This window comes from Hylobates moloch, unplaced genomic scaffold, assembly GCF_009828535.3.
Source record: "Hylobates moloch isolate HMO894 unplaced genomic scaffold, HMol_V3 SCAFFOLD_17, whole genome shotgun sequence".
Taxonomy (NCBI): Eukaryota; Metazoa; Chordata; class Mammalia; order Primates; family Hylobatidae; genus Hylobates; species Hylobates moloch.
Window position 1 is genome coordinate 37,596,150 of NW_026652292.1, and position 288,358 is coordinate 37,884,507.

Genomic DNA, 288,358 nt, shown 5'->3' on the forward strand with positions numbered 1-288,358 from the left:
GCCTACTGAATCTTACGTGACATTTTAATTTGCATGACCCGTTTTCATTGCTGTTGGAATTGCTTTTAGTTTGTCAATGAAAGAGTGAGTTAGTTTGTCAGTCATTCAAAGGAAGGAAAGCAGCACAGGAGACCAAGAACCACATCAAGCTAGGAAAGAATAACATAATTAAACACACATGAGTGACCTGGAGGGAATAGAGAAGGGTGTTGTAAATCTTCAAGTAAAAGAATAGATTGTGAGTATGAGCAAGTCTCTCATACTGTGAAGAACAGGAAACTGGCAAAAACTTAGACTAGAAACTTGTCTCATTTCAGCCTTTATTGAATCCCATTATATGTATTCCTTTCCCTGTGCTACCCTCCCTGCCCTCGAAGAGGCAACAGTGAGGATAATGATGAATACAAATACGACATCACTACCCTAATGCACTTGCTGGCAGAGGAGCGGACAGAGGAGGACCAATACAATTCTGGAAACAGGAACCTGTGTCTGGGGGAAGTTGAGCTTTCAGTCTAGGTTCTTAAAAGGTTATTTCAGGATATTTCTTAGGAAAAAAATAGGCCCAAATGTTGCTGTTACTGAGTTATCTTTTCCAAATAATCTGCTTAAGAAAATTTTCATGTTTAAATAGGAGATTGCCCGAAGGAAATAAAACGTTATCCTCCTATTGATGGCAGGTTTACCAAAACCATATTCTGTGAGCATAACTTTACCCACAAAAGAGGTCAGTCATACCTATATTCCAGTGAAAATGAAATTTCTGTTTCCTGCATTTACTTGTATAATGTGGTGAAAATCACTCCACACTTCTCTCCCTTGTATTTTTACCTGTAGCAAGTCCCTGTGGATCTGAGATGTTTCTACAGCATCTCAGAGGAAGCAAGAGGAGAAAAGGGAGGAGAGAAGGGGTGTGGCTGTGAAGTCAATGGCTTCAAGATGCCAGAATCTCAGACCAGACACAGGGACACACCTGTGGAATGTGTACAGGTTTATCTGCCCTTTCTATTAAAAAAATCTTTCAAAAGTAAAGTAGACTGTGACTGTTAGCAGATTGCCCCCTTTTTTTGAGACCTTACCTTACAAATAATTATTTTCTGTGGATATGAGTCAGTACAGGACAGAGAGCAGAGCCTTTGGATGTACACAGACTCGATTTGGATCCAATTCGGCCCCTTAGTAGTTGTTATGATAAAAATTTATTATTCAACACCAATTAATTTAGTACCTGCAAATAGCCAAGTCTTGGGTTCCTAAGTTCTGTGTATACAAAGGAAGAAATAGCAGAAGAACTATATTTATTTATAGTCTGAATTGTTTTTGTAAATGTGGATAGGTCTCGCTGGGCTTTGATTTGTTTGGTAGGCAGAGAGAATATATCTTTCAGCTGAGGAAAATCAAGTTGTTTTAGAATTTAAATATCAGTGATTTAAATTACTGTTCCCTCTTCCTGTATAATTTTTTTTTTTTTCTGAAATGCAATAAGTCATCTAACCAGTAGATCATACAAAATCCTGGGATGATATTTTTTAAAAACACTTTTCAGGAAGCTTATAAAATATGTAACTGGATTATTCAAGTGAAAGTACGCTGTCAGAAGATGTGGAAGTGAGTCAGGCTGGCAGTAGAGGTAAGAGATGAAAATCACTATAGCAGCAGACTAGGGCAAGTGTCATTAATGCAGCCAACCACTATATTTAATTCTGATCTTCATCATAGACAAGGCCAAAAAACCAAAGGCAGTGAGATATGAAATAAATCTATTAGGGAAAACGTTCTCTTTCCTACTATTAAATCTTATAAGAAACTTATATACCCTTATATAAGAGACAGAGAGATGTTAAATTTGCTGCATATAACAGGAAAACCCCAAATAAAAATGATTTAAACAAAGTAGCAGCTATTTACTTCATGTAAAAGAAGGTCAGATATAGGGAATCCCAGTGTGCCTCAGGATTCTTCATGGTGTCATCACAGACCCAGGCTCCTATTTTTGGATCCATCGTCTTCAAGATTTGTGGCTTTCATCCTCACAGTATCCAGCAGTCCAAGATGGCTGCTGAACTCTGGCCATCACATCTGAGTTTCAGGTGGTCAGCAAGAGGAAGGAAACCCCAAAAGTTATTTGTCCCTTCCCATTTAAGAAAATTTTCCAGGAGTTGTATGCAACACTTATGCTTCTATTTTATTAGTTAGAATTTAGTCATGTGGCCACATCATATAAGGGTATAGGCTTGGCTGGGAAAAGTAGTCTTTTTCTGGATAGTAATGTGTAACAGTAAAAATAGTTCAGAAGCAACTGGTAGTCACAGTCACAGACACGGAATAACAAAATGGATGTCTTTAATGATAGTTTTACAGAAAATTCAAATATGGTATTTATAGAAATGCGTTACCAGAGGCAAGAGAACAGAGTCCTGTGGCCACAAAATATTGGTGCATCTATACTATTTTACTTAGCTCAGGTCTTGGGCATTTCTCCAGGAGAAGTAAATGCTGAAGCTCCAGAGAAATAATTACATATTTAACACGTTGGCTCTAGTTCACTTCCCTAGGGACCAACCAGCTTTTAAAACATGAAGTTCTAATAAGGAAAACATAAATCCAGTTCTTACCCATGAGATGTAATTGATGCATAGTCCTATATTCTTTTGGCCTTCTAAGAGGCAATAGCTACACAAAACTTTTGCCTGTGGTTTCTGTAATAATTTAATTGTGGAGAAAGTGCTTTGTCCAAAGCAAATAGGTAATCGAGACGTCAGGAGTTCCCCCTAACCCTTTAGGTCTAATGAAGATTGATTTGAGCCCCATTGTCTGGACTGTGGAAGACCAGAGCCCTTTCCAAGATTACCATGAGCTTCAGAGGGACTCAGGTTCTTATGGTCACCTCTGGTTCTGAACACCTGCTTGTACAAATTGTCTGTTTTTGTTGTTGTTGTATTATTATTATTTTTTTTTTTGAGACAGAGTTTCAGTCTTGTCGCCTAGGCTGGAGTACAATGTTGTGATCTCAGCTCACTGCAATCTCCGCCTCCCGGCTTCAAGCGATTCTCCTGCCTCAGCCTCCCGAGTAGCTGGGATTACAGGCATGTGCCACTACGCCTGGCTAATTTTGTATTTTTAGTAGAGACAGGGTTGCTCCATGTTGGTCAGGCTGGTCTCGAACTCCCGACCTCAGGTGATCTGCCCTCCTTGGCCTCCCAAAGTGCTGGGATTACAGGTGTGAGCCACCACGCCTGGCCCAAGTTGTCTATTTTTATAGATTAACTTGCTCATGTTGTTCTTCTTCCATACTGTGTGGAGGCTGAGGTAAGACCTGGATATTTTTCTTATTTTCCATACAAATAAAAATGCAAATCAAAAGAAAATCTATAACAAAACCAGAAGACTTCCATACAAGGTAATCTGTGGGTCAAGGACTCTCCTGAAATAGATCAGAGTAGAAAAGTACATCACATGTACACGGACAATTTTAAACAGTAGACATATTTTGGATAAAATGTCCTTTAGCCACCATGCCATTGGAGACATTTTCTTGGCAGCTTTATTCTCATTTCTGCTTTTACTAATCCCTTCTTATACGGTTTGGCTGTGTCCCCATCCAAATCTCATCTTGTAGTTTCCATAAAATCCCCACGTGTCGTGAGAGGGACCCTGTGGGAAGTAATTGGATCATGAGGGCAGTTACTCCGATGCTGCCGTTCTTCTGATCGTGAGTTCTCACGAGATCTGATGTTTTCATAAGGGGCTTCCCCGCATCCACCTCGTTCGGCGCTTCTTGCTGCCGCCTGTGAGGAAGGACGTGTTTGCTTCCCCTTCCGCCATGATTGTGAGTTTTATGAGTCCTCCCCAGCCATGCTGAACTGTGAGTCAATTAAGCCTTTGTTGTTATCACAGGCAGCCAGGTTTTGTTGATGTCATTCCTACATTGAACTACCTTTGATCTATGGCTGCTTTTAGGATTTTAGCAGTGAAAATGAGAGCCCTTAGGAGGCTGAAATTAGATTATGAATGTGAAAGACAAATCACAGTGCCTGCAAATAAGTGCACGGTAGTTATTTAATAAGTGCTAGGTATTGTTATTAAACAATCTTCAATCGATACTGCTTTTCTTATTGAGAGAAATGTTGAGTCTGTTTATTCTTCTGGTGCAGAGTAGTTTTAATTTGAATACAGAGATCTCCAGAATCTGGATTTGGACTGAGCCTAAGTCAGGAGTCATGGTGGGCTGGTTCTCAGGACGTGTCAGTTCTTGAGGTGATTTTGTAGGAACACTGGACTAGCTAGTTCTCTGTTACTGTAATTCAGTTTTGAAAATGCAGCAGCTGGCCATTTAAGAATCAGCCAGGTGAGCACTGACCACAGTCAATTAACTAATGTAGCGAGAGGGAAAGGTGATAACTATCTTTTAAAGTGCCTAATATCTGACTAAGCTGATCTGACTAATGATAATTCATTTGAGCTTCACAACCCAAATGAACAATAAAAATTTACAACCAGCCAACATCTTGAAAATGTCTTCCCCTCTGTATCTTCACTTCTGCCTTGCAAATCTCATCTCTTACTCTCTTCACTAACTTCCTCTCTTAACCTGCCTTCTTTTTCTCCCTCTTCTACCTTTATTATTCTTCTGCCTCTTTAGATCCCTTGCTTTAAGTTATGATTTAAGAACTATAGTACTTTCCTTTTCCTTAGTATTTATTACACATATTCAATAAATGACCAATTTCACTCTTAAAAGTAGGTAGATTGAATATTTTCCTCTGTAAATAAAGCAAACTGTCTAGTTATTTTTTGCACTCAATTGATTTTCCTTGTACAATATTATTCCTTAATTGAAAATGGCTTATTCCAATGGGTCCAAATATTTCTCCTCCAGGCTGTGTTTTGTTACCTCCCTATAGTTTCTCAAATTATTTAACCACCATTTCTTGAAAATTTGTTATATGTTGGACACCGAGACAGATGCTGTAGATTAAATTAGATTTGGCTCCCTTCCTCAAGGAGCATGTAGTACATGTGGAAAACAAGACATAAAATACACGTTACACAATTTAAAATACTGGTTCAAGACATTATATATAAACTCCCTACTGTGTGTCCTGTTAAGAGTTTTAAATCTTAAATATGCCAGACCCAGGTTAGTGATACAGTTATATTGTCTCTAATTTCCTAACAACAGACTAAATTATGATAAAAGGCACTTGCCAGTGCTCTTTGCAAGGAAAGCAAAACATGGATTCATTTTCTTTTAGAATGAAATCTATAAGGGTGGCACAGTCATAAGTCCTATTAAGCAGTGATATTTTCTCTTTTCTGAAGATTATTACGGTAGATTTTGCCCCATATTCTAGATTCACTATCTCTGGCGCTCACTCAAAACAGAGTATCATTTAAAAGAAAGACACTTCTGTCCTTATATATATGACTAATGTTTCATTTAAAATGTCATTTTAGATGTAATAGTCAAGTCCCTGGTCTCAATTAGGCGAAGGTAGTCAGATTCTCTATAAAAGGAACTCAAGACAGAAAAAGTAGCTACTTTTTTTTTAATGTAAGAAAGGGAAAAAAAATACTTTCTTAGGTTACTCACTGGTTGTCTGGGATGGGTAATAAATTATGTAGCCTCAAGAAGTCTTAACTAGCAAGAAGAAAGCATCCTTCCTTACTGACATCTTGGGGGTAGATGAGAGAGGCTGACCACTTTCACCCTGAAGATGATATGTGTTTTTAACTCATCCTTGCACCTGAGAGACTCACAGATGTGGCTTCACCTGAGATCACAGGTAAGTGTGGTGACAGCCAGATAAGGACAGATCAGCTTTCATACGTCTTTCATATATCCACTTGGATTTCGATTTATTCTATAAGAGCAATTGATTTCTATATGGAGGGCAGGGGCAGTATTACAGGGTAGGAGAACTCATTGTTTATATATCACCAGCAGTTCTCAAAAATAGTGCTTCCCTGATTTGCTTAACAAAAGGCAGATTCCCAGAGCATTTGAACTACCTTGGGCATAAGGAGAGAGGGAGTTGGGTAGGGGTGGGGCAAATGGAAAGCTAGAGATTATAGGCATTTGACACATTAAGAAAGATGGTGCAGTAGAATGAAATAGCATAAAGAAGAGAATACTGGCTTGACTAAAGAAAGAAAATAACAGAATTTCAGGACCTCTGGTGTAGGGGAGAGCTAGATCTATGAAGGAGCTTGAAACTAAATGGGAATCTATTGTTTAGTGGGCCTGAGATGTTTCTGATTTTGAAGTGTGTGTGTGTGTTTGTGTGTGTGTGTGTTTAAATGGTAATCAATGCATATTTTCAAATGTTTTCGATACTTAGAAAGATACACAATAAAAGTGCTCCTATAATCACTGCCTCTTAAACCACCCAATCCCAGTCTTGAAGGCAACTGATATTACCAGTTTTTTTGTGTGTCCTTCCAAAGATTGTTTTTTTTTTTTTTTTTGAGACGGAATCTCGCTCTGTCACCCAGGCTGGAGTGCAGTGGCGCAATCTCGTCTCACTGCAAGCTCCACCTCCCGGATTCACGTCATTCTCCTGCCTCAGCCTCTCCGAGTAGCTGGGACTACAAGCGCCCGCCATCACGCCCAGCTAATTTTTTTTGTATTTTTTAGTAGAGACGGAGTTTCACCGTGGTCTCGATCTCCTGACCTCGTGATCCACCCGCCTCGGCCTCCCAAAGTGCTGGGATTACAAGCGTGAGCCACCGCGCCCGGCCTCTTCCAAAGATGTTTTATGCATGTATAATATGACTATATTTATTCTCTTCGTTTGCCAATATGGAGGAAAGATTTTTGAGAGTTACATGCTTTGAATACGAGAGAAGCTCCAGAGCATTAGCACTGGCCAGAATGCCAACTCATTTTCTTGAGAGATAAAAAGAAAACAGAAAAATAATCTGCTGAAAATGGAGCAATACATATTGTGAATAGTGCCGCAACAAACATACGTGTGCATGTGTCTTTATAGGAGCATGGTTTATAATCCTTTGGGTATATACCCAGTAATGGGATGGCTGGGTCAAATGGTATTTCTAGTTCTAGATCCCTGAGGAATCGCCACACTGACTTCCACAATGGTTGAACTAGTTTACAGTCCCACCAACAGTGTAAAAGTGTTCCTATTTCTCCATATCCTCTCCAGCACCTGTTGTTTCCTGACTTTTTAATGATGGCCATTCTAACTGGTGTGAGATGGTATCTCATTGTGGTTTCGATTTGCATTTCTCTGATGGCCAGTGATGATGAGCATTTTTGCATGTGTTTTTTGGCTGCATAAATGTCTTCTTTTGAGAAGTGTCTGTTTGTGTCCTTTGCCCACTTTTTGATGGGGTTGTTTTTTTCTTGTAAATTTGTTTGAGTTCATTGTAGATTCTGGATATTAGCCCTTTGTCAGATGAGCAGGTTGCAAAAATTTTCTCCCACTCTGTGGGTTGCCTGTTCACTCTGATGGTAGTTTCTTTTGCTGTGCAGAAGCTCTTTAGTTTAATTAGATCCCATTTGTCAATTTTGGCTTTTGTTTCCATTGCTTTTGGTGTTTTAGATATGAAGTCCTTGCCCATGCCTATGTCCTGAATGGTATTGCCTAGGTTTTCTTCTGGAGTTTTTATGGTTTTAGTTCTAACATGTAAGTCTTTAATCCATATTGAATTAATTTTTGTATAAGGTGTAAGGAAGGCATCCAGTTTCAGCTTTCTACATATGGCCAGCCAGTTTTCCCAGCACCATTTATTAAATAGGAAATCCTTTCCCCATTGCTTGTTTTTGTCAGGTTTGTCAAAGATCAGCTGGTTGTAGATATGTGGCATTATTTCTGAGGGCTCTGTTCTGTTCCATTGATCTATATCTCTGTTTTGGTACCAGTACCATGCTGTTTTGGTACCAGTACCATGCTGTTTTGGGTACTGTAGCCTTGTAGTATAGTTTGAAGTCAGGTAGCGTGATGCCTCCAGCTTTGTTCTTTTGGCTTAGGATTGACTTGGCGATGCAGGCTCTTTTTTGGTTCCATATGAACTTTAAAGTAGTTTTTTCCAATTCTGTGAAGAAAGTCATTGGTAGCTTGATGGGGATGGCATTGAATCTATAAATTACCTTGGGCAGTATGGCCATTTTCATGATATTGATTTTTCCTACCCATGAGCATGGAATGTTCTTCCATTTGTTTGCATCCTCTTTTATTTCACTGAACAGTGATTTGTAGTTCTCCTTGAAGAGATCCTTCACATCCCTTGTAAGTTGGATTCCTAGGTATTTTATTCTCTTTGAAGCAATTGTGAATGGGAGTTCACTCATGATTTGACTCTCCATCTGTTATTGGTGTATAAGAATGCTTGTGATTTTTGTACATTAATTTTGTATCCTGAGACTTTGCTGAAGTTGCTTATCAGCTTAAGGAGATTTTGGGCTGAGACAATGGGGTTTTCTAGATATACAATCATGTCATCTGCAAACAGGGACAATTTGACTTCCTCTTTTCCTAATTGAATACCCTTTATTTCCTTCTCCTGCCTGATTGCCCTGGCCAGAACTTCCAACACTATGTTGAATAGGAGTGGTGAGAGAGGGCATCCCTGTTTTGTGCCAGTTTTCAAAGGGAATGCTTCCAGTTTTTGCCCATTCAGTATGATATTGGCTGTGGGTTTGTCATAGACAGCTCTTATTATTTTGAGATACGTCCCATCAATACCTAGTTTATTGAGAGTCTTTAGCATGAAGCATTGTTGAATTTTGTCAAAGGCCTTTTCTGCATCTATTGAGATAATCATGTGGTTTTTGTATTTGGTTCTGTTTACATGCTGGATTACATTTATTGATTTGCGTATGTTGAACCAGCCTTGCATCCCAGGGATGAAGCCCACTTGATTATGGTGGATAAGCTTTTTGATGTGCTGCTGGATTTGGTTGGCCTGTATTTTATTGAGGATTTTTGCATCAATGTTCATCAAGGATATTGGTCTAAAATTCTCTTTTTTGGTTGTGTCTCTGCCCAGCTTTGATATCAGGATGATGCTGGCCTCATAAAATGAGTTAGGGAGGATTCCCTCTTTTTCTATTGATTGGAATAGTTTCAGTAGGAATGGTACCAGTTCCTCCTTGTACCTCTGGTAGAATTCAGCTGTGAATCGATCTGGTCCTGGACTCTTTTTGGTTGGTAAGCTATTGATAATTGCCACAATTTCAGAGCCTGTTATTGGTCTATTCAGAGATTCAACTTCTTCCTGGTTTAGTCTTAAGGGTGTATGTGTCGAGGAATTTATCCATTTGTTCTAGATTTTCTAGTTTATTTGCATAGAGGTGTTTGTAGTATTCTCTGATGGTATTTTGTATTTCTGTGGGATCGGTGCTGATATCCCTTTTATCATTTTTTATTGCGTCTATTTGATTCTTCTCGAGGAGGTATAACTTATTAAGGGAGTATCATCTGAATGGCAAAGTAACCTAAGCAAAGGAGGACTGTCCTTTAGAGCTCTGTCACATTATAGTTTAGATAGGTTTTCCAAGATTTATTATGCAATATTCATTTTTAGGACTTCAGGAATTTAATTTCAAAGTTATACCTAGAAAGAAGAAGTAAACGTCTTTAACCTCCTGAGATCTTATTATCTCTGGTTATGATATAGCCTGTTTTCCCCTTAAATTCCAACTCCTCAAGGCCAGAAACTATGCTTTATTTATCCTTCTATTTTCTACTTAGTCTAGTGATTAGAATATGGTAGATACTCTATAAATATGTGATGGATGAATGACTAAATGAATACGTTTCTAAATAATCAGCCAAGCCGTCAATCAATCTATGGCTTAATTTCTTTACTTTCCAACAGTGAGTATTTTCATTTCAGCTTTAATTAAAATACGGAAAAAGGCATAATCATTCAGTTTTTAGTATTGCTCTGTGGCAACATTTCATGAAATTCAAGGTGGCCATTCTTATGTTAGTTTTGCTAGATTAACATATCTTAAAATTCTTTTCTTGTTCTATTTTATCTTCAGTTTCCAAAAGGGCAAAATATCTGTATCTGGAATAAAAGACAAATTTAAAAAAAGAGATTAATTAAGCACTTAACATTTTTTTAAACATACATTTTAGCACTAGAGGGGTGATAAAATCAATCATTTCAAATGTGCTGTATGGGGGGGTTCAATTTAATTAATTTATTTAAAAGGTGACGGAATCTGCACAATTAGAATATCAATAAAAACACAGCTTTTACATATAAAACAAACTCTGAAAGAATTTCCATTGTTATGATTGCTAAAACAACAACAACAACAACAAAAAACATGCTTTGCACAACTTTGTTATCAGGAACCTTTGCATTTGACATTTTGGAAGCAAGAAAAGGGAATGGCTTGACAAGTTGAAAAGCCAATTCATCATGATGTCTGATATTTGGGAGCTGATATTATTGTCTGCAATTTAAAGTTCAGAATTGATAAAGTGCAGTCGTATAGCCCAGCAAACAAAGGGTCTTATTGAAATATATGTACTCTGGGAAAACAACATCGAGTCACAAAAACTTGATGGTTTTGAATTTGAATGTTTATTCCTACTCCTCTCATCCCCAATTTCTACAAAAAAGTGAGTTTCTACCTTCTGCAAAAAACAAAATTGTATGTACAAAAAACCTGATTTTATATAGGGGGATTTATGAAGGGGGTTTTATATAGTGGATCTAAAAATACACTACATGACTTTTCTCATCATGGTTAAGAGACTTTTCTTAAACATGGATCATGTGGTATTTGACTATTTGTTGGCTTTGTTTCTTATCAAAATATGAAGGCACATGAAAATATGTTCAACGCTACTATGGAGATTCTGTGTAATAGGTCTTACGCTGCTATGTGCTTATACATAAGGTTTACTGGTTAGGGATTCCTATCTGGTAACATTAGCAGGCATTTTTGGGAGCATTTGCATCAGAACATAACCAGTTGGAGAAATTCTTCAGCAACTACAGCCTCAAAAGTCACAGAAGGTGCCTCTGAGTGCTCAGATGATCTCTTGTCCTTGAATCTGGTCATCCACTTTCCTTTTCATCAAAGGAATCAGCATTAAGATTGGGAAATGGGCATCAATGATTTTATGTTCATTTCTATCCTTGTCTAGCATTGACAATTCTGCTGCTCTCTCAAAGTTTGGATTGCTTCGTGTACTGTGCCCAGATTTCTTGCACTTACTCTTGGATCAACAAAGCAAAATATTCCTTTTATTCCTTTCTTACAAACACTGCAAGAAAAAGCACCTAGTGATTTGTACAATTGACAACTGCAACCATTGCTCTAGGGCAGAGTGAGGAGAACTCATATTCTCTCTAATATAGTCTAGAAGTGCCTGTTCGTCTACCTTATGACTGAGGCATGCATTTCATTGCTGCTCTGTGATCTAATTCAGAGGAGAGATAGCTGCTGCATTTACAATTGATATATAAAAATAGCTGGTTGCACTAGACATTATCTGACGTCAATGGAAACATTAAAAAGCAGTGACCAGTCTGCAGAAAGTCTTGGTTGAAGCTAGTGCAGCTCAGTCTGCAGATACTTAAGCCATACCATTTTTTTCTTTTGACAAACAGCCATCTTTTCCTATTAGAAGGTAATTTTCATCAATCATTTAGCAAATATATGGTCAAAGTTCAAGCTCTTTTCACTACACCATAGTGCATAATTCTGTGTCAAAGGTTAGCCACCTTTGAGAATGATTCATATTCTGTGGATATGTTAGGAATGGATTTATGAGGACCCTTGGAAATTTCTCAGTAGAATCCTATGTAATCTGACAGACTAACTTTTACTATATTAGCTTCCACCACGGGCTTTTCTAGAGGTGACTGATGCAGAAAGCCATTAGACTCTTAATAGTGACCAATGTAGTGCTGAGGTCCTCTTGCAAAATCTTTCCAGGATATGGAGCTTACACCAGGAACCAGATATGAATATAAAAATGCCAGACAGAGTTAGGCTCATGAGTCTGCCAAATCTGTTACTCTGTAAAACGTTCTGCTGCCCTTCCTCCAGTGTGAAGTCTCTTCCCCATTCCTCACTATCAAGCTAAATTTAATTCTGCAAATAACCCTAACAAGTCTTGCCTGACCACTCTGGCATATTATCTTTCCCCTTCCTCATCAGACTACTCCAGTTCTTGGTCATTGATCTAGCTGAAACTGTCATCAGCTCTCTCTTAATTGCACTTTCCCAAAAGAATGCCTGCCTGACCCCTGTTCATGCCATCTTTCAACATACCTTAGTTGCAATTTTTCTTTTTTTTTGAGATGGAGTCTCGCTCTGTCACCCAGGCTGGAGTGCAGTGGTGCAACCTCCGCCCACTGCAACCTCCACCTCCCGGTTTCAAGCGATTCTACTGCGCCAGCCTCCCGAGTAGCTGAAATTACAGGCATGCACCACCACACCTGGCTGATATTTTTATTTTTATAGAGATGGGGTTTCACCATGTTGGCCAGGCTGGTCTCGAACTCCTGACCTCAAGTGATCCACTTGCCTCGGCCTCCCAAAATCCTGGGATTACAGGCATGAGCCACCATGCTTGGCTGTAATATTTCTGAAATACCAATCTGATTATGTTAGCCCCTGGCTTGACAACTGTCAATGTCTCGCTGTGTGAGAGATCCCCTACCTCTATGTCTTTTAACCAGGCCAACTCATCCATATCCTAGCCAGAGGCCAACTAAACAAATCTTTGGTCTTTTAGGCCTTAGAATTGTTGATTTTTATTCTCCCTTTGCTTCTGTTATCCAATCATTCCTGCAACCACTTGCCTTGTGATACTCTTCCCTTTTACCCCTCACCCTTGACAGATTTAGCTATCTTAAGGTTGGGCAGTTGTGTTCTCTTTTAAACATGGTTTCTACTAGTCTTATGAATGCTCGGATAACCACTCTGCTTCACCAGTATCCAAACCTGGGCCTTATACTGGAACATGATTTACCACCTTCTTGGAAATGAATTAGGTACTCTCCCATTACATGCAGAATAAAACCCATGGCACAATACACAAAACCCCAACCCACTGTTCCAGACTCTCCTTCCACCAATTCCTACCATACACCTGTATATCAGCCACATAGCCCACCACGATCTTTCGTTCTTTCATCATTGTGCCATGCTGTGTCATATCATATCTTGAAAACACTTCCACTATTTTCTATTTGACACATTAATCATTGAATATCAAACTTAAATGTCATCACCTCCAACCAATTTAATTGATTCAATGTATATGTTCCCATGAAAGTGCATATTTATCTCTAGCACACGTGCTTTGTAACAGCTTCATGTTCATCTGTTTTCTTCCCTAAAACTTGACTTTCCGTAATGAAAATCAAGTTGTATATCTTTATATCCCCAGCACACAACAGAGTCTGTCAAATGATGGTTCCTCAACAAAGTGTTTGTTGATTGAACAAATAACCTACACCATGCATTTGAGCATATCTTGATTTTTTTACTTGTACTGTCCAATAATTAAGTGTATGTCATCTATACATTATTGCCTTTGATTACTCATGAGCATGATGTGCTGCAGGTATTATTTTTAATTACCTGTATACTACCTTGGTCAGTGTTCAGAATTTACATTTGATGAACTATCTTTTTTGATATTATCTTCTGATTTCTGTTTTACCTATATTATAATATTTTCACTTATTAATATTTCCTTTCAAACTTAAAATTTTAGCCTTTATCATTTCTTAGAAAGGCACTTAGATGATGGAGGATTAAAGTTTGTTAGGCCAGTTAACCTAGAGGCCCAGTTGAAGGAGAATATTTGTCACTATGGAGATGTGTAATGATACCTCCTTTGGTCATGTTTGTGTCCTTCAGTCATCATTTAATTCAACATTTAATAATTGAGAGATAGCTTTGTTTCAATCCAGACTCTGTTTCTAAATAGATCTGGAGATTTTCATGTTGTTCTTCAATTTGTGTCTTCAGCCAGTTCACGCAGCTGCCTACTCAAGACTATCCCATCACACAAGTATCTAAAACTCATTATGTTCAAAATGTGAACCAATGATCCGTCTTTCTGAATGTGTGTATTCTGGAATGTCTTCCATTTTTATATTTAGCATAACAATTTCTTGATTTTTTTCTAATTAGAAACTTGAGAATACCTTTAAATCCTTTTTCTTCGTGACCACTCCCCCATATTCAGTCTAGCATTAAATCCTGTGTTTTCAAACCCATCCATTTTTCTTCATCCCCATTGTCATTATTCTAATCCAAACCATCATTGTCTCTCTCCTGAATTCTTGCAAAGTCCTTTTATTTGCTTCCTCCAATTTATTCTCCACATAGCATCCTAGGAAATCTTTTAACAAACAAATATGATTGCTTCCCTCTCTTACTTAAAATCCTTTAATGGCATCCGATTGTCTTTAAAATAAAGTCCAAAATGCTTCTCATAGTCCACATGACTTTGCATAACCTCTTCAGTTTCATCTCAGCCTCCTCCAGCCTCTGTTTTCATTAGCCTCACTGAAACTGTTCCTGATATACAAGCATTTCATGCCTCTATCTAGGCTGCTCCCCATGCTCTTCCTGAACCTTCCTTCCTCTTCGCCTGGCCAGTACCTGCATATCCTCTAGAACTCAACTAAATCACCAATTCTTCTAGAAACCTACTGTGACCCCTAGATTAAGTTAGGTACTTCTTTTGTATGTGCATTCACCTACAACTCATAACTTTCACATATATATTTTTATCACGTTTTGTAATTATGTAATTGTGTAATAATTTCTTTTTGTTTTCCCTGCTATCATGCAAGTTTCTTCCAAGAGTACAAGTATGTTTACATATTGCTCACCTCTGTATCTATAGAATGTAGGAGAGTACCTGACAAATAGTGGTGTTCAATTAAAATACTAATTCACTGAATGAATGAATGAATGAATGAATGAATGTCTCTTTTCTGTGAGGGTTCAGCTATTAGTTGAAACTCTGAATTTTTAATTTAGGCTTGGGTGAAAGATTAACATCTCAATGGCCGAGTTGATGATACTGTCACAGGATACTTGGGGAGTTGCTTTGCCAGGCAGAAACCTCTGTAGCTGGCAGTGCCTTATGCCTGAGTATTGCTTGTGCCTGCTGGGCTCATTCCACCCATTCAGCCTGGTAGGCTGTACTCAGCTCATACTACTGGCTTGGATCCCACACCTGCCAAGGGTCAGCCAGGTGCAGAGAGGCAAGGGGTCTGTGGGCGAGTAAGCATGGGTCCAGCCACTGCACACAGCCAGGTGCTGGAACAAGTGCTGGCTCTGTGCAAGGCTGTGGCTGGACCAGATGTACCACACATGGCTTCTGCTTTGGGCGTGTGTGTCTGGATGAGGGGAATGTGGTGGCTCCTGGAAGCTTGCAAATGTCAGGAACCACAGAGCCAAAGAAAGTGTCACAGCCCTGGCTCAGGGAGCCCCTAGGTCTGGGCTCCCCAAAGGGCTGCAGCTCTACTTTCCATCTTGTTGCCTGCAACATGGTGAGGTGGAGTCGGGGGTGGGGTTCAGCCCTGTTTGTGTTACAGCTCTTTCAGTCCCACCATTTGGCAGGTCCCGAGTTCTTGTCCTGCATCTAGGAAAATGAGGTACACAGACAACTGGAGGGTGAGCAAGGTGGAGAGGAGCTTCACTGGATGACAGAACAGCTCTCAGGAGACCCGGAGTGGGTAGCTCCTTTTTGCAGGCAGGTCATCCTGATGAGTGTCCAGTTCTCAGTGGAGAGGAGGCCCGCAGTGGGTAGCTCTCTGGACTGGGGACTCTACCTGGAACTGGCAGCCTGGCTTCTAGGCTTTGGGCCATCCCTGCATAGAAAGTGGAATTTCACCCCCAACCCGCCCCTTTCTGCTGAGAAGCCTGTCTGCCTCCTGCTGCCATCAACATCATCACAATGTCACAGTGCCCAGGCTGTTTGTGGCTCAGGGGTGCCTGTGGGCTTTTGCTGAGCCACCCTCACCCCTGCTCAGTCTCCCTGCCATGCTCATCAGCACCCAAAGTCTGGAGGGAGCCAAGGTGGCAGGGGCCTGGCCTGTCAGTGCCACTGGGAGTGTGTACACACCTAGTCGGGTAGTGACAACACCTGGGCTCAGCTACAACTTTGCTCCACCCAGGAGCAGGTGCTGGGAGTAGGGAGAGGCCAGGGAGTGGGAGCAGGTACTTCTGAGCCTGTGGGGGACAGGGGTGCTTCCTGAGCTCCCAAGAAGGCAAGAATGCCCCCATGCGGAGCCTCGGCTGGGTGCTGCAGTTGCTCCCAGGAGTGTGGGGCTCCTGCCCCCCAACTCAGTAAGGGGCGAGGCTCCCACTAGCTCCGTGGCATGTGCAGCCCCAGCTGCACCTACATGGCTGCAGCCGGCATCTTTGCAGCAGCCACTCTGGATGGGCCACTGCTGCCATCAATAACAGGTAAAACATATTACAGGTTATTCTTTTTGGTAAAATTGCTTTCCTTTTGCTTGCCTTGGTGAAAGCTCTTCACACTTGAAAACAGCATGTATAGGAAAACAGTAGGTTCTATCAAGGTTTTCTCAAAATAAGAAGAGATCTTGTGATTATGAACTTGTGTTAGTGAATTGCTGAGGTTGGCATATCATTGAAAAGTCGTACGTTGCCCTTTTGTTTAGGTGCTGCAGTAACTATGTTTGTATGTTATTGTGCAGACACATGTTTTAGCTAATCACTGAGAGCCACCACTAAGCAGCTCCAATGGAAAATGCAGAGCAATCAAATCAAATCAATAAAGATGGCTGAGAGCAGTTGCAGAAAGAGGGTGGTACACACTTCATATGGTCTGACCTGTTTCAGGCCACTTTGTGTTTTTGGTTTAAATATATTTATTGTAACCATTTTGCTATTGTTAAGTATTTCAGGAGTCTTGAAAAAATAGAATAACTTTTTTTTCTTTGTTACAACTACTATATTTAGTGTAAAGATCATGAGCTTTGGCGTCAGGCAGTCCTGGGTTTAAATTCTACTTAGAGATTTTGTAATGCTGAGAACATTGTTATCCTTTAGGAGGCCTTGCTTCTTTTATTGCATGGTTATCAAGGTTGAAATAAATAACATGTTCAAAATAACCAGAAAGCTTGATAAATGTCAGTTTCTCATTCCACACACCATCCTTTGATTTTTTTACTTCTTTTTTCTTTACCTAAACTCATTTACCTTGGTTTTTCTGGTCTGTGGGGCCCTTGGTAACCTTCTTTAATTTCTAAGGTATTGGAAATTAAAGAAATTACTTTTCTATTTGAATATTGGGTTACAGATTCTCCAGAATTCTATAACTTAGGGAAATTTAAATCTTCTTTAAACATATTAGTAACTAGTAAAAAATACTATTTCTCTATTTTTACTGATGAAGAGTCTGTTTCGACTGACTAAAAGCTTTAGAATCCTTCTTTAATATGCTATATGGCCACAGTTGATCAATTTCTAGTTGAATATTGTAAGCTTAGGTTAACTAAGTTCATCTAGAATCTTATTGATTTAATATAGTGGGAGGGAGATAAATGGCTGAGAGAAAGATGGGCAATTATAATGGAGTCTAGTACAAAGATCATGGGATCTGTAGTCAAATCCTGGGTTAAAGCCATCTTTTGCTCATGTAAACTTGAATAGATAATTTAAAATCCCAAAAACTCAGTTTCTTTATTTATAAAATTGGATACTTAGTATACAATTATACAAAATAATTAGTAAACAGTCATACAAAATAACACATCCAATTATTTCATTTAATAGTCACAAAAACTTTACCAAAATTGGACACTAGCTAAAGTTCTAGTGTCCAATTTTGGTAAAGTTTTTGTGACTATTAAATGAAATAATGCATGTATAAAATTTATACACTTTATATAGGGAAGGCATTCTAAATACGATGATTTACTTTTTTCACAACAGAAGGTAAAGTGTAGTTCCCAATTCAGGCCTTTTTCTTGCATATGCAAAGGAGAGTCTGATTATGTATCTGGGAAAGAATATAATAAAAAATAGAGGGCGGAGGAAGGGAAAAAAGCGAGCAATATTTTTTCAATTCTTAGAATTTCCTAGGGCATATATATTCTAACTCATGTTTATCTGGTAGATGCTTGGAGGGAAGGAAGATGACTTTGGATGCATCCTCCATCATCACAGTGTCCGAAATTCCTGGATGCCTACCAGAGTAAACTGGTTCAGCTTTTTCTGAAGCAGACATTCCAAGCAACAAAAGAGGCCTCATCCCACCCCTCACCCGTAGACCTGATCTGGTGTCTATTGAGCTGCTGGAATTGGACAAAAAGATGGATTAGCTGGTCCCAAAGATTTTTTTTTCTGAGATGGGGTCTTGCTATGTTGCCCAGGCTGGTCTCAAACTCCTGGGCTCAAGTGACCCACCTGCCTCAGACTCACAGTATTATAGGCATGGGCCACTATGCCCATCTTCTACAAAGCTTTTAAGTGAAAGGAACAGAGCCTACTTTTAGCCCTATCCCAGGTGGCCCCATGGGACATAGTAGAATTGACTGGGCAGTCATTTGCATAACCAGGTCCTATTCATTGTGATATCACTCCCTGAATTCTCCTACTCTGGTTACCATTCAGCATTGGTAATTGGGGTAAATGAAATTCATTTCTAGAATGAATGAAAGCTAGAAAACAAAAAGGATGATAGATGACTAATACCCTTTTAGCCCTCTGCTTACCTTCAGCAACAATTCCCTCATCCTCTCTCAGCTGATAAATTTGCTTTCAATTTCACTGAGCAAACTGTGGCAATCAGAAGAGGTCCACAAGTTCTCACGCCACATCTATCCGCCAACTGGCATCCTCACCCTTATACTCACTTTCCTTTTGCTGTGGATGAGGTGTCCGTGTTCCTAGTAAGGGCAACCTCTTCAATTGTTTATCAGATTCCAGCCTTCTCACATTCTCAGGAATATTACCCCAGAAATGCTCCTCTCTTGCATCATCAATTTTTTTCTCCAGTTGAATTATTTTCACTCATCTACGTATATGCTATTATTTTAATAATCTCAAATAAACCCTCTCTTTACCCTATTTTTCCCTGTAGCCTATCACTCCATTTCTTTGCTCTCCTCTATCACAAAACCCCTCAAAAATATGGCATATAGTCTGTACTTCTAGTTCCTCCTTTCTCATTCTCTTTTAAACCCACTCAAATTATGTCTCTGTTTCTATCATTTTAGTAAAGGTGCTCTTGTCAACAATGATTTCAAGTTACTAAAGCCAAAGGTCAAATTCTCAGTCCTCATTTTATTTGTCCTTTCAGCAGCATTCAACCTGATAAATCACATATTTACTTTCTTATTGAAGTGCTTTTTTCACTGGGCTTTCAAGACACCACTCTCTCCTGGTTTTCATCCTCCTTATTGACCATTCCTTAGTCTTTACTGATTCCACTCTACCTCCCTCGTTTTAATATTGGAGTGTTCCTCGGCTCAGTACATGATCTTCTTCTTTTTTGTAGTTACACTCATTTCCTTGGTAATCTTATTGAATCTCTTGGTTTTAAGTCCTAATAACACATTAATGATTATCAATCTGGATCTTTCTCATGAAATCCAGACACATACATGCAACTGCTCTCTTGACATCTGCCCTTGGAGTTTCATGGGTACATTTAATTTATCATGTCTAGAGCGGGTCTCTGAACTTTACTTGCTTTTTACTTTTCTTCCCCCTTTTAGCTCACATCAAATCAAGTTTTCCTTAGAGCCGTCCATGCTTCTCCTTTCCTTCTCACACCATAAAAAAGTTCAAATAGATTTACCCTCACAATATACTCATAATCTACCACATCTTTTCAATCTGCTGTTACTGGCCGACGTCATCATCTGTTACCAGAACTGCTACAGTAGACTCCAAACTGGTTATCCGTTTCTACTCTTGTCCCCTTCAGTCTCTTGATAACACAGTGCCCGGAGTCATCCTGTTAAATCATAATGCAGATGATGTCAACAACTTCTCATCTCAAATAGAACCAAAGACAAAGTTCTCTTAAGGTCTATAAGGCCCTACATGATGGGTCCTCCATTACCTCTGGACAAAATTCTATTATATCAACTCCCTTGCTCCATTTGATCTTACTACAGTGGCCTTCTTGCTGTTCTTTAGTGTGCCAAACACATATCCATCTGAGGCTTTTGCACTTGTTTTCCAATTTGTGCCTCAGCATGTGCTGCCCGGAAATGAAGGCATAGAGCTTATGCGATGTTTTCAGGGAGTTCAATCCCAAGGCACAGGTGAGAAGGGCAAGAAGAGTGATGCAGGGAAGGAGGAAGAACCAGGGCAAGGACACGTTATTGAGCCTGCTTCCGGTTACTGCAGTTAGCTGCTCAGTTCACTGGAATACACTCTTGAGCAACCTTGAGTGTTCCTGGGGAACACAAAGGAAGAAGAGCTTATCCAGATGATCTTCTCTTGCGTTGGTTGAAGTTTATCCATGTGGATAAACTTCCAACTTGCACTTCCATGCCCTTCCAACTTGCACATGTGTGGGTTTAAGTGCCCACGAGTCTATAGTAGTATCAACGGGAAGTCCTGGGGCAGAATAAAAGAAGTGAAATCAATCAGAGCCCACACAGAGCAGGAACAAGACACATTGGGATCTCAGAGATATATAAGAGATGTTGGATAAACTCTCCCTGGAGTGTTCTTCTCCAGGTGTTGGTATGGCTCACTTCAGCTTTGAACAAAGGTGTTCTTTTCTCAAATGCCATCTTCTCAGTGAGATGTTTTCTCACTCTCTTTTAAAATTGTAGTTCCCTATCCGCTTTCACTGCTTTATTTTTCCCGTATCACTTGCTAAAATGCCATAAATCTACTTATTTATTTTGTTTATTGCCTGTCTCCTTCACTAAACTTTAAGCTGCAGGAGAGCTGTGAGTTTGGTGTGCCTTATTCATAGTTGTATCCCCAGCCTATCACATAAATAAATACATTCAATAAGTACTTTGTTAGTGGATTATTTATAGAAATTATTGAAACTGAGGTGGTGAGCTTTTGTGATAAGCTTTGAATTAGATATATGAAACATGTTAACCAATGCATAGATTATGTGTTTCTTTTGTCAAATAATCAAATATCCTAAGCATTAAAAGATAGGGTGCAATATTTCTTAGGCGGATTCTAAAGCAAATTATTGAATGAGAAGATACATTAATGTTCACTGATCAACAAGACATTTGTTTACACAGCTTCTTTATTTCTCTAAATTGCCTTTTATTGATCGGTTTATTAAGTCTCTATGGAAATAACCACAAGGGTTGGCAACAAACTTATTCTTTGTTCTTCCCTCTCTTGGATGTTAACAGTGGGTCCCTGTGAGTTAGATAGTGATAGCAGAAGGCTTATTAACATCACTTTCTGAGCAAAAGGGAATGTGGAAACAAGAAGGTGAAATGAAAAAAATGAGTAAAATTAGATCCCATAAGCTTACATAAGAATCATAAATTATGATATATGTTATTAAAAATAGTCATTATTGATCTTCCTTAGCTATTCTAATGCTTCCAGAAGTAATGATGTCCTCTGCAATTATAAATGAAGGGAAGGGAAGGAAAGCAAATAGTAGCAATGGCACAGCTACTTTATAATTTTCTTGTAATCATTGACATTATTTTCTTCAGGGGCCATTATGGAGTATTGATGAATCATTGATCTAGACATGCCTGCATCCTGATTCAATGATTTATTAGCTTATATGGACTTGGTCAAGTTATTGAACTTGTCTAAGTCTTGATTTCCTTATTTGTAACATAGAGATGATAATATTCAAGCTTAAAGTGTAAATTTTTGATAAATAAATTAGAAAATATAAGGAAAGCACAAATACATAAAAGATATTTGATAAACTCTGCCTGGAGTTTAGGTCCTCTATTGTTAATGTTTGTCAGAAAACAGCAATGTAAAAATAAATGGTAGGAAAAGCATGAAGTAAGAAAGAATAATTTAGATATAATATTAATAAGACTTTTAAAATAAAAATAATAATTCTGTGTAATGATGGTTTCAATTTTATTCATAATAAACATAAAAAGCATTGTAACAGGCTAAGCATTGAAGGTCACTATGTTTAAGTGTTACACAAATAGAACATATCAGGTGACATATTTAGCCTCCAGTATTTTGGTGTTCCCTTAGCACTTGTATAATTTAGAGAAACTCTCTTGTCTCCACAAAAGTTCGTGTCCTAGCGGTCTAGAATACCTCATTAAGCAATACATGATTGAACTCAGTTTACAAAGTAAGAAAATTGGTTAACCGGATGTGCCAATTATCAGTTTATTGCCTCAGCTCCAAATTCATATTTTAGTGCCTGCTTTCTGATAATATAGACTTTAAATAGGTTTTTTTTGTTATCTGGCTCCATGTTAGGCTTTACCAGTGGAGGACTTGGAGGGAGTTTAGAGGAAGAAAGCGTCATTTTCTTCCTGGTCCCAGTTTGTTCCTCCTGCCAGGATCCTGCAGCGTGATTTCTCTAGTACTGGGCCTCTCAATGCCCAGCTCCTGCAGTGCCCAGCTCCTGCAGTACACGGTGCCCAGAAGCACTCATTGACCAACAACTGCCCCATGGAGCCCCTTAGATGTTTTTTTTCAGCAAGGCACTTGTGAAGGGGCACATCTCTGTGCGCAGTTTTCCCTGAACCCTCTTGTGCAACACTGCAACAAATTCTGAGGCGTTACCTCTCCCTCTGGATGGTTTTCTTCGGAGAGCAGACTGCCATCAGGCTCCAATGGCACAGCATCTCAGCACCTTTTCTGACATCCAGTGAGCTATTGTTTTGCCCTCCCCGGTGAAGTATGAATCTCAACCCTTTGGGAAGTTCTTACTTGGATGCTGTACTTAAGCCCTAAGGGTGGGTATTGCTCCTTATTTCTGCTATTCTTATATTCCTTATAGTTCTCCTTACTTCATGGTAGCCTGCCGAGACCAGCTCGGTCAGGGAGACCCTAACCCAGCGGTGCTAGAGGAATTAAAGGCACACACACACAGAAATATAGGGGTGTGGAGTGGGAAATCAGGGTTCTCACAGCTTTCAGAGCTGACAGCCTCGAACAGAGATTTACCCAAGTATTTATTAACAGCAAGCCAGTAATAAGCATTGTTTCTATAGATTATAGATTTACTAAAAGTATTCCTTATTGGAAATAAAGGGATGGGCTGAAATAAAGGGAGGGGTTTGGCTAGTTTTCTGCAGCAGGAGCATGTCCTTAAGGCACAGATCGCTCATGCTATTGCTTGTGGCTTAAGACTGCCTTTAAGCGGTTTTCTTCCCTGGGTGGGCCAGGTGTTCCTTGCCATCATTCCAGTAAACCCACAACCTTTCAGCGTGGGCGTCATGGCCATCATGAATATGTCACAGTGCTGCAGAGATTTTGTTTATGGCCAGTTTTGGAGCCAGTTTAAGGCCAGATTTTGGGGGGCCTGTTCCTGACAGTAGCCAATATTCCATTTCTTCAATCCTCTGTTACAGTTAATAATTACATATTAAACGTTACCTGTTCAAATTAGTGTGGTTTCTGTCTCCTGTTTGTTTCTAACAGAAACACTAGAGAGTCTATCTGGTGCTATATGAGACAATGAGAGAGCAAATATGTTCTGTTTAAATGTCACTTTTAAATTTGTTAACACAGGGTTCATTCTGTTATATCTCTTGAAGTGCAATGTTTTGAAAAATGGTAAAATTTATTTAAAGAAGGGTTATTGATCATGTAATCATTCTACCTGAGAAGAGGTCTACGGAAAAATGCAATGAAGAGAAGTTGTAGAAAAAATAGACTATTGAGCAGAGTATACCAAACCATTATTTTTTAAAGTTACTTAAAAATGTGAGAATGTTTCTGAAGTCCAGGACTTGTATTTCTTTTTATATTGTCAGCATTATAAGAAAAAATATTTCAAATGAATTTTTATGTATTAATAATTTAAATTCTATTTCATGCTATTTTGATTTAAATTAAGTTCACTGAACAACTAACCTACTGAATTGTAGAAGGATCTATCAAAAGAAAGATGGATGATATATATATTATTTTGTAACACATGGTGAATATTTCAGCATTTCTTTAGGATGTATACCAATTTTTAGTGGCCTGAACAGTATCCCTCCAAATCCTTGCATACCCTGAATCTCAGAATGTGACCTGGTATGGAAATACAGTAGTTTCCCCTTACCCGTGGGAGTTATATTCCAAGACACCCAATGGATGCCTGAGACCAGGAATAGTACTGAACACTATACATACTACACATAAATTTATTTTTCCTTCTTTATAATTTCATGGATAGGAGATGCATTCTTGCCATAGATCTTAGCAACCCCATCATACAACTTATTTTTCTTAAAAATTTTCTCCTTTTTGCTTAAAGGAAGCACTTTATGGCTTCTCGTTGGCATATATGAATCATCAGCATCCCTATGCTTGTGCTTTGGGGCCATTTTTAAATAAAACAAGAAATAACTTGAACATAAGCACTGTGATACCGAGAAAGTTGATCTGATAACCGATCAGATCGGGACAGAGTGAGATTCCTTATGCTACTCAGAATGGCAGGAAATTCAAAACATATGAATTATTTATTTCTGGAATTTTCTGTGTAATATTTCCAGACCACAGTTGACTGTGGGTAACTGAAACCTCAGAAAGTGAAATGGTAAATAAGAGAGGACTGTAGGATTTTTACAGATGTAATTAGTTAAGATGAAGTCATATTGCATTAGGGTGGGCCCTATATCCAATGAGTGGTGCCCTTATAAGAAAATTAGAGGACACAGAGATAAGCACCAAGGGGATAATGTAATGATGGCAGCAGAGATTGGAGTTATGCATTGACAAGCCAAGGGATGCTGAGAATTGCCAACAACCACCAAAAGCTGGAGGAGAAGCATGGGATGGCTTTTTTCCTTTGGGCCTCCAGAAATAACCAATACTGTTGACACTTTGATTTCAGACTTTCAGTATTCAGAACAGTGAGAGAATACGTTTTTGTTCTTTTAAACCATCCAATTTGTTATGGAAGCCTTGGGGAACTAATGTGCAATTACCATACGAAGTATTGGGGATTCACAGGTAAATAAGACAAGAACATTCTTGTTCTCATAGGGCTGCTGATCTTATTTTGAATTTTCAGTATTAGTTTAAAAACTTATTCTTATATTATGTACTTTTGATTAAGAAGGTCTTTTTCTTATAACTCCATAAGAAATTGTAACTGCTGAAATAGTGACCAGAATTTGGGAATGTGGCCTTGTGGAAGGCCTTATTAGATGGGGGCATCTGAATTAGATTAAAAAAAGTATCTTTTAAGAGAAAATCCTGCAGAAAATCCTATGAAGCACCTAAATATTAACACACACACACACACACACACACACACACACACACACACACCCCCCACACTATATTTCATCCACTTTCCTAATTCAGATATACCTTATCTCAGATATCAGGTAGATGTGGTTCTGCTAACTATTTTAATAGTGACCCTGATATGTGTTGGCTGTGAATGAGTTACAATTCTCTTGTTACTCATCAGGTCAATAGTGACCCTGACATGGTTTGGCTGTGAATGAGTTACAAATTCATCTTGCATTGTAACTTCCACAATTCCCATGTGTTGTGGGAGGAACCCGGTGGAGGTAATTTAATCATGGGGGCAGGTCTTTCCCATACTATTCTCATGATAGTAAGTAAGTCCCATGAGACCTGATGGTTTTAAAAACGGGAGTCTTCCTGCACAAGCTCTCTTCTCTTGTCTGCTGTCAGGTGAGACATACCTTTCACCTTCTGCCATGATTGTGAGGCCTCCCCAGCCACGTGGAACTGAGTCCGTTAAACCTCTTTCTCTGTATAAATTACCCAATCTCAGGTATGTCTTTATCAGCAGTGTGAAAACAGACTAATACAGACCCCAAGAACTGAGCTGTTCACGTTGGGATCTCCTGCAACTTGTATTGATTGGGGAGGAAATAATTTGGTACTACCACGGCTGTAATTTTCCCCCACTGTTGAACCATTAATTTGACCACATTAGCACCTTCTTCTGAAAGTTGTCTCAGAAGAATTGCCTGTTATTTCCTCCACAGTGACAATTCTAGCCTGCATCTTATTAAGACTAAACAGCACACCTAATACCTTCTCACATATTATACATCATAGAAACTTTCTTTTCCCCTCTTTTTATAGAAACCATTGGGTTTATTTTTATATTCTCTGTGGTGCTTTATTTAGTATAATGTGAATTTTGAATGAAGACCTACTTTATTATATGATGACTGTGGGGATATACGTTTTTAAACTTTTCAATTCTGACCGCTTAATTAAAAATTTCTTTCTGAAATGTGAATAATTACTTAAAAGCACACTATTTTCCAGATGATAAGTTAACATTGAAAAAATATTAACTAAAAAGTGACTCCAAGGAAAATATATATGGATGTTTTCTCTAATATTTTTGCAACTTCTCTGTAAGTTTGACATAATTTAAAATTAAAAAGCAAAAGAAAAAATCAAAAAGTAAGAATTAAAATTCGACTTAATGTTAGTTTTTACTTTTTAATCTCCTCTGGGATTCGGAACTGAAGTCAAAACCATCAAGGCCACCCTAATGAGTAAATAAAGGCAATGCCCACCTACATGGCATGGTTTCAGAGGTATTGGGAAACTTATGTAGATGACATCTCCTATTTGTGCCTGACTAGAGCACCTTCTAACAGCTTGTAGTGGCAGAACTTAGGTTTTTCTTGTAAGCCCCCTCTTCCTCATTTACAGTTCACTCATAAGGATGGGGCTGGCAAAGGCCCAGCCAATCAGTCCATTCTATTCTCATACCCAGTGCTTGTTTGGGCAATTGCCTTCAGGCCCAAATCAGATCAGTGAAACTCAGTATGTTTCTAGGTTGAAACTATTAGGAAAACATATCTTTGGTCATCTTGACTCAGTATGGAAAGATCTTCCTTAAGAATAGTCAATGCAGACAGAGGAAAATAAAACAGATGGGGAAAACTCAAGCCCGGATGATATTGTTTGAGACCCCAGATCCAGTTATCCCCAAAGCTGCTGCTTTTTCAGTTCCAATTAGTTTGAAAAATGTCTCCCTACCTCATGTTTTTGGTTAAAATGATTTTAGTTGGGTTTCTGTCATTTGCAAACTGATCAGGTTAAAATTAGATTGGAACTGAGAAAGTGTAATCTGCATGGCCATTTATCAGGTTGGAATAACAGAAAGATATAAATAAAGCCAACTCTGCAAGGAAAGAGACACTCACACGAGGACACACTGCAGCTCTAAGGTGTCAATACAGCCCCCTTCTGGAATGAGTATGGCTGTTTTAAATTCTATCAGGAAAAGTAAAGCATTGCACTTGTGCATGTGGGATTTAAGTCACTTTGACGCAGAGAAGCAGCCTCAATTCACAGCCTAGGAGCAGAGCTTTCGATAATGAGTTTCTGCACACAACATTCCATAGCTATATCACTTTGTAGGGTGAAAGGAAACAGGACTCTGAGTCCGCTTTGCAGTCTAGACTCCACTAGACTTTACAAAGCCCTGCTTTGCTTTGAGTCTGTCAAAATACTGTTTTGTTTAAATTTCATCTAAACTCCACTCTTACACAGAACTCTGTAACAACCTATATTTTTCTTTGGTGAGATGAACTTTGCCGTGGGTAAATAAACCTGATTTTGTTAGACTTCAAGTAATTACTGGTGGTTTTGGTTTGACTAGGACTGGGAAACAAAAGGGTTTTTAATTATTATAGCTCTCTCCCCCACAATAATTCTTGCATTCAAATTGCTTTTATAATTAGAGATCTGGTCATTTATTCATCTGCAAAGCAAATCTCATGAACATTTGAGATTATGAAGCAGGTTTTTTGAAGCTGGACTCCATAGCCTGGCTACTGACAGTGGGATGCCTGTGATAGTAGCCTCAGTATCATTGGGACCTTGTTAGAAAGGCAGAATCTGGGGCCGGTCTCTGATATGCTGAATCAGAATCTGATCCTTTATGAAGATCACTATGTAGTTGTTTGCACAATAAAGTTTGAGAAGGGCTGCTCTGAACAGTCCTAGGAGTTTCCATAGAGCCTCTCAGGAAAGCTAGGGAAAGGGCACACAAAGCCACTGGCCTTCCTCTATGACAGCCATCCTGTAATCTATTGCTTTGTGATTTCATTTTTCTGTAAACACTCCTTTATAGTAAAAAAAAAATGGAAAAACTGCTATTTTAAGCCACATTAAATACTTCATTGTAAATGAACTCATCATTTTGTTTGTGTGTGTGTGAGAGAGTAAGTTTTGTTTGGGGTGAACAGGGGAAGGAAGAATTCTACTAAGGAAAAACTTGGAACCCAAACACAAAGCCCCCTACTCAGTTTTATTGTTTGCCTGTCTGTGTGGAGATGGCTGCTAGCAGGAACTGCTGGTTGCTTTAGACCACACACACATGGGGTTCTAGAATGATTCTAAATAACAGAGCTGGGAGGGTGGGTCTCTCAGAGCCCTATTTTTATAAAAATTAAGAAATCAACTAGGATAATGTCTTGAGAGAATGAGAAGCCAGGAAGATAAATTTGATCAAGAAGAAAGCTCTGGTCCTCAAAGGGGAGTAGCAATTTTGAGAATAGCACAGTGATTGTCACTGGAATTCATTTCTGTCTCCAGGCCATAGTCGAGAGAGAGGGAGAGGGGGAGGGGGATAGGTAGTGGGAGAGAGGGAGGGAGAGAGAGAGAACCAGGTGTAAAAATGATATGCCTGCAATCCCAGCACTTGGGAAAGGTGAGGCAGGAGGATCACTTGGGACCAGGAGTTCAAGACCAGCCTGGGCAACATAGTGAGACCCTGTCCCTACCAAAAATTAAAAAAAATTAGCTGGGAATGGTGGCGCATGCCTACAGTCCCAGCTACTAGGTAGGCCGAGGTGGGAGGATCACTTGAGCCCAGGGGCTGGAGGCTGCAGTAAACCATGATTGCGCCACTGCACTGGACTCCCGCCTAAGGTACAGATGGAGACTCTCGTCTCAAAAAAAAAAAGAAAGGAGCCTCCACTCCTCTGATCTTGGGTAATTATTAGAACATAAGAGCCCTATATCTGAGCCTGTCTGTTAGAATGTAACATAAAGTGAGGAGAAGCATTTTCTCACCTAGCTTTACTTGGCCATAGTCCAGCCACCCCTTTAGTCCCAGAAGACTCCACCTTTGTAGGATGCCCAGCTGTGGATAAGCAGTGCTAACTGGGCAGATTGCTGGGTCTGGCAGAGAAAAGGCAGAGACCAGAGACTGCAGTGGGCATCAAGATGAGAAAGAAGCACAGGCAGTAGCCAGAAGTAGTGGAGTTTAATATAAATCCAACAGGAAATAATGGCAAAAATGGAAATTATTTTTGCAACAACCTAGTATCTTCTGGGCACTCAGAAGAGCATGGGGTAAGAGGTAGTCTTCCAAAAGGGTATGTGAGCAGCGGTCTTCTGTGGGAGCAGGAATCTGTGGAATTTTAGTTAATAGTTTATGCAACCCCACATGTATGTATGAGTGAATGAAAAATTTATAGGGATTTTGGGAAAATTTAACAGGACATTTTGTTGAAGCTCAAAATGTAACCTCCTCCCCAACTCTTTTTCACTCTTTTTAGAATAGATAAGCCAAGTTCCCATGGTTGAATATTCTTCAAAAAGATTTAGAGTTCACTTTAAAGCCTAAGAGACAGGGTCTTTTACTCTTATAGAGAACACTACGCAGTGTATTTTCCCCCAGATTCTCCTCATTTTCTCAGTATTTCTCCGAGGAATACAAGAGGTAGGAATACTGCCTTATGGTTTTTGGAACCCTCATTACCACCTATCAATACTTAGCATGTATGTGACCCTCATCAAGCAACTGTCCACAGTTTGATTGGGTCACAATCAGCCTCACTTTGATTTCATTGTTTCCAAACATGTTTTAATACCTGCTATGTCCTAGGAATACAAGAATATTTTACCTTCAGTGCTTAAATCGAAGGCTAATATTCTTATAGTCGTAAGAGAAAAGGATTATTGGTTCTAAATTAAAATGTTCTGCCTTATCCCCATACTGTGTAGAAACCAGTCTACAGGCACATTTTTTTTTTTCTGAAATGAAAGAGCACAATTTAATAACAGCTGGGTAGTTGTGTTGAGGCAAAATATTTTTTCTTGTTTCTCAGTATAACTCCAGGAGGTCAAGCTTACATATTCCTGTGAAGAAGTAAGTGCGAATAGAGAATAAGGGTTCTGCCAAGAGGTGCTTCGGGAGCTGCCAGCATTGGTGTTCTCAAACACCTCCTCTCCCTGTCACTATGGCACTAAGGCCCACTTGTTAGAGTTTAATGTGGTTCACCTTTGCCTCACAGCTCCAGATGTTTCCAGGAATAATTCTGTCCACAGGATTGAAGAGTGAATATGGTAGCAGTGCCCATCACATTTAGATTCACTTCTTTCTACTTAATTCCAGTGCAGCCATTATTACGGCTTATCGCTAAGAACATACATTGAACCACACATCGAGAGCCGATGATGAAACCTCTTACTGTGCTACAGTATTTTTTTCCTCCTGAAAAGAATTATCTCCTTCAATTCCAGATGATGTTTTTACCCCTTTGATGTAGGAAGCACCGTATTTTTACCTTACATGGAGGAGATACCTCTTTTATTTATGGGGTCAGCTTACCTGAGATGCAGAAGCCTACTTGTTAGTATCTCAGTGGTGCGATCAGCCTCTTCTGTGGAGCAAAGGCAGTTTCTTCTGAAGTCTGGAGGTGAGGGGAGAAAGGAAAAGGGATAGAGCTCTGCTTTTTCTGTTTTAAAGCTACAGCTAGGAAGTGGCCACCAGCTTGCACACAGTGCCTTGTACATAGTGGCAAAGTTTGTGTCAGGGAGAGAACAAGAGTCTACTCTTCATTGCATGTGGTCATGACCAACCTATTTCCAATTATACTTATTTTAGAAGTTGTCCCTTTCTTCTCAGGCTTTCAGGAATAACTGTGTTCAAACCATTTTATTATCTGGGGATATTACTTTGAAAATGTCATTGAGAATGAATGCTTTGCTTGGAGAAAAAATAGTGCCACTTGTTAGCTCAAGTGAGAGACTACCAAAGATGTACTTTGTCCATTTTCCTAGGAAACTTTTTAGAAATGTTTTATAGTGCTTAGCGGGGAGGCTGCCACAAAGTAGGCAAATGTTTGCTGAATGACAAAATAAATGAATAAGAGCTCCGATGAAGCTACAGCGATATTATGTTAAGGACACACAAATATAGTTGTGTGGATTATTATTTGCAGACATACACTACTTCTTGAATGCAGCAATCATTACAGCTTTATAAATAGAAATCCTCTAGTGTCATGAATCTACTAATGTGTATTAGTAGAGTCTTTGGGGGGATTTATGTCTTTGCTCAGCCCCAGAGATAATCTTGGACCATATTTATTTGCTTGACTATTTTTATAATAATATTACAATGCTTAAATTTTGTTTTAAGCATGATTTAAACCCCAGCAGGTGGGGTTTACTTGGTGAAATACAAAGGCAATTCCACTTCTGAAATAATGTCTCATATATTAGGTACCATGCAGGCTCAATAAAAGTAGATAGATTTCCTTCACCCAAAGCTTTTAACAAAAAAAAAAAAAAGAAAAGAAATTATGTTTTATATTAATATACTATGTTACTATAATATTGCTACATTGATATGGGCCTTTCTCATAATATCAGAAGTGAAGTGTATTGGACATCAGATACCTAACTTTTATATAATTGAAGGACTCACAGCATTGACTTTATTGGTAGATAATATACATATATATTTTTATGGTGGAAACCCTAATATAATGATTCACATTGTTAAAAAAGAATTATATTTTTTGATGCTCTGAGTCATGCCCTATTTAAGAGATCCATTTTTGAGCTTATAATGAAGCACTGATAAATATTAAAATAAAAAATAAAGATAATTGGTACCAGGACTTTATTAGGCATTTCACTGAATACAAATAAACTTTTTTTGTTACATTAAGAACACAATCTTATTTTAAAAATTCACATTTTCTATACAGACTGTAGGCATGGATTTTCTTTACACCACATTTATTAAAGTATCAATGACCAGATCCTAAAAAGAGAAGGCACAGATCTGTCTCTCTCTGGTGAATTTCTGGTGTCTAATGAAGGAAATGTCACCAGCTCTACAAATTCCTATCCTCCAGAAATGAAGCAAATCAACACAAATGTGTGTAAGCAGGAGTCATGAGGTGGACATGTTATATTAAAGGATTTGGATTTTCCTCTGCCACAATAGGAATTTCAAGAGAGGAGGTAGCTACTGAAAATGTTTCAAAACTCCATCTACATTCAGTCTCTGTCAAGGATTCACTGTTGGAAACAGGAGTATTTAAAAGCTAGAATTTAGGAATTCCAACATGGTTCTATTTTCTGCACTGTTTAAGAAACTAGCCTTTGATCTCACTGTTCTTATTTTAGGGTTTGTTGGGTTTTCAATTCCAAAAAAAATGGTACTGGTTGTTATAATTTGCTTTGACGAGTCTCTCTGCCAGGTGATAGCTTCATGTCAGGGTCAGATTCTATCCCCCACTTGGACCTGCCTCCCCTGTCCCCCAACAATGTTCTGAGGAAGTGTCACCAGGGCAGTGTCTATACCTCAGACTCTTTTATTCTTCCAGCAGTGAAGACAGTTCCTTCCTATGTCACCTTTTCTACAATTCCGTAGATGACCAGTTTTAACTGATAAAAATAATTTGTGGTAAGGTGTGAATGGGGGAAATAATGAATTCGTTTGTTATCTCTCTGAAAGAAAAAAGAAATTGAATTTAAAAGAGGTCCTGGTACTGAGTTAGGCGGTGCTGCCACTTTTCAGGAGCATTTCTAATATGTCGGTGTGTTTTTGGTTGTCTCAGTTACTGGGAAATGCTATATAAGGGATTAATGGGGAAACTTGGGCCTCACAACAGGCTGGCAAAGGGAAGTGTTGAACATGGTGGCGTTAATCCTATGAAGATGTTTACTTGATTATCCCATCTGTTTTCGAGTTGCTCCTTCAAAAAGCATTTGCAGGACCTAGAGCTGACCAATGTTTTCCTTCTTGAAGGACATTATGACTGCAGATATTCATAAGGTGTCAGAACACAGGGGTATGGAGGGAGGTAGATCTCGCCCCTTATAGATAGCCCAGCTGAAAAAGACAGAAAGGCAGTGTGGATAGAATTGTGAGATTTAGGAAAAAATATATAGGACATACCCAGTTGCATTTGAATTTCAGATGAACTTTTTTTAAAGTGAAAGTATGTCTGATAAAATATATGAGAAATATGCTAAAGAAATATTGTTTATCTGAAATTTAAATTTCACTGGATATCCTGTATTTTACCTGGCAACTCTAAATATTGAAAAGGAATAACTAAGGATGGAGAAAGAAAGGAAATAAGAAAGTTAATTAATATTCTGTACTCAGATCCCAAGCCCAAAGAAGGTCACAGAATTTTTGCTTCTAGCATGACCACATGTGTAGATCCTTGTCAGTCATGAGTTTTCTATTGCTAGACTAATTCTACACGTGGAGCAGACCAGAAAAGTGTGTGGGTTGAATGCCTGTTTTCTCAAGAAGAGAACCATGTTGGAACCACCTAGTATGGATGGGCCTTTAAAAGCTCTCCTAACACCAGGCAGTTCATTTTACTTGAAAAGATTGAATTTTAAAAAATAATGATTTGGAGAAACAATTTTTCATGGAAAATTTATCATTAAAGAAAAATGGGTGCCATGTTGGGAAGGTCAGCTTTAGAGGTGTACTCTTTCTATTGCTGATGAAAACAAATTAGTCTGTATGATGATGAAGTTAATATATGAATTGATGTTTGATCATTTCAAAAAGCAATGGGGTGCCTCACAAGCTGGACAGTTTGCTTTTGGGAACTGAGATAGGTTCTAAAGCCCATTCCTCACAAAATTAAAAGACACCATTTTTAACAAAAACTTAATTTTGGTTTCAATTTTAAATCCAAATTGCAAGAACAACAAAAAAGTGTTAATAAATTAAGGCTGGTCACAATGTGCCCTTTTTCTTTAGGATAAGTTTCATTTTTGATAAGATATTATATACTTACACACACATACTACATACAAGCACATACTTTTGACTCATACAAATATACATTTAAAACTAATATCTACAAAATAGTATCACAATTGAAATAACAATTACACAATTTTCAACAGATTCAATTGACATGTTTTACAAATTCTACAGAACATTTTATCATTATCATTGGGAAAACAAACAATTTAGAGCATTATTTAAAACTGTATGTAACACAGGAGCCACCAATAAGTTATGGCAAATACAGCATTTACACCATGGTGTCACTGAAATCTAGCTGAAAACACTAAAGTGCTGTAAAATAAAATGCTCTTAAAAGCCTTGTTTATCATATCCTGAGGACACTGTGCATTATTTTCTATTAGCAATTCAAAGTGTGAGCACTCTGCCTATGGAACTCCTGTTTGGTTGAGTGACCAAAGATTAAAAGATTGTGTTGTTGGATCTGTAAAACTGTGAAACTAAAAAACTCATGGAAACATGCATTTCCTGAGACTTCCAACTTTCCAGTCTGGAATCTTAACAAGGAAGAACCTAAACAAATAACCCTGGCTAAAAACATGTCAGAACTTCAAAGAACTTAAAACAACTTTAAGTGAAGATGTGTGTATGTGTTTGTAATTTATGTTCTAGTCCATCTTGGATTCTCTAATTTGAAGTGAAATTGACAATTTAGATAGATTGTTAGTGCCAGGCATTTTCTATTTCTGATGGTCTCACTTTTCATTGGTTTTCTCGTTACTTTTCTCCTCTTAAATATTTAAATATTTGAATTATGTTTATATCTACTAATGGAGATATTGATTTTAAGAGTTGAAACAGCACTAGAATCAGATTGATTCTAGTGCAGTTTCAACTTGAATAATAAGTGTATGTGTGTGAAATGTGCATTCTGTGTGTGTGTGTGTAATGTGTGTATGTGCACATACAGGTGTATACATGGCAAACATTTTGTACTCTAATACATTCACTGTTAGGTGGCACTCCATGAAAAGTAAGTTTTCCCAGTATGGCTGAAAGTAAGTATTGAGGTCATCATATAGAATATCCTAAGGCTTTTAAAAGATGCCTCCTCATTCTCTGCATTTACATGATTGTGTGGTAAACAGGGAGACATAAATGATAATGGCAGAAGAAAAATGTGCTATATTAGTCCTTGAAAATTACAGACAGGAAAGTAAACTTAAAAATGATCTCTTTGCATATTTTCTCTCATCCCACCCACTCCTTTGATTTCCTGCTGTAGATTGGGTAAAAGTTAGATTGTATTTGGTTGGTTGTTTTGTTTTGTTTTGTTTTTTGCCTCACAGGACTTGTGAAATAGTCGTAAGAAACAAGCAAAACAAAAAGTGCACCAAGGTGTATCTACCGCCATCTTGGCGCCCATGTGTAGCCCTTGTGCTACAAGCTCTCTGAAAAGACAATGCCCAGCTGAGACAAATGTGCATAGGCTGAGGATAAGCTTCGATTGCATATCACCATTTTTTACTTTTGGAAGGCCCGCAGCCTGCTTCCCCAGTGTGCTCCAGGGCAGGGCTAATGGATAGAAGACAGTCAAAGGCACCTTCTCTCCATTCCCCTTTCCAAGGACTCCCTTTTAGTAAACTCCCCCTCTAGCTGGAGGACCCATGGTTCCCTTCTACCTCTTCCCTCCTTTATAAATTAAGGCAAGTCCATTTACTCTCAGTGCCTGCTATATAGGCACTGTATGTCCACATGGAAACCATAGCATTGGCTTGAAAGTGCCTTTTGTCTAACAAGGTTTCTGGGTGCACATCAGTAGCAGCAGTACAAAGCTTTCCCTAGTTAAAAAACTGCACAATTACAATTATTCAAAAGCTTCATCATGTTTGTTTTTTTCCAGCACCCAGTTGACAAATAGGACAGAGTTAATTCTAAGCAAACACTATGAGAAAGTATCTAGGTTCAAGAAAATACAACATAGTTACCTCTATATTTTATTCATAATATGATGAAAAATCTGTTTTCCATTATATTTATAAAATTAAATTCGTGTGTCATTGCAACTATTCTTGGCTGAGATCCTCCTGAAGGATGAATGAATAGCCAGCTAGAGAGAAAGTCTGCCCAGAAACCAAATTTACGGGACATACATTTCAATAGTCCTAATCATTTTAAAAGGATTTATATACATTTTCACATAAAGAGCAGATGTTAAAGACAGAAAGATAATAAAACTACAAGAGAAGGGAAAATGGAAAGAAGAAAAGAAATATATTTTAAAAATAAGTCCTACACTAGAATTCTTTTACAAAAATACTTTAATGTGATCATCTACTCTACTCTCAAAGGTTTTATTATTCTTTTTCACACATTATTAAGGGTTTCAGTCTTAAAATTAAATTATTTAATATTATCAGTGTCTCCACTTGAAAAGAAGAATTGTACTGTGTCCATATCTGTGTGTGTTTGTGTATGTTTGAATTTGTATGCTATCACAGGAATGGGCATATGTTTGTATATTGTATATGGCAAGATGTATACACACAACCCAAATGTATACACACATTTTTGTGTGTACATGTATGCTATTTGGTATACCACATACATACAAACTCCTCATAAACATTCTCTTCAGTATAAACAATTTCTTTCCCTCCCTTTAATTGCTAATAAGTACTATTTTCTGATCATGAGTATTTATAATCTTGAAATCAACTCGATTATTTATGATCTTGACATATATAGTTTTGAATTGAACTCCCTTATCTAAGTCTAAGAGATTAAGCCATATGTGTTACATTTAAGTTCATTAAAAGCTGAGGGCATGCTTTTATTTCTCTATGACTCTACTTTGCATAGACTGTATTATCCTAGGAAACTATTGGGGTGTGATTATTTCCAAACATGAAAATAAAATAATTCATAATTGTAAGAATTTCATCAAATTTTTTAATTGTATAAACACCTCACAATATTCCTGTGAAGTACATAGGCAAGGATTATTGTGCTCTTACTAAGTTTTTTTTTTTTTTATTTTTTAGAGTTGTCAAATATCACAGAGACACAAAGGAGAAAGTAACACTCAAGCTGTGTCATTGTTCTTCCCCGTAGACCCGGACTATTAAACGTTAGGTTGCAGAAACTTTGTGTGAAACTTTTGCCTCTGCCTTAATCTCATCCCTCGGATGGGATGAAACTCAGAAGTGAGGAGTCAGTGCCAATTTTAAACAAGTCCACTCAGACCTCATAGATTTCAAGTTTCCTAAAGATATTTCACAGATCCCTGTGACTTCATGGACATAATTTCAAACACATTGCTCTAACTGCTTCTACCAGCCTTCCTCTTTCTTTCCTTCAAGTCAAAAACTCGCAGTTTCTTGAAAAATCTTCCTTAAAATCTGGAATTTAGAATTAAATATTTGAAAATCCCAAATTGGCAGGAAAGCTTGCAGTCTTTTTTTTCTTCCTTCCTCCCTCCCTCCCTCCCTCCCTCGCTTCCTTCTTTCTTTCCTTCCTTCCTTCCTTCCTTCCTTCCTTCCTTCCCTCCCTCCCTCCCTCCTTTCCTTCCTCCTTTCCTTCCTTCCTTCCTTCCTTCCTTCCTTCCTTCCTTCCTTCCTTTCATCAAGAGCATCATTAAGAGGGCTTTTAAAAGAGTTCTTTTCAGAGTTTTCAATTTAACACACTTGTACCTTACCATTTACTGGGTACTTGCAGGGCAATATTATTTAAGAGATTGCCAAATTAAAATGCCATACATCTCTTTCACCCCTCAACCATTTTTCCCTCTGAAGTTGGCATTCACAGTTCTCCAAAAACATTTTTCTCCTATATTTATAGCTGCCTTAAATAGAAATACTGTGAAAAACTATTATTTTCATATAACAAAAATCACTGATTATGACCTTCAGTATTACTGATGCATGGAAACTGATTTGATGCAGATTTTCTATGACCAAAAGTTAGCTATGATTGCCCAACTGCAGATTATAACAAGTCCCACAAAACAAGTAAGTTTTAAGACAACAATGTAATACACAAAATATTGGGCATTCAATTGTTTTGATTCCCATACAGCATCTGATTAGAAAGAGCGAGCAAGAGAGGGAGCAGAAAGGTTACAGGATATAGACAGTGTAGGAGCCATAGGCTGGAAATAGAGAACCTAATCAAGTAAACACTCATGAATTCTATGTTACAAAGACTAATTTTGAAAAACAAAGTTACTGGTCTTTTTTTTTTTTTTTATTCCTAACACTAGAAGTAGATTTTGCTCATCAAATGGGAAATGAAATATTTATAGTAATGAAGAGTATGATTGTAATCACTGAAGAAACAGTTTTTCCCCTTTTCCCACCCACTACTAGCCCTATTCCCTTCAGAGACTCAGTGGAATAGGAAGATCAGAGTGTTTACAGATAATATGCCCTAATACAATGAGCCTTCTCCATCTTATTCATGGAAACTCAAGTAGTGCTATCAAGTGTTGGCTTCTCCTTCATCAAAGACATAGTTGAGCTTTATGACAGTGCTGATAAAGTCACCAAGTTCTACAAAATCGGCAGTGACAATATTGATGCCACTCTCTCCTGGCTTCTGCGTGCGGACCCACTGCATCATGGCGGGAAGAGCTCTGAGAAAGGAAACAAAAAGAAAAGTCACAGAAGGCAAGATACTATTTTTCAAGCTCTACAATTCTCAGTCTTCCCTTTAGTTTCTAGCTTATTAAAATAAATGTTTCACGTATAGGTACAGGAAGGGGAAAAGGCGAAATGGACTCTGGGGATTTCTTAACCTTTGAAGAAACTCTGCAGGAGAAATATTCACTATATTGATCCGTACTGGAGTCCTCATCTCGGCAGATCCCAGATACTGTGATAGTTTATAATGACGCTTCCCTACTAAGAAAACAACATTCTTGCATTTGTATTCTGATTTAACATGGTGTCATCACAAACCCTGCAAAACTATGGATTGGGGAGGTCAGAGATGAATACATGCACTTAGCAAACATTTGTTATGAACCCACTATTATGAGGAAATGTGCTAAGATATTGTAAATAGACATAATAGTAAAATCCCCTGCCTTCAAAAAGTACACAGTTTGGTGGTGGATAGGCAGACAAGGAAGAAATTGAAGCACAATATAATCAGGGCTCATTCCTTCAAACACATTTACTGGGCACCTATTAAGTCCCAGTCATCACTGTAGGCACCTGGAGGATTCACGTGAACAAAACAGATAAAAATATCTTTCCCCGTGGAGCTTACATTCTCATAAGGAGAAACAGACAATAAACAATAGTAATAAAAATGTGTAGTTTGATAGGAGGGAATAAGTGCTATAAAAATGGAGCAAAGAAAGGAAGATTAGGAATCTGCAGGTGGGAAGGAGTGATGCAGATTGCATTTTAAAATAGGGTGGCTTAATAGGCCTCAGTGATAAAGGGATATTTGTGCAAAGGTTTGAAGGAGACAAGGGAGTTAGTCATGTGGCTATCTAGGGAAAGCATCCCAGCTATTGCCATGGCACTAAAGGGGTAGCATGCTTAAGCTTAGAGAAAAGAAGAGAGTAGTAAAAAAATGAGGATAATGAGGAAAAGGGGGCAGATTCTATAGGGCACATTAGGCCATTATAAAAGTTTTGATGTTCACTCTGAGTAAAATAGGGGGCCTTTGAAGTATCTTGAGCAGAGGAGCGATGTGATTTGACTTTCACTGTAAGAGCTCATTCATCACCATGAGATTATAGTGGAGAGTCACCTAGCATAGCCTGGAAAATCAAGGAAAATCTTCTGAAAACCTTTCAGAAGAATGCTCCCTAAAATAAATATTGAAGGATTAGGAAGATTTAGCTGGATAAAGGTGAGAATGGTAGATGGAGGATGATGCAATGCACTTCCAGACAGAGGAAATACCATTTTTTCATTCACTGACAGAATCATGGTGTGTGCTTAGGAGCAATGGATCCAGGCAGACAGATACAGGTGATGTTAATGATGATGTCCAGCATCTTCTGACAGCATATTGGAATGAGAACTACTATAACTTGGGCAGGGCAGGAAGGGAAGTTTCCATGACAAAAGGATAAATGAACAGGCCAGAGACATGATAGTATATTAACAAAGAAAGTTTGAGGGAAATACATGTGAACATTAAATTCCTGGATGAAATGGAGAGGGAGAGGGAGAGGGAGAGAAAAGGGAAAAAGGGGAGGAGAGTTTAAAAACCTAGAGGAAGTTGTATAAAAAAGGTAAGGTAGTTTTGAAAGCTGTTAAAGAGAAAAAAAAAAGCTCAGACAATAGAGGGCCTTGAGAAATACATAACAACTGAATTGGGAGGCTGAGCAAGATGGTGGGACAGAAGGCTCTGCATACCCCTGCAAGGTCATTGTCCTTCCTGCCAGGATACCAAGTTAACAACTATCTACATAGCAAAAAACACCTTTATAAGAAATAAAAATCAGATGAGTACCTTTAGTACCTGGATTTAACTTTATATCGCTGAAAATGCCACAGAAGAAATAGAATAAACAGTCCTGAATCACTGACACCATCCCTCTCAACCTCCACCAGCAATGGCCTGTTGTGGAGAGCATCTCTGGGCCCTGGGCAAGGGAGAATACAGTAATTGTGAGGCATTAAACTCAGTGCTGTCCTGCTAGAGCAGAAATGAAAACCAGACCCAACTCAGTGGACGCCCAGTCACACAGGGAATATTTAAACCAGGCCTAGCCAGAGAGGAATCACAGATCCCAGCAGTCAGAACTTGAGTGCCTGCAATTCTCACCACAGAGGGCTACAGTGTTCTGTGTCTCCAAGTAAATTTGAAAGGCAGTCTAGGTCATAAGAACTGCAACTCTTAGGCAACTCCATACTGAGACATCAGCTTAGATAACCAAGGGAGTGCTGGCATCACCTCTCCCCTAAACCCAGGCTGTACAGCTCATGGTTTAAAAAGAGACCGCTTTCTTCCACTTGGGAGAAGAGGGGGAAGAATGGTGAGGACTTTTTCTTGCCTCTCGGATACCAGCTCAGCCACAGCAGGATAGGGTACCAGTCAGAGTCATGAGGTCCCCCTTCCAGGCCCTAGCTCCCAGATAACATTTCTAGACACAGCCTGGGCCAGAAGGGAACCTGCTGCCTTGAAGAAAAGGATGTAGACCTACCAGCATTCATCACCTGCTAACTGAAGAGCCCTTGGCCCCAGATAACCAGCAGAGATATCCAGGTACTACATCTTGGGTCTTGGGTGAACCTCTGAGACTTGCTGGCAAGTAAGACTCAGCATATTACTAGCTATGGTGGCTGTGGGACAAAACTTCTTCTTGTTGAGAAAAGCAGAGGGAAAAGTAAAGGGGACTTTGTCTTGCACCTTAGGTACCAACACTGCCATGGTGGGTAGAGCACCAAGCAGACTCTTAGGGTCTCTGATTCCAGGACTTCACTGTTGGATGGCATTTCTGGACCTGCCCAGGGTCAGAGGGAGCCCACTGCCCTGAAGAGTGAGTCCCAGGCTAGGCAGCATCCACCAGAAGCAGACTTAAGAGATCTTGGACCTTAAGGGAACATCAGTGGTAGTCTGGAAGTACTCATCATGGCTAGGGTGGTGGTGGCTATAGGGTGAGGCTCCTGTACCTTTGGAAAGGACAGGGAAGACTGGTAAGGACTGTGTCTTGTGTTTTTAGTGCTAGTTCAGCTGCAATGTAATAGGATACCAGATAGATTTCTAAGGTTTTTGGCTCCACTCCCTGACTCTAGATGGCACTTCTGGACCCACCCAGGGCTTGAGGGACCATGCCATCCTGAAAGGAAGGATACAGATGTGGCTGGCTTTGCCACCTGCTGGTTGTTCAGCCCCAGGGCCTTGAGAAACCATACACAATAGCCAGGGACTGGTTACAGCAGGCCCTGTGTGAGACCCAGTACTTTGCTGGCTTCAGGTGTGACCCAGCACAGTCATAGTGGTGGTGGCCACAGAGGTGCTTGTGTCATTCCATCTGTAGGTTCAGATGGCTCAAAATGGAGTGGGAGACTGTATGTTTGGAATAAAGTAAGGAAAGAGAACAAATCTCTGCCTGGTAACTTAGAGAATTCTCCCATATCTGGACCAAGGCTATCAAGGTGGTACAAGTCGTCAGGAATCACAGCATTACTGGTCTTGTGGTGCTCCCTAAAGCAGATACAGTTTAGATCACAATACCCAAGTCTTTTCAAATTTCCAGAAGGCCTTCCTGAGAAGGATGGCTACAAATAAGCTCAGACAGCAAAGACTAGAATAAATGCCTAACTCTTTAATGTCCAGACATTGAAGAATATCTAACTAGCATCAACACCATCTGGGGAAAGGTGACCTCACCATATGAACTAAATAAGGCACCAGGGACCAATCCTGGAGAAACAGAGATACGTGACCTTTCAGACAAAGAACTCAAAGTAGCTGTGTTAAGGAAACTCAAATAGGTTCAAAACAACACAGAGAAGGAATTCAGAATTCTATCAGATAAATTCAATTAAGATATTAAAATAATTAAAAAGAGTCAAGCAGAAATTTTCTGGAGCTGAAAAATGCTATTGGTATACTAAAGAATGCATCAGAGTCATTTAATGACAGAATGGATCAAGCAGAAGAAATAGTGACCTTGAAGACAGGGTATTTGAAAATATACAGAGGAGAAAAAAGAAAAAAGAATAAAAAACAATGAAGCATGCCTACAGGATGCAGAAAATAGGCTGAAAAGGTCAAATCTAAGAGTTACTGGCCTTAAATAAGTAGAAAAGAAAGACATAAGGGTAGAATGTTTATTCAAAGAAATAATAACAGAGAACTTCCCAAACTTAGAGAAAGATACTAATATCCAAACACAAGAAGGCCAGAAGAGCATGGCATGACATATTTAAGGTGCAGAAGGAAAAAAAACTTTTACCCTAGAGTGGGATATCTGGCAAAAATATCCTTTAAACATGAAGGAGAAATAAAGACTTTCCCAGATAAAGAAAAGCCAAGGAATTTCATCAATACCAGACCCGCCCCACAGGAAATGGTAAAGGGAGTACCTCAATCACAAAGAAAAGGACATTAATGAGCAATAAATAATCAGTAGAAGGTACAAAACCTACTGGTAATGGTAAGTACACAGAAAAACAATATTCTAACACTGTCACTGTGGTATGTAAACTACTCTTATCCTGAGCAGAAAGACTAAACAATGAACCAATCAAAAATAAAAACTACAACAAAATTTCAAGGCACAGTCAGTACAATAAAATATAAGTAGAAACAACAAAATGTTGAAAAGTGGAGAGATGAAGTTAACCATATTTTTATTAGTTTACTTTTTGTTTACTTATGCAAATAGTGTAAAGTTGTTATCAAGTTAAAATAATGAGTTATAAGATAGTATTTGCACACCTCCTGGTAACCTAAAACCAAAAACATGCAATGGATACACAAAAAATAAGAAGCAAGAACTAAATCCTATCACCAGGGAAAGTCAACTTCACTAGAGGAAGACAGGAAGGAAACAAAAAAGGAAGAGAAGACCACAACACAACCAGAAGACACATAACAAAATGGTAGGTATAAGTCCTTACTTATCAATAACAACATTGAATGTAAATGGACTAAACTCTCCAATCAAAAGACATAGCCTGTCTTAATGGATGAGAAAACAAGACCCAATGATCTATTGCCTACAAGAAACACATGTCACCTGTAAAGACACACATAGACCGAAAATAAAGGGCTGGAAAAAGATTCCACGCCACTGGAAACAAGCAAACAAACAAAACAAAAAAAGCAGGAGTTGCTATACTTATATCAGACAAAATAAATTTAAAGACAAAAACTGTAGGATGAGACAAATAATGTCACTGTGCCATGATAAAGGGTTCAATTCAGCAGGAGGATATAACAATCGTAAATATATATGCAGTCAACACTGGAGCACCCAGATACATATAATAAATATTTTTAGAGCTAAAGAGAGAAATTGGCCCTAAAACAATGATAGCCAGAGACCTCAACACCCTACTTTCAGTATTGAACAGATCTTCCAGACAGAAAATCAAGAAACATCAGACTTAATCTGCAGTATAGACCAAATGGATCTAATAGATATTTACAGAACGTTTCATCCAAGAGCTTCAGGATACACATTTTTTTCCTCAGCACATGGATCATTCTCAAGGATAGACCATATTTTAGGTCACAAAACATCTTAAAACATTCAAAACAATCTAAGTAATATCAAACATCTTCTCTGACCACAATGGGATATAACTAGAAATTGATGACGAGAGGAATTTTGAGAGTTATACAACCACATGGAAATTAAACAGTGTGCTCCTGAATGACCAGTGGGTCAATGAAGACATTAAGAAGGAAATCGAAAAATTTCTTGAAACAAATAATAATGGAAACATAACACACCAAAACCTATGGGATACAGCAAAAGCAGTAGTAAGAAGGAAGTTTATAGCTACAAGTGCCTATGTCCCAAAAGAGAAAAAACTTCAAATAAACAACCTAATGATGCATCTTAAAAAACTAGAAACCCAAGAACAAACCAAACCCAAAATTAGTAGAAGAAAAATAATAAAGATCAGAGTGGTAATAAAGGCAATTGAAATGAAAAAAATACAAAAGCTCAATAAAACAAAAATGTCATTTGTTGAAAAGTTAAGCACAATGGACAAACCTTTAGCCATACTGAGAAAAAAAAAGAACATCCAAATAAATAAATAAAATCAGAAATGGAAAAGAGACATTACAACTGACATTGCAGAAATTCAAAAGTTCATTAGTGGCTACTATGAGCAACTACATGCCAATAAATAGGAAAACCTAGAAGAAATGAACAAATTCCTAGACACATACAACCTACCAAGATTGAACTAAGAAAAAATTCAAAACCTAAACAGACCAATAACAAGTAATGAGATCAAAGCCATAATAAAAAGTCTCCCAGTAAAGAAAAGCCCGAGACCTGATGGCGTCACTGCTGAATAATTCTACTAAACATTTAAAGAAAAACTAATAGCAATCCTACTCTAATTATTTTGAAAAATAGAGGAGGGGGGAATATTTCCAAACTCACTCTATGAGGCCAGTATTACCCTGATACCAAAACCAAAGACACATCTAAAAACAAAAAAAAAGAAAACTACAAGCCAATATTGCTGATGAATATTGATGTAAAAATTCTTAACAAAACACTGGCAAACTTAATTCAGCAATACATTAGAAAGACCATTCATCATGACCAATTGGGATTTATTCCTGGGATGCAAGGGTGGTTCAACATATGCAAATCAATTAATGTTTTGGTTTTTTTATTTTTTATTTTTTTGAGATGGAGTCTCACTCTTTCACCCAGGCTGGAGTGCAGTGGCGCGATCTCGGCTCACTGCAAGCTCTGCCTCCCGGGTTCACACCATTCTTCTGCCTCAGCCTCCCGAGTAGCTGGGACTACAGGCACCTGCCACCATGCCTGGCTAATTTTTTGTATTTTTAGTAGAGACGAGATTTCACTGTGTTAGCCAGGATGGTCTCGATCTCCTGACCTCATCATCCACCTGCCTCGGCCTCCCAAAGTGCTGGGATTACAGGTGTGAGCCACCGCGCCTGGCCACAAATCAATTAATGTGATACATCACGTCAGAAAGTAGAATGAAAACCATATGATCGTCTCAATTGATGCTGAAAAAGCATTTGACGGAAGTCAACATCCCTTCATTATAAAAAAATCTTTTAAAAAACTGGAAATAGAATGAACATATCTAAACATAATAAAAACCATATACAACAGACCCACAGCTAGTATCATACCGAATGAGGAAAAACTAGAAGCTTTTCCTCTAAGATCTGGTACATGACAAGGATGCCCAGTGTCACTGCTGTTATTCAAAATAGTACTGGAATTTCTAGCTAGACCCATCAGACCAGAGAAAGATACAAAATGCTTCCAAATTGAAAAGAAAGTCAAATGTCCCTTGTTTGCAGATGATATGATCTTATATTTGAAAAAACATAAAGACTGTAAGAAAACAGAAGTGATAAACAAATTCAGTAAATTTGCAGTATACAAAGTCAACATACAAAAATCAGTAGCATTTCTGTATGCCAACAGTGAACAATGTGAAAAAAGAATAAAAGAAGCAATCCCATTTACAATAGCCACACATAAAATTAAGTACCTAGGAATTAACCAAAAAAAGTGAAAGATCTCTATAATGAAATCTGTAAAACAGTGATGAAAGAGGACACCAGAAACAATGGAAAAATATTCCATGTTTATGGATCGAAAGAATCAATACTGTTAAAATGTCCATACTACTCAAAGCAGTCTACAGATTTAATGCAATCTACTATCAAAATACTAATGATATTCTTCACAGAAATAGAAAAAGCAACCCTAAAATTTATGTGGAACCACAAAAGACCCAGCATAGCCAAAGTTATCCAAACCAAAAAGAACAAAACTGGAAGAATCACATTACTTTTAAATTATCCTGCAGAGAAATACTAACTAACACAGCATGGCACTGGCATAAAAACAGACACATAGACCAACAGAAAATAATAAATACAGAAGCAAATTCACACATTTACGGTGAACTCATTTTTGACAAAGGTGCCACAAACATACACTGGGGAAAAGACAGTTATCTTCAGTAATGGTGCTGGGAAAATCTGATATCCATATGCAAAAGAATAAAACTTGGCCACTATCTCTCACCTCTCACCATATACAAAAATCAGATCAAAATGGATTAAAGACTTAAATCTAAGACCTCAAACTATGAAACTACTATAAGAAAACTTTGGGGAAAATCTCCAGGACATTGGTCTGGGCAAAAATTTCTTGAGCAATACCCCATAAGCACAAGCAACCAAACCAAACATGGACAAATGGGATCACATCAAATTAAAAGGCCTCTGCACAGTGAAGGATACAATCAACAAAGTGAAGAGACAACCCACAGAATGGGAGAAAATATCTTCAAACTACCCATCTGACATGAGATTAATAACCAGGATATATAAGGAACTTGAACAACTTTATAGAAAAAAAGCTAATTAATTAAAAGATGGGCAAAAGATTTGAACAGACATTTCTCAAAAGAAGACATACAAATGGCAAAGAGACATATGAACAGATGCTCAACATCATTGATTATCAGAGAGATGCAAATCATGTCATCCAAGTTAAAATGGTTTATATCCAGAAACAGGCAATAACAAATGCTGGAGGGGACATGGAGAAAAGGGAACCCTTGTATACTGTTGGTGGGAATGTACATTAGTACAACCACTATGGAGAACAGTTTGGAGGTTCTTCACAAAACTGAAAATCGAGCTACCATGTGATCCAGCAATCCCACTGATGGGTATATACACAAAAGATAGAAAATCAGTATATTGAAGAGATATCTGCACTCCTATGTTTGTTGCAGAACTGTTTGTAATACCCAAGATTTGGAAGCAACCTAAATGTTCACCAACAGATGACTGGATAAAGAAAATGTGGCTGGGCATGGTGGCTCACGCCTGTAATCCCAGCACTTTGGGAGGCCGAGGTGGGCAGATCATGAGGTCAGGAGATCGAGGCCATCCTGGCCAACATGGTGAAACCCCGTCCCTACTAAAATACAAAAAATTAGCTGGGTGTTGTGACGCACACCTGTAGTCCCAGCTACTCAGGAGGCTGAGGCAGGGGAATTGCTTGAACCTGGGAGGCGGAGGTTGCAGTGAGCTGGGATCGCACCACTGCACTTCAGCCTGGCGACAGAACAAGACTCTGTCTAAAAAAAAAAAAAAAGAAAGAAAAGAAAAATGAAAATGTGGTACATATACACAATGGAGTACTATTCAGCCACAGAAAGGAATAAGATAAGATTCAGTCATTTGCAACGACATGCATGGAACTGGAGATCATTATGTTAAGTGAAATAAGCCAGGTACAGAAAGACAAATATCACACGTTGTCACTTATTTATGGGATCTAAAAATCAAAACATTGAACTCATGGACACGGAGAGTAGAAGGATGGTTACCAGAGGCTAGGAAGCATAGTGGGAGAGCTATGGATGAGGTGAGGTGGCTAGTAAGTATAAAAAACGGTAGAAAGAAGAAATGAGATCTATTTGATAGCACAACAGAATGACTATAGTCAATAATAACTATACATTTTAAAATAACTTAAAAAGTATAATTGGATTGTTTGCAACTCAATGGACAAATGCTTGAGGGAATGGATACCCCCTTCTTCACAGTAAGCTTATTTCACATTGCATGCCTTTATCAATACATCTAATGTACCCATAAATATATACACCTACTATATACCCACAAAAATGAAAAATAAAAAGAAATACATAGCAACTGAAAACTGTTAGCTGGGGGAATACTATGATTAGATTAGTGATTTAGAGATTAGTTTGCCTTCAGTGTAGACAAGTGATGGGAGAGAGCAACACTAGGGGCAGAAATCGCAATTAGGAGCTGCTGAAGTAATCCAGACCAAAGATAGTGGTTGCTTGAATTGCAGTAGCAGCAGTGTATATATATCTGAAAGATACCTGAAATATAGATGTCATCTAAAATGACATCCGATATGAAACTGGATGTAGAAGGAGAGGAAGAAAGGGGCCATGAATTATGCCTAGATTTCTAGAAGTATTCTGGCAGGTGGACATCATTCACTCATCTTGGAAAGACAGGAGCGAAGGCTTTCTAGCAAGCGTGATAAGTTCAGTCTGATATATGTTGATTTTGAGGTGACTTCGGAACACATGAGTTGAGATCACAAGTGGCAGGTAAGTACAGATCTTATATGCAGGACAGAGAGCTGGTCAGAAGTCATCACAAACAGAGAATAGCTGGAGCTGTGAACGTGGATAAGATCACTTAGATTTTGAGGAGGAGGAAGAAAAGAGAAAAAATCAGAAGCATTTAAGGGATGGGCAGGAAAATGGATTCCATAGAAGGCAATCAAAAGTAGATATAGAAGTAGGAGGAAAGTCAGGAGCATATAGTGTCATGAAAATCAAGAAAAGAAGGAAGCCATGCTCCTTTTGGAAACTAAGAAGAACTGAGTGAGATTGAAGCAGGGAGTGCGATAAACGTGCATTTCCCCAGATCTCAGAAAGTATATCTAGTCTAAAGAAATTCAGCCCATTCAGACAACACTGGGTCAACGGCCTTGAGCTACACTAATCCCTGGCTAGTACCTTAAAAATCCTGATCCATAATTTCAGCATATACATTTTCCTGTAAGACCCAGATAGAGGAGGACTCAGTTGTTTCTAAACGAGCATAATGTGGACCTAAATGGCCCAATGCCTTTAGGAAATAGAGTAGCAGGTGGAGACATTTGGTCCCCACAGCAATAGTTTTAGAAGATAATTCTATCTTAAAATGGACAATCTGGATCCCATGTCTGAATACACAGACATGAGTGTATTCAAATTCATTAGAACGACAGATACTGTGACAGTATGTGTGCAGCCACTCTGGTTGAACCCATAACTTTCTCTTCTGGCCTTGCTAGAACAGATGAAGTGGCTCTGCTGTGCCTGTGGCATCACCTTTGCATATATGAGAAGACCAGTGCTCTTTGGAAATAGTATCACAACCAGTGTTATTTCCTGGGAAGAATGATTTTTCAACAGACTCATTCACCTTGAGAGGTGAGAGGCGGAGTAGATAAGTGTGATGCTGAGGCCAGTATTGATTCTGTGTTAGCCTTAACTGAGTAGCTTGTTCAGCAGATCCCTTGGGTACTACGTCATGGGAGGTTCCTGAGCAACCAAATTCACATCTCAGAACCTTGATTATCATGGAAACAGCACTTCAGATGCCGTCTGTTACTCAGAAGTTAAAATTTCTAAGCCTGAATTTAGAACAACTAATTGTTATCCCCACAGGGAGAGGTTAGAACACAAGAGTGTTCTTTTTTGTTTCCCCATAAAATAGATTGCTTTGAGAATTGATGAAACATTGTTTCAAAATAACTTGTAGTCCTTAGATGAAATATGAATATTACATTTAAAATATCATTCCTCTGAGTCATGGGAATATTTCTATTTTCTGTTCAGGCATACTTTCCTAAAGTCAATATGATACCAGAGACAAAACAAGCAATAATGCCAAGATAAATCTCAAATACTCAGACAATCTCAAGTAGAATTATGTTAAACAAAAAGACTCACTGTACTGGATTAAAACTAGCAAATGCTACTGAAGTTACAACAATTATTTAGAACAGCATTTCTTAATCTTTTATCATTATTACCTCCCAAGGAGCTTTTTTGAATATTGTTTTTCTATTTGTCCTCCTCCTCCATGAAATTTTAATACTACAGATATATTGTATGACTGTTTATATATCTGTGCATTACATGTAAAAAGAAAATATTTTTTGTTTGCTGTCTGAAGAACCAATTTTTGTTTTTTTGCCATTGATAATGTATGATATACAGCTAATTAGGACGTTGCTGGTTATACTTGGTGTTGGACAGATAATAAGAATGAACTGAAAGATGACTCTGGTGGTAATAAAATGCCACCAATGTAACAATTTTTATGGTATAAGACTGTCTTAGTCTGTTTGGGGCTGCTATAACAAAATACCATAACCTGGGTAGTATATAAACAACAGAAATTTATTTCTCAAAGTTTTGGAGGCTTAGAAGTCCAAGATCAATGTGCTAGTAGATTTGGTGTTTGGTGAGGGCTCCTTTCTTGATTCATAAGTGGAGTTTTCTCATTGTATCTCACATGGTGGAAGGGCAAACAAGATCCCTCATGCCTCTTTAACAAGGGCACTAATCTCATTCATGGGGACTCTGCCCTCACAACCTAATCGCCTCCCAAAGTCCTCACTTCTTAATGCCATCATCTTGAAGGTTAGGATTTCAACATATGAATTTGGGGAGACACAAACATTTGGATCATAGCAAAGAAAAACTGGTTAAACTTTATTTAAATCACCTATCTTTCTATCCCTCCATTCATCCATCCATGCATTCATCTAACAAAGATGTATTGTGCATCAGTGGTGCTACTTGTAACTCCCTAGGGCCATTTCAGAGTTTAGACTTTCCTCATCTCTCCTGGAGAGATGTTACTGCAGTCTTGTGCCTATGTTCCTTTTTTGTGTGTTATCTACACCACAGTCAGGACAATGTTTCTCAAATTAATTTGAGCATTATTATTCCTCTTCATGAACAGCTACAAATTCATCCTTCACCTGCAAGATATACCCAACTCTTCAGCAGTGTGTATGAGTTTTTCCTATCTCTCCCATATCAGCTGCCATCTCCTCCTCAACCTCATTTATTGCTACTTCCTGTTCATTTGTTCTCCAGTGACACTGAAATGCTTGTATTTTCCCCCAAACATGCCCTGCGGTTTCATGCTTATGTATTTTTTTCAGGCCTGTCTTCTTCCAATACCTTTCTTGGCCAATTGCTCCCTACCATTTAAGATTTGGCCTGGGCATTGTCTCAACCCCTCCCATCCAAATCTGAGTGAAAATCCTTTTTCGTTATGTTTTATGCCTCTTAAGCATAGTTCTGTGAGTGCACATAGCACATAACATCGTGATTATCCATTTCCATGCCAATTTTTACCAGTACCTGCCCATTAAAATATCATATTGTATCCATTAATACATCCCCTGTACCTACCACAATCCCTAGGATCCAAAGGGAAAACAACACATTCATTGAACTCCAATTGCCTGGGCTCAGGTGGCTCAAAGTTTAAGAAGCAAAATAGACTTAAACCCACCATGACAATATGATATGGTACAATAGAAGTGGGCATAGGAGTCTATGGGAGCACAGTAGATAAAATCATTCATTTTACTTGGGAGAAATTAAGGAGGAATTTAAGGACCATTTCACAAAACAGAGGCTATTTGAACTTGGTCATGCCTAGGCCCTCTTAAGATAAAGAGAAAGGGGTTCCAAAGAAGGTGAAGGAAGGTATCATAAGAAAAGGGAACAGCACATGCAAAAGCATATGGGCATGAAAGAGATGATGCAACTAGGAAGGACGTGGGGACCGGAGAGCAGGGGCCCTGGAGATGTGGGGGACTGACTGCAGTTGAGAAGAAGCAGAAAAGGTCTTCGGCCAGATCATTAAGGACTTCCTTTGACATGCTGTGGAGTCTAAGCTTGACTTTATATGCAAATAAAGGTTTGTCCAATTAAAGAAATTTTTAAAAAAATTTCTCATGCAAAAAGAATCTAATATTAGTTCCATCCAAAGGCTCCTGAGACATTGAAACTTGTATTTTCTTCACCTATAAATAAAGAGCTCATTGTCTTCCTTTGAAACTTCTCAGATTGCTGTGAGAGTCTAAAAAAGCCTTAATTCATTCATATTACCCCTACCTGTCTTTATAGCCAAGATGTTACTAGTGGAAATTTTAATATTATCCACGAGTATCATGAAGGAAAATATTTCTAAGTGAGTTATGTAATCTGAAGAGATAAATTCCCTTTGAATTTGTGTATTAACATTTTAACATCTATTTATAGAATGGTCTACTTTAGTATAGAAGGATGTGATTATATAGTTACTGTGATGTTAAAAATGTCCCCCCACCATTCTTTAATCTTTCTTTTCATTAGATGTTGGATTTTTTCTTTTTTAGAGACAGTGTCTCACTCTATCACCCATGCTGCAGTGCAGTGGCGTAGTCATAGCTCACTGTAACCTCGAACTCCTGGACTCAAGCAATCTTCCTGCCTCAGCCTCCCAAAGCACTGGGATTACAGGCCTGAGCCACTGTGCTTGGCAGATGCTGGATTTATAGTGTGGATTAGACTCTGATTGCTTGCAAGACCTCACTGACTACCAGGAGAATCATTTCAAGATAAATGAAATTAAAAAAAAAATTCACAGCACTACTGTCAGTTCTAGAGCAAGACTGTTTCTGTTCATGTTTAAGCTCCATTTATTATGAGCAAGTTGGTCATCACTCTAAGCCTCAGTTTTACCATCTATAAAGTGGTAATAATAATGAGGATTAAATTAGTGCATGTAAAATGATGAGAAGAGTGCTTGTCTCTCTGTAGTGGTGTTGCATTCAATAATCACTGAGTGACAGCCTGTCAATTCACTGCTTCAGTAGGGGATTCTGAGAGCTGGGGATTAACACCTGGGCATAATACAGTTGTGATATAAAAATGAGTCTGCAGGATTTCTTTCCAACTTTCACAATACTAAAGACAGAAAGGAGGGGGATAATAACGTCCTTGTGCTGTCAGACAAGACTGGTGATGAGGCATTTGGGGAAGTATTCTTGGAATGGCTTTGTTTCCTGGGCACATAATCATGGCAAATATCTGAGTATCCTTTTCCCACTGCGGTATCTAAAGTAAGCTGGTACAACAGCAGGTCCCAAATTTGGCATGTGAGGTCTCAAAGCCCCTCTGGAATGTGAAGCTCTTCTGAGGAAAGGCATCTTCAAACTGATTACAGGATTCTTAGAAGAGAAACAGGGAAGCCTACAGGAATCGGAAAACCTCCCTCCTCCAAAGAAGCCACAAGAGTGAAGAGATGTGAGAACCAGAGGTCGTCTTCTGATATGCTGACATTAAGAACTGGTTTTAAAAAGATTTAAAGAAAAAGATTTAGGAGTTGGAAATGCTGAGGAGTTCTTTTGCAGGTCATACTATTGAGTTCAGTAACCTGCAATGTGCTGACCTTGACTTGTTATTTCATGTCAATCTCCTGCTTAGAATGTTTCAATTACCTCTCAGTGCTTTTAGAACAAAGGTAAAAATGCTTCACTGGCCTACAGGGCCCTGAACAGTGGCCACTAGAGGTTTCTTCAGTTTCATCTCTTGTCATTCTCCCCATCAGTGAAAGCTAGCCACGATATCAGTCTTGCTCATCTTGACCAGCCTAATTTTCCCCAGGGAAACTTCTGTTTTTTTTTTTTGTTGTTGTTGTTGGTTATTTGTTTTGTTTTGTTTTTCCAAGATGCCTTATCTTCCCTGCCCCGTCACTTGGTGTTAAAAGAGAAATTTCAGTTCTGGTCCTGACTAGAGTAATGTACTTTCATCTTTAAGGTGAAAGTGTAAATGTCACTTCTTCAAAACACTAGTCAGAATTGTAATCGTATTTATGCGTTTGATCAATATCTGTCTCCCCAACTAGACTGTAAGCTCTTTGAGGGCTGTTTTCCCACTGTTGTAGCCTGGGTGCTTAGTACAGCGCGTGGCACAGGCTAAGGACTCAGTAAATATTTGCTGAATAAATGAACAGGCTTTTCTTTTAGAAACAAGGTTTACTTTTAGAACAGAAGTATATGCAGTAACATAATTCATAAAAATGCTACTCAGTATTCCTCATTGTGGCTACTGCCACAGATTTTAGTTTGTGGACTCACTGCTTTTTTGCTGAACAAAATAATTTTTTTTAAAAAATATTAACTTGAAGAATTTTAACTTTTACAAATTTTCAAATTGACCGGTCAGTTTGAAAGATGCCTTTCATTGCATTATACATATTGTGTCAGGAGGTTCTGTGTTAATGATAATGAAAGCAGTAATCATCACCATCTTTGTAAGAGTAAAGTTTATTAGAATTAAATTTTTTATATAATCAGATGTATTGAATCTATTTTATTATATATTATTAATTATAATTATTATAGTTGATTATAATTTTATTAATTAGAATTAACTTTATTAGAAATGTATTATAAATCCATGTCAAATTCTTATTTAAGTATATGTGTGTATGTACATATAATATCTTTATAACAATTGTATTTCGTATATGCTACTTCTCTAACACTTCTAAACTTCTATTTTACAGTTATGGATAAACAATTGTGGATAATAAAATATTTGTGTCTTTTAATGAATTTGTTTTGAATGCATTTAATTTTCAATGAAGTGTATCTTTTATTGAATGAAATAAATTTCCAAAATCAATTCATTAATTTTTACAGAACTCTCTGATGCACTGGGGGATAAAGATTATTATAAAAACGTCAATGCCTTGTGACTGCCTGTCCCAACCCAGCCTGAGAAATGAAGCCTTCATTGATCTGCGAAGTTTAAAATAATGATCATGGATCTTTCTTCCTTTGAGCAACTGAGCCCCCACAGACCAACTAATTAAAGTCAAGTGTGACAGATTTTCAAATGTGTTTTCTTGTCAATCTGGTCATTTCTGAAAGTTTGGAAATTTCACCTGAAAATGTAAAGAAGAGAATGATAACAAGAAAAGAAACTCTTGCCCAAAAGGTTAGTATTTCATACACTGAAGCATTCAGTGATAAAAGGCAGGGTCTTTGCATCTATAGGTTAAAACAATGGTGAGGGGTTCAAAATAACCTCAGGTAGACAAATGTATCTCATATATCATAGCATCTGTAAACACAAGGCTTACGGTTTTTGCTAAATTCATCTCTGTGTAGGAAGCAGCATATCTGGTTTATGTCTGATGAAAACAGTTCATTTAAAAAACATTTTTCCCCTAAAATTACACTCAGAGAAATAATTAAGTCATATGAATTTTCTGAAAAACAATGCTCTAGCAAGCAAGTCTTGAGCTTTTAGGTGACCTGGGATTTCCTGAATAGGGCTAAAGTCCTTCTAAGTCTTAATATGTCCTTCATTATGTATTTTCAGAACTAATTTATTATAACTATTTAGGTGTAAAACAGAAAGTAATTAAAGGCACAGCTAAAGAAAATATTAATCTGAATTTTCCCCATGTTGCTGCAAAAGGAAAAAAATCCCCTCACCTTGACTTTCTCAGATTCTCCACCCAAATCAAATTCAAACCCCATTTATAGCTTGATAAAGACATCTGTTTGACAAATATTTATAAAGCAACCCTTATTTGCTAAATATTATTCTGTGTGCTGAGGACACAATGGTGTTCAAAAACAAGCACAGCCTTTGCTGAGAGATTTATTTTTAAAACCAACAAACAAAAACAATCACATCAACTGAATTGGTGTTAAAAATTTGAGTTCTGGTCCTGACTAGAGTAGAGTAATGTACTTTATTTATAATCTTACATAAATTATGCAAACCTTCTGAGTCTCAATTTTCTCCATTTGTAAGATTAGGAATGATAATACTTTGGGGTTACTACAAGGATCACACTCATGCCACACCACCTCACTGCCAACACATACCCAGGTGACAATATCTTCAATACTATTACTCAAATGTACTCCAGGGTCATTCAAAACTACTCAGCCACAGCCTTGGGTACAGTCATATTTTGGGAGATGCAGGATTTGCATAGAAGAGCTGCTGTTGCACCAAAAATATTGGGCACAGGAACTGACCAAGCCTCACCCTCATCCTAACGACACTAGATGTTTTCAGTTTTCCAAGTGGAAAATTCCAAGCCCTCAGAACTACGTGGGACATATCTCATCTTATTTATGTGCCAAGAAGGTTGTTAGTTTAGTTTAGCTTTTGTTTTGTTTAACAAAAAGTAATGCAGACAAATCAAAGCAAAATATGCCATCCATTTCCTTTGATAATGGCAACAACAGCCCTTTTTTTTTGTTGTGGCAAGGAAAACCATTAAAAATCCATTTTCAATTAAAATAAGTTCATGTAAACTACAAGAAAAATAGTGTTTAAGAGTTCATAAAATGCACTTTGTCCTCAGGCTTATCGTTTGCTCCAAGTCAGGATTTCAAAATGAGTCACAAACCCTGCCAGGAGACAGAATGTGAGCACAGCCAGCCCTTGATGGGGGCCTCCTGGTGTGCAGGGACTATTTTGTCTTCCAGTTTTCCAGGGGAATGAAAGAATAAAGAAAGCTTTGCAATTTTTAAACAAAGAGACCCTTCTGTATATTAATAAGATTTTGATTGCCAGGAGACAGACAATGGGTTTTCTTTCAAGGGCAGAGTCTTAATATAATGAACTCTTCTGTGTGGGATCAAATGTTCTTACTTCACAGTCTCTCCCTCGGCACAAATAGCCCCTCACTCAGTGCAAATGCACGGGGAATTTGGGTACTCCAAGCTCAAAAGCAATTTACCTTCCTCAAAGCAGACAGTTTCTATCGCTAGCACTGTCCTTCCTTTCCCTTCTTTGGAAAAATTTCCATTTGATAGGAAAGAGCTGTGATGAAAGGAAGTTTTACATTTCAGATTTGGCTTGGAGCAAATATCTCAAGGACTATCTAGGTTTATCCTTTGGCTCTCAGTAGTTAGATCCACTTGAGAGTTCTGGATCTAGTACTATTAGAAGCAGTAATGTTGAAAGCCACAACACAAATCAATTACCCGTAATCCATAGTCACATGAGTTAACAAAAATGCTACTTCACTGTTGGCAGGATCGTTTTATCAATCCAGGTTTAGTATTGACTACCTATTGCTGATTGGAAGTTCTAGCGTATTCTGTGTGTCTTTAATTTTAGCAATGGGAAAATAAAGTATTACCTTAAAAATATTCGTTTATTAAGAAGAGAAGGGCTTTGTGGAGAGAAATAGGGAAATAGGTCCTTGATGGTGAGATCCTGGAAACTGCTGGTCTCCATGGCATTCATACATTTGCTCATACTGTCAACAAGTGTTTACTGAGTACCTATCATGTGGCATTTGTTGGGGTGGATACGGGGATGAATCAGATATGGTCCCTGCCTTGACTATGGGACTAGTTCCAGAATTACTTGAAATCCTACAAACAGAAATTGCTGAATTGCTCTGAATAGCCTTGCATGGAAACATTGGAAAAGGAGATGTCCATAAAGCCTCGTTTGGCTTCATGAACTAACTGTTTGTCTCTTTATTGGCACACATTCCAATTCTAAAGGAAATATTCCATGGACTCTCACAAATTCATGAGGCTAAATAAAAACTACTCCCCAAGGACTCATAAGCTAAGTGACTATTTATCGACTTTTAATGGACTCCCTCCAATCGATGCAGAAAGATCAAGAGCTTTGGAATCAGACAGAGTCATATTTGAGTTATAATAACATGTGGCCTTTGGAAGGTTATTTAACCTCCCCAATTCTCATCTTCCTCATTGTATAGTGACAATAATAATGGTACTACTTCATAGTGTTTTTGTAACAGTACATTATAGATAGGTGGTATGGCATAGAGGTTAAGAGTGAAGACTTTGGAGCAGAGTGTCTGAATTCAAATCCTGGGTAAGTCACTTATGTAAGAGAATAATAAAAGTGAACAGTAAATTAAATGAAATAAAGCATATAAAATTTAGTATAATACCCAAGAGATAAGAACTCAATGCAGGTTAATTGTTACTCCATTGTTAGTGTTAATGCTTCAAGTGCTTAGAACATAGGCAGTAAATACGTGTAGTTACTTTCATTTTTTCTAGTTCTAAGTGACTTCAAGGCAGGTGACTGAACTCTATTCATTCAGGTATGTAGTGAATGCTTGTGATGAGCCTCCCAGAGCTTCCCTTCCAGTTGGAGAGTGCTCATTCTTCTAGCTTCTGAGAGTGTTGTTGGCTGTCAATTCCCAACTAAGTTTCTGTCTGAGAATTGCCCTCAGCAAAAGAAAGCCACCTCACTCAATGCCACACATCCTCTTTGGAATAACTTGCATGCAATGACTGATGTCTGGGGAGGGGTGGGAGGAGAAATCTGAAGATCCCCCACAGCTCCAGAGCTTCCTGTAGTCTTGGCTGAGGCCTTTGTTCTGACTGCATCACAGTCGAATTTCTTCCTCTACCTAGTTCTGTTTCCTGTATTCTCCCATAGGTGCTGATCCCAAGAGAATTCGAGAGTAAACCTTCTGCACACAAATCTTGGCATCTTAGAGTCTGCTTTCTGGGAAACCCAACCTACAAGTGTAATCTAGATGGCAGGAAATTCTGTGATCATAAAATTTGTCCTTTAGCCAGAGTAAGGATTAAGAGTGGCCTCTGACAAACTTCATAAGGGAGAACAATTACAACTATATTTTCATTTCCAAAATGCCACCAGGGTAGGTTTTCAGCTGCTTTAAGGGTGTTTTGTGGTGGTCAACCAAAAGAAATTGCATTTATGCTTAGGCAGTGTACCGTACGTACCCACGTGGGTCCCTCTAATTCCTCTGGCAAAGGTGAAAGGCCGCCAGAACTAAATGACTTACTGTCAGTGACCACAGAGTCTTAACCTCAGCCAGGATTTCCCTCTGGATACCACGAAGCTATGAATAATATATAAAAGTCTCAGAAAATCTAAAGCTACCTCTCAGAAAACATTTGTCATGGGCACTTAATGGGAGACTTTTCCAGTCCAAACTGCCCAGCAGAAGCTGGAGGATATTGATTACATCATCAGGACTTTTTGTGTATAGTACTCTGTTCAGCTTCATGTCCCCAGTGCATCCTTTCCAAGATAAGTGTAATTATAGCATCCAAATTTGAGTTTGATTTTTTTTTTTAAAAGCCAAATTCAGAAATTTCACTTTCTTTAGAGAAAATGCTAACAGGCAGAATGAATGAATATAAGTAGAATTTAATTTGATCAAAACATCCCAGGTGCTAATATGTCAATTTCTCTTTGGACACTTGCAATCATGCATAATTATCAGAGGTGATTTCTTTGTTTTTTTCCCCTTTAATCAGTGACAGCTGCAGGTGCAAAGGATAGAGAAATATGACATCTGTTCTGTAAGAAAATAATATTCATTATGTTCTTAATTCTATAATTTCCTCCTGACAGTGACCTTATGAAGTCAGAATCCTTTAACAGTACCATCAGGGAGAAAAATTTTAAGTCAATTAGTCTGAGTTAGAAGAGTATTTCCCATGGTGTCATCTCTTCATTACATCTTTGGGAAATCATATTACCTGACACTTTTCTAAATTGTTTGACCATGTTAACATTTTTAAGCAAATTCCTAGGGACCTAATAATGTACAATAAATATTGTCAAGCCATAGAGGTGCCACATATGTGTCTTAATTTGTAATACATTCTTCCTTGTGTATTTCCTTCTTGCCATGTTTAGAAAAGTCTCAGAGAATATCGGGTCTGAAAATGTCTTTAAGACATTTATAAAGTAGTCATATTCTCTACAAAAAATGTTTCCTGAATTAAATCCCATGGAACAACGTTTCATGAGAGATTAAAGATGTGCCTAAAACAAAAGGTTTTCTTGGCCACGTAAGTATAGGGAATGTTGAAGCCTCTTTGATGTTCACAATACACATAATAGCATATGGAGACCATTATCATATTAAGAACATTGAAATGTCCTGAAGTTAAGGATTTATTTCCCTGTTTTTAAGTTGGGAAACAAATTTATTTGACCTGAGAATAGCCCTGCTACTACCGCCCCTACTAACATGCGTGCATGCATGCACACACACACACAAATCACCAATGACATCTAGTGGACCTAGCGTTCTACAGAACACTGTTGAAAATATTGCAGTTTCTTTTCAAGGGGCTCAACTTGAGCATCCTTTTCCAGGGCTCAACTCTAACATATGTTTTAGGGGCTTGGAATTCTCATGGCCTCCCTCATACTATTACAAGTTTCTTTCTGACCACCCACTAGATCTACTTAGGTTAATGTAAAACAAGTCTATTCCTCTTCAACATGATATTCCTTTAAATATTTGAAAATAATTGATATTCCCCTAACTCCACCATCTGTATCCTCCCTAATTCTTCTTAAATACCCCCATTTACTTTCCTTTTTTCAGCTTGGAACCCTCTTATTGTCCTTGTCACTCTTTTCTGAGTGCTCCACTTTGTCTATACTTCCTCTAAAAAGGGTAACTGGAAAATAATGCAATGTTCTCACTTGGGTGTGAAGTGTAACAGAGTATTTCCACCCTCATTCTGGTTCTTTTATTATGGCCAAAGATTATTTTGGCTATTTTTTTCGTTAATGTTTCCCAGTAATTTCATGATCATCTTTTTTCTGGAATTCTTTCGTGGCTTCTTCTGCAGTGAGTGGCAGGTATTAGGCAGTATTAGAGGAAGGGGTAGGGAGGAAGCTGCTCTGTCTCTGGAAGAGGCAACAATAGTTTGCTAGCATATATATTCTTCTCCCTCTTTAGCTCAGAGAATCTCCTCTCTGCTTCCAAAGAAGATATAAAGCATGCAGGAGCTGAGATCCCACCAGAACTGCAAGAAAAGTCCTCAAGAGTGATCCAAGGGTAGATAGTGGTCAGAAACTAAGGAATGGGAGCAGTGGAGAAACATGAAAATTTGGATCCTCTAGGAGGTAGCTCCAGCTGGTAGTATCAATGGTGCTGCCAGGGGATAATAGCCATCTGAGTAAGTCTCTTCTGGCTTGCTTTAGAGTGAATATGTCAATGGATACAGAGAAATCATACTTTTTTTTTTTTCAAAAATTGGAATCACTGATGTATGTGAATAGTTGGTCATGTATTATCTGCCTGACTGACTGAGTCTGTACTTATCAAATACAGAAGCACGGTTTCCAGGGTGACAAAATGACAGTAGTGTTGCCCTTCCTCAGGGCTTGTGCTCACTTTAGCTTTAAGTAAGTCACTGATTGACTAGCTAATGATTCTAATAGACATCATAGAATATGTTATATGGAAGAGAAGCATTATTAACAACTTGGCATGGTTGTATTCTAGGGAAGCATTTGAAAATGTCATCCTAAAAGAACGCTTGCTATACTTTTTATCTTAAATCTCCCTTCATGTTAATCTATAATGCTATAAAAATGACCTTAAAAAGATGAATTAAAATGCTTCCTCATAATAGATCATATCAAGTGCTGGGTTATTTCAAGGGAGATTTGCAGGGCTAGGTCTTTAAAAGTTGCTTATAGGATTTATTCTAGATGGAACAAAAGGAAAGACACTCACCATAGAGAGGGCCAGAGGAGCCTTCAGTCAGAAACATGGAGAGGTGCTGAAAATTCAGATAAATGGCTCTGTGTTTCTGTATGTGTTTCTGGAATCTCAGTTAACCTCTAAAGTTATATAGATTCACACCTACAATTGCATTAACTACATGCCTTTATATAGATGCTGCTCTCCTGGGTCCTTCTCTCAGCAGTGCCTCTGTTAGATAATCAGGAGCAGTTTTATTCAGGGAATGAGGTAACCAGCATTCACCAGTCTCTTTTTATCAGAGCATTTTTCTACACTGAATTTTGCAACTCACTGCACGTAGTGTCCCTAAAAACAGATAACATGATACTGTGAAATGACTAATTAAATAGCTAATGTACTGAAATATCAAAATTATCCTAGAGGCAACAAAATATATTAGTTTCATCAATTAACTAAAAGTTGTAAAAATAAATGGAATGCCATGCATTCTCAGTTTCTCTGCCCTAGACCAGAAGAACAATTTGAAAAATCCCATTATTCTTCACCACTCCAGACTGGAAATTTTTCTTTCCACAGCAGGGGTTCAAATTTGGAAGACACCCACCAAGGGAAGTTGGTGGTGAGCTAGACAACGACACTAGAGATGGCCATGGTCTCTGATGACTGCGTGCATCAGTTGCTCATCACCTTTACCAACACTGACCCCAGGGACAGGCCAAGGCAAGGAAAGAGTCTTCTCCCAAGCAGTTAAAGTCTCTCAGGCAGAACTGTTTAGAGGGATAGTGCTATTTTCAAGTGAAAGAATGAATAAATACTTTCTAACTCAAAGTTGCAGTCATCAGGAAAGAACCTGAAGAATTTTGTTGCTAATTTTATTGGGAACTCATGTCCCACTGGAAGTCATTAAGTGGAAGTTATTTGAAAATATTTTTAATTGTGTGACTTTTTAGCTACTAGTAATAGAATGTATTTTATAATAGGTCTTACTCTTGGCATTGACTTACATTTTAGGAGATGAAAAAGTTTTGATATTAAAAAAGTACAAATATTTGTTAATATCCCACCAAAGTAAGGTATTCTAAATAAATGTAAAAAATGTGGCTGACAAAATACTTACCAGTTTTGAAAGTTGCTCTATTTCTAATGACAAAAGTTTATAATGTTGATTTATTTTCTTAGCTACATTAAACCAGTATATCTAGTGGAATTCAGTGAAAAACCAAACTAATACCATATATAGTTGACTGAAGAATTATGAATACTTGATTCTAAACTGGGCTGTATCACTAATGGAGTATGTATGGAAGAGAGCACCATCAATATCACATGTCTACGCTGCCATGCTAATGTCCAGAATGGACAGCTTCCTAGCTGACTCTGCGAAGTCATTCTTGAAACCAAGACTGTGACTCCACCTAAACCATGTCAACAAATTGCTGATCCTTTCTATGCAACATGCAGCATGAAAATACATCATTCTACCTCATGATTACTAGGAAGCTTAGATATAATCATGACTATGAATACTCATGCAAATTTCAAAGTGCCCTACAAATTCAAGTTGTTCCAAATAAATTAATGATTTTTGATTATGTAAACTGGAAATAGTCCTATCCCTCAGCTGAACTTTTCACTTGTAAATGGATTGGGTTGCCGTTGGGTTTATAATGTTTATCTGTTTGCAATATTACCTGTTGTGGCTATGAATCATTCCTCTACCTTATAAGAGGCCATAAAGGGTGGGTGGTGGGTAAATAGGCAAGGCCATGGTAGAAAAGAAAGTTTTTATCACTTATTTTTACATCTCTTGGAATCTCCCCACGTTGCTAATCTCAAATAACTTGAATCTAAAATGAAAGTTGTCATCTAGTTATTGTGTACTCATAGCTTATAAACTGTGATGCCATCATATGCTTAGGTGCCAAACAACTCACCTGGATTACAAAGGAGCACATTCCTAGCCATGTTTTATCTCTCAAGATATGAGTCTACAGTAAGAAATTTCCACCATCTATAAGAAGGCTTTGTTCCAATAGTTGTAAAAAATGAGACTGGATCATATGGCTGTGATCTAGTGAGCTCCTGCCTGCCCTTCTTTCTATTTAGGGATAAATCTGGGTAACTGGGAAAGGATTTGATACTTTTGGAAACGAGCACAGGAGTATGCAGATGTGATTTTGAGGACACTGTGGCCTACAGGGTATCCATATATCCTTTAATTGATCAAGATATTATCAGCTCAGAGTATCCTACTTTGGAATCCCTCTAATTATGTCATAGTTTTTGTTCAATCCAGTTATACCAAATGGTTACTGCCCGCCAGGCACTGTGTTAGGCAACAGAGGTGCTGTTTTAGGTGTTGAAGCGCGAGCCCAGAAAAGTATGTGAAAAGAAAGACTAAACTTTCTAGTTTAATGTAGAAAGCCTGAATATGTATTCAGGAAATAGTACTGATTTCATCAACTGTGCAATAATTAGATTTTATTGACTCTGTTTCCCAAACTTGTTAACAATGGAAGAGAAAGTGTGGGCCTCAAAGCAGTTGAGGCCAAAAGGCAGTTTGATGATTAAAATGAAGGTTCACAAATGATATCTTCTTGGACATATAAAATTGTGCAGCTGAGTACCTTCCAAAACTGAAATAAAATGTACAGAATGCTTTGTAAATTTAATGTGTGTGGCTGGGTGCTGTGGCTCACATCTGTAATCCTAGCACTTTGGGAGGCCGAGGCAGGCGGATCACGAGGTCAGGAGATTGAGACCATCCTGGCTAACACGGTGAAACCCCGTCTCTACTAAAAACACAAAAAATTAGCCGGGCGTGGTGGCAGGCATCTGTGATCCCAGGTACTCGGGAGGCTGAGGCAGGAGAATGGCGCGAACCCAGGAGGCAGAGTTTGCAGTGAGCGGAGATCGCGCCACTGCACTCCAGCCTGGGCGACAGGCTCAAAAAAAAAAAAAAAAAAAAATTAATGTCTGTATTTTATTATCACTTCACTATCTCATTCTTTATCTAGGTTTAGTATATCAATATATTGAGTCAATAGAACTTTTGTAGGAGAAATTTCAAAACAGAAGCAAAATCTCCAAATGCAGCATAAAATATTAGTAGAAAAGGAGGAGCTAATTCATTCCAAATTTAAAAACTATAAGAATTTATAACATACTTAGCTATTTTAATAAGCTGAAAATACTTGCTTCACAATTTGAAAAATATAATCAATGATGCCTCATTTTTTGTGGTGGGGATAGGCCTTGTATCTAAGAAGGATGATTTCTAGACAAAAGCAAGAATAATTGATGGGTCCTAGAAGTCTGAAGTTCTCAAAACTAACAAATTAGCAGCTTCAAAAATCTACTTATTTGAATGCAGTGGGTACAGATTTTCTTTTCATTAGAAAAATGTAAAAGTTTAATGATAATTAACCCATTATCATCAACAAAACTGTGCTATCAAACTTGCTGCAACTTCGCACAAGCATAGGATCCTTAGAGCTAAACCTAGGTAGCTCCACCTTTTCCTGTTCTGGCTCCTTACCCATTTTGGGCTTCTAAGTAAATGAGTACATGAGGACCACTTTATTCACCATAATGGTAATAGAAAATTGAATGAAAGATAGTAAAATTATGATTTTTTCCTTCAAGTGGAATAACCTTTAGTATGCAATCTGAAGTTTTTATGTTTACTTGAAACCTAGTTGTTTTGCTTCAAAAATCTCTTTTACATAAACAGAAAAAAAACCAATCCAAAGCCAAAGAAATCATCCAGGTATTTGGTGAATATATTGAAAATGAATTACTACTAGGCAAAAGGAAAATTGTTTGCTTATATGCAAAGTAAGTGACTTCTTTTTGGCTAAAATAAATGGTCTATTCAGTTCTGAAGTCAGTCAAAATTTCTAACCCCAACAGGTGGTTTCGCAGGTACTACTACTAAAATCACAAACTTAGTTTGTGTCTACATCTTGAACTTTGGATTGAAATAATTTAAAATCATAACAGGGTCTAGACTGAGAACGTTTGTAGTTACAGTGAAAATCCAATATACTTAAACCTGAAGAAAACAGAGAATATCATCAGCTAGAGGAGAATTCTGACATTTTTTCTGATCTTAATGAAAACGTGGTTTAATGTCAAGTCACAGTCATATTAAAACATTTTTTCCTAAAGCCCAAGCATTATGTTTGCTATACACGAGGCCAACATTTTCATGAACTGTGTTATTTACTTGCTTAAGCATAATTGGATGATTTGTTTGTCTGATAAAAAAATTCTTCACACCTCAGGCTTCCATTTCAACTTCAAATAAGTAACAACTGCTTTTTTTTCTTACGTTCTTGTATTTGCTCTAACTTTTAAATGGCATCTGTGATTCTCCATTGACCATAAAACATTATCTTGAACTGAAAAAGTAATCTTTCTAAATTGATGTTCTGAATTAATGGGCATGTTTTAAAGGAACGATTTCAGATGGACTTCTAAAACATGAATAATAAATTGGTCATAAAGAGCAGACATTAAGCTAGCATTTAGAATCACTCCATGAACACAGAATAGAAGAAGACAAAAGATAGTTTGTCCAATATTTTGTTGATATATTTGGCCAGAAGACTAAGTGCCAAGTCATCCATCCAGAAATACGACTTATTTTTAGAAAGAGTAGACTCAATAATTAAGGTTTCAGATTTATTCAGCTCTTATTCAAATAAAAGGTAGAACTTTTCACATTTTTCAGTTATTTTCCACAGCAAAATGAAAATCTGAAATCCAAATGATCAACTCATCAATTAAAGAAATATTTGAATCTAGAATGAGAAATCCATTTTCATTTGTCACTCAAGGAAATAGTTATTTTTGTTATAAGTTTTATATTCATAACAGTTCCCATTATTTTGCTCTTATAATTTTAATTCATTTGTTTGCCTAGAAATTGTTTTAGATAAGAAATATAAAAATGCAGCTGATATCTGTGACATCAGTTAACAGAAGATCATTTATGGACCAGAAATTACCATGAATTACTAAAAATTACAATATTAAGTTCCTGTTGGAAAATTTGTATTTCAAACCTACAACCATTTAGAAAAAAATCCTAATTCAGAGCAAGCCATGTATCAAAAAATCTAAATTCTCTTTTACTTCATATAATTAAAAATTATATTTATGTTTCATTAAACTAATATAAAGAATCATTCATTCAACATATATGTATTGCCCACCTACTCTGGGAACTAAGCACTGAGGAGTTATTGGTGAATAAAATCAAATCATTACTTTCCTTCATACAACTCATAATCTAGAGGTAGGTGGGTGTGTGCAGATGTTAGCAAGTAATCACAAAAATAAAAGCATAATTACAAACTGGTTCTATAAACAAAATGATTCTATTACAGCATATAATAGGGAGACTTGGACACAGTCAAAATAGTCAGGATATTGATTTGAGTGTTTTCTTTCCAAAAGTCCAAATAGTAATTGATGAAGCAAGGTAACATTAGATTTGTGTCCAAATAATATGATCTCTGCAGATTTGGGCTTTCTTTGAGATTTTTCAAATGATGTCTTTGGCTAAATCTAACCAGACAAGATGAAAGAACTTGAGAGCAAAAATGGAATTCAGAGAGTATCTAGTCTAACTCTCTTATTGGATAGACGTGGAAACAAATCATGAGAGAGGGTGAGTAGCTTGCCCCTGCTTGTTTTCAATCAGTGGCAAAGATGAAATTGGAACCCATTACGTTAAAATCCTGTCCAGAGGTTATCCTTCTTCTTCATTTTATTCTGGGTCTGATTTATCTAACGTTATCTACTCTGATGCACTAAGGCAATAACTGGAATAGCAATATGATGATAAGAAAGCCTAGAGAATGAGAATATTCATAACATCGTTTTCTGAACACAGTCTGTCATTCAGCTCAGGCTAGTAGTGAATAGAAAAAAATTGCTTATGCAAACAGCCAAATATCTTGATAAGTGTCCAATTATTTACCATGTTTTATCCTTTACTCCAAATTTTTACATACGTATGGGTACACACACACACACATTTCACTAAAGCCTCTAACTTTATAGATCCCAACTTTAACTCATTTAACTCACGGCTAACTCCATATTTAATTTTTGCTATATACTTACTTGCCTTTATCCAAATGAATATTTATTAGAGCAGTTTCTTTTCTTTTTTTCTTTTTTCTTTTCTTTTCTTTTTTTTTTTTTTTTTGAGACAGATTCTCGCTCTGTCGCCTGGGCTGGAGTGCAGTGGCGCTATCTTGGCTCACTGCAATCTCTGCCTACTGGGTTCAAGTGATTCTCCTGCCTCAGCCTCCCAAGTAGCTGGGACTACAGGCACCCACCACCACGCCTGGCTAATTTTTTGTATTTTTGGTAGAGAGGAGGTTTCACCATGTTGGCCTGGCTGGTCTCAAACTCCCGACCTCAGGTGATCCACCCGCCTCGGCCTACCAAAGTGCTGGGATTACAGGCGTGAGCCACCACGCCCAACCTAGAGCAGTTTCTAGTTTACAGAAAACTTACACAGAAAGTACAGAGAGTGCTCATATACAATCCTTACTCACCAACCGCTAGCTAGTTTCTCCTATTATTAACATCTTGCATTAATGGAGTATATTTGTTAGAATTGATAAACTAGTTGCAATATAGTATTATTAACTGAAGTTTAGAGTTTACATTAGGGTTCACTCTGTGTTGCACAGTTCTATGGGTTTTGACAAATGCGTGATGTCCTCAATCTACCATTACAGTACCACAGTTTCACTGCACTAGAAATGCTCTGTGCTGTCTACCTGCTCACCCACCCTCCCCTAAACCAAACCCTTACAACTGATCTTTTACCTTTATTGTCTCTATAATTTTGAATGTGTATGTTGTGGTAAAATATATATTAATATATTTATTAATTTAACATATAAAATTTACCATTTTAAATATTTCTAAGTGTACAGTTCAGAGGGATTAGGTACATTCACATTGTTGTATTATACAACCATCACCACTCTCCAACTCTGTCTATAAACTTGTCTTTTACAGAATGTCATATGGTTGAACTTACATGCTATGCAGTCTTTTCAGAATGTCTTTTTCACTTATCAATGTGCATTTAAGCTTCCTTCATGCCCTCTTGTGGCTCATTTGTTTTTATCACGGAATAATGTTCCATTGTATGGATTTAACAGTTTGTTTATCCATTCAACTACTGAGGTACATCTTGTTTGCTTCATCTTGGTTCCTTCTAAGTTTTGGCAATTGTGAATAAAGCTGTTATCAACATCCATGTGCAGGTTTTTGTATGGATATAAGTTTTCAATTCATTCTGGTAAGTACCTAAAGTTGCTATTACTGGATCATATGGTAAGACTAAGTTTAGCTTTGTAAAAAACTGCCAAACTGACTTCCAAAATAGCTGTTCCATTTTGCATTCCCAACAGGAATGAATAAGAGTTTCTGTTGCTCCATATTTGGTGGGACATTTGGTATTGTCAGTGTTTTGGATTTTAGCCATTCAAAGTCGTGGTATCTTGCTTTAATAAATTGATATTTTAGGATTTTCAAAATTAAAATGTCAAAGAGATGCCTCAGCACAGTAAAGTTAGAAAAAATTAGAAAAAAATTCTTTATCTATTAAAATGATTTCTGGGTCACTAATGGCAAGGCTTGTCACCTAGTAGATTTGGTTTACTCTGGACATTTATTAGATCAGATTCATAGATCTTTACATTCTCTCACTCCAAGGAAGTAATTTATCTCTCCTCTGAAATCTCACAGCACCTCAACACCTTATAGACACCATTCTACATTGTAACAGTGTATTGCTCTGCCAATCTTTCTCACTTAATTTTGGGGTCAAAAAGGCAGGGAGCTTGGTGTAGCTGTGTCTGTATCCCTGTGCAAGCACAACATCTATAGATACTAGTTACCAACCTATAGTTGTTCTTGATTATGACAGCTATTAAAGAAAGACATGGAAGATGAATGTAAACTCACCCTGGTCTTCAGTTTTACTATTTTCTCTCTAACACCTTTGTCCTGAGTTATAATTGTCTCAGTCTTTCCCTACTCTTAACACCAGATCAACTGGAGGCACTATTATTCAAAGAATCACCAAAAAGGTGCAGGAAAGACTGAGAGAGAAAAAACATACATAGTCCAAAACCAGGTAACTGGGCCATAAAAAATAAAATTTAGCTGGCCTTCTTACTCTTTCTCTTTTATTCTATACCTCTCTTGTTAGTAGCCGAATCAGTCTCTGTCATAGGCATTGCACTTTTTGGGATGGTGGGCAATTGTTCTCCAAAACACTAAGTAAAAATAGTTCAGTGGAGATTTTTTAGAGATGTTCTCTGGCAGCTCCAGTGGATATTTGGAGAAACAAATACTTTTTCCAAGTTATTAGTCAACATATCATGGGATTCCTTATTTTAAAGTGCTTCTCACACTTTGAGGTAGGTTAATAGTATTAGCCCCGTTTCCTAAATGAGTTAGAGGAGTAGCTGCTCTGGATGCTATTTTCAAAACAAAGACATTATTGCTTGTGTGATATTATGATCTAATAGACGTTATAAATGGACCTCAATGTACCATTATATTAAAATATAGATGAGTTAGTAATTGTGCAAAGGTAGGAGGATGAAAAGAAGTAATCATGGTACAGCTGAGAATTCCTGTCAGAAAGTCATTTTTGTTGTCATTGTTGTCTTTGTATCTAATGTCAGATGTCATGAGAGTAGGATTTTGAATCAGTGACGGAAACCAGAAAAAAAATTCCTGGTAATATTTTGCAATGTCAATAGGTAGCACTCTAGCTTGACCAGTTAATTAACAAGACAAGGAAGCTTGTGCAAATATAATAATAAAGGTCTTCCAACTTTGAAAATAGATGTTTTTCCCACAGAAATCCCATCACCATCATATAAGATGACCACTTACAAAACAGAAAAAATTATTGAATTTTTTTTTTTTTTTTTTTTTTAGATTGCAAGACCATTGGGTCACGTGTGATGTTGAATACGTTAGGTGCTTGGCAGCCTCTGTAATGCAGACTTATTAAGTACAGAGGCACTGGGGAAGAGCAAGACCTGCAGCTGATCCATGACTGCTTGGCAAAGAAGAAGGACGACTTTTAAACCTCCTGGGAATGAAAATAAGCCATTTCCTTTAGAAAAAGTGTGGAAATACAGGACTGAGCTCTGGAAAATTTGCCAAAAGAAGTGAAAAGTACTAGGGTCTAAAAAGGTCAAATAATAACCACACATCCATGTACTTGCTCTAGTTTTCCAGTAGTTGGATCTAAAACCTACGATTCAAAATTTCTGGATTTTTTTTTTTTTTTTGAGATGGAGTCTCGCTCTGTCGCCTAGGCTGGAGTGCAGTGGCGCAATCTCGGCTCACTGCAAGCTCCGCCTCCTGGGTTCACGCCATTCTCCTGCCTCAACCTCTCAGAGTAGCTGGGACTACAGGCGCCCGCCACCACGCCTGGCTAATTTTTTTGTATTTTTAGTAGAGACGGGGTTTCACCGTGGTCTCGATCTCCTGACCTCGTGATCCGCCCGCCTTGGCCTCCCAAAGTGCTGGGATTACAAGTGTGAGCCACTGCGCCCGGCAAAATTTCTGGATGATTTTAATGTGATTTACTCGTCTTTTCTATGATTTACTGACAATATCCATCTACAGATACTGACAGTGCAAAGGATTAGAGAGAGTCCACATATCCATGTGTTACAAGTTCTGCACATGCAATGTGAAGACCCCTAGCTCTATCTAGTAGTTGTTTAAATGGTCAGAAAATTATTCTCAGGTTGGGTCTTTTGTTTCCAAAGCAAGATTTATTTTTTAAAAGGATGGCTGCACTCATTAGAGATTGTTAGGATGCTAAGCATGGCTTTAGGATCAAAGAAGCCATCAGAAGTTCAAAATGTTATATCAGGATAAAAAGTTTCATCATGATCATCAAACAGCTCCTATGGAGGACTGCTACTTTCAGAAGAATAACTTCTCTCAAATTCGGAGATGGTCAAATGCTCCTATTGGGAAAAGGGTATGGAGTTCTTTAAACTTTTCCTTATATTAAATTCTACCACAAGTTGTGTTAAAAGGACATTATCACTGAGAAATCAACATTCCTTTAAACTGCAGCAACTAGAGCGCATCCCACTTCGTGCGGGATGTGGAGTTGAAGATGAGGAACTGACAAAAGCATTCCACACTTTCCCCTCATGAAATGGTCCAAGAGTTTAAAGCAGAGGTTCTTGTACTCTTGAGGTTTAAATAACACTTCAAAATGCTAGAATTTTTTGCTCCACACTTGAGGAGATTTGAAGACTCAAAAATGCACTAAGCAAGACAGTGATCATTACAACACAATTGCATGCATCACAGGTCTTTAAATTATCCTGTAGTTACAGAGCACTAGCCCCTCAGTTGTCCTTTAGCACTGTGGATACTCTGCTTACTTCCCCGACTGCTGTACCCATAAATTCCCAAAGGAAACTTCTCCAATGTCCTAGTAAACATGCAGGATTGGATTTTTTTTTTTTTTGGTAGTGCTTTGCAACATTTTGTTGCAGAAAATTGTAGCCAGCTATTCACTGTGGTGCCCTACTTGCTCAGCTGGGCTAATATCTGTGGATGACTCCACAACGGGTGAAGTTGATAAAGACCTCTCTCATACCTCCTGTGCCAGAAATTTCCACTGTCTCCTGCATCACAAGAGACCATAATATGCACACAGCTCCCTCTCTCACGTTTTTAAGCCCAGTTTAGGCTCTCCTCCCACTTCTATTCTTTCATAGCTCAATTATTTCATTTTTTAAATTCCCTCCTCTGTTTTCTCATTGAAAACGAATGAGGCATATTTGATTTAAGCTAAATCTACAGCATAGAGGTCCTCAGAGCTCTATTTGCTACAGTTCCCACTACCTGACCCCATGTCTACTATACTCTTCATCTTCTCTCTGATTCTTTTTCTTTACTTGTCCTGTTTCTTCATTCTTTTTCCTTTTTCTCCATCTGAAGCTGTAAGAGTAAGGGAAACAATCTTAGGATATTAGGTTCTATTCCCATATGAAGAGTATACTATGAATTTTCATGGAATTCTTTCTTCTTAGAGTATAGATGCATTCCACTGAAAGATTCTTTCAAGGTATGGAATAATTGGGTAATTAGGTACAGAATACATCATTCTTACATCATGCTTAAAAAAATACAATAGGGTATTCTGAGCATATAATGTGAATCAGAATAATCAGGTGCAATTCTTTCCCAAGACAAGGTCAAGAAAATTTTCCCGAGTGTCCACCCTAGAAAATAGAGTATGGTAAAAGTCCCAAAGAGCTTTATGAAATATAGTAATTATAGACAAAATTATTCTTCCCAGGAGGTTACCTCTTAAAAGTGTGATAAGTATATTGCATAAGCAAAATATCTTATATGTTAAATTCCGTTTGATGTCTTTGTTTTTTGTTTCCTGTTTGTAGAATCTGGGACTGGTAACATAAGCTTATTTTGTGCAACTTTATGTCTTTGTCTTCAGCTTGAGTAAAAAGCTCTAAAAAAAAGATTTCTGGTCTTATGGTTGACAGAAGTCACCAAACCGTACTTTATACTATTGTTTGTGGCAAGGACTGGAGAAAATATTAAATTATGTTTTATAAAGTATTAAATTATGTTTTATAAAGTATTAAATTGTTTTATAAACTATTTATAAACTATAAATTATGTTTTATAAACTATCAAAGAAACCACAAGTCCTCAGAGCAGATATCTTTTTTTGAGGCAAACTTGTTCTAATTTTTGGATTTCTTAGATATTTAAGAAAACAAACAATCAGGGTAGAAGATATCCTGGCTCACTAGGTCCCTCTGATAGGTGCTTTCATCATGCCACACACCTTTCTCACTCCCCATTCCCCACCTCTTGACATTTCACATCAGTGTGACTTTATTAGTATCACACGAATGTCTCTTCCCATTGGACTGTGAGCTTTAGGCTAGCAGGGTTCCTTTCATCCATCATTGTATTCCCAGACCTGGCACAGGGGCTGAGCACATGGTAGACTTCAAGGCCTGTAAGGGATGTGAGGCTCTCACCTCACTCCCTACTGTGGGCTTGTGGCAGAACAAGGGCAGTTCAAATGGATTATCTCAGGCATAAAAGAAGACACCTAGTAGAAAAAAACCGCTGAACGGAAAGCCCAAGGGCCTGGGTTTTAGGTCCAACTCTACGAAATTGCGCCTTGGCTTGTGGTCTTCAGTTTTCATATCTTTAAAATGAAGTTACTATAAGAAGAGTGATTAAGATCCCTTCCAGTTCTCAAATGTTATGGTTCTCAGTGCTGCCAGGGTAGTAGATTGCTTATCATTGATTCAATGAATAAGAAATATTAATGATAGTACTATTGCCTATCATAGATAGAGAATGCCTATTTCACTTTAAGAACCAAACAGATCTCAGTTTAAATGCTAAGTCTAGCTTATATTATTTTTCAATTAATTAATATCACTCAACTTCTACTCTTCATTTTTCTGTTTTGAAATATGTGGGAAATATGCCATTAAAATATTTGAATAAAGGAGCAAAATACTTGCAATGTTCTGACAAGGTGAATATTAAATTTCATGGTGACTATTGCATTTCAAAACTGTGTCATTTTTACTTAATTTATTTACTGTAGTATTAACTTATGCAAGCTAACAAGGCCAGACCTTATTGGTGATGTGGCCTGTCACCCACATATTTGAAATTATAAAATAAAGAATTGTGTTTCCTTTATCAATAGAAAGGCTCAGCATGCAGAAGACACCATCATCTGACTTTTCTTAAACTTCTCGTCACTTCGTCCGGCCCTCCCCCACATGAGTTTGGTTTAAGACCCATTAAACACTTTGTGCATCTTGCCCATGAACATCCTTGCCTATTTCATACTTCCTCCGACTTGCATATAGTATTCTTTCTGCCTCAAGAGTTCTTTTTTCCCCAGGTTCACCTGGCAAATTTCTACCTGTTTTAATTCTCAGATCAAAAATCACTTTCTTTGTGAAGTTTTTCTGGAAATCCCTGGGTTCGTGAGGGCAGGGACAGTATCTTATTTATTGTAAAATCAATTAGCAACATCTAACAAATTTTGGCAAAAGCAGGTTTGCAGAAAATAAATTTATGATAATTAGCCTAGTGTTACATCACTGCCTATTTTTATGAATGTACTTAATTAGAATAAAAGGTAGCAATCCATTACATAAACCACCTTTCTCTATTAAACATTGTGCACTAGTAGAATCTAAAATTTTTTAAGACGTAGTTGTCTTTTAATTATCCAAGTATAAAACAAATACACATCTGAAGAATTCTTAACAGTTGAAAAATTCTTTGTTCAGGGAGACAAATGGTTTTTTGACAAATCATTCTCTTTGTAGCTGAGTAATATTTTTTTAAGTTTGAGGTAATTTTCTAGGAGGGTTCTAAAGAGTGGAGTTAATTACAAGAAAGGCCCATTGTGTCATCACTGATTGTAGAATACTTCCTAGAGTTTGACTTATTTGAAGGACAATTTCCTTAGTGAAAAATCTTAAAGAGCAAGAAAATATGCCAACTTTCTCATATGATTTAAAGCCAGTGCATATCATGGCTAAGAAGATTTGCTAGAGGTTTGAATAATCCTCATGGCACAGTGAACTTTTGGTTTAACTACTGGAATGTTCAGTCAAAACCAACATGTTGCACACTCAGTTTTTTTTTTTGTTTTTTTTTTGAGACAGAGTCTTGCTCTGTCACCCAGGCTGGAGTGCAGTGGCGCGATTTCCCCTTGCTGCAAGTTCCACCTCCCAGGTTCACGCCATTCTCCTGACTCAGCCTCCTGAGTAGCTGGGATTATAGGCACCCACCACCATGCTCGGCTAATTTTCTGTATTTTTTTTTTTTTTCGATAGAGACAGGGTTTCACTGTGTTTGTCAGGATGGTCTCAATCTCCTGACCTAATGATCAGCCCGCCTCAGCCTCCCAAAGTGCTGGGATTACAGGCGTGAGCCACCGCACCCTGCCTACACACTCAGCTTTTAAGAGAAAAAGCAAAACACAAGAAAATAAATTCATATTAGGAGTTTTATATAAGTAGGATTTCCTGGGATATGGTCTGAGGTCAGTAAACACCTTGTACGGATGTATGCTTGATATTTTTATTCATTCAACAAATATTTATTGAGCATCTACTATATGCCAGGAATTGTTCTAGGCTCTGGAGACACAAGAGTGAGCAAAAGTGCCTTTGTGTAGCTTCGCTTTTATTGAAGGGAGAAAGATAATAAATGAATTATTAGGTAAAATATGGAGTTATGTTGTGTGATGAAACCACTCACTGGGCAAGCAATAGTTCAGGATTCTTTTCTTCTGAGTTTGTTCTAGTTGGAGATTTAGGAGTTGGTGGTGTGGTAGAGACACATTTTCTCTGGGCTCCAGTAGTCACTTATTTCTCTACTGGGGGTATCAATGGCTCTGAATTTTCTACTGAACTATAGATAGCTCCCTCACCAGAATTTGAACTTCTCTAGATAAGGACTATGTTTCTTTAATCTTTATATCTTTGGTGCCTAGAATATGTGCCCATTTTTCATGAAATACCTTCCACTGGTTTCTGAGAATCCATACTTCCTCTAGACTTTTTTCTATTTTCTTCCAACTTTTAGTAGCCCCACAGCTTTTTCGCAACCACTTTTCTTCTGCCCAAGCCTAAAATGTGATGATTATCAGAGTTCCAGCCAATCCTTTATGGATTCTAATTATCTCTCAATGATATTCCCATAGCTTTAATTCCCAGCTAGATATTTACAACCTCCCAAACTACTTTTGCAGCCCAGACTTCTCTCTGGATGCTAGAGAACCAGGCTCTTCTATCCAAGCAGACTTATAATCAGCAGGACCTGAATGTCCTACAAACCTCTCAGAGTCTTCATATTTGAAGAAAATGGTCATCATCCCTCCCTCAACTTGCTGTATGCCCAATGTTTCTGACTTCAGTGAATGGCATCAGAAGTGACCCAAGCCAGAAGCTTCTCTCCTTTTTTTTCTTTGACTCCTCCTTTCCTCCCCTTTCCCTAAAACAAGCCTATTGTCCAACTCCTTTAGATTCTACCTCACTAACATATTTTAAATCTCTGTCCATTTTTTTCAATTCATACGACCACACCTCAGTTTAGCCCACAGTCATATGGTATCTAAATTACTTGCCAGAGCCTCATGCAATGACATACATGTACTGACTATATTATGTACCTAGATCCTGGGTAGCAAAAATAGAAGCCCATGCTCCTTTGGGGATGTTGGTGTGGTAACTCCTCTTTGGTTCCCTGCCTGTAATATTGTCTCACTCAAACTCATTTTTTTAAACTGTAGACAGAGTGATTTGTCTAAATCCAAATCTGATCATGTTAGTTCCCTGCATAAAATTCTTCAAATCCTTTAATTTGTCTCCACTCTTCTCAGGAAAACCCTCGAATTTCTTAGCATGAAATCCAAGGAAGGCCCCTTATAATATGAACCATTCTTCTTTCTCTAGATTAATCTTTTGCACTAATTCCAAATGCCACATTGCAGCACACAAAGCCACTTGAAGTTTCCCCAAACGATATGCTCTCTTACCTCCACAGAAAACATGTAGTTTTCTATGACTAAAGAAAAATCTTCCATCTGAATATAGACACATATCAAGCTTCCCTTTCTCCAGTTGTTCCTCTTTACTCCGAGACAAACCGCACTGTGCCACCATCCTACTCCTTCCTTAACACTAGACTGATACCAGGCCTTAGTCTACCAAGAGTGTAGAAATAGGTAGTCTCTCAATTATATGACAGACAGAAAATACCCATGGAGTTTTACATAACATATCTCCTAATCTGATAGATTATGGAATGTGAATGATTCTTCTGTCTTTGGAGATCATAAAATGGACAGAGCTACAAAGAACTACAAAGTGTTTAGAACAACACTTTTCCAACTAGAATAGAGATAATGCATTCCAGAACACTGCAGCTTGCATAATTATCTTTCTAGGCAATAAGTACTTGTCTGAAGTAAGAACCATAATATTATAATCCAACCTCTATTCTCCTGTTTCAACCTGAAGCCACACCCTTTTCATGAACTCAGTCAGCCATCAATTGTCAATGTCCACTTATGCGCCATCCAAGCCCTTTCCCTGCCACTCCTGGAGAGGACCTCGATATCAGCTAGGGGAGCTGGAAGACTATGCCTAGGGATTTTTTTTGTAACTGCTTTGACACAGACTGTGTATGTTTTTTTTTTATTATTATTATACTTTAGGTTTTAGGGTACATGTGCACAATGTGCAGGTTTGTTACATATGTATCCATGTGCCATGTTGGTTTGCTGCACCCATTAACTCGTCATTTAGCATTAAGTATATCTCCTAATGCTGTCCCTCCCCCCTCCCCCCGCCCCACAACAGTCCCCGGAGTGTGATGTTCCCCTTCCTGTGTCCATGAGTTCTCATTGTTCAATTCCCACCTATGAGTGAGAACATGCGGTGTTTGGTTTTTTGTCTTTGCAATAGTTTACTGAGAATGATGTTTTCCAGTTTCATCCATGTCCCTACAAGGGACATGAACTCATCATTTTTTATGGCTGCATAGTATTCCATGGTGTATATGTGCCACATTTTCTTAATCCAGTCTATCGTTGTTGGACATTTGGGTTGGTTCCAAGTCTTTGCTATTGTGAATAGTGCCACAACAAACATACGTGTGCATGTGTCTTTATAGCAGCATGATTTATAATCCTTTGGGTATACACCCAGTAATGGGATGGCTGGGTCAAATGGTATTTCTAGTTCTAGATTCCTGAGGAATCGCCACACTGACTTCCACAATGGTTGAACTAGTTTACAGTCCCACCAACAGTGTAAAAGTGTTCCGATTTCTCCACATCCTCTCCAGCACCTGTTGTTTCCTGACTTTTTAATGATGGCCGGCCATTCCAACTGATGTGAGATGGTATCTCATTGTGGTTTTGATTTGCATTTCTCTGATGGCCAGTGATGATGAACATTTTTGCATGTGTTTTTTGGCTGCATAAATGTCTTCTTTTGAGAAGTGTCTGTTCATGTCCTTCGCCCACTTTTTGATGGGGTTGTTTGTTTTTTTCTTGTAAATTTGTTTGAGTTCATTGTAGATTCTGGATATTAGCCCTTTGTCAGATGAGTAGGTTGCAAAAATTTTCTCCCATTCTGTAGGTTGCCTGTTCACTCTGATGGTAGTTTCTTTTGCTGTGCAGAAGCTCTTTAGTTTAATTAGATCCCATTTGTCAATTTTGGCTTTTGTTGCCATTGCTTTTGGTGTTTTAGACACGAAGTCCTTGACCATGCCTATGTCCTGAATGGTATTGCCTAGGCTTTCTTCTAGGGTTTTTATGGTTTTAGGTCTAACATGTAAGTCTTTAATCCATCTTGAATTAATTTTTGTATAAGGTGTAAGGAAGGGATCCAGTTTCAGCTTTCTACATATGGCTAGCCAGTATATGTTTAAAGGAAATGAACATCTTTGCATTGCCTTCATTCACCAAATGATATCTTCTATCCATGCATGCTGCCCTAGTCACGAGAGTGGGTTGCATGTAACATACTTATGATTCCATGAAGAGTGGGCACAGGAGAGTGCTAGTCAGGCTAAAGTTTGGGACAGATGAGGATGATATTAGGAGGAGAAGAAAATAACTTCTGCTCATCACCCATCAAAGATTAGTTTCCCATTAGTATATTTTTTTTTCCTTTGGGCATCAAATGGCCTCCTTTGGCTTAAACTTTAACTTATATGAAATGATTTTTTATACTACCAGGCCATTTATCTTTGTTACCCAATAACTTCTCTAAGAAAAACCCATGATCATTGGGAGGCTGAAGTGTGTGGATCACCTGAGGTCAGGAGTTTGAGACTAGCCTGCCTGACATGGCAAAACCCCGTTTCTACTAAAAATACAAAAAATTAGCCAGGTGTGGTGGTGGGCACCTGTACTCTCATGTACTTGGGAGGCTGAGGCCAGAGAATTGCTTGAACCCAGGAGAGGGAGGTTACAGTGAGCTGAGATTGCGCCACTGCACTCGAGTCTGGGCGACAAGAGCAAAACTCTGTCTCAAAAACAAACAAACAAACAAAACCATGAACATGTTCATGTCCCTGAGAAATGAACTACAATGATAACTGTTACTACTAAGAGTTGGCTTTGTATCGGTGAAGAAAAAACTGGGGATGGTTACAGGATGATTTGATGATGGGTAAAAATTAATACGGTGACACTGGGCAAATCATTTCATGTGTGGAAATCTAAGAGTGTAGGCACCGTAAATTGTCAGATGCTGTTATTATTAATTGACTTTTGGGTTATTCCTTTTAACTGTTCCTTGCTTAATGCAAATGTTAAGCCTCTTATTATTGGCGATATCAACAATTCCCAAAATATGTGGATCCCTGTTTTTAAAAATGAAAATGGCCCCTTATTTTAATCCAGTTTATCTAACTCAATTTACAGAATTTCATATCTGAACAAACCTTTTTGACAGTAATATTTACTGAAACACATGCTATGAGCCCTTAACAAAACTTCCTGGTGAAGTGACTCCCCAAAGATAAGACACGTATTTTTCCTTTCATCTTTTTGCTGAGAGGCTGAAGTAGGAAAATCTCACTGGGTCATCCCTCCTGGAGGGCTGCATGTTGTTATCACAAGCTACAGGGCAAACAGGAAGGGCTGCATGGGGGTGTGGAGAACTCACACATCCCAGGGGCCCACTGTTAGCTGCTAGAATTAGCTGCACAATTATCCCGGTCACACCAAATGGTCACCAGGGGTGATAGAGATCCTAGATGCAACTTAATGAACCATTTTCAGTTTTATGACAACAACCATGTGTAAGCAGACACGCTTGACCTAACTCTGAGATGGGCATATGCTTACTTGCAACAGAATCTGCTGGGTCACTTGATGTATTTAAATAAAAGAAATGTGATTAATAGCAACAAAATATGTCTTTCTCAGAACAGTGCCTTGTCAACAGTAACCAGCTAGCCTGACCTTTCAACGGCTCCCTGAAGGGTGGGTATATACGCTATTCGTTAATTGTGGCTTATATTTGTACCTTGGTATAAAGCAATATAGCTGTCAAAAATACTGTATATTGAATTTTTTTAAAGTTGTTAACAATTAAAAAATTGTTATTGCCATAATTTAAGGTGGCATTGGCCTATAAATTCGTTGGATATTAGTTCTCACTTCTTAGATCATGTAAGACTCGGTTTCTGTTTGGAATATGCAACTTAATTTCTCTTTTATTATATTCTATGATATCTGACCTCCAAAACTACTCAGAAAATGCTTAACAGCTTTAGAGCAATTTTAGGGGCTACAGAATTGAATAGTGCTCCCTATTTTCAAAGAGCTGACCAGACAGTCAATCAGTGCTTCTCAAACTTGACGTGACACTAAAATAACACTGGGATCCAGGCCCACTGCAGAATTTACACAAGCTTGAGCAAGTCTATATTGTAATGTCTCACTGATAATTCTGATTACAGAATCACTATAATAGATGTAAGCTTAGTTCTAAAAATAATTATAGCCAAATAAAAATGATATGTATAATAAAAAGCTATAATATCAGTGTTAGAGAAAAACAAAACCCCAAGATATTTGTTGCAATGGCCATATAGCATCTGACAATTAGTGTACAAAATTGTTATATGTGCCCACATCTATTGAAAACTCCAAATCATCATAATCTGTATTACAATAGGGTTCTATTTAAAGTAAACCTAATTATTCCCAATGATAAAATCAATTCCTAGGAAATAGGCTTCTCAAAGAAGATTATTTACTCTTTTAATTTAGCAGAGTACCATTGAATATCCTTACAAAAATATGTTGTTAATGAAAGCTAACATTTATTGATCACTCACTATGTACCAGGCATAAAGCTAAAAACCTTGTATGATTGTTACTTTATGCTTCACAGTAGTCTGGAGATAGGTGGAATTTTATTTTAATTTTACAGAGGAGGAACTGAGGTTCAGAGAGTTTATGGAACTTGCCTAAGATCACACAATGGCAAGTGGCAGTCAGGACAAGCCCAGCTCTGTGTCCAGAGTGAATGCTTTGGGCTACTTATATTTTTTAATTTCTTTTATATTTCAGTAGGTTTTTGGGGAACAGGTTGTGTTTGGTTGCATGAATAAGTTTTATCGTGGTTTCTGAGATTTGGGTGCACCCATCACCTGAGCAGTGTACCCTGTATCCAATGTGTAGTCTTTTATTCCTCATCCCCACTCCCGCTTTTTCCCCCAAGTCCCCAAAGTCCAATGTATCATTCTTATGCCTTTGCATCCTCATAGCTTAGCTCCCACTTATAAGTGAAAACATATGATGTTTGGTTTTCCATTCCTGGGTTACTTCACTTCGAATAATAATTTCCAATTCCATCCAGGCTGGTGCGGATGCCATTATTTCTTTCCTTTTTATGGCTGAGTAGTATTCCAGTGGAAGTTTGACTTCCTCTTTCCCGATTTGGATGTCCTTTCTTTCTTTCTCTTGTCTGATTGCTCTGGCTAGGACTTTCAGTACTACGTTGAATGGAGTGGTGAGAATGGGCATCCTTGTCTTGTTCCAGTTCTCAGGGGGAGTGCTTCCAACTTTTCCCTGTTTAATCTTACGTAGGCTATGGGTTTGTGATACATGGCTTTTATTACATTAAGGTATATCCCTTGTATGCCATTTTTGCTGAGAGTTTTAATCATAAGGGATGCTGGATTTTGTAAAATGCTTTTTCTGCCTCTATTGAGATGATCATGTGATTTTTTTCTTTTTAATTCTTTTTATGTGGTATATCACATTTATTGATTTGCATATGTTAAACCATCCCTGCATCCCTGGTATGAAACCCACTTGATCATGGTAAATTATCTTTTTGATATGCTGTTGGATTCCGTTTGCTTGCTAGTATTTTGTTGAGGATTTCTGCATCTATGTTCATCAGGGATATTTGTGTGTAGTTTTCTTTTTTGTTATGTCCTTCCCCGGTTTTGGTATTATTAAGGTGTTACTGGCTTCATAGAATGATTTAGGGAGGATTCCCTCTTTCTCTATCTTTTGGAGTAGTGTCAATAGGATTGGTACCAATTTTTCTTTGAATGAGAGAATTCAGCTGTGAATTTATCTGGTCCTGGACTTTTTTTTATTGGCAATTTTTCATTACCATTTAAACCTTGCTGTTTGCTATTGGTCTGTTCAGAGTTTCTATATCTTCCTGGTTTAATCAATTTCTGGGAGCTTATCCATCTCCTCTAGGTTTTCTAGTTGATGTGCCTACTATGAACACCTTGTTCACAGTAACCTTAAATAATCTTCTGTATTTCTGTGGTATCAGTTGCAATATCTCCCATTTCATTTCTAATTGAACTTATTTGGATTTTCTCTCTTCTTTTCTTGGTTAATTTTGCTAATGGTCTATCAATTTTATTTATCTTTTCAAAGAATCAGCTTTTTGTTTTATTTATCTTTTGTATTTTTTGTTTCAATTTCATTTAGTTCTGCTCTGATCTGGGTCGTTTCTTTTCTTCCACTGGGTTCTTGTTTCTCCAGTTTAATGACTTGAAATAGCCTGATGACTATGTGCCTAGGTGATAATCTCTTTGTGATGAATTTCCCAGTTGTTCTTTGAGCTTCTAGTATTTGGATTTCTAGATCTCTAGCAAAACTGGGAAAGTTTTCCTCAATTATTTCCTCAAATATGTTTTCCAAACTTTTAGATTTTTCTTCTTACTCAGGAACACCAATTATTCTTAGGTTTGGACGTTTAACATGGTCACAAACTTCTCGGAGTCTTTGTTCATTTTTTAAAAAAATTCTTTTTTATTTGTGTTTGATGGACTGGGTTAATTTGAAAGCCTTGTCTTCGAGCTCTGAAATTCTTTCTTCTGCTAGTTTGATTCTATTGCTGAGTCTTTCCAGTATATTTTGCATTTCTCTAAGTGTGTCCTTGATTTTCAGAAATTGTGATTGTTTTTTATTTATGCTATCTATTTCACTGAATATTTTTCCTTTCATATCCTGTATCAGGATATGATAAATCAAAAATTTTTGGTTTAAGTTGGACTTCACCTTTCTCTAGTGCCTCCTTGATTAGCTTAATAATCAACCTTCTGAATTATTTTTCTGGCAATTAAGAGATTTCATCTTGGTTTGGATCCCTTGTTGGTGAGCTGGTGTGATCTTTTGGAGGTGTTAAAGAACCTTGTTTTGTCATATTACCAGAATTGTTTTTCTGGTTCCTTCTCATTTGGGAAGACTATGTCAGAGGGAAGACTTGGGACTCAAGGGCTGCTCTTCAGATTCTTTTATCCCACGGAGTGCTCCCTTGATGTGGTGTTCTTCCCCTTCCCCTAGAAATGGGGCTTCCTGAGAGCCAAAATGCAGTGATTGTTCTTCCTCTTCTGGGTCTAGCCACCCAGTGGAGCTACCAGGCTCCCAGCTGGTACTGGCAAGTGTCTGCAAAGAGTCTTGTGATGTGATCCATCTTCAGGTCTTTCAGCCATGGATACCAGCACCTGCTCTGGTGGCGGTAGCAGGGGAGTGAAGTGGACTCTGTGAGGGTCCTGGGTTGTATTTTTGTTCAATGCGTTGGTTTTGTGTTGGTTGGCCTCCAGTCAGGAGATAGGGCTTTCAAGAGCACATCAGCTGTGGTAATATAAGGAGGTTGCAAACTCACCTTGGGGATACCTGGTTAAGTATTCAGGTTTCTCGGGCCATGGGAAGGGCTATAGAGCTCCTAAGAGATTATGACTTTTGTCTTCTGCTACCAGGGTGAGTAGAGAAAGACTACCAAGTGGCGGCAGGGATAGATATGTCCGAGCTCAGACTCTCCATGGGTGGGGCTTGCTGTGGCTGCTGTGGGGGATGGGGGTGTGGTTCTCAGGCCAATGAAGTTATGTTCCCAGGGGTTATGGCTGCCTCTTCTGAGTCATACAGGTCACCAGGGAAGTGGGGGAAAGCTGGCAGTCACAGGCCTCACCCTACTCCCATGCAGCCGGCAGTCCTAAAGGCTAGTCTCACTCTCACTCTGCCCCCCACAGTAGCACTGAGTTTATTTCCAGGCAGCCAATGCCCAGGGCTGAGAATTTGCCCCATACCATGAGCTTTCCTGCTGAGAAAGCAAGCAGACCTACAGTTTTTTGGTGTCTCAGGGAGCCTGCAGCAGTGATCCAGTTCCTTCACATAGTCTGTGGATTATCTCAGCTTTCCTAGAATGTCCCTGCAGTAGTTCTTGAAGCAAAAGTTCATGATGTGAGTCTCCACATGTTGCCCCATTCATCCCCGCAGGAGCTGCAAGCTAGTGTTGCCTTGTATCTGCCATCTTTCAATCCCTAATATCCACTTTGGGCTACTTAAACCCCACAAAAAACATGAACAAGGTACCAAATGGAATGAATAGAAGCCTACCTCACTTATTCTCATAATGAAAGATAAATAAAAGGATGAATAAATGAATAGATAGCCTGCTTTGTCACACTCTTCTAGAAGCCGCATCTCAGATCTGTCAGTTAATCTATTGTTCTATTTACCACATTAAAATAAAAAAGTCTACATGATACAGAAGTAGTACAGTTACAATAAATATTTTACTTCATTGACTGCTTGAATATTGAGCGAATTATCACAATTTTAATATACAAACTCTTGAATCATCAAAGATCTCACAGATGAGAGTTAAAAACAAAACTGGAGATATAGAAAGTGGCTCTTTGGGCAGGCCACCAACTAGACCACCACACCTACTTTCATGTTAGCCTGTCAGTTAGTACATTGACCAAGAGAGATAACCTGAAATGTGGATTGGTTTTTGCTCTATGCCTGAAGCTTTGGGGATTTAGAAATATTCTGGGCAAGAATCAGTGACACTCTTTGGAAGCCATTTTTACATGTAAAAAGCTACTCATCTGACAGGACTTTTGTTTGTCCTTGAATTTGGAAGTAGACAAACATTTTCTTCTTTTTCATTTTGTAGTTAGAAAATGTGTGATACTTTCATATTACTTTTTTGAGTTACTGTGAAAAGAATTATATAATTTCAGATCTTCATCAGAGACGACTCAAAAAATGGAGTGCTATGTAGGGGGTGAAAAAAAGCAACAGAGACTTTGAAATCAGACTGACACATGTTTGAATCCTAGCTCTGCCACAGATGCTGTGCAAGGCTAGGTGAGTTGGTTTATTTGGCTAAGGCTCATTTCTTCCATATGTAAAATAGAAATAAAAATATCTGCATCATTTAGTTGTTAGGAGGACTGAAATAAGAACATAAATAATGTGTCTATTGTAGTCATGCAAAAAATATTAGTTCTAATTCCAATCTCTTCATTTTACAATTGAGAATGTTAAAACCAGAAACTGACACCTTGAAAGTTAAACAAACTTCAACTTAGGTTTGTGGATGTCACTCATGTTGTTTAAAATAACACAGTAATTTAAATTACAAAAGATTTATGACTTAAGTTTTAAATGTAGACATTTTATTTTGCTTTTTACTTTTTGCTATTTTACTGGGATACTGCAACTCCTGATCAACCAACCATGTAGTTTATTATGGTGCTGCATAGTCCAGGAAGAAGAAATAAGGGCAATTCACTTGGTTTATGGTCATTCTTTAATAATCAACTACCAGTAACAAGTCGGATCTCTCAACAGTTAGTGTTCATGAATGTCTACTTCGGCATCTCTTCCTGTTTTGGTAATAATTCAAATGAAACTAGTGGTTAGTATTTAGACATCATATGATCCGATTTTTTTTTACAACATATTATAGTACATATGTCCACAGAAACTGTCATTGTTACCACAGAATCAGCATAATGATGACAGAAGAGGGGACAACTGCCTTTACAGATAAGGAAACTGAAAGCAGATGAAATTAAGTGATTTCTCCCGGCTTACACAGTTAGTCGGTATATGGCAGCGCTGGGTTGAGAAACCAGGTAAATAACTGATTTTGACTTATCTTAGAAGTTACCACATGATGTGGAAATCAACCGTTTATTAATCTGTCTCTCCCACTGCAGGGTAACCATGTTGAGGATAACGGGCTATGTCCTAATCATTTTAAAGTACACACTAGCACACACTCAGTAAATGTTCTGTAAATATCTATTGCTTGATCCAAGTAATACAGATAATAATATATTTTTAAAAAAAGACTTTCTCCAAGAATTCAGGATATTTTCTCTTATCTTATTCTATAACAGATGACTCTAAAGTAGTGGAATTTTTTTTAACTGACATCCCAACACTTATAAGCTGAAGATGAGCTGTCATTCAGAATTATTACCCATGGAGATGACTGTTCACTTATCCAACATCAATGACAGAATGACTCCGAATCTTTTTAGGACTTCTTTATTGAAATTGACTTTAGTATCTGTTCATGAGGAAAGAAAAATCCATCTCATTATCGTTTCACTTAGATTTTGACTCCAAAGAGCCTTCATTAGCTTTGCTCACTTACCGTATCTGCTAAACTTGAATGAGCCTAGCTTGTTTCAAAAAGCCATTTACCCTGAAAGGAGAAGGCCTTATCCCTGACTAAAATTATTCTTAAAATTGCTTCAGTGTCACTTGGATAAATGAGTAAATTCCCAAGGTGACTAATATGCAGGTGTCAGTAGACACTAAAAATATGTAAGCTTTGTCATATTTGTTTAAACAAGAAACATGCCATATTACTAAATATTTTATGCTTCTCTAATCCATGGACAGTTGGTATCATCTGTTTAATGTGTAAAGAAATAGAGCATCTGCAAAAGTAAATGACTGTCACAAGATTTTTTGTGCAGTGGCAGCTCTAGGCCACCAGTTCTCAACCAGGGTCAACTCTGTATCCTCCTCCAGGGGTGGGCGTAGGGGGGGAGGAATTTGGCAATAACTGGAGACATTTTTTTTCAGTCATAACTCAGGGGAAGGTGCTACTGGAATCCAGTGGGTAGAGGTCATGGATGCTGCCAAACATCCTACTATGCACAAAACAGCTTCCCACAACGAATTACCTTGCTTAAAATGTCAACATTGCTGAGGCTGAGAAACCCTGTTCAAGGATAAGAATTCTCACCCTCAGTCTCTTCAGGATCCTTCACTACAATCAGTGTTAAGACCCCCGTGTCCTCATGTTTCCTTAAGCAAAAGTGAGTGCATGTATTTTTCTTTGGTAATCAAAGAGTAAAATTTTTTTCCATGCTATTTTGCCAGCAGAAAATCCTATTTGCCTTAGGTTCCTTCACCAAAGGATATGAAATTGTCACAAAGGTTGCCTGGAGATGGGTTTGGCATCTTAAAAGCCTAATTGGCAGGAAAATTAAAGCAACTTAAAATGTGTGTGCTCTTTAGGGAGATATGCTATTCCCACTCTATATTATTAGATCTCAGAGACAGCTGGGGCAAGAACATCTGGGACTTCCTGCACTATCGTTTTGCCAAGTTGCTATAAAATTGTCCTTTCTCACTACAAAATTGAGAAGGAAAAGAGAAAAAGCAGTGCAAAGGCCAACCACACTTGTTAAAAGGTTGCTCCTCAGCTGTCTTTCAAAAGTCCCAGCAGTGGCTCTCTTTTTGTCAGGTTACTTCAATAAGGGAGGGAATCTACTTCATTTGATGTGTACTTTTGATAAGGAATGTATCTTGGCATGTAAACTGTGCAGGACAGAATGTCAAATCTCAAAGCATGTTTTTCCACCTTGAATTTTAAAAATAAAATACGTAACATGCATTTAGCAAATTTTCTCAGGGAACTTGCTGAATTTTATTGTCAAAATACAGACTTTTCACATAATGCTTTCACTTTTCTCTCTTATGTACATCTGCTCCTAACACCAATAGGCACACAAAGTGTTGTGAATCTGTGGCTGGATTTTTCAAGCCTCCAGGGAACTCTCACTTGTTAGCCTAGTCTAATATCTTGTGTGGAAATGTTTTCAAAACCAAGCACAATTTTTCACCGTAGAAAATATATATATATCTTTTTACCATTTTTCGTGGCCAGTGATTTAGACAAGCACAAGAGTATATCACATTTGAGTAGAAAAAATAGATGTGCACCTGATATATGGGCATAAATTGCAATGTCTCAATGAAAGGTAAAGTTCAGAAAAGGTCAGCATATTTCTGTCCTAAGATGCTGAAGAAGTCACTTTTGTCATCTTTCCTTCCTTGGAATCCCTATGGCATATGTCAACTACAGATAATTTTAGTACACAGTTGCAAACAATGTCTCATGCCATTCTCTAGTTTTGCCTTTTATAAAAATCTCACACTCCAAGGAGATTGTCCTGTAACTGAAGGACAAAGCAAAATTTTATGACACTGTATCATGCCTCTCCAGTCCCCACTCTAAGCCCACAGCACATTCTTACTATGTTCTTGTTGTCTGAGTGACTGGCCAACTCAATAAATGGATGGCTTCTTGTTTCTGTCCCTGGGTAACCTGAAGAGTGCTGGGACAATGGGAAACACTATTTTGGTCTACTTCAAAGAAATTAGGATTCTCTAAAGGCGTACCATAAATACCATCCCGGTATCAAGTGGATTATATTACTTTCTTCTCCACCTCAATTTTTTTTAGTATTGTATCTGCTTCATTTTAATGTTTCATTCACTTTTCCTAAGTTACATCTACTCACTTGAAATATCTCAAGCAGAACCCTTTTTGTAAAATAGAGTTTTGAAGCTATTCTTTGTCCTTGTTCTCAATAGGTCACCATTTTCTTTTTATTTATTTATTTATTTTATTATACTTTAAGTTCTAGGGTACTTGTGCACAACGTGCAGGTTTGTTACATATGTATACATGTGCCATGTTGGTGTGCTGCACCCATTAACTCATCATTTATATTAGGCATATCTCCTAATGCTATCCCTCCCCCGTCCCTGCACCCCACAACAGGCCCTGGTGTGTGATGTTCCCCTTCCTGTGTCCAAGTATTCTCATTGTTCAATTCCCACCTATGAGTGAGAACATGCTGCCCATCTCAATTTTTAAGAAGAGTCATAGCTACACAAAAGCCCCCCAAATATCACAGAGATAAGCCACACAATGTTGGAAACAAAACACAACTTTCGAAACTACAATGCCAAAGAAATCCTTCAAGAAAAGCACTAAAGGAAAATATGAGCTTCAGAGCAAGCTAAAAGAATGTAAATGCATGTCTCCTAGGACAATCATGAACTTAGGTGAAAAGGTACCACATAGGTTATCTGAGCACTTTCAGGAGACCATCATTTATATCTTCAGTTGGGAGATAAGATAACACTGCATGTGAAACTCTTCTTTCCTTCATAAGCAGGAAGAAAGCAATGTATGCTTACAGGTGTAAAGAGAAGACTATGTTAATACTTATTTTCAAACTATTCTCTTACCCCTTTCAACACACAACATGCATCCACACACACATGCACAAACACATATATGCCCAAGCACACATCAACATTTTCTTTCTCTTTTGATTCCGAACTTATAAGTTCAGGGCTCCATGTGGAGGATGTGCAGATTTGTTACATAGGTAAATGTGTGCATGGTGGTTTGATGCACGGATCAATCCATCACTAGGTATTAAGCCCAGCACGCATTAGCTATTTATCCTGATGCACTCTCCACTGCCCCAGTGTGTGTCGTTCCTCTCCCTGTGTCCATGTGTTCTCATTGTTCCTCTCCCACTTATAAGTGAGAACATGTGGTGTTTGCTTTTCTGTCCATGCATTAGTTTGCTGAGGATAATGGCTTCCAGCTTCATCCATGTCCCTGCAAAGGACATGATCTCCTCCTTTTTATGACCACATAGTATTCTATGGCGTGTATATACCACATTTTTAAAACCCAGTCTATCATTGATGGGCATTTGGGTTGATTCCATGTCTTTGCTATTGTGAATAGTGCTGCAATGAACATACACATGCATGGATCTTTATAATAGAATGAGTTATATTCTTTTGGGTATATACCCAGTAATGGGATTGCTGGGTCAAACGGTATTTCTGGTTTTAGGTCTTTAAGAATTGCCACATTGTCTTCTACAATGGTTGAACTAATTTACATTTCCACCAACAGTGTAAAGGTCTTCCTATTTCTCTACAGCCTCGCCCGCGTTATTGTTTCTTGACTTTGTAATAATCACCATTCTGACTGGCATGAGATGGTATCTCATTGTGGTTTTGACTTGCATTTCTCTAATGATCAGTGATGTTGACCTTTTTTTTCAAATGTTAGTTGGCCATAATAATGTCTTCTTTTGAGAAGTGTCTGTTCATGTACTTTGCCAGCTTTTTAATGGGGTTGTTTGTTTTTTTCTTGTAAATTTGTTTAAGTTCCTTGTAGATACTGGATATTAGACCTTTGTCAGATGGATAGATTGCAAAAATTTTCTCCCATTCTAGAGGTTGCCTGTTTACTCTGCTGATAGTTTCTTTTGCTGTGCAGAAGTTCTTTAGTTTAATTAGATCCTATTTGTCAATTTTGGCTTTTGTTGCAATTGATTTTGGCATCTTCATCATGAAATCTTTGCCTGTGCCTATATCCTGAATGGTATTGCTTAGGTTTTCTTCTAGGGTTTTTATACTTTTGGGTTTTACATTTAAGTCTTTAATCTATCTTTAGTTGATTTTTGTATATGGTGTAAAGAAGGGGTGTAGTTTCAATTTTCTGCATAGAGCTTGCCAGTTCTCCCAGCACCATTTATTAAATAGGGAATTCTTTTCTCACTGCTCATTTTTGTCAGGTTTGTCAAAAATCAGATGGTTGTAGGTGTGCAGCCTTATTTCTGGGTTCTCTATTCTGTTCCATTTTTCTATGTGTCTGTTTTTGGGAATGGGAATAACATTGAATCTATAACTTGCTTTTGGCAGTATGGCTGTTTTCACAATATTGATTCTTTATATCCATGAGCCTGGAATGTTTTTCCATTTGTTTGTGTCATCTTTGATTTCTTTGAGCAGTGGTTTTTAGTTCTCCTTGAAGAGGTCCTTCACTTATCTTGTTAGCTGTATTCCTAGGTATTTTATTCTTTTTATGGCAATTGTGAATGGTAGTTCATTCATAATTTGGCTGTATATTTGGTTCATTCATAATTTGGCATAGAGCCAAATTCATTATGAGCTACTTGCCTGTTGTTGGTTTATAGGAATGCTAGCGATTTTTGCACATTAATTTTGTATCCCGAGACTGTTGTGAAGTTGTTTGTCAGCTTAAGAAGCTTTTGGGCTGAGACAATTGGGCTTCCTACATATAGGATTATGCCATCCACAAACAAAGATAGTTTGACTTTCTTTCTTCCTATTTGTATATGCTTTATTTCTTTCTCTTGCCTGGTTGCTCTGGCCAGAACTTCCAAATACTATGTTGAATAGGAGTGGTAAGAGAGGGCATCCTTGTCTTGTGCTGGATTTCAAGGCAAATGCTTCCAGCTTTTGCCCATTCAGTATGATGTTGGCTGTGGATTTGTCATATATGGCTCTTATTATTTTGAGGTAGATTCCCTCAATACCTAACTTATTGAGAGGTTTTATCATGAAAGGATGTTGAATTTTATCAAAAGCCTTTTCTGCAGCTATTGAGATAATCATGCGGTTTTTGTCTTTAGTTCTTTTTCACATAAACATTTTCAATCTACAGCTGACCACCCTTTGCTAACTGGAGTAGAAAATGGTGGACCATTGAAACAGCCTTTCTGTAAACAGCCTGTATCAGGAGACATGGAAATGTCATTGCTCACGGTTTACGGTATTGAAAAGCCTCTCCATCTTTATTATTTGTAAGAGTTCTCAGCCATATTGTGTTTGGGGTCTTCTTGGTCTGTGGACACATGAGTGATGTGTTGAAGTATATGTATACAGTGGCAATAAGTTGTGTGTGCTGCAAGGGTGTGGAATTCTCCTTATGTCATATAAGACCACATAGAAATGTCTGTGGCATTTGCTTTACTTGTGAATGGCAGTAGAGTCAAATTTATTAAATAACCACGTAACCCCTAACCAGCCGATGTGAAAGTGAGACAAGAAAAAACTAAGTTTTCAGAATACTTAACGATAGATCCATGACTCTTCTGAATCAACAACATATGCTGTCTGTTAACGATTGAATTTAGTGAAACTAAACTACACACTTGATCAAATTTTCCTACAATCTATTCATTATAAGCTAGCTTTATTTTGAGAAACAGGCAACCCGAATTAAACTCTTTTTTTTTTTTTTTTTTTGAGACGGAGTCTCGCTCTGTCACCCAGGCTGGAGTGCAGTGGCGCAATCTCGCTCACTGCAAGCTCCGCCTCCCGGGTTCACGCCATTCTCCTGCCTCAGCCTCTCTGAGTAGCTGGGACTACAGGCGTCCGCCACCACGCCCGGCTGATTTTTTGTATTTTTAGTAGAGACAGGGTTTCACTGTGGTCTCGATCTCCTGACCTCGTGATCCGCCCACCTCGGCCTCCCAAAGTGCTGGGATTACAAGCGTGAGCCACCTAAACTCTTGAAAATCAACCACAAAAACTGAAAGATGCCCATTAATTAATAGCTTTTGTTTTTCACTGTCTTTTTTCGGTTGGTTGGTTTTTCTTAGACAGGGTCTTGCTTTGTCACCCAGGCTGGAGTACAGAGGCTCCATCAGGGTCCACTGCAACCTCTGCCTCCTGGGTTCAAGTGATTCTCCTGCCTCAGCCTCCTGAGTAGGTGGGATTAGAGGTGCCCACCACCATGTCCAGCTAATTTTTGTAGTTTTGTAGAGAGGGTTTTCACCATGTTGGCCATGCTGGTCTCAAACTCCTGACCTCAAGTGATTCACGCGCCTCAGCCTCCCAAAGTGCTGGGATTACAAGTGTGAGCCACCATGACCAGCCAACTAATAGCTTTTGATAGAGTTATCTTATTTATTTTTTGACTGGTTAATTTTTGAACCTGAGCTAAATTATATAGGCAACAACTTTTCTGTTCGGTCTTCAGACAAGTAGCAGACAACACAGTGAATTTGGTCTGTTTTATACTGGCCACATATCGCATCCATTTCCAAAGGGCAGTCTGTGCTTTTAGCATTCACTAATGAAATCACACATTATAGTCTCACTGCCACATACCGCTTCCTCCAGATAGGATGTCACAGCCCCAGAAACAACTTGTAAGCTTTTTTACTCTTAACAGCTGAGGCCACAGGGAAATAAGTGATGAGGGGGTGGAAAGAAAGAGTATTTTAAAGGAAAAGTTCAAGATGCAATTGTGATTTCTGCAAAAAAATGAATTATGACAATCAAGTCTCCAGCCATTCTTGGCTAATTATTGTTAATACTTTAAAATAAGTTAATTAGCAATAGGCTACAATCCCAGACACACAGAGCAAGAGCCAGAAGATCTGTGCTGTAATCAACAAAGCCAAATGTTAGTGCCTGCAGTTGATGCATGCAGTATTTTCTTGTAAAATCCTCCAAGGTCAGGTATTCTGAGAAAATTTCATAGTTTTAACTGTTTTATTGCTGTTTTTACACTGAAAATATTATAGAAAACATCATTTTATCAACCAAATGTGGTAAGTTAAAAGCTGACATCTCATTGCCTAGAGTAATGTTAGTTAGTTATTTAATATTTCTGTAACAATTTGGTTAGGTAGGACACGCTTACAGCAACTCCTTGCCCTTTTATCTTTTTTGACAGAGAGGATTTGGCTTATATCACCTCACTCGACTACCCATTTATACTTGTCAGAGTCACCCTTGTTTATCAGTAGGTCAGTCTCCAAAAACTGTGTCTATCAAGTACACTCAACACAAACATCTGGATCACAAGCCCTCAGGGGCACCCATGCAAACAAGCCCAAGAAAAAATATGCCTCCCTCTGTGAAAGAGGACAACAAACCAATTTAGTTGACAATATGACAGTCTGCATCCCGTCTCCTGCTTCCTTGTGCCCTGAATGAATTGTGAAACCTTGGGAAGACAACTGGAATGTTCTCAAATCTTAAAAAATCAGCAATTCCCTTTACAAAGTGCTGTGCTCTTCTCTTTTTTTCCTGCCCTGGACCCCTTCTCTCCATCATCTGGGAAATTTCAACAGTTTTCCAATGGAAGAGGGAGAAATTTAAGATCACAGAGAAAGAAAGTCAAGTTGACTGAAAATATAACCTAATTTGAAGAGTTTGCATTTTCAGTAGCCAATCCCTCAGCTAGGATATTATCAACTCTTTGATTTGCCTCATTATCAAAATGGTCTGGGCTTTTGCATAGAAACAGCCTCAACTGTTTTAATGAGAAAAAGAACAAAGGAAAAGCACATGGACAGACTAATTTATACTAGAGGCTTTTAAGCCAAATAGGAATAAGTGATATTCCTCTTTTCACATTTTATTGAAAAAGGGGGAAAGAAAAAGCAGCCCCTGACAACTGACAGCTCGCCAGACACTCATGACCAGGCCATGTTATTCTCCTGTTGAACATAAGCAATGTCCCACAATACCGACTTCAGATAAGGTCACCACCTCTCTTGACTAAAATGAGTGACTGTGACTCCTTTACCAATTACAGTTTGATCTTGCTTTAGCCCTGTGGATTAGGCTTGTTGAAATATCCAGATATAGACTTGTCCTTGCTTTCTGACAGCATCTGATCTGCAGAGAACCCCTGCTTCCTTAGACCCTCCCTCAAGTCACCCAACCTAAGCCCAATCTTGTTAAGTCCCTTCTAGCATCCTCTTACTGGGATGTCTCATGTATGAACCTCATGGTATGTTCTCCCTTGCTGCAACAAATAATAAATCCTGCATGTTCAACTACATGTTTGTGCCTGGGGATCTTTGGCTGAAGGACAATCACAAAATATTTATGTCTCTTCTCTTGGAGCTTTTCAGCTGAATGGACTCATGCCCCACTCAGGAGCCCTGCCTGCATACAGCAGAAGGGAAGAGGTGGCCTGCAGGCCCCCTTCTCATGACCTTGGAATGTGAACTGAGATTTCCACATCTGGTCCATTTTACTTCTTGAATCAGACACCTTTTACTCGTTCATCTATTGATATGATATGGTTCATTTGAAATTCCAAACGAATCTCCCTTTTCCCTCAGTTGCTGACTAAACTACACAAATTATTGTGTCACTACTTGACTAAGTAAATATCCCTGCTGCCTGGATACTCCATCTTTATTCTCTCTACCCCCATCAACCTACCTCCTTTCAAGTTTTTTTTTTTTGTGAGTGCTAGCTATACGTACCAGCTATATTTTAAGCTAGTTTCTTTTAGAAATTAAATTCAATCTGCCCAGCAATTCCATAGAAGAAAACTGAGATCCAGAGAGGTTTACTAAAGTGGGAGAGTCGTCATCCTATGCCACAGTTTTTCAGAAAAGTATATGTATTCATTCTCTCTCTCTCTCTCTCTCTCTCTCTCACACACACACACACACACACACCAGGCACTGAATAGATATCTGACTTCTCAACAACATGGAAACTTCTTTAGTCTTTAACCTCTCTAAAACTGTGAAAATTGCCTGCCTGTATTTAAATGTATTTTAATCTTCTTTAATCTTACAACATCAGCAGAATGAAGAAGAAAGAGAGTTTTTATGTGCACTCTTATTTCAAAAGTTTTAGGGTCAAAAGTTGTTAAAATGGAGAATTACAGACAACCCTTTCTCTTGCCATACCCCAGAGGACACAGGCTGAACTCACTGCTCTGTCACACAGTCTCACAACTATAAGCTGGTACAGAATCTTCTTCCTTCTGAGAAGTAAAAATTAAATCTTGAGCCCTGCCACCAACTGAGTGCACCCCCTTCTTGACCAAAAGGACCCCAGAGAAACCTTAAAAACTGAGTTATTGGCTATGCATGGTGGCTCATGCCCATAATCACAGCATTTTGGGAGGCTGGGGTGGGAGGATCACTTGAGGTCAGGAAATCAAGACCAGCCTGGCTAACATGGTGAAACTCCTTCTCTACAAAAAATACAAAAATCAGCCAGGCATGGTGGCATGCACCTGTAATCCCAGCTACTTGGGAGGCTGAGGTGGGAGAATCAATTGAACCTGGGAGGTGGAGGTTGCAGTGAGCCGAGATCATGCCACTGTACTCCAGCCTGGGTGACAGAGCAAGGCTCTGTCTCAAAACAAAACAAAACAAAACAAAAAAACAAAAACAAATGAGTTTTTGGCCATGATGGGATGGGAGATTGGACATGCCTCATTATACCCCCTTCTTCACTAACTGCCACTAAAAGACTTTCTTTCCCAAGAGTTAAACAGAAATCAATCCATCCAACTTCCCCACTTTTTTGTGGTGTCAACACAACTGACCAGCATTTCTTCCTGATCAGAGACAACAAATCGTAGACTGGTTCTGGTCGGTTTACAGAGGCTGCACAGAACATGCCTCTGTGTCTTCTGTTTCACTTTTTGACATATAGGACCTAATTTTAATGCATTTAAATGTTAAGTCTCCACTCAGAAGTGAACATGGGACTTATGAAATGTGCATGTTTACTTATTTATAAATGCAAACGTCCCTATTTGTGAATATTCATAGATTCTCCTGTAACCTGTTGAATATGTATACTTAGCTGACCCATTCAGCCTAAATTTTTGTCTCACCCTTCCTTTCCTTGAAGTGCCTTTCTCAGTTTCTGCTGGAGGCTACATTTCCCAGCCCATGGAATGGCCAGCCTGCAGGCCGCAATCCTTTATAAGAAATAAAACTCTCTCCTCTCCGAATTTATGAACCTCATAATTCTTCAGTTGAAACGCCTCCTCTCCTTTTCCTCTTCTTCTTCTTCTTTCTCATCTTGTTTGAAATTAGCATTTGGGAGGAAGTTGGGATGCAGTGCCATAATGTTAACTGGCTTTGGTGGGAGACACTGAGTCTAGAAGTTATTAAGGCTTCTTACATCAGAATGTGCTTTTTAGCCCAGGGTAACAAATAATTTCTCACCAAAGATGAGAAATTGTTTATGCTTATTAGCGCAATAATCCTAGGATCAAACTAAGTCACATGAGACAGAAGATGCCAAAAGCTGAGTGCTGCTTTTTGGAAATCATTGATAGGTAGTTCTACCTGAGTGATACAGCAAGCAAATATGAACTTGAATCTGGAAGGCCCTGTGGGTAGAGGAGTTATAGCTTAGATTTAAGGAAGAACTAACTGAGCCTAGGGAGGAGGGCACCAATAAATATTGGGGTTTATGTTCTTTAGGTTAACTAAAACCAGGTTATTTTGTCAGTAGGGATGATTAAGGTGCAGCTCGTTTATGGGTATGAGCAGTGCTACTTGAAGTGGGGCTCACTTGAGTCTGTTAAGAATGAAACACTTTGAGCCATAGACAATTAAATCAGAATCTCTGAAAGTGGCATCCAGGAATTTACATTTTAACAAAATTTCCATAAGTGCATTCCAGTTTGCCAAGTCCTGGGCTGGGAAAGGGTTGCTTTCTGGAGATTCCTTTTGATTTACAAGCCAGATTCCCCTGTCTAGTGTTTCAAAAAGATTCCGTATTGGTCCCAGCACTGGCTTATAACATCATCCGAGTAAATTATTTATCCATTCTGATCTTCAGTTTCTTAAATTGCAAATTAGGAATAACACTTGTACAAATGAAGCCATGTACATACATACAAACAGACACACATACATATATGTATCTGTATGCATACGTATCTATAGAGACAGGGAGCGACAGAGAGAGAGACAGATGGAAGAAATGAATCTTATCGTGAAAGCTTTTTGTAAACAATGATTATTGGAACACTGGCTTTCCATAGTCTCCTTGGTGTTCTTTCTCCTCAGGTATATGTAGCTTGAGGAGATCGCTTTCCCTGTCTGTTGAATAGAATATCCCAAATATCCATTGTCAGCTGCTCTGCTGTACTGCTGTGCTGACTTGTCTTGGGACATGGCCTAGGGTGGAAGGGCAGGGCTGGAAAGCTGCTCTTTATGGAGATGGGTACTGTCTTGCATCTGACTTTAAACCATTTGAACAGCTGACTTTGAACCATTCTGAGTCTCAACCTCTAAGTGAGGCTTTTCCTGGCTCTCCAAACTGTTAAAATGACTGGCACTGCAGCTGAAAAACTTCTAAGAGACTAGACCCATCCCTTCCGGGTACAGGCAAGGAAAAGGCAAATTGGGCAGTAGGAGGGTTGTGAGCTGGAGTGTGTCCCCATTGGAGAGAAAAAAAAAGAGTCCGTTGGGTTCATGATGCAGAGAGAGAAAAAGAGAGGAAGAAAGAGAGAGAGAAAGAGAGAGAGAGAGAAACAGAGAGAGAGCCCAGAGAAAGTAGGCCCAGCACAAAGTCTGTGGCCCAGACCTTTGGCTTTATCCCCTATCCCCTCCAAGTAAGGCCCCAGGGCACCATGCAGTGTTGAGTGCAGTGCAGACTGAAAGCCCTTCTATGTTGGTATGTGCAGCCTGGTATGCTCTGCCCCCTCCACCCCTAGGTTTTCTGTTTATCCTCTGGCCTTATCCCTCTCTGGGGTGTCTCTTCTTTTGACTGGGAGCCAGGAGTCCTGAATTTTCATCTTTTCTCTGCTGCCAGTTAGCTGTATGTCCTTGGGCAATCAATTAGCATTCCTCTTGGCCTCAACTTCCTTATTTAATAAAAAATGGTGAAATGAGCAATAGGCACAAGGCAAGAAGGATTAAACCCAGTCATCTCTAACTCCCTTCATGTTCTATGTCAATGCTTCCTTAGGGGGTTGCATGCTAACATCCTATCAGGGTTTGCTTTCTTGAGGCAAAGCCACACATTTCAGACCTTCTCTTCTCTTAGCTTTGCCCACTGTATCACCAGCATAATTTACTTTCCCAAACCCCTAGACCTGACTCTGCCTTCCAAGATGATAGATAATATATTAAATGCAGCCAGTGCTAAGCAATATTAATTTTACCTAATCTGCAACAATAAGCATGGGACTTAGAGTCAAACAAACCCACGTAATAATCCTAGCTTATTAATTAAGGAATGACTTTACTATGGGATTTTAAAGTAATGTATTAGACGTCTCTCAGCCTCAATTTCCACCTCTAATGGATTTAATAATACCAAATTTGTAAGGCTGCAAGGCCTTAAATGGACACAAATCATGTAGAGCTCTTAGCACAGTGCCTGGCACATAATGTGGGCTCAACAACTACAGTTGTCTTCCTTTGCCCAGCTGGGTAATATTGGTGTCTACTCACAACCACATCCTGAAAATTCTACCTTACACTCAAGGTGATCACTGTGATGATGAGACTAAGTGGCCAGGACTGCCCATCCTCCAACTGCAAGGGATGTCATCCATATAAAATGATACTGTAAATGGTATTCCAAGGGGGCAGCACTGTCAGTAGGGCTGAAGTCAAACCATGTCAGCATTTTTTATCTCTCTTTCTTTCTAAACACTTGCTGGCATGCTACTCTGTTTCCCCCTTTAAACTGGTGGCTTCTTCTTCAGTCTCTTCCTTCCTTACTCAACCTACATAATTAGGTGGGTTTCATCCCCTGAAGTCCAGTTCTGATTTGCCCTCCTCAATATCTTCCTAATATGTGCCTAATTCAGCTAACCGTAATTTCCCCCTTCACTTTTTCCTCGACTCATCCCCCATGTTCCTTTGCACATCACTCTGTTTCTCTAACCAACTGTGATTTCTCTTGTCCTCAAGATTTCCTACCTCCATGCTTTGCACTTGCTATTTCCTCATCCTGAGAAGCTACCCCTACCCATCTCTGCCTATCCCAGTGCTTTTTGTCAAAGCCAGCCAAAATCTTTCCAGATATCTCTCTCCTCTAAGTCACCATAGGCCTTGATCTTTAATTCTCCTGTTTGTCTCCAATTTGTATTTAAGTCTTGGATGTTCTTGTCTTTTCAAACCTACTTGATGCTTGATGGGAACAATGGCAAATACCAATTTTAATATGCCTCACAGCACTTAATGCAGAGCCATACTCATAGGAGCTGTTCAACAGATAAGTACTAAATTGAACTCAGTCTACCTGAATGTACTGCCAAATTTGATCTAGATATTGTCATTTAATAAGACGAAAACAAAGTTGCAGTGACTTCTTTGGATTCTCACAAATAGCAGGGCAGGGAGATAGCATGATGTAATGGTTATAAGACTCCATATCTGAGATCAGTCACTTGAACTACAGTGTCTAGAACAGATTAGGCATTTAAATGTTTGCTTTTGTGAATAAATGGATAGGTAGAGTTTGGATTTAAATTCTGAATCCACCTTTTCTTAACTGTGCTATCCAGCTAAGTTGCTTAACACTTCTAAGGCTCAGTCCCTTTATCGTTAAGATAGGGTGGCAATAGCACCTACAGTTGGAGGTTTTATAAATATTGAACCTAATCATTAATATAACACAGTAAAGGATCTAACAGATAGTGAACCCCTAATAATAACAGTTATTATTATTATTGTTATATTAATCATTACCTAAACTGTTGGCCTGTAAAAATGTTGTCTAATTTAACTCAGCATCACTTTACTTGCAAAGGTGCATTGCTGCTTAAAAATTCTGGTAGGTAGTATGACTGCATTTTTTAAATTAAGAAAAACCTATGAGTTAATAAACTTCCACAAATTAGGAAAGGACTTTACTCAAGTTGCACACCTTCTTTTTAAGAACGTGTGAATTGCGTGGGGGTGAGGTGCAAAAACTGGTGTTTGGAAAAGAAATTAAAAATAGGTCTTTAAGAAATAAAAATCTGTGTCTTTTGGCATTGCTACAATGTAGAAAATGAATCTGCAGTATTTAGAACCATTGGCCAGATTGAAAGCTATGGTACCTAAATCCAGGCTAGATTTAGTTTCCCTGAAAGCCACCCACAACTTCAAACGCTGTTTTCTAAATGCATGTGCTGAGAGTTTTGTTAATCCAAATATTAGGCATGATTTTAAAAATTGCAGAGAAACTAGCTAGTCAAATGGAGGATCTTGGAACTGTAGGATTTACAACTCAAATGGATCTTGGAGGTAATCTGGCTCAAACTCCAAACTGTGCAGATGAAAATATGTAAGGCCCAGAGTGGTCTTAAAATTGCCTGGTAACTTTCCTTTCATGGCACAGAAGAACTTACTACACCTTTTGGTGCCATCACAGGACTTTATGAATGAATGGCTTTTGCACAAAAGCGAGGAGGACAATGTCTGAATCAGTTCACTTCATAGGCTTCATCACTTGGTAAGAAGAGAAAGCTAACAAGTTCTGGGGAGTCAAGTGCTCCTTCACTGAATAAGTGATAAGTATTAATAAATTGCTTTTGCAAGGCATGACCCCAGAGCTGACAATAAGCTTTTCCTATATGCTCCATGCAGAAGGCTGGAGTATGTCCAATAACCAAACCAAACCAAAACAAAAAACTGAGCTTCACATTAATATAACATTCAGAATACAGCTTTGCAAATGGTTAAAAAGGAAGTCTTTCTAGTACTTCTGAGACTAAACACCACTGGAGAATGCCAGCACATCTATAATGACAAGGTTCAGATATATTGACAAATTATTTGTAAGTAATTTTCATAATCCTATAGAGGAAAGAATTAGTTCTCCATATGGAGTCTTCATTCTTACTTTTAAAATTTCTTTTTCTTCTCCTTTTTCTTGTCAATGATACAACTCTATTATTCCAGACATATAAGCTAGAGGCAAGTAGGAAGTTCTGAATTAAAGGGCTGAGAGCAGTTTCCAAAAATTAATTCCATGTGCTGTTAATAACTGTTATCTGAACAAAATTTAAGTGCTTGGAAAACATTGTATTAGTTAAATTTAAATAGGATTCATCACTAAAATATTCCTTAGTGCCTTTTATATGCTAATGTACACTGTGAATCCTTTGGGAGAGTTGTGTAGAATATAATGTTCAGCACTTTCCTAACTGATTTGATTTTTTTACCCACAAATCCTACTTTAGTAGTAGGGTACTAGAGCATGAGTAACCAAAAAGCAGTTTAACTTTGACTTGAAAACTTCTAAATTACATCAAATGCCGTAAGAGGAAAAAAATGAAAACCACTTATCCTTGAGTAAATTCTTCTTCTTGGCTTCTTCGAAGGATGATCTCTACACAGGTAAAATGAGGGTAAAGTTCTTGGTTAAAATGCAAAACAAGCATTTAATATGAGTAAGTGTTTTCCTAAGCATAGAACTATGCTGGATGCTGGAAGAGGTCGTAGGAAGACTTGCATCATGCCCAAAATGTAAAAGTTAAAAATGAAGCTTCTTTCATTCAAAGTGTGGAGAGAATGGAGGGAGTTGGAGTCAGTTCCCTGCCAGGCTCCTGCTGCCTTTTCTCCACCTCTAGTGACCCATAAGAGATTCTTCAAAATCTGGGGACTCTACAGGATACAGTTAAAAATAACACATTTTTATATGTACACAACTCCCTCACTTTCTAAGTTTGTGAGAAAGGGGGTAAATTGTTAATTACCAGAAAAAATAATTTTTGTAGAAAATGGTGCTATAAAGCAAAAAGCCCTCTTGTTTTGATGAATACTTCGTTGGAACTAGCTGAATTTAGGCTTAGGAAGCTGGAGAGGGGTGACTAGTTAGGCATAATCATCTAGAAATGTTAATCTAGTTACACAATCATCTAGAATGTTGGGTCTCAAAGGCAATCGAAGGGTAATGAAGGAAAAGAAGTTAAAAATGGTAGAGGAGAAGATTCAGTCAGAGGATATGAGGCTGAGGTGTACAGTGTTATAGATGTTGTCAGGGGCTGTTATCCCAGGGCAGAAGATTTGTAATTAAAGACAAGTCTAAAATTTAAATTATGTACATTATTGTGATCATAAGCCATTCCTGGCCTCTTCAGATCTTCAGTAAAATCTAAAAAACATTGTGGAAATGAACATGAAGCACGTTTCATGTCTCAGAATGGGACATGGACAGACTGCGTGGGATAATTAAGCCATAAAATGATATAATCCAGTAGTAGAAAGGGCCCTACCATACAAATATAAGAAATGTAGACATTAGCAGAAATCATAGAGAAAGCCATGCACTTTCATAGAGTGTACAATGAATAGTTGGTAATGTTATTTAAATTTTAAGGAACAGAGCAGTCCCGGCTAATGGACCATTCTGAGTAACAGAAGTAAGTTATGATTTTGTGTGGAGGAACATTTCCACTCCAATGACTTGGAGTTTTCACCACCGAGAAATGCCAACAACCCCCAAACTAGTTGGCCTATATTTCTAATGATCAATTAGCCACATCTACTCGAATGCCTTACTCACACTTTAAATTCAGCATGACCCTGATGGTACCTTCCCCACTTCCTCCCAATTACCTGTGTCTTTGTTTCCTGACTCTGTGAATGCTTCCATTACCTGTCCTGAACTCTTTTCTCTCATTCATACCACATAGCGAAGTAGTCACTGAATCATTTTCATTTTCATTGCTTGCGTATTATCCCCTTCTGTGGTTTTTCGCTTCCCCAGTGTAGCTTGCATTACCTTGCTGAAACACTTCTAAGCACCTATTAACTGCTCGCTTTCTCCATTCCATCAATCCTCCAGGCTGCGTCAATTATTACATAAAACACAGATCATGTCAAGTCATGCTACTTTTAAACTTTATTATCTAGCTCCCCACTGCTCACAGGATGAGGTTCTCTGTAGCCTGGTTAAAAGATTTCTGGAAAATGTGTTCTTGCATCACTCCAAGCTTTATCTCCTTTCATTCCCCATCCTATATGCTATACCACAAGGTCACACATACTATTTTCACTGCCTAATCTTTTCTCTTCATCTTTTGTCTTTGTCCACAAAGACCTTGAGTCCAAGCAAAACATTCATGCTCTGTCTCTTTAGCATAATTCAAAATGTCAATGAAAGATAAAAATAAGAGATCTGATAAGGATTTATGTTCTTTCTTCAGATGATGTTTGCATTGTTTAATATTTTAACTCAAAAGAATAAATATGTACAATTCAGCATGTTGTGTCACACTCACAGGAAAAACTGGATTGCTCAAATTATACCTCACAAGTAATGAATATCCTACATGTTTGGCTGGGCTTGACCAATGAAGTGACCACTTTCTCGGGGTAACCATTCTTTATAAGGCTGCATATGTAGTATAAAAGGCACAGGATATAGTTTGAGAATAGAGTTTGAGTATCTGTGTTATCATTCACTGTTGAAGGGGTCTTAGGAAAAATATATCACTTCTTTGAACCTCATTTTTTAAATCTGTAAGACAATATCTACTTCTCAGTGTTGTTATGCATTTCAAATGGAACTAGGGATATTAAAAGACTCTGCAAATGGTAGAGAAAGGATATTGCAATCTATAAAGCACTACACAAATGTGAAAAAGGGTGCTATGAAAAGATAACTAGACATGGAGTCAAAATATATGGTGTTATGGGTTGATCTGTGGTCCACAAAAAGGCATGTTAAAGTCCTAACCCCTGCTACCTGTGAGTATGACCTTATTTGGAAATTGGTTCCTTGCAGAAGTAATTAAGATGAGGTTATTAGAGCAGGCCCTAATTCAATATGCCTGGTATCCTTATAAGCAAAGGAAAACACAGAGACACATGAGAAAATGGCATGAGAAAAAGGAGACGGAGACAGAGACTGGAGTGATGCATGTATACGCCAAGTAGCACTCAGGATTGCCAGCCACCACCAGAACCTAGGAGAGAGGCATGAAACATTCTCTTTTAGAGTCCTCAGAAGGAAGCAACCCTGCTGACACTGATTTCAGACTTCTAGGTTTCAGAACTGTGAGATAATATATTTTTATTGTTTTAAGATACCCAATTAGTGGCACTTTGTTATTGCAGCCCTAGGGACCTAATATACATAGGTATAATTTTAGCTTTATCAGTTATGAGCTCTATGAATTCAAGTTAAATTATTTGAGGTTCCCCCCTGACATTTTAAAGACACTTACCTTTCTGTGATTGTTTCTCTGAGGCCACTTGCCACCCCTTTGACCACAGTGCTAGCTTTGGGGGTCAGCACCACCTGAGATATAAAAAACGATCCCTTCTTTCTTCTCTCAGTGATGGATGCTTGAAGAAACTGGATCAGTTTCTCGGGGTCTGTGGTGTTGGCCCAGGGTGCTGGCATCATCTGCCCAGGCCAGAGAAAGGGCACTTCCAGAGCCACTGGACTATGGTAGAAGACCAGCACTTGATAGTCCTTCTCCCACAGGTACTTTAAACTAACTTCCTGGGCAAAAATCGCTGGGCACATTTTATTTCCATAGATGTCTTTCAGCATTTGGACCAGTTTTTCATGGTGATATTTCTGCATCCCATAAAAGTGGTTGAAGTCCAAGAACACTACCTCCTTACGGTGATCTGTGAGGAATGCATTGATCTCCTCAAGGCCTTCATTGACTTTGGCACTGAACAAACCATGAGCAAAATAGAGTTCATTGTCGGGGTCTCTGGGCTTGGTGGAAATTCGAAGATCAAAATAACGAATTCCAGCTCCTAGCTGGCCAGTAAAATTCATTGTCTGAGTGGCTAACCATTTCCGCATGAGCTTTTTGGCCACAGTTCCAAACACAGAGACAAAATTCTGGACAGTTTCTGGCTGCTCAGGACCTACTGGAGAGGCTTCATCAATGTAGAAGCTGAAGGAATCATGAGACCCTAGGAGAATAACAAGGCATAGTGTGGTTAATTTCTTTGGTCTTTGCCCTTCCCAACTTCTTTCCCTCTCGCAATATCCATACCTCTCCCTCAAATGAGCCACAGGAAATACTAAGGAATGTAATACTAGTTATTTTTTATGCCTTAGGAGGGTCCTTTATATAAATTGACATAAGACACAGAACACTTCAATAGATCAAATTGGTTATTAAACAATTAGAAGATTTCCTTATTATTAAATTTAAAATTTAAATAATCATCTATTCTGTGAACCAAGAATGTAATACAATCACTGGAATTGGCTTTCCTTATGTATGACCTAAGTGATCGTTCATAAAGCGATATGTATGAAGACTCACCAGTACCCAAATACTTTTCAGTCTTACCCTTTTCCTTGATTTGGGGTTAATTTTAAGCCTAGAAGGATTGTCTCAATGAATAAAGATGCCCTTTTCACAAGCAATCAGCATATGGATTGTTACCTCATTCACTTCGGAAGGCACAAGAGGTCAAAGTGATAGAGGAAAGGAGAAATAAGACAAGAAGGCAGTACCATGCTGACATATTTAACTTCATTCCTGACCTTGTGTTTGGGCAATTGTAAACTTAGATGAGGTCAAGTACTTTTCACATATTGAATAAATGATTAACGGTTCTTGCAAGTCAATAGCATTTAAAAATTAACAGCATTTAAAAATTGACAGCATTTAAAAATTAACTAATAGACTCTTTTCTTCACAAATTTTCTCTCAACAGCATAAACTCTTTTGGGAATTGGCTTCTAAATTTAGAAGAATTTCTTCCTAGGAAGAAAAAGGACTATTTATTCGACTATTTTTGGCAGTTGCAAATTTCAAGACTCCAGAAATGTGGTAATGAACATGTGTGTGATTTGTCACAAATAGAGAGTGCCATTTGAAACTCTTTATTAGGACCCAATAAAGAAAAGTTATTTCAAGGTTGCATTTTATTTCTTAAAGCCTCCTTTAATTCTTAGGCATAACTCACTGAAGAGCTAAAATTAAATTAACATATTCTAAAAATTTCATACAATAGAGGGCAGATATGCTTTAAATTCTGACACCCTTTCCTGTTTCATGACCTTGTCCTAGTACCATCATTCCCTATCTGATACTCAGGCCTCCTCTGAGTACACTTTGTTGCCCCATTCCTGATTTCCCTTCCTTGAGGCATATCTTTTCCTAGTTCTTTCACTCCCCAACCCAAAACTCACATACATATAAATACACACAAACACACACAAGAACCTTAAGTTTATCCATACAACACTTGAAAGCCTTGGTCTTATAAGCTATTTGAAGCATTTTTTTCAGTGATGCAATATATACCTACGTCTGTATTCCATATCTAGGTATATTTCTATATTTATGTATATATATCTATGTATCTCTCTATCCAGCTTTAACAGCCCATAAGAATCACAAGTGCCTAAATTTCAGACACCATGGTAGGTTGTTAAAGAAAATAATTTGCAAAATATTTTGATACCCTGAAAATCATAATCTTTAACATTTAGATAAGTTCTCAGAATGATTTGCTTTTTCAAAAACAATAAAAGATAACCCAAATATACAGAAATGCCATGTTTAATTTAATCTGAAACTGCATGCCTTATCTTTAGTAGATGGTGTGGCAAGAAAATGTCAGTCCTTTCTGAATAAGCAAAGCTGGGAGTTAGGTTCTGATTGGCAAATTTTAATAAGCATTTAAATTGCTACATACGGATTTATTAGTTGCTATTCATTTGACTGCTAATTTAAGTGAAAGCTAAATAAATGATGCTAAAGCTCAATATATACAAAGAAGTGTGTCTAAAGATAGAAATGAAAGAAAGTTTAAGAAGAATTATGATTAAATGATCTAAGATTAGGAGAGATAATAAATACATTTATTTAAAAATAAATTTAAACTCTCAAAATAAGAGTTTAAAAAGTTAGTTTCCAGGCACATGAAGGGAAAGGTAGATGAAAGTAATTGGTTACTTCTGTAATCTAGTAGAAATTATACTTGGAGGCAGGCAAAAAGGGAATTCAGTATAACTAGATTTCTTTTACTAGAAATGAGTGATTCTTTGTTTTCAATATGGCTTTAGTTTCACCTTTCTATCACATGGTTATGTGGCAAGTAAAAAAATTGTAAAAATAAAATTTTAAAGGCAAGGAAATCACCACTTTTGAAAATACTATGAAAGGATATTATACTTTCTAGAGTACATGATTTGTTGATCTTCATGGAAAGTAACTTCTTAAGGTCAAAATAAGGGAATGTTAAAAATAAAAATAAACAGTCAGAAGGAGAAGCCAATGGTGGCTTCACCAGCATGTGTTTTAAGCCAGATGACTCTGAGGTGTAGCCACAGCACCTGGTATAAAATGGTGCTTCGTGCTGTAAATATTATTAGAAAAGAAAATAAAACCAATAGATACAAAACAGTATCTATGCATTTTGTAAGAAATATATAATCTAGTGTTGGCTAAAAAAATGAATGTTTTGATGACTTTTAATTTTATTTGGAATAATTTTATTTGGAATAATTTACCTCCCAATTTCAACATTTTCACTGAACCAGTAAGTTTTCTATTTGTTTGAATGTAAAGCAAAAATACAGCAGGACTTCATAACCATTCAATAATTGAGAGGAAAAGCCTAACCTCATGTCTTTAAAGCCAGGAGTTCTCTTTGTTCTTGAACTTTTCTGCTATATCTGGTCTGATATTTTGCTTCTACATTGATTTGGTATTCCTGGGCTTCTGACCTTTTATTCTTCTCTCATCCACAGTCTCAAACTCATACCTTGGACCTGGTACTTAATGTCACTCCTCTGATGTTGAGTTTAGTTTCTCATCTTCATGTTCCATTTGCCCTCTCTCCTCAGACAAAAGCTAACCACTCCCATTATAAACCCAGTCCCATCAAGCTTGGTTGCTTTGGCTCTGAATAAATAAATGTAATCAGAGCAACTATTTATTTCATTTCTTGGAAATAAGCACTTTAATTTGTTTCTCCTCAGTGTGATAAATTGTACCCTCATTCAGGCACTGTGGGAAGCACACTTCTAAGATGGCGCCTAACAATCCTTGCCCCTCTGAATTCATACTCCTCTCTGTGAGTGTGGGCTGAACCTATGACCTGCTTCTTACGAATTACATAGGACAAGCACGATGGGATGCCACTTCTGAGATTAGGTTACAAAAGGTTATAACTTCTGTCTTGTTACTTTTTTCCTTGCTTCGATGAGTGAACTGCCATGTTGGAGAGGCCCATGTGACACAGAGATGGGAGTGGCCCTTGGCCAACAACCAGCTGGGAGCAGAGGTCTTTAGACTAACAGCTCTCAAGGAACTGAATCCTGTTAATGGCCAATGAGTAAGCTTGGAAATAGATCCTGCATGAGTGAGATATTGATTGCAGCCCTGTGAGAGAGACCGAAGCAGGGAACTCAGTTAAGTAATGCTTAGATTCCTGATTCATAGAAGTACACAGAAACTCTGTGTTGTTTTACAACACTACATTCGGGGGTAATTGGTTATACAGCAATAGTTAACTAATACAGGCCATAGCATCTCTTTGTGGTTAACGAAGGGACTTGTGGCCAATAGACCCAACTGGCTAAAAGGAGGATTTGGAATTTCAAAGAAGAGAAATTAACTATGGTTATGTTATATGCAAGTTTCTATGCTTGAAAACTGTATCAGGTATGAGAAAAAATTTTAAAGATGGTTTAAAAAATATTATTGAATTCACAAATGGACTTTCTCTTTTCCACATACTGTTTTGGATGATCTGAGATATCATCTGGCCTAACCAATTGGCACATAGCATCAATTTTATTAGCTTATCAGTGTAGAATGTGTGTAAGCATTTCTATATTTTATGATTTCCAGTAGTACTGGACTTAACTTCTCATCCTGTCATTTGGTATGGTAGGAAGATTGCCCCCAAAACATCCTTCTTCTGGTGATAAGACCTATATAACCCCTCCCCTTGAGTGCAGGGTCTATGATTTCATATTGTTCTTGTGATTATGTTACATTATATAGAAATGAGATTTTTAAAAATATGTAATTAAGGTCCCTAATCAGTTGGCTCTTAGTTAATCAAAGAGAGATTATCTTGAGTGGGCCTGACTTGAGCAGACAAGCTCTTAAAAGAGGCAACAAGCAGCAACAGAGCAAAATGCAATGTTGTAGAGAAGGCCATATGGCAATGGAAGTCATTAATAGCTCACTAAAGTGGTATAAACATCAATTTAAACTGAAAGCATCTGAACAATCAGCAGCAACAGAAAAAATATTATTCAAACTTACGTAGACCCTCCTGAAAATATAGTTGCCATTGCCTCCCCTTCTGGTTGAAAAAAAGACTGCTCCTTATCACCAGGAAGTGCAAATGTAGCTGTCCATAAGCATCATAAAGCCCAGCAGACCATTCCATACTTTTCCAATTAAAATCTTAACCTTTTTGTTAAGTTTAGTATATGAACCTTTATTTCTGGTTATTCAGGGAGTTACTCCTCACTGAGCACTCCCATCTGCATACCATGCATGTATAAATAAACCTTGTGTTTTCATCTATTAATCTGTCCATTGACAGTTAGTTTGCAGGCCACCAATCACTGGACCCAAGATGAAAGGGAAAAGGTTTTCCTCAAAATATAGTGAACACTAAGTAGCCCCTAGGAGCTGAGGTCTGAGCTCCTACAACTCAAGAAACCATGTTCTGTGAACAACCAGCAAGCTTGCAAAAGGAATCTTAGCCTCAAAAGAGATTGCAGTCTTGGTCAGCACTCTGATTTCTGATTCCGGTATGATCCTGAGAAGAGGACCCAGCTAATTCATATCCATAGTCCTTATTTACAGAAGCTGTGAGAAAATTTGTATTGTTTAAGCCACTATATTTGTGGTAATTTAATGCAACAATAGAAAACTAATACATTTGGACACTACTTAAGATCATCTGAATATGTAGTATCATACGAGTATTACAGTATAGTTGAGAAAATTAGTGCAAGTATTCTGTAATTTTTTAGACTTTATGTGTAAAGGGATATGAATGACTTGAGGCATCACATCATTCTGATTAAAGGCCCCCAGTAACTGGAAGTAAGTTAGTCTCTCTGTGTAAAAATTTATATGTACTACTAATTCTATTTTGTAAGTGTTTTCTTCAAGTAAAATGGTCTACCTACCTGATGGAAAGAAATGTTCTTATTTTTAAACTAATGAATTGCTCATTCAGTAAAACATTTATCAAGCACCTGCTATAAGTGTTATTATTATGCTAAGTGTAAGACAAGCATTGTTCTCATCCTCATAAATTTATAGCTTAATATGTGATAGACATAGATAAATAATTATAGTACAGTTTGGTAATGATTTTTAGGCACTATTGCGTAGCATGGGGTAGAGAGGAGAAAATGTGTGATCATTGATTATTAATATCATGGGCTTATGCAAATAATTTTTAAAGAACTAGACTAAAACAAAAGTAGCCTTGCTTTTTGGGTTAAATGATAAATGGCTCTTGGCAGCCACACTAAACAGGGTACAGAATGGGAACATTTTCATCTGGCTAATTTTGCCTTAGTTTCCTGCTGTGGACTAGTTGGAAACTAAAAAAAAAAAAAAAATACATACAATCCTTGCCCTCAAGAGTCATATAATTTAATTAGGGAAGTTAGGCATAGACATAAACAAATAAATCCTTATACCAAATAGCATTCCTTCATTCTTTCAACAGACATTTACTGAGCATCAGCTGTGTTCAAGGCACTTACAATTAGGCAGTGGAAGTTAAAGACAATTGATCTGGATGTGGAAGGAAAACATGTGCACTTCTATTTTTATTTATATATTTATCTTAAAATAATAAAAGTTAAGCATTAATAACATTTTACATATGTACTGCCACTGTCACCTCCAGGATAGCCAAATACCATATTCAGTACTCAAGATATTTTTAAAAACAGTGAGAATTCCACTGCCCTGAATGGTACCCTCATTCATTTGATCAGATTGTGCTGCATTGCAATTTGCTGTAATATCCTGGCTGGTTAAGTAGACTTTAGACTTGCAGAGTTTAATTATCTAAGCACTCCCAAAATAGACATGTGGTTTTAGAAGTTTTTTTCTTTTTCATAAAAAGGGACAGACTAAAGATAATTCAATTAAGTAAATAAGAAAACTAAAACTGACACCTATACTTTTATTATGAGCTTTTCATTAGTCATATTACTGTATTATAATTTTAGCTAATAGAAAGACAACCAAAATAATATTAAACTACCAAGAAGACTACTTGATATGTGGATTCACTTTTACTATTAACTATGAACTTCACCCTATGTATGTATCATGTTTTGTAATACCAGCTCATAAGAGAATAATAACACTACAGTAAGAAATGTTTTAAAATAACATATATTTTATACTTTATTAGTATAGTAATGCTTGTATAATTTATATAAATGTATTTATAATATTTCTACATATAGACAAGCATACTCATAAAATTTATGGATAAATATACTTCTATCACAGTTACTTGCTAGATTTTTTCTTTTTTTTAGGTGATAGGAAGGCCTCTGATTTAGTCCACTGGAATGATTAGACTGGAGGAACTAAGTAAAAATGACTTGGATCAGAAAATACTGGAGACAGAGAAACCAGTTAAACCCTATTGATGTGCTAGTGATTTGAGATATAGAACATCTCTGTGAAATAAAACATACTGAAAAACTTCAGCCCTCAGTGCTTCTCCCCATGTTACAAGATGCTTGCATTAGAAAAGACCACAAAATGAATACCGTTCTTTACTACTTCCTTGCTTCCCAAATCCCTACTGGGAAGTAAGATTTAGCAGTGTGAGAGTAATTAAGCAGAATACCTCCTTCCTCCAGATACCAACACAGATGCATAAGAAGACATAGCTGAATTTCTGAGCAACAGATGTTAACTTACAAAGCACAAGGTAAGCTGTACTGTGTTCTTTGCAATAGAAGTCAAATATCCCAACATGAGAAGAGCCTCTGTGCATATGGACAAAGATAACCAACTGTAGCTAAAGGCTCCAGTGTACTTCCACTACTCAAAATAGTCATACATCTGGGGATTCTGTCAGTCAACACCGTATCTGCTGTTGATGTTGGTAATAGTGACCGTCAGAAACTTCAGGAAGTGAAAGAAGATCTCCCGTAGAAAAGGAAGTCATGGTCAGTATAATTTTTGTGATGAATTTGTGTTTTAAATTTTCTAAATTTCTAAAAATATACACATCATATATATTTTATATGGTAACTTTCAGTTAACTAGAATTTTTTACATTGATTATTCCTTTTTAAATTATTATTGAAGAACACTGTACAGACAATAAAATGTATTCATTTTAAGTATACAATTCTGTGAGTTTGAAAAATGTATGCATCCAAGTAATTGCCACCACAATCAGGATATAGCACATTTCCACCACAAAGGTCATCCCTTGTGACCCTTTGTAGCAAATTCCCCCTATCCACCCCAAGATCCAGGCAACCACTAATCTGCTATATATCACTCTAAGTTAGTTTTGATTTCTGTATAATTCCATATAAATGAAATATACAATATGTACTTTCTTCAGTTTGGCTTCTTTTCCTTAGAGTATATATTTTGAGATTCATCCTATGTTGTATGTATCAGTAGTTTTTTTCTTTTTATTGCTATATCATATTCCAACAGTATTCCATCATTTGCATACATCACAATTAATTTAACCATTCATTTGTTTTTGAGCATTTGGGTGGTTTCCATTGCTGACTATTCTGAACAAAACTGTTCATTGCTGAATATTTTTTCTGGAAACATTTCTCTTTCATTATTGTTGCATAAGTCCAAGGAGTAGAATTGCTAGGGTAAATAGTATTTGTTTTACATTATAAGAAATTGACAAATTTCTCAAAAAGATTGTCTCATTTTATATTTCCTCAAGCAATATATCAGAGTTCCAGTTACTCCACATGGTACCAAAGCTTGGTAATGTCAGTATTTTTAGTATTAGTCATTTGAGTGGTTGTACACTGGTATCTCATAGTGGTTTTAATTTTCTAATATCTGACAAATAAAGATGTTAAGAATCTTTCTGAGAGACAGGCAGAGCAAGAGCAAAAGGGTGGAATAGAAGGCTCCACCAATCATCCTCTGTGCAAGGACACCAAGTAGTTAATAACTATCTACACAGAAAAAAAAAAAAAACACCTTCATAAGAAAAAAAAATCAGATGAACACTCATAGTACTGGGTTTTAAGTTCATATTACTGAGAGAGGCTCTGAAGAGATAGAAAAAACAGTGCTGAATTGCTGATGCCACTCTTCCCTACCCTGGCGGCAGTGGCCTGGTACGGAGAATAACTCTGGGTACTGGCGGAGGAAGAACACAGCAATTGTGAGGCATTGAACTCCACGTTGTCCTGTTACAACAAAAATGAAAATTGGACAAAAATCAGCTGACGCTTGCTTGCTAAGGGAGCATTTAAAACAGCCCTAGCCAGAGGGAGAATTGCAGGTCCCAGTGGTCCAAACTTGACTGCCTGTAAACCTCACTACTGAGGGCTACAGTACTCTGTCTCCAAGTAAACTTAAAAGGCAGTCTAAACCATAAGGACTGCAATTCAGGCAAGTCCTATAGCTGAATTCAGCCCAGGGACAGTGGACTGAGGGGGAACATGACACACAGAAACATCATCCAAGGAAGCAAAAAGAGTGCTGTTATCACCCCTCCCCTAACCTCAGGCTGCACAGCTTGAGGCTCCAAAAAGACTCCTTCCTTCATATTGAGGAAAGGGAAGAGTTGAGAGGAGTCTGTCTTGTATCTTGGATACCAGCTCAGCCACAGCAGGATAGGACACCAGTCAGAGTCATGAGGTCCCCATTTCAGCCCTGGCTCCCAGATGACATTTCTAGACACACCCTGAGCCAGAAGGGAACCTGCTGCCTTGAAGAAAGAGATGTAGTTCTGCCAGCATTCATCACCTGCTAAATGAAGAGCCCTCGGGCCCCAAGTAAACAGCAGTGATATCCAGGTACTACATCAAAGGCTTTGGGTGAGCCTCTAAGACTTGCTGGCTTCAGGTGAGTCTCAGCACATCACCATCTGTGGTGGCTACTGGGCAAATTCCTTACTCTTGAGAAAAGCAAAGGGGATTTTGTCTTGCACCTTAGGTGCCAGCAGAGCCACAGTGGGTTCTTGGGGTCCTCGATTTCAGGACTTGACTCTTGAACAGCATTTATGGACATGCCCTGGAACAAACGGGAGCCCATTTCCCTGAAGGGTGAGTCCAAGGCCAGGCAGCATCCAACACAATCTGACTTAAGGGAACTTGGGCCTTAAGAGAACACCAGCAATAGTGTGGCAGTACTCCTCATGGCCTGGGGTGGTGGTGGTGGCTATGGATGAGGCTCCTCTACCTTTGGAAAGAGAGGGAAGAGTGCCAAGGACTGCATTTTGTAGTTTGAGTGCCAGCTCAGCTGCAACACAGTAAAACACAAGGTAGACCTGTAAGGTTTTTGACTCTAGTCTCTGACTCTTGGACAGCACTTCTGGACCCACCCAAGGCCTGGAGTACCTCTCTACTCTGAAGGGAAGGACACAAGCCTGGCTAGTTTTGCCACCTGCTGATTGTACAGCCCCAGGGAACTGAGTGAACATAGGCAGTAGCCAGTGAGTGGTTACAGCCAGTGCTTTTCTGACTTCAGGTCTGACCCAGCACAGTCATAATTGTGGTTGCCACAGGGGTTATTCTGTCACTTCGCCCCCAGCTTTAGGTGGCTCAGAACAGAGAGAGAGAGAGAGAGAGAGAGACTCTGTATATTTGGGATAAAGTAAGAGAAGAGAACAAGAGTCTCTGCCTGGTAATCCAGAGAATTATCTTGGATCTGAACCAAGACAATCAAGGTGATGCTTCTACAAGTCTGCAGGAATCACAGTGTTACTGGGCTTGGGGTGCTCCCTAAAGCAGATACTACTTAGATCACAATACCCAAGTCCTTTCTGGAAAACCTCCCCAAAAAGGATAGCTACAAATAAGCCCAGATAGTGAAGACTACAATAAATACCTAACTGCTTAATGCCTAGACACTAAAGAATATCTACCAGCATCAACATCATCCAGGAAAACTTGACCTCACCAAATTAACTAAATAAGTCACCAGGGACTAATCCTGGAGAAATAGAGATATGTGGCCTTTCAGATAGAGAATTCAAAATAGCTGTGTTGAGGAAACTCAAATACATTTGAGATAACACAGAGATGAAATTCAGAATTCCATCAGATAAATTCAACAAAGATATTGAAATAATTAAAAAGAATCCAGCTGAAATTCTGAAGCTGAAAAATGTAATTGGTATACTAAAAAATGCATCGGGATCCTTTAATAACAGAATTAATCAAGCAGAATAAATAACTAGTGAGCCTGAAGACAGGCTACTTGAAAGTATACAGCCAGAGGGGAAAAATAAGAATAAAAACAATGAAGCACTTAGACAGAATCTAGAAAATAGCACCAAAAGGGCAAATCTAAGATTTGTTGACCTTGAAGAGAAAGTGGAGAAAGACATAGGGATAGAAAGTTTACTCAAAGGGATAATAACAGAGAACTTTCCAAACTTAGAGAAAGATATCAACATCCAAATACAAGATAGTTATAAAACACTAAGCAGACTTAACCCAAAGAAGACTACCTCAAGGCATTTAGTCATCGGTTTCCAAAGGCCATGGATAAAGAAGGGATCCTAAAAGTACCAAGAAAAAAAAATAAATAACATGAAATGGAGCTCCAATATGTCTGGCAGTAGACTTTTTAGTGGAAACTTCATGGGCCAGGAGAAAGTGGCATAACATATTTAAAGTGCTGAAGGGAAAAGCTTTTACCCTAGAATAGTATATCTGGCAAAAAAATATCCTTCAAACATGAAGCAGAAATGGAGACTTTCCCAAACAAACAAAAGGTGAAATTTAATCCACACCAGACCCACCCTAGAAGAAATATTAAAAAGAGTCCTTCAAATAGAAAGAAAAGGACATTAATGAGCAATAAATCATCACCTGAAGGTACAAAACTCACTGGTGGCTGGGCATGGTGGCTCATGCCTGTAATCCCAGAACTTTGGGAGGCCGAGGTGGGTGGATCACAAGGTCAGGAGATCGAGACCATCCTGGCTAACATGGTGAAACCCCATCTCTACTAAAAATACAACAACAACAAAAAAAAAAAACAATTAGCCGGGCACAGTGGCGGATGCCTGTAGTCCCAGCTACTCAGGAGGCTGAGGCAGGAGGATGGCATGAACCCAGGAGGCAGAGCTTGCAGTGAGCTGAGATCGCACCACTACACTCCAGCTTGGGTGACAGAGTGAGACTCTGTCCAAAACAAAACAAAACAAAACAAAACAAAAAAACACCTCACTGGTAATAGTAAATATGGCAGAAAAACACAGAATATTATAAAACTGTCACTGTGGTGTGTAAACTACTCTTATCCTAAGTAAAAAAACTAAATGATGAACCAATGAAAAATAATAACTACAACGTTTCAAGACATAGTACAATAAAATATAAATAGAAACAACAAAAAGTTAAAAAGCAGGGAGACAAAGTTATAACAGTTTTTATTAGTTTTCTTTCTGCTTGTTTGTTTATGCAAATTGTGTTAAGTTGTTATCAGGTTAAAATAATGGGTTATAAGATAGCATTGGTAAGCCTCATGGTAACCTGAAACCAGAAAAATGAATACATAAAAAATAAATACAATGAATACATAAAAAATAAAAAGCAAGATAAACTAAAACATATCATCAGAAAAAAATCACCTTCGCTAGAGGAAGACAGAAAGAAAAAGGAAAGTAGAGAAGACCATAAAACAATCAGAAAACAAATAATAACATGGCAGTAGTAAGTTCTTACTTATCAATAATAACATTGAATGTAAATAGAGTAAACTCTGCAATCAAAAGACAGATTGGTTAAATGAATGGAAAAACAAGATCTGTTGATCTGTTGCCTACAAGAAACACACTTTATATATAAAGTCCACACAGACTGAAAATACAAGGATGGAGAAAGATATTCCATGCCAATAGAAACAAAAAAAAGAGCAGGAATAGCTATAGTTATATTAGACAAAATGGACTTCAAGACAAAAACTAAAAGAAGAGACAAAGAAGGTCACTATATAGTGATAAAAGTGTTAATTTCACAAGAACATATAAAGTATATAACAATTTTAAGTATATATACACCCAACAGTGGATAACCTAGATATGAATAGGAAATATTATCAGAGCTAAAGAAAGACATAGGCCCCAATACAGTAATAGCTGAAGACTTCAACACCACACTTTCAGCGTTGGACAGATCTTCCAGACAGAAAATCAACAAGGAAACTTGTTGGACTTCATCTGCACCATAGACCAAATGGATCTAATATTTACAGAAAATTTTATCCATGAGCTGCAGAATACATGTTCTTTTCCTCAGCACATGGATATATTATCAAGAATATATCATATGTTAGGTCACAAAACAAATCTTAAAACATTCACAACAATTTAAATAATATCAAGCATCTTCTCTGACCACAGTGGAATAAAACTCGATTTTAACAAGATGAATTTGGGAAACTATACAAATATACAGAAATTTAAGAATATGCTTCTGAATGATAAGTGTATCAATGAAGATATTAGAAAGGAAATTGAAAAATTTATTTAAACAAATGATAATGGAAACACAATATACCAAAACCTATGAGATACAGCAAAATTAGTACTAAGATGTCTATAAGTGTCTACATCAAAACAAGGAAAAACTTCAAATGAATAATCTAATAATCTTAAAGAACTAGAAAAGTAGGAAAAAACAAAACCCATAATTAGTAGAAGAAATCATAAATCTCAGAGCAGAAATAAATGAAATTGAAATGAAAAACAATACAAAATATCAATGAAACAAAAAGTTGATTTTTGAAAAAAACTAGAAATAAAAAAGGAAACATAATTGATACGCAGAAATTCAAAGGCTCATTAGCAGCTACTATGAGCAACTATATGCCAATAAATTGGAGAATATAGATGAAGTGGGCAAATTCCTAGATACATTCAACCTAGCAAGACTGAACCAAAAAAAATCTAAAACCTGAATAGACCAGTAACAAGTAAAGAGGTTGAAGCTGTAATAAAATGTCTCCCACTAAAGTAAAGCTTGGGACCTGATGGTTTCACTGCTGAATTCTACCAAATATTTGAAGAATAACTAATACCAATCTGATTCAAACTATTCTAAAAATGGAGAAGGAGGGAAGATTTCCAAACTCATTCTATGAGGCCAGCATACCCTGATACTAAAATCAGACAAAGACCCATCAAAAAAAAAAAAAACACAAAACAAAACAAAACAAAACAAAAAACACAAGTACAGGCCAATATCTCTGATGAATGTTGATGCAAAAATCCTCAGCAAAATACTAGGACACTGAATTCAACAATAGATTAGAAAGATCATTCACCATGACTGAAATGGTTTGGCTCTGTCCCCACCCAAATCTTATGACAAATTTTAACTCCCAATGTTAGGGGAGGAACTTGGTGGGAGGTGATTAGATTACGGTGGTAGATTTCCCCCTTGCTGTTCTCATGGTAGTGTGCAAGTTCTCAACAGATCTGGTTGTTTAAAAGTGTGTAGCACTTCCCCCTTCTCTCTCTCTTTCTCCTGCTTCACCATGGTAAGACATGCTTGATCCCCCTTCACCTTTCACAATGATTGTAAGTTTCCTGAGGCCTCTCAGCCATGCTTCATTTACAGCATGTGGAACTGTGAGTCAATTAAACCTCTTTTCTTCATAAATTACCCAGTCTCAGGTAGTTTTTTTATAGCAATGTGAGAATAGACTAATACAGAAAATTAGTACCAGAGAAGTAGGGCATTGCTATAAAGATACTTGAAAATGTGGAAGCCACCTTAGAACAGGGTAATGGGCTGAGTTTAGAACAGTTTGGAGGGATCAGTAGAAGATAGGAAAATGAGAGAAAGTTTGGAACTTTCTAGAGATGTGTTGAATGGTTGTGATCAAAGTGCTGATAGTGATATGGACAATGAAGTCCAAGCTGAGGTGGTCTCAGATGGAGATGAGGAACTTATTGAAAACTGGAGCAAAGCTCGCACTTGCTATGCTTTAGCAAAGAGACTGGCAGCATTTGTGCCCCTGCTCTAGAGATCTGTGGAACTTTGAACTTGAGAAAGACGATTTAAAATATCTGGCAGGAGAAATTTCTAAGCAGCAAAGCACTCCAGATGTGGCCTTGCTGCTTCTAAAAGCCTACAATCATTTGCATAGACAAAGAAATGACCTGAAACTAGAACTTATATTTAAAAGGAGTGCAGATCATAAAAGTTTGGAAAATTTGCAGCCCAACCACGCAGTAGAAAAGGAAAACCCATTTTCTGGGGAAGAATTCAAGGCTGCAGAAATTTGCATAAGAAGAGCCGAATGTTAATAGCCAAAGCAATGGGGAAAATATTGCTAGGGCATTTCAGAGACCTTTGTGGAAGCCCCTCCCATCACAGGCCTGGAGGTCTGTGAGGGAAACATGGTTTCCTGGGCCAGGCACAGGGCCCTGCTGCTCTGTGCAGTCTTGGGACATGGAGCACTGCATCCCAGCTGCCCCAGCTCTAGCCATGGTTACAAGGGGCCTAAGTACAGCTTGGGACATTTCTTCAGAGGGTGCAAGCCCCAAGACTTGGTGGTTTCCACATGGTTTAGGGCCTTCAGGTGCACAGGAAGCAAGAGTTGAGGTTTGGAAGCCTCTGCCTAGATTTCAGAGGATGTATGAAAACACTTGGATGTACAGGCAGAAGTCTTCTGCAGGGGTAGAGCTCTCCTAGTACAGGATAATCTGTATGAGGGCAGTGCAGAGGGGAAAAGTGGGGTTGGAGCCATGACACAGAGTCCCCACTGGGGCACTGCCTAGTGGAGCTGTGAGAAGAGGGACACGATCCTCCAGCCCCCAGAATGGTAGATCCACTGATAGCTTGCAATGTGTGCCTGGAAAAGCCACAGTCACTCAATACCAGCTTGTGAAAGCAGCCATGGGGGCTGTACTCTGCAGAGTCACAGATGTGGAACTACCAATGCCTTGGGAGCCCATCCTTTGCATCAGTGCAGCCTGAATGTGACACATATTCAGGGGATTATTTCAGAGCTTTAAGATATAATGTCTGCCCTGCTGGGTTTTGGACTTGCATGGGTCCTGTAACCCCTTTGTTTTGGTCAATTTCTCCCTTTTGGAATGGGAGGATTTATCCAATGCCTATTGCATCTTGGAAGTAACTGACTTGTTTTTCATATTACAGGATCATAGATGGAAGGGACTTACCTTGTCTCAGATGTGACTTTGGACTTGGACTTTTGAGTTAATGCTGGAATGAGTTAAAACGTTGGAGGACTGTTAGGAAGGCACATCTGTGTTTTGAAATGTGAGAACATGAGATTTGAGAGGGATCAGAAGCAGTATAATATGGTTTGGTTTTGTGTTCCCATCCAAATCTTATGTTGAATTTTAACCCCCAGTGATGGGGAAGAGACCTGGTGGGAGATATTAAATCATGGGGATGGATTTCTCCCTGGCTGTTTTTGTGATAGTGAGTGAGTCCTCATGAGATCTGGTTGTTTGAAGGTGTGTAGAACTTTCCTCTTTCCTCTCCCCTGCTCTGCCATGGTAAAATCTGCCTGCTTTCCCTTCGCCTTCTGCAATGATTGTAAGTTTCCTGAGGCCTCCAAGCCATGCTTCCTGTACAGCCTGTGGAACTGCGAGTCAATTAAATTTCTTTTCTTTATAAGTTACCCAGTCTCAGGTAGTTCTTTATAGCAATGTGAGAAAAGACTAACATAATGACCAAGTGGGATTTATCCCTGAGATGAAGTATAGTTCAACATATGCAAATCAATCAACATGGTACATAATACCAACAGAATGAAGAATAAAAACTATATGATCATTTCAATTGATGCTGAAAAAAACATAATATCCAACATCTCTTTATGATAAAAAATCCCCAAAAGCTGGGGATAGAAGGAATCTACCTCAACAAAATAGCCATATATGACAGACCCACAGCTAGTATCATACTGAATGGAGAAAAACTCTAAAATCTAGAACACAACAAGGATGCCTGCTCTCACCTCTGTTATTCAACATACTACTGGAAGCCCTAGCTAGAGCAATCAGACAAGAGAAAGACACAAAGAGCATCCAAATTGAAAAGGAAGCCAAATTATCCTTGTTCACAGATGATATAAACTAATATTTTAAAAATCTAGGCTTCAGAGAACAACTATTAGAACTTATAAACAAATTTAGTAAAGTTGCAGGATATAAAATCAACATACAAAAAAAAGTAGCATTTCTACATGCCAACAGTGAACAATGGGAAAAGAAATAAAGTAATCCCATTTACAATAGCCACACATAAAATTAAATACCTAGGAATTAGCTTAACCAAAGAAGTGAAAGATCTCTATAAGGAAAACTATAAAACACTGATGAAAGAAATTGAAGAGGACACTAAAAAATGGAAATATATTCATGCTCATTGATTGGAAGAATCAATATTGTGAAAATATCCGTATTACCAAAAGCAATCTACAGATTAAATGTGATCCCTATCAAAATACTAATGGCATTCTTCACAGAAATAGAAAAAACAATCCTAAAATGTATATGGAACCACAGAAGACCTAGAATAGCCAATGAACTCCTAAGCAAAAATTACAAAACTGAAGGAATCACAATACCTGACTTTAAATTATACTACAAAGCTACACTAACCAAAACAGCATGGTACTGGCATAAAAACAGACACATAGACCAATAGAACAAAATAGAGAACCCAGAAACAACTCCACACTCCCACATTAAACTCAGTTTAGATAAAGGTGCCATGAACATACACTGACGAAAAGATAGTATCTTCCATAAATGGTTCTGGGAAAACTGGCTATCCATATGCAGAAAAATGAAACTAGACCCCTGTCTATTACCATACACAAAAAAATCAAAATTGGATTAAAGACTTAAATCTAAGACCTAAAACTACGAGACTATTACAAGAAAACATTAGAGAAACTTTCCAGGACAATGGTGTGGGCAAACATTTCTTGATCAATACCCAAGAAGCACAAGCAACCAAAGCAAACATGGACATATGGGATTGCATCAAATTAAAAAGATTCTGTGCAGCAAAAACAGCAATCAACAAAGTGAAGAGACAACCCACAGAATGGGAACAAATATTTGCAAGCTACTCCTCTGATAAGAGATTGATAACCAGAATATATAAGGAGCTCAAACAGCTGTATAGGAATAAAGCTAATAATCCAATTAAAATTGGACAAAAGATCTGAATGGACACTTCTCAAAAGAAGGTATACAAAGACAAACAGGCATGTGAACAGATGCACAATATCATTGATTATCGGAGAAATGCAAATCAAAACTACAATGAAATATCATCTCACTCCAGTTAAAATGGCTTATATACAAAGAGAGCCAATAATATATGCTGGAGAGAATGTGGAGAAAAGGAAACCCTTATACACTGTTTGTGGGAATGTAAATTAGTGCAACCACTATGGAGAACAGTTTGGAGGTTCCTCAAAAAACTAAAAATAGAGTTACTATATGATCTAGCCATCCCACTGCTGGGTATATACCCCAAAACAGAAAATCAATATACTGAAGAGTTAGCTGAACTCTTATGTTCGTTGCAGCACTGTTTATAATACCTAAGATTTGGAAGCAACCTATGTGTCCATCAACAGATGAATGGATAAAGAAAATATGATACATATACACAACGGAGTACTATTCAGCCATATAAAAGAATAAGATCCAGTCATCTGCAACTACATAGATTAAATTGGAGATTGTTATGTTACATGAAATAAGCTGGGCACAGAAAGACAAACACTGCATGTTCTTACTTATATGTGGGATCTAAAAATCAACACAATTGAACTCACAGAGATAGAGAGTAGAAGACGGTTACCAGAAGCTGGGAAGAATAATGAGGGGCTGCAGGGGAGGTCTTTTAAATGGCAAAAGTTTTATTTTTGATGAAATTCAATGCATTTGTTTTTTATTCTTTGGTTTGCTCTTTTGGTGCTCTAAAACATATTTGCCTATCCCAAAGTTGCAAAAGTTTAAAAATGTTTTCTTCTGGAAGTTTTATAGTTTTGGCGTTTATATCAGGGTCCACAAACCATTTTGAGTTAGTTACTATGGATGACACGAGGTAAGAGTCAAAAGGTCAAAAGAACATCCAGTTGTTCAAACACAACTTATTGAAAAAACTCTTTTCTTCCACTAAATTACCTTGGCATGTTTGCTGAAATTAATTGACCATATATGTATGGGCCTAGCTCTGGAATATCTAATTAGTTTCTTGATTGCTCTATATGCCAACACCACGCTGTCTTAACTATTATGATAGGCAGCCTTTCAGATGGCTCCCAGTGTCTTTGCTTTCTGGTTTTCTCATTCTATTATAACGAGACTCTTGATTTTCTAAAAGAGTTTGTGTAAGACATGCATTATTTTCCTCTTAAATTTTGAATTAAATAAACTACTGAAGCCATCTAGTCTTGGAGTTCTTTTGTGAGAATCTTTTAAATCATAAATTCAATTTTTAAATTAAAACAAGGCTATTTACTTAACTAACTTTTGGTAATAGTTGCCTTTCAAAAAAATCTGTACATTTACTTTCTGAGCTGTAGCATTTATTGGTACAAATTTGTTCATAATATTCTTATTACACTTTTAATGCCTGTAGGATCTGGTGATGCCCCTCCTTCATTCCTGATGTTGGTTAATATTTTTCTTTCTTCCATTTTCTTGATGAATGCAAGTAGAGACGCTAAATCTTATTGACATTTCCTAAGAACCAGTTTTTGTATCATTGTTTTTTCTGCTATGTATTTTCCTTATTGACTTCTACTTTTCATATATAATTTTCTTATTTCAAATTGCTTTTGGTTTAATTTGTTCCTTTTTTTTAAGCTTTTTAGGGCTGAAATTTAGACCACTAATTTTTATACCTTATTCTTTTCTAAAATAAACATTTAATGTTAGCTTTTTCTCTAAGTACTGCTTTAGCTGCATCTCAGAAATTCTGCAATGTTATATTTTCATTTTCATTCAATTAAAATTATTTTATAATTTTCCCTCTGATTTATTCTTTGACCTCTGAGTAATTTATAAATGTGTTATTTTCTAAATATTTATAGATTTCTTAGGTAGCTTTTTGTTATTCTTTAAAATTTAACTTCATTTTTGTCAGATAACATGCTCCCAATAATTTTAATTCTTACAAATTTATTGATATTTATTTTATTTGGTAAATTTTTCACGTGTGCTTTTAAATAATTTTATTCTACTGTTGTTGCACAAAGTACTATGTAAATGTTAATTAGGTTAACCTGGTTGACAATGTGCAAGCCTTCCATATCTCTATTAATTTTCTGTTTTATTAATTATTGAGAAAGGAATTTTAAAATGTCTAACTAAATTGTGAATTTATTCTTTATTCCCTGTTCCATCACTTTTTGCTTTATATATTTTGAAGCTCTCTTATTGTTTATAAGTACTATAATTGTTGTGTCTTTTAATATGTTAGTCTTTCTAACATGAAAAGTTTCTTTTTATCATTAGTAGTAGCCCTTGTCCTGGATATTAATATTTAATATCATATAACATTTTTGTATTTTTACTTTTAACTTATTTGTGTTTAGATATAAAACGAGTTTCTTGTAGAAAACAACTTGTTGGCACTTAGTTTTATATCCAGTCTGACAATGTCTGCCTTTGAATTCAATTGTAATCCATTAACATATAAGTATTTACTGCTATAGTTAGGTAAATACAGCATTTATATTTACTTTGTCGCATCTGTCCTGCATTCCTGTTTTTCTCTTTTTCTTCCTTCTCTGGGTTAGTTGAACCATTCTCAGAATTCTGTCTTATGCCAACCTTCGGCCTATTAGCTCGACTCTCTACCTTTGGCTTTACTAAAAAGGTTTACTTTGTGGGTATGACACAAAATGCATTTCTATAAGAATTTTCAATATCACTTTAAGGGTTCTTTTAAAACTAAAGACAAGATTAGAAAAGAAGAACTCTTAAAATAGCTATTCTATAAGCCTAAATAAAATAAAACATCTTAATAATTTAACTTTTCTTTTTAAAAATCAAAGTTTTTTTATAAAGAAAAATGGTGCATAGAGTCAGGTATCAAAATGTGTTAACTTCCAAGTTGGCTCTTCCAAGCAAATGACTCATATAAATTGGCCTTTAGATTAAAAAACATTAAGCAATGGAGTGTACTGAAAGCATCATTGAAAGAATTGTTGGAAGAATAGGCTCAAATTTACACTCAGTCAGTAACTCACTGTTTAATACTTGAGGATCATCAAAACTTCTAGCTCCAGTTTTCTAATTTGGTTAATTAAAATACCTTTCACACCTACTTTGCAGGACTGTTGTAAGGAACAAGTGGAACCATGTGGAACCATGTTAATGAAAGTCCCATAAAAGGACTATAATACTTAAAATTCCTCATTTTATTTCTTATGGTATAACTCGGCACAAACATCTATTCACCTGAGAATAAAAAAAAAATCACCTACACAAATGCGCATTAGGATAGCTATGCAAGCTCATAAGGAAGAAGGGCAAGGAAGGAAATGATTTAAGTTGCAGAATCTAGGTTTGTAAATATTAATAAAAAATAAGAATATTTTCTATCATCTGTCTAAGATTTTATAAATATGGAACAATAAAAACTGCTTCATCCTTTATTGCTTTGAGCAACATCTAAAGATTTATATTCTGCTATATTAATAAAACTTGTATATGATATATAGTAAGTATGAATCTTTCTCCATTTAATGTCCCTCTAGTATTATTTATAGAAGTTTTTGGAATGAACTTCTGGTTGATCTCTCAGTTTAGCCATAATCCCGTTTCAAATTCTACAAAATTATAGGTTTAATAAACATCAAAGAAAATGTATCAAGTCAATTTCATCTGTGACCTTTAAGACCAAGAAGCCCCAGTGTGCTGAGGTTTGACATGCTGTGAATGTTCAATTCCAGTATCCATATCCTGACCTTGGAATTCAGGCTTTGACTCAGTTAAAATAAGAACTGCTTCTCTCCTTGTTTTGGCAGAGCACTGAGCTTGCTTGTGACAACACTATGTGTTAGTACATCATGTTTTCTTCTCCTTGCCTATTCTATTTCTGTTCTTTAGCTCAATGCTTTCTGGCAATAGGCTTTCTACATATATAATACCTCCATGCCTTCTGTGATAATAGGGCCAACACTATGGTTGTTGGGGAAGCAAACATACCTTCCACCTATGAACCAAAAAGAGGCTGCTGGATGAAGATATATAAGGGTAGCTTTGTTGTTTGAGGTCTTTATCTAGGATAGAAGAAAGGCAAGTGGCACTATTTCTACCTTCCATGGGAAAAGATGGAGTTCTGGAGTGAAGCTTACCCTCTTGTCTTCCAATATGAAAGTCTTTATCTCAGTCTATTTTGTAACCAACATGTATTTCCTCCTTCGTACCAAAGCCTTTTTTTACTCGTAGTTGTCTTTCTCCTGAATTCACATTCATATCGTCTACCACTCCTCCTATCAAGTAATAATTATTATTGGATGTTATTACGAACACTTGTTATGCTCACTAAATTGTTTTTCTGTCTTTATATCTTGCTCTATACCTGCAGTCTCTCATGTACACACACTTGACTTTAAGCTAGATTATAAGCTTCCTAAAAGAGAAAAAAGATCCTGTGCCTTATAATTCCCTGTTCCCACTGCTGCATCTAGCTGTATTAATATAAAAATATTTGATTCAAGTCAATGGGTCCATTGTTCACATGAGATATGCTACAAAAGTGAGATAACTACATCCACTAATAACATTTTTTATGAATTAGGCATCATTGGTCCAATTTTTTTTTTTTTTTTTTTTTACTATTTCCATTCAAATTCTCAGACTACTCTACTTAGTCTTCCTCTCTCTTCCACAACTTTGGTTCCATCTTTAACCCACTGTAATAAGGTTATCACTGTTGTGACTCATATAAAACCCCACCAAAATGCCATTGATGACTACTAAAGAAAATTGACCAGTCACTTTCTTGACTTCATTCTTAAGTCTCAGCACAAAGCTTGGTGGACATAAGTTTATTCTATTAAATAAACAAATAAGTGAATCCTGCTCAGCCTTTCTGGAACATTTGATACAGCTATGCTTCCTTCTCGAAATATTTTCCTCCTTCGGCTTTTGAGACATGGATCTTTCCTAGATTTTCTTCTCTTTCTGTGATTGTCCTTTACTGCCTCCTGTCCTTCCAACTCCCAAATGAAGGTTAACACCTTCATTTCCCTTCACCCAAAGCTCTAGTCCAGACCTCAACTTGCTTCATACTTTTTCCTTGGATGATATCATCCATTTCTTTAGTCTCTTTTGTCTTTCTATAGATGCATCAAATATTGATACCATCTAATTTGGCCTGAATTCTAGAGCCCCTGTGTGCCTACCTGACAACTAAATTTTATTGTTCCATGGGTACTATAAGCTTACATGTCCCAAACAGACTTTAGTATCTTCCCCTTTAAATCTGCTCCTTCTTGTTTATCCACTATCATATTTCCTTATCTCATCATCCTTCTATCTCATCCTTGGGTTAATCGTCAACTCTTGCTTGCCCTTCAAACCTTACAGTCAATCAGTCTTCAGGTTGTACTGTGTCACAGTACATACTGTGTAGAGGCATAAATCCTCTCTCTCCAAATCCTCTCTCAGATCTGTTACATTCTCTTCCATTCCATTGACAGTGGTCTGGCTTCCTGTGGGGGCCACTGAAATAGCTTTCAGGTACTGCTTTGATTCAATCCTCTGTAGCTTTCCCTTCATCCCAGCTGCGATCATTCAACCCTCCTCTATGGTCATTACCCTGCCTCAGCCTCTAGAATGGCTTTAATCTTAGGGAAAAGATATATAATTATTTTCCAGCCCAATACATTGGCATTTGTTAAAAAGTTCCTTTTGCTTTTTGTCTCATTTTCATTAACAAGACTTTTGACTTGGTAATGTATTTAGTATTCAACTCGCCTACAGGAACTATTTGCTTTTATAGCCCCCTACCACCCTGTCACTAAATGCTAGACTGGTAGCTGGAGCCTGGTCATCTGCTGAGTCTGCCTGCCTGTCAGTATTTTTTTCATACCACTGTCTTAAGAGTTCTAAGCTAGCACCATTCCCTGTTGCCTTGTATCAAATCCCTAAGCATGGCCCTTCGTGTGGACTCTGGCCTTGAGAGGTTTCAAATCTGGCTGATGGTATGTGGGACTCTTGACTTCAGTACATGGTCCTCTATGCAGGTGGATAGGCAGTGCTTCATTCCTGATAGTACTTAGAAAAAATAAAATCTACTCTTGGTTTGTAACTGAGGAGATAAAATACACAGATTATGAAAATAATATTAAATCTCGAAATACTTTTACTTGGTTTGGAAGATAATCAGTTCAAATTGTGACTACATGATGATCAACATGACAAGAAAAAAAAATTTCAAAATTTACTCACTTGGTTCTTACCCAACAGCTAACAATTAATCTTAATTTTTGCTTACTGTGTTGATTAAACTTATCAGTTATTTGGACTTTTGGAGACAAAGACCAGCTATTGAGCAGAAAAGATCACTTCTTTTCCATGAGCCTCAGTCCTCCAGCTCATGATTGGGTCTTTATGAACAATTCAAGAGATTTTATGTCATTAAAGACAATGCACAATATGTATTACAAACTACAAGACTTCTAGAATTGAACAGATCATTGAAAGCCACAGACTTGTAACTTAATATGTGTATTTCACTTGACATAATAAATGAATAGGAAATACATTTTTTAAACATTAAACCCAAAATGGCTCATGGAACACGAAGTTTAATCCTTTTCTAAAGAAAGCATCAAAATAGTCATGCTGTGATTTCTCTTTGGGCAAATCTGTATCTTTCATATTGTGTAAAGCCTCCTCCTCAGTACATCTTATAGTGAGCTCATGTAAAGAAGATTGGTTTCCTTATTTAAGTCTTTTGATCCAGGATTCAAGATGCTAAATTTGAGAAGTCCTATTTTACTGATGACTCTGAGGAGTAGAGAAGTTCAGTATTCATCACAATTTTAATCCACTTGCTGGGTCATTTCTTTAAACCGTAGATGAGCTGACAACGAATCATTTAACAGCATCAATATTCAGATTATTCAGAATTAGAGGCAGAAAAAAAGAGCTTACTCCCATTGCCATCCATGGTGAAACTATTAAGCTTCTTTTTCATATGAATTTATTTATTTTTTTATTATACTTTAGGTTTTAGGGTACATGTGCACAATGTGCAGGTTTAAACTCCCACACAATAATAATGGGAGATTTTAACACCCCACTGTCAACATTAGACAGATCGAGACAGAAAGTTAACAAGGATATCCAGGAATTGAACTCAGCTCTGCACAAAATGGACCTAATAGACATCTACAGAACTCTCCACCCCACATCAACAGAATATACATTTTTTTTCAGCACCACACCACACTGATTCCAAAATTGACCACATAGTTGGAAGTAAAGCTCTCCTCAGCAAATGTAAAAGAACAGAAATTATAGCAAACTGTCTCTCAGACCACAGTGCAATCAAACTAGAACTCAGGATTAAGAGACTCACTCAAAACTGCTCAACTACATGGAAACTGAACAACCTGCTCCTGAATGACTATTGGGTACATAATGAAATGATGGCGGAAATAAAGATGTTCTTTGAAACCAACGAGAACAAAGACACAACATACCAGAATCTCTGGGACACATTCAAAGCAGTGTGTAGAGGGAAATTTATAGCACTAAATGCCCACAAGAGAAAGCAGGAAAGATCCAAAATTGACACCCTAACATCACAATTAAAAGAACTAGAAAAGCATGAATTTATTTTTAAAGATTATCAGCAGGGCTTCCAGAAAAAGAATTATAAGAGACCCAGGTATTACCAATGCTGCTCTTTCAAGGCCCACACTTTGAATGTGAGGTATTAAGGTAATACAGACATCTTCTTGCTCATCAACTACTCATTACATTGCCTTCTTTCCTGAGCCCTGAGTTTCCTGTGCTTCCACTCTCAGTCTCTTTTCTGACACACACACACACACACACACACACACACACACACACACACAAACACACATACATGTTGACACACATACTTCTTCTTATCTGATCTGAGTTATGATTATATGAGGACATTCTAAGTTTTGGGAGATGTCACAACACCTGTGTTGTTGGTTGAATACTTTCCTGTCACATATAAAAAAATCTGAACTAAACTTTTTTTAAAACAAAAAGATTGACAGAACATTCATTAATAAGTTTTGTGATTAATTTTATTTTAATAAACTGAGGTTATTTTATTTATTAATACTCATAAGAAGAACTCTGGAAGTCAATCTGCACATCTTTATTAAGAAGTCAAACACAAGTCTGTGGCCATAAGAATAAGGTGTCGCATAAGTAAGCCTAATTCCTCTTACCCTTGAGGCCACCAAGCTGCACTTTCAAATGTATATATTTCTACATTTGTAACGATCACCCTTCCAGATGTAATGAGTCAGGGAGAAGGATGAATCAAGGATGACTAAATAATAAGAAAGATGGGGGAGGAAAGTGTCCATAAGAGAGACGTGGCAAAGATGAGGAAGAAAAATAGCAGATTTTATTAACACTATTGCCTTGGCTATTTTAGCAGAACAGAGAGAAGAATCCAAAAAGGACATGTCTGTTGGCAAACAACTTGGGAGAGAACCAGAAGTGAACCCAGTTGCTTGTGGCATTATTTTGCCTTAGCCTCCAAGAGCCTGGACAGCCCAAGGAGGACAAGACAGTCTTGACCTAAGGGAAAGATATGCTTTATTTACAAGAAAACATTAAAAAATCTGTTTCGTACAGGAAACTGTCTGGTTCTTTTCCTATTCACTGCCCCCAAAGATGACCTATGAAGTTGGAGAAACTGGATTCTCGGGAGCCTTGAGCAGCCTTTAGCCCAGGGTGCTAAGATCACAAAATGGATCACTCTCCCTTTGCTGGCTGGGCTCCAGCCACAGCAGGCTTTTTTGAGCTTATCAAATATACTAAGCTCATTTCAGCTTAGCCCCTGCACTTGCTAATCCCACTGCCTGCGATACTCTGCCCCTCATTGTGTGCATGGCTGGCACCTTTTCATTCAAGTCTCGGCTTAAATGTCATCTTCTTAAATAGACCTTCTCATATCAAAAGTATCTAACTCATCCCCAACCTTCCCCTGCTGCCTGTCAGTCTGTATCACATGATCTAGTGATATTTTCTTCATAGAGTTTATCACTAGCTTCAAGTTTCATTTTATTTAGTTGCTTATTTGCTTGCTGCCTATCTCTCCCCACTAGCATTTACATTCCATGAGAATTAGTATAGAATCTGTCTTGTTCACTATTGTGCCCTCAACAAAAGGCACTGCCACTAGTACATGAAAGATGTTCCATAAATATTTGTTGTATGAAATAATATCTTTTCATTTCACTAAACCTCAACATCCTCATCTATAAATAGGACTGATATCACTACTTATAAAGATTATAAAATAAGTGATAAGCAGTAAACACAAATTATGCAGACAGTATTCAAGAAGTATTAGCTTTTATTATCACCATGAATTATAATTGCTACATTATTAACACTGAGAACTAAGTGCCTGGCACAGAGTAGGTTTTCACCAAACGAATGAATGAATGAAAGAATGAATAAGAATTATACTGAGAGATTACAAACAACATGGTTGTCATAAGCTCTCAGAACTAACTCAAAGGAAATTCTGCCACAGCCTCTGGGGTACTTTAGATAGATTAATGTCTTCTAAAGCCCCCCTCCTTTTATTTATCTTTTTTTTTTTTTTTTGAAACAGTCTCACTCTGTCGCCCAGGCTGGAGTGCAGTGGCATGATCTCGGCTCACTGCAGCCTCCCACTCTTGGGTTCAAGCAATTCTCCTGCCTCAGCCTCCTGAGTAGCTGGGACTACAGGCGTACGCCCCCATGCCTGGCTAACTTTTTTTGTATTTTTAGTAGAGATGGGGTTTCACGATGCTGGCCGGTATGGTCTTGATCTCCTGACCTCGTGATCTGCCCACCTCAGCCTCCCAAAGTGCTGGGATTACAGGTGTGAGCCGCCGTGCCCATCCCCTGCCCCCCTGCTCCTTTTATGATTCCCTGGACAGTGAGTTTCCTGTACCAGATGTCGCAATGCCAAGCCCTGCCAATTCTGGAAGGTTCTACTCCTTACACATGTGCCATTTCAGATTCTTACTATTACTGTATGTTTTGATATCCAGGCTCAGAACTGACAGCTGTCCTTCTACCCAGGCCACCTGAAGGAGGCTCAAGTGTAAGGCAGCTCACTCTATGGCCACCTTTTTTCCCAGCAGTTTTATCCTTGTGACAGGGACCTAAAACTGAGCATCAACAGCAGCCGTTGAAAGAGAAGCAAACAAAAGTTAGTGGCATATAGAGGTAACGTGCAGCATAAGAAAAGAAAGTTGGGAAAGGAAATGTGGTTGCCACACAGTCAGCCACATCTTCCCTATTCCTCTGTAGCAGCTAATTGTATAAGATGGTGATATCTTTTTTATGCCACCTTCTCCCCTGATTTCTCCACTGGAGCCTCCTGGTGGTGGCAAACCCTGCAGTTTGGGACAGTCTTGAGTATATGTAACCACAGGAGCAGCTCTTATGTGGGAAGAGTGAACACATAGCCTGGGCAAGTGGGGGAGGACAGATTAGATAAAACCAAGTCCATATCACTAAAACCAACTATTCTGAAAGACAATAACTCGATTGCGTTTTCTCTCTAAGAAGAAAACACATATAAAACATGGCAAATAAACAGTCTAATTATTAAATTCTCTTAGATTTGAGAACCAAGAAGGCCTCTGAAGCCTGTTTACCTTTGTTCTTGTATGTCTGGCACTATTTGTTTTCCTTTTATGAATAAAGAAAATCTGAAATAACACAACATTACCCTTAGTCATGTTTGTGCTACAGAAATAATATCTCCTCGAAATACCAGCCTTTGATTCTATGATGCCCTCACCAAATACCACTTCTTGCCAATAGCTGGATCTTTTCTTTATCAAAGAAGCATTTGAGGGTTGGGGATTATTTCTTTGCTCTTCCTTCCAGTCTCCCTTTCTCTTCCTCTAGCCTTGGGATTTGAGATCTGGATATGTAGAGAATATATTTCCTTTTGCTCTCCAATCTCACAGCAGAGCTGGGATAATAAGAAATGTTTATAAAACTGGCACAAACAAACAAACTGGTTTCTAAAAACTAGAATGTAGGTACCAAGTTGAGCCCATCATAAGACGATTCTGAATGGTATCACCTTCATGCTACATGATATTTGGTCCTATAAATCTTACACGGCATACAAACATTCCCAAACTCCTTACTCCAAATAATATTTTTATAAAGCATTATTTTTGTAATAGTTTTGGTCATATAGAGTATTGAGCATGGATATACATATATATATATTTATATATCTCCATATATATATATCTGTATATGTCCATATCTATCTATCATCTATCTATCTATCTATCTATCTATCTATCTATCTATCTATCTATCAATTTAGAGCACACACAGACACAAACACATCTCTAACAATTGTTTTACTTCTTAAGGAATTTTTTTAGGCCTTTTTAATACACTGAACTATTTATATTGTCTTCTGATAGGAACTGTTTAGACTGGATTCAAATCGTGGTCAAATTTATACTCTATATTCTTACTCATGTTTGGTCTCTTTAGGAAAAAAATATATATCAAATGCATTGGGTTACAACATCAATGTTTTTCCATAGTATTACATAGTCTTCAAACATTGTTTAAATGATTGCACTGTGCTGTATATACTAATAAATACTTCAACAATTCCTTTATAAATATGTGTTTCTGAGTTACCTCTTTTATTAATTATACCAAAATGAAACTCTTCCTATATCTTTTATAATAAATTCTCAGAAATTCAGTAGTCTCATTTATTAGGAGGTGACTTACACTTTTTCTTTACCTTTACTTCATTATTTCTTCCTGTCTTAGAGTTGTGTACCTAACTTAAAAGAAGTCAAGGACATGAGAGCTGTTAGCGGGAAATTATAGTGGCAATGTGCTCCTTTGCCACTCGCCCTTGATAATGACCTTCTAATCACACACTGTTTTCAGTCTGCACCCCTCTGCCTCAGAAAACAGACATTTCTTGTTTCAGCCTTAATGTCTCACATCTTTATTATATTATCTTGTATTGTGTCAGCCTCTACTTCTTATCTGTAGTCACTCAAGATCTTACCTCAAAGATCCCCCTAATGCTAAAGGGACTTGATATTGTCTGGACTTGGTGACATATCATTTAGAGTATACACAGACACAAACACATCTCTAACAGTGTTTTACTTATTAAGGAAAATTTTGAAGCCTTTCTTTATATTCAACTATTTGTATTGTCTTCTGGTAGGAACTGTTTAGACTGGATTTAAATTGTGGTCAAATTTGCATTCTATATTCCTACTCATGTTTGGTCTCTTAAGGAAAAAAGAAATAACGACATGACAACCAGTAATTTTCTAATGATCCTAAGTTGAGATCAAAACAAAACAAAAAATAATAATAAAATCTGCTATTTATTGTATTACAGTTACTAGAGTTTATGTTTAACTTGGGAGTTACCACTAGTTCATAGAAGATTGCAAATAATTTTTTAATTGCCTACTTACAAGTTACTTATTTTTCTACAAACCAAACAAATGCTTTGCAAGTGAATGATGCCAAGATTAGATCATGAAAGTCACAAATTTTGTATCACACAAAGAAAGGATGGCTACAAGCTGGCTCAATTGCAGTGTCAGACCAGGCAAATCAAGAAGAAATATTAGAACCATTTTGTTTCTGCACTGAACTTGGAAGAGTCATTTCAAATCAAATGAGCAAATATGCATTGAACACCTGCAATGCAAAAGGAAATTTGCTAAACACTATGATAAATGTAAAAATAAATATGACCACTTCTGGCCCCAATAAACTCAAACCCAATAAATCTGTGAATGTTTTCAAAAAAATAGTCCTTGCCTTTAGGAACTTTAAATGAAAAGTTCTGGCCAATCCTACCAAAGAGACTGTTATTCCACTTTTCCATTATTTGTTTCTAACAGTCAATATGCTTGAATTACAGGAGATATGGGTTAACTGGATTAGCTTCTTAGTCATAAAAGTGTTTCTATTATTATTATTAGTTTAGGCAATGGTCATCACACTTATGAGTTGAAAGAAGGGTTTTTAATCTCCCAGTACGAGTAGGCTTTGATTCTGAGTACAATAAAAATCACCTATACTCTGTACCTTAAAATATGATAGAGTTTTAAAAAAATTCTCCCATAAGATACAAATATACTTTTTAAATATTTATTTTTTAAAATGCACCGCTGAGCTGGTAAGAACATAAGGGCAATTTTCAAGGGTCAAAACCAAACCAAGGAGCAGACAGAATCCAGGTGGGTAAGCCAGACCTGAAGCCTTGGAGGTTCTGATTATATTTACTGGTACAAAAATCTAGGACTTTTGAGTTTTTTTAGATACACAGTAGAAAGGCCTGGGCCCAACCAAGCAATATTCACATAAAGCTAAGACTCACATGCTGTACTATACTATAGCCCAGTGAAACTGAGGCTTCCATACCACAAGAGAAGTTTTCAAAGCAACATGTCTGTCTTGGCCTTAGCTCTTGATTGGGATGGGGGAAGAGAGGGAGTAGGCATTTTTTTTTGTTATTTTATTTATTTATTTTTTGAGACGGAGTTTCACTCTTGTTGCCCAGGCTGGAGTGCAACGGCGCGATCTCGGCTCACCGCAACCTCTGCCTCCCGAGTAGCTGGGATTACAGGCATGTGCCACCACGCTCGGCTAATTTTGCATTTTTAGTAGAGACAGGGTTTCTCCATGTTGGTCAGGCTGGTGGAGTAGGCATTATTTGTGATGGGAAAAGAGAAGTATCTAATTAAGAAAAACACTTCTACTGTGGTCTTTAATTGTATTGCGAATATTTCATTTCTTTATCTGTATGATGAATATGAGGGTGATTATTATATTTGTGTGTCTCTAATACCTCTGAATCAAATATAAAAGCATAAGTAGCCTCTTACAAATACAGTAGTTATCCCTTACTTGCAGTTTTGCCTTCTGCAATTTCAGTTACCCACGCTCAACCACAGCCCAAAAATGTTAAATGGAAAATTCCAGAAATAAACAACTTATAAGTTTTAAATTGTGCACCATTCTGAGTAGCATGATGAAACCTCCTGCTGTCCTGCCAGGGACATGAGTCATCCCTTTGTCCAGTGTATTCACACAGTCTACACTACCCACTCCTTAGTCATTTAGAAGCCATCTCAGTTATCAGATCAACTGTCAAGGTGTCACTGGGCTTGTGTTTAAATAACTCTTATTTTATATAATAATGGCCTGAAAGCTCATGAATAATTATGTTGGTATATTGTTATAATAGTTACATTTTATTATTAGTTGTTAATTTCTTATTGTGTCTCATTTGTAAATTAAACTTTATCACAGGTACGTAGGTATAGGAAAAAACATACTATATGTAGGTTTTGGTACTATCCATAATTTCAGGCATCCACTGGGGATCCTAGAATGTATCCCCTATGGATAAGGAGATGCTATTGTAAAACCAAAGATACAGATTATTTTTAGATTAAAAAATTCAAGGTATAGTTAATTAAATGACAGGTAAGATTAGAATTCCAGCCCCTCAACTCCTAATCCCCTGCTCTTTCTGTACTTCTTAAAAAGAATGTTTCAATTCAAGACATCCCAGAAGTTTTATATTTTACTGTGGGATGTGGGTGAGCTCAGTCTCAAGAGTAAGTCATTTGCAGGAAACCTTCTCTCAGATTGGCAAATACTCTGTGGGCTCTTTGGAATAGCTCCAAAACAGGCCATCCACTTTGGTACATCTTTGAATACAATATTCATCCTGGATCTAGATTGGAAAATCCACTAAGAAATGATTCTCTTGTGTTGGGGTGAAATTTACTGACAGATCCATATGTTTCCTCTGACTATTCAGTTCACAATGACCTTGCCCATTTCTGAATTCTTAGAGCACTTATTATGCATCCTAATCACTTAGATACTTAGTTCCATTCTGCATTTCGTAGGTATATAGGGTATATCTTCAATGTGACTCAAAGTTCCCCCAAAAAAGAGATTTATTTTGCAGTCCCTACATTGCCAAGAAAATTTAGAATAGGAAGGGATATTATTATCTGCTTGGAATTTATACTACATTTGAGGTGATTTGCCCCTATAAAGTGATTTGCCCCAAATCACACCGTGTATCTGTCAGAGTGTTAAACCTTGACACAACCCAATTAGGATAATTCAAGGAGAGTTTATTTATAATGGGACTGTGTGGATAGGGTGTATGGAAACTACATATTATAATGCAGTGCCTGAAGGCTAGTAGCAGGTAACTGTTGCCACTCTGATAAGAATCAGGAGTGTTACCAGAAACTGGAAGGAGAGGGCTATAATGAAGATGCCTTGAGAAGAACAAGGATCTTCAGTAAGGGAACTCAGCCATCCCCAAACAAGCTCAAAGAGGGCGATTAGGAGGAATAAATAACCTGACATCAGTTTCCCATATCCACTCTGAGTACTTCCATTGGTCAAACCCAACTGTAACCTTGAGAACAAAGAAGCCCATTGATAAATCCTGTAATAGTTACCCTTCTGGAGCCAAGGGCAAGATGAAGGAGGGTGAGGAGATCTAGAAGGAAAAAGAGACAGTATCTAGGACATTTAGCTTTGGCTAGAATAGAGGTTTCCTAACTCCAACTTTACTTTCAACCAGGACATAACTCTTACATTGCTCAAAAAATGCTTAATGAATTGAGCTAAGTTTAACTGACTGAAAGCTGCCAAACCAGAAGGAAGTTCTGTGTACCTAATGTTGAGTCGGGGCCTAGTGAGGGTGGGTCTCAGACCATCTCCTACTTTCAGAATTGGAATCAGATCCTGGAACTGTACTCAGAAGCAGATGGGAAGCCAGTGTAGTGCCCAGGGCCAAGTGAGTAAATGTTCCAAGCAACCAGACCCACTCAGCATCCTCTTTTGCTAAACAGTGACACAACCCAGCATATGGCAGGCTGGACACTGTGTGATGTGTAGGACCAGGGCCAAAGATAGAGCTGGGCTGGTTAAAAGAGACATGTTAGTTTTCAGAATTTGAGAGTTAGAGATGTGGCAGGTTGAGAAAATTCAAGAACCATCATATTCTTTTGCCCATGCCCCAGTTAGATGTGAAACTGAACTTCAGAAGGCAAGAGTGGGATTGAAGACAGCTTTTCTACACCTCCACTGTAGCAGAGCCCCAGAGTACAAAAGATGAGGAATTCACCTTTTGTGAGGGTGAAAAGTTTGCAACCAGGAATGAGATACCAATTAATCCAATGTGAACAAACGACTCTTCCCCAGACCAATCATCAGACTGAAAACACCGGCATTCATGGACCAAGACAAGAACAATGGTGGGAACATTTAAGGTTGATCTAGTAGATGTTTCTCTTTTCTTCTCAAATCTGTGGCCAACACTAACATGTCTATTATTCCTCTTACATATCCCTTGCTGAGCTATTATGATAATCAAGTGAAACACTGAAATAGCACTTTGTAAATCATAGGGCTCCCTACATGACACTTATTACTATTACCCATTGAGGGCTGCCTAAGGGTCCCAGGAAGGGAGACCTATTTCCACCCCTCACTTTGGCTACTGTCCTGGAGGATGGTTCCGTTGCTGAAGCCTACATTACAAAGAGAGTTTTGCCATTGCCATTGGGTGGATAAGGTGATGGAGAGTGTCTTCTCAGGAGCCCCAGCTGATTTTTGGGTCAGCCTCCTCCTTTTCATTCCGGGAACTAGGAGCCAGAAGCAGATGAAACTTGACCAACGACCAAGAGAGGATAGAGGAGGCTGGGAAAAAGTACTTTCTTGCTGCTTGTTCTACCCAGCAAGGCAAGAAGATAGACCCTGTTACTGAAGAATCAGTAGAGGCAGGACAATCAGGACTCTGGGAAATCCTTGGAGAAATCTCAAGGGAGGAAAGAAAATCCTGGAACAGAATAACACATTAATATTAACTACTCTCTGATTAGCAGCTAATTATTGCAAATGAGTTTACTGACCTTTTCCCTGATGATTAGGAGAGTGCTGCCATCACAAAGCTGTTAAGCCATGGTATAGGGCTGCACTGAGCAAACCTGGAGGATGGGACTTTCCCAAGGAACCAGGGATACTTGGGCAAAATGATCAAGGATATCCCAGGAGGGCAGCCAGAGAAACATGCCCACTGTGGGCCTGAGGGGGTGCCTGTGTTGGATTGGCCAAGCTGACTGAGCAGGTTGTTGGGGATTTGGATACATGGGCTAAAGAAAATAGAATATCCTCATGTGTCGTCTTATTCCACTACTTACTAACAGTATGGAATTATCTATACGTTAGTTTTAAGAACTCAAATGTCATATTAAGTTTTCTGAAATCAAATTATAACAAATAATCCAACAAAACATGTAATTGCCTCTTTGCTAGGGGAAAAATATTGTCCAGGATGGCTTAGGATATGGTTTTCAAACTGCAATATACAGGTATGTGGCAGTGCAGTGATCTAGAAGCCAATGCAATGTGCGTGGCATAAATTTTTAGAACATAAATTTAATCTAATATTTGAAAGAGGAAGAAATTATTTTCATTTAAAACACACACACACACAAGTGCATTAAGAAGAGGAGGTCAAAATTCTCTTTTGTTTTTAAGATAAAACATGAGGCTTCAAAGACTTTTCTTCCTTGTAGCAAGCTACTTTAAATACCACACAGACCCACACACCCTGGGGTCTGCTCTTCATATACAGCTATTATGAGTACTTGGGTAAGAAATTCTGGTGACACACAGCCTTATGTGAAAGCAGAGGGATAAGAAGTAGAAACAGCTGTAAGGTCTTTTACAAATCTAGAAACTGAAGACTGAAAAACACATGAGTCATATTAATTTTTTTGGTAAACTTTATTTAATATTTAACATTTGTATGGCAATATCTTACATACTGAGGCAAAGTTAAAACTGACTGGTATGTAATTCAATTGCAAGTCTTCCCGTTTATGAATCAAACCACATGAAGTGGAGTAGTACAGGTTCTTGCTTTCCTCTCTTCTTCCTGCCACACTGCCTCCCCACACTGCCTTCCATCCCAGATACCAGCTGAAAAAACATTCACTCATAAACTATCCTAATTGTTTGTTATTCCAGCAGTGACACTGAATCAGTCATCGTTTTGGAGAAGAGTGTGACTCCCAAATATTTTGTCATTTCCTATGATTTACAATGAAATTATGATCTGTTCCACCTCAGAAGGTTACATTGTTCATCACAAAAGGCACCTTGTAAATGGAAAGCAGTAGGAGCCAGAGAGAGGCCGAGGCTGAGCAGCAGGCAGCTGGGTGCTCTGCATTCCACTATCTTGGAGGAGTGACTGAGGCCCCAGCCCTTGATTGTAGACAGTGGGTTTTACTTTATGTTATTATTAGTTCCCTCTTCTCACTTGGTATATGTTAGAAACATGAAAGTTGAAAATTTGGCAGAGTCAGGGGGTGGGGGAAGAAAGGTAATAATGTTAAGGAAAAATGCCTTCTAACAGAATTTCCAGAGAGAAAATAGGAAGATGTAGCTAGGGGCAAGAGAATCCTTCCCTTCCCAGTTCGGCTCAAGATTTGATAGCCACAAATCTTCCTCAAATCAAAGCTTCCTATCATCAGGAATTCCAAGGTTTCGTGATAATAAAAAGGACCTCACAAAAAATACTATACAAGACACTCTTTATTTGGAATAATTTCCTGGAGTATTCAAATCAAAGTGCTAGGGGAACATTTCAGAGATTTCCTAGGATATGATAGTGTTTTTTCCAATAGGAAACAACATATCACATGGCAAGTCAGTCACATCTTCATGATGCCAAGACGTGGTTGAAGTTTTCGGAAAACAGTAGATAGCATTTCTGCTCCATGCTAACCATGAAGTAATTAAAAAAGAATACTGAGGTTTTTCCTCCAGAAATAGCCAAGCAAAATCTTATTTCTTAGAATGATATAATTCTATTGTCCACTGAATCATTTCACACCCATGGCCATACTGGAGAAAATGACATGTATTCTAGAATAAGATTGCCCCAGTCCCACTACTTCTTAGTTATGACAACAGGTTAAATTCTTTAATCTCTTTGTGCCTGAGTTTCTTTAGCTGTAAAATAGGGAAAAGACCATAGACCAACCTCATTCAATAGGTTGTTGTGATGATTAAATGATATAATACGTAGAAAACACTTAGCACTGTGCTTAAGTGCCAAATAATTAATTATTACGACTATGATTATTGTTAGAAAATTATTTCTCTGAGATTTCATAGCAAGCACCTTTAGTAGCTAAATAATTCCATGTTAGAGGTACATAGTCTTTCCTTTTTCCCATTTCCCATAATTACTTATCTATTTTTATTTTTAAATTTTAATTATTCTCTGTCAAATATTTGTTGCTATAATATGCTTCCAACCTTTTCAAAAAGTTTACAGGGTATAAATTATAAATAGAAATAAAGACAATGATTGCACCTATATCAAGTATCTCATCTATGAGTTTTTAAGTGGACTAGTTTTACGTCTATATCCTACCCACAGAACAAGAAAGAACTCCTAAATATATATTAACTAGAGAGTAAAACAAAAGGGAATAGAAGAAAACTGATACATGTCATTAAACTGGTCTTATTTGAAATGAATCTATTGTGCTTGTTTAACTTTTCCTCAGCCCAGTATTGCACATCTTTTAGAGTCATAGAGTTATTATAGAAATCCTAGTCCAAGCTAGGCAAAAACCCATGATCTCTAATGGCATAAATTCAGTGTTCCTCATCCCTCCAAAACCACCAACTTTAGATGCTGCATAAAACAAGATTATAATAATCACGTTTTCTTTTAGGAATGTAACAGTGACATGAAAAGATGCAAAGCAATCAAACTGTCAGGGTCTGCCTCCAAACCCCTTCCCCTGGTAGCTAGAAAACATGCTACATCTCTCAGACTAGGCTTACTGGGCTTCTGCCAAATCTGCCATGCTTAGCAGTCTTAATTCCTTCTGCTTCTCAGTGACAAGCGGCACTTCCAATGTTTGCAGAGAGAATTTATCTTTGTATGGCAGGATAATTGCATACAATAAACCAGGACATGAAACACAGAAACAAAATGGCATTGTTTCAGCATTTTTAGTCTTTCCTCCACCCCTAACTTTGTCACATCACCTTTGCATTGCCTGCAAGTTCTTGGTTGTGGTCACTATGCTAATTCTTCTGGGCAGCTTCCCTTTGCAATCATGTGACCATATAACTCCATTATATGAGGCTACAGATAATAAAATGCTACTAATTATTAATACTCAGGGATACTTTTCCCCTGCATTTCCTGCATTCTTTCAGTGGAGTCTTACCCACAAGTAGATCCCTGATATCCTTTTACTCTCCTAAGGTAAAGAGAACATCATTCCAATGATAATATCTGATCTCTCAAGCCCTAAAGAAGTTATTTCCTGGTAACATAAAAATGGAAAGATATGCCTAGTATAAAATGTTAGGCATATTTTAGGATAATATTAGGCATAATATCCAAACATCAAAACAAGAGTGTATTAAATTCTCCCCCACTCACATTTCTGTTTGTGCAACACTTTTATAAAATTTGTCAACTATACATTGTTCAATCCCTAATTCTTTTTTAATTGTCTTCTGGACCATATTGCTCTAATATATAAGTAATTTGAGGGTAGGTAGGGTCCATGAATTGTATTTCTTATAATAGTCTATAGAGTATTATTCCATTAGATGTTTAGTGGATCCTTCAAAAATACTCTGGGGCCGGGTGCGGTGGCTCACGCCTGTAATCCCAGCACTTTGGGAGGCCGAGGCGGGCAGATCACAAGGTCAGGAGATCGAGACCATCCTGGCTAACACAATGAAACCCCGTTTCTACTAAAAATACAAAAAATTAGCTGGGCGCGGTGGCGGGTGCCTGTAGTCCCAGCTACTAGGGAGGCTGAGGCAGGAGAAAGGCGTGAACCCGGGAGGCGGAGCTTGCAGTGAGCTGAGATAGTGCTACTGCAGTCAGGCCTGGGCAGAAGAGCGAGACTCCCTCAAAAAAAAAAAAAAACTCTTTGGTGGAATCTAGATGAATGGAAAGCTTAAATATACGCACATTTTAATTTCAGCTGATTTAAAAGAATATTCAAACATAAGTCAACTCAGGTGTGCTAAAGAACTTTTTTTAGGTGACAAAGCAGTGATATTTCAAGTCCTGGTTACCCATTAATAAAACAAGCATTATGTAACAACATGCTTTTCTTCATATATTTACTATAATTCTCGATATCACTCAGAAATATAAACAACCTAGGTATTTCCATATATATATATATATATTTCTAATGCATAGGAAGATATCAACCTGGCTTTAAGAGTTACTTATATATGTATTAATTTAAACACACTTATTGTTTGCACTTATTGTATTTTTATCTTTATTCTTAGTCTTCATAGACAATAGAAAGTATATATTATTGTAAAGGGCTATTAGAACTCCATATTTCTGAATTATTACTCACCTACAGCCAAATTAATTGGCTTGCTCTTTCCTATAAATAACTTCCTTATCCCTGACTGTTTTTTCACATTCACCTTCTCCATTTTATCAATCCTGGAAATGGCTTCAAAACATGACTGAAATCTCCTTGTGGAGCATAATGTGGAGGTAAGAATATGGACTTGGCAGCAATATGAACCAGGGTTTAATCTTAGCTTTGACTTTGACTAGGCTCTGTGGCCTTGGGAAATTTATCAACCACCATCTTTTCATATCTGGGTAGGATGGGTCTCACCCTTCCTCTTTACTACCTTAGTCCAAATTGCCTTGGCCAATCTTGGAGTTTCATTCTTTCATTTGAATTTTAGAATATATTAATCAGATCTATTAAAAAATTGAAAAATTTGTTAGGATTGCATTAATTGATAGAAAAATTGCGAGACAATTGTCATCTTTATGATATTGACTCTTCCCACCTTCCAACATTATATTTCTCTTCATTTCCTCAGATCTTCTTTTAAAGGGTCTTCAATAAAGTTTTACACATTTATCTAAAAAGTTCCTACGCTCCTTTTGTCAGATTTATTTCCAGGTATCTTTTACTTGGTTTGCTATAAAAGTGGCATTTTTTTCCAGTATGTGTGTTTTTCTTTTGCTTTTTTTGATACTGTACTAGCTGGTCCTCCAACCCAGTGCTAAATTGCAGTAATGGTAACAGGCATCTTTGAGTTCTTTGTGAATTTAGAGAGTCCTTTTCATTGTGAAATAGAATACTAGGTTAGGTAGTTGGTAGATTATCAGCTTAAGGAATCTCTATTCTTAATTTTCTAAAAAGTATTACTTTTTAAAAAAAATTATGAATGAGTGTTGAATATTATCAAATGCCTTTTCTATATTTGTGAGGTGATCAAATTATTTTTTCTTTTCTTATCTGCTAATATGGTGAGTAACATTAATAGATATTCTAATTTTAAACTATTCTTGCATTCTTTGCAGAAGCCCTATCTGACTTTGATTTATTATTTTATTTTTATCTTCTCCCAGAACAATTTATATGAAAAATGGGTTATATGTTCTTTGATGGTTTGGTAGATTATGCTGGAAGATTAGACCAAAGTATACTTTGGTCTAAATGCTGTATTTTGTGGTTAGAATAAAGTTTTTTTATGCTTAATTATTATAAGCCTTTTGAATTTTCTGTTTCTAGTTGAGTCATTCTCAGTTAAATTCTATTTTTTAAAAATATTAAGCTTTTCAAGTGTATTGGCACAAAGTAGTTCATGGAATTCTCATAAAATTCTGCCACATCAATAGTTATGGCCTTCATTTCTAGAATGATTATTTTTATGTTCTCCTTTTTTCATCAATTTTTCCACAGATTAGTCTATTTTCTTAGGAGAAATAGATTTTAATTTTGCTGACTCCATATTTTCTGATTTGATTTGTATTAGATGATTATATCATTACTTTATATATTTTTCTTTTCTAATATATACATAAAAGGTTGTAAATTTCTGGCTGGGCACGGTGGCTCACACCTGTAATCCCAGCACTTTGGGAGGCCAAGGCGGGTGGATCACTGAGGTCAGGAGTTCGAGACCAGCCTCAATCCATTTTAGCTCTCACCATTTTTTTCTCCCTTATTGAGTTTTGATCTTTCCCTACCTTTGTTGAGATATTTTTGAAAAATAAAAACTGTATATATTTAAGGTGTACAACTTGATGTTTTGATACATTGTGAAATAATCACAATCAAACTAATTAAAATATACATTGCCTCACATAGTTACCATTATCTTTCTTTTGTGTGTGTTTGGTGAGAATACTTAAGACCAACTCTTCAAGCACATTTCAAATATTCAATATAGTAGGTTAACTATAGTCACACTGTTATACATTAGATCTCCAGAAATTATTTGTCTTGCAAAATTCAAACCTTCTACCCTTTGACCAACATCCCTCCATTCCCCTTCCCCTAGCCCCCAGCAAGTATTCACAATAGCCAATATATGGGTTTAATTTCCTTTTTATTTTTCTAACTTTTGGGTTAGATGATTATATTATTACTTTATATATTTTTCTTTTCTAATATATACATAAAAGTGTGTGAATTTCTGGCTGGGCACGGTGGCTCACATCTGTAATCCCAGAACTTTGGGAGGCTGAGGCAGGCAGATCACCTGAGGTCAGGAGTTCGAGACCAGCCTCAACATGGAGAAATCCTGTCTCTACTAAAAATACAAGATTAGCCGGGCGTGGTGGTGCATGCCTGTAATCCCAGCTATTCGGGAGGCTGGGGCAGGAGAATTGCTTGAACCTGGGAGGTGGAGGTTGTGGTGAGCTGAGATCGTGCTATTGCACTCCAGCCTGGACAACAAGAGCAAAACTCCATCTCAAAAAAAAAAAAAAGAAGGTTGTGAATTTCACTCTAAGAACCAGTTTAGTTTCATCACACATGATTTGATATCTACTTTTACTGTCCATTACTTTTTCTTTGATGCAAGAAATATTGCAATTTTTGACTTCCTTAATTTTTAAATTATTTTTCTATATTTTTATTTATTCTATTTTTTGCATTATAAATAAGGAATTTATTGTGTATAATATGTGTTACTTAGTATTTGTTGAGATTTGCTATGTGACATAACATGCAATTAATATTTAAATATGCTTCAAGTGTTTTGAAAAAATGAGTGTCTTGATTTGGGGAAGCAGGATTTTATATTCTATATTATCATCAAGCTTGTTTATTGTCTTGTCAAATCATACATACCCTTACTAATTTTCTAACTTTATGATCTAGCACACAATATAAGAATTAAGGTAGAAATAGTTCTCAACTAAAATTGTGGATTTAGTTATTAAAATGCAATAAGCTTTTACTTTATATATTTTGAGTTTATTTTGGTAGTTGTAACAGCTTTGGAGCTCTTAGAGCTGTGAAATACTTGGTAAATCTTTTAATCATTGTATAGTAATCATCTTCCTCTTGTTATAATGCTTTTTGCATCACAGTTTGTGTGATACTAATATAACCACACCAAATTTCTGTTAGTATTTACTTAGTATATCTTTCCCTCCCTTTACTTCCAAACTTTTTGTGTTTTTATGACTCCAGTGTGTCTCATATAATGTAAAAGTGAATCTGTCTCTTGTCTTTTTGTTTTCTTTCTGGAATAGACTTTCAGAACAGTTTTAAGTTCCCAGAAAAATTGAGCATAAGGTGCACAGATTTCCCATATACCTGCTTCCCCAACACATGCACACTCTTTCCCATTATTAATATCCCCACCAGAGTGGTACATTTGTTACAAGTGATGAACCTATATTGACACCTTATTATCACCCAAAGTCCATAGTTTACATTAGCGTTTTCTCTTTGTATTGTACATTCTATGGGTTTGGACAAACGTATAATGACATTTATCTACCACTATAGTATCATACAGAGTAGTTTTACTGCCCTAAAAATCCTCTGTGCTCTGTCTATTCATCCGTTTCTCCTTTCTAACCCCCGGCCAACACTGATCTTTCTACTGTTTTCATAATTTTGTCTTTTTTAGAATGTCACATAGTTGGAATTACAAAGTATGGAGGCTTTTTGTACTGGCTTCTTTCCCTTAGTAATATGCATCTAAGTTTCTTCAATGTGTTTTCATAGCTTGATAGCTCATTTCTTTTTAGCACTGAATAATATTTTATTGTCTGGATGTACCACAGTTTACTTTGTTGCTTCCAAGTTTGGGCATCTATGAATAAAGCTGCTATAAACATCCATGTGCAGGTTTTTGTATAGACATAAGTTTTCAATATCTTTGGGTAAATGCCAAGGAATGTGATTGCTGGATTGTATGGTAAGAGTATGTTTAGTTTCGGGAGAAACTGCCCAGCTGTCTTTCAAAGCGGCTGTTCCATTTTGCATTCCCACCAGCAATGAATGAGAGCGCCTGTTGCTCCACATCTTCAATATTTGGTATTGTCAGTGTTCTGGATTTGGGTCATTCTAATAGGTATGTAGTGGTATCTCATTGTTGTTTTAGTTTACATTTTTCTGACTTATGATGTGGAGCATCTTTTCATATGCTTATTTTCCATCTGTATAGTTTCTTTGGTGAGGGGTGGGTTAAGGCCCTTGGCTCATTTATTTTAATAGAGTTGTTTCTTAATTGTATTTTAATTTGTTTATATTAATTGTATCAATGAATATGAATTTATTCTTACCATCTCATTTATGCTTTCCAATTGCCATATGTTTTTCTTTCTTATTTTATTCTTTTCTGCCTACTTCCGTATTAATCACGCCTGCTTTATTTCCCTTTTTTACTTCTACTGGCTTGGGAAGGTATACATTTTAGTTCTATTTTTAGTCTTTATCCTTCATATGTTAACAAAGCTACTTAGTTTGACAGTCTAAATATAATGTTTTTACCCTTTTCTTGAAAAACATAGTGATATTATTAAAATAATTATCCCTTTCCACCGCCATGTTATTATTGTCTAGAATTTTATTTCTCCTTTGCTTTTAATTCTCTGCCCAAATGAATTATCAAGATTTACAGTTCATATTCATTTAGATTTACATACATATTTGTTAATTCATTTGCTTAGCATTACTTCTTGCATCCCATTCCTTCTTAGTTTTCTTCTTTTTAAGGTAGTTTATTTGATGAGGATTGCTGAGTAATCAGTTCTCTCAGTTTTTATTTTTTCTGAAAATGTCTTTATTTTGTGCTCATTTAATAATAATCTATCTAAATAGAGAATTCTAGAATGACAATTATTGGTATCAGTATTTCACAGGTATAGTTTACTCTTTTCTGATCACTAATGATTTTGAGAATTCTGCTAATTGATTTTATTCTTTATAAATTATCAATCTCTCCTTTCTTGTTGCTATGAAGACTTTTCCCTTTGCTGATTTGCAATTACACTACAATGTTTCCATGTGGATTTACTTTTTGTTTTCCTTTTCAGTGTCCATGGGAGCTATTCAATATGACAATTCATGTTGCTAATTAAATCTGGAAAATTTTCAGACATGATTTCTTTCGATATTACCCACCCCCCTATCTTCCGTTTCTTTTTTGCAAATCCTGTTAGCTTTACTCATGACTCTTATCCTCTAGTTTGTATTCCATCCCTTTCCCTCAGAGTTAGAGTCTGGTTCGTTTTCTCAGCTCTGTTTTCTAGTTCATTAAATTCCTTCAACTGTGTCTAATCTGCTATTTACCCAGTCCACTGTATTTTAAATTCAGTGAAGAATACTTGCATATATAGAAGTTTTTAAAAATATTTTTAGTATTTTCTTTATCCTTTCAAGTGATACTTTGCTCTTTCCTTTGGCTTCTAAACATTATTTTACTCCCCTTAATAATTTTACGTACACTTATGTGAATGTCTGTATTAGATGTTTTATCTGTTAATTCAAGTTTAGTGGTTGCTAATCTTCCAGCAGACTTATCAGTCTGCTGCCTAATATTCACAGAACGTAGTTTCCACATATGTTCTGGAACTTTTTGTTGGGAGGTCATTTTAAGCAAGCATTGCTTTTAAGGAAATCTTGACTTCCTTTTCTGCCAGACTCTGGGTGATTGAACTGTCGCTTCCAAACAGTATGACATTTCCTTCTTCCATTCACTCCACAAGTATCATTCACGTGGGAACAACTCTTATGGTAATTTCTCAGCCTAGAATTGAAGCACCACTAGCAAGAATAAATTTGAGCCCCAACACCATCAAAGGCACATGGGAAACATATTTTTTAATGTAATCAAAATCAGAACAGAAACAAACACCTTGCATTTCTACCAAAACGGGTGAATACATTTAGTCCCTCTTAGGGTAGCCACCCTTTAAGTTTCCCATCTCTAGTAAGGGATCTCAGTTCCCATTTCCCACTTTCTTTGGGACTTCTTTGAGTCCCTCAACTTGTGCTGTCACCCTGGGAAGGCATTAAAACCTAAACTTTGTCTCTCTCCCCACACCTTGTACCCCAACTATCATGGCATAAATGAAAGCCAGTTCTTCTGGCTTTCAGATCCCTTTCTGCCTCTAGCACGCAGGAATTTCTTTATCTTTCTTATAAGCTCAGACATGTATTAAAAATATTATTTCAACCAGTGTCCCTTGGTATTTATTATGTACTGAATTGTATTACCCCTCAAATTCATATGTTGAAGCCCTAACCCTCAGTACCTCAGAATAGGGTCTTTAAAGAGGTGATTAAGTTAAAATGAGTTTTTTGTTTTTAGGGTGGGCCCTAATCCAATCTGTCATTATAAGAAGAGGAAATTTGGACACAAAAAGAGACACCAGGAGTGTGTGTACACAGAGAAAAGATCACGTGAGGACACAGAGAGGTCTGCAAACCAAGAAGAGAAGCCTCAGAAGAAAAAAACCAGCCAACCCCCTGATCTTGGACTTGTAGCTTCCAGAATTGTGAGGAAATAAATTTCTATTTTAAAGCCACTCCGTTTTTGTTATTTTGATATGGCAGCCCTAGCACACTAATAGTGTTTTACCACAGGAGTCTCCAACTTAAAATTTTTCAAAACATTTTTCAATTTTTAAAATCAGTCCCTTCATCTTCCCTATTTCCACCTCATTAACATTTAGTGCATTTTTCCACACAAAGAAAATGTTTCATAGAAGCTTCATGAACTGTTAAAAAACAAATAGATGCTGAGGAAAGGTGGTTTAACAAAATAGTTTCACAGTAAAATAAATGGGATGAGGTAAAATAACTGCCAGTTTTAGCCATAGAAATATTTCAAAGACTCCCTGAGTCCAGATTATTTCCAGATACTGGAATAGTCAGACTACGGACTGCCTTTGAGGAACTGGAAGACAGGGCATCTATTTTGAAGCCGCGTTGCTTCCTGGAAGGTTTCGCAATATGTATACTGCCCAGGATGTATCCAAGAAGCCGAACTTTGGGAGTACTAAACTCTCAAAGGAGAAATCACCCATCCTCCCAGGTTAAGCATATTGTCAATCACTAAAACAAAAATGAGATGTTACTTAGTGAAAATTTATACCACCAAGAGAAGTCATTGGCCCCATGATCTGTTTCATTCCAATGTTTGCTTACAAAGGACAAAGTGATCTTCCAATAAAGTCCGACATGGATGAGACTGAAAACTCAACAGAACAGGACAAAGACAACACTGCTACTGGGGATGGGGGACGGGCACACTCAGTATCAGGAGATTCTCTGCTATTTGGGGAATCAGGGGAGGGAGGGAGAGAAGGCGGAGGAGAGAGAGACATTAATAATGTTATATCGTATTACCTTAGCAATGTACTTGATCCAATTGAATTGCAAAGATTGATTAAACAGGACTATAGGCCAAATTAAGGAAAACCTTATGGATTTGTGTCTTATAGGACTGGGATTTCTACGTCACTGAATTCATGTTCAAAATCATCTTGAATGTGGATATGTATTAATATGATCTCAAATAAAAAAGGCACAGTTGGTTTATTGGAAATGGATGCTGTGCTTTAGGAAGTAAATGCTCTTGAAAGAGAAAAAGAAAGAAATATAGAAATATGATAAGGAGGGAGGATGGAAAAAAGAGAAAAAGGAATGATGAAGGTAGGAATTCAGATTGAGACAGTTTTGTAAGGGATAACATCTATTCACACCCAAACTAATTTAAAATCTATAGGTCACTTGAAGAGTCAGATAAGGTATAGTTTTAACTTATGTTTAGTGTTCTTATTTAGCACCAATTAAAATATTATATTTTTAGAAAAATATTCAGCTTCTAACCAACTTTGATGCCCCTGGAAACACCTATTTATATAGCAGAGCAAAGCAAATGCCAAAGATGAAGCCTAATGCCAAGTCACCAAGGCATCTCCCAATGATCTAAAACAAAAGGGCAAATTGAGTTTGAACCCTAGCTTTGTGCTATTTGTTAGATGTGCAAGCTTGAACAAGTTGCTTAACCTCTCTGTGCCTTAGTTGCATCAACTCCATCATAGTAACAATAATAGCACCTATCCCACAGGGTAGTTATTAATTGAATGAGTTTTATTTGTAAAGCACTTTTAACAGTTCCTAGTATATAGAAAATGCTATATAACTGTATGTAAATATAGTAAATACATACATTTTATTTATTTGCTTTCCATGAGAGAGGAATGAGTTCAAGAAAAGGGGAATTGAATAGTTGCTTGGAACCCTGATAGGGTTAGATTATAAAGCCAAAATCGTAAAATCATAAAGAATTGACCTGTCTGTAGTTTCCCAGGGTTAAATATGAAACAGCACTAATTCAACTTATTGAAAATAGCTGTAGCTTGAAGGAACAAAAATTTCCACGTCTTCTTCTGAGATCAGGGCTTAATGAGGCCGAGAATATTTAGGAAAGATACAAAATGCTTCACAAGCATGGTTGGGGTTTCGCTTGCCTCATTGCTTGGGCCTTCATCCATCTAGAATCAACTTAAAAAACCTGTAAGGGAATTCTGTGACCCAGTGTAAGCACTCATGCCCAGGGAACTTATTATTTAGTGTCCTTCCCTAGGTTCTCTTCTGAATCCCTTCCAGGGGTCAGAATAGTAATTAGGGCTGGCATAATTTGAGAATATAAATTATTGAAAAGCTTTTGGGGGAAATAAAAATTTTAAATTATTATTCTTTAAAAGTTATTACCAATTATAAAGAAAATAGAAAAGTCACAACGAAAAACAGGAGAATTTGATTCCTGAAACTTCTGTACCCACAGCCCATCAAAATGTTTCCATCTGCTGCTTATCCAAACTAATTTGGAACAGTATTCTTTCCCAGCTTTGAGCTGACTAATTGGTCATCCTCTAATGGGGTATTTGACAAAATTGTCCTGGAAACATGTGAGAAAGGAATTCTTTACCGAGAAACTTATTATACAATGAGCACAAATCACCTAGCAGATGCACAGAACGTCAGAGTTAGAGAGGATCCATGTCAATTTTCTGGGCTGACCTCATCAGTCTCCATCCATACGGGGATTTTATCTCTAACTGTCGATGTTTCTAAATTCCAAGCACTAGAGTTTGGATTATCACTTAAAATTTTGTTTAATTAAAAAGTGGTTATAGATAGAACCACTGGCCTATTCTCTGGTTTGAATAGGAATGAGAATTTGTTTTAATTTACACTCCTCTGAGTATACATTAGAGGTTATGCTGAGAGTTTGCAAAGTTAAAAGACACACTAAGTATACAAAATTTTTGATATTTTGACATATATTATTATGTATTACTTAGTGATGACTTTTGTGTTAGGTTACAGATTTATTCATACAACATAATCACTTTCATGATGAATTTATCCTACATTTTCGTGCCAAAGTGGATCACTTCATAGACAGGTTCTAGAAATTATCAACATGAATTGGGAGGGAAAGTACTCACTAGAGATTACATTATATAGCTGTTTGCTTATGTATATATATATATTTCACCTTTTTGTTCTTCATTCAAAAATAAAAGTAGCATAACAAGTCCAATTATCTGTTTTATGTGATTGTTTTCAGATTAAATGTGGAGTATTTTACGTTAAATCCCACAGAGGGAGGTCTCATTGACCTGGCTGTCTTCCTGAGCCATTACTCATAAATCTCTAATCAAGACAAGTTTTTAAAGTGAGACACAGTTAATTTCAGAATTCAAATCACACTTTATTTTTAGAAATGTAGGAGGGGAAATGGTGGTGTGATTACCTCCAATTTCAAGCCATTCTCCTGCAACTTGTCCATGATGGGTGCTAGGCCCATGAGGTTTGCTGGACCTACAGAAGCCCCAGGCAGCCACATGGGACCTTGAGCAAGAGGACCACATGGGAGAAGATAGTTAGGGAATGAGAAGAATGGAGGAGACAGAAGACCAAGCAGAGGTGACAGGCCTTCCATCTTGGAGACAAGAGAGCCTTTTTCCAACTATCTAATGTCCACCCACAAGGGACCCAGCTTTTTCTGGTTTCTTGCCCTCAGATACTGGGAAATTGTTTAAATAGACTTTAAGATCCAGGATAAATTACGACTTAAAGAAGCCTCCCATCTTGAATAATATTACAGTCCTCCCTCTCCCTACTACGTAATTCAAAATAAGCTTAATGCACAAATTGCAATTATCATACTTGTGCTAATCGAGCTTCTTTCTAAATGTACTATTTGTGAAATTCAGGTAAGTTTATCAAAGCTTAAAAAACCCTCTATTTCTTTGGCTATCACTGTTTTTCTGCTGTCCAGCATGGGTTTATTCAACAGATAAAGGAAAGTAAGAAGGGGATGAAAGTGGATGGGGGGATGGAGAAGATGTACTACACTGAGGTTGTTCATTGCTTGTTTGATAGGGTCTTAAAAAGTTTAGTGATAAACTGCATGCTATTCTTTTAATGTCTTCCCTAAAAGTTATGTTAACACTGTCTTTTCCAAAGTACAACCTGCCAGAGAAAAGCACATAAGAGAGCCAACTTCCAAGAGGAAGGGCACCATGTTGTAATTCCTGAGCACCCAGAAGAACATGCCAATCAATGTGTAAGAGATATTTGCCGAGTAAATAAATAGGAACAAGAACATTCTGTTTATTTAATAATGCAACTAACAGATAAAAGAAAAAAGTGAGGTCAAACCAATCTTTTGCCTCAAATAAATAGCCATTCTTGACAGGTTTTCTTAATATTTTCGTTGAACTGACCTATTTACAGGTTGAATAGGCTGATGGATCTTTTCTTTTCTTGGGAAAGGACAAAAAGGGCTATCCACTCTGTCGACATCTCAGTCTGTCTTGTCTGCTGTTTTCTTTTGGCCCAGAACCATTTTCTTATGTCAGGAAGAACTTGACATTAATTTCAAGGTCCTGGAGCAGAGAGCTGGTGAGGTCAGAATGCTGCACACCTGGAGCTCTGTTCAATTAGCCGGTACAGAGGCCAGCTTTCTCCACCACACAGCGGAGGAGCTCAGAAGTAGCATTCAGGGCACCAGCTGCCTTTCTTGCCTTTGTGGCCACTCATCTGCTGGAATCAGACCAGGATGAGAATTTGGACTGCCACTTGTCAACTGGGTAGCCTTGGGCAAATCTTAGACTCTCTGAGCCTCAAAGCCCACACTGTAAGTGAAAATAATGACACAAACCTCATCTCCTGTTTGAGGATTTTATGATAATAAGTTCCTAATGCTCATAATGTGAAATGCAATCAGGGTTCATTAAATGATATTTATGACTTTCCCTCTTGCCCCTTCTTTTTCTATTCACCAGGTACCTAAGGAGTGCTGAAGAATAAAAGCCATAAACAGACGGATATTAGCTCCCCTAAATCTCCCTATTGTAAAGTACTCCCCTCAATCACTGCCTAAACACCCCTTTCCACCATCCCAAGATGGAAGCAGCCAGATTAATTTCTCAGTAACCTCTGAGAGCAATTGTATAGATTTTTCGATATTCGCTCAGGCACAGGAGAAATGAGACCCGAGCCCTTGGTGCCAAAGTGTTTCTTCTATTAGTGACTCACAAAAATGACAGTAGAAATCAGGAAATAAAATGCTCATTCTAAGAATGATTAAAGTGCATGGATGCAGCCTTGCTCATCTCAGCTGATCTAATCAGCGCCCTCACAGGAGGGAGAGAAAACTGCTGCCATATCAAGTAATCCATTTAAACCTTGTGAATCGATTCTTTAAACGCACAGAAACAAAAACATAAAATGACTCCTCTCCCTTGAAGTGATATGATTTTTTCTCCCTCCTCTAATCGTGTTCCATCAAAAGCCTACAGGTGGGAAGGGAAAAAGCACGGGTTACTTGTATAGCTGTGATGTAATATCATCTGATGGGAGCCAATGGGATGGAGCCTTTCAGCAGGGATGGCCCAGGCATTGCAAACACATTCAGCAGCAGGAGCCATTCACTTCTAACCCACTGTGCAGGGGAAAAGCAGGAAATGCCCACACAGCTGCTGACAAAGATCCTGGGGGCTATTTGCCAACAACTGTGGATCCTTGTGGTTTGTCTATATATCTTTGTTTATCCTAGTTTGCCCTGGTGGCTGCTACCCAAGTTGCTGTATCACAAAGCACCCTGGGTTTGACTTCTGTGTGTGATTTGGCCAAGTCACTTGACCTCTCATTCATTCAATGAATACTGAATGCCAGATACTGTACTAGGTGCTGGGGATGTGATGTGAACAAAAGCAAACCTGTTCTCTCTCTGCATTGGAAAGCGAGGAGATGAGCATTAAAAATGTACAATTGCAACTGGGAGAATGGCTAATACCAGAAAGATCTGACCTCGTTAGGGAGGTTCATGGAGCTCCACTTGATGACTAGATTGAGGCCTGGATTTCAGTCTGTACTCATGCCCCCAGGTACTTGCCTTTTTTGTAGGGCACAATTGGTATAGGAGCCCTGAATCCAACCCTGTAATATGAAATCTTGTATAAGCAGAATAAGAGCACAATCAGTGGAATTATTTCAATAGCATTAGGGGTGTAAATTATAAAGGGGGAAGCTTGGAATGGGTTCTTGAAAGATGGAAGGAATTTTGATGGATGGAGATAATATGTTGGAAAGGAAGGGACAGGCATTGTGTAGAAAAGTGGGAAATACATGAATAAGACCTGGGTGCAAGTGAGCCTGGTGAGAGTAGGGGTGGGGGGGATTGTTTTCACGGGGCTCCTATGCTTGTGCCTGGCGCTGACATTATTGTGGAGGCACAGATTGTGGAGGACCAGGAGAAAGGAGATAGGGTTGGAATTGACAGAAAGGAAAGGGATATACTTTTTTTCTCCTTAATTTTAATGCTAGCACACACTCATAAAAATTTTCCGTAGTATAAAAACAACATGAAGAAAATTTTAAAATTACATATAGTGTCACCATTCAAAGCAAGTATCAGTATTTCAGCATGTAGAATTTTAGCTATTTTTTTTGCATACACATGTGCATCTATGTGTACAAAGGCACATAGGATTTTAAATGGTATCGTAGTGAGAATACTATTTTGTAACCTGCATTTATCACTTGTTCAATATGCCCTGGGCATTTCTCCAATTCAAAAAGTGTACAACTCTGTCATTATTTTTATGAAGATGGTGGAGGCCACTGTATGGTTCTACCACAATTTGTATAACTACTAATCCCATGTGGAGGAAATTTGTTTTCCCCTTTTGGCTCTGTAAGTAATCTTCCGATAAACATACTTAGATAACTCAGAGTATGCAAAAAAAAGTCAACCTGCCCTTGAAACCTAAGATTAGTGTCTGGCTGCATTGTGTGATAGCTGAGGTTCACGGAGCACCGCCCACATGGACACTGGCAGCTGTGGGGTGCAGGCAGAGGCATGTGGTGCACAGTGCGCTGGGCTAGACGGGAAAGGTTTTGAGTTTGAGTCTCACCTCTTTCCCTGAGCAATCTTGGAAAAGTCTGCTGGCCTCTTTGACTCTGAATTTCCTCATAGGTAAGAATAGGGGTAGTGGAAAGCAGGTGGAGAAGCCATGGTGGATTTGACAGAACTTCTCAAAACACTAATTCTGAGGAAACCTAATAGGCATTCCTTGGTAAAAATAATGGTTCTGTTGCAAAGTAAGTTTTGAAACACTAGATAATGTTTAGAAAATAAGATTTGTGGAGACTAAAGATGTTAAACTTCTTCTTCAGAGTTTAGCAAAGAATGGAGTTTCTCCTTCTCCTGTAAAGAAATAGGGCCCACCATTCAGCATCATATGAGATAGAAACCTCTGTGGCCTCATAGCCCTTGAAGTCACTCTATACCACCTACTGAATAGTGCCTCTGCGCCTGCCAGCCTGGCCTGCCCTGTGGATACCACTCAACCCTAACACATTGGTTGGGGATAAGAGGTTATTAGTGTATCCTCTGAGGGGAGACAAATATTGAAAGAGAAGTTGGGATTGGGCTGATATTTAAGAAGCACACACCAGGTGAGATATACTGGCCACCCCCATTTGGATGGGTTAGGCATCCATTCTGACTAAATGTCTGATGCGGAGTTGAATATTACACGTGGTTCGACTCATAAATGTCAACCCTTAAAAGTACCTTAGCAATTATCTAATATAGCAGTTTTAAAGCTATGTATCACTGAATGCCATCCCTATAAATATGTCTTGATACAAAGCAAATTAGCATTGCTTAAGAGAATGAGATCTAAAACATAGAGGTTGAGATCCTGGATTCACCTCTTACTAGCTATGTGATTATTTGCAAGTTACTTAATGTCTCTAAGCCTTCATTGCCTGATCTCCAAGCAGATACTGTTGAAAATAGTTATATTACACCCACAAGACTAAGTTTGCTACTTAATATGTTCAGTAAATGTTAGCTGTTGCTATTGCTGAATCATTTGAAAAATTCTTGTTAGGCACCTCTTTGTAATGGCATTAGCAGGCATTCTACTAAGAAATTCCAACAATTGCAGCCCTCCAATACTTCCCACCATGGTAAGTGGCCCTGAAGTCTTTCAGTGCAACAAAGCCACCACCTACTAAGCACTTAGCAGGTGCACAACAACAGTGTGTAAGGGGCCAAATCCAGAGCTTGAAGAAATCAAAAACTACTTCACACATCTATGGGCTACTGGACAAAAGATATAAACCTACTTCAGAATAGGTTTTTCAAAAGAAAATTTAAAAGTATTGAAAGCCAAAACAATTTATCTATAGAATTCAACTAAAGTTCAGTTATTTAATTCCATGTATTCTATACTTTTAGATACTTAATATAGTCAAGGAAAACATATATACTTAAATGAAAGTACCCCCTTCATTCTTTCTAAAAGCTCTTTTATTTAAGCTTCACCTGAGCAAGGCTGTCACAGAATCTCATGGGGTTAGAGAGGAGAGCAATGTAAAATCTGAACTTGTGATTGAAATGTTAGCTCTCACGCCCATTCTCACATTAAAGACTCTGTACTTATTTCCTTTTATCTTTTATTTAATAAAATTATCCTAGTTGGAATGTAAAGATATGAGTAAATCAGAAGACATCACACCTGTCTTTGGGGAGCTTTCAATCTAAACACAGTGACAAGACATCATACATGAAAGTAACAGAGAGATGGAATACTGAGACTTCAGGCCCACTGGAAAGAGCTATGGATTTGAGAAAAATGATGAAGCTCTGGCCACAATGATCTTTCATTCAAATACGTGGTGATAGACATTTAGCAAGTAAACACTGTAAGTGAATGCATAAAATACAGCAATTACAGGAACTATTAAGTATTTACAAAGGCTATACTAAAGCAGCCCTGTGATAGTGACTCGTGGTTGTGGGAAGAGGTGAGGGAAGACCTCCTTGCAAAGGTGATGTTTGAGGAGCAACTAGAATGATGAAAAGGAAGGAGCAATGGATCTCAGTTTTCTTTCTTCTAGACCCATGACACAGCAAATTCACAAACTTTAAAGTAGGAAGGAGCTTGGCAAGTTCAAGAAATACAAATAAGCCAGTGTGGCAAAACCCCATTGGTGCACGAGTAAAGAGAGGAGTTTGAAGAAGAGTCGTAGGCCAGATAGATGTCATGTCTGGTACGTACTGGCAAAAAGTTTGGACTTGATATTCAAGCATTGGGGCAGCCACTGGAGAGGCTGGATTGAAAGAGTGCTATCACCTAATTAACTTTTTCTACAGATCTCTTTGGTATGGGCAGAGATTGGATTATAAGGTGCAGAGGCTGGAAAAAGGGAGGCTAAATACTGTCCATCAACATGTGATAAATACTGCTAGCTATTGACCAAAATCCAGGTCTCCTTCTTCCTGGACATGGACTATAGTACATTCCCCAGCCCCTCTTGGAGCCATGTGTAATGCTTATCATTGGAATATGACAAAAGTAATGCCTGCAATTTCTTCCTCACTTACTTGGGGAAAAAATTCCTATCCCTGGGCTTTGGTTTGTTCTGCCTTAAGTTGTTTGGAAGGGTGACCACTAGCGAAATTGTTACTGAATCTCTGAATGACTTAAGTATAGAAAAACTGCCACCAACTTAAAACAGCCCCGACAGACTTTTATGTGAGAAGAAAATTAAATTGCTCACTTTTAAGTGAAAAAGTATTGTGCTTCTTATTTTAGCACTTTAATCAATTTTCCTTAGTTAATGATGAAAAGGCAGTAAGAATAACATGATAATGATAGAGACAGGAGACAGACAAGGGTCCCCTGCAAAACCCCACTTTCAAGTCTAAAATAGCCTGAAGTCTGAAAAACCGGACTGCTGGCCCTGGATGAAGCCTGCCCTTTCCCCAACTGATTCTCTCTGAATAATGCCCACCTGCACGCTGGGGGAATAGGGTGGAACCAGGGGAAGTTTGCCCCATCTGCAGAGAGGAGAAGACTGGCTTCTTCAGTTCCTGTGTGGTGGCCTGGGCCTCAATCTGTAAGATGGGAGCCTGTTAGCAGGACTCTCTCTCCCTTTGCTGAGAGTTCCTCTTTCCTTTTTCCCTTTTCATCCAATAAACTCTGTCCTAATCACCCTACAATATGTCTGCGTGCCTAAATTTTCCTTGTCATGTGACAAGAACCAACTTTTTTCTACAACACTAACATGTGAAAGTCTCTCTTCTAGAAATATCCAAGAATATCTAGTCCTTTGGAGCTTATTATTTAGTCCTTACCCTGTCATTAGGAAAAAAAAAAAACTTTACAAACTATCTGTATTGACTAAAGTCAGAGCATAAAAATACTAAGTGAACAGCCAAATGTTTCTCTCCATGGAAAAGAGTTAAAGAAAGCAGAGCTTTACATGTATTTTTCCTATGACTATAAAAATACATTTATCAAGGTAAATTTCAAGACCTGTTGTTTGTTCTAATGTAGGAGGGCCCCTGTCTTTAGCACTCTAAGCAAGTGAAAACAAACACTGTCGTAGTTTACAGTGGAGCTCATGGACACTTCCTGATAATCCATTTCCATAGAAAGGAGACCAAGCTGTCCTCCAGGTATCCTGCACCTCCTCTGAACCATCCAAAGCACATTTTAATTTCCTGCATGGGTCATGAATGGAAAATTTATCCATAAAAAAAAAAGGTTTCTAAGAAGAAACTGACAGAGATTATTTTCATTACTCTCTGTGGCAAAGCCTACTACTTGCCTATCCAACATTTATTTTTCTCCTTCCAACTTAGAACCTTGACTTTTAGGAGGGCGTATTAATGTGCTAAATGAAAGACTGCATTTCCCAACGCAGCCAGAAGTAGCCATTTTAAAAGTTCCATCCAATGAGATGTAAGCCAAAGTATTATATATTATTTGGGATTTTCAGGAAGTCTTTTTAAATGGTTTTTTTTTTTTCCCCATTGAGGAGTGCCATTTCTCCTCCCTGTTGTCTGGAATGCGGGTGTCATATTGAACCAAGAGGTGGCCTTAAGAATAGTCTCCAAGTTCTAAGAGTTGCAAAGCCCAAAGGTAGGAGCCTGGGTTCCTGAAGACATCATATACCATTTCAGCTCTGGACTAACTTCTTCCAAGTGTCTTTTAGGCGAGAGAAAAAATTCATCTTGTTTAAGTTACTATTATTTGGATATTTTCCTGTTATATGCAATGAAACTGACTCCAAAATTGATAGTCCCCTCATATTAAAACCTAATATCTAAAACATTCAATATCTCAAGATTCTGTTGACTTGATTGTTGGTCACTTATCAAGTACTAGATTCTCCAGGGACACAAATGAACTATATTCAACTGTCTCTTTTCATGTATTTGCTCAGGCTAATTGGGCAGGTGGAATCTGCAGAATAAAAAAGGGAAAAATAATAGTAATGTGTTAAATTAGATGTCAGTGACTGCAAGTTTTAGAAATGGAAAGAAGAAGTCAGTTGAGACAATGGTAGAAGAGGAAGGATTCACACACAGGTGGAACATGGGCCTGACTTTTATGATGGCCATTTATAGAGTAGTTGAGTATAGTGAATAAGTCCCTAGATTCAGGAGCCAGACCACATGGGTTCAGATCTTAGCTCCATTACTTATTAGCTATACAGTTCTGAGCAAATTACATAATCTCTCAATTTTTTTTTTTTTTAAGTCAGAGTCTCACTGTGTCACCCAGGCTGGAGTGCAGTGGCACAATCTTGGCTCACTGCAACCTCTGCCTCCCGGGTTCAAATGATTCTCCTGCCTCAGCCTCCCAAGTAGTTGGTATTACAGGTGCCTGCCACCATGCCTGGCTAATTTTTGTATTTTTAGTAGAGACGGGGTTTTCACCATGTTGGCCAGGCTGGTCTTGAACTCCTGACCTCAGGTGATCCGCCTGCCTTGGCCTCCCAAAGTGCTGGGATTGCAGGTGTGAGCCACCAGGCCCAGCAAAGTACATAATCTCTAATGGCTCAGTTTTTGAATCCATAAAATAGAGAAAATATCTATCTTATAGAGTTGTCTTACTGATTCTATCAGTCTATGTATATATGTACATAGAGGAGTATGTGGTATATGATAAGTACTCTATGGGTGTTAGCTATTATGATTCTGATTTGGACCATTTTCTGATAACATCACTCTTTTCATTTTAGAAACCTGTTATACCTCACGATAACCGTGTTATTTCTTTCTCCAACCAACCCACAGGTGAATGAAAAGACCCAAGCTGGACCAAAGAATACCTTACCTTGCGGCCATTTTGTTTATTTCAAAAAGTGCAGTTGTGACTTTAACCTAAGGCAGAAAGGATGTTCTCTTGAACTTTTAGAACCATGAGATCAGATACCACGAGATCAAGCTATCAGAATGAGCTACCTAGGAGTCTTGGAAAGTTAGTGTATAATGCAAAGACAAAAACAGACAGAGTGGACTCCAGGCCCACGGAATCAGTTTTCTGGTTCTTGCAGTCCTTCCTCTAACCTTATAAACTACTCTCCAACATCTTGCCACCAAATCCTGTTCATTTGCCTATTCATTCATTCATTTCGTTTTTCTTTAAGGTAGTTCAACTGGGCTTTTGGTACCTGAAAAGACAGCAAACCTGAAAATATAGTCTTAAGAAGACTTGTAATGAAAAGGAAGTAGATACCTGGCAAAAAGGATACACCAGCCAAGAGATGCAGAAAAGAATTTCTTTAGAAGATGCACTCATGCAATGTCAATACTAAATGAGATGCAACTCTAACAGAGACAAGACATCCTCTCCGCCACAGTTTTCAAGATCATTTTGCACGGAAAAGAAGAAACGCATTGGGAATACGTTAGTTCTGCTCAGATTTTTACTCCTTTCCTCATTCTAAGCCACAGTTTTGTTACCTGTAAAGTGGGAGAAAAATAAAAGACAACCTCAGAGGAGTATTATAAGGATTAAATGAAATAATGAATGTGTAAATCACAAGACATTGTTGAGGTGTTTTATGATTTACTTTAGCAGACTTACATTGAGAAGTAACTTTTCCAACATCCGAAAGTAAGCAAACTAAGCAAGGTTAAAAATTGTGTTGTGATGGTAGAACAATGTCTAAGGAAAGTTTCATTTACCGCAGAGGGGAAAGTCCATAAAGTTTTCTTTTTCTGTTTCATTAGCTGGCCTTAAATCCCTTCCCTCACCCAAACACTTCAAATCAAATCTGATTGCATTACTCTTGTCTTCCTTGTTCTTCTCTTCCTCTATCCATATTTTCCAGTGTGACTCAACCAACTTGTCATGGTTTATTTCTGTCCTTCCCTTGACTTTACTCCAACTTACCCAGGTCACAAAAATAAAGACAGGAAAGACAGAGTTCTCCTTATAATATATGAAGAGAAGGAGAAGGAGGAGATGCAGGGATTCTCACACATTAATATTTGTCCATATATATGTATTATTATATACACATATAATTATATATATAATTATAATATATATAATTATATATATATCCAGAGGCTGTATAATTATAATATATATAATTTTATATATATAATTCATATATACCCAATAGTCATGCACTACACAACAATTCCATCAACGACAGACTGCACATACTGCAGTGGTCTCGTGAGATTATAATACCGTATTTTTACTGTACCTTTGCTATGTTTAGATACCCAAAGATTTACCATTGTGTTACAACTGCCTACAGCATTCAATACTGTAAGCATTCAGTACAGGTTTGTAGGTTCGGTGCAATGTATGACATACCATATAGCCTAGGTGCATAGTGGGCATACCATCTAGGTTAATACACTCCATGATGTTTACACCATAACGAAATTGCCTAACGATGTATTTCTCAGAACATCTCCTCATCGTTAAGCAACACATGACTATATATATATATTAGTTGATATAAATGAAATAACATGTTATTATTTTCTATATACATATAACATGTAATCAGTCATTACAAAACCTGAGACCTGGTAAGCATCCATTATATTGTTATTACTATGATTATTATTAGGAGAGGCAGAGCATGGAGGGTGAAAAGATGGAAAGACTGTGCTGACCTTTTGCAGGAACGCAGAGGTGGTTAGCAGTCTGAGGGAGAGAATCTGAACTGAGTCTTTCCTTTAAGGAAACTTGGGATGTGTCGATAAAATAAAATGATTATCTTTTTTGACAAGCATTTCAGGGCAGGCTGGGTGAAGTACAGACAGACAGGTATAGTCTTCTAAGTATAAGCACCAGGACAGCCTGTGATTGTACTTAAAACAGCAAATTGGTCTGAGATTCTGTATATACTGTTTTGTACCATTTGGTTTTTCTTTTAACCCTGCTCTATCTAGATACTTTCCCTGAGCTATTTTGATGGTAAATGTTGTACTCTGCTTTTCTCATAGTAGAAATAGTCTTCTTTTAAATGGGAAAATTAGTGATGTACAAATCAATCTGTGGATATACTTTCTTCTCAGGTGTTTTTTTTCTCACCTCTAGGCCAGTATCTTTAATTAAATTTCACCCTATAATTGGTGGCCTTTATCAGGGGTTAGCAGTGGTGACAATCATATTTCTCACAGAATAGTCATTCTATTATTTGTCCAGTATTTTAAATATGATGTTACCTAGTCTTACCCTGGGTGTCTCCCTCAGATTAGGGTTTGTTGACGCTTGTCCCCAAGATTGCTCAAGCTTTCTTAGGAGGGTTAATATTATCATCAATTCTGTCTGAGGTGGCCAAGTTAGAATCTAAGGGAGTAAATAATAACGATAGCACTTCAAGTACCAGAATAAACACATAGTCACATTTTTGGGTTGGGCTAGTGGGGCTCATTCAGTGCTCCTCAGCTAGCATCAGCCAACATCTTCTACCTGGGCAGTAACATCAACTTTGTCTGCCAAGAACAACCTACTTCTCTGTAATTGATTTAAATTCCTCCTGCTGAAATATAATCTCAATTCTTATTTTGCCCCTGCACTTAAACAAATGATTCAGGTCCTGTAATGCCAGTTAAGTTGCAATACATGTTGGAAAGCTAATAATACATGAATTAATAAAAGATGACACATTTTAAGCAGCAGTTTCATAACTACAGATACTGATGTTAATAGAAATGCATTATCAAATGGCCATTCCCACTTTAAATGGGTACTATAAGCTGAATCCCACTAATTGTGCAAGCAGAGACACAAGCAAATTACTCATAGCAAAGCCGTACCTAAGTTATTTAGTTAGCACCTGGTAGGCTTTTCGATTATGATAGCATATAGTAAGTTCTGTGTAATAGTTTGCTATTAGTATGAGTGTTCATGTTGACAATAAATTATTAGAATATTTTGGGGGTATTCTACTTTAAAAAGTAAGGAAGGGAAATAATTGGTTTATATTCTTGAAGCAAAAGTAAGAGCTTATTAGATGCTCTTTTGTCAACATATACAGCTATTCACAAAGTGTAAATATGACATGCTTTCTCTGAACACAGCTCCAGAAAAAATAATTCTCTATTGATGAGAATCAGAGTCCATGGCCCTGAAGAGAAAATTGTTTTTTAATATTATGGTGCTGAGCACAGTCAACAAGGGAGAAAGTCAACTTTGATTTGTGACTTTAAGGATCCTGCCAACTGAATTCATAACAAGTCTGGTTTATTGGATTGTGGAGAATCATTCCTGGTGACAGAGTATTTTCAAGTACCAATTATTATGTCCAGTGCTCAGGGTCTCTCATTAAGGAAGGGTACATAAGTCAGATCTTCCTGGCTTCAAAATCAGAAATTATTCTGATTAGGATGTACTTATTGTACCACCTTTTACCCAGTGAGTCAGATAAAACAAGTATCATTCTCAAAAGCATGACAGTATTTCAAAAAGTGAGGCATTCAGAAGGTAAAGAATTCGTCTCATTTATGAGTCTCCTATGGAAATATGGCAACAGTGCCACCAATTCTCCTCACTAGGAAGAGAGGCTTGAAAATCAGTGATACAAGACTTCCACAACTCCCTCTCTGAAATGGATTATCAGAATTTTCTTTGAGGAAGAGAATAATGAAATAAGGTCTCCAAAAAGTAAGATGCAAGAGAAAGTATATTTGAGAAAGAGGTAACAAGGAAAAATTACAATTCAGAACAATCAGCAATTTCGAAGAAGTTACATTTGCCTATTTTTGCTTCTGTTGCCTGTGCTTTTGAGGTCTTATTTAAAAAAATATTTGCCCAGCCCAAGGTCACAAAACATTGTCCCTAAGTTTTCTTAAATAATCATGATAAGTAATTAATTAAAAAGTAACAAAAAGTTAACAGTAAGTATTTAAATTAAAAAAAGAACAACTAGGCCGGGCGCGGTGGCTCATGCCTGTAATCCCAGCACTTTGGGAGGCCGAGGCGGACGCACCACGAGGTCAGGAGATCGCGACTATCCTGGCTAACATGGTGAAACCCCGTCTCTACTAAAAATACAAAAAAATTAGCCAGGCGTAGTGGCGGGCGCCTGTAGACCCAGCTACTCGGGAGGCTGAGGCAGGAGAATGGCGTGAACCCAGGAGGCGGAGCTTGCAGCGAGCCTAGATTGCGCCACTGCACTCCAGCCTGGGCGACAGAGCCAGACTCCGTCTCAACAAAACAAAACAAAACAAAACAAAACAAAACAAAACAAAACAAAACAAAACAAAACAAAACAAAACAAAACAAAACAAAACAAAACAAAACAGAACAACGAGAGAATAGTGAGGGTTGGGTTTTGGGGGGGCAGGGGCAGATAAGGAGTATTGCTGCTTGGCTCCTTCCTACCAGGGAATTTTCATCCAGATGCTGTTTTAAACTATCCTTGGCTTTGGAGAATGGATTGACCAATCACATTCATACCAAAGCCATTAACCAGTAATGGAAAACATGGCTTCAGTTCAGCTGGCTGTTCATACTAAAATTGATTGGGCTGTGATCTGACTCAACTAGGCAATTCCAAAAAAGAGCTTCACATGAGTGTTTCATACTGGCAAATGTAGCCTGTGTAAAAATCCCCACGGAATGAAAAAGTGCTAGTTTCTTTTTTTTTTTTTTTTTCATTTTCATGTCAATATTTCACATTGTCTTCAAAACAACTCTAAGAAATAAATCATGCCCATCTTTGGAGATAAGGAACTGATACTCAGGGAGAAGGGAAGATGCAAACAGAGTCATTCAGTCATGTGGCTCATAGAACAGTTTTTTTCTGCTGGGTGTTTGAAGCCCAGGGGTGTATGGCAGTGCACCCGGATAACATTTTTTATTTCTATGAACCTTGGGATAGAATTGATGCTTTGGGGAGATGTATCACATCTGCACTGTGGCCATAAGTGCTAGTTTCAACTGAACAAGTTTTTAATTCAGATACCCGTCTTCTAGACAAATGCTAAATTAACTATATAATTGCTTTAAACTGAACCTAGCTGGGGCTACATAATGGGATGCTGTAATAATTGTTCAATAGCTGCAAAGGCTATTAATTTTCAGAAATAACATCCACCTACGTTCCACCCATGCCAAAAGCTCTTCTCTAATAGCTGTATTTCTGGGGGTGGAGGTCAGAAAGCCTCGTGAAGGTTGGCTTGGAAAATAGGTTGGAGAATGGTTCTATTAACCTTTAGTGCTTGTAAAACTCTTATCCAGTTCCTGATTCATGTCTGATTATGATCAATTTGGTCATGTTAATAGAGTTGTTGCCCTTTTTTACTCATTGCTGAGCATTAATAAGTTAACAGAAAGGCAGATAGGAAAGAGGTGGTTGTTAGCCAGGATAAAAGACTCAGTGGTAATTGAAATGAAGTGAAAAAAAATAATTTGAGAGAAAAAAAGACAAGGCCAAAATATTTAAGGAGCTAAGACCAAGCATCTTGTCAATTTCTCTTTCTTTGGAAGATGTTAGGTTTTCATGTCATGTTATTTTCAATATCTTAAATCATGTGGGATTAAAAGAGAGAAGGAAGGAGGGAAAAGAGGCAGAAGGGTGAGAGAGAGAGAGTTGTTCAGAGACACAGAACCAGTACACTCACAGGCCCTGTTTGATAACAGCATATTGGAATTCAGATGTGACTCCATGGAGTACGGGCACCTTGAATAGCCTCTTCATCTAAATCACATGTGTGAGCCCCAGAGGCTATTGCATTTAATTGCCAAGATTGGGAGGGAGGCCTTGAAATGGCCCAAAGAACAGAGCAGAAGGAGGAAGCCATTACAGGTATCCCTCTCTGCAGATAGAATGGATAATATGTTAGCATAAAGTTACAATTTCTTCCTGTATCTGCTTAGGTAAGGCTGACAAATAAAACTAGTGTAAACCTTCAAACCTGGGAGGCAAACAGTTATCTCATTAAGGCAAAGCCCATTAACTTGCCATCATCATCTGGCTACATGCTGTGCTGTGAATAAATTAAATTCAGATTTAGAAGCATTCTGGCTATTGTCAGCTGACATGCAATATAACAGTACAAATGCCACCAATCATTCATAGACCAAAATTATGGGGGACAAAGAAGGAGGAAAGAGAGAAGCCTATTCTCAGGCTCTGGTGCAGCTGTAACTGAAAGCCTCATAACAGCTCTTAAATGCCGTAAAGAGTTAAGACATAGGCTATAATTTTTCCCTGATCTCTAGGACCAAAACAGACATAGAAGGTGTTGTGAAATCAATGCATCTGACAAGATGCTCTTGACTGGGACCTGGACCCCATCTCTCCCATCATTCCTGGATCCTGCAGAGTTGATACAAACCAGAAACCCAGTTGACTTCAGCATGCTGAGAAGGATGAAAAAGCCACCTGTTCTTGAGTAGGAGAGGTCTGAGGCCAAGCTCAAGGCAGATTTACTTGGGCTGAAGCCATCTTTCTTCCCACATCCCAAACTGGCATCTAGCCAATATGGCAATCCTCTGAAAAATGCCTCGGAAATTGGTGCCAATTAGGTTTTCCAAAAGTAACTGAGAAAATTGATAGAATTAAAGAGCAAAATCAATCTTACAAAAGACCTCTTGTATTGTAAAATCATATAGAACTAGCATACTGGTTGCATGTAGCCTGCCTTAACTCTTTTTGGAAAAGTTAGCAAATAAATAAATACATAATTTATCTAAAACGGAACTCAATTCTCCTTTCTAACTTTCCTAACTTCTCAATCATACAAGTTTTGAGTCATCCTTTTCTTCTTTCCCTTCCTCTTTTTTCACCAAGTAACAAAACCTAATGTATGCCTTTAAATAGAGAAGAAGCTCAGTATGGTTAATGAATGGATGAGTGAAATAAATGAATGCTATTACTGTGTTTAAAACCCAACAAGAAAGAAGGATAAGACTCACTTCCCAAACTTCTTAGTATGACATTTATAATCTTCTTAACCTTGGTCCAATACATCTACATGCATATTTTTAACTTCTCTTCTCCCCTAAAAGAATCTTCCATTTCAGTCAGACCCAAATGCTAAACATGCACACCTTTCCCTATTTGCACCTGCAAAACTTTCTCTACCCACACTGTGGATCCTTGCCCATGATTTTTCCAGAAAACTTTCTATATCCATGACTTCGCTAGACTCCTACGATATATATAGTCTCTATTTTCACATTACATTTCACCATTTACTCCTTGGCATTTCTGTATATTATTTTATCTATTATCATTTAACTTTGTAATGAATGTTCTCATTCTCCTCAAAAGTACAATCTAATATTCTTATAAGTAGAAAAAGATATTATACTCGCTGATATCCTCATAGCAATTTGCATTAATGCATTTTATACCAAAGCTCAGAAAAAAAATTTAATGAATGACTAAACAAGATTGATTTTGCTGAGAATGTAAAGCTGAAATTGTAAGGTATAGCTTAGAGCATAGTCAGTGGTCAAATTTCATAATAACTTTCTAATTTTCTAAAGTATACAGACTTTTCTACCATTTTCAGTGACACCATAGATTTTCACGTTCAAAAATTAAAATGCATTCTCTCTGTGTGTAGCTTAATTTGTATTGCCTAAAAGCAGACCATGAGACTAAGATTTTAGTGCAAGTAGTTTCTTTGAAAGGTGATCATAAAAGGACCATAGAAGAGGGGGGCAGTGAGATAGGGAAGGGAAAAAGCCAGTGCAAGGTACACTGATAAGCAGAATACCGTTGTGAGAAGTGGGGCTCCATCCTACTGGGAATACCTAGGACATACTATAGGAGTGCCTCAGAGCTATCTCACCTGGGGATTGAGGAGACTGGGATATGCATCTACCAATTTCCTGTTACTGGTTAAGGCCGTTTTCTGCTCTTACTCTCCAACCACAGGACCTTGCATTAAAAAGCCATTGGTGGGCATAGGAATGGGTGGGGGAGGGTATATGAGCAGTACACTAATAGTGTCTGCTATATCTTAAAGCATAAATATTGAAGACACCGCCTATTACCTCCCCGAACAGGTAGATGGGGAGGTATGCTGAATACCATTATAATTTTAATGCTTAAGAAGACATCAATGGCTTTCTTTGGAGTAGTACACAAGAGAACAGCAATATAGTAAATACATCTACACACTGGAAACAAACTGAAAGAAAACGTGATTCTGTCCTGTGAAGCCCTATTCCTTGTTCTATCTTCAAAGATGCCCTTGGTTTTAGCTTGATTTCACCAGAAACAAGATCATGAGGAGCCTGGTGAAAGTAAGAAGGAAGAACAGAACTGGGAGGATGCTGTATAAAGACTGACACAAGAAGAGTGGAAAACCTGCTGATTTTCTTGCAAGTCTGAATTGATAGGAAACTAACATTCACAGCATCTTAGACGCAAAAGCTTCCAGCCAGGTGATAGTTACTTTATCTCTAAACAAGCTTCTCTACTCTGTTTTTCAAAGGTCTCCAAGATAAAGGGCATGGATTTTAATTAGCAAGTTTCAACTGACAGAGAATTAAAATTTAATCTTCTATTCATCAATAGTTTAAGGATGAAGTTTCCCGAGTAGTGTCTGGGAAAGGTGGCTGTCAGAGCTGCCTGCAGTTTACAAATACTTTACAAAACTGACAATGCTGACAGAAGCAGCTTGAAAGTTTCCTCCAAGTTCACCTGAATTCAGGTCTCTCTAGTAGTAAAGAAAGAGGCAAGCTTACTCTTTTCCAGTTTCACTCTCATCTTCCCAAGAACACTTTACTTGTTAAGACTTTCTATGGAAGTTTCTTATCAGTGACACATTTTCTAAATGCAGGTCTCCTAAGTCCCTCAGCTGCCTCAGATACCACCTGCAGATCCTTCTCCATGATGTATATAGTGAGGGGTCACACAACCCCATTCTCTCCTCTACATTCAAGGGATTCTACACATAGAAATGGACAAAAGAGAAGTAGGAAAGGGGAAAAGAAGGAGATGGATTAGAGCACAGATAATGGGAATAATGGAAGCAGAAAAAAAGGAGGAAGAGGAATAGGAGGCTGATTATCAAAGCTGGAGGTTGAGCTTCCTGCTATCTCCATGCCTAACTGAGAAGACACTGGAGTGTCATGCTGTATCTTCATCTCTGGTCTGGAGGAGTTCTCCAAGCCAGGAGCAGTTTCCCCTGGTGTATGTGTCAGAGGAAATAAATGGATTCTGGGAAAACAATGTTCTTTTGGTACATATTGAACAATTTTTGCTCTAGAGTGGACTCTTCAAAAAATACCAAAGGCTCAAGGGTTTCATACACCTCAACGTAACTTGAGACATCTTAGTCAAAACCAGAAATGGACAAGTAAATTTGTCTTTTCTTTTTTGACTCCTGAAGTACAAAAGTAGAATGTTTTATAAGCCAGTGAATTTCCTGCTACCAGGAATGTTTGGAATATTTGTCATAAGATGAGATCTGAGGAATAATTTAAAAGATCTGTGCTTGAGGAGGGAGATGGGATTCTATTTACAATTCAACTCGATAGACATTTAAGTGCCTCTGATTGCAAAAGTGAACCCAAAGCTGTTGCTGATGTCAGCAAGGCAACACTCCAGCAGAAAAGATGGGTATAGACGACTGTGATAACAAAAGTGTTATGCCTAAATGTATATGCAGAGAGGAAAAGCATTGATTTTTCAAGCATATTTTAAAACAGCCCCAAAGAGAAATAGAGTGATTATTTTGTCTGGTGGATCTGAGATCTTTCCTCTCTTTGTTTTCCATTGGGTATCCACCCCTAATTCTTGGTCTCAGCAAAGAACCTGATGAACTCACCTGCTGAAAGACATTGAAGGGAAACTGGACCCTAAGAACTAGCTCTCCATGAGGTTCTTCCTTTTTTCACGTTTGTCACTTTTTTGCTAGCCTTCAGAGAGCAATTTTCTTTAAACAATATAATCAGCTGATTCACTGAGCAGTGAGAGAAAATATCTTCTTTTTGGATTGGAGGCTTCCCAAGGCCTACCTGACCCTTGGAGTGTAATATTTACCCAACTCTCAGATGAGGGCAATTTTGTGTGCATGTTGAGAAACAGGTATTTTGATTGCCGTACTTTCAGCCAAGTCTTGTTTTCTGCTCAAGGGATTGCTTTTCTTACTGAAATAAAATCAAGGACCCCAAGGTATTGGTGCCAGAAGGAGGAGCTTCATGGTGAAAGCAGACTGAACAGCCCTGATTTTGTCTCCCAAGTTTGCTCCTCCTTTGCTATCCTCACCTTTCAAATTTAGCTGATGTTGTCTGCTGTTAAATTGCTTGTATAAGTTTGAATCAGACCATCTTCTTTTCATTCTCCTTAGTCCTATACCATCAGGATTTCAAACTTGCAGGACCTTATTGAATACTAAGGAATGGCAAAGGGGAACTGATTCAAGAAAAATCTGTATACATAGAGCAATACTAGTTAGATTTTCACCAAATTTTGAAGGACTGTTTCAAAAGGAATGTTTGAAGTGATCTAAACTTTATAAGCAGACACTATAAGGCTTCCATCCAGGGAAGCCCCTAAAATGAACAGTCAATGATCCCTCAGAGCAGGTGCAACTTGGTACCAGAGACCTATGTGCCTGCTGTTAAGTAGGCATACCTTAGACTCCAAACAAAACAAAACAAACAACAAAAGTGTAAAAATTCTGTTAAATATGACCTCCAAATGAAAAATCACAAAAGCAGATGCAAAGGCAGGGCTACAACATACTCAAGCTGCTCCTCTGCACCCATGAGCATTTCTGTATAATCTACTTCAAGGTCAGTGTGGGCAGAGACATATTTACTTGAACAATGGTTAATGATTTTTTTGTGCAATGCTGGCAAGCTCAGCTAGTACCAGAAATTTGAAAGCATTTCCACTTAAAAGAACACATTTTTGAGGCTCCCATAGCTAACTCTAGTCTCAAAAACGGTACCACATTCCGTTATCTTTCTTTCTTGTTTTTCTTCATTTTATTTTTAATTTACAAATAAAAATTGTGTATATTTGTGAGGTACAATGTGATGTTTTAAAATATGTATACATTGTGGAATAGATAAATAACCTAATTAACATATTCATATTTCACATATTTATCATTCATTTGTAATGAGAATATTTAAAATCTACCCTCTTAGCACTTTTCAAGTATACAACACACTGTAATTAACTATAGTCACCATGTTGTACAATAGATCTCTTGAGATTATTCTTCCTGTCTAACCAAAATTTTGTATCCTTTGTCCAACAATCCCCAATCCCACCCAATCTCCCAGGCCCTGGTAATCACCATTCTATTCTTCTCCTTCCATGACTTTGACATTTTTAGATGACACATATATGCCATTCCATTTTCTGCCAGAACGTCTATCATATTCATATGCCAAAGAGATGATTCCAATGTCACAAACTATTGGCTATATGTTTTGCTGCTATGCTCTCTACCCATTGTCTTTTTTTTTTTAATGACTGCATGGCAATTGGTTTCCTCAGTATCTTTATTCTTTCATAGGCCTTCATTCAGCTACTCACCTGAAGTTTCTCCACTTTGTTTTGCTTCTGTTTTATGATACAAGAATAGGCAGATGTGAGTTCAAATCCTGGCTCAATGACTCACTAGAAACATTTATCCTGGTCAAGTTATTCACCTTTCTTAATATCTTTAACTCATCTGTACAATTGGACTAGAATAAGTGTTTTACAAAGTTGTTTTGAGAAGTAAAGTAGTTATTTATGTTTTATAGAGAGGCTAGCATGGCACCTAGCATGTGGTCAGTACAAAATATATTTCCTCAATGGAATTTATAAGCTTTCTCTGCCTAGGGTTGTGCAAACTTAGACTCCAATGCTTGGTCAGGATAATAAGTTCATGCACTGGAAAGTTTTGTCCCAGTCACTTTTCCCCAGAATGGTATAGCCAGTGATTTGCCCAGAGTCACTTAGTCACTGGTGTTCTTGAGGGCCATGGTTCAACTATGTGTCCTTTTTAGACTCTCCAAAATAATGGTCATGACTTTTAGGCTTCTATATTTCAATTTTCCAAACATCCAACTCTGCAGAATTTATTTTCATCAACAAGAGAAAAATACCTTTTTTGGCATGGATTTAGACCTCCCAGGAATCTATTAAATCACACAAGAACACCTCAAAACACCAGAACTCCTTTGAAAGTTAGAAATAGATCACAATGTATACTGGGTTAAATAAAGTCCTCCCAAATATTGATGTCCCTCCACAACCTCAGAATATTACCTTTATTTGGAAATAGGGTCTTTGCAGATATAAATAGTTTAGATACAGTCACACTGTAGTGGAGTGGGCCTTAGATCCAATGACTGGTGTCCTGTCTTCATTCATTAGGCTACTATAACAAAATATCATCAACTGGGTAGCTTTTAAACAACAGGAATTTATTTTTCATAGTTCTTGAGGCTGGGTTGCCTAAGATCTAAGTGCTGGCAGATTTGGTATTTGGTGAGGGCCTACTTTCTGGTTCACAGATGGCACCTCCAGCTGTGTCCTCACAAGATGGCAGGTGCTAGCTAACTCCCTGGAGTCTCTTTTATAAGAGCACTAATCCCATTCTTGTGGACAGAGCCCTAATGACCTAATTACCTTCCAAAGGCTCCACCTTCTAATACTTTCACCTTGGTGATGAGTTTTAACGTGAACTTTTCGGGGGATGCAAACATTCAGACCATGCCTATCCTTATAAGGAAGCCATGAGAAGACACAGAAACACACACAGATTAAAGCAGGTCATGTAGTGATGGAAGCAGAGACTAGAGTTATTTATCCACAAGCCAAGGAACACCAAAAATTGCTGACAACCACCGGAACCTAAGAGACACATGAGACATATTCTCTCTCCAAGTTTACAAAAGAAACCAATTGTATTAGTCTGTTTTCATACTGCTATGAAGACCTGCCTTCATAGACTGGTTAATTAATAAGAAAAGAGGTTTAATTGACTCACATTTCAGCATGGCTGGAGTGGCCGCAGGAAACTTACAATCATAGTGGAAGGCGAAGGGGAAACAAGGCACCTTCTTCACAAGGCAGCAGGAAGAAGAAAAGCTGAGCAAAGGGAAAAGCCCCTTATAAACCATGAGACCTCATGAGAACTCACCCACTATCACCAGAACAGCATGGGGGAAACCACGCCCATGATTCAACCACCTCCACCTGGTCTCTCCCTTGATCCATGAGGATCATGGTGATTACAATTCAAGATGAGATTTAGGTGGGGACAAAAAGCCTAACCATATCACCAATCCTGCCAGCAACTTGATTTTAGACTTCAAGCTTCCGGAAATATGAAAGCATACATTTCTGTTGTTTTGAGGCATGTAGCTTGTGGTAATTTGTTACAGCAGTTCTAGGAACCTCATAACTGAGGATAACTGAGGACTCTCATTTATTTATTCTTCCATTAACCTGACTCTCCCTATTTCCAATTTCAGCAGCTGAAACCATCATTTTCTCAGTTTAAATATGATTAACAAGTTTAAATGACACAAAAGAATGCTCATGCTGTCTCAGAGGGATGATGGGGTCAGATAGCAGGCTAGGAGGCAGCCAGAGCAAAGGGGTAAGCCTTAAGCTCACAGGCAATGGCTGAACAGCGCTAAAGAACCCAGAAACTGAAGAGAAAGGAAGTACATCAACTCTGATGGAATGAGAAAATGGGAAGTAGAAAGTTAGGTGTAAGCCATGTAAAGTGAAGTGCAGAAACATGCCTTCAGAAAATAAAACTAAATATGAAAGGGCAGTCCTACCATGTGAGAGCCAATGCATGCATTCTGAAAAGGTACACTGCCTGTCCTTAAAGAACTGCATATAGTTCAAGGATATTTGTTTTAGCGTATTCTGAAAAGGCTTTAGGATTATTATCAATCCTGTAATAAGCCCAAGAGGAAATTTCAGGAAGCTGCAGTTCTCCTACCACATTTGCAAGTATGATAATGCAGGTCTCGAGAGAACAAGGAACATGGTTATTGTCCCATATCACCATTGTGTTAAAAACAATGCATGTAAAATTGTTGCAAAGCATAAAATCATTTAAAATACAAGGTGTTACTACTGCTGGTAGTATGGTACAGTGATAGATGGAGTCTGGAGTAAAAACACATAGGGATCAAAATTCTACTGTGGACTCACTAAGCTACGTAGGGTGGGATAAAGGGGACTGGTAATGAGGAGGGAGAGCGGTTCAATTTTAAATGAGATAGTCAGGCTAAGCATCATAATGAAAGTGACCTTTAAACAGAGATCTGAAGTGTGTGATTTGTTCAAGTAGATAATAGGAAGTTGTTTATTACCCTCAAGAATTCTGGAACTCTCCTGGCATCTTGGATTCTGTCTAGTTCTGTGGAAATTATCTGAATCCTGTTTGTAATCTTTGTACAATCACTTAGGAAATAAAAACATAAATATCTATCATACTTCATTAAAACCTATTGTTCCAAAACATTCTGTGTTATGCTAAGTATAAAATATGTATGTACAATGGCTAACTTTTTTCTAAAATAGATAAATTCAGGATAGAAAAATATAAGGATAAATGAAAAATAAAATACCCATTTATGTTGGAAAAAAAGAAAAAACAAGTTCTTAATCTCTAGACTTACCCATTTTATTAATGCTGGAAAGTAGATGTTTGTGTCCCCGCTGACACTCCAAATTCATATGTTGAAATCTGTTCCCTAATGTGAGGGTATTTGGAGGTTGGGCCTTTGGAAGATGATTAGGTCATGAAGGTGGAGCTCTTATGAATAAGGTAAGTGCCCTTATAAAGGAAATCCTGGAGAGAGATCTCTTGTCCCTTCCACCATATGAGGACACAGCAAGAAGACAGCCATCTATCAACCAGGAAGCAGCCTCTCACCCTCTCACCAAACACCAAATCTGCCAGCACCTTGATCTAGGATTTCTCAGCCCCCTAAACTGTGAGAAATAAATTTCTGTTGTTTAAAAGCCACTCAGTTTATTGTAGTTTGTTACAGCAGCCCAAATGGACCAAGACCATTAAGGAAGATCATTTCCCTGCTGTCTTCTTACTCTTTTTAAAAAGGGTTGGGGTTTTATGAGAATACATTAGCACTAACAGGAAAACATACATACCCAACCCATACGAGTCAATGGGGCATAAGAGCTTTCTGCAAAAATAAATCTTGAAAATGTTTTTGCTACTTTATAAGCCTGAAAAACAATTCAAGCCACTGTAAACCCTTGAAATTCTGTTGGATAATCAACTTAAGGAGCTGTTGACATCCATGTCGCCTGGTGTCCACTCTTGGCCTCATATCAGACAGCCACTGGAAAGCGATTGGCATGAACCTGTATCTGAGAACCCTCTGTTTTATTTTTAAATGACAAGAAAAGTAAGTACAACCATGATAGTAGCCTACTAATAATAAAGGGAGCTATTTATACATTTTTAAGTGACTGTGGTAGATATAGTTAGCTATCAACATGAAGTTCTTATACCTTAGAGATGGCATGTCACTGAAAGAAACAGACTCCAGGTCATGGGAGTTCCAAATCTCCTCTCAGATGATTGGAACCCAGGAGCACACCCTTCCCCAGCATCATCTGCATGTAGAAGCATAGCCCACTGCTGAGGAACCTGTACCTGTGTCCAGAGCCTCAGATAAATACTGGGAGGATATCTGTACTTAAGCTGTCTATATTCAAGTGACCTTTGCTCTCAGAGAAGTGGGACTATATTCAAAATGGTGCCCTTTTTTGTGGCAATCATTATGTGAAATACAAAGGGATATTTCACATAAACCCCTTTCACCTGCTTTGTTTTGAAACTTTTCCATGGGACAAGGGTTCTTAAAGCTGAGGAGGTACAAGAAAGCTCATACCATAACAGGTGACCCATTAGAACAGGTCAATGGAGAAAGATGAGCACTGAGAAAATGCGGGAAGACTGGGCCTTCCCTATCCTCTGTATACCATTGTGTTTCAGTTCACTCTCCACAAAAATGATGGCCTGGAGTTCTAAGAAAGAAAACAGTCATGGAGCACAGAAATACAGGGCTGCATGTTACTGGGTGTAAGGGAAAACTGTAGACATGGGGAAAAAGAAAAAAATAGAAGCACCAAGTTTAACTTAGGGGAGAATCAACCATCATTATGGTTGCTTGAGACAGAACAATGATTTAAAAGGGAGAAACTAAATAGGAGTTGTTACTGGAACAGTGTTTAACCTGCATATGTTTTCTCTACTCCCTCTCCCCATGCCTGATAATGTCAATAGTGATAAAAATGAGCTAGATGGAAGAGGGTTGAAAGTGGTCAGTGTAATACTTTAGAAAACAGATTCATGTATGACTCAAATACCTGAAGCTTTAGGGATTCCATAATTAAAGAACAGAATATAGAAGGAATAAAAAACATACTGAACAGCCCAAGAATCTCTAGTGAAAGTGAAAGATTAGACAGAGAAACAGAAAACTGGAAAATAAAACCAGAATTAGTGAAAATGTAATTCTGAGAGATAGAAGGGATGGAGAAATGTGACCAGGCTGAATAGGAGATATAAAAAGCTATTTATTTACCTTGATAAGCAAAAGTTTGTCAATGACAAGGAAAGTTGGGGCCAAAATTAAAAAGTTAAATTATTTTCATTCAATAAATGTTCATTGAATTGTCACCCTGTGCCAGGAACTGTGTTAAGCATTGGGATCAAGTGGTGGACAAAACAGCGGATTTAAAGTGAGTGGCCACGGCAAAGGGTCAGGTCATTTGACACCAATGCTAAAATCCCATGGAAATCTGAATGCTTTTCTTAGCACCTTGAGGTCACAGAAAACTAAAGCAGAAGAAATAAGCTGAAATGAAAAATAAGGGTTCAGAAGAAAAACACTAAAAGGCATCTGTTTAAATAAATTACATTTATTTCAGGTGCTACATACACATTTGAAAGGGAAAAGTCCTTGTGAGACCCTGTAAAGTAATTTACACAGAAATATTGAGTGATATTCTGCAAACATATGCAATCTATGCTACATTTTAGCTGTCCATTTTTAAATTAAGAGATATATTTATTTTTCTTAGAGTATCTATTCCTATAACTTATTTCCTTAGGAAAAACATGTTTTATTTAGACATTCCTATAGAATATTGCTTGATTTTCTTTTTCTCTCTTGTCTGTTTTTCTAAGAAAAATATTTTCCTTCAATGCCAAGTACTCTTTCAAGGGTCTAAATAGAAAAATAGTAGAGTTATCGATCAAAGAATCCCTTCTCTTTCTGAGTGTCTTCATCTACATTTAAGGTTTGAGAAGACAAATGACAAACGTAGTTTTAGACATTTTCATGTTTGAACAGGTTAGGAGGGGTTCATATCTTGATTCTTCCTAATATAAATGGCATTCAGGCTAGACAAAAGGAAAAAAAAATAGTCTCCAGGATTTCAGAAATGTTATTTTAAAAAATCATCCAAATCAATGTGGCAGAGTGGCCTGCTTAAAAGCCCTTCAATTAGATTCCATTGCTATAAATGGAGGTGAAAAATCAACCAACACAACCCGGGACCAAATATAATGCCACAATGAATAAATACTTCATTACAGGTCCAGCCTAATCTTGCTAATTTTTAAAGATCAGTACATTCATGTGACATGTCAAACTAGCATCACACTGCTCAAGTCCCTTTAGGATATCAATACCAAATTAATATTCCTAAAATAACACATACAGAATATTAATAAAATTTCATAGCTCTGGCCTCAGAACTGCCAACTAGATAGCCAGCATTGTCTCTTACTTCTTCCTAACACATTCCACTCAGTTCCATCAGAAACACCTCCCTGCAACAATTTCTCAATCAACCATTAATTTCTCTGCCAACATCTTCGGTCAACACTGTCAATCTATCTGTCAGATTTATATCACTTCTTGCAAACTTTCTTTTGTACCCAACTTAAGGATTGCTGCCATTAAGTGTACAATCAAGCAAGTGATAAGGATTTACTGAGCATCTATTCTGTGCTTGTCATTGGGCTAAGGAGAGGGAAAGGAGAAATGATTAGATAAAGATAAATCCTGCAAGGAGCTAATACTAGAGTTCAAGATATAGCACCAAGAAACAACCCCAGATTAAGATCATGTGTAACAAAGGGCACAGCTATGCCTTGCAGAGAGAAAAGGAACTACAATTTAGGAAACTTTTTAAACCTATGTTTTCCACACAAAGATATGTGTATATAGAATATAACATAACGGTTCCCAGTCTCCTCTGGGATATGATTTTATGGATCCTCATGTTCCCATTTGTGTTGCAAACCTTTCAGAGGCAGGAAATATTCATTCCTAGCACTCCGATGTCTATCATATTGGTGGCTATGCTGTTAATTCTCAGTGGTGTTGGCTGAATTTTAATATCCTTTACCTTTGATCCTGTTGAACTGTACATAATTCATAGCATGGATAAACAGAGGTGCTTAGATGTACAGTCTAATTTGGATGTGTGCAGCTAATATAAATGTGTTCCTCATCTTCTGTAAGTATATGTGCATTATCATATCTATATTTTTTAAAGTCAGAGAAACTTTAGAGTGAGGGCTGTCAAATATCAGTGTGAAAATTCCAGGGTTTATCACAGCTCACCAAGATTTATGGCAGAGTGCCTGGCATATTGAAAGAAACCAAGCAGTTTATGTATGACATCTACTTTTGTGCTATTGTACCCTTGGTGAGCAGGAAATTAAGTGTGTTTGCACACAAATAACTTTATCTTGTGAGCGCTCATTATTCTACAAGAATTGCAAGACTCATTGCCCTTTTTACAATGTCATTATGAATTTACAAAATGCAATTTTACTTGAAATCTTTGATAATTAGATTTCACGTATTATCACCAAGTGGCTTACAGTTTACATTCTGTAAGTATTTTAAAATTCTTGTTTATGAATGTGCAAAATTATTGGAACTATTCTTTCATTGTTTCGGAATTGTGAATTTTTTTTCTTATTACTATTGTTGCCTAAGTGTTTCATGTCTCTGAAGCTAGAACTTGTTATAAATTATAACAAATTTGGTATAAGATTACATTTTTATATTTTATAAATCAACAATACATTCAGAACACTCTCAGTAGTGCTGAATCTTTGTTTTGCAACAATTGGTTTATTATTTTCTCATAGGACCCAAAAGTTATCTGGACTACATGTGGAAAATAGAACAAATAATCAAAACATATAATACATTTTGGTATTATATTCGTTTATTGGTAAATAAACTAAAAAATTATTTCTAAGAATTGGAACAGGTTTTTCTATGTAATCTATAAACTGACTCAGCAGAGAACATCAACAGGGGTACATTAGTGTAATACGCATTGGGAATAAAAGGAAGAGAATCCTAAATTTAAAAAAAAATTCTACAGGAACAATGTAAAGCATGACTGAAACATTTTTTCTTTCTTTCTTTCTTTTCTGGTATCCTACTAAAGATCAGAAAATTATCCCTCCTACCTTAAAAACCTATAAAAGGGGAGAAAGTATAATATGATTTTTTTGAAGCAATAATTCTCCACTGATTCACTGCAATCTGTTTCATGTACACTTGGAATTTTATTTTTCTCTCCTCCATAAAGTGTGCTACAAAACCATGGTGGTTTCCTTCTTTCTAAAATGCTGGGTTACAGAAGCATTTGTCATCACTGCCTCACTTGTTAAACTGCACTGATATTTCTACATTTAGCCTTGTTTTTACAGTATTTCAGAGGTGTCTGATCATCTTTCAAATGATTAGGTGAGAAGAAAGTCGAGAGAAAGAAAGGGATGGTAACACCATATAAGGAGTCACCACAGCTACTTGAATGTGAGCAAATGAAGCAGCTTATTCTGCTCCCAAATCGTAGCAGCGGACCAAAGCAGTGTCACGGTCAGAACTCAATCAGACTCTGCATTGACACCTCAGCTCCCTCACTCCCATCCCAGGGAAAACACATTAGAAATTGAGTTGTGATAATTTAGTCCTATATTCCTATGTTTCCATTAAAAGACTCAATTTTAATTTAGGTATCAAATCTACTCAACAAGCATGTGCCTTGTTATTGACAACTTGGTTCTACCCACAGTCCTGAAGAAATAACTGTATGAAAACCTCTCCCAGTAGCCTGAAAGAGCCGGAAGCTCACACGTGCACTCAGGCTAGGTTTTAGAAAGGCGTTTAATCCAGGCAGCAGATGTCATACCTCTGTAAGAAACATACACAGTTACAAGAGTTGCCATATTCAAGAAAGCCTAAAACTATGATGTCCACATCATATAGTTGCATATAGGGTTGCTCCTAGTCCAAATTCAGTTTAGAAATCCAGGGTCATTTTATCACAAGCAATTCAGCCTAAAAACATAGCTAACATATTACCCTTATCAGGTTGCCAAGAGAACAGAACTAGTGAGCTAACCAAAGGTCAGATTCTGCTTCAGCAAGGGAAATGAGTACCAACAGAAGTTTAAACATATTTGCAATATGACCATCTTGCTGTATCCTTACGTGGCTGAAAGGGGGCAAGGGAGCTCTCTGGGGTCTCTATTAAAAGAACACTAATTCCATTTGTGAGGGTCCCACACTCATGACCTAATTACCTCCCAAAGGCTTCATCTTTCACTACCATCACAATGAGTGTTAGGATTTCAACATATAAATTTTGGGGGGACACAAATGTTCAATCCATAACACCACTTTAAAAAGAATATAATTGCTTCTCATGTAAGAGATTCATATTTCTGGTCTTTGATTATTTTCTTTCCATTGCTAATTCATGTTTACAACTTCTTAGGGATCTTCCTAGACCTTGCAGAGTTGGGGCAGAGGCTCCACGTCTTCCCCAGCACTAAATTACCATAATATAAGGGCTAGGAGTTCTCACTGTGGCAGATGTCCTCATATTGCTGCGGCACTATTTTTTTAAGCTTCTCTGTGTCATGCATTGGCATTCACTATGAATGGCCTTTGCCTTCCTTGTTTCCTTCTTTTCTGCCAATCATAGCATCACTTTCAGGGCTACCCTTCCTCTTTGAATACCTATCCTCTCAAAGAGAATTTGGTCTCCTAAATCCTTGGGAGCTCAACAAAATCATAACAGCAATTTTTAATGTAAATATTTTATTAACAATTATGCTATAGGCATTACTAGACACTTTCTGTCAGGTTTTTGCTGACTACCATAGCTACCATAATTGTACTGTCTAACTTATCTAATTGCCACTCACAGACCACTCCAACCTCATACCCACTACTGATTACAAAATTATCATTATTCGATCATTTAGTGTGATGGAATCCCTGAGTCTGCCCTGACTGCATTCATTTACTAGTCTGCTTTAATCTGGAGAGCTCTGTAATCTATAGTCTCAGGACAGATGAGGAGCCATTTATTGAGTTCTCCCAATTTTGGTTGAACTCAATTACCTACTTAGTTAAGCGCTTCAAAGATTATATTCCTAAGAAATAAACCTCAGTGAGTTCCAAACTCTTTTGACTGTGCACCGCTATCGGTAGACAAAAATGTACTTACATGTACTATTGCCTTGTGCACTGAGAACGGTTGAATGCATATGCTAAAAATAGAGATCAGATAATAAGGTAAAATTAATATGGGCATTAGGAGAAATACCTAATGTAGATGATGGGTTGATGGGTGTGGCAAACCACCATGGCATGTGTATACCTATGTAACAAACCTGCACATTCTGCACGTGTATCTCAGAACTTAAAGTATAATAAAAAAAATTGAAAAAAATATATATGGTAAAGTTTTCTTCACTCTCAAAAGTTGTTTCTGTTTTTCCTGGTTATTGTTTATTTTACTCAGTACTCAGAGGTGTTTCTAATGTGAAGACTTATGTCTTCTTCATGGTGAATTCTCATCCATTATCTCATTAAATACTGTTACATACCATTCTCTGTATTTTCTCCTTTCTGAATTCATAGCATATGCATGCTGGACTTTCTGAATCTATCTTCCAAATCTCCTAACTCTTTCATGGTTTTCATTTCTATATCTTTGTGTTGTGTTCTTCCATTTCATCATTCTTTCTTCAGCTGTTTCTGATCTTCTATTCAATGCATATTGTGTTTTCTTTTTATTTCAATAACTACTTTATTAAATTCTAAGAAATGTAATGGTCATTTTCAAAATATCTGCTTCTTGTTTCATTATCCCTTGTTCTTATTTTGTTATCAACTGTACATTTTTGGGGGTGTTCTCATTCCATTCTTTCTTTCAAAAATTATTAAAAGCATTTATTGTAAAATTGTTTCTGATTGTTTAATTATCCGAATTTTGGGGAGGTGGATTCCTAAGCTTCCTAAACATATGACATGTTTTTCATTATTTTGGCCTCAGTTACTCTGGCTTTCTTGCATGTAAAGACATCTGTGTAAATCCACAGTAGTTTCATGGAGGCCTCAGCATTGGCTATGTAGCACTGTAGGGAAATTAGCTTAGGAATATCACTCTATGTCTCTAATCTTCAGTTCCTGCTTTTCCCCACTAGTTCTTGTCTTTTTTTTTTTTTTTTTTTGGCATTTCTACTTGTATTCTCCAGAGATTTCTCTTTCTTAGAATTTAACAATAATTGTGTCTTAATTATTATAAGTATGTGCCCAGTGTTTTTCATGAATTTAAAGCAGATGGAAGATAATTCAGCATGTGCTAAATGTTCAATGCATTCTCTTGAATCAGAAGCCTTTCCTTGGTTCTTGTCTCAGCTTTGCTATCAGTCTAATAATGAACCAAGGGAATAAAAGAAATTGAGGTTGAGTAGGGAAGTGACTCAGAGTCTCTTTAGAGATCTCCAACTACCGCATATTCTAAGATGATGCTCTAAGCAGGCATGGGGGCCAGGGAGCATGTGTCTGCGGTCTGAAAACTGGATTGGCCATTATGAACATCTATTCTTAGCTCTGCTCTTGACTTTTGAAATAGTCTTAAGTAAAAGCTGCTGTCTCAGCTCCCTTATTGATGCTTCTTACTAACCTCAAAAGACCTTTCCACTCCATTGAATTTCAGAATATAATCTGCTATGAAATTAAATGAGTTTTTAAGCCCCAATTTTCTTAACCCACAAAACAAGATCTTAGCTAAGAAAAGAAACTATCTAATTACGTCATTTTTACCTTTTCTCACTTTATCCTGTGCAAACACAAAGAGAAACACATTTCTTTTATCTTTTTCCCCTAGATCTCATTAACCAACACTGGAAAAAAGTATTGCTTTCTTTTATACTCTCTTTTCCAATCTGCTGAAGTGTTGTAGTCTCCAAATAGATTAAACATTTTATTTAATTTCTACCTTAAAATACAACTGTTTAATAAAAACAGATTTTAAGCGTTAAAATTGTTTTTAAGGATTTAATTAAAACAATTTTTCAAATGTGTAAGAAAATTGAGCCCTGAACAGAAAAAGTACATTAAAATGCTTATAAAGTTAATAATTGAATCTAGTTAGCAACGTAGGGAGAAAAATCATATGTACTATAAAAATGTGAGTATTACATATTCATAAAACAGCAGAAATGTTTTTCTTTTTTAGTTTATTTTATTTAAAAAATTATTATTTTTATTGAAAAATCATAATTGTATATACTTATGAGATACAATGTGATGTTTTTATATATGTATACGATTGGCATAATTAAGTCAAGCTAATCAATGTATCCATCATCTCACTTAGCTATCATTTCTATGGTGAGACATTTGAGATTTATTCTTAGTTATTCTGAAATATATAATACATTATTATTGTCTATAGTAACTCTGCTTGCAATAGATCTCAAAATCTATTTTTCTTGTCTATCTCAAATTTTGTCCCTTTGATCAACAACTCCCATTCCCTCACTCCTCCCCACCAACTCTCTGCCTCCCTCAGCCTCTGGTAATCACAGTTCTACTCTCTAACTTCTATGAATTCAACTTTATTAGATTCCCCATATAAGTGAGACCATGTGGTATTTGTCTTTCTATGTTTGGCTTGTTTCACTTAGCATTATATCCTCAAGATTCATCCATGTTGTCACGAGTGACAGAAATCTTCTCTTTTTTAAGGCTGAATAGTATTCTAATGCATACATATACCACATTTTCTTTATCTATTCATACATTGATAGACACGTTGATTCTATATCTTCACTATTGTGAATGGTGCTGCAATGAACATAGGAGTGCATATATTCCTTTGACATGTTGGTTTCAGTTTCTTTGAATACACATATAAAAATGGACTACTGGATTGCATGATAATAGGAATTTTAGCTTTTTGAGTAATCTCCATACAATTTTCCATAATGGCTATACTAATTTACATTTCCACCAACAATGTTTAAAAATTCCCTGTTTTCCACATCCTCTCCAACACTTAACTTTCATCATTTTTGTTAAATCCATTCTAATAGGTGTGACGTGATATCTCATTGAGGTTTAAGTTGAATTTCCTGGATGATTAGTGATGATGAGCATTTTCTCATATTCCTGTTGGCCATTCATATGATTTCTTTTGAGAAATGTGTGTTCAAGTCCTTCGTCCATTTTTTAATGTGGTTATTTGTTTTCTTGCTATTGAGTTGTTTGGGTTTCTTATTTTTTTGGATATTAACCTCTTAACAGATTTATGATTTGCAAATATTTTCTCCCATTCTGTGGGTCATCACTTCACTTTGTTGTTTCCTCTGCTGTGCAGAAGCTTGTTAGTTTGATGCAATCCCATTTGTCTATCTTTGCTTTTGTTGCCTATGCTTTTGGGGTCCTATTAAAAAAAAGGCATTGCTTAAATCAATGTCATGAATATTTTCACCTATGTTTTCTTCTGGTAGCTTTACAGTTTCAGGTTTTATATGTAAGTCTTTAATCCATTTTGATTTATTTTTGTATGTAGTGTAAGATTAGGGTCTAATTGTATTCTTCTAGATGTGGATATTCAGTTTTCCTGACACCATTAATTGAAGAGATTGTCCTGTTCCCATTGTGTGTTCTTGGCAGCTTTGCCAAAAATCAGTTCACTATAAATGCATGGGTTAGGCCCTTGGTTTTCTATTGTGTTCACGGGTTGATGTCTCTGTTTTTATGCAGGTAACATGATATTTTGATTACAACAACTTTATGTTTTGAAATCAGGAGTGTGATACTACCAGCTTTATTCTTTTTTTTTTTTTTTTTGACAGAGTTTTACTTGTCACCCAGGCTGGAGTGCAATTGCATAATCTTGGTTCACTACAACCTCTGCCTCCTGGGTTGAAGCAATTCTCCTGCCTCAGCCTCCTGAGTAGCTGGGATCACAGGCACCTGCCACCAGGCCCAGCTGATCTTTGTATTTTTAGTAGAGACAGCGTTTTACTATGTTGGCTAGGCTAGTCTCAAATTCCTGACCTCAGGTGATCCACTCGCCTTGGCCTCCCAAAGTGCTGAGATTACAGGCATGAGCCACTGTACATGGCCCAACTTTGTTCTTTTTGCTTAAGATTGTTTTGGCTATTTGGGTTTTTTTGTGGTTCCATGCAAATTTAAGGATATTTTTCCATTTCTATTAAAAATCACATTGAAACTTTGATAAGAATTTCTTTGCATCTGTAGATTGCTTTGGGTAGTATGACTATTTTCACAAAATTAATTCTTCTGTTTCATGAACACAGGATATCTCTTCATTTATCTTTGTCTTTTTCAATTACTTTAATCAATGTTTCATAGTTTTCAGCATTCAGGTCATTTACCCCCTTGGTTAAATTTACACCTAAGTATTTAATTTTTTGTTGCTATTGTAAATGGGATTATTTTATTTTTCTTTCAGATAGTCTGTTATTAGTATATAGAAATGCTACTAATTTTTGTATGTTGATTCTATGTCCTGTAACTTTACTGATTTCATTTACCAGTTCTAACAGTTTTGTGATAGAGTCTTTAGGATTTTTTATATGTAAGATTATGTAATCTTACATATAAAAAAATAGAGATGATTTCACTTCCTCTATTGCTATTAGTATGCCTTTTATTTCTTTCTTTTGCCTAATTCCTCTGGCTAGGACTTCCAATACTAAGTTGAAAAGAAATGGTGAAGAGAGCATCATTATCTTGTCTCTGATCTTCGAGGAAAAGCTTTCAAATTTTCACCATTGGGAATGATGTCAGCTACAGGTTTGTTATATATGGCTTAACTGTGTTGAGGTGCATTCCCTTTATAGCTAATCTGCTGAGAGGTTTTAACCTGAATAGTTGCTAAATTTTATCAATTGTTTTTTCTGCATCTACTGAGATGATCATAGGATAGTTATCTCTAACTTTCTTAATGTGGTATATCACATTTATTGATATGCATATATTGAAACATCTTTGCTTCTTAGAAACAAACACAATGTGATCATGATGAATGATTCTTTTAATGTGTTTTAAAATTTGGTTTGCTAACATTTTGTTGAGGATTTTTGTGTCTATGTTTATCAAGGATATTGGCCTATAATTTTCTTTTCTTGTAGTCTAGCTTTGGTCTCGGGTAATGCTATCTAAAATGAGTTTGGAAATATTTCCTCCATGAGTTTTTTGGAAGAGCTTCAAAACATTTAGTATTAGTTCTTCTTTAAATGTTTGGTAGAATTCAGCCATGAATCCATCTGGTTCTGAGCTGCTTTTTTTTTTTTTCTCTCTCAACTGTTTCAATCCCTTATTTGTTATTGGTCTGTTCAGATTTTCTATTTTTCATGATTCAGTCTTAGTAAGTTGTATTGTGTCTAGGAATTTATCTACTTCCTCTGGTTATCCAATTTATTGGTCTATAATTGTTCATAGTAGTTTTATGATCCTTAGAAGTAATTAGTTTTTTAAAAAATGCCATCAGTTAAATAATAAATGGGTAAAAAACCAAAGTGTATTTACCTGTGAGTTATGCTTATATACCATTGTGGTAGGAAGACATTCTTTCTGTATTATAACATGCTAGTGGTGCTTTCTCTACTTTTTAAATAGTATGAGCAATAAATTCACCTAGCATATTCTTTCACCCAAATTAAAGTTCTTAGGTACCAACAAAGGTTATCCACACATTTGTCATGTATGGTTTTTAAACACCTTGCCTCTCTTGAGTGAGACAGAGAATGAGAACAGTGGGGCCAAAAGTGATATTGGGCTGATAAGAGCTAGTTTAGAAAGAACTTAACAAAAGCCTCTGAAGTGTGATCCAGACCAGCAGCTCTGTCCAGTGATTTTGCCAGCTAAGGCATTACATAAAAACACGCAGTATGGAATAAATTTAGAAAACACAGCAGATTAAATATGCATGTTTATCTCTATCTCCTTCCCAAACAAAGGGGGTGGCAGTTAAAAAACCATAAGAATTATGATATTTTGAAAGAAGACAAGGATACATCAATGAATATCTGAAAGATAAAGAGTAGATGAACAAATGAGCGTTAAATGACTTAGAGGAGCAGTAGAAGCTCTTCTACTGCTCTCCAGAAGGGTCTGGAGAGGAGAATACTGATGAAAAGAAAGACAATCATTTCATACAGAAATCTGAAAAAAGCATAAGGTTTAGAAGCACCAAGTATCATGGAAGATGCAATGAGGAGACAAGGTGGAAATTAGTAGAGCATCAGTCTATGATTCATATCAGTTAGATCCCCACATGGCTCTTCCTCCAGCCCTTAAAACTAGGCAAGAATTTTTCCCCCAAAACTGAAAGGAGAGCTAAGGTTTTCCTATAGAGAAGTTGATCCAGGAGGGGCATGCATACCATGGAAATTGAAGGTGGGCAAATGCCACTAAACAGTAAAAATGTCTGCTCTTTTATTGGCTTAGTTCCTTTAATGCTAGAAGCTAAACAGGAAAAAGACTAGAATATTCTTTTCTGAGTATTTCAAAGAACATCTGAGAAAAAAGAAAAGAAAAAGAAAAAAATACCTTCCACCAAACAACTGGGGAGATGTCTACCTCAGTAAGCAGATACATTTGCCACCTGATTAGCTGGCAGTGAGTCCCAAGAGTTAATAAGCTGCATTCCCAAGTGCACCGTATCAAAGCAAACCAGAAATGAATAGTAGTTAAAGTGATGAAAACAAATTTTACTCAGGAACTATTGCAACTGGGGAAAAGAGACCTCAGTATAGAACTTGGCTCAATTCTAAATTTATCATAGATAACTGATGACTTATAGTCAAAGAGCAGGGCAGGGGTCAGTGTATAAAAAATTATGAAAAGGGGAGAGGGGTAGAACAAGATGGAAGAATAGAAGGCTCCACTGATAGTACCCTCTTCAAGGACACCAATTTAACAACTATCTACACAAACAAACCACCTTCATAAGAACCAAAAATCAGGTGAGCCATCGCAGTAACTGGTTTTAACATCATATTGTTGAAAGAGGCACTGACAGTCTTGAATTGCCAATGCCACCCTTCCTTCATCGCCAGCAGCATCTGGGTGGGTGCTGCAGAGAGAGAACCTGTGCACTAGTGATAAAGAGAATGTAACAACTGTGAGACATTGCATTGAATGCACTGCAGCCCTGTCACAGCAGAAATCGGTTTCCCTCAGTTGATGCCCACCCACAGAAGGAGTATTTAAACCAGTCCTGGCCAGAGGAGAATCGCCCATCCCAGTGGTCAGAACTTGAGTTCTGGCAAGTCTCGCCAATTCAGGCTAAAGTGCTCCTGTCCTGCAAGAAATGTGAAAGAGGACTACTCCATTTAGAAGAAAAGGATGTCAATGAGCAATAAGAAATCATCTGAAAGTACAAAACTCACTGTAATAGTATGTACACAGAAAAACACAGAATATTAGAACACTATAACTCTGGTTGGTAAACTACTCTCATCTTACATATAAAGGCTAAATGATTAACCAAACGAAAATAATAACTACAACATCTTTTCAAGACCTGACCTTCCCTTCCCTTCCCTTCCCTTCCCTTCCCTTCCCTTCCCTTCCCTCCCCTCCCCTCCCCTCCCCTTCTCCCTCCCTTCCTCCCTCTCTCCCTCCCTCCCTTTCTTCCTTTTTCTTTCTTTTCTTCTCTCCTTCTCTCCTACTTTGACAACCAAGACTCCAAGCACCTGATTCAATTCCAGAACAATGCCACATAATTTAAATCTGGATATACTTCCCACCTAAAATGTTAATTGACAAATGTAATGAGTTCACAATTTAAAGCTACAAATTGAATGATATACTTTGGCCTATGACAAGATTCTTTGTTGAAGCATGTATGTCTTAATTTGTTAAACTGTGATGCTTCTGCCATCCCTTAAATTTTAGAAACAGGCCATTAACTCTTCAAATAACAATGGCTACATCTGATCTGCCTTGGCTGGTTTCTGGACCATTTGGAGAGTATGGCCTAAGAATTGGGAAAACCATCTATTTTCTTCATTCTCTAACTATACTGTTTTTCTCATGACTTTAGATTTCCTGGCTACAAAACCCAGCAAGAGATTTTAAGGGGACAAAGAAGAATATAAACTACGTTAAATTGTATGTGATAGCATTGGAAATGGCTATATTATTAAATTTTCATCCAAGTGGGTTTCTTTTAAAGTCCTTGAATAATTAAAGTAGGCACTTAAAAAATAATTGAACAATCTATACCATCATTTCCATATAATAAAATAACATCTCATCTCAGAATAGGCTTGTCATGTTGTTCTATTTCAGAGATGACATTGAAGTACCTTAAGGATCTGCTTTTTAAGAAGCAATGATGGTTTGAAGGTGATGGTATTTGTTAGCAATGTGCTGGATCTGTAGGTTGGCCTAAATTGCTCAATACTCAGGGGATTCATTAGTTGACCAACGAAAGAAAGACAGATCATTGTACATACTAATATAAATCTTAAGTTATATCTCCATTATAAAAAAGATAACTGTTTTACCTCATATAAGGAACAATTTTTTTTTTTTGCTTTTTCTAGAGAACACATGTATTTAGAAAAAACTCATGGTTGATTCAAACAACCACATCAAGTTTGTGGATAATCTAAAATAATAAATAAAATTATAAGCCTCTCCTATCTATATTCTTAACATTTTATATATTTTATGAAGATATTTAAGTGTTTTACTTTCTAAAGCATTTTTATTGCCTAAAAAAGTCTGCAAGTAAAGAAATATTCTTGGTGGTTAGGGAGAGCTTGCCCGGTATTAAAAATTAGCATCTAAATTAGCCACCAAGTGGAAAATCCATAGGCAGATAATTGCGGATTAATAGTATTTCAAAACAATAAAGGAGAAATTCTAACATGTTGGGCCTTTAATGAATCAATTTGCAATCACTTTTGTGCTAAGATTTCTATAGCACAAAACAAAGTAATGACTTTCTCCCTCATACAAATTGACAGCACATGTATATCCTTTCTTAGTGCCAATTCTGAGAAATGCAATAAGTAAACTGGTAGTATTAGGTCAGTGCAAAAGTAATTGCAGTTTTGCCATTACTTTTTAAAATTAATTAATTATTATTATTATTATTATTATTATTTTTTTTTTTTTTTGAGACTGAGTCTTTCTCTGTTGCCCAGGCTGGAGTGCAGTGGCGCGATCTCAGCTGGCTGCAAACTCCACCTCCCAGGTTCACGCCATTCTCCTGCCTCAGCCTCCCAAGTAGCTGGGACTAGAGGGGCCTGCCACCACGCCCGGCTAATTTTTTTTTGTATTTTTAGTAGAGACGGGGTTTCACCATGTTGGCCAGGATGGTCTCAATCTCCTGATCTCGTGATCTGCCCTCCTCGGCCTCCCAAAGTGTTGGGATCATAGGCATGAGTCACCGCGCCCAGCCGCCGTTACTTTTTATGGATAGAACCATTCCATTTTCAAGCGTCCTCAGTAGAGAGAAGGGCACATAGTGAAGCAGTTCACAGAGGTAACCCCATTAATTACCATTATACAATGACTTGGGTTCCCCTCCCCCTGCCCCCATCCTTCCACGTAAATTTAGGACAGGCCCCTTCCTCTTTTTAAATTTCAAACTAATCTACAAACCCTCAGGAAACCCATGAGAATTGTGGCTTGAGACAGTCACTACGACAGTTACTACTTGAGACCGTCATTACAACAGTTACTACAGTTACTACTTGAGACCATCATTACGAGACTGAATGAAGGGATGAAGGTAGAAATGAAAACTTAAGACAAAAGAAACTGTTTTAAAGGAAGGGTCCAGGGGAAAAAGAAGAGAGCTCCCTGCTTCTAGTGAGCAAAGGCAGCCCCTGAGCTTCCACAGCCCTTCGTATTTATTGGGTATAAAGGGCAGGGAGGAAGAGGTAACTGGTAGGCTTCTTAATTGATAACAGGCTCATATTATTACTAACAGGCTTCAGATGTACCTAATCACAAGAAACACTGTGCTTGGGGTGTGACTGCCCTCTGCATTCCTACTGGGCGGCAGACACAGTTTGTCAGTTTGCCAACATTCTGCATTTATGAGAAACAGTTTGCTGTTTACTCAGATAGCTTCCACTGGTATACTGAATTGATCACGACCCTCATTCTTTCAGCCTCCAACATTTCTCCCTTTTTGTTTTTGAATTAGTTGAGAAAGGCAATTGAAAAATGTGCAGCCTTCAATTTGTACTGTACAGGTGGGTCCACTAAACGCCATGGGTTGTGACAGATAAATCTCTCTCCTAGTTGTACTTCCAAATCCCTGATTCTCTCATTTCTCCTTTCGTGAAGAACGGTGCAATTTACAGGGAATAAGCAACAGTTGAGCAACATATTCTCCCAGTTCAAAAACCCAAATATCTTGTGACATTACCACTGCTATCTGAATTTCTCCTTCACAATCAAAATCAACAACTCCTGGGACTACAGTAATTCCCTGTAAGTTAAGATGACTTTTACCCAAAATTAATCCCATGTATCCTGTTGGCAAATGTCCCCAAATACCAGTGGGAATCTTAGTGAGTTTATCTCCTCCAACTAACGCAACCCATTCTCCGACTGGGAGATCTAATCCTGTGCTTCCAGGTGTTCTGCAATCCGCATTTGCATTCTCAAAAGCTAGAGCCAAAGTCAAAGCTAGCATTTCCGCACCCACAGAAGAAGACATTACAAGCCAATTTTCATCCTCCCTTTCCTGTTCACCACCCTTGATAGGTGCTGTAGGTGGGGCAAAAAATTCTCTCAAACCCTGAAATAGTAACAAAAAGATGGTATGTACCAAACTCCAAACAAAAAAGAGAAAAGAAATAACAAAATTATTCCCCATCTTACCCTGATTCGAAAACTTCCCGTTCTTTGTATCTCTAGGGCACTGACCAGTACCTTTTTAGAGCACTGACCTTATGTTGCTGCCAGCAGACTTGTAACGGGGTTTCTCGTTCATCTGGTTGATTTTAGTTTTTTTCTGTTCCAGCAGACCTTCCTCGTTCAAGTCCCTATAGGACCCTATCTGTCCCTGTCTGTCCCTGCAAGTTTCTGCTGGCTTCTGCTAGTCTCTAATAGTCTTTGCTAGTCTCTGCTAGTCTTTATCTATCTCTGTCTGTCTGTATGGTCCCTGTTAGTTCCTGTGAATTCCTGCAAATCCCTGTCTTTCCCTACCTATCTCTATTTGTCTCTATCTCTATTTATCTCTACTTATTTCTATTTATCCCTACTTACCTCTATTTATCCCTGTAGGTCTCTTCAGGTCTCTGTTTGTCCCTGATGTGCCTGTTTGTCCCTGTTCAGGTGCCACTTGTGGCTGTCTGCCACAAGTACTATTTGAGACCATCACTACGACAGTTACTACTTGAGACTGTCATTACAAGAGTTACTTCTGTTACTACTTGAGACCGTCATTACAACAGTTACTGCTGTGACTACTTGAGACCGTCATTATGAGACTGAATGAAGGGATGAACATAGAAATGAAAACTTAAGACAAAAGAAACTGTTTTAAAGGAAGGGTTCAGGGGAAGGAAAAGAGAGTTCTCTGCTTCTAGTGAGCAAAGGCAGCTCCTGAAATTCCACAGCCCTTTGCATTTATTGGGTAGCAAAAGCAGGGAGGAGGAGGTAACAATTGGTCAGCTGCTTAATTTATAACAAGTTCATATTACTACTACAGGGCTTCAGATGTACCTAATCAGAAGAAACACTGCACTTGGGGCGTGACTGCCCTCTGCATTCCTTCTGGGTGGCAGACGCAGTCTGTCAGTTTGCCAACATTCTGCATTTATGAGAAACAATTTACAGTTTTCTCATATAGCCTCCAGTGGTACACTGCATTGATCACAACCCTCACTTTTTCGGCCTCCAACAGAGAAGGAGTATCTTCCACTCTCGGAGGAATCCTGAACCTCAGGATGACATTGCCTCTTGTGTGTGGATGTCTTTGGCCGGTAAGGGATAACACTCAAGAGATTACTGGGGAAGCAATGATTGTTATTGCTATAGTTTAACAGATGAAATTAGTGACATTTTTCTATGTGGTGATAGGTGTATGTAATGATTCATAACACAAAAATATATCTACAAAAGAATGTGCCATATCTGAGACCATGTGAGATTTTCTCTTTAGGTATAATACTTCTTGCCACCTGGTTAATCTGCTGAGAGTGAAGTGTGCAATTTGTAGGCTCATTCTCTGCTGAGAATTATTGAAGTACAATACCGATTCTTCTGGACTTACAATGGCATTACACATGAATAATATCTGTACATAACCCCATCATAAATCCAGGCATGTATTGAATGCGTATCACTTTCACATCATCATAAAATAGAGAAATCGTAAGTTGAACCATCCTAAGTTGAACCATTGTAAGTTGGGAACAGTCTGTACATTATCTCATTTGATTCTCACCACTTTGGGAGAGTAGGCAGAAAAAAGTTTACATAGCAGGCCTGATTGCTATCCTTAGAAAGGCTTTATTACAAGGTTTACCTTTGGCTGGCATCTAAAAACTTGAATTTCAGGCATGTCCTCACCATTCCCAGAATTAATAAGAATGCCTCAATGTGCCTCAACTATTTGGACAAATAATATGGTTTATGTTGAATATCTTTTTAACCATCTAGGTGTCTAGAATTTGATACATGCCAGGTATAGTCTGCCTCCCTCATCAGTCCCTAATAAAAACTGGGTGCTGAGAATCTAATGAGCTTTTCCGGTTGGCAACGTCTTATACATGTTGTCTCCATTTGTTGCTGAGAGGATTAAACATGTTCTGTGTGACTCCACTGGGAAAGGACTCTTGGAAGCTTGCACCTGGCTTCTCCCAGACTTTGTTCATGTGCGTTTTTTTTTCCTGATTTTTCTTTGTATTCTTTCACTGTAGTTAAATCTTAGCTGTGAATGTGACCATATGCTGAGTCCTGTGAGTCCCCCTAGCAAACGTTGAACCTGAAGTTGGTCCTGAGGACACCAACAAAGAGCAATTACTTTTATTATCCACATTTTACAGAAAAGAAAACTGAAGTACAGAAAGGTTAGGGAGGTCCTAGTGTTTCCATCAAGGCTTTTATAAGGGTCAAAAATGATTCTGGGGAGACATAGTGCATAACACCTTAATCTTCCACTGCTTTTGAGATGTTTACAAAATGTGGTTTCCATAGACAGTCATGTTTGTCTGTCAATGACAATGTTCTTCCCATTTCCTGCTGCAAATATATATTTATATATAAAATATGTAAATACAAATTATATATACATATTATACACCCCCCTACACACACACACACACACACACACACGTAATGTACTGGCAACACGAGAAGAAGTGAAATATGAGCCAAATTTAGCCTGCTACCTGCTTTTGTACAACCTGAACGCCAAGAAAACTTTCATATTTTTAACTGGTTGAGAAAAAAGGCAACATTGTGTGACACATTAAAATCAGGAGAAATTAAAATTTAAAAGAGTTCATATATAATGCTTTATTGGAAAATATGCATGCTCATTAGTTTTTGTGTTTCTATAGGTTCTTTCATGCTGCAATGGCAGGTTTGAGTAGTTGAAACAGAGACCATATCACCTTCAAAGCCCTTTATAGAAAAAGTTTGAAACCCCCTCCTCTAGACCCTTCATGTTCAAGGCCTTCCTCTCCTAGCCAACCTTGTGCAACTTATAGTTTTTATTTCCCACATATTATTTTTCTAGCCCTGTGATCCTGAAAAAATTCCCTTAATCTCCTAAAATCTGGAGCCCATGTTACATGTTTCTGGCCCTCTGAACTTGGAGAAAATTTACTTCTTTTCTCTGGGCCTCAGTTCTCCTATCTGAAAAATGGGAATAATATGTTACCCTAACAGTATATAAATGGTACTTACTACTAGTAGTCATTGTAGTTTCTATAACACCCAGTATTTACTTTTATCTCCCAGTATAGAGTTTATTGTAGATTGTCAATAAATATTTAAAAACAAAAACAAGTTTATTAGCATGGTACAAAAGAAAGTAATCAGGATTCTGGAATCAGAAGACTTAGATCCTATCCCCATACCTGTCGCTCCTGGTTCAAAATATTCGGGCCAACTTCTTACCTTTTCTGTGTGCCAGCATCCTTGTTGCAAATAGGCCTGTGACATTTGCCTGGGTTCCGTTTAAAGAGTACATCAAAGAATCAGGTGCATATTTTCACAGCTCCTTGGTCTGAAGTGGTACCCAGGATCAAGATGTCCCTCCCATGATTCTAATCTCCAGCCCCCTTACACCATAGTCACTTCCAAACGCTGGATTTCTTAGCATTGCAGTTTGCTTCCAAAAAAAAATTTAAAAAAAAACAAACCTCATCTGGTCATTAGAAGTCATTCTGAAGAGGCTGTCCTATATCTCAGTGCAATTTCCTACTTATCCACTCCAGACTATACCCTGCTTTCATCAGATTGCAACTGACCTAATTTGCAAAGACTTCAGTGAAAAGAGGCTCATTAAAAGCCTTCATATCTTTAGCAGCCTCTCTTTCCTCCCTCAAATGATCTAGGTCAGAATGGCCCAATAAAAATAGCTGGGAAAATTACAAAGTCACTCAAGACTCTGCCAGGAGTAGAGACTTTAAGAATTAGTGACAGACATATACTGTCTAGGAGCAGGATGGGAGTGGGTTGCATGGCTTAGGCACATACAAAATGCCTGACAAAGTATAGCAATGGCTAACTGCAATTCCACCGTCATCTCATGATAGGCTGGCCATGTTTTTCTGTTTCAGAGATGACATTGCAGTGACTTAACGCTTTGCATTTTAAGATGCAATGATGGTTTAAAGGTGATGGTATCTGTTACCAAAGCGCTGGGTTGTTAGAGAGTTGATCTTTAGCTTGGTCTCAATTCCTCAATTCTCAGCGGATTTGTTAGCTGAGCAACAAAGGGCTTGACATAGATACAAAATAAGCAACCATAAGTAATAATAATTCATGAGTTTAAAGCAAAAAGGTTTTACTATGGATATCATCCAATATTTGATCCCTTACCAGAACATATAATCATACAGAGTTAACATCTAGATTTTAAAATCTTAATTTAAATAACTGTGTCACTTTTCTAGAAGCCATCACTCCTATAATATTAATTATCTAAAACATCATTAATAAGTTGAAAGTATATGAAATAGGAAGGCCTTTCAGTGATTAAAACAGATATCATAAAATGTATTTACTAAAGCTGATGTACTTTACTTAATTAAACATTTCTCAAAGCCTCACTCAGAGACTATTTACTTCTGTTTTAGGAATGATTATAATCAACTTAGCTAAATCACTCTTCAGCTAAAGGAAAACAAACAGCAAAGTGTAAAGAGGTGTGTATTAGTCTACTCTCTTACTGCTATGAAGAACTACCTGAGACTGGGTAATTTATGAAGAAAAGAGATTTAATTGACTCACAGTTCCACAGGCTGTACAGGAAGCATGGTTGGGGAGACCTCAGGAAACTTACAATAATGGCGGAAGGGCGAAGGGGAAGAAAGCACCTTCTTCACATGGCAGAGCAGCAGAAAGGGAGTAAAGGGCAAAGTGCTACACACTTTGAAACAAACAGATCTTGTGAGAACTCACTATCATGAGAACAGCAAGGGTGAAGTCTGCCCCCATGATTCAATCACCTCTGACAAGGCCCCTTCCCCAACACGTGGGGATTACAATTTGAGATGAGATTTGGGTGAGGATGCAGAGCCAAATCATATCACCAAATGTTTGTTGACAGAAGAATGGGTAAACAAAATGTGGTATATTCATATAATACTATATTATTCAGTCTTAAAAAAATAAGAAAATTCTGATACACGATACAGTATAAATGAAAGTTCCAGACCCATGCAAAGTGAAATAAGCCAGTCACAAAAAACAAATATTACATGATTCAATTTATATGAGATGCCTAGAGTAATCAAATTTATAGAGCCAGAAAGTAGAGTGATGGTTGCCAGAGGCTAGGAGAGGGAAGAATGAGGAGGAGTTAGTGTTTGATTGGTATAGAGTTTTAGCTGAGGAAGATGAAAAAATTCTGGAGATAGAGAGTGGTGATGTTTGCATAATAATGTGAATGTACTTAATGCCACAGAATTGTAAGCCTAAAAATCGTTTAAAATGGTAAATTTTATACTGTGTATATTTTACCACGATAAAAAAACTATAACACTCAAATACAAAAGCTTAAAAACATAGATGTATAGTTTAGTGAATATAGTCATAAACAGCTGTGTACATACCAAAAGCTTCTTCAAAATATCTCTTTGTGATATACAGTTCAATATGCTAATAATAATTTTGCATTATAAAATAGATTAAATTGTATTGATCCTTACTACTCTGCTGAGAGGGAGAGAGAGAGAGAGTAGGCATAGACTTTAAAAACATTTATTTGAAATCATTGAAATTAATCATAGTATTACCTTAAAGGGGCAAATTCTATATTTTAGAAAAGAACCCTATAGGTTCATTACATATAAGTATTTGCCAATACTTGTCAAAACAACTAATACATCACCTAGAATATAGAAACTAATTATTAAATGTTGGTTACATTTGTTATATTTTTAATGAAGAAAAGAATCTAGAAGAATGTATTTCTTTCATTTAATTTTCTATTAAAGCATTGTCTCAAAGTTTGGGAAAATGCATTTGTTATGATTGTCAGTTGATATTATAATGAAACCAAACTATTTTAGAGGGATACGAGCCGAAGCTTTTCTATTCTGAATTCTGGTGAAAACCTTCCTTTCAATAGGAATAAAAATGATTTTTGCCCAAATATTAGCCAAGAAAAATGCCCTGAAAGCAATATACTGGGAAAGGTTCTAAACTCTTGATAAAAAAGCAATCAAAATCAAAATGCCATCTCCCAGGGTCAAGGACCAATGAGTCACCCATTGAGAGGCTCTCTGAGCTCCAGGACCCAGCAATGTCCTTTTGAATATAACATCAGGATTTAAAGTTCCACTCGGGTACTTGTGCAGCTGATGTAGCTGTACCAAAGTTTGTTTTTTTTTTTTTTCCATTTATAACATTTGCTTTTTTTCTCTTCTAATAAAAATTGATATGATGACATTTTGCAGCCAGGGGTTGGGTATGGAGAAAAAACACAATTCAGGGTTTAAGGCATTAAGAAAACTTTTTTTTTTTTTTTTATCTCACTCTTGTGGAAATTCAGTACTGTTTAGTTTGTTCCTTTACTTGTTTAAGGATTTAACAAAATGTCTAGGTCCATTGTTAAAAGTATAGCGTAGTGGGCCAGGAGCAGTGGCTTATACCTGTAATCCTAGCACTTTGGGAGGCAAAGGCAGGTGGATCACCTGAGGTCAGGAGTTCAAGACCAACCTGGCCAACACGGTGAAACCCCGTCTCTACTAAAAATACAAAAATTAGCCAGGTGTGGTGGCAGGCACCTGTAGTCCCAGCTACTCGGGAGGCTGAGGCAGGAGAATCGCTTGAACCCGGGAGGTGGAGGTTGCAGTGAGCCGAGATCATGCCACTGCATTCCAGCCTGCATGACAGAGCAAGACTCCGTCTCAAAATAAATAAATAAACAAACAAAGTTATAGCATGGTGGAAATATAAGTTGAAGCATTAAAGTATACTAATACTGACTGTTTCTAAAAGGGGTCAAATTAGTATGCACTTAATGAGTTAGTCAGAAAAATACCCACCAAATTTATAATTGTCAATGGAGAGAGTCCTGAAGAAATAATGAAGGCCTAATTTGTAAAAAAGAAAAAAAAAAAGAAAGAAAGGAAAAAAGCTTGGACATGGAAATCCATCAGCTCTCTCTCTGTCTGCCTCATCTAATACTTCCTGAATATTTAGTCTCTCCATTTGTATATCTGTAAAATGGGAATGATATTGACTATACAGAGTTGTTATAAGTATTAGAGTTAATACATGTAAGTGACTGTCAGGCAGCAGCCTTTAACAAATGGTCACAATTACTGTGATCTCTTCCTATGAACATAATGCTATAATACATTAGCTAGATCTCCCAGAACTGGACTTCTGCCTGCATAAGAGCTACCCAGCGTACTGGAGATGAGTAAGATAATACTTTTGGAATCACACATATGGAGCAAAACCAACAATTATCTTTTCATTACCTCTGAAACAACTTCCTTTAGGATCCTAAGGTGCAGGGGGACCCTAAAACTCAGCAAGTACTCTCCAACAGCTTCTGAAAAAAGCCGGTCGAAAGCAGAGATGCTATCTGCTGAAATTATCCCAGTCAAGGTCTGAAATGGAAGGTGCAAGTAAATAACAAGTATGATATGATTCAAGTAACTGCCACCACACCTGAAAGAAAACTGTGAAAGGAACTGAGCTGTGTCTGGAACAAGGTCAAAAGAAGGGAGAGAAGCTTCTGGGGCACTGCTTTGCCCTCTAGGATGAGACCCTTAGCCACAGCCTCCTTCCTTTCTCCCCCCTTTTGGCATGGACAGCAGGGCATAAGCCCTTGTGAAACATGAATAGGTCAGGCCTTCTTCTGGATATTTGCACCTACCAAAAACAAAGACTGAATTTTTCACTCTTTAATTGGATATTCAGAGCCCAAGCCACGTGAATAAGGACCTAAGTAACAGTGTTTACAGTGTAAGGACGTATGATGGGCTACCAGTTATTATGCCCATTTTCTAAATTTTGATGTGGAAATGAAAAGTGAAGTCCTTCAAGATAACTTTTTTTTTTTAACCTGGAACTCAGATATGTCAATAAAAAAAGATACGCTTCTTTGGGCCTTAGGTGAATTCTTTCAATGGGTCTTTTTCTCTGCAGTTGTTTACAATCTCCTTCCTAACTTTAGAATGGAAATGCCTAATCTAGCTTGTTTATCTCCATTTCTAGCTCCCAGCATAGCCTGGAACATATTCACTGTTTAGTGTGTAATTTCTGAATGAATGAGTCCTGAATCCAAGTTGTATTATGGTGCTACTGACCCTATCCATGAAGAGAAATTGTCTTTGTAGGTTATCTCTGGGCCACGTGACTCTTAACATACTTACAAATCTAGGAAGATGGTTTCAATATAAAGAATTTGAAAGCCTCCCATATATTATTCCATTAACCCTTACCAGCAGGATGCTTAAGAGCACAAAGTATAATACATTAGTGGGTGTCACACTAAAGAAGCAGAGACCTAAGAAAGTAATGTGATTTGGCCATCTTTAATCAGTGAAACCATGAATGAAATAACGAGAGGAACAAACTTACTTATCGGCCATGTAGCTGGAAGCAAAGTTAAAGAGGATGCCCTTTCTTGCTGTTAGAGCCTCAGAAAATTAGGAACACTGCAGAAAACTACAGGGCAAAAGGTGCTTATGTCAAAAAACATTTTTAAAAATCTGACTAGGCCATTTCTTTTCTTGTTTTCTTTAATTTTGGTTTAAAAATACCTCACATTTACCATCTTCACAATTTTTAAGTGTACCATTCAGTAGTGTTAATAATATCACATTGTGTATGAGCAATCACCAGAACTTTTTCATCTTGTAAAACTGAAACCGTACACATTAAACAACTCCCATTTCCCATCCACCCCAGCACTGGCAACGGCCATTCTAGTTTCTGTGTCTTCAAATGTAACTATTTGAGGTGTCTTATATAAGTGGAATCATACAGTATTTGTTTTTTGTGGCTGGTTTATTTCACTTAGCATAATATTCTCAAGGTTCATTCATTGGACAAGTTCATTTTAAGATCAGTTTCTACCTACATCATTTGAAGCTTTAAGGATGTCAATTAAAGTGAACCTGACGTGATCTTAATCTCATCAGAACAAAATACAAATCCCAAATACTTAGGATTAAAGGAGAACTTGCAAAGCAAGCACAAAGTTTACAGTAGATTACCAAAATTAAAAATAATCCCAGTTACTTGAGAGATCAGGTGAAACAGACAATGAGTGAGTTTTGCATTACCTATGAGATTAAGCAGGAAAGAACACTGGCCCGGATGCCAAATGACCTAAGTTCAAGTTCTGGTTCTCCAATTAACCAGAAGGGTGAGATTTAGCAAGTTGTTGAATGTTTCTGAGCCTTGAGACCCCATCTTAAAAGGCTGTCACTGTAAAAATAAGATAAAATATATGCTATATCTTCATAATACATAAAGTGCTTTATAAGTGAAATAAAAATTATTTTTAAAGTAATTTTTAAATATTATTGCTTAAGCTTAATGAGTACAGAATTTCAGTTTTGCAAGATGAAAAATGTTCTGTGGATGAATGACAGTGATGGCTGTACAACAATGTGAATGTACATAATGCCACTGACCTGCATACTTAAAAATGATTAAAATGGTAAATTTTACATTATGTATATTTACAACTATTAAAAAATAAATGTTTAAAAAATATGACAATATTTCAGTCTTAAAAGGTAATTGCTGAATCAGATGAAATATTTTAGAAGTAGCAATTCACATTCTTTTTCTGTTTAGATTTTGAATTGCCATTTTTGGCCCTCCCCTATCCAAAATACTGTCAACACCACTAACACACACAAAATTAAATGACCTAATTTTACTGATCTTGGTATTCTCATATATATTTTTAAAGGCTCCAAATGCATTAATGTATAATTCCTCTCATCTTGAGGAGGCAGTTATTGATCTCACCACCTAATATGTAAGAAAATAGAAGCAAAAAGGTGTTAAGTGACTTGCTCCACTTTAGGAATCAAGACTGCCAGTTATGACCCCAAAAATGTAATACCCATTTTAATATGAACATTAGGGGTATAGGGGGCTGCAGCTATATGTATGATTTTCAAAACTTAAGCAGATTGACTTGGTTAAGTAAATTCTTGTACTCATAAAGTCTGTGACTTAAGATCCTGGAACATGCACACACACATACACACACACTAACTGTATTCTAAAATATTTTTGCACATATTCATTGAACAATTTGGACCAAAATAGGTGAGCCATGTTTAAGTTACTGTATGCATTAGTCACACACCTTTAGTTTTGAGCAACTTTTTGCAAAGTGTTTATCCTTGCATTTCTAGGCTTTGAAGTCCAGCAGCTTTTTCTTTTTCCAAATCGTTTATTTGATCAACATTTAGTAGGCAAATACTGTTGCCAAATATTACTGTATGCCCTATTAAATTGCTTAAATGGCCCTTAGATGAACTGTTCATTAATATAAAATATCTAAATGGTAAGCTTGCTTTTGGGAGAAACATATTGCTCATAAAATTTTAAGAACTCTGTCCTGAGGGTCATTTTAGCACCTTGACTTCAGAAACTGCCCAGGTAATCCCAACCTGTGTATAGGTAATGGAATGATCACAGCCTGCAGTCTGCACATCTTCTATTGCAGAAGTCTCTATAATTACATTGACATACGAGAAAAATAAATTCCATCTACTGTCATGTGAAAATATTGTTCTTAATCCAATAGCCCTGGAAATAACATTCAGGTCCTGAATTGAGATTTGTTCCTGCTGTATTCAATTTTCAGTTTCATGTCCCACCTGCTAAGAAACGGCTAAATCCTTGTAGGCAATTAAATAATAAATAAATAAAACTTTATAAAAAATGGAAGTGAAGACCAGAACCATGTTATTGATAGAGGATAGTAAGGTATAAACAAGGGTAGGTGAGATTTGATTTATTCAGTTGGTCAATAATTTGCTAGGTTAACTCATAACTCATTCATTGAGAACTTAGTAGGTGTTAAGCACTGTCCTAAATGTTTCACACCAATTATTTCATTTAATTCACACGTAATCTTATGAAGATAGACACTATTCTACTTTCATTTTTAGGTAAGAAAAAAAGACATTCAAAGAGGCCAAGTAACACACCCAAAATCACACAGTATCTTAGAGTGAAAAAATGTCTTAAAGGTCATTGAGCTCAAATCCTGTGTCAATGCAGATGTTTGGAAGATAGCCATGAGCCTCTCTTTATACACTTCTACTAAAGAGGATGAGTTTACTACTTAAAAAATCACACCGATGAAAGTTTCTTTCCTTACTTTCAGTTTGCCAAAACCTTCATCCTTCTAAATTGTGTTCTTTGGTTGCTTTAATTTAGAACTCCAGAGACCCCCTCCTTCATGTATTTGAAGAAAGAAGGCTATATTCCATTTGTGGTGGCTTCCAGAACCTTCAGTTATGACCTGGTAGTGTCCTCCCACACGATCCCAATCCTTCAGTCCCAGCCCCCTCGCTAAAACACACTGAAGCTTTCCTGAGTTTTTGCAGAAACTTGAATCCCAGAGCAAAGCACCATGCTGCAGATGGGCTCTTCCTGGAACAAAATCAGCAGGACTATCACACTGCTTACTCTATAAACTATATCTGGTTATGCAGCCCAGTAGGCATTACACATTTTCACTGCCATGTCACTCTACTGACTTACAGTCAGTTATCACCAGTTGGCTACCTGCCCTAGGTCTTTTTCTCACAAACCATAGTTAAGTCAGGTTTCTACTGACCTGCTCTTACATAGTTCATTTTTTGATGTTCCAAATTTTTTTTAATATGAGTCCTGTTGAAGCTCATCAGAGTAGGTCCAATTAATCTTCAAGTTACAATCAAGTTACAAGAGGTTACAATCAGCCTTGTAACAACTGGAAGTTTTCTCCACAGTGAGAGATAGCTCAGTTAGTATGAGGCATCAGGAGCCTGGGCAGGAAGAATTCCATGGAACCCTTCTCATTCTAGGATATGAGTACAGTCCAGGGCTGAAGAACTTAAGCTTAGAGAGAAAAGTCTGGTGATACAAGCTTGTCCAAAGCTTAGACTTGGGCGAGTAAATATCATACAATGAAGTCCAATCTGGCTGAATCTTCCCTGTGTTTCTGGGAAATCTGCTTTCGGATTTCCTATTATCTCTGTCAACATATATTAGACTCTGTTTCCTCTGCTGGATCAAAACTCTTGGTGGTCATTGTCCTCCCTGGATAAGGATATTCTCCCAATCACTTGTCACTATATCTGTCTGGCTAACATCTCCACCAATGGGAAGATTCTATCACTCTCTCTGGGTACCTCATGTCGGCCCCTCCCACAACAGTCCATTTTTCTATGTCCAGCTGCATCAGAGAAGTTGAGTGCTAGACACAATAAGTTAACTATTAAAATAGCTTTCTTTACTCTCTGTCTTCACAGTCTATGGTTGGACTGCTTCTGTAGGCTAAGCAGAGCTGAGCCTCAAATGGAAAGACAGAAAATTTTAGAGTCTTCAACTGAGGTGAGACAAGAAACAAAGGAGCTTAGAGAGGCAGAGAAACAGGCAGTCCCTGCCAGAGACTCTGTTAGGAAAGTAAATGAGGTTAATTAGACATGATGTAATGGTCGAAAGAGCTACGTTTATTGACTACTAACTGTGTGATACACATACTATGTTTATTATCCTGTTGAATTTTGACAACAAAGAATATGAGGTTAATACCGTACTCATCTCAATTTTAGAGCTGAGAAAATAGCACCTCAGAGGGTATTTAGTGATTCCCGTGGAGCTAATTTGTAATTAGCAGAGCCACAGTTTAAACCAAGACTGACCATCGCATGAATCCCCCAGCTGTTTTACAGATATAACACCTGATCCTACTTGAATTACCAACTTACAGATAATTAGAATGCGAATTTAAAAACCAAAGCAGTGTTAAAAATAGCATACATTTTTTTTCTGAAGGCATGGTCCAATCTAAACTTTCTTCAAAGCCTTTATTATGATTAGTAATCATTAAGTATATAAATACAGAAATAAGAAATGTGATTGCACATGTAGTGCCATAATGGCTAAAAATTGTTCCTTGAAACAAAATCTTATTTTATTTTGTTCAATTATCATGTGCCTCATTCAAAATATATTGAAGGCCAGGATAGTCTTTATTGAAATGTAACAAGATCATTCCTTGGCTTGAATTAACTTGTTTCAGTTTGGGCTTCTTGAAAGATTTTGAAAAAAAGGAGCTCACTTGACTACTCTTTTTGGGTTCTCTTTCTCTTAGATCAACAGAGCAGAAGCCTCTGTGCAAGGGCAGAGTCTTCCTATGCTTATTTCATCATTTGATAAGCAACAAATATTAATTGGACATTGACTATAGGCCAGGGCACCAGGAAAGATCCAGACAAGGTCCTGACCTTGAAGAGCTTATATTCTACTCATTTGAGAAATAAAAATATATAAACAAATAAAGTAGTTATTCATAAGCACTAGATAATGTATAAGCACTATGAATAAGACAAAGTAATTGTTAGAAAAATGATAAAAATGGAGTAGACTGAATTAGCTAGCATGATCAGGGAATGTCTCCTGAGGAGGTGTCACACTGGAGACTAGAGGAGGAAAAGAAGGAAGCCTAGTGATGATCTGGAGGAAGATGCCAACGAAATTTCTAAGACAAGAAGCCTGGAGGGTATGAGGGCCAGAAAGTATGGATAGGATTAGTGAGAAAGGAAAAGGTGAAAGGAGTTGAGGTCAGAAAAATAGACAGAACCAGTAAGTTTAGTAAGTTACAATGGAGGGTTTTATTTTTTACTTATTTAGTGTTAAGACAGGGTCTTGCTCTGATGCCAAGGCTGAAGTGCAGTGGTGTGATCAGAGCTCACTGGAACCTCGAACTGGACTCAAGCAATCATCCTGCCTCAGCCTCCTAAGTAGCTGGGACTGCAGGTGTGGAGGGTTTTATATAAGCAAATTATGTACCTAACTTACACTTCTGAAAGATACTCTGTATTAAGGGTCAAAAATGAGGGCAGGAAAACTGGTTTGAAGAACAGTGGAAATATTAATGTGGGAGATGGCAGTGGCCAGATTAGGATTGTAATAGTGGCAGTAGCAAAAGGTGGAAGGATTGTAGATATATTTTAGAGAAATATTCCACAGAATTTATTCCTTGAGTGGTTTTAGGATTTAAGTAAAAAATAAAAATGAAGAATCACTCCTAGGTTTTGGGCTTGGGAAACTAATAGGTAATGATACAAAGTACTTCGATGGCAAAAGCTTGAGGAGGAACACATTTGGCAATGGATGTTGATATTAATAGCACTATTTGGGTCATGTTAAGTTTAAGATTTCTATAGGAAATTCAAATGCATATGATGGGAAGATAGTGGGATATATGAGGATAGAGTCCAGCAAAGAAGTCTGGGCTAATGATTTAAACTTGGCAGTCATTAGCATATTGATGTTATTTCAAGTGATTGGATTAGATATTTTCACCTAAGGTAAAAATATAACAATAGGAAAAAGGAGGCAAGGTCTGAGCCCAAGGTAATCTAAGATTTCTTTAGATGGCAATAAAAGAGGCTACAGCTCACAAAGATAATCTTACGGAAGCATGTAGTGAAGGAAGTGAAGGAAGAAAAACAAGGTAAGTGTGGTTAGGAGTAATGTCAGCAAGATGGCAGAATAGGATGCTCCAGCCTCTCCTTTCTCTCATGGAGACACTAATTCAACAGTACATGGATCAATTTCCTCTATGATACATCCTGCACTCCAGGTGAGCAAGAAATGTGCCACATCAAATCCAGAAGGAAGATTTTTGGCATCCTCTCACCAGAGTCTCTCCTTCCAGCAGAGTCATGCAATTGGGAAGAAACTTTGAGCTCCCAGATTCTCCCTAGGGAGAGAAAGAGGAGACTAGACTGCATGTCCAACATTCTGACTTTTGGAGAAGGCTGCCTAAGGGACTGGCTTTTGTCTCACCTGTAAAAGAGAGCTAAGGAGACCCAGAGTATGCTAAATGTCTGGTGGTCACTGAAAACAAAATTGCTAGGCAACTTGCTGCCCCTCCAGAGGGCCTGAGGTAAGCTGACAGAAGCCGACACAGTTCAGCAGCCTCTCCCTCAGGAAGGAAAGGGAAAAGTAAAGTATGCATCCAATGTTCCTGCTTTTTGATGGGATACCCAAGGGGTTAGTTTCTGAATATCCTGGATTTGGGGACTGATAGGACCTGGCATATTCTAGATGCCTGGGAAGCTCTGAGAATATAAAATAGCAGGTGGTGTGCTGCTTCTTCAGAGGACTCACAGTACAGCAGTCAGCCATCAGAGGGAGTCAGAGATTAAAAACTCCTGAAAAAATCTAATAAATCTTTCTAATTAGAAATCTATATGCACAAGCCTAGAGAAGACATATCACAGAAAAGTTTTGAGAGTCTTCCAGAATCCCTAGTTGGGCTGATTGATGAATGCCTTTCCCTTTACAAATCCAGTTTGTAAAGATTATGAGAGATGGATTTTTTTCAAGTGCATAAATACCAACACAAATGTACAAAAAATATGAATAAATGGGAAAATAATCAAATCAAAGGAATAAAATAAATTTCTAGAAACCAACCTCAAAGAAACAGAGATATGTGAATTACCTAACAAAGAATTAAAAATAACCATCATACAGATGTTCATTAGTTCAGGACAACAATATATAAAAAAAAAAACTTCATCAAACATAGAAAATATTTTAAAATAACAGAAATTTTAGAGCTGAAGAATGTAATAACTGAACTGAAAAAAATCCACTGGAGATATTCAACAGCAGACTTGATCAAGCAGAAAAATATTGCTAAGCTGAGGATAGATCATGCAAAATTATCCAGTCAGAGGAACAAAAAGAAAAAAGAATAAAACAGAGAGAAGAAATCCTTAAGGATTTATGGAAAATAATTAAGCAGACCAATATACACATTATGAAATTTAAAAGAGGAGAAATGAGAAACAAAGGGGGAAGAAAGCTTGTTTAAAGAAATAATGGCCAAAACTTCCCAAATATGAGGAAGGAAATAGGCTTTCAGATTCAAGAAGCCCAAATCTGAGGAACTCAAATAAGTCAATACCAAGACAAATTATAATAAAATTGCCAAAATCAAAGACAAAGAAAGCATTTTTAAAATAACAAGAGAAAAGTGACTAGCCACATACAAGGAAAATTCCAGACTATAAGTAGATTTCTCAGCAGAAAACTTGTGAGACAGACGGAAGTAGAATAATAACAACCAAACAAGAGCACAATATCTGACAAAACTGTCTTTTAAACATAAAGGAAAGGTAAAGCTTTTCCCAGACCAAAAAAAAAAAAAAAAAAAAAAAAAAAGCCTAGAAAGTTTATCACCGTTAGATCTTACAAGAAATGCTAAAGGGATTCCATTAAGTTGAAATGCAAACATGTTAAATAATAATGTAAAAGCATAGGAAACTATGTAACTTAATGGTAAAGATAAATATAGAGATAAATACAGAATACTATAATACTATAATGATATGTAAATCATTTTCAATTCAGGTATAAGAGTTAAAAGACAAGAATGTTAAAAATAACTTATAGCTAAAAAAATTAATGGATAGAAAATATAAAAAATATAACTTTTGACATTGGTAACATAACGTATGTGGAGGGAGAAGTAGGGGTTTTTGTATGTGATTTAAGTTATTTTTTAATTTAAATAATGTGTTATAAGATATTTCTTGTAAAACTAATGGTAGCCACAAAGAAAAAATCTACAGAAGATACAAGAAAAGAAGAAAAAAAAATCAGAGTATTACTACAAAAAAATCAATAAACCCAAATAAAGATAACAATGGTGAAAAAAAGGTATGAAAAAGTTACAAGACAATAAGAAAAACACAACTAACAAGACAGCAATAGTAAGTCTTTTCCTATACAATTTTTAAAAAATGTAATTAAAAAGCAAGAAGAACAATTCATAAGATCTATGTGCTGTCTACAAGACTTGCTTTAGACTTGAGAACATACATAGGCTGAAAGTGAATAGGAAAATATATTCCAGGCAAATGGTAACCAAAAGAGAATGGAGTGGCCATATTTATGTCAGACAAAATGGATTTTAAGTCAAATATTGCTGCAAGAGACAAAGAAGGGCATTATATGATGATATAATTGGATGAGTCAAGTCAACCAGGAAGATAAAGCAATTATAAATATATGCACACCCAATATCAGAACACCCAAATATATAAAGCAGTGACAGAACTGAAGGAAGAGATAGACAATGTACAATAATAGGAAAAAATTTAATATCCCTCATTTAATACTGGATTAATCATCCAGACAGAAAATCATGAAGGAATTGGACTTCAACTACAGTTTAGACAAAATAAACCTAACAAACATATACAGAACATTTCATTTAACAACAGCAGAATACACATTCTTCTCAAGCACACATGGAATGTTCTCCAAGATTGATCACACGATAGGCCCCAAAACAAATCTTAACGAATTTAAGAGTACTGAAATTATACCAAGTATTTTCTTCAAGTATCTTCTTCAACCACAACTAGAAATAAATATCAGAAGGAAAGCTGGAAAATTCACAAATGTGTGGAAATTAAACAATGCATCCTTTAACAACCAATTGGTCAAAAAAGAAATCAAAAGGGAATTTTAAAAAATTATCTTGAGACAAAAAAGATGAGATGAAAACACAACATTCCAAAATGTATGAAATGCAGCAAAAGCAGTACCGAGAGATTTACAGTAATAAATGCCTATATTAAAAAAGATAAAAACCTTAACCTAATTCTATACCTCAAGGAATTAGAAAAAGAATAGCAATCTAAGCCAAAAGTTAATAGAATTAAGGAAATCATAAAGATTAGAGCAGAAATAAATAAAATAGAGAATAGAAACGGCAATAGAAAAAATCAACACTAGGAATTTTTTGAAAAGATAAACATAAGTGACATTTAGCTAAAGAAAGAAAGAGAAGACTCAAATAAACAAAATCAAAATTGAAAGAGAAGACATTACAACTAATTCCACATAAAGGATTATAAGATGCTACTATAAACAATTATATACCAAAAAAAGGGATAAACCAGAGGAGATGAATAAATTCTTGGAAACATACAACCTGTTGAGACTGAATCATGAGGAAAAAGAAAATGCGAACAACCCTATAATAGTAAGGAGATTGACTCAGTTGCTAAAATCTCTCAACAAAGAAAAGCCCAGAACCAGATGGTTTAAAGGTGAATTCTATTAGAATTAATGCCAATTCTTCTCACACTCTTCCAAAAAAACTGAAGAGGAGTGTACACTTCTAAATTCATTCTATGAGATCAGCATTACACTGATACCAAAGGCAGACAAAGATTCTACAAGAAGAAAACACTATAGACCAATATCCCTAATAAACATAAATGAATAAATCCTCAATAAAATACTAGCAAACCGAGTTCAACAGCACATTAGAAGAATCATACACCATGATTAAGTGGGATTTATCCATTGGAGGCAAAGATGATTCAACATATAAAAATCAATTAATGTGATATACCATGTTAACAGAATGAAGGATAAAAATAACATGATCATATCAATAGATGCAAGAGAAGCATTTGATAAAATTCAACATCTTTTCATGATAAAAATGCTCAACAAATTAGATATAAAAGAAATATACCTTGGCACAATAAAAGCCACATATGACAAGCCCATAGTCATACTTAATAGTGAAAGTTTAAGGCTTTTGCTCTAAGACCAGGAAGAAGGCAAGGATAGCCATTCTTACTGCTTGTATTTAACATAATACTATACACCCTAGTGAGAGCAGTTAGGTTAAAAAAAGAAAAAAGAAAGAAAAGGTATCTAAATAGAAAATGAAGAAGCAAAATTATCTCTGTAGGTAACATTTTATATGAAAAAAATTAGATTCCAATAAATAAATAAATTTGTTAGAATTAATAAGCGAATCTAGTAGGTTGCAGAATACAAAATCAACATTAAAAATCAGTTTTGTTTTTATACACTAAAAATGAGCAGTCTGAAAGAAAATTAAGAAAACAATCCCACTTACAATATTATCACAAAGAACAAAATATTTTGGAATAAACTTAACAAAGGAAACAAAAGATTTCACTGAAAATTGCAAAACATTGCAGAAAGAAATTAAAGAGGACGCAAACAAATGAAAAGTCATCATATGTTCATGGACTGGAAGATTTAATGTTGCTCAAATGTTACCGCTCCCCAAAGGAATCTATAGATTCAATGCAATCTTTATCAAAAGCTCCTGGCCTTTCGCAGAAAGAGAAAAAATAATCCTAAATTTATATGGAACCACCTAGGACTACAAAAACCCTCATAATTTTGAGAAAGAAAAACAAAGCTGGAGGCCTCACACCTTCTGATTTGAAAACATACTACAAGGCACAGTAATAAAAACAATATAGTTCTGGCATAAAGACCAACATATAGACCAATAAAACAGAATAGAGACCAGAAATAAAACCTCACATATACCAGTAACTTATCTTTGACAGGATGCCAAGAATACACAATGGGGAAAGGACAGTCTCTTTAACAAAGATGTTGGGAAACTAGATATCCACATGACAAATAATGATTTTGGATCCTTATCTTACGACATATATATGTAAATTAGTACAGCCTCTATGGGAAATAGTATGGCTATTTCTCAAAGAACTAAAAATAGAAGTTCCATTTGATCCAGCAATCCCATACTGGTCATCTACCCAAATGAGAAGAATTCAATACATCAAAAAAACACCTGCACTCATATGTTTATTTCTGCACTATTCATAATAGCAAAGATATGGAATCAAACTAAGTGCCTAACCATAGATGATTGGATAAAGAAAATGTGGCATGTATACACAATAGAATACTATAATATTCAGCCATAAAAAATAATAAGGTCACTTCTTTTGCGGCAACATGAATGGAAGTACAGGTCACGTTATCGTAAGTGAAACAAGCCAGACACAGAAAGACAAATATTGCATGTTCTCACTTATAAGTGGATGCTAAAATACATGTATATACGAATGTAGTGAGTGGAATAATAGACAGTGGATACTCAGAAGGGTGAGGGGATAAAAGGGGAGAGATAATGAGAAATTACTTAATGCGTACAATGTATATTATTGGGGTGACAGATACCTTAAAAGCCTGACTTGACTATTATGCAATCTATGCACATTTATCCCATAAACGTATATATTATATGCACACACACACAAACACACAACTTAAATGTAAGACCTGAAACTGTAAAACTCCTGGAAGAAAATGTAGGGGGAAAGCTTTATGAAGTTGGGTTTGGCAATGAGTTTTTGGATACGAAATCAAAGCCACAGGCACCAAAAGCAAAAATAAACAAGTGGAACTACATCTAACTAAAAAGCCTCTCTGCAGGAAAAGAAATAATCAACAGAATGAAATAGGAGAAAATACTTGCAAATGATATATATGATAAGGGGTTAATTTCCAAAAATATATAAGGAATTCCTACAACTCAATAGCGAAAACTAAATAACCTTATTAAAACTATACAAAGAACAAGTATAGACATTTCTCTAAAGAAGACATGAAATAGTTAAGAGGTATGAAAGAGTGCTCAAAATCACTAATCACCGGGGAAATGAAAATCAAAACCACAGTGAGATATCACCTAATACCTGTTAGGATGGCTACTATCAAAAATATATAAAATAATAAGTGTTAGCAAGGATGTATAGAAATTGCAATTCTTGTACACTGTTGGTGGAAATGTAAAATTGTGCAGCCTCTATGGAGAACAGAATGGAATGACCTCAAAATTTTAAAGATAGAACTACCACATGATCCAGCAGTCCCACTTTGGAGTATTTATCCAAAAGAATTGAAATTGAGATCTTGAATCGAGATCTCTATTCTCATTGCAATAAGCTTCAGTATCCTTCACAATCAAAATGTATCTCAAAGGATGAATGGATTAATAAATATGGTATATACATACAAATGTACTATTATTCAGTCATAAAAAGAAGAAAATCCTGTCATATGCTACCACATGGGTAAACCTTGAAGACATTATGCAAACTGAAATAAACCAGTCACAAAAGGACAAATGCTGCATGATTCAACTTAGGTAAGGTATCTAATAGTCAAACTCATTGAAGCAGAGAGTGGAATGCTGGTTGCCAGAGACTGGGAAAGAGGGGGAAAAGAGAAGTTTCTATTCAACAGGTATCAAGTTTTAGTCATGCAAGATGAAAAAGTTCTAGAGGTCTGCTGTACAATATTGTACTTACAGGTAGCAACACTGTATTGTATACTTAAAATTTTAAGATAGTAAATTTCATGTTATGGATGTTATGGCTTTTACCACAATAAAAAAAATAAGGTGTGCTAAGAAGCCAAAGGAAGAACATGTTTCAAGAAAAGAGGTGTGGTGAGTTGCATCAATGTTGCTGAAATTTCAAATAAGATGATAGAGAATTAACCACTACCTTTGGCAAAATACAGACCATTGGCTACCTTGATAAGAACAATTTTAGTGAAGTGATGGAGAAATGAGATTAGTATGGACTAGGAAGAGAAAGAGATATAACAACCTGAAGGTAGAGAAGATATTTTTACAAGAATAAGAGAAATAGTTTACTGATTGAGGGGCGGGTGTGGTAACAGATTTTTTTTTTACAAGGGGCATTATTACATATATTTGTGTGCTAACTGGAATGATCCCATAGAGGTAGAGAAAAATGATGACACAGGAAAGAGAGAGTGGATAAATTCAAAAGTAAGCTTTGAACAGATTTGAGTGGATGGGATCCAGAACACAAGTGGAAAAACTTAGCTTAGGTATGAGCAGGTCTAGGTCTTCCTCTTATTTAAAGGAAGTATGTAGAAACAGATGCATTGTGGGTTCAATGGTGGGAAACTGAGGAAGATCTTGTCTGTTTGCATCAAGTTCTTAAATATAAAATCAGAGGTGAAGTAATCAGTTTAGATGAGGTGGGAAAGTGTAACAGGATAAAATTATGTGTCTGTGTGTATGTGTATGTGTGCGGTGTGTGGTTTAACTTTTTCTTGATGGGTCAGAGCACATCAATTAACTGTTAATGTGCTTTAGTACAATGGAGCCCTTTCTTTAATACAAAATAAGATGTGATGTAATCAGTGCAGATGAAGTAGGAAGAAGGTGTTGATTTGAGAATCAAGAAGAGGTATAAAATTCTCATCTTAGAGAACAAGAAATGAATTTACTAAGGAAGTGTAGTAAGTCTCTCTGCCTATATTGAATACCCATTTAAAATTTATGGTCAGAAATTTCTAGTGAGTCCAGTCACCCAAGCTGCATAATTTCTCTCCAACAATGTTCATCCACTGAAGTTTTCTGGGATCTGAATAGTTAGAAAGTTGAGTTTAACTGAACTGGGGTTTTCCAGGTAAGTAGAACAGAAAAAGTGAGACAAGAGCATTAAGATCATCTCCAAAGGTGTGAATCTCATGCTGGACTAAGAAATTTGGCTTTATCAGCAGAGAAATGAGGACATGAAAGGGTGATGAAGACTAAACAAAACTTCACATTCTGCAGCCTTCTTCTCTAGCAGCATTCATGGCAGGAGCTTTACATCCCCTGACAACCTTTCTTTTCTTGAGAAAGGGCCAGGACAGGTCACATAGGTGTGTGTTTAGGGCTAACTTCCCTCTAAGGCAGCTATGGTTATCTTCCTCCTATTCTTCTTCCTCCTCTAAATGGCAGCATGGGTGTATGGCCTGGGACATGCATTGAAGATAAGTCCTATTTGCCCACTAGGGCTACAAGTGCATCTTTCTCTCCACTACCTAACAAGCCATAGGGGGGTTCCAGGAAAGCATAGCAGGAAATTAAGATGACCATTTATCATAATTCACTTTGCCTCATGAAATAAAAATTTTTCAAGTGAGTGAAGGAACCAAATTTTCCTTTATAATGATAATTATGGATAAATGTGACTGCTTCATAAAAATTAACTCACAGAAATAATTCTTCTATGTAAAACATAACATTAGCTCGCATTTAAGACAGAGTGTTGTAAGAGCTGTCCACTTCCAGAATCTGTAATGAAATATAGGAACATAACAAGAGCACATCTAACAAATCCATGGGCCATCTGTTTCAGTACCTGACCTCCGGAGGTGACTAATCCTGGCTGCTTCTCAAGAATATTTAACCATCTCCTCCTGCCCCTCTCTTACTGACCTATCTTCCTGTCTTAATAGAGCATAATAAAAACATATGGTGCTGTAAAAAGCTTCTGGCAGCAAAATTCCACCTGAACCACGGATTAAATTTTTCGTTCACTTTTCCCTTCCTTCTGGAATATATGATATAGACAATTTTTTTGTCCCCACTCTTCTAAGATCGATTTGAACCCTATCCAAACCAGAAGACATGAGAGGAGTCTATAAACTTCTTGAGGACATTAATTTCAATGACTATGTCTAGGACTTCCTTGAGTGCTCATCATGGTAGCATGTTCTCTGGTTTCCAAAAACTAATATTTTGGGGCAAGAGGCATCCTCACTGGTGGTAATAGTTAAATTTTCCAGAAAACAGAGCTTTCCCCTTTAAGCAACGGGAATTAAAATGTGTGTGTGCGCACTTGTGTGTGTGTGTGAGTGATTTAACCTTTTCTTGATGGGTCAGAGCACATCAATTAGCTACTAATGTGCTTTCATACAATGGAGCCCTTAGGGATTACTTTAGGGATGTGGGATTAATTGGCTCTGTTTACATTACACCAGCCTGCTCAGTGGGAAAAATACAGACCCTAGCTGTGTCCCCATTCTAGACTTGTCTAAAGGAATGATTACATTGCACCCGCGGGAAGTTCACTTATAGGAAAAATCAAGAAGCTTCCTGAAAAAGAAGTTTTCTTAAGAGGAAGTCAATACAAACACATATGTGCAGATGCAGAGAGCGAGCTAACATTGAGCATAATGCGGAGTATAGAATAAAATTTGTCCCACATATTTTCCTCTGCCCAGCCACATAAAATCACACCTTAGTCCCCAGGCAATGGAGCAACAACAAAATAACCAATATAACCCAGGCAAAAAGCTGCCTGGTTTTGGCAGTGCCAGCACTCAGGGCTTCAGCAGTGATGGCAGAGTCAGCAATAGGAGATTTTGGCATCAGCAGCTTCCACAGTGGGAGACCAAGCTCTGGGAGCCTTTGACTCTTGTTAGACATTAATATGCTCAATGTCGGGCCTCTGCAGACACAGAATAAGCTCTGGAGGAGCTATTAGTAATGATAGTGATATTTTGGGCATACAACTATGGAAGCACAGTTTCTCTATATGTCAAAGGAGCAAAGGTGACAACTCTCCAAAGCTTTCCCAAAACAGGAAAGAAGGAAAATGGCAGATACCATGTTGTAGCCCAGAGGACTAGTTTATCAATCCAGCCCAAATGACTGGCTTATAGATCATACTTAAGAATCCATCCAGATTTTTAGAACTATTTGGAAGTTCATTAAGGAGGTATTTGGGTGGAGTTGAACAACTGACAGTTGCTGTGACTCTGATTTTACTTTTGGACTGGTAAAGTGTAGAGAACGCTATGTTTTGTGTCGGGGTATCTCCATTTGTTAGTCTTCCCTCATAAATATTCCTTATTGTCATTACTGATTTATGGCACTCAACAGTTTTCATCTTCTTTATAATTTGCTCTTTCTATTCTCATTGGGTGGAGTTGGAATTAAGTATGAGTAAATAAACTCCAAGTAAGGGTATAATAAATTTTTATACGAGAAAAGCTTATGGGCCTTAATGTATGAACAATTGGAGGGCTGTGTGTTTGCGTGTGTGCGTGTGTGTGCATGTGTGTGTGTGCGTGAAGTTTAACTATTTTAGAACAATTATAGTATCAAACAACTGACATTCAATCTAGTGGATTATAAACTGTTATATATGCTTGTATTCTATGTAAGCTATGCTTCAAATAAATGAGATGTGACTTGCAAATACAAACAAGATAGGTCATTTTCTATTGAAAACCAATTTACACTTTACCTTTGATGTTGATGCTTTTGATGGCTTTCCGATGCTACATTTTGTATTATTTCATGATGTCACTTTTACTCGATAACAATATTGCAAAGTTCTAGCTTATAAATAAAATGAATCAACCTGCAACTTATAACGGAAGGAGCTGGTCCTGTGCACAACAAAGAATGACTCCAAATGGACAAAGAACCAATATAGAGATGTTTCCTAAATTGGCATTAGGGATCACTAGCATTACCAGATGAGCTGATTTTAAGTGCTACCGATGGCCAATAAGAAGCAGCAGGACTTTAAGGAAATGAGGGGAAGGTTTTATATTTATCACGGTGACCTAATGTGAACAGTTAAGTAGCAATTAAATCACATTTATTGCTCAAGGTACGTGATGACCTGTAATGTCAGCTATCAGAAATGTTCCTAACTTGGGCAATTAGCTTTGAGTCAAATATGGTGTTCTGGCTTTAAGCCTGATTATAAAATTGGAAACATGTGTAGACTGCAGGGGTGCAATAGAAAGGGCCTAGTAAAAAATGTATATTTAAATTTGGCTCTGACATTTACATAAAAGCCCTCTTTAGAGATACACTAAAGCAGTTTTCTCAAACTTTAAATGTGTATATAAATCATCTAGGGATTTTGTTAAAATGTAGATTGTAATTAAATAGATCTGATGTGTGATGTGCGGAGTCTGAGATGCAGCATTTCTACCAAGCCCATGTGTATGCTGATGCTGTTGGTCCCTGAACTAACTCTGAGTTCCAAGGCCTTAGAAGATTATTGTTAGAATGTGGGAAAAGCACATGTGTGCATAGGAAGACAATTTGTGAATGGTAAAATAGCATATATAACACTTTACATTGATTAACAATAGTCGAGGATTCGATTCATCAAGAAAAGTCCTAGTAGAACAAATTATGTTTCAGATACTGTTCAATTTTTCCTTGTTCGCAAAACCAAAAACAAAACTGGGAATTAGAGAGGCAGAACAAGAGAGATATTCATCCTAAACAATGTTGTTGCTTTTTTACTGTCTTGAAAGATTCACTTCTGTATCACTATCCACTAATAAATGGGGTGGGAGGTGGGAACTGCTCTTGTTTTGTTCTTTAGAAGTTTGCACAATTAGACCCAGTCCCAGATACATCCTAGAGATTGACTCCTTCCAAGAAAAATAGAAATAGAAAATTATAAAGAGGAGGAAGATGGTTGGCTCTAGGAACACAGGCAGCAACAAAAAGGGATCACTGTTAGGGGAAGAAATTAAAAACTGGTAAGTCAGACACAAGAACAGAGACTCAGAGCTGTTTAAACACTTAGCTTCCCTTGGTGAACCTGTTGTTTTTCATTGGTGTTTGCATTTTCTAAAGGAAATGAACAAAATTCACAGGCACAAATTATTGATTTACAAAGCATTTCTGTGTTCCTTGTCTAAAGTACAATCAACAATTCCCTGTTGAAGAAAACATAGATTCTTTCTGAGTTTCCAGTCCCACAACATTTTGGCCAATATTTTATTATTTCATGGTCAGTTTGCTACACTATGTGAACGAGATTTTTATCACATATTAGAGAATGCAAAGCAGACCCCTCACATGGGCTAAACCCTTCCCAATCTTTTAGATTTTGGACAGAATGACTCTCTGTCACACATGCAGATTACCAGCACCTTACTTGTTCCCATGATGCATCTCTTTAAAATAGTTCTGGAGCTACCATGATTACAGAGTTAGAACTCTGCTTCAGAGAAACTGAATTTTCATCAGTCTCACTTTTACCTAAATTTTATACTTTGTCTTCCTGCTTTCATCTCTGTTTATCCTCTCTCACCTGCTTATAGTGAAGGGCAGTATCATTCATAATCCAAAATGCCAGTATTTAAAGTTTAGTGCCATCAGAGAGAGAAGGAAATGATAAACAAGGCTGAAATTCGAGTAACTGTCAATGTGTTCTGGCTGTCATTTCTTTAAAAAATAAATTGAAAGTGAAATACTAATACCAATTACTAACTTAATTCCTCAGCCTGGTCAATATCATATCATGAAGCCATTTAAATGCAAAACATCTATTGAGAGATTACTCTGAAAGCATTCAAAATGCAGAGATTTGAGAAATATTTAAAGACACCAGAACTGTGCTCTGGTGGGGAATATCACACAGTTGCACATTGTTTTTTGCTGTAACTTTGGGTAATCTGGGTCAGCTGCCCCAGGTGGGTAGCCTTATAATTAGGCGCTCTTTATTTTCCAGCTGCTTTACCTAAGAAAACCTGAAGCTTTGAGGATGACTGAGCAGCAGTTCCCCTCAACAGAAACACTTGCATGGTGCACCGGGAGTGGTTTTAAATGGTGGAGATAATTACTTAATTTGAGCTGTAGCAACTGGCCAAGTAAACATGTAGCAGCCAGGAAGCTATTAGCATGATTTTAAGGCAATTATTCCATTAGTGTTTAATAGTCTCCAATTAGTCTTCTCTGACTATCAAAGTTTGAATATCTTTTTTTCTCCAAAAATTCTTAGTGCTGAGTAATGCAAAAAGGTGCCAAACCTGTCTTTAAACCTGTTTTTTTTATATGTGTGGATCTTCTAAACAAATCTACAGAAACATGGGAGTATTCAGGAGTATAGATTTGATGAAATATGTTGCATCTATTTTTTCTCACAAGTATTAGAGTGAGAAGGGGAAGCTTTACAGGAGATCCATTTGAGTATAATACCAACAGGAGTTGGGAAAACAATATAAATTCCCATGGAAGCCCAATGCCATCATCTTTATGTCTGTACTCTACGATCACCCAGATACCAAAATCTCTCACCTCAGGTTTTTATTTTGTCCCAGGGGAGGAAAGGAAAATTACTGTGTTCCCACTAATGCTTAGTTCCTTGTTCCTTAAACCTGGTTAGTCACAGTTGCTGCTGAATCATCCAGATACAAATCACAAAGCCTTTCCCTCCAAAATTCATAGGGTATCTTCCCAAAGGTCCAATTAAGGGGTCAGATCCCTGAACTGATAGGGATAGATAGTAAGTCATTTGTCTTCACTTAGCTTCAGTTTTTCCACCTGTGACATGGAGGTAATAGTCCCAGCACTGCCTGCTTCATGGGGTTTTAGAAGGATTTTGTGAGCTGGTGTACATAACAGGGCTTTGAAAAGTGAAATATCACAGAAATGTAAGGTAGACTCAAAAAGGTATCATACCATCTCAGAACTAGATAAGCAAACTTAGGCTTTGAATCCTGTATCTCTAGAGAGTCACCTGCCAGAAGGTTTGCATCACAGTGATTGCCCTTCTTACCTTCTATACATATAAAAACATTCAGGGGAAAGCATATGAAAGAAGCTGTCTAAAATCCAAATAAAAATGAAGGAAGGAAAGGAATGGGAATGCCTGTGGAAGTGAGAACGGAGTTATGCCAAAGTTGTGCTTTCTACTGTCTCCTTGAAAAGAGCAATCCCCAGGCTCGCCTAGGTAGCAGAGTAAGTGCTGCATGGAGAAGCTGGGGTTGGTTCTTTTTCTTGGAGATTCCCGGCCCGTAGGAAGCTATCTGTTGAAGAAGGACAAAAGGAGACAGCCCCTTCTGTGGATAGCACTTGTAGCGCAGCCTGTGCCTGCCATTGCTGCCAAACATCCACTTGACTAACAACCATTGATTTGAGGGACTGATCAATGGCAGCACTGTTGGTTGGAGCATCTAGTGATTTTCAAAATAACCCTTCTTTTGTTTTTGTTTTTATTGTGTTTTGTTCTTTATTATGTTTTCCTCCAATAGCTGAGGGGGGCGCTGGATGGGGCAGATCAAGAGGAGGTAGACCAGAACGTTGAATTTAATAGCCCAGCTCAGCTCAGGGCCAGAAGTGGACTGTTCATGAGTAATTTGCCCTCCATCCCAGCTCTGAAAAGATCAAGTGTGTGCTCCCCCAGCCCAACTGCATAGCCAAATTGGCAATAAAGTATGGCCAGCCGTGTCCCAGCTGTCATTGTTGTAAACTGTCCTGAAACGACCCTCACTCCTGGATACCTGATCTAGGGGTTGTTAGGCGCTCCCACCCTAGAAACCTGCCCAGTCTCTGGTCCAAGTCGCACACATCAAACTGAAGCTTCTTGATCCCTCAGGTCTCTTCCTCTTTTGTCCACGCTTCTTTCCTTCTAGGCTGTCTGGACACATTCTCAGTCACCTTTTCCGTACTATTTGCCTATTAATCCCACCCCTCCGCTGCAGGTCACGCAGGTTCCCCTGCCCAGCTTCTGTCCCGAGCAGCAAACACACAGTCCGCAAGGGTTTGCTTTTCTGACCTGGGCGAAGTGTGTTGCCAACACGCACTTGTACCAGAATCGAGACAGCGGCCACTTGGCCAGGCCCCCCGGGGTCCAAACCGGTACGAAACGGTGCCGTCTGCCTGTCGCCCCTTTGGGCTCCTTTTCAAGGGCAGCTATCACGCCGCCTCTGGTCCCTGAACTTTCATCACTCTTCGGGAAGCGCTTTGTCTTTTTAAACGAGATTGGGAACGAATATTAATGACTGTAGCCGAGAATCTATCAAATCCGCCCAATTCCATGCCAGGGATAGACTCAGGTCCTTGCACCGGAGGCGAGCCCCTGACGCTAGCTCGCGTTCGCCGCACACGGTCACCCCACAGACCCAGAGATTTCTCCCACTTCCCCAAATCTGCAGGAGAAACCATAGGAGGGGGTCACGAGGCACCATCCTGGAGCCCAGCTTCTCCTCTGCCCCAGTCCTCCGCATACAACCTGCTTCAAAAGCCCAGGAGAAAAGCAGTCACCTTGACTCTGGCGCCTCGGTCCTTAGGGGTTTGGAAAACACCAGGAAGCCCAAGGCTACCAGGCACGCGCTCGCCTGGCCTGAGACCCACCCTGGAAGACGAGTTTCCCTCCCGCGGGCATCGTGGCAAGTTACCACTTAGTGGCAGATAAAGCAGGGCGGGGCAGGTGGAGCGGGCGCCTAGCGTCTAGCCGGCGGCCCCTGCGCGCCTACCTGGAATGGCTAAATTGGTGAGGGGGATGCTGTGCATGCTCTCCGGCAGAGTTGCCATCCAGTCGGCTAATTTCAGCTCGTTTTTCCCCTGAGACGAGGCCATCGTGCCAGTCGGCGTGCAGCGCGCTGGTCCCAGCACTCCTCGGGCAGGTTGGCAGGCTGCTGCCGCTAATCCAATGTTTGCTCCAGCCCCGCTAGAGTTTACACTCCTCTCTGCGCCACACCCACAGGATGGCGCAGACACATGCTAATTTTAATAATTATTCAAAACACCCCGTGCTCCCTTAGTGCCTCCGCCAGACTCCGCTGGAGCTTTTGTTCCTGACGTCCGTGCTCAGCTCTCTCCGCTCTCCCCTCCCTCCCCAACTCCCTCCTCCCATCTTATCCTTCCTAGGCGTCTCTGCCTTTCCTCGCCATTCTGCAGCTTTCCCTGGTTTCTTATTTGTCTTTTCTATTCATTTTTTTTTCCAACTGCTTTGCCCATGGCTTGCTCGGCCCTTTGGTGTGACTTTCTCGTCCTGTTTCTATGAAAGACAGTCTTGCACTTGAACCTAAAATCCTAGTAGACTTTGGGATGTTATTGCCTCCCGAGGAACAGACTTCTCATGCTGGCTTTGAGGGCTTTCCATCCTTATCAAAGAACTTCCCTTTTTATAATCTACAACAGGTTATACCTTTCCTCAGCCAGAGACCACAACCCTGTTTATTAAAAAATGATGATCTTTATTCACTCTTTTGCCTACTTTGTGAAATAGCTGGTAAGTATGAGTTAGTGAAGGGCATGGTAAATTCTGGGTGGTTCCTACTTAATCCTGGGTACCTTGCTCCAGACATTTCAAAGTCAAGAAACGCTATTCCGCCTTCTTTTCTCAGATCATGAGAAGTCTACATTATTTTTACGGAGAACACTGCCTCTGTCCTGTCAGTTTCATGGCACTCAGGGTAAGACTGGAGCCTTATGCTGGAAGAAAATCACCACATCTCCCAGTGACATGCTCTAATTATTGCCAGTAGCATTTGGTGGAATGTATTTGGCACCATTCAAAGTGATCTATGTGACTGTCTGCATTTTCATTCCTTTGCAGACTGGAAAGATGTGACTCTCTCAAGAGAAATCACTCACTGAGCCTCCAAAGAACTGTCTGGGTCCACCTGCTCTCAGATGAGTAAAAGGAGAGAGATGAAGTTTTACAAATGTAATGAGACCAGCAGTGGCCTGAATAGGAATTATAAGAGATGAACTGAAAGTGTGCTGGGCCTTTGCAACCCAGGAAATGGAGACACAATAAACAGACCTCTGTTCTTTCATGCTAGGGTTGTGTAAATTTTTATTTTTCTATGGGAAATGCTATTAGATTGGGGAAATGACAATCAACATAGGAGACAAAGAGAGCCATGAAACATGAGAATAATTATTCAAGGTTAGTAAATCTATTTAATCCCAAATAGCATTAAAAAAATAAGGAAAAACCTAGAGCCTACCTTATTTTCTACAATGATGCTAAGTCCTAAGAATATTCACCCCCAAATGGGGAGCACTATGGGAAAGATAGAGGAGAGGCAGTGCCTTATTTTGGTTATCAAATTTTCCATTCCTCTTATAAAATAAATTCATACCTTCAAGAGGACATGGTACAGTTATCTTTAGTGATGAGGAAGAGATGTACTGAAATTTTTTCCCCAAATAAATCTTAATATACATGCTAGTACAACAGAACCCACATATCCTTTCAATTAGAATGATAGCCTAACTTACTATAGGACTCTTGGTCAAGAGATCTACAAACACCACCCTTCTGTAAGAAACCTACAAACACCACCTAATGCTGATGGTCTCAGGGCATGATTGCAGGGCAATGAGGAAAATTCAAATCTAGTGGTCAGCTGCTCTGTCTCTGAGTAGTTTGGGCAAGTCCTCTAGTCTCTGCTAGCCCATTTTCTCCATTATAAAGTGGTAATAAGAACTCAGAGATTTGTGGTGAAGCTTCCAGAAGAGAGTGCATACATGTTTAAGATAACAGGATATGTGTATTTACCATTCTTTGTCTTTTCTATACTTATGAAGTATTTTTTTCAAGAGCATGAAATAATTATTGAATCTGGGGTATATTTTTAATAAGACACATTTTAGAAACATGCCCTGTTAAAGTATATTGAGCTTATGTGGCCATAAAAGTTTACGAAGCATTTTTTACAAAATGAAACCACCTTAACTGGTGAGGAAAGTTCCCTCTGTAAAGAATCATACTATCTTTTGGCAAAACAAAGAAACAATCCCTTCTCTGTTTCATCTGATTTGCATTTCAGGATTTTAAATGTCTCGGTTTAATATAAGTTATTATCATTTTCTATATGCAATCTATGAAAAAAGATCGGCATGAAAGTTGATGGTTGTGAATTTCTTTCGCAGCCTTATAATCAATATTTTGGGCAATTAGATGACCCAGTTTCTCCATCTTTCTAGCACCAACCCTGCTACCATTTACTGAAACACATTAGGACAATCATATAATTTCTCTGGGCTTTAATTTTGTCACTGGATTAATCAAGGTTCTCCAGAGAAACAGAACCAGTTGTATATATATAGAGAGAAAGAGATTTATTTTAGAGAAATTGTCTCATATGACTGTGTGAGCTGGCAAGTCCAATATATGTAGGGCAAACTGGAAGGCTGGAACATGAGATAAGAATTGTTCTTGCAGTCTTGAGTTCAAAATCTGCAGAGCAGGCCAGCAGGCCAGGAACTCTGGAAGGACTTCTATGTTGCAGTTTTGAGGCAGAATTGCTGCTTCTTCAGATAGCTTTAGTCTTTGTTCTTAAGGCCTTCAACTGATTTAATGAGGCCTACCCACATTATAACAGGCAATGCACTTTACTCAAAGTTAAATGATTATAAATGTTAATCACATCGACAAACACCTTCACAGCAGCATCTACACTAGTGTTTGACCAAGCAATTGGGCATCACAGCCTGGCCAAGTTGACATATAAAATAAACCATCACACCCACTTGCAAATTAACTAGAAGTTACTACCAAACTCTATGGCCCCCTTTGACTCTGTTATTCTATAATTTTATTTTCTTTATGATTCTTTCTCATTGATATAGCTGCTCAAAATAGCAAAAGGAGGCATGTAATATTTACTCTTTTTTTTTTTCCAGGTGCAGTGGTGCGATCTTGACTCACTGCAAGCTCCGCCTCCCAGGTTCACGCCATTCTCCTGCCTCAGCCTCCCCAGTAGCTGGGACTACAGGTGCCCGCCACCACGCCTGGCTAATTTTTTTTGCATTTTTAGTAGAGACGGGGTTTCACCGTGTTTGCCAGGATGGTCTCAATCTCCTGGCCTCGTGATCTGCCCGCCTCAGCCTCCCAAAGTGCTGGGATTATAGGCGTGAGCCACTGGGCCCGGCCTACTTTCAATTTTTAATTCATGCAGACATCTCAAGATATAGACCAACACTTTTTCCCCCACAAAACAGATGAGAAAACACCAATGGTTTTTAGTTATGGCATTAATAGTAGCCTGCCTCTGAAAATCAAATGCTTTTAGGCATAAATGAAAAGAGAAAAATGACTAATTGCAGTGGCTTTGTGCTATCCCCAAAAGTTGTTTGTGTAGTGCTCTGCTGTCCATCAAATTCATATACCACGCAAAGTTGGTGAACATGGATACCCATCTGGAGCATTTTCTTACTTCATATCGTCTTCCACCCATAAAAATACATAACTCTTTGCTATGTATTTTCTTCCATTAGTTCATAATCTTTCTGAATCATTGGAGATATATATTTTATTTTTGTAACTGAATTGATTTTGAATTATGTGCCGAAAAGCAAGGGTTTTTATAGATCAGAAAACTTTAGAATACAATTTCGTCAAATAATATTTTAAAGGAGGAACTTTGTCTAAAACAATTCTGCCAAATTATTTTTTTAAACACAGTGTTCTAAAATAAACACTTGCAGAGTCAGACTTATAACATGTCCAAAAGGGCAATAAAGAACCTTTGTGAAATTAACTATTAATAATCAATTTTTTTTACCATTCTCTACAACTTTTATGTAGGTATTCCACCCAAAGAATTTTTCTGTGTTTTAAGGACAAAAATACTTTTGTACTTAAATTCAAAGTAGGAAAAAAGTGATGACCCTCTCTTTCCGCCACCAGTTTAGCCCTGCAGAATTTTCTGTCTTATCCCTTTTGTCCTCCCCTAGTCTACCTTTTATATGTCAGCCCCAAACAAGCTAATTTACACTCACTGAATATAATCTATTGGCTGGAATCACCAGCTATAGAATGTGGTGATTCAAATCCAGATCTCCCCAGTCAATTACTGTGAGTTTCTTGGTATCTTTTTCTGAAGTATAAAGAAGGATTATTTTCTCCTGGAGGTGGGGAAATGGAAGATGCTATGAAGCTTAATAAAGTAAGGAATTTAAAGTTTATTGAAAAGACTGGAAGATTAAAAATTATACTTTTATGCTTCTTGCTCCCATCATGACTTTGCTCATGCACATGAAATAAATGCACTTCATGCTGTCATCTATCAAAAATCTTTCCATTCTAACCAACTCCTCTTTGCAATTTCCCTTACTACCCATAAGTAGAAGGAATTTTTCTTATCTCTGTACACCCATTGTGGTTTGTTTATAGTATTGTGTCTCTCATTCCTTAGCTAGTCTTAAAGCATTATGTAGGCGGGGATGGTGTCATTTGACACTCTCTAATGTCTTTCACAGAGCCCAAGACATAATAAGGGCTCATTCTAATCATTCAATTTACACACTTATTTCATAAATATTTATTGAGTGTCTATAATGTGCTCTGTCTCAGAGAGAAAAAATAGAGCAGCAAGTGCTTGAACTCTTTGAGTTGATGCTCCAGGCAGAAAGTGGCAAATGATAGCTTTATGGCTCAATAAATAAATGACTTGGCTGTATCTCTTATCTCAATGGCAAAATCCAAATTTTGCATCCCTATTTTTAGCACTTGGGTAAGTAGCAAAGCACCAAAGACTTACACCTTAGTTTTGAAAATACATTTTAAAAGAAAAATTGGTTTAGAATTGTTTTGTCTCTCTACACTCTTTCCCTTAATCTTTCCCATTTCTATTGCTATCTTCCCTAATACAGTAGGGAAGAAATCTGGAAATAACATGATAAACTCTTCTAGATCTCCAGGGGTCATTACTACAAAATGTTTGATTTCTCAGTGCTTGGGGATTGGTGGAGGTGGGAGTAGCCTGGGAAGGGAGAGGAAAACTGTTTTAAATTCATGTGCAGAGTAAAAAAAAATCCTGGAACTATTCTACCCATCACTGCCAAAAACTTAGGACCATTGTACACCAATACTTGTAGAAGCATTATTCACAATTCCCAAAAGGTGGAAACAATACAAATGTTCATTGACAGATGAATGGTAAACAAAATGTGGTATACACATACAATGGGATATTATTCAGCCTTAAAAAGAAATGAAATTCTAACACCTGCCACAACGTGGATGAAACTTGAAGACATTATGCTATGTGAAATAAGCCAGACACAAGAGGACAAATATCTTATAATTCCACTTATATGACACACCCAAAATAATCAAGTTCACAGAGACAGAACGTAGAATAGCAGTTATCAGGGGCTGGGGCAGGCAGAAACAAGGACTTTTTGTTTAACGGGTACAGAGTTTCAGTTTGGGATCCTGAAAAGTTTCCGGAGATAGATAGTTGTGGTTGCACAACAATGTGAATGTTCTTAATGCCACTGGACTGTACCCAAAACAGTTAAGATGGTCAATTGTATGTTATGTGTACTTTACTACAATAAAAAAAAATGACCATTGACTTTTGGGCAAATTTACCCTATTTGTTTTATCAGTTATAAAGTTGCCATTGTAACCACTTAGTTTTAATAATAGTTTGTTCTCCACCTGATGACTACCAAGAGTGCATCTCAAGTTGAACAAATTGAACTTATTACTTGTTGCGCTGAGTAAGAATGTGCATCATGGGAACCTGGGGACACCTTAGAAAGAGGATGTTAGAAAGAACTTAAAATATTTGAGCTTGCCTTAGGTGATTTGGAAGAGAGTTTAAGAAAGTGGAGTCTCATTCTGATTTGGATGGTGTCAAAAAGTGAGAAGAAGGTAATTCTATAATTAGGTATCATGATAAACCTTATCTAGAATGAAGAAACACTGGACTAAGGCTAAATCTGTAATTGGTAAAGAAATAGGAGTCATGCATTAGAATAGAATAGTGGGTCATTTTTGTGGTGTAAGATAGTATTAATATTTTATTTTCAGGCATTATTACAAATATTTCATATTCTTTTCTTTTCGTGATTCACCAAGGTCACAGTGTGGACCTGTATGATGCTGATGATCCAGAGCATGTTTTTGTTCAAGAGGTGGACACCAAGGCCTAGCTGATAGTACCAGGAGAGCTCCTAGATGCCAGGGACTATTTTGCACTTTCTCATAAATAAGTAGAAGGACACAGTCCAGTCTAATTTACCTGGGGTTCCAAGAGTCCTAGTCTAGTGGACCTTTGTCAATGATAGACACTACTGGCAACTTCGACATGTACTTCCCATCAATGACATTTTAACTTACATTTTATAGCAAGAGCAAATTGATGCAACAAAGTAAATTATATTCCTGTGTGTGCAAGATGATTGTTGTTCTTGCACAAGTATGCCCTGCAAGACTTTTTGTATATTTCTGTCATTCTCAAATAGTCTCTCAGCTACACAGAAGCAAAGATAATCCCTGCTGCAGGGTAACTCACTCAATTTGCATGTCTTTCCAGCCTCTTCTTGCAGACCTTAAAGGCAATTTTCTATATCTAGGGCTGTCTGACAGGCACAGGTAATGCTGTGGGACACTCTCGTACCTTAGAGAAAGAGATTCTGAGAAGAAAAGTTAGATAATGAGCTCTCAGTCTAGCTCTAGTCCTAGAACTGCAGTTCAGCCTCTGGAAGAGCGTGTCAGAAATATGGACACGGTGTGCGAGGCAGGACAGATGTCTTGCTGTTCAGGGAACTCAGAGCAATGCTCAGCACTCGGAAAAAGAAGAATTAGAGACTGATTTTTTTATAATTATTGATTTTTTCTGGCTGTCAGTCTAGCAACATTTAAGACTACAGCTTTGCCTAATAAAGGTTTACTCTAAAGAACAGTCATCTCCATTCAGTACTAAACCCTTCTTTACAACTTTATGTAACCCCTAATCCATAAGTACGATTTTTTTTCTTTTTGTTTTCATCATATAAAGAATTTAAAAATTGGAGCTATTTCTTTTCATACTTGAGCTCAATGGCTCAAATGTAACCATGCATTAAGGAAATATTACCATATCCCATTAAATTGAAGAGGTTAATTCCACAGAATTTATAGCACCTTGATTTTATTAACCAACACTGTAATATTTGGGCACATCACTCCTGTCAAAGAGATTTTAAGGATAAGAGCAGCATGGGGGGAAATAAAGCAGAATGCATTTAATTTTTTCTTCATCCCATGAAAAAAAATTTGTACTTAAAAAGTTATCTATATTTTCAAAAACATAAGAAAAAATATAAAATGCCCAGGTCCTGCTTTTTTTTTGGAAACACAAAAATTTGAGGGATTGTACATCAAGTCATAAGCTACAGAAACTGAGTAGCTGTCCACAACTTTAGTGCTGAATAGAAACAGATTCATAATTTGCTCTGGGCATGTTTATCATGGCTTCTATTGTAAGCCTTTAACTATATCAGTATGGTGATAAATACTAAACTTTTTTTGTGGTTCACAACCAAATCTTCCTTTTGGCCCTGTCTTTGAAAATATTTTGTGATGAAAAAGTTCAAACAAAAAAGTAGAAAGTACAGTTAATAAACCTCCACATCTCCCTCACTGGTCTCAGTAATTATCAACTTATGGGCAATTTTAATTATCTCACATACTTTCCTTCCAAGCTGGATTATTTTGAAGTAAAGTCCATATATGATAACAACATTTAATCCATATTTCCATACGCTAAATTAATAACTATTGTATTTAGACAAACAGTCCATTCAGATTTAAAAATCACCAATGATTGGCTGAATTAATTGATCAAATTTTTCTGACTTAACAGATTAGTCACCTGGATACAATGTAAATATGAAGCTTTAAGTCCTCTCCTTTTTTTTTTTTTTTTTTTTGTCGCCCAGGAGACAAAAAAATCTGTTGCCCATTGCAACCTCTGCCTCCTGGGAGATGGGGTTTCACCATGTCAGCCAGGCTAGTCCCAAACTCCTGACCTCAGGTGATGCACCCACCTCGGCCTCCCAAAGTGCTGGGATTATAGGCATGAGCCACCGTGCCTGGCCAGTCCTCTCTTTTTATTAACTTAATCGTATGTAGATAAATGCACAGAACTTGCATCGTAGGGAAATTATGAAAAGTGAAATTAAAGCTTCATGAACATAGATCATCCTAAATTCAAAGTAACCACAAGCTCCTGTTGTATAATCACTATGGATGTACATTGTTAAAAAGATAATTAGTTTTCCCTGTATCCATGTATGTCATCACTGCAATTACAGTGTAGTGCAATCATTGCCTTTATTCCAAATAATGTAAAGCCTTTTATTTTAAAATGATTGAAGTTTGTGTATTTTTATCACAATGTTGGTCCCTTTTTTTAAAAAAAAAAAGCAAAATAAAATACATCCATCTCTAATTAACAAACGGATCTAGTCCTCATCTCGTTTACTATACTATACATATTTTGCATATGAGCAATAATATAATTTTATTTAATTACTGTATTTAGCTTGAAAATAGCATTTGACAAAATATCTTTAAAAATTTGTAGATGTCCTTATAAATATATAAAACGTTTTTACTGTTATAGAGAAATGGCAACAGAGATATAGACCAATGGAACAGAACAGAACCCTCAGAAATAATGCCACATATCTACAACTATCTGATCTTTGACAAACCTGACGAAAACAAGCAATGGGGAAAGATTCCGTATTTAATAAATGGTGCTGGGAAAACTGGCTAGCCGTATGTAGAAAGCTGAAACTGGATCCCTTCCTTACACCTTATACAAAAATTAATTCAAGATGGATTAAAGACTTACATGTTAGACCTAAAACCATAAAAACCCTAGAAGAAAACCTAGGCAATACCATTCAGGACATAGGCATGGGCAAGGACAAGGACTTCATGTCTAAAACACGAAAAGCAATGGCAACAAAAGCCAAAATTGACAAATGGGATCTAATTAAACTAAAGAGCTTCTGCACAGCAAAAGAAACTACCATCAGAGTGAACAGGCAACCTACAAAATGGGAGAAAATTTTTGCAACCTACTCATCTGACAAAGGGCTAATATCCAGAATCTACAATGAACTCAAACAAATTTACAACAACAACAAAAAAACCCTATCAAAAAGTGGGTGAAGCATATGAACAGACACTTCTCAAAAGAAGACATTTATGCAGCCAAAAAACACATGAAAAAATGCTCATCATCACTGGCCATCAGAGAAATGCAAATCAAAACCACAATGAGATACCATCTCACACCAGTTAGAATGGCGATCATTACAAAGTCAAGAAACAACAGGTGCTGGAGAGGATGTGGAGAAATAGGAACACTTTTACACTGTTGGTGGGACTGTAAACTAATTCAACCATTGCAGAAGTCGCTGTGGCAATTCCTCAGGGATCTAGGACTAGAAATACCATTTGACCCAGCCATCCCATTACTGGGTATATACCCAAAGGATTATAAATCATGCTGCTATAAAGACACATGCACACATATGTTTATTGAGGCACTATTCACAATAGCAAAGACTTGGAACCAACCCAAATGTCCAACAATGATAGACTGGATTAAGAAAATGTGGCACATATACACCATGGAATACTATGCAGCCATAAAAATGATGAGTTCTTGTCCTTTGTAGAGACATGGATGAAGCTGGAAACCATCATTCTCAGCAAACTTTCGCAAGGACAAAAAACCAAACACCGCATGTTCTCACTCATAGGTAGGAATTGAACAATAAGAACACATGGACACAGGAAGGGGAACATCACACACTGGGGACTGTTGTGGGGTAGGGGAAGGGGGGAGGGATAGCATTAGGAGGTATACCTAATGCTAAATGACGAGTTACTGGGTGCAGCACACCAACATAGCACATGTATACATTTGTAACAAAACTGCATTTTGTGCACATATACCCTAAAACTTAAAATATAATAAAAAAGAAGAAATGGCGTATTTCTAAGGCATAGGAATATATTATCTAATAATTATATAATAACAAATAACATTTGAACTGAGTGCTAAATTGCTATATTTGGAATCAAAGTATCTTTGAAAGGTTATATAAAGAGCTTGTTAATAAACTTGCCTTTACACACACTGCAGAAAGTGTTATAAAATTTATACTACATTAAATAAGAACAAAGTATGAATACAAAATGGCTTAGGAGCAGCTTCCTTGGTTTCAGCAAAGACAACTGTGGGCCCAGATAAGGTGAAGGCCAAAATTTATCATAAATCATATAACAGCTGACAGAAAGGTCCAAAAGGAGACCTGCAAATAGCACAATGCCTTATTTCCCTGGCTGAATGATTCTAAAGCATAGCAGAAGAGAATAGGACAGATGAAAAAATACAACTCAAGAAGAAATCCCTGCATATACATCATGGTGGGATGAGGAAGTTATAGAGATACCTTCATAAAATTAGTAAGCATTCATCCTGCAAATTAATGAGTTTAGTAGAAAGACCACATAGGGCACTGAAAAATGGCATACTTCTCAAAGTGAATAATGCTGATTTGCAGACACAAAGGGTCATAAGACTAATCTTGATTTTGCATGGGAATTTGAAAATACAATACTCAAATTTATGGTTAGGTAATGTGGCCACCTGCAGGCTGTTAAGCAACAGAGGAGGAATATCCCATTCTTATGGCTAAGAATGGGAAGTTATTTTCTCTTTAAAACAATTTATAGGCCAGGTGCGGTGGCTCAAGCCTGTGATTCCAGCCCTTTGGGAGGCCGAGGCAGGTGGATCATCTGAAGTCAGGAGTTCAAGACCAGCCTGAGATAGTGAAACTCCACCTCTACAAAAAATACAAAAGTTATCCAGGTGTGGTCGCGTGCACTTGTAATTCCTGCTACTTGGGAGGCTCAGGCAGAAGAATAGCTTGAACCCTGGAGGCAGTGGCTGCAGTGAGCCGAGACTGCACCACTGTACTCCAGCCTGGGTGACAGAGTGAGACTCTGCCTCAAAAAAAAAAAAAAATGATAGCAAAAGAATTACAACACAGCATTATCATATACTTTGTGTAATTATAAAACTTAGATTCTTCACACATGACAATTGTGGATATAATTTGCAACAAAGATACTACTTATTATATACTACTCATTATATATTATATACTACTCATTAACTTTGATTACTGATATTGAAAAAGAATACATTTACTATTATTGCTTTTCATCTTATTCTTGCCTTCTTTAACAAGCACTGGAAAATCTGAGATGTGGCTTTTGGCTAAGAGACATAGGGTTGGGTAAATTCGGCATTAGAAAAAGAACGGGCCTGAGTTGACTGCAGTTCATTACAATGGCTATAAAGGGGACTGGAAGACCTGCGCCTAGTCAAAAACCATTGTGAAATAAAATATACTAAATAGCTGTTGGAAATAATCATAAGTCAATTTGAAGGAAGTGCATTTCAGTATGTAATGTGTTTAATGAAGTGATAAACACTTCATTTGATAATAGGACATATGTTAATAGTCATGGGAGAAATTAAAATATAAACAGTTTTTAAATTATGTGGACAGATTTCATTTAAAGCAAATATTGGCAGGTCAACTAATGAGTAGTGTAATGCAATGGTTTCAGAACAAGAACCAATCATTTCAAGTGTCTGTCACTGGTGAGTATTAACTATTTTAATGTTAGCATACAGATTAGCCTGTATAATCTGTGCTGGAAGCAATGGACTGGAGAAGGAAGTCAAGGAGAGGAAAGAATAATTAGAGGGAAATTGTGATAAAGGGTGAAATGGGATGACTATGAAATTAATCATGAACATTTTTGACTGTTCTTTACAATAAAAAGTAAAATAGAAATTTGTAAATTATTTAGCTAATATAACTATTGTAGAAAATTTCACTGACTAATTTAAATCAAGATACCAAATTTCACTCTACAAGACTCTTATTTGATAACACTAATTAGTTTGTTCCTCTTCCCTTAACTTTCTATTGCATGGACACTCCCTACAGCTAACCTCTAAGAAAATACCAAGATTAAAATGGGGGTAATTCATTCAATTATTTAGGTATTTTGCTTACATAAGTAAAGCCTGAGGTTTTTTGCTTCTTCATTTAGATATTTTGGCAGTAAATATCATTTTAATAGAAATCAATCCCAAGTAGTAATTTTTGTTTTGTCAGGGATATATGGCAGCCCAAAAGAGGGTGAAAAATAACATATTAAAAATAAACTTAAATATTTTAAAAATTTATTAAAATATATCTTCATCTGACATAATAACTAAAATAGAAATGAATCAGACATACTCAGTGACACATACTTGCTGCCATTTGAAAAAATAACTACCAGGGTGGAAGCCAGGCCCACTAATAATATTAGGTAACAATTACTGTGTCCTGAATATATGCTGTAGGCACCAGAGCAATGCAATATGTATATGATTCTGTTATATCCTCACATGGGGATTAAGATGCATTAACCTATCAGTGCTCATGACCCCATCTCCAGGCTCGAACTTGCAACTGAGTCTGAGAAATGTAAAGGTCCCAATGACATTCTCTCAAAATGTATTTCTCATTTGGTTAACTGTAGCCATGATCTACATGTTTCTTTTGCTAATGTACTAAATATGCCAAAACTTTCCCTCTACAACCATAGACCTTTTTTCAATCTCTTAGTATATTTTTCTAATAATTTCATTTCTCCTGTGCTCACTGTCTTGTGATATTAAGGGGTAAGGGTGTGGAAGAGTCCAGGCATAGCACCCTGGTTGCTAGTTAGATGTTCATCCATGGTTTTGAATCATGAATGTGATTGATAAACCGGAAATTCATTTTTAGGTGGGTTTTACCCTTAACATTTAGCTCCTTGTCTGATCTTCAATCCAATCTAGATATCTCTGTTTGATATTATTCTTCAATAATTTAAAATTCAAGGACATGATTTGTGTACCTCTAGTTCATCTTTATTTTTTTCAAATCTAGATTAATATTTTCCCTCTCCTCTCCTTTTCTTTCTTTTCTAACTAGCATACATCCTAATTCTTTTATATTGCACAATAATCCAGACCAAGATTATTTCTATGCTTGGTCAAAATATGAGACAGTAGCATAAACATCCTAATTCTTTTATATTGCACAATAATCCAGACCAAGATTATTTCTATGATTGGTCAAAATATTAGACAGTAGCATAAATATCTCATTGTAAGCCCTTATTAAGTTATTAGTAAACTAACCTCTTCTACGGGTGTAGAAGAGCTCTGTACTGACTCCCAGGCTCTGTGTTTGAGAAGGAGGCTACAGCAGATGGATAGGCAATAACACAGGAAGCAGCAGGAGGGAGAGAGTGTGGTGGGTCTCCAGCTGTTTCTCCACAACAGAACCTCTTTGGGTTACTTATCACTGACACCAAACTTCAGATTGGAATACAAGAATGTTATTTACCTTCTATAACCTCCCTTCTCCCCTGCCCCCACACTCACATACTTCAGTTTTTCCTTTTCCTTTTGTGAATCATTTTTCCCTTTACAATGCCATTGTTTATTTTAACCCAACTTCAGATATATGGTAACCTTCAGTGTGAATTGCTCTGTCCCCAATTCCTCCCACCCAGCCTCCAAGGTGTTATGTTTTAATGTGTATGTGCTTGATTGCCATGGCTTCTGACAGAGTTACTCTACATCACCTCTTCCTAGGGTCCCAAAGACCTGAAAGATTTATATAGATCAAACTGAAGCTGGGTAGAAAGTTGGGGAGAGGAGGCGAGGAGGAGGAGGATCTGGATATTTTTTAAATGATCATATTAAGTCCATTAAGATAAGTGCACTCCTAGACAAACATTATTCCTATCTGATGAATAACCTCCTCAAAGACTGGGTGTGTAGGTTAGAAAGGGCTCTGGGTTACTAATTAAGGTTAGAGTATAAAAAGCAGGATTAAATATGGTTAAGAGCACATTTCTATGATTGAAACATTATTATTTTATGTTGAATGCATTTGTCACTGGCAAGAGTGTAGTCCAAAGGATGTTCAAATCTGTAATAAATGTTCATACAGTTTGAGTGTTGTTCCACTATAGCATACATCTAGAAATTCAAATGGACAGTTTCTTTGGTTAGTTTATTTGAAGGCTATAAGGCTATATGATTTATAAATCTCTTTCCTTTTGCATCCCCCTATACAGTGTGTGTGTGTGTGTGTGTGTGAGAGAAATTGTATTAAGATCTTTACTGAGATGGACTATTAAATTACTGATATTCAAAAAATCCACAATATTAAATTAAATTTAGTTAATCTAAAAAAGTCTTCAGCACAGTTTTAACTTTAGCTGGATTAATCTTTGTGATAATCCTGTACTGCATTCCTCTAAATAATTTTTCAGTTTTAAAATAATCAAAACCAATATGAGTGACTTTTGGAATTTGGCTGCTCCACATTAAAAAGAAAATTTGACCCTGTAGCCCTGTGAAATGATTTTTTTGGGGAAGACAGACATGTCTTTCTATGCCATGATGCTTCCTGAAAAAGAATTAGACTTGATATAATTTCTCCTTGCTCACAGCTACTTCCACCTATTTCTTCTTGGGCTATGATTCTTTAGTTTTGTCTCCATGTATTGGGAGAGTTGAATAACTAATCGTAGTGTAAATGTAACAGGAGAACAAAAGCACACTAGATATTTTCAACCAAGAGATTTCAATAAAAGGAAACTGTTAAATAGATGTTGGAGAACTGAAAAAAAAATCTAAAAATGAACACTACAGTAATCATTGCAAGAACTTGCTGTCATCTCTAGAGCTGAGGAAGCATAGACAACAATTTGAGGTTATCAGAACCCAGATGCTTGGAGCAGTGGTTCTGAAGAGCAGTACCTCTGAAAGACTGACATTGCCCAGCTTACATGGGCACCTCTTAGGGTGATGAAACTCATTCTAGAAGTGTGACCATTCTGGAAATTTAGAAAAATAGCTGGGCTCTTTCCCCTCTGCTGCTGCCAGTGAGAAAGAATTGCTAGGGCAATGCCAATAAAACCATCAAGCTAAACAAAAAAGATTGAAGTCCCTCTTTCCACTTCCTGCCTTCCAGTATCTCTTAGTGCCCCCTATTGGCAGAACCTGACAAAGAACCAGCTGGCAAAACAGAAGTATAATTTGCAGAGTTCCGTTATCTCAGATCAGAGATATGGAAGAGTGGATTTGTCACCAAGGAAGAACAGCCTAGTAACTGGCAGGTGTGGTAGACAAAATAATGGTACCTCCAACAGTATCCACATCTGAATCTTTGAAACCTGTGAAAATGCTACCTTACGTGGCAAAAGAGACTTTGCAGATTTAAATAAGTTAAGGATCTTGAAATGGAGAGACTATTCTAAATTATTTGAATGGGTTTGATAGAATTATAAATGTCCTTATAAGAGGAAGGCAGGAAAGTCAGAGTCAGAGAAAGAGATGTGAGGCCAGAAGCAAAAAGAAGCAGGAGAAAGAGAGGGAAAGAAGGAAGGAGGGAAAATGAGAGGGATATGTAAATGTGCCATTCCATTGGCTTTGGGGATGGAGGAAAGGGCATGAGCCAAGGCATGCACATGCAGGAAGCCTCTAGAAGCTGGAAAAGGCAAAGAAATAGATTTCCTTCTAGGACCTTCAGAGGAAATGCAGTTCTGCCAGTACCTTGGTTTTAGTCTCATAAGACCCATTTTGAAAGTCTGACCTCCTCCTCTTGTTATTTTAAGCCACTATGTTTGTGGTAAGTTTTTATAGAAGCATAGAAGCATAGCACTGAATTATAAAATTTTGAAGGTAGAGAAGTAAACAACATCCTTTGCCCCCAAAAAGGCCATTCTTAGTCATGGGATGAGATAGGAGGTCTTCTGCCATGTCTGATATTAGCAGACATATCACAAAAGAAAATATACAAATTGTCAACAAACACATGAAAAGATATTTATCATTCTTAGTCATCATAGAAATGAAAATTAAAGCCAAATGAGATATCAGTATATACCTACTAGAATGGCAATAATTTAAAAGATGACAATATCAATTCTTTTTTGTTGTTGTTGTTTGTTTTGAGGCGGAGTTCCGCTCTTGTTGCCCAGGTTGGAGTGCAGTGGTGCGATCTCAGCTCACTGCAACCTCCACCTTCTGGTTTCAAGTGATTCTCCTGCCTCAGCCTCCCCAGGAGCTGGAATTACAGGCACCCGCCACTACGCCTGGCTAATTTTTTGTATTTTTAGTAGAGACAGGGTCTCACCATGTTGGCCAGGCTGGTCTTGAACTCCTGACCTCATGATCTGCCCTCCTCGGGCTCCCAAAATGCTGGGATTATAGGTGTAAGCCACTGGGCCCAGCCCCCAACAGTATCAATTCTTAGCAAGAAAGTGGAATCATTGGAACTCTCGTGAATTTCTGACGTAAGTGTAAAATGATACAACCTCTTTTAAACTCTTTGGTAGCTTCCAATAAAGTTAAACATATACTTTACCTATTCCTCACTCCAGGGTATATATTTCAAAATAATTAGGTATATTACCACAAAGAGAATTATACAAGTATGTTTGTAGCAACTTTATTTATAGTAGCTCCATTATGAGTCGAATTACAGCCTTCCAAAAAGATATGTTAAAATCCTAACCCTGGAATTACAGCCTTCCAAAAAGATATGTTAAAATCCTAACCCTGGGTAACTCAGAATGTCACTTTATGTGGAAATAGGATCACTACAGAGGTCATCAAATATAAATGAGGTCATTAGGATAGACTTTAATCCAATATGACTGCTGTCCTAAAAGGGAAATATGTCCAAAGACACACACAGAGTGAAGATGATGTGAAGACATGCAGGGAGAAATGTCATATGACTGGAGTGATGATAAACCTGCAAGCCAAAGAATGCCAAAGGTTGCTGGCAAACACCTGTCAACGAAGAGTCAAACTCTGTAAAATATTTGAAGCGATTTATTCTAAGCCAAATATGAATGACTATGGCCTGTGACACAGCCATCAGGAGATCCTAAGAACGTGTGCCCAAAGTGGTTAGGGAAGAGCCTGGTTTTATACATTTTGGGAGACATGAAACATCAACCAAATACATTTAAGATGTCCATTGGTTTGGTTCAAAAAGGCAAGACAACTTGAGGAGGTGGCTTTCAGGCTAAGGTAAATTTCAACATTTTTTAGTTGACAATTGGTTGAGTTTATATAAAGGCCTGGGATCAATAGAAAAGAAATGTTTGGGTTAGGATAAAGGATTGTGGAGGTCAAAGTTTTGTTGTGCAGAGGAAGCCTTAACATAGTAGACTTCGGGGAAAATAGGTAATAAAATGTTTCTTATCAGACAGAAAAGGGCATCTAACTCTTAGTTGATTATCTCCTGGATCGGGAAAGTAAAAAAACAGAGAAAAGGGGATTCTCTACAGAATGTAGATTTTTCCCACAAGAGATGAGTTTGCAGGCCAATTTCAAGATATGACAATAAAATATATTTGGGGTTCCTTACTTGTTGTGTGATGTTATGCCAAAGTCAGGTTGGAAAGTAGGCCATGTTATACAGGGTTAAATAAAACTCCTCTGATGAGACTTTAGGGTTTGTAGGGTGTGCTCTCCAGACCCCTTAGGAAGGAATTTGAGCAAGATAAGATTAAAAAAAAAAAAGGTCAGAGTTTAGTCTTCACACCAAAGCTAGAAGAGGAAAGGAAGTATTCTCTCCTAGAGCCGATGGAGAGAGCATGGCCTTGCCAACACCTTGATTTCAGACTTCCAGTCCCTAGAACCATGAGGTAATACATTTCTGTTGTTTTAAGTCACTCCAATTGACTTAACAATATGGATAACCCTCAAAAATTTTATGTTAGTAGAAAAAAATGACAGAAGACACAAAAGAACACATGCCATATTGTCTCCTTTATATAAAGATAATAGTAAAAATGATCATGTAACTCTTTGTCACATCCACACCTTTTGCAATTTTTTTTTTTAACCATCCATCAAGAGGTGGCCAATTGTCCACTTCTTCAATCTGGACTGGAATGTAACTTTTGTCAATAGAATGCAGTGGGAGTAATCGTGTACCAGTTCTCAGACAAGATTCTTCACATACCCAACTCTGTCTCTGAACCATATCCAGGCGCCATGTGAGCAGTCCCAAAATAGTCTGCTGATGTGTCAGAGGCATTCAAACCAGAGTGATTCCATCTTAAATAGGGGCTGGGTAAAATAAGACTGAGACCTGCTTGGCTGCATTCCCAGGAAGTTAGGCATTCTTAGTCACAGGATGAAATAAGAGGTTGGCTCAAGATACAGGCCACAAAGACCTTGCTGATGAAACAGTTTGCGGTAAAGAAGCCAGCCAAAACCTACCAAAACCAAGATGGTGATGAAAGTGATCTCTGGTCGTCCTCGCTGCTCATTATATGCTAATTATAATGTATTCACATGCTAAAAGACACTCCCAGTTTACAAATGCCATAGCAATGTCAGGAAGTTACCTTATTTGGCCTAAAAAGAGAGGAACCCTCAGTTCTGGGAACTGCCCACTCCTTTCCGAGAAAACTCATGAATTATCCACCACTTGTGATATGGTTTGACTGTGTCCCCACCCAAATCTCATCTTGAATTGAACCTCCCATAATTCCCATGTGTTGTGGGAGGGACCTGGTGGGAGATAATTGAATCATGAGGGCAGTTTACACTATTCTCATGGTAGTGAATACGTCTCATGAGATCTGATGGTTTTATAAGTGGAAACTCCTTTTTCTTTGTTCCCATTCTCTCTTGTCTGCTGCCATTAAAGACATGCCTTTCACCTTTTGCAGTGATTGTGAGGCCTCCCCAGCCATAGGGAACTGTGAGTCCCTTAAATCTCCTTTTCTTTATAAATTACCCAGTCTTGGGTATGTCTTTATCAGCAGCATGAAAACAGACTAATACACCTTGTTTAGCATATAAACAAGAAGTAACCATAAGTATACTCAGTCGAGCAGACAATGCCACTGCTCTGCCTATGGAGTAGCCATTTGCTTCTTTACTTTCTTAATAAACTTGCTTTCACTTTACTCTGTAGAGTCATCCTGAATTGTTTCTTGCATGAGATCCAAGACCCTCTCTTGGGGTCTGGATCAGGACCTCTTTCCATGAATAGAAGGATGAGAAACCATATAAAGTACAGATAAAATGTCATAACCAAGGCCATCCTGGAGCTGAGACTTAGCTGTTAATCACAAATTCTTGAGCGAGCCTAAAAGAAACAAGAACCACACAAATGAATTCGGACCAAATTGCTGATCCATTTATTTGTGAATTAAATAAGGAGTTGTTTTAAGTTATTGAGTTTCGAGGTTTGTATGTAGCAGCAATTAACTAATGAATAAACAAGCCAAGTAAAATCTGACAATAAACATCATAAAAGTGAATAGTTAAAGCAGTCTTGAGCAGAACAAAACCAAAGAACAAGAAAACAAAGCTAAATGCATTATACTATCTGATTTCAAAATATACTACAAAGCCATAGTAATCAAAACAGCATGATACTGGCTTAAAAATAAACATATAGACAAATGGAACACAATGTAAAGGCCAGAAATAAATCCATGTTATGGGTAATTAATCTTTGATAAATATGCCAAGAACACAAAATGGGGAAAGTATCTTCAATGAATACTGATGTGAAAACTGGATATCTACCTGTAGAAGAATAAAATTGGACTTTTATCTCATATCTCATAAAAAATTAACTCAAAATGAATTAAAGACTTAAGTGTAAGTCCTGAACTTTAAAACTACTAGAAGAAAGTGTAAACCAAAAATAAAATTCAAAGGGCCCCCTGCAACCATCTGAATGGACTCCCTCCTCAACCAGTGCACTCCAAAATTTAACCTAAAAGACTGGTTCAGGCCATGATGGGAAGCTGAGGTCAGACATGCCTTATTATGCCCCTCCAGCATTAGCATCAACAGAGACCTTAAGTCTGATAAGAAACATTTACAATATATTTTCTCTAAAGCCTGCTGCCTGGAGGCTTTATCTGCATAATAAAACCTTGGTCTTCACAACCCCTTATCTTAACCCAGACATTCCTTTCTACTGGTAATAAATCAACCAATTGCCAGTCAGAATATGTTTAAATCTACCTATGACGTAGAAGTGCCCCCAAAGTTGTTTCACTCTTCCAGATCGAACTAATGTAATAGGTTGGTGCAAAAGTAATTGCAATTTTATCATTACTTTTGATTACTTAGATTACTGCTAAGTCTGTTGAGATCCCACATATAAGAGACATAATGTGGTATGTCACATTATTTTACACAGAACAAGTAAAATTACTTTTAATTGCAAAAACCACAATTACTTTTGCATCAACACAACAAATCTTACCTGTATTGATTGATGTATTATGTCTGCCTAAAATGTATAAAACCAAGCTGCGTACAAACCACCTTGGGCACATGTCATCAGGGCCTCTTTAAGCTGTGTGACAGGCCCATTCTTAACCTTGGCAAAATAAACTTTCTAAATTGACTGAGACTTTCTCAAATATTTTAGGTTCAAAAAGCATAGGAGAAGAAGCTTCCTGAGATGAATCTGACCAGTAGTTTTGTTTTCTATATGATCCAAAAAGCACAAACAAATAAAGCAAAAACATGAGAATGGGATTGCATCAAACTAAAAAACTTCTGTACAGCAAAGGAAACAACAGTGTGAAGAGGCAAACTACAGAGTGGGAGAAAATAGTTGTAAGCCATGCATCTGACAGGCAATTAATATCCAAAATATGTTTAGAAAGTCAAACAACTCAATAGCAAGAAAAAACCTGATTTTAAAAATGAGCAAAGGACCTGAATAGACATTTCTCAAAAGGAGAGATACACAAGTGGCCAACAAGTACACGAAAGAATGCTCTACATCATTAATCACCAGATAAATGCAAATTGAAACACTAAGCTATCACCTCACACCTATTAGAAGAGCTATTCTCAAAAAAACAAAAGATAAGTGTTGGCAAGGATATGGACAAAAGGAAACTCTTGTACATTGTTGGTGGGAGTGTAAATTAGTATAGCCTTTATGGAAACAGTATGAAGCTTCCTCAAAAAATTAAAAATAGAATTACCATGTGATCCAGCAATCCCACTACTGGGTATATACCCAAAGAACATGAAATCAGTATGTTAAAGAGATAACTGCACTCCCATGTTCATTTCAGCATTATTCACAATAGGCAAGATATGGTGTTAACCTAAGTCCCCACCAATGGATGAATAGATAAAGAAAATATAGCATATACACAATGAAATAATATCCAGTTTTAAAAACAAAGAAAATATTATCATTTGAAACAACATTAATAAACCTGGAGGACATTGTGTTGAGTGAAACAAGCCAGGCATAGAAAGAAAAATACCACATTGTGTCACTTATATGTGGGATCTAAAAATGTCAAACTCATAGAAGAAAAGAACAGAATGATGGTCACCAGGGGATTACGATTTGGGAAGAACTGAGGGGGTGTTGGTCAAAGGGCACAAAGTTTCAGTTAGATGGACCGAGATAAGTTTAAGAAAAAAAACTCAGCAAAATGATTACCTTGGAGAAAGATTAACTGTAAAAAGTTGAGAAACTTTTTTGAGATAAGTTTTTAGTTCTGTATCTTGATTTGGGTGATAGTTATATCATCATTAAAATGTAATATACATTTGTGAAAACTTATCAAACTGTACATTGAAGAGCTGTATATATCACAGTATGAAAGTTATAGCTCAATTTTAAAGACAGAGAAGACATTGGGTGTCTTCTTGTCAGGATTAGAGTACTGCTAAGTCTATTTATCGAGTCCCCCTACCCTTGATGTCTCCTCTTAGTGATTTTTTATTCTACTGATCCCTTGATTATAAATCCTCATTGGTGTAGCTGTATTCAAAGTTGAGCCCAGTTTGTCTCCCCATTGCAGTATTTTATTCCAATAGTTTTAAAAAATCTTATTTATTATTTTAACAAGAGTAAGAATAATTTTTTTCTACAACATTTATGAAATGATGGCTGGCACTTTTTATCAATAAAAACTTTTCAGTTTTTTGAGAATTACTAGTGATACTGTCTAGGAAACTTTTATAATAAGTAAAAATGTTCCTAATTATCTAGATATATTTGGAGGTATATAATTTATTCATTTTACATAAACTAAAACAATAAGCTTAAATGAAATTTATAGTAGAGAATGACTTGTGTTAGATAATAGTGCCTTTTGACTAGACTTAATATTGCAGCTTAGACCTACTGCATGTTCCAAGTAACTATTATTATGAGATAATGTATTGAATACCTATCATTCTTAAGGTGCCTGTTATATATGGACTTTTTAATTCCTTATGGCATCTTATTTTTGAACTTCAAGTGTCAGAAAACTAAGTGTTGAGACTTCATGCTAGAAAGAATGAATTATGAAAAAATATGACCTGGTTTTGGACAACTGACATTGGCCTAATAAATCTAACCAATGGGCTTAACTTTTCCCGGTCAATATATATATTTTGGAACATGCTGTACTGCACCTGGATAAACAAAATTTGAAGTAGTTGCTTATTAAATAGAGCTGATTTTCTTCTCTAAAGGCATACCACATCTCTGATTTTCATAGTCTTCTTCTCAGAGAAGCATTATTCATTTTCTTAGGAAGAAGGATATGAGGCTGGGAATGTTTATTGAGATTTGATTAAATGCCAGGCTAAGAAGTTTACTTTTAAAGAACTAGTTATTAAATCCTGGAGGCATCTCCTTGCACTTCACCTCTGATTTAAGTATCGTAGTAGATAGGTATAGGGTTGGATTTCATACTTCTGAGTAGCGAATAAAGTTTTTATTATTCTTTAAAAAATATATTTACTCTACTCGCAGTTTCTCTAATACTTTCGTTAGCCACCAGAGCTTTAACTCAAGACAATTTAGAAAATGAGCACTCTCCACATTGCTCTGTAAAGACAAGGAGAATGAAGCCAAGAGCAAATTGTACAGACATTGGGCTCTGCCCATAAATGCTCAGTAAATATCATGAAGTAAATAGTATCTTCGTTTACATTCCTATTATTTTCTCTAAGAAGTTTAATAGATTATTTACCAGAAAAGTTCTCCCCTCTAAACTCAACAATATTGTTCTTTGATACTGAGAGAGCACAGACATTTTCATAATCTCCTGAGTTCTGTAGCCTATGCAGGCTGATTCTTGGGAGAACTCCAGAATTGAGTCAGTTCTTAAAGGGAAAGGGGGGAAAAAGGCATGTAATGGCCTTTACATTTGGAGAAAAAAAGTGCTTATGTAGAAAGTGAGGGAAGTGAGAGAAATTAAAAAAACATGCATTGATAAATATAATTGAGGAGCTGACTGATTTGTCAGTGGTCTGCATCTTTTAAAGAATATGGCATTTCCTGTTGTGGGTCTTATGCTACTTTCAGGCAAAGCCAAAAAACGAAAACAAGACACAAAGAGTGAGATACTCCCACACCACAAACACACCCCATCAACCCTCTACAAATAAAACAAAAGGAAGGACTCTTGCTTCATTTTTTATTTTCTCCTTCTCCATTCATGTCTCCCACCACTGAAATTCCTCAGTAACATTCTACCTGAATATTATGTCGATTTTTGCAACCTGATATGGACCATTTGTGGTCTAAGAGAAAATGGGCTTTACTATACTTATTTAGGTCTCCTTTTGTATTTTTAACTAGTTTTATAATGGAGACTTCACCATATAGGTTTAATTAAATACCAATAAATTAGCTCATCTGGTCTGCCAAGGCTGAATAACCTAGTGACTTAAATGTGTCCTATAATTGCAAATGGGATGAGTTTGAATTCTTTTGAGTTTTATTTTTATTATAAATTTCTCTATCTTCTTATCTTAATATCCAATGGGTAACTATAATTTTTATTTAATTATTATTAACATATCAATGATGGATCTAATGAAAATATCTAAGTAAGTATTTTCCAGGAAGAAAAATACCCACATGATATTAAATATAATTTTCAGAAAAATGTACTGCATTTTTTAATAAACAAGAGACTGCACTTCTTTAGTACTTTATAGCATTTTATTAACTATTGTACAGTATACTTTTCTTTGAATTCTCAGCATATCTCTATAGTTTTGGGAAACAAAAGCAGATCCCACAGTAGCAATCCTTTAAAAGGGAACTTTTATTGACTAACATTCATTCAAGACGAGTATTCCCAGCATGTTAAAATATAATGATGCTTGCTATCTACACAGTTGGATGATGCTACAAGAAGCAAATTTTTACTTGTCTTATTAATCATCCCCTCTTCCTCTGTGGGGTTTCAATTCGGGATAGCTTGCCCATTGATAAAACTAATAATCTTGTATGGTCAAATTGCAGCTAGAATCATAGAACTGTGGAATCAATCATTTCTACAAGTACAGCACAGTTCTATAAATTCAATTCAAATGTCTGCTGTAAGATCAGAGCAGTATTCACACAAGACAAAAGTCTCACACTGGGAAAAGTAAAAAATTATTGATGAAGAAGCATTTGTGTGGTGAAAGAAAAAAGAAGACCAACACCTTTATTGTATAACCAGGGAGTTGTAGTCTATCTCCAGCAGATTATACTTTTCTGACTGAGGGTATTTCTTAGCTCCATCTACATAAAATAGAGTAGCCCTTAGATTTATATATCCAGATCTTAATCGTGCATACTCTGGATAAGCAGGGTAGCGATAAGAGTTCAGTGGTTAGACATGCTTTCAACCATGGCTTTACCACTCAGGCAAATTATTTACATCTGTATCAGTCCGTTTTGGCTGCTATAACAAAATACCATAGCCTGAGTGACTTGGAGAAAACAGACATTTATTTCTCATGGTTCTGGAGGCTGGGAAGTCCAAAATCATGGCATGGTAGATTGTGGTGAGGACCTACTTTCTGGTTCATAGATGGTGCCTTGTCACTGTGTCTTCACATAGCAGAAGAGAACGAGGACTTCTCTGTGGCCTCTTTTTTTTTTTTTTTTTTTGAGATAGAGTCTCGCTCTGTTGCCCAGGCTGGAGTGCAGTGGCATGATCTCAGCTCACTGCAAGCTCCGCCTCCCAGGTTCCTACCATTCTCCTGCCTCAGCCTCCCGAGTAGCTGGTACTACAGGCACCTGCCACCATGCTTGGCTAATTTTTTGTACTTTTAGTAGAGTCAGGGTTTCACTGTGTTAGCCAGGATGGTCTTGATTTCCTGACCTCGTGATCCACCCGTCTCGGCCTCCCAAAGTGCTGGGATTACAGGCATGAGCCACCATGCCCAGCCATCTGTGGCCTCTTTTATAAAGGCCCTCATCATATTCGTGACAACTCATGACTTAGTCACTCCACCTCCTAATACCATCACACTGGAGATTATGTTCAACATATGAATTCATGGGGGAGGGAGGGACATAAACAGCCACTGCAACCTCCCTTGACCTCAATTTTCCAATCTGTAAATTTAGTATAAATAATGCCCAAATATACACATATTTGGCATATACAAACTTAACTTCTATGTGTGTGGATGTCACGGTTTGTAAATACATTTTAGATAATTGTATAAAGTCATAAAACATGGGTGGTATAGAATTTGGAGAAGTAATGGGACTGTTCTGCTTATTAGTTTTGTTGGTAGTTATATAACTGTATGTGTTATATGTCTTAATAAAACAACAGAAACCAATAACATGGACAGTGCAGAAAATAGTGAAAGTTCATGAATTATATCCATTATTAAACACTTCAGACCCTGAATGAACTTACAAAGAACTTAATTTTTCTAATTCATTTTCTTCTTAGAGTTAGGTTCTATATTTTACACCTTATAAAAAAATTAGTGTCACTTTCCAGGTGTTAGAAACAGGAGCTATGATTTCATAAAAGTTTTTCTGACACTCTCTAATCCTAAAGCAAAATGTGGAGCTTTGTTTATGCTTACTTTTTTTTAACCACCTCCCTATTTTGATCACAAATGTCTAATAATTTAGGAAAATATAACAAGATCTCCATGTAGTCCATGTTCCTTGTATAACTTACTTCATAGGATAGAGCGATAAACACCTTCTGTATAACTGTCAGCGGTTACAAAGTTCTGAGCTGATATGAGATAGAAAAGGAAAAGGGCACTAGCTTGCTCAAACTCAGACTTGAGAGAGCAATAGCAGATTTAACTTGTGAAACTTCAGCTCCGCTAGCCACAGAAATTGGAGTGGGTGTTTTGGAGTCTCCAGTGTCTATTTGCAACTTATCTCCTAGGAGTTCTTTGAGCTTCTTGTATCTGGATGTCTAGATCTCTAGAAAGACCAGGGAAGTTTTCCTGAATTACTCTCTCAAATAGTTTTCCATACTTTTTACTTTTTCTTCTTCTCCCCCGGAATACCTATAACTCGTAGGTTTAGATACTACATAATCCCATATTTCTTAAAGGCTTTGTTCATTACAATTTTTTTTTATCTGACTGGGTTAATTTGAAAGACCTTTCTTCCTGCTCTGAAATTATTTATTCTGCTTGGTCAACTGTATTGTTGAAGCTTCCAACTGTATTTTATAATTCCTTTATTAAATTTTTCATTTCCAGAAGTTCTGTTTAAATTTTTTAAATAATATCTATCTCTTATTTTATATTGTGTATTTTTTTCTGATTTCTTTACATTTGTTTTCAACTTTCTCTTAGATCTCATTGAGTGTTATTAAAATCAATATTTTTAATTCTTTATTTGATATTTTAAAGATTTCAGTTTTGTTAGAATCCACTGCTGGAGAGTTAGTATGATCCTTTTGGAGTGTTGTAACTTTTTTTCATACTTCTAGAATTGTTTGTCTGGTTCCTTCTCATCTGGATAAGCTATCTCTCCTTTTGTAAAATAAAATTACTTTCATTTGGATGGGATTTTCCCACTTGGGATGTACTATGATGTGTATGATGTATGGTCCCTTGGCTTTGGTTCTGGATGTTTTCAGTGGCCAAGACTCTATATAAATTCCTTGGTTATAGATAGCCTTTGTATGGTGGCATTCCCAAACGCTGGTTGTAGCAGTGATATACTGGGCATGTGAGTGGGCTCACTGCCTCCTGTGGGCCCAGGATGACAGACGTCTCAGAAAGTTTCTCATTCCCTAGTGCTGTGCACTTATGTCAGTGGATTTTCTATTGGGTTACACAGTTCAACCTCCAGGCGAGTATACAGTGCTTATGGATAAAAAGCAGATGCATCTGATACAGATGGGTATATGCTTGATCTTTGTTTACTGTGAGAAGCTCTCTGTTTCCTCAGGCAGTTAAGATGTCCTGTGGAATATGCCTTGCTCTGAGCTAACTGCTTAGACTTACAGAGAGTCTGGGAGGACCAAGCTGGACAGGGGTGCACTGGGTAGCCATGCCTACATTTCCCCAGTGACAAGCATAAGCACGAGCTCCAAGTTGGAGACTGGGAGCAGTTGCCAAGCACCCAGAGATGTGCTGGGGTATGAAGTGGAGAAACTTCTGCTGTCCCACGTTCTCTGCTGGAAGGGAGGACTAGCATCAATTCCTAACCTAGAAGAGTGGGTGCTCCAAATGCCTGGAGATACTACTAGGCATCAAGTGGCAACACCAAGATCTCTGCCTCTGAAGGGACAGAAAGCTAAGGCCCCTAATCTAGGTAAACGAATGCACCAGATGCCTGGAAATATTCCTTGGCATGGAGCAGAGAGGGCACTGCTGCACCAAGATCTCTGCACAGAAAGGGAGGGGTGACTCAAGCTCCTCATCCACGCAAGCAGTTGCACCAAATGTCTGGAAATATGTTGCCCAGAGAACAGCAGAGTAGCCACTATAGAGCAGAGTTACCACCATTGCAACAAGGTCTTTGTAGCGGAAGTGAAGGGCAGTTCAGGCCCCTATTTCTGGCAGTAAGTGCACCTAATGCCTGGAAATATGCCCAGGTGGTGAGTGGAGGGGCCACCATTGCATCTGGTTCTTGTAAGAGAAGGGAAGTGTGGCCCTTGCTCCCAATCCAGGCTAGCCAGAGTGGGGTCTGCCTTGCTCCTGCTCCTTGCAACTGGAGCACTCCTTGGAACACTCCCCTAACTGACTAAAGGAGCAAGCTGAGGCGCCCAGCATTGACACATGCAGATCAGTTCCATGCCACAAGGCTGCTCCTGGCTGCAAATCACACTGCCCAGGAGAAATTATATCTTAGCAACTCTCCTCTTGCTCCAGTTCAGTGACAGGAAAGAGCCCAATTCCAATGCCTATGTCTATGGCATACTCCACACTTACTGCTCAATTCTGGCTGTAGGAGCCTTTTCTCACTCCAAGTCAAGTGCTCCAATCTCCAGCTGGAGACATTTGCCTGTGGCAGCTGCTGCTACCAAGTCACCAAACAATGACTGACTTTGTATGAACCCAGATTGAAAATGGGTGTCCTCTGTGAACAGACACGTCTCAAAAGAAGACATACAAGTGACCAAAATCATAGGAAAAAATGCTTATTGTTAATCATCAGAGAGATGCAAATCAAAACCACAATGAGATACTATCTTATATCAGCCAGGATGGCTATTATTAGGAAGTAAAAAAATAAATATTGGTGAGGTTGCAGAGAAAAGGGAACAGTTATACACTGTTGGTGGAAATACGTATTAGCTCAGTCCCTGTGCAAAGCAGTTTGAAGATTTTTCGAAGAAGTAAAGATAGAATTACCATTTGACCAAGTAATCTCATTACTGCATATATACCCAAAGGAAAATAAATTATTCAACCAAAAAGACACCTGCATTCATTTATTGCAGCACTATGCACAATAACAAAGACATGGATTCAACTCAGGTACCCGTCAATGGTGGATTGAATAAAGAAAACGTGATATATATACACCATGGAATACTATGTAGCCATAAGAAACAAAAACATCATGACATTTGCAACAACATGAATACAGCTGGAGGCCATTATTCTAAATGAATTAATGTAGAAACAGAAAACCAAATACCACATGTTCTCACTTATAAGTGGCACTTATAAGTGGGAGCTAAACATTGAGTACACACAGACACAAAGATGAGAACAATAGATACTGGGGATTCCAAAAGAGAGGAGGGAAAGAGGGAGCAAAGGTGGAAAAACTACTTATCAGATACTATGCTCACTACCTGAGTGATGCGACCATTAGAAACTCAAACCTTAGCATTACTCAAAATACCTTTGTAAGAATTCTGCGTCCCCTGAATCTGAAATTTAAAAAGAGGGAAAAAAAGAAAACGGTGTCATCTTCTCAGTCCCAGGTCTGAAAAAAAATGCCTGTAGCTTTTCCCAGTGTCTTTATCTCCCAACCTCTCTGCCCATTAGCTCCAGGACTTGGGAGAAACAAGGAGTTCCCCTGTGGTCTCTGTTGCATAGCCATACAAATGTTAGAATGGATTTTTTTTTTCTATTTCTGCAAAAAACATCATTGGGACTTTGAGAGGGGTTGCATTGAATCCATAGATCACTTTGGGTTGTATAGACATCTTAACAATAATAAATTTTCTGAAACAAAAACATGAAATATCTTTTCATTTATTTGTGTGTTATTTAACTTTATTTCAACAATATTTTATTGTTTTGCTGTACTTTTGTCTCTTCAGTTAATTTTGCTTCAAAGTATTTTTTGATGTTATTATAAATGGAATTGGTTTCTTAATTTCCTTTTTGAGTTGTTCACTGTTAGTGTACAGATGTGTAACTGACTTGTGTGTCTTAACTTTGTATCTTGGAACTTTACTGAATTTTTAAATTGATTCTGAGTTTTTTTTTTTTTTTGCATGCATGGATGCTTTAGGGTCTTCTACATATAAGATCATGTCATCTGTGAACAGAGATAATTTTCTTTCCCTCCAATTGGATGCATTTTATTTCTTTTTCTTGTCTAGTCATTCTTGCCAAGACATCCAGTACCATGTTGAATAGAAATAATAAAAGTGGAAGTTCTTGCCCTGTTCCTGATCTTAGAGGATAAGTTTTCAGCCTTTCACCATTGACCGTGATGTTGGCGATGGGGTTTTCACACTTGGCTTTTATTATGTTTCTTTTTATAGAGACAGGTTTTTTTTTTTTTTCTATTCCTAGTTTGTTGAGTGGTTTTTTAATATCATGGAAGGGTGTTGAATGTTTTCAAATGCTTTTCTGCATCAATTGAGATAATTATTTAATTCTTTATTTTGTTAATGTGGTGTATTACATTGGTAGGTTTTCATATTTTGAACCACTAACTCTGCTTTTTATTACTTAATGATTTTAAGCAAGTTCTTTAACTTAAATTTTAGTTTCCTTAGCTGTAAAATTCAGCCAATACTAATACATACTTCTACTATTGAGAATATAAAATAAATAATGCATATATTGCACTTAGTACTGTGCCTAGAACATTCATGTTCAAAAACGGTAGCTATTAGTATTATCACCAAAATTATAATCATCATGATCTGATATTTTTCACTAAAGCTACCAGTATAAATTTATTGAAATCAGACACATAAAGAAGAGTATAAATACACTCTAAAATGCACTTAAAATGTCTATTGTTAACATTAACTGGAAAAAAAGAATAATTTATACTTAACCCTTCAACCACAGAGCCTGCTGATCCCATAACTAAAAGAACATAATATGTTAGTTTATCGTCCCTTTGCTCCAAACCTTACACTTTGACTTCCACCAGAGTCATCTGCAGTCCCATTCATGAAGGCAGGATAGAAAAGAAGATGTTGTTAAAGAAGAAAAGTAGAGGAGGAATAGGAGTGAGAATAGAGAGTAGAAGTCATGGAGTACAGGAGAGCAATTCACTTGCCGATGTATCAGGCTACTGTTGTTAGCCACAGTAAGAGGAGATAGAAAGCTTCAACACCTGCCGTTTATCCCCAGCCCCTGCCAGCCCCAACACACCCAGTATCCATCCTTCCCCAGCTCTGTGATGTTTACCTATCTCGACTCTTTTATTTTCTGTCTAGGGTGAGCAAAAATGATGCAAAGAACAGAATATAGGTCATTCTGGCAGAGAGGTTAAACTATTGGCTAAGTTCAATAGGTTCTTAGAAGTAGATAGTGATTATTCCTGCTTCTCATCACCTCACTAAAAGAAATCAGACTCTTACAAGATGAGTCAGGTTTTCATAAAATTTTTGAAACTGGCCTAATAACCTTCAGACTAGCTCATGGGAAATAGTTTCTTATCTTACGTTGACTTTAACTCTGCCTTTCTACCATCTCCTTCAAAGCCATTCAACTTTCATTCAACAGCTGTTGACCAAGGATAGAGCAGTAACCAGTTCAAGTCCTTGCTCTCATAAAATTCACATTCCAGTAGGGGAAACAGACAATAACCATCAAAAAATAATGACCTTGCAATGGCACGGTTATTTATGACATAAGCCACAAAGGAAGGAACATTTGAGTAGAGATTTAAACAAAGTGAGAAGCATGCCATATTCTTGAGATGTGGATTCCCTGCATAGGGCATGGCAATGATTTCACACTCTTTTTCCAAAAATAAATATTCTGAAGAGCGACAATTTTTCTGCAATATCAAATAATCTGGTTATTAAACCATTGTGCAAGGAAAGTAACAGCACATTTTGTTTCTCATCATCTTCTGGAACAGCAAAAGTCAGATTTTGTAAGAGACTTATGGCAGGAGAGACTTATTAAGCACCTAAAGTAAAATCTCCAGACCCACACTGTTGTCATGTGCTGTTGCGATGTAACAAAAAATCTCAATTAAAACATGCCTCATTTGTTGACAGTCAAGCTCCCTGTTCATGTTGCCAGCTAAAGTTCAGATACAATCAAGTTCCTAGTTCATTTACAAGTTGATATTTTCCCTTAGCCAGATAGTTTTAAATGTATAGTTATCCAACAGCCATCCCTACTTAGTTAAAGGGAAAATTGAATGCTCAGCTAGGTAACCCTTTGCCATGGCATAAAATCAGAGAGATGAAGGTAATGCGGGAGAATCAGAATGTATGATATCAGGTCTTAAAGAGGAAAATAATTAAAATAGGGAAACCACAGTTCCAGGAGGGACTAATTGTCATATCATAGACTGTGGTCATTCAGGCAGTTGGTGAAAGTTTTTCAAGAGAACTTGCAAATAAATAAAATTAATAAGGCAACAGTAAAAATTTTAACTCCTGGAATAACCTTTTCTCTCCTCTACAAGATGCTTTAAAATTTGTGAGGCTGCCTCTCTTTCTGTGCTAGAAAATCAGGGACAGTTTTCTCTTCCCCCAAGCTAAGTTTCTCAGTGGTACAGTTTAGAAAAATGGGCAGATCTGCCTAATTAATTAATGACTGGAAAACACTTTGAAAATATCATTATCAAAGAAACTATTTCAGTGAAAGCCTCATTAAATTATATATTTATAGTCAAGTAAGATGAAAAGGATGATGATCAGAAGTGATAAGTAGTTAATCAGAAAGACTGAATGGGATGGGCGTGGTGGCTTACGCCTGTAATCCCAGCACTTTGGGAGGCTGAGGCAGGTGTATCACAAGGTCAGGAGATCAAGACCTTCCTGGCTAACACAGTGAAACCCCGTCTCTACTAAAAATACAAAAAAAAAAAAAAATTAGCCGGGCGTGGTGGCGGATGCCTGTAGTCCCAGCTACTCGGGAGGCTGAGGCAAGAGAATGGCGTGAATCCGGGAGGCGGAGGTTGCAGTGAGCTGAGATTGTGCCACTGCACTACAGCCTGGGCAACAGAGTGAGACTCCATCTCAAAAAATTAAAAAAAAAAAAGAAAAAGAAAGACTGTGAATGATTTCTTTCCCACAATAACAGTTACTGTCAACAAACACACTCAGCCCTTTTCCTGAAAGGAGGTTCTGAGCAGCTCTACAGCAGTGAGCTGAGTCTTTTTTTTCATTATATGTTCTTTCACAATACATTAAAATAAGTCTCACTTACAGGTAGAAATTTCATTGTGTGACATAACAATGATGGGTACCATTTGCTGAGCACTGAGCTATTTTCCATGTATGTTTTCTCTACAGATCACAATAACACTTTGAGGTAGATATTATTCCTGGGAGGTATAACTGATAGTGACTATCCACAGCTACTAAGTCTTGAAACGAAAGTTCAAGTCTAGTTCTCTTTAACACCAATACCTATTCCTCCAACCACTACACTGTATTGCCCCAAGAGTTCTCATTTTTCTACTTTTTCTTCCCCTAACATTTTCCATTTATATTTACAGACCAGGAACAATATAAAGGATATCTCCTAAATGTTGGACATTTCATTTTAGTATCATTCCAAGTGCTGCTATGCAATCTAGAGACTATTCTGTACAATGCACATTGCTTTTCTAACATGTTTTGCTTCAGAATTCAATAGTGCATAGAATATTGTGTTACAGAATTAATACATTTCCCTTTGAGGCATAATGTTATTGAGACACTGAGTACTGTGAAAAAAATCAAAGGCTATTAAAACTGACAGTTTGAGAAAGTACAAAAGATGAATGGTATATGTATTCCTTTTGTATCTAACTGATCCATTAGTATTTTCTTTATCTAATTCACAGACAATTACTTGGTACTTTCACCAATTGGTCTGGGCTCATGGTCATCATTAGATGGCGTCCAAATAGATGACTTACTATGTGGTAGCACCAAAGTCTATAATTGCCAAGGTTCTATTTAATCCAAAATTACTCTTCCATTCTTCTAGGGAAGTAGTTGGAATTTTTCACTTCTTGCCTTGAGTTCAGTTCTTATCATCAGGACAGTCATTTGCAGGTTCACCCATGAAGCATTAGGACCAATCAATCTTCAGGCAGAAGTCAATTCAGTAGAACCCAGTAGAGTTCATGGCAGTGTGACACAAAGGGTCTGGACTCTTGTGCCCCCTTTGAAGCTTACATTACAACATTGGGGAGATAGGCAATCAATAAACAAACAAAAATAAATTAGTAAAATGTGTAGTGTTTTGGAGTGATACATGCTGTGTTAGTTTCCTAGGGCTCCATGACAAAGTACCACAAACTGGGTAGCTTAAAACAATAAAAAATTAGAAGTTTGAAATCAAGTTGTCAGCAGATCTATGCTCTCTCTAGAGCTCTGAGTAGAATTCTTCCTTGCTTCTTCATAGCTTCTGGCAGTGACCCTCACTCCTGACTATCTTTGGCTTGCAGCTGCATCTTTCCAATCTCTTCTTCTGTCATCACATATATTCTCTCTGTGTATCTCCATCTTCACTTGGTATTTCCCTCTTGTTGCAAAGACATAGTGATATTGGATTAGGGCTTACCCTAATAACATAATATTAACTTGATTAAATCTACAAAGCTCATATTTCCAAATAAGATCACCTTCACAGGTACCTCAGGTTAAGACTTTAACATATCCTTTCGAGAGACACAACTCTACCTATACCACACACTATGAGAAAAATTAAGCAGGAAAACTCAAGAAGATATGTGTGTAGGTAGGAGGTGGAGGTCAGAAGTAGTATAAATAGAGTAGCTGAAAGAAGTCTCACTGAAAATAATACATTTGCATGAAGACCAGAAGATGAAGGAGCCAGTGGATGGTTGGACAACAGTGGATGCAAAGGCTCATAGAATATACCATACATGTTCAAAGAACAGCAAATGGGCTGGTATAGCTGAACCAGAGCGCAAAAAGGGTGAAATATTAGGAGACAAGTTCTGAGAAGTAACAAGAGATCAAGATAGTAAAGACTTCAGTTTTTATTCCAAGTGAGATGGGAAGCCCTTGGAGGGTTTTGACCAGAGGATGACATGACCTCACTTATATCTTAACAGGACCTCTCTGGCAACTATTGAAATTAGAATATAGGAGAGAAGGGTGGAAGCAGGGATTCAGCTTAAAAGACTATTGAAATAATCCTGATGAAAGATAATGGTGGTTTGACAGTTGATATAATGATTAGTGGTCCATGTCCGATTTTTCTTTTTTTAGTTTTTAGAGACAAGGTCATGCTCTGTTGCCCAGGCTGGAGTACAGTGGCAAGATCATGGCTCATTGCAACCTCAACCTCCCAGGCTCAAGCGATCCTGCTGTCTCAGCCTCCGGAGTAGCTAGGACTACAGGCAGAGACCAATACACCTGGCTAAATTATTTATTTAACTTTTTGTAGAGCTAGGGGTTTCACTTTCTTGCCCAGGCTAGTCTCAAACTCCTGGCTTCAAGTGATCTGCCCAGCTTGGCCTCCTAAAATGCTGGAAGTATAGGCATGATCCACTGCACCTCACCTCTGGATATTTTTTGAAGGTACAGATGATGAAACCTGTTGACAGATTTTGGTTGTGGGGTGTGACAAAAAAACAGATGAGTCAACAACAAAACAAGATTTTTGGCTACAGTACATGAAAGAAGACAGTTGCCAATAACCTAGACATATAAAATATGAAAATAGCTGAGACTAGAGAGAAAACCAATAAATCAGTGGACATACTAAGTTTCAGATGTTTTATTTGTATACACAAATTGAGATGTTCAGTATAGAGTTAACTGTAAGGGTCTACATGAGTGAGAACCAACATCCATACTCCATATCTCATCTTGGCAGGTGCACTGCCAAACTACCCTATGTTGCTGTGTGAACAGAAACCTGAACAAAAGTCTAGGCAATTTGTTTCTAAAAACATTCCATAGATTAAGAAAATGTGGCATATATACACTATAGAATACTATGCAGCCATAAAAAATGATGAGTTCATGTCCTTTGTAGGGACATGGATGAAGCTGGAAATCATCATTCTCAGCAAACTATCGCAACGACAAAAAACCAAACACAGCACGTTCTCACTCATAGGTGGGAATTGAACAATGAGAACACATGGACGCAGGAAGGGGAACATCACACACGGGCCTGTTGTGGGGTGGGGGGAGGGGGGCGGGATAGCATTAGGAGATATACCTAATGTTAAATGACAAGTTAATGGGTGCAGCACACCAACATGGCACATGTATACATATGTAACTAACCTGCACGTTGTGCACATGTACCCTAAAACTTAAAGTATAATAAAAAATAAAAATAAAAACCATTCCATGGACATGGATAAGGGAAAATCAGTATTGATAAAATGGCCATACTACCCAAAGCAATTTACAGACTTAATACTATTCCTATGAAACTGCTAATGACATTATTGACAGAACTAGAAAAAAACTATTTTAAAGTTCATATGGAATAAAAAAGAGCCTGAATGGCTAAAGCAATCCTAAGCAAAAAGAGAAAAACTGGAGGCATCATGTTACCTGACTTCAAACTATACTACAGAGCTACAGTAACCAAAACAGCATGGTACTGGTACACAAACAGACACATAGACCAATGGAACAAAATAGAGGACACTGAAATAAGGTCGCACACCTACAGCCATCTGATTTTTGACAAATCTGACAAAACAAGCAATGGGGAAGGGACTGTATATTCAATAAATGTTACTGGGATAACTGGCTGGACATATGCAGAAGATTAAAACTGGACCCCTTCCCTATGCCATGTACAAAATCAACTCAAGTTGGATTGAAGACTTAAATATAAAGCCCAAAACTATAAAAACCCTGGAAGACAACCTAGGTAATGCCATTCTGTACATAGGAACTAGCAAAGATTTCATTACAAAGAAGCTGAAGACAATTGTAACAAAAATAAAAATTGACAAATGGGACTTAGTTAAACTAAAGACCTTCTGCACAGCAAAATAAACTATCAAAAGAGGAAACAAACAACCTAAAAAATGGGAGAAAAAATTTGAAAGCTATGCATCTGACAAAGGTCTAATATTAAGAATTTATAAGAAACTTAAATCAATGAGCAAAAACCAAACAACCCCATTAAAAAATGGGCAAAGGACATGGACAGACACTTTTCAAGAGGAGACATACATGTGGCCAACAAGCATATAAAAAAAAAGTTCAACATCACTATTCATTAGAGAAATGCAAACCAAGACCACAATGAAATACCATCTCATGCAGTCAGAATGACTATTATTAAAAAGTCAAAAAAAACAAACAAACAGATGATAGTGAGGTTGTAGAAAAAAAGAGAATGCTCAAACACTGCTGGTGGGAATATAAACTAGTTAGCTACTGTGAAAAACAATTCGGAGATTTCCTAAAGAACTTAAAACAGAAGTACCATTCAGCCCAACAATCCCATTAATCAGTATGTATCCAAAGGAATATAAATTATTCTACTGTGAAAACATAGGCACATATACGTTCATCACAGCACTAAGTACAATAGCAAAGACATAGAATTTAGATGCCCATCATTTAGTTTCAGCAACATGGATAGTGGTGAGAGTAAGAAACAAAGGGCATTCAAATAGGAAGAGAGAAGTCAAAGTATCACTGTTTGCCAATGATATAATTTTTTTGAGGTGGAGTCTCACTCTATTGCCCAGACTGGAGTGCAGTGATGCAATCTCGGCTCACTGCAACCTCTGCCTCCCGGTTCATGTGGTTCTCCTGCCTCAGCCTCCTGAGTAGCTGGTACTACAGGCACATGCCACTACACCTGGCTAATTTTTGTATTTTTAATAGACACAGGGTTTTGCCATGTTGGCCAGGCTGGTCTTGAACTCCTGACCTCAGGTGATCACCTGCCTCAGGCTCCCAAAATGTTGGGATTACAGGCATGAGCCCCCATGACTGGACGATGACATGAGTCTATATGTAGAAAACCCCAGAGTCTTGGCCCAAAAGCTTCTTCAGCTGATCAACAACTTCAGTGAAGTCTCAGTGTACAAAATCAATGTGCAAAAATCACTAGCATTTGTATACACCAACAACAGCCAAGCCAAGACCCACATGAGGAATACAATTCCATTCACTGTTGCCACAAAAAGAATAAAACACCTAGGAATAGAGCTATCCCAGGAAGTGAAAGATATACAATAAGAATTACAAAACACTGCTCAAAGAAATCAGAGATAACACAAACAGAAAATCATTTCATGCTCTTGGATAGGAAGAATCAATATCATTAAAATGACCATACTGCCCAAAGCAATTTATAGATTCAATGCTATTTATATCAAACTACCAATGACATTCTTAACAGAACTAAAATAAACTATTGTAAAATTCATATGGAACCAAAAAAGAGCTTGAACAGCCAAGGCAATACTAAGCAAAAAGAACAAAGATAGAGGCATCATGCTACCCAACTTCAAACTATACTACAGGGCTACAGTAACCAAAACAGCATGATACTTGTACAAAAATAGACACATAGGCCAATGCAACACAATAGAGAGCTCACGAATAAGGCTGCACACCAACAACCATCTGATCTTCGACAAAGCTGATGGAAACAAGCAAGAGGAAAAGGACTTCCTATTCAATAAATGTTACTGGGATAATTGGTTAGCCATATGCAGAAGATTGAAACTGGACCCCTTTCTTACATCATATACAAAAGTCAACCCAAGATGGATTAGAGACTTAAATATAAAAGCCAAAACTATAAAAACCCTGGAAGGCAACCTAGGCAATACCATTCTGGACATAGGAACAGGCAAAGATTTCATGATGAGGACACCAAAAGCAATGATAAATGGGATCTAATTAAACTAAAAAGCATCTGCATTGCAAAATAAACTATCAACAGAGGAAACAGACAACGTACAGAATGGGAGGAAATATTTGCAAACTACGTATCTGACAAAGGTTCAGTATCTAGCATCTATAAGGAACTTAAATTTACAGAGAAAAACAGCCTCTTTAAAAAGTGGGCATAGTACATGAATAGACACTTTTCAAAAGAAGACATACATGCAAGAAAAGCTCAATACCGCTAATCATTAGAGACATGCAAATCAAAATCACAATGAGATACCATCTCACACTACTCAGAATCGCTATTATTAAAAAGTAAATATATAGATATGAAACAAATCCTGGCAAGGTTGTGAAGGAAAAGGAATGCTTACACACTGCTTGTGGTTAGTTCAACCATTGTGGAAAGCAACTTGATGATTCTTCAAAATCTAAAAACAGAAATATCATTAGAGCCAGCAATCCCTTTACTGGGCATATACCCAAAAGAATATAAATCATTCTACCATAAAGACATATGCACACATATGCTCATTGAAACACTATTCACAATAGCAAACAAATGGAATTAACCTAAATGCCTATCAATGGCAGATTGGAAAATGAAACTGGTACATATGTGCCATAGAATACTATGCAGTCACGAAAAAGAATGAGATCATGCACTTTGTGAGGACATGGAAGGAGTTGGAGGCCATTAACCTTAGCAAACTAATGCAGGAATAGAAAACCAGATATCACATGTTCTCACTTATAAGTAGGAGCTAAATGATAAGAACACATGGACACAAAGAGGGGACTAACAGATGGGCCTACCTGAAGATGAAGGGTGGGAGGAGGGAAAGGATCAGAAAAAAATAACTATTAGGTAGTAGGTGACAAAATAATGTGTGCAATGAACGCCTGTGACACAAGTTTACTATATAATAAACCTGCACAAGTACCCCTGAACCACATGGACACAAAGTGGGGAACAATAGACCTGTGACCTAACTGTGGATAGATGGTAGGAGGAGGGAGAAGATCAGAAAAAATAACCATTAGGTACTAGCTGACAAAATAATCTGTGCAACAAATCCCCATGACACAAGTTTACCTATATAACAAACCTGCACATGTACCCCTGAACCACATGGACACAAAAAGGGGAACCACAGATGGGCCTACCTGAAGCTGGAGGGTGGGAGGAGGGAAAGGATCAGAAAAAATAACTATTAGGTACTAGGTGACAAAATAATCTCTGCAACGAAAGTCTGTGACACAAGTTTACGATATGATAAACCTGCACATGTACCCCTAGACCTGAAATGAAAGTTAAAAAAGAAGTTGGAAGGAAAATAAAAACAGCGGAAAATTTAAATGGTTGATTTTTTTAGAGTAGAGAGAATATGTGGGGATGCAGGGGGAGTGGGTATTAAACGTCTGATACTGTTAAAAAATTATAAAAATAAAAATTTATTTAAAAAGAGAAAATATTCCAGTAGAAAGGATGAATAATTATAATATTTTCTCTGGATACAAATTCGGCGTCTATTCATTTATTTAATAAAAAGGCATTTATTGTATAGTTTGGCAGTTTGTAGAACTATATATTAAAAGGAACCCCAAAGGGTGAGAAACCAAATTAACAAACCTAACATGAATGATATATCCTGAATATATGTCCCCACCAAATCTGATGTTGAATTTTAATCCCCAGAATCAGAGGTGGGGCCTGTTGGGAGTTGTTTGGATAGGGGGCACCTCTCATGAATGGCTTAGCACCATCCCCTTGGTGATGAGTGAGTTCATGCAAGATCTGGTCTTTCAAAAGTGTGTGGCACCTACCATTCTCTCTCTCTTTTGCTCCTGTTCTGGCCCTGTGATAAGCCTGCTCCTGGTTCACCTTCTGACGTGAGTAACAGCTCCCAGAGGCCTCCTTAGAAGGCGAGCAGATGCCAGTGCCATGCTTGTACGGCCTGCAGAAGCATGAGCCAATTAAACCTCCTTTGTTTATAAATTACCCAGTCTCAGTTATCCCTTTATAGCAATGCAAGGATGGCCTACCGCAATGAAAGCCATTCTTCCATTGCTATATGTATATCTTATTAGAATAAGAAGCTATAGATAAGATAACTGTCTAGCCAGAAGACAGAAGCAGATAAGCCCACATATTCACAGAGGAGGGAGGAAGTCTGGTTTCACAGTGAGTGATGGTATAAAGCTCACCTTTATCCATTCCAAGGAAGAAGGCTGCCATGGCGTCTGGCAGAGAAGGGACCATGAAACACCTGGAACAAACCTGATGAGGGACATGTTCTTAGTTTGGGACTGAGTGTAGGGTGTTCTATCCAACTTTGCTTGGACTCAAGGAGTAGCAGTTTTCTCCACAAAAGGAGATGTGTTTACCAACACATACTCTTCAGCAAAATTAACTGTTCTGCAGGGAATGCATAGCACTGATGATCACATTCCTCATTCTTCCAGGAAATAGGGCTAAAAGTATATATGTGTGTAGGACTATGAGGTGGACCTGAAATTCAAGCACTGACCCCAGGGAAAAAAAAAAAAAAAAAGAACTTCAGTGGATTTGCAGGGTTCCCTCTATACTGTCATTGTTTCTTTCCCGGGATGATAATCTAGAACACCCTGTTAGAAAACCTCGTGATCTTGAGGTCCAAGGTTGGAGTCCTGAAGCATTTTCAACCACTGGCTTCTGCTCCTTTTCTCTCCATTCAATCTCCATTCTCATACCAAGGAGACAGGAAAGTCATTCAGTATGGATACACATCTCCTCTAGAATATATTTCTGGGTTGTTAAGAGAAATTATGAAGCTTTAAGTGACTGAAAAAATGTAAAATATTATACAGATCTTAGTTAACTTTTCCATTTCACGGCTTAATAGAAGGTTTTTCCTTCTCTTTTAAATTGGTCATGGAGTCAGTCTGTAAAAAGTTCATTGATCATTTTATAGAGAAATAGGAGAGCAAACTGGTTAATGACTCGCTCATGGTCTTACACAGAGATAAGGGTAAAATCGAAGTCTCTTGACTTCTGAACCACTTTTTTTGTCCTACTCAATATTTGGCTGCCAATATTATAATTGCTAATATCTCCATAACACTGGAGCATCAACTTATACCTGTACAAGAAGCTTCAGTGGTCTTCTGCCTCCAGGCAAATTGCTATCAAATCTTCTTAAGATCTTAAAATCTTTATAGAGACTCTGAAAGAAAGGTAACCTGATATAATGGAATGGCCACAAATTTCCATCAGGCAGCTATCTAAGAATCCAAGCTGTCACTCACTCTGTGACTCAGGGCAATTAACTAAGCTTCTAGGAGCCTCAGTTTTTTATTTATAAAATGAGGATGGTAATACACCAAAGACTTGGGTTTCTTCAATTAACATTATTTCTAATTGAAACATTAAAATTGAATATATTTAATGGGATACTATTTGATATTTTGCTATATGTATACACTGTGTAATGATTCACTGAAGCAAGTTAACATATCTATCACTTTGCTTACCTATCATTTTTTATGGTGAGACATTTGAAATTTATTCTTTTCATTGTTTTTGTTTGTTTGTTTGTTTGAGACGGAGTCTTGCTGTGTCGCCTAGGCTGGAGTGCAGTGGGGCAGTGGTGCAATCTCAGCTCACTGCAAGCTCCACTTCCTGGGTTCACGCCATTCTCCTGCCTCAGCCTCCCGAGTAGCTGGGACTACAGGCGCCCGCCACCACACCCGGCTAATTTTTTGTATTTTTAGTAGAGATGGGCTTTCACTGTGTTAGCCAGGATCGTCTCAATCTCCTGACCTCGTGATCCACCAGCCTCAGCCTCCCAAAGTGCTCGGATTACAGGCGTGAGCCACCGCGCCTGGCCTTTTCATTGTTTTAAAATATACATTATTACACTATAGTCATCCTGCCATGCAGTAGTTCCCAAAACTTATTTTTCCTGTCCATCTGAAACTTTGTATCCTTTGAGCAACCACTCCCTATCCTCTTCCTCCCTATTGCCCCTCCTCCCAGCCTCTGGTAACCATTATTCTATTTTCTACTTCTGTGAATTCAACTTTTTAATATTTCACATGAGTGAGATCATTCAGCATTTGTCTTTCTGTGCCTCATTTGTTTCACTTAGCCTAATGTCTTCCAGGTCATTCATGTTGTCTACAAAATGACAGGAATTTCTTCTTTTTAAAGGCTTAGTACATTGTGTATATGTACCACATTTTCTTTATTCATTTCTCACTGATAGATGCTGCAATGGACGTGGAAGAGCAGATATCCTTTTAATATATTAATTTTAGTTGCCATGGATATGTATTCACAAGTAGGATTACTGGATCATATGGCAAATTGATTTTTAATTTTTGGAGAAACCTGCATACTGTTTTCCATAATGGCTGTGCTAATTTACATTCCCACTAACAATGTACCATAGTTCCCTTTTCTCTTCATTCTTCTCAACACTTGTCTTTTTGATAAAGGCCATTCTAACAGGTGTGAGTTCAGATCTTATTGCTGCATTTCCTTGATAATTGGTGGTACTGGGCATTTTTTTCATGTACCTGCTACCATTTGTATGTTTTCTTTTGAGAAATGTCTGTTCAGTTTCTTTACCCATTTTTAATTGGGTTATTTGTTTTCTTACTGTTGAGTTGTTTGAGTTATCTGTTTTGAATATTAACCATTTATCAGATGTATGGTTTGCAAATATTTTCTCCCATTCTGTGGATTATCTCTCTATTTTGTTAATCATTTCCTTTGCTGTGCAGAAGGCTTTTAGTTTGATGCCATCTCATTTGTCTACTGCTGTTCTTGTTGCCTGTGCTTTTGGAGTCATATTCAAATGTCCTTGTCCAGACCAGCATTGTGGAGCTTTCCTCTTATGCTTTCTTCTGGTAGCTTTACAGTTTCATGTGTTTTATATATAAGTCTTTAATTAATTTTGAGTTGTATTTCTGTATATGGCATGAGATAAGAACCCAATTTTATTCTTCTGCATGTGGATGTCCAGTTTTTCAACACCATTTATTGAAGAGACCATCCGTTCCCCATTGTGTATTCTTGGCAGCTTTTTCAAAAATCACTTGACCTTTAATGATCTTACATATAAGAAAACCCTGATGACTCTACCAGAGGACTGTTAGAACTGATAAACTAGAGGACCTTTAGAACTAATAAACAAATTCAGTAAATGTACAGGATACAAAATCAATCAACATAACAAAAATCAGTAGCATTTCTATATATTAATAATAAAGTATCCAAAAAGGAAATCTCATTTACCATAGCATCAATAGCAAAAATACTTAGGTATATATTTAACCAAGGAGATGAAAGACCTATATACTGAGAACTATAAACATTCATGAAAAAATTGAAGAAAACACAAATAAATGAAAATATATCCCATGTTCATTGATTAGAAGAAAATGTTGATACTATCCAAAGTGATCTACATATTCAATACAATCCCAGTCTAAATTGTAATGTCATTTTTCACAGAAATAGAAAAAAAATCCTTAAATATATATGTAACCACAAAGACAGACCTCAATAACCAAAGTAATGTTAAGCAGAAAGAATAAAGTTGGAGGGTTTATACTCTTTAATTTCACACTGTCTGATTTCAATTCTAATCAAAACAGTATGGTACTGGCATAAAAACAGACATTTCAACTAATGGAACAGGATAGAAAGCCCAGAAATAAACCAAAGCCTTGTTTTGATAATTAATTATGATGCTGTATATAGAGCATAGGAGACAGAGAATAAATAACTGCTGATTAATAATGATTATTGTTATTATCAAAAGAAAGTTGCAAAATGAAGTGGCACTTAAGTTGATAAAGAGGTAAGATGAAGTTATGAACTGAAAGGTTAAAAAACAAACAAAACCCTGGATACAAATAGACACGTAAATTCGATAGCGGATAGGTAACTGGAGGCTACTTTGACTAAAATAGTTGGCAAAACCAAGTTTTGACATTGAAAGTAATAGCAAAAACCGCAATTACTTTTGCACCAAACTAATACAACCTTGAATCTTTTTTTATGTCTTATTTTGATGTGGTATTTTTAGTAGGTAGTACCAAAAATTTTGAAAATTTGTCTTTAATAAGTTAGAAAATGATCAAGAGGAGAAGGAGGAGAAAGATCGAGTTAGAGAAAGGAGGTGTAGATTGTATTCAGTATATGGAGATATGAGCCCCTCAGAACAACTTGTACATAAGACTTTTGAAATTTAAAATGAAATACAGAAATACTGTCATGACAGTGTCCGTAACAATACCTTTTCGTCTTCTCATCCTCGTAGAAAATATGTCTATAAATCAGTGCCCTTGTGTAAAGGAGGATCTTAGGGAGATCATTGGAAGATCCCAGATAATACCCTGGCCAGGTACACTCACTCACGGAGTCCAACACTCTCATCCCTATTCCACCTATGGGAAAGCTGAAGCAAAGAATGACTTCCCACCACCATATGGCCAGAATGTGGAGTAACCAAAGAATAAATCTTCAGATCCATCATGGTCCGTGCTCTGCATGCAACATTTGACCACAGTAAACTTTCAAAACCTCGTGAATACTATTTCCAAATGAACAAAGACACTTTTGGTAAAGGGGCCACTCAGGCAGTGGTTTCCTTCTAACTCCTTTTTGAAGTTTCCTTTCCATCCAATTCATGCTCCTTCCAGAAAAAGACAAATCTAGGGTTTGCCTTGAATGGCTGCAATCTCCATCAAGTATATGATACTGTCTTCCTCCACTGCAGTACAGTAAGCCTTGCTAATGAGACCCTAGAGGGAGAGTTCATGGTTACCAGTGCCTCTCTCACCCTGGTTGTTTATTACAACCCGACTTTAAAGCTTCAGAGAGTTTATTACCATATGTTCCATTTCCCTTTTTAGCACTGTTTGGGCTCTGTGTACAGAGACAAAGTACTTCCCACAGTCAGACTGTGGCAATTTTTAGATGACGACAAGCTATGAAAAGAACTCTGAGCTTTTTTAAAGACACTGTCTAGAGGAGATCATTCTCATTTTCATGAATAGCTATGTTCCACCACACACAGATATATACATGTTAAAAGGTCTGTCAGCTAGACTGGGCAGACTCACACTGTCAGCCTCAATAATATTAAGGCAACCTGCCTGGGTTTTGGTTGAAGGAACCTCTCAGATGGTCATGATGTTTTCTGGTAGCTGGAGAAACAAAATAGATGCTGCAAATTAACTTCTTGTTTGTTTTTCTTGGAGATAATTTTACAGTAGAAGTGACATTAGCAAAGAATTTCTCCTGCAAATCCTATGCTCTGATGTGAAAGAAAGGTTTGTAGAACCAAAATCCTTCAAATGTTATCTCTTAAAGCACCAATAATTTTATTTATAGCCTGTTTTATGAAATGTTTCACAAGAGTGATTTGTGTTTATATTTCAATATGCTGACTACCTCCACATGCCATGTAACGTGATCAAACTTACTATAAAAGGCTTACATAGAAATATTTATACCACAGGCAGAAAAAGACTACAGAAGCTTATAAAAATTAACTTGCCAGTGTAGAAATACAATTAAATCGCAGCTTACACACAGTTATTCTAAAACTCTTAATAAATTTTTTTCCAGTTTGTAGTCGTGAGTCGCAAAGGAAAATCCCAAAGTTTCCCCAGTTTCCTTAGCAACAGAATCAGGTATAAGTTGTGCTCCTATATTTCCAAACATCTGTATCTAAGCAGCACATTAACATGTACTTCCAACTGATGTATGTACAGTTTGTAGGTGAGCTTGACTTTACAGAAAGAAGTTAAGAATAAGGAAATCAAGAGGCATAAAAAGGAAAAGCAAAATAAAATCATGAGGAAAAGCATTACAATTTCCCAGCTTGTTTGTTACTTTGATTTTCTGTTCAATTAAAAAAAAATGATGGACAGGCTACTATTGTTTAATAAATTACTAATTTCTAGGGGAATTTATAGATCTAGGTTAAGTGATATACTTTACTAGACTATTTCATGGCTAGCTTTTCTATCCTGAAAGGAAATTCAAGAAAGTTTCCTGGTAGTCATCCGAAGGCTATTCTTGGCAAGTAAAAGATAATTATAAAGCCCCAAAGCATTGATTGTGAGTAAGAAAGACTGTGGAATAGTGAACTCATCAGGCAAGTCTATAAGAGTAATGTGATAACTGTTCTAAAAGAAACTCTTGTATTCTGATCTCAGATCTACTTACACTCTCAGCCCAATCTTTCTTCAATGAATCCAGGAGCTTAAGACATTGATGGGAAATTCTGACTAGAAATTCATATGCACTGCAGATTAAACACTTCCAGGCCATGGCTAGACCCCAAACTTGAGGGCACGTACCAGCTCTGTGCCCTTAGACAATGTTTTTATATTCTCTAAGACTTAGCTCCCTTATCTTTAAAACAGAAATAGTAGAGAGGAGGAAGAATAGGTAGTAATTGTTTAATAGGCATAGAACTTCATTTGGGAAGATAAAGAAAAAATCTGGAAATAGAAGATCATCCTACAATGTTAATGTACATAAGACTGCCACTTAAAATGAATAAAATTGCATATATTATGTTATGTATATTTTATGACAGTTTTTTTTTTTTTTAATAAACACAAGAATAAGGATATTACTGCATAGGATTGTTTTGAGAATTACATGGAAGAATGAACAATTTGCATGGTGTCTGGCACACAGTATGTCCTTAATAAATGGTCATTATTACTATTATAATCTACATTAGCATTAATAAAATGGACTCTTGGGCCCCTACGGGAGTCACAACGAGTATCGGTACCTACCATTTGCAATTTCACCACTTTCTCCTTTCCACTGCACCAGTCACCTTCATGCCTGGTTCCTAGTCCATCTTTTCACTGTGTCCCTATTCTATGTGTGTACTCTCTCAAACCTTCTAATATCAGGCACAATCATCATAGAAGTCCAAAAGATGTGTAGGACTGTCGAGCCCTTTTACAAAAATTGCATATAAAAACAATCCTAAAAGGAATTTAAAATTCAGCTGCCAGTTAAAAAAAAATCTTTACCGTGACTCTAAAGCTCTAACAGTTACAAGGCTAGCCATAGGTAAAACGGCAAAATGAAATTTGATTTCGGTTTCCTCCTGTCCTTGCTCAGATGAGAATAGTGCCAAGGAGCACTTCAGCGTTTAGAGTGATTGTCACAGGTGTCGATTCATTCATTTCATCCTCCTACAGGTGATAGCCCAGGAAAAGTCACTCCAAGACTGTTATTTCTGACCCTATAACTTGATGGTATCCTGTGGCCTTTTTACACCCTTGCTGCCTAATATGATCCATCCTCTAAGTCCTCTACATTTCTCCAAACACAAATATAAATTGTTAGAGCCAGAAATGAGAGCCATGCCCTCATTTTACGAATAAAAACTTGAAGCCCAACATGGTTAAGAAAATGTTTGCCTGGTCACTGTCTTTGGCCACAGCCCCTCTATTTACAACTTATTATTCAACTTCTCAGGTCACCAGTTACCCCTATTTTCTCACTCTCCATCAGCCTTCTGCTATCTTCAAGTCCTCTTCTTTTAGGGTTAGATTTCAGGACCAACATACTAGCCAGTATTTCCAGTGTTCTAAACTCCCATGTCTTATATTCTGCAGGGAAAACTTCAAACTTGAATAAGTCCAACCGTCTGAAGTCCCTAAACCTCATCCAGACAACTGGAATAAAGCCATTTAAGAACAAAATAGTGATCTCACTCAAGGTTTGGGGTCTCTCATCTCACTAGACCTTTAACACTGCCCAGAAATCTTGCTCTTCCTCTGATCAGCTCAATCTCCCTTCTTCAATTCTTATCTCAGTCTTCGTATGTCCTCCATAAACCTTCACCCCTCTCACATTGTCAGCAAATGTCCTTGCCTCCTACTTTTCAGAGAAGATAAAAGCCATCAGACAAAAAACCACTCATTTTCCTACTCTAAAATTTGTGCAACAAGCAAGCATCTGCATCCACGCTGTCTTCCATTCCTCTGCGGCACTACAAAAGCCATCTCTCCTATCCAAGCCTGCCTTCCATACCTCTGCCCTAGATCCCAACATCTCCAGTCTTCTTAGAGAACTTCCACTGTCAATTATTCCCTCTCTCCTGTAACTGCATTTTTGCCTCACAACTTCTTATTTCTAATTTGCATTTATTTATGTTCAAATGTCTCCCGCCTTTAAAAATGAATTTCTCCCTCTATCCATGCCTCCCTTCAATTCTTAGTCTGTTTCCCCTCACAGTCCAAATTCTCAAAGGAGTTAGCTGCACTCATTCTTCTCATTCCTTACTGCTCACTCAGATTTGCAACCCAGTCCTATTTCATGTCTGCCCTTATTACTCTTCCAAAATTGTTCTCTCAGGCCAACAGCCAAAGCCTTACAGGGCTTTGTATTCATTCTTCAGTTCCATCTTGCTTGATCTCTCCATAGCATTTGACACTGTTGACCCCTACTTCCTTCTTAAATTGCTCCTCCCTTGATTTCCTTATCGCTACTCTCTCTTGTTTTGTCTGCAGCTTCACTGGTCACTGGTCCCCAGTTTTCTTGGCTAGCTAGCTGCCCCACTTTACCCATACAGTAAGTGTTAGAGTGCCTCTGGGCTTTGTCCTAGACTGTTTTCCTTGAGCTCAAATCATGCTGCTACAAAGACACATGCACACGTATGTTTATTGTGGCACTATTCACAATAGCAAAGACTTGGAACCAACCCAAATGTCCAACAATGATAGACTGGATTAAGAAAATGTGGCACATATACACCATGGAATACTATGCAGCCATAAAAAATGATGAGTTCATGTCCTTTGTAGGGTCATGGATGAAGCTGGAAACCATCATTCTCAGCAAACTATTGCAAGGACAAAAAACCAAACACCGCATGTTCTCACTCACAGGTGGGAATTGAACAATGAGAACACATGGACACAGGAAGGGGAACATCACACACTGGGGCCTGTTGTGGGGTGGGGGGAGGGGGATAGGGATAGCATTAGGAGATATACCTAATGTTAAATGATGAGTTAATGGGTGCAGCACACCAACATGGCACATGTATATATATATGTAACAAACCTGCATGTTGTGCACGTGTACCCTAAAACTTAAAGTATAATTTAAAAAATGTGCTTCTTGTTTTTTTCCCATTTTTAAAAAAATTTTAATTAATGGTCTTATTATGCTCTCAGTTGTTCAATCAAAATGTATGGAAGGCATTATTACTTCTCTCTCTTCTTTAATCCCATGTTAACTCCAAGTCAATCATCTATTCATTGCGACAATTCAGTACCTACTATGTTCCAGGCACAATTCCAAACAATCATCTTTAATCTATCCTGTTAACCCATTTTGCTACCTAAATAGTGATTACATTTACCAGACTGTCTCTTCCAACACTCCCTTCATGTATACTCCAGGCCTTAGCTAAACTACTGCCAAAACCACCTAACTGACTGCCTGACATCCACCCTTTTTTAATTCTTCCCTATTCTATAATATTTGTCCTCGCTATGACCAACTTTTCATTATGAAAATATTTAAAGAGGTTTAACCATGAATGATGAACATGCATATTCATTCCACTTCCTTTTGTTTGTTTTTTTGAGACAGAGTCTCGCTCTGTCACCAGGCTGGAGTGCAGTGGCACGATCTCAGCTCACTGCAACCTCTGCCTCCCGGGTTCAAGCGATTTTCCTGCCTCGGCCTCCTGAGTAGCTAGGACTACAGGCGTGCACCACCATGCCCAGCTATTTTTTTTTTTTTTTTGTATTTTTAGTACAGATGGGATTTTACCATATTGGCCAGGATGATCTCGATCTCTTGACCTCATGATCTGTTGCCTCGGCCTCCCAAAGTGCTGGGATTACAGGCGTGAGCCACCTCTCCCAGCCTCATTTCACTTCTATTCCACAATTGTTAACATTTTATTATATTTGCTTCATTTTGCTCTTTTTATATATCGTTTGTATATATTCACATTTTTATTTGTACTATTTTAAAGTAAATTGTAGATATATTATATCTATCTATATCTTTCTAAACTAAGGTGAGTTTTCTCTGGTGCAGTCTTGAAGATAATTCCTTCTTTGGAAAACCTCAGTCTTTGCTCTTAAGACATTCAACTGATTGGATGATGCTTACCCATTTTATGAAGGATAATCTGCTTTACTCAAACTCTACTATTTCAAATGTTAATACACCTGAAAAAAACAAAATAAAACAAAACAAAACAACAAATAAAAGATCTTCATAGCAACATCTAGATGGTGTTTGACCAAACCACGAGACACCTTAGCCTATCCAAGTCAACACATAAAATCATCACAGCATCCCTTAATATTATCATTTGCATCAGTTATTAAGTTGGAATGATCTTTCCATTCCAGCAGAAGTGTAATGTCATCATTGTTTCTCTAAGAAAAACCCTCATTTTCTATTACCATATATACAACAAAGTCCAAAACACTAGAAATGTCTTCAAAGTCCCTTCAAGGTCCACTTGCACCTCTAAAACAGTTTTCGCACATTTCTAACTCTATACATCCTGCCCAAATAAGTATTCTTTCAGTTTCTATGCCTAGATACTTCACACATTTCATTCTCTTCCTTGCAACATTAGTTCATCATTCAGGTCTGATTTTTCATATAATTCCATCAGGGAATTCTTCTGGACTAGAATAGCTTGCTCCACAATATGCCTCATTGTATCCCAGGCTCCTGATACTAATCACCTCCAGAACTCCTGTTCAATGTCAACTCTACCAGCTATTCCACAAGCTAACAGGGGATCCTAAAGGAAATATGCACATTAGGCTAAGAATATTCACATATTCTGTCTTTACTGATGCATTTGAACTTCTAAGTATCTGCTTTTCTGTCCTTTGTGTTTATTTATTGTTTTTTTTGGAGGGGGAACTCATGACTTAAAGCAAAGCTGAAAGTCTCTGTAAAGCCAGATATTAATGTTTTCTTTTAAGCTAATCTCTTCTGCAAAGCTGTGAATTCCAAAGGATCTTAGTAGACAGTAGTGGGCCTGGTTCTTTGAAGGCATAAAATGCCCCAAACAGTTTCATCCTAATTCATGGGAAAGGTGGGGGAAGTCATTTGATGCACTTTCTGTATAAATACTGTTTATAAAAATGTTTGACTTAAAATTTCTGCCCTTCTGCTTTTCCCAGAGGAGGACTAAAGGGAAGACAAGTGATAATATGCTTAATATTTCTTCCAGCAACTTCAGCATCCACCAAATTTCACTTTTAAAATTCTTTTAGCTTTCTGGGACTCCTGCTGTTAACAGAAACAATAATTGCTCTAATCATTATGTCTATAATATAGGAGCTGCACTTTTATTCTGCCACCTGGAGAACACCCAAGTTTTAGCAACTTGTTATTATCGTTTTAGGTGAAGGAACACATATGTAGCTCAACTGCTTTGGCAACAGTCAGAATGTGTCCTTTTGAGGCTAGTGCTCTGGACCATTCAATTTTGCATACCAATGGGTAGCCTTCATTCAAATTAATACAGGTGACAATCAACTTAGGAAGTGTTTGTTAAAGATACAGTTTGAAGCAAACTTACAAGTTTTCCAAGAAGATATTAAGTCATGTCCATCCTTGTGTCCTTTAACAGCAAACGAATATTTGGGACAGCAATAAGCAGGACTCTTTTCTACACACTTCTCACAGTTACTTTTGTGTCCCGCAGATGGTTTTGCAGTCTTGAAGTTTGCTTATCTTTTCACTCCGTCACGTTTACAAAGAGGAGTTTCTCAATTCTTACCACTCCTCTTCAGTATCACCTTTCTGTGCCTCACAGCCTTCTAGGGTAAAATATCCTAGCCAAGTTTATTCATGGACCTCACACAAAATAAGCCTCTGGGGTAAAAGAGACCTTTAGAGAGCCAGCCAAGATAAGCTCTAGTCCATAGATGACTGGGCTAAGCCTAGTGGAGGGCAGTCTTTCAGAGGAAGCAGGTGGAGGCCTGAGTGTAAAGGGGCCAGACGCTGACAACCCTCTCCAGAAGCCACAGTTTAGGTTATTTGTCATGGTCTTGTTGAATGCATGATCTCCACCATCTCTTTACTCTCTCCAAGTTCTTCTTGTCTCCTCAGGGAAAGCCACTCATTTACATCTGGCAGATAATAGAATATCCCTACTAACATGATGATGGTCTGGTCATTTGGACGATGAAATTAAGCAGCCACACAAAATACACTGCCTCAATCATACTAGTTAATCAAAAACCATATGTAAAAACTCACTAAAGACAAAGCTTATAACCAGTGAGTTAAGATATTATCCTTTCTGGAATTAGAGAGGCCCAATTGCCTTCATTACACTTAGTTGAAAGTACATGGAAAAGTATAGATAACCTCAGTTTAGTTGAAATGTAGAAATATTCAAACATATTTCCTATTTAGAGAATACTTGCTAAGAATATGCTTGACTCTCAGGATAAAATTCCTTGCCCAGCCAACAGATAGATACATCAACAATTTACAAATCATTAACACAGAAATAATTGTGTAATGGCCAGATATGATGGCTCACGCCTATAATCCCAGCACTTTGGGAAGCTGAGGCAGGCAGATCACTTGAGGCCAGGAATTCGAGACCAGCCTGGCCCACATTGGGAAACCCCCTCTCTACTAAACATGCAAAAATTAGCCAGGTGTGGTGACACGTATCTGTAGTTCCAGCTACTTGGGAGGCTGAGGCACAAGAATCACTTGAACCTGGGATGCAGAGGTTGCAGTCAGCCAAGACGGCAATGCTGCACTCCAGCCTGTACAACAGAATGAGACTCTGAAAAGGAAGGAAAGAAGGAAGGAAGGAAGGAAGGAAGGAAGGAAGGAAGGAAGGAAGGAAGGAAGGGAGGGAGGGAGGGGGGAGGGAGGGAGGGAGGGAGGGAGGGGAGAAAAGAAAAAATAGAAAAGAAAAGAAAACTAACTGTGTAATAAGTCATGTGGTATCATAATAACAAAGAGATTATCCCTGGGGAAGATAGAAAAGAGTTCACAGTAGAGGTACGATATAAAAGGTAGCCTTAAAAAATCAGTAGTAGTTGAATAGTTGTAGCAAGAACAATGATATATTAGGGCAAAGAGAAATGTAGGAACATTTCTCTTTATGTTTCTTAGTGATAACTCCCTCAGGCAAGTTTTTCATCTTAGTCTTGTTTCCCCATCTACATCATATGTCACCTACTATATTCCATCAAGCAATTTTGGGTAATAGGTTGCAAATAAAGAATCAGTAGTCATCTAAATGAGATGAGATGAGAAGAGAAATGTGCTATTCAAGAAAGTCAAATGTAGTTTTATTAGATTGTATATAATTGAATAAAAGCATTTAATGTGGGAAGGTTTGCAGTCCTTTCCTGACAACTTTTGGCCTGATTATTTTCTGCTTCTTTCCTTCTTCATCAAGGAGAAAAAGGATAAAATCCCTTCATGTGTACTCTCTTGAGAAAATAGTGCAAAAGGAAGCACCATACTCCCTGGGGGCCTGACTACATCTAGGGGACTTGAAGTGTCAAGAGCATGTCATGGAGTCACAGATGACAGAGACAAAAGAGTTTGTCTTAGAACTAAGATAAGGACTGAATAGCATGGATTACGATGTTTTTGGGGAGTCAAAGAATGACACACTCCCAGTTTAGGGGTGGGGAGAAATAGAAATAGGAGATTTTTAAAGAGTTGCCATGAAATATCCATTTGGAACTTCTTAATTGAGAGAAAAAGACAAAGATTAGACTGCTGATCAGGCTTGATTTGTTTAGATATAACCATGCTTCAGAAGTATTTCATACATAAAACATAATTCTGTAGAATTGATTTATTTTAGCAACATGGGAAGGAAATCAGGATGGGAACTTACATTTATTAAATACCTATCAGCTGCACTCACTTGGGAGGTTTTAGCTGCTATTAACTTCTCCTGCTGCACCAGGTTTGCTGTAGTGATACTGCCTCTTCGGTGCCAGATTTATCTTCCCACTCAACCCTCAGGAAGCCAGACATATGCTTCCATTTTATTAATCTTCGACACAATGTACCTGTATGCCAGATTTCCTGGGAGACAGTTATCAGCTAGAGAATTAATATACAATTTTCATATTAATATTTTCCCATATACCACTCCCCACATACACGCAATTTTTTAAAATGTGGGTGCATATAATGAGATATTCACTTGGCTAGGTTCACTCCACCCATGCAGTGTTATCTGCTGTTAGTCTCTCTCTGCTAACAAATGAGATGTTTTCAATCTGAACAAGCCCACCTCTATGTAGTCAGATGCAGTGGGTTAATGCAGACTTGTGGTTGTCTCAGGCAGTTTTACAGGGTTGTTTGCTCTTTTGATCAGTTTACTAGAGCTGTCATATCAAAGTACTACAAACTCGGTGGGTAAAAACACAGAAATATATCCTCTCCCAGTTCTGGAGGCCAGTTTCAGTAATCTGAAATTGAGGTATCAGCAGGGCGATGTTTGCTCTGAAGGCTCTGGGGAAGAATCCTTCCTTCTTTCTTCCAGCTTCCAGTGACTCTTGGCATTCCTTAGTGTGTGTGCAGCATAACATCAACCTCTGCTTATGTCTTCACTTGGCATTTTTCTTCCCTGTATCTGTGTATTCTCTCCTCTTCTCACAAAAATGCCAGTCATTGGATTTAGGACCCACCCTAAATCCAAGATAATTTTATCTCAAAATCCTTAACTAATTACAACTGCCAAGATCCTAGTTCTAAACAAGGTCACATTTGGAGGTTCTGTTTGGGCATGAATGTATGGGCTGGGGGACACAATTCAACCCATCACGCTCCTTTACATAGTCAAACCAAATAAAGAATGGAGGCAAAAGCAGGGCAAATGCTACCCTGACCCACTGGGGACTGCTTCTGGTGTTTCTGTTTGCCTGGCTCATGAAGTGGCTTTGCATCACAGCAGTTACACCTCACTGGTTGTTGTCCCTTCACAGCCTGGAAGAGAGGCAGACTCCTCACACACAGCTCAAACTCTTTGCCTTCCTGCTGCCTTTCATCATCTGTTTTCATGAGTCTATTTTTGAGATGTGCATACTACCCAGCCTACTAACAAATACTTCAAATTACCTTTCAACCTGTGCCTCCTTCAGGCTGAGTGATTTGTGAGTTTCTCATCTGCTGAGTATTGCTGTTTTCAATGATTTTTCTCTAGTCCAATCTGCATTCTAATAAGCTGATTTCTAGATGTGGCTTAGGAACGAACTGTTTTGTCCATTTTAAAACTGCTCCTGGTATTGTTTATGTCACTTTTCCTTATGTGACAGTTTTCCCATTTTAGCCAATTTGAACTAAGCTTTCCAAGTAAAAATTGGAAAATTGGTAAAATCTATACAACCCTTGCTGTCTTATTGTAATATCCATGTTTTCTGTACATTAAGCCCAAACACATGGTCTAATATGAATGAGTGCATTCTCTGGAAATTCAATTTGTCATAAGTATAGGAGTGCTCAACAAACACCAGGTCAGCCTTTATGAGAAACATCTAACTACAGTGCCTTATCTTCTGTAAAGATACAAATACTTCCATGAAAAGAAAATTATCTCATCTCAAATATAAAATTTGCTTACCGGATTTAGAATAAAAATGAAGACAGGAAATAGAAAAGTTACTTTAGTTTTAAAATAATCTGTTAGCAAAGCAAGATCTAAATATTTGTCTTAATATGTGTAAACATATCACAATTGTAAGATTTAATAGGTGATTTCTAAAATCAGGCATTTTACTGTGAAGATATTTAAGCTTTAGTCAATAGAGTGGTAAGAATATTCTAGACAATCAATTTAGCAATGCAATATGCAAATTTTCTAGTAAAGTAGATAGAAGTATTCTAATCTGTTGCAGACTACAATATCTTTGTTCTTTTAAAACCAGTTTTTGCAATGTCTCAATCCTAATTGACCTATATTAATATATGTTTATTTTATTTTATTGGTTAAAAAGATATTCTTAGATGATATAATTAGGCCATCCATTCAAAACTCTTTGTTTCCTTCTTTTAAGAAGAGAATATTTTAACCTGTTTCCCTTCCTGTCATCATTTCATACAGTTATTTTAAAATAACTTCTCATTTCTTTAGCTACTTTTGGCAAAAAAATAAAATATGTTTAACTTCATTTCTATTCTAGTTCAGGTCAGAGCCCTCCTTTGTGAGTCTGCTAACAGCTCAAATTAAGCTCAGCTATTACCCTTGGGATACAATATAAGTAAACAAACACAATTCAGACAAAACAGAATTACCTGCAGGAAATAACTGTTCTATTATAGTACCAGCAAAAAATAGCTCAACTCCATTTGTCCAGTCCTCAAATGCTTATTTTTGATGTTTCTTTCACAACAAATCTCTGTAAATAGCCATAGGGTTGTCTTAGTCCATTGATGTTGCTATAACGAAATACCACAAACTCTGTTGCTTATAAACAATAGAAATGTATTTCTCAAAGTTTTAGAAGCTGGGAAATCCAAGATCATGGTGCCGCCATATTCGAAGTCTGGTGAGGGTCCACTACCTGGTTCATAGATGGCACCTTCCTGCCATGTCTTCACATGGTGGAAGGGGCAAGGGAGCCCTTTGGAGACTCTTTTATAAGGGCAGTAGTCTCATTCAGATTAGTGCCTAATTCAGACTAGTGCCTAGCCACATCCTAAAAGGCCCCCTCTCCTTTCAAAGAGGCTGAAAAGGTATGGCCGAAAGAGGTAGAGTAAAGCCAGAAAAGGATAACATCACAGAGATAAAAAGAACCAATATTCAAGAAAAAGTAAATGAAATGGTTAGTAGTTTCAACTGCACTCCCTATGTGCCAGGCACTGAGCTGGAAGGTGGGACTAAAAAATAAAGAAGGTACTATTTCTGCTCTTACAAAGATTATTGTGTTATTCCTCTGCATTTAATCTCTACCTTGGCTCCCAGGGACTGAGAAATTTATTCTTCTCCCCACAATTATCCTGGAATCTGGAGTCCTGACTTAAACCCTAGTTCCCATAGCATGGTACCCAGTCATGCTAACTCTGTTACTTTTTTATGTAACTTGACTTCCCACTGCTAAAAATCATCTTAATTCCTTTTCCTACTTAATTGAGGTCTGTTTTCAGGTCCCTGTTACCATCTGGCTCATTTTGTTTCTAACTGGGTGCAAAAACACCCTTCTTCCCATGGCCCCTACCTAGCATGGGCCACCTGTTCTTACATATGGAATGATCCTGTTCTTATATACAGATGTTCATAAGACAGACAGGACCTGTATTGTTGAGGATAAAAGTTCAAGAGGAGTCTCAAGATTTGTTTTCAGCCAAGAGTTTTTTTCTTGCCTGTAACTCGGGTAGCTCTTTTATGTGTTGCCTTAAGAAAGTGAACTTTGAGATTTCTTACTTCTTTCAGAGGACATTTGTTAGCAGGGTATTAACCCTGCAGTGTTGTTGGACAGGCAGGTTTTATTCAGGACTCGAGCTCTCAGCTTTTCATCCTGTTACATTCCATACATTAGGCTCCTTGTCGAGTGAGAGAATCAGGGCAGACTATAGAATCATCTGTTCCTTAGTACTGCAATATCACCTGGCAGATGGAACCTTTTGGCTGGGTTGTGGAGGAAGGCATTCTTTTCTGCCATTGGCAGGAATTTAGGGCAGTTTCTTTCTGGCTCATAAAGTTGTCCTTTGTAAACACTATAATTTTGGCTGTCTAGTCCCTTTTCAATTTTCCATGCTAAAAGGAGCTGAGCCTTCGTGTAGATGAGCTTTGGTATAGATGATAATTTGTGAGCATATTATAATGGACAATTTTTTTTTGTAATAGATGTAATTTTTCCATCTAAGCTTTGCCTAGACTGGTATTAAATAAGCACACAGCCACTGCCAGCAGTTTTATGGGGAGCAGGAGGTGTCAAGTAAAACCCAAGCTATTAATTCTTCAAGTGTGTGGTGAAAAAGATTCACATACAGTTTAGAAAGTGCTTATTGTGCTTTTGATCCAATAACACAAGAGAATTTAAAGTTCAGTTTACCATATATCAATCATTTTAGAAGAGTTGAGTCACATCATACAGGAAGGTTACCTTCAAAAGAGTATCCCGTAAACACAAATTTGCATATAGTCAGAAATATTATTAAACTGTCTTAAATTTTGACAATATAGTTCACACTTTCGATAGGAACATACTTTTCAATAAGTTCAGAACAGGTACTTTTTCTTGCAGAGTTAATACAGAGCACTATTCTGCTGGAACTCCAGAGCAAGTGCCAGCATTTGAATTCTCATAGTTAGCTTGTATTTTCAAGCATTTAACAAAAACAGTAGTCTTTTAAAGATTAGAATAAAATTATCTGTGCAGCAAACTTGTACAACTTGAGATATGCATAAGTTGGCAATTCAGTGGGAGGACATGAGGAATCTCATTTCCAAGAATAAGTACACAGTAGTTTCTTTTACCCTCAGGACACAAGACAAGGATCTCACCAGCCACTATCTTAGAGCTTTCCATTGGATGGAGGAATAATCATAACTATGCTTATCCTACTTTTAGCAGGCCCACAGATCAAGGGATGACCTGTATCAAGGAAATAGCCCTAAGGTTCCAGTTCAAAGTGCTGGTAGTACACAGTTAGAAATAATTGAAAGTTACCTTGTTTTGACCAAAACATAGGCTCTGTCATACACACATTTTTGTGAAATAATTGAGTGGCCTATATGGTAGGACTAAATATGTTACATTCCAACAAGATACAATATGACTATAGAAGTCAACTTGGATCTCATTCATAGTAGGAGTGAATTTAAATTTGTCTACTTAGAAATTCAAAAGAGTATGCATCATGTTGATTCCAACAAGGGCTTCTGAAAAGTATCTTTAATGTATCTCCTTTGTGGAAGATCACTGAAAAGAAAGATATTACACATTTCAGAGAAGCTCCTCCTGATTCCAAATTCTTCCCCAATCCTGGTGACTTCAGCAGTAGCATATGACTGCTTCTCCTTAACTTACACAGCATTCCTTAAGTCTCAATCCAAAATTGTACATCTTCAGATCTTTCATTTTCAGATTTAACATCAGTAGTATTTTAGACATCTTCACAAATGGTACCAATTGAGTAATGTACTAGAATTTAATTCATATTTTTGTTTTTGCTGGTGCTGCTTGAGGCTGAATAACATAGTGGGAAAGTGTGAGTTTTAATGTAGACAAATGTGGGTGTGAAATCTCAGACTTTCATTTACTATCTGTATCACTTTGAGCAATTCTCCTTGCTTCTTTAAGCTCTAGTATCTCCATCTGTAAAATGGGGTTAATATTTATTTCTTAAAGTTGTTGTGCAGATTACATTATGTATTTTAAGCTCCTGATACCAGCTAAGCCAGTGGTTTTCAAGCACTAATTTGCAAGAGAATCAGTTTAAGAGCTTGATTAAGAAAAAATCACTATATTCAGAAGTGCTGATTCAAATTATCTGGGGAGGGTTCTGAGAATCCACATCTATTAACCTCAACACCTCAGGTACTACAAATTCAAGTGTTTTAAAGAACATACACTCTTTGAGAAACACTGTATTAGCCTCTTAACGGATGTTAATTCCCTTTTATTTTCCTTGCAGTAAACTTACTAACAAAGTATAGAAATTTGATGCTGGTATCAGACATTATCCCAAACCAGCAGTTATTTTAGAACTTCATCAATTATCTCAAAGCCCCAACTCTATTTCACTATCGACAGCTGACCTCACACTGCTAATACTCAGAGAAAATAGAAGCCATCAGACAGAAAATGTGCCAAACCTATAAACTGATTCCTTCTTTATTCATCTGGTGAATGAATGTTTATTGAATGCCTAATAGATACCAGGCACAGCTCTAAGACAGCTGTCAGCAAACTATGCCCTATGGACCAAATTCTGTCTGCTGCCTCTATTTATAAAGTTTTATTGAAGCAGAGTCATGTTCATTTGCTTACATGATTTATAGCTGCTTTTGTACTAATAGCAGAACTGAGGGCTCATGATAAATACTGTGTGGCCCTCTGTCTTAGTCAAATCAGGCTGCTGTAACGAAAGTACTATAAACTGTGTGAGACTTATGAACAATAGACATTTATTTCTCACAGTTGTGGAGTCTGCGAAGGCCAACATCAAGACACTAGCAGATTCAATATCTGGTGAGGGCCTCTTCTTCATAGAAGATGCCTTCTAGCTGTGTCCTTGCACATGGTGCAAGGGGCAAACAAGCTCCCTGGAGCCTCTTTAATAAGGGCATTAAGCCCATTCATAAGGGCAGAGCTTTCATAATCTAGTCATCTCCCAAAGGCTCTACTTAATACCATCACCTAGGAGCTTAGAATTCAACGTAAGGATTTGGGCAAACAAATATTCAGACCATCATATCCTAAAAGCCTGAAATATTAACTCTCTGGCTCTTTCAGAAAAGTTTCTTAATCCCTGATCTAGGGAGAGACTTTTGGACATGATTTCCCTTATTAGATCCTTATTTCTTACCTGATACCCCTAAACATCTAGCTGTTCCTCTTCACCTCAAGAAGTGCCAATATTGCAACCTTTAAACTTTCTCTTCTACCTTAGTAATCAACAAAAAAAGTATTAAAAACCATAGTGTTTGGAAGGGGAATTTCAAATTTCTCTATGTATTTCATTAGATAATGACTTAAGTAAATATAAAGTCCTGTCAGCTTGGATACTTTACACCAAAAATTAACTTTGGCTAATGTATGCAGAAAATGGAATTAGGTGGAGGGATATTTATTAGCTAAATTCAGAATAAAGCCAGAGTCCAGAGATCCAAGTCAGGAACCAGGGCAAACCCTGGAGTTTTAAACTGCAGAAATTTCTTATCCATGGAGTTCACATATAGAGGTAATGAACAGCTGAACTGTTATATATTCAGTCCATGTATCATTCCCTTCAAAATTCAAAGTCCTAGGATAAAGTGTTTGAAGAGCATGTTGGATCCAGGTCTGTTCCCTAAAGATAAGCAGGGCACCTTGACTTCCTCCCCACAAAAAATTCCTTTGAGGGCAAAGAGAAA

At 37.5% G+C, this 288,358-nt stretch overlaps 1 protein-coding gene and 1 long non-coding RNA gene across 2 annotated transcripts; both read right to left on the reverse strand.

Moving 5' to 3' along the window:
• Positions 1 to 9,847: 9,847 nt before the first annotated feature.
• Positions 9,848 to 19,912, reverse strand: LOC131381747 (uncharacterized). The gene is made up of 2 exons (XR_009210652.1): positions 18,850 to 19,912; positions 9,848 to 10,038 (listed from the first exon to the last, which is right to left on the reverse strand). It is a non-coding gene; the product is annotated as an uncharacterized LOC131381747 (long non-coding RNA).
• A 12,086-nt stretch (positions 19,913 to 31,998) lies between these two features.
• On the reverse strand, positions 31,999 to 226,708 carry PLCXD3 (phosphatidylinositol specific phospholipase C X domain containing 3). Its single transcript, XM_032136119.1, has 3 exons — positions 226,384 to 226,708; positions 105,863 to 106,571; positions 31,999 to 38,754 (listed from the first exon to the last, which is right to left on the reverse strand). The coding sequence occupies exons 1-3, from the start codon at positions 226,484 to 226,486 to the stop codon at positions 38,601 to 38,603; spliced, it is 966 nt and encodes a 321-aa protein (XP_031992010.1). The 5' UTR covers positions 226,487 to 226,708; the 3' UTR covers positions 31,999 to 38,600.
• Positions 226,709 to 288,358: the final 61,650 nt, after the last annotated feature.

Bases quoted from the DNA above. Each gene is read 5' to 3' on its own strand.
- PLCXD3 (XM_032136119.1), bottom strand. From the start codon at position 226,486: ATGGCCTCGTCTCAGGGGAAAAACGAGCTGAAATTAGCCGACTGGATG. The intron at 106,572-226,383 runs GTAGGCGCGCAG...TTATTCTCCTAG, and splicing joins CACCAATTTAGCCATTCCAG to GGTCTCATGATTCCTTCAGC. The intron at 38,755-105,862 runs GTAAGTGTCTTT...TTCCTTTCTCAG, and splicing joins AGAGAAACAATCACAGAAAG to AGCTCTTCCCGCCATGATGC.